General features: G+C 43.6%; 4 protein-coding genes and 1 long non-coding RNA gene across 13 annotated transcripts; 3 read left to right on the top strand and 2 right to left on the bottom strand.

Annotated features, from left to right (window-relative positions):
* Positions 1-20,284: 20,284 nt before the first annotated feature.
* LOC128325129 (torsin-1A-interacting protein 2-like) lies at positions 20,285-39,478 on the bottom strand. Of its 4 annotated transcripts, none has more exons than XM_053250609.1 (6): positions 38,357-39,478; positions 35,168-36,197; positions 33,587-33,770; positions 26,909-27,298; positions 25,696-26,214; positions 20,285-22,924 (listed from the first exon to the last, which is right to left on the bottom strand). In XM_053250609.1, exons 3-6 carry the CDS (start codon positions 33,609-33,611, stop codon positions 22,143-22,145), a joined length of 1,716 nt encoding a protein of 571 aa, XP_053106584.1. In that variant the 5' UTR covers positions 33,612-33,770; positions 35,168-36,197; positions 38,357-39,478; the 3' UTR covers positions 20,285-22,142. The 4 variants fall into 4 exon arrangements, with proteins under 4 accessions (XP_053106584.1, XP_053106585.1, XP_053106588.1 ...); XM_053250610.1 differs by having other exon boundaries at positions 35,168-35,701; XM_053250613.1 differs by lacking the exon at positions 26,909-27,298.
* Positions 39,479-39,774: 296 nt separating this feature from the next.
* On the top strand, positions 39,775-69,498 carry LOC128325128 (torsin-1A-interacting protein 1-like). 2 transcript variants are annotated; one of them, XM_053250607.1, is made up of 9 exons: positions 39,776-40,663; positions 44,400-44,468; positions 47,560-47,631; positions 48,005-48,049; positions 52,414-52,506; positions 52,788-52,886; positions 55,270-55,332; positions 62,387-63,183; positions 69,313-69,498. In XM_053250607.1, the coding sequence occupies exons 1-9, from the start codon at positions 40,117-40,119 to the stop codon at positions 69,328-69,330; spliced, it is 1,803 nt and encodes a 600-aa protein (XP_053106582.1). In that variant the 5' UTR covers positions 39,776-40,116; the 3' UTR covers positions 69,331-69,498. The 2 variants fall into 2 exon arrangements, with proteins under 2 accessions (XP_053106583.1, XP_053106582.1); XM_053250608.1 differs by lacking the exon at positions 48,005-48,049 and having other exon boundaries at positions 39,775-40,663.
* Positions 41,710-42,992, top strand: LOC128325130 (zinc finger protein RFP-like). Its single transcript, XM_053250614.1, has one exon. The coding sequence runs from the start codon at positions 41,804-41,806 to the stop codon at positions 42,947-42,949; it is 1,146 nt and encodes a 381-aa protein (XP_053106589.1). The 5' UTR covers positions 41,710-41,803; the 3' UTR covers positions 42,950-42,992.
* Positions 69,499-100,768: 31,270 nt separating the features above from the next.
* Positions 100,769-104,048, bottom strand: LOC128322603 (uncharacterized). Its single transcript, XR_008305811.1, has 2 exons — positions 103,619-104,048; positions 100,769-101,007 (listed from the first exon to the last, which is right to left on the bottom strand). It is a non-coding gene; the product is annotated as an uncharacterized LOC128322603 (long non-coding RNA).
* CEP350 (centrosomal protein 350) lies at positions 103,791-243,692 on the top strand. 5 transcript variants are annotated; one of them, XM_053244150.1, is made up of 39 exons: positions 103,791-104,069; positions 115,889-115,974; positions 116,762-116,805; positions 118,826-118,940; positions 123,464-123,587; positions 132,346-132,956; positions 134,086-134,199; positions 134,423-134,539; positions 134,757-134,903; positions 146,625-147,271; positions 148,560-148,681; positions 152,737-153,710; positions 154,156-154,309; positions 158,463-158,632; positions 166,090-166,279; positions 167,523-167,731; positions 167,884-168,047; positions 168,581-168,691; positions 169,349-169,489; positions 169,753-169,886; positions 175,925-176,044; positions 180,686-180,849; positions 181,744-181,937; positions 183,535-183,719; positions 184,628-184,715; positions 191,529-191,675; positions 192,235-192,386; positions 195,412-195,534; positions 203,606-203,805; positions 206,384-206,598; positions 213,120-213,264; positions 214,448-214,608; positions 215,138-215,274; positions 215,767-215,849; positions 220,846-222,851; positions 223,748-224,146; positions 226,476-226,622; positions 238,639-238,761; positions 239,716-243,692. In XM_053244150.1, the coding sequence occupies exons 2-39, from the start codon at positions 115,902-115,904 to the stop codon at positions 239,878-239,880; spliced, it is 9,315 nt and encodes a 3,104-aa protein (XP_053100125.1). In that variant the 5' UTR covers positions 103,791-104,069; positions 115,889-115,901; the 3' UTR covers positions 239,881-243,692. The 5 variants fall into 5 exon arrangements, with proteins under 5 accessions (XP_053100125.1, XP_053100126.1, XP_053100124.1 ...); XM_053244151.1 differs by having other exon boundaries at positions 158,460-158,632; positions 167,523-167,719; XM_053244149.1 differs by having other exon boundaries at positions 158,460-158,632.
* Positions 243,693-277,947: the final 34,255 nt, after the last annotated feature.

The following is a 277,947-nucleotide window of genomic DNA, read 5'->3' as shown; positions in this document are numbered from 1 at the left end:
CCTCTTCCCTGCCTGCAGCCTGGTCCCAGTGTGTACGTAGAGTGGGTGACAGTACCAGAATTCTGTAAAAACCAATAGGAACAAACAGAGTTGTTCAAATTTGAATATTAATGAGGCAGAAGCCAATTGCAAGGCTTGCCTTTGTTTTCAGAAAGTGGGCGAAGCTTAACAACCTGAGCACCAATCAGAAGGCATCATGCTGATTGACTCCTCAGGCAGCCAATCCGAGTGTCAAGAGGGTGGGGAAGTCTTTTTATTTTAGCTACTTATTCAGTAATCTTTTGCTATTTGTTTGTTTAGACATTTGTCCAAAGGGGAATCCTATAGAGAGTGTGGGGGAGGAGTCAAGAAGAAAAGGGAAAGAGACAATGGAGTTGCTGAATAAACCTTTAGTTAAATATACAGTACTTTAGACTTCCTTGTATGTATGAGGAAAGCAGCTATAAAACACTACTCGGAAGAATCCAAACACCATTTTGGTTAGAAAGCAGGTAGGCTTGCTGGCTGGCTGGCTGTTGGTAAATCTGATCTTTTGCTGGCTTCTTTGTGTTTGTTTCCCTTGCTTTTGGATCTGTATGCAAAGCATTATGGGCCATTCCCAAAATTGTTAATGAAACTGTTCTCTTAACAAAATGACATGCCATAAAACATTGGAAGGAACAGCAAACTGTAAGACTGGATTAATTAGATTAGAAACTGGCATAAGAAGCCAGGAAATTCTTTTAGGGCATATGCATGGATTTCTGAGTCCAAACTGCTTTTCAAATAATTACAGAAGTGGCTTTCCATGTAGGTGTGGTGTATGTAGAGGAGGAATTGATTCTGTTGAAAGGAAAATAATTTTTAAAATCTATTTGCTATGCAGAGAGCTAACCAGGTTTTTCTCTGGACTGTGGCCCACGCATCTTGTGGACACCAGGCTAACTGGTGGGCACCCAAGGTGGGCACAGAGTGGCACCCAGCTGTCCAGCATGCATGGAGTAAGGAGGGGGTGGCCCCATGCATCTTTGCTCCCCATAGTGTCCTCAAAGTTACAGGAGATGGTTTATAGCTGCAGCAAACATCATTGGAAAACCTGTGATTTTTCTGTTATTATGTATTCATTTTTAAAACAGGCACACAGAGCTGCTCTTGTAACTTCAGAATGCATTTCTTCTCCACTCTTATAGCTGGTCTCTGCTTTACCTGTGGTTTATATAGATTTATTGACTTTTACATGTATAGCTTGTGCTTCCTCCAAGAAGCCTAGAGTGTTGCACATGGTTACATTTATCCTCCCAACAGTCCTATGAGGAAGGTTATGCCGAGAGATAAGTGACTGTCTTGGAGTAACCCAGTGAGTTTCATAGTTGAATGGGGATTTGAACTTGGATTTCCCCAGGCTAGTCCAGCACATTAACCATGGTTCCACTCTGGCAGTTCTTTGTTATTTATTAGTAGTAGCATTCATTTTTTAAATAATCGGGCAGACAGAGCTGCCCAGGTGACTTCAGAATGCATTTACTCTCCTCAGAAAGGAACATTGGCCTACTGTGAAGGGTTCTTTTCCCCTGTGTTAGGAGCTCATCACAGAGGGTTGTGCACTGAGCATGCTTGAGACAGAACTCGAACACAATACGCTTATTTCCTGTTGCAGTAGGCATCCTTGCCCCAGTTCCAGGGCTGTCGTGAAGACTGTGTAGTGTCAAGTAGAGAGAGCTAGTCAGAGTGTATCTGAAAAACTTGAAAGAATTGACAACAATTAAACAGCACTCTCAATCAAGTACTGAAGGGCAAGGAGAAAAAGGGGAGAGAGAAGGAACCAGGAGCAAGGGGAAATCCTGTTCACTGTAATCCTGGGAGCTGTCTTTCCCATAAAGGTGGCACTGAGACACGGCATGCAGTTCTAGACAAAATCCCACCACCACCCCACCCCCAAAGAACGGAAAATAAGCAAAAGAAAAAACATACATCCGGGTGGGTCTGATGAGCTCCTAACACAAGGGGAAAGAACTCTTCACGGTAAGCCAATGTTCCTTTCCCCCCTGTGTTGGAGCTCATCATAGAGGGACTTGCAGAAAGCAGAAAGAAGGCTTCAACTATATAGAGGGGAGGGTAGGATGTATCAGAGAACCTGCTGTAGGATCGTTCAGCCAAAAGCAGCCTGAGGGGTAGAGAAGGAGGATATTTTATAATGCCAGATGAATGGGGTGATAGAAGACCATGTGGCTGCTCTACAGATTTCTGGAAGAGGAGTGTGCGCTGAGAAGGGCACACTGAGAAGGGCGCTGCGACGTGGCTGTGCTTCTGGTGGAATGCACCATAATTCCCCCAGGTGGCTGGAGGTTAAGAGAAGCATAAGCGAGGAAAATGCAAGATCTGATCCAATGTGCCAGGGTGGTCTTAGACACCTTATTCCCCAGGGCAGACTGGTGAAAAGATACAAAAAGGGAATCCGATCTGTGGAAGTCCCTGGTGCGCCTGATATATGGGTGCAGGGCATGTTGAACATCAAGTTTATGCCAGAGCTTCTCCTTGGGATGGGAAGGAGTGGGGCAAAAACAAGGCAGAACAATATCCTGTGCTCTATGAAAGGGCGAGTTGACTTTTGGTAGAAAGGTAGGGTCGAGTCTAAGGACCACCAAGTCAGACTGGAAGGTACAGAGTTCCTTACGTACTGAGAGGGCTCTGAGTTCAGACAGCCTCCAGGCAGACATAATGACTACTAAAAAGAGGACTTTGTAAGAGAGCACCTTAAGGGGAACAGAAGACAGAGGTTCGAAGGGGTTTTTTGTCAAGGCATTCAAAAACTCTGTTGAGATTCCAGATGGGAAATGTGACACGGGAGGTGGTGCAACATTGGATGCTCCGCGAAGGAACCTGGGGATACGAGGATGAAGCGAGGGAGAATCTGAACCTGGGCAGGAGATGTCAAGGACAGGTGCCAGTGCTGAAGCTTGACACTTCAGGGTATTGGGTTGGAGATGGAGATCTAGTCCAGATTGGAAAAAGGCTAATACCTCTGGGACACCGTCTTGCAATGGAGAAAGGCAAAACAGGTAGTCTGGTAAATTCTATTTGTAGATCGTCTACGGGAGGCTAGAATGGTATTTTGAACTGACTTAGAGTAGCCTTGTGAGGCTAACTTCACGCCCTCAACCTCCAGGTGAAGAGTTGTAGCCATTTGGGATCTGGATGGAGCAGCAGTCCAACGAATGGGCAGTTGCCATAGAGGCTGGACTGAGAGCCTGATGAGATCAGGAAACCATGGTCTCTGTGGCCAGTATGGAGCAATGAGGATTAGATCTGCCTATTCTAGAGCCATCTTTCTGAGAACCTTCATTATTATTGCAGTTGGGGTGAAGGTGTACAATAAGGGCTTTGGCCACGGTGATGTCAGGGCATCCATTGCTGCTGTTTGTGGAGAGTGGAACCTCGTGAAGAATCTGGGGAGGAGGTGGTTGGAGGAGGATGCAAAGAGATCTCCAGTGACATCCCAAAGATTTGGGTGATTTGGAGAAAAACGTCCAGATGGAGAGACCATTCTGCTGGATTCAATGACTTGTGGCTGAGCCAGTCGGCCTGAGTGTTCACCATGCCGCTCAGGTGATTGGCGGCTATGGATGTCAGGTTGGCCTCCGCCCAGTGGAAAAGAAGGTTTGACTTTTTCATTAGTGACCTGGAACGTGTGCTGCCTTATCGGTTGATGTGCACTTTGGTGGTGACATTGCCTGTTCTTATTAGGACGTGTTTGCCTCGGACTAGATGGTGGAAGTGAATGAGTGCAAGCTGGACTGCCTGAAGTTCCAACCAATTTATCGACTTTTTCGCTTCAGATGGGGACCATTGCACTTGCGCTAGTTGCCCAAGGCAATGGGCTCCCCAGCTGAGGAGACTGGTGTCTGTGATAATCATGAGTTGGAGAAGTTTGGACAGTGGAAGGCCCTTGCAGAAGGCCAGGGACAGCCACCCCCGGAAGGATTGGCAGACTGTTTGGGGAAGGGCAATTTGTTTGTGAGTGGAGGCCATGATGAATTCCTGGAACGGCAGCATTAGCCACTGAAGGGGGCAGGAGTGCCATCTGGCCCATGGGGTGCATTCCATGTACGCTATCATGGATCCCAATGCTTGAGAGAGGAGCATGATGTCTGCTGACCGATGGCAAAGTAGAGGGCGCAACTGAGGGGCAATCTTTTCCCTCCTGCCTGGTGGAAGGGAGATGGAGTCCTGAGCAATATCGAAGAGGGCTCCCAGGTGGATGAGCGACTGGGAAGGGTCGAGATGACTCTTCTTGTAGTTCACTATGAACCCGTGATCCTCACTATGAACCCGTGATCCTTCAGGCACTGGAGAGTGATGTGAACATCATTCCACGCTTTCTGGAGTGAGGGGGACCTGATGAGCAAGTTGTCCAGAGACGGGTGAACATGCACCCCCTGGAGGTGGGCTATGACCTCTACCATGACTTTTGAGAAGACTCAGGGGGCAGAGGAAAGGCTGAATGGTAGGGCCAGATATTGTGGTGGTGGGTGTATGCAAAATGGAGGAAAATTCTGTGTTCTTTCCTGATGAGGATGTGTAGGTAGGCCTCTGAGAGGTCCACTGATGCCAAATAATCCCCGGGCCGGATGGTCTCCTTGATCATGTGTAGGGATTCCATTCTGAATTTCTGTCTTTAGACAAACCGATTGAGGAACTTCAGATCTAGGACTGCTCACCAGGACCCATCTTTCTTTGGGACAAGGAAAAGAAGGGAACATATGCCTTGAAATCTTTGTGTAGATGGCACCAGTTCCATTGCCTGAATCTGTAGATGATGATGAATTGCTTGGAGCATCTGAAGATGTTTATCCAGATTGTGGGAATGCGGTGAGTATAGGAAGTGGTGAGGTAATGGGGTGATAAAATTGATGGCATAGCCGTTGGAAACTGTGTCTAGGACCCATTTGTCATGAGATGTGGACATCCAGGTTGTGGCGAATTCCAACAAGCTGCTTCCCACTGGTGCAGATACATTGTTTCCGTGGCATAGTCATGGAAGAGAAGGGTCTGGTATGGTTTCCTCTAGAATTGCCTCTGTAGCGTTGACGCCACTGTGGTCTGCTGAAACCTCTGTAGTTCTGCGTTCAGTAGTCTCTGAACGGCGCGGATGATGATGATCCTTGAAATTGCCTGTAGGGGCGAAAGGATTGAGGCAGGGCCCGAAAAAACCTGCAGAACTCCTTGCAGTTAGAGGGCATGGCCTTCTTTTTATCCCTAGTTTCAATAAGGATGGGGTCCAAGGCCGGGACGAAGAGGCTGGTGCCAGAAAAGGGGGCAGAGGTTAGGGCGAGCTTGGACTTGGTGCCCACATTCCAATTCTTTCGCCAAAGAGACCTGCATACTGCTACCGCTGCCACCATGGCTCTGGAGGCCTGTTGGATGTAGTCTAGACTGGAGTCAGTCACCAGGGCTGACTTGGTGGCCTTGGCCATCTTGTTGATTCCTTGATGGAGCTTGGTGTTTTCTGGTGGAACTAAGGCAACAGGTTCCTTGGCCCAAAGGACAGAGGCACAGGCAAAAATAGAGTTGGTAGTAGCCTCCCTGATGGCCGTGGCTGAGGCATCATGCACCTTTTTCAAAAGTAAATCACTTTTTCTGTCCTGATTTTTTAGCTGTTTATGGCCCTCCGCATTGACAATGGAGCCCGAGACCATCTGTGCCACTGGTGCCACTTTTTGGAGTAGCCAGGAGAGACATAACGAAGATTATAAGAAGATTATAATGCTTTTTAGGGATATTATCAGTAGGTTTGGAAGACGCAGGGCGTTGCCATTTGGCACACATGACTTTGCGAAAAAGCGAGTGGAAGGGCACTGTGGCAGTGGAAAAACATTTTGATCTAGTGATGGAGAAGAATCGGTGGTTTCAGAGGGCACGATGTCATTAATAGTCCTCTTAGCTTTATAGAGAACGTCAAAATCCGCTGAGGAAAACAGTCTAGAGGAGACTGGGATTGGCGGTGCCATTTCTTCATCAGATAACTCCCTATCCTCTTTATGGAGATCAATGGGGTCTATTGGTTCCCCAGGTTCAGAATGTGATGACTCAGACCCAGACGCAAGGAGAGTGGGTCTGGCAGTGGGGAGGAGAGGACCATGACGAAGGGGAGGGGTGGGATAACAGGTACCTGGGGTGGTAAGGGAGCAGCAGGTTGTGCAGCAGCCACAGGAGGTATAGGATTCCGAGGAGGGTTGGCAGGGGTAGAAGCGGGTATGAAAGGGGGACCCTTAGGGAACCTTGGTTGCGGTATATCCTCCGAAGAGGAAGAGTAATCATGCTTCCTTTTGCGTCGCAGATGGAAATTCCTACGAGAAAAGAGACCCCGCTAGAAAGGGGAATGGCCCACCTGTGTGGACTGGAGTCGGGAGAAGAGGAAGATAAATACTCCCTTCCCCGTCTGGGCCCGCGTCTAGGAGCCCCAGGCATATGTGGAGGCTGCCTGATTGGGGCCGCAGGGGCTGGCAGTGTGGGCATATTACCTGGAGCCGCAGGTGGCTCAGGAGCATTAGGCGCTACACATTCCCTTTGTAGAAAGCCCCTTAGCCAATCCACAACTTGTGGAGCAAAAGGAGGAACACTGTTACTTATGGGAACTGGAGGGACTGGAATGTCAGCAGGGGAAACCTCTGGAGGAACGCTAGGTGTTGGAGGATCCGTCGGCAGTGCAGAGGGAATGTGCGGGCTAGCCGGTTCCCCCTCGGACACTGAGCCCCTCATGCGCGAGAGCAAGGACGCCAGGGAGCTGCCTGAAGGGCGCTGGTTGTCCACCTCAGGAAGTTTCGGCTTGTGCGAGCGTGCTTTCAGCTCCACAGATAAGATGGGGAATGAAAATAATGATTTTTTAACTTAAGATTTGACCAATTAGTCAAATTAGCAACAGAAAAAAGGAGTTTTACCGGAATTTAGGACGAATTAGAAGATCAGCTCACTTCCCACCCTCACACAATCTAGATAGTGAGCAGGGGAGGAAGGAAAATAAGGCAGAGAAAAGGTATCCAAAAGGCAGGCAAAAAACATGGTAAAGTAGTAAGAGCTCTCTCTACAGACATCTATACTCGAGCAAGACAGAACTGGAACTGGGGGTAGGACGCCTATGGCAACAGGAAATCAGCGTCACATGTTCCAGTTCTGTCTCGAGCATGCTCAGTGCACAACCCTCTATGAGCTCCAACATGGGGAAAACAGCCTTTTGTAGCTGGTCTGTGCTTTACTTGTGGCTTGTACAGTTCTTTACCTGTGTGTGTGTATTTGATCCTGCCATGTTAGATACAAATCTACACACTGCTATAGTCCTGTTAAGCACTATAAAGCAACTGATGTTTTCCATATTTCTCTGTATCTCTGCTGATGAGCAACTGAGGTTTGTGTTCTTGTGTGCATGTTTGTATTTTGATCCCACTTGTTATCTACAAATCTGCACTTTGCCAGTTATTGCTAAGGCATCCGCCTAGTCTTAAGAGAGCACCTTCTCTGTCATGAACCCTGTCGCCTATTAAGCTCATCTGGAGAGGTCCAGTTATGGTTGCCACCAACTCATTTGGTGGCAACTCAGGACCGGGCCTTCTCTGTGGTTGCCCCGGGGCTTTGGAACGTGCTCCCTGCTGAAATAAGAGCATCTTTTTCTCAGTTTGCTTTTAGGAGGACCTTGAAGACGTTTTCCCAGGCTTTTAACTGGAACTTAAATTTTATTGTGTGTTTTTATATATTGTGATTTTTATCTGTTTTTATGAATTTTAAATGTTTTGTTTTATATTATGTTTTAATCTATATACTGCCTAGAGATTTCTATACTAGGCAGTATAGAAATCCAATAAATAATAATAAATAAATATATATTGTTTTCTTCCTTCCCTGTGGATTATATATCCTTGGTGGAAATGATCTTTCACTGCTCTCTTTTAATTTCTTTCATTCATATTAATCATAGATTCACTAGAAAGCTTATTAGATTATCTTTTCTGATTTATGGAGTGTGTCTAGTAAGAAAATAACCTATTTAGTCTATTCAATCTTCCACAGAATTAAACTTTATAATGTTATTTTAAATGGAGTGAGTGTTACATTTGTTGTCTAAAGTCTATGAAAGTACTATAGATTGCAGACTAAAGCCAACTATTAATTCCTGCTTCGCACTAGGCCCACTTTCCTGCTACATATCTCACAGCATCTGGGTAACAGTTACAGTGCATAGGACAAAAGGAATACAGCACAGTCTGAACACAGGTTTGAAGTTGGACATTACTTGAGATCTTCAAAGCAAATGAAAAGAGGTGGGTTTTCTTTTTCTTTTTGTAAAACAGAAACCAAAGAGTCATGCACTGCATGAATGTGCTGTTATCGGTTCAAGTGAGCATAAAAGTCTCAATGGCTTAACTCAAGAAGGGCAAAAATATTAACTTGAAAGAGGGCTTCAGAGCCACTAACCACTAAGCGACTCCTGCGTGTCTGGCTCCCTGAGCTATATACCTCATTCTCCTTGCCAGGCTTGTGACCACGGTTGCTGACATCCATGTAGATTACAAATATGTGTAACTATGTTTTTAGACTAACTTGGGGGAAACTTCCTCCAGACCAAATTTACAAGACGGAATAAGAAGTGGACCGCAGTAGGCCTGTGCACTTTGGTAAAATCGGAATTTACTGCGCCCAGCACTGGTAGGCAGTAGAATGCGGTGCAAGTGCCCTGGGTAATATCCTGGTGGTGGCGGCGGCTCTTTAGTTCATTGCCCAGTGCTGGCGTGGGGGTGGCTGGGTGGTGCAAAATTCCTTGGGAGTTTGGGGCAGGGACGGGAAGGGAGTGTGGAACTGTCCCTGGGAAGCCCGAGCACTGCAGGGAAAACACGTGGGTTCCTGGGGATTGGAGTCCACAAAGGAGTCCCTCCTAAGTAGTGGGGGCAAGGAATTCCAGTGTTACCAATGTACAGAGGCCTGAACCACAGTCTAAACAGTGGCAAGACAATGTTAGGATACCCCAGATGAGCAAGAAATTCAAGCCTCATTCAGACATTATTTATAGAAAAGGACACTGTACCCGAGTACACCTCCCCAAGTGGGAAGTCCTGCCCTGCCACCATGTCTTTCACTCCCCTCCTGCGACACTCACACATACACAACCTTCAACTGAAGCTGCGAAGGCTGTAAGCGTGATGGCAGACACTTCTGGGAGCAGGAGACTCAGGCACCTGAGTCTACTGCTCTCCGGAATGCCCACCATCATGCTTACAGTCTTACAGGCTCACTGCTTCAGATTGTGCTGTTGGAGATTGAGTTCCAGACCTTTTGCACCAACTCTCCTAATGACCACTAGAGACACTGGGAATAGAGATAGTGAGTGAGGGTCTCCCTAACTGTTCTACCTGTCCCTACTCTATGACCCCTGAACTGACTCTGCAGCACTTCCTGTGCTGAGTCACAATCCTTCCTTTCCTCCTGGACAGAAGATGGAAACATCTCTTTCTTCCTCCTTACCTATTCATTATGTTGTCCTTTAGATTAGGATTAGGTCTTTCCTATCCAAGTGTACTTAACCAATAAATACTTAGTATTTAGTTCTACAAGAATTTCCATGTGTTTTCTCTAAATAGCTGCAACAACTAAACCATCCTCTGTAACTGGAGTGTGTGCTCATTCTTTAGTGCTCTGCTGTTTTACCTACTGGGGGTAAAAATTAACAACCCCAAACATGTGCGTACTACAACCTGTTCTCTTGACCCCTGCCTAACTTGGCTTTTCTCATCTGGTAATCATATTATGAGACACGGTCTGGTAAATATTATAAATGCTTCTCTGAGGGAGGGCAGGATGCCTCCTTGTCTCAAGCTATTATTAGACCAGGTTTCCAATGCAGAAGAAACCTGCATTTGGATCGGGGGTGGGGGGGAATGACAGGGAGCACAGAAGTGTGTGCATTAATGGGTGTGTAAGCTTTGTCCCACATATTAGATTTCTGAAGCAGAATGGGAGGCAGGTGCAGGGGGCAAACTACTTGCCATGGGGTGTTTGCCCCTTTTATCCCACCCCTCAGAACCATCCTTTTATTCACTTGAGGGCTCTAGGACTTGAACTAGGAACTTCAGGAACTGAGATTAGTGAACTCTGTATGCTCAGGCATCAGTGCTCTCCAAGGCACAAAAGAGAAAGGGGAATGCAACACTTGCTCTTGTGACTGACAGTCAGGATATTAAGTTTCTGAATTGACCCAGCCTAATCTTCTCTTCCCGCATCAAGAGGATACAAAATGTGTAGGTAACTATGCTGGTTCATTGGGGGCGGGTGTGTGTGTGTCCAAATGTCACTATAGGATTATTACTTTTTTTAGGACCAATTAAAATGTCACAAAGTATTCAGCAAACTTTTGAATTCTCTAGGAATCTTTTTCAGGCTGTATGTGAAGGATCTTTTTATTTATTTTATTCATCAAACTTATATACCACCCAAACTTTCATCTCTGGCTGGTTAACATAAAACAGTTAAAACACATATAAAAGTTAAAACAAATCAACAGTTTAAAATCAACCATAAAATTAAAACAGACACATTTTAAAAGCTGAGAAAGCTTGGGTGAAAAGATGGGTTTTCAGGTGTTTTTTAAAAATTGCCAGAGATGAGGAAGATCGTATCTCAGCAGGGAGTGCATTCCACAATCTCAGGGCAGTGACCGAGAAGGCCCATCTCTGTGTAGCCACCAAACGAGTTGGCGGGAACTGGAAACGGACCTCCTCAGATGACTTCATTGGGCGGTGGGGCTCGTAGTGAAGAAGACGCTCTCTTAAATACCCAGGGCCTAAGCCATTTAGGGCATTATAAGTTATAACTAGCACTTTGCGTTTTGTCCGGAAGCCTATTGGCAGCCAGTGTAACTCCATCAGCAAAGGAGTAATGTGGTCTCTCTGAGATGACCCAGAGACCAACCTGGCTGGCTGCCACAGTCTGAACCAACTGAAGTTTCCAGACTACGTACAAAGGCAGCCCCATGGAGAGCGCATTACAGAAGTCAAGTCTGGAGGTTACCAACAGATGTACCACTGTTTTGAGGTCATTGATCTTTTGCGTTCTGAACTTCATGCTTCGGCTGAAGCTTCTGCTTTCAGCTGAAGTCCTACATTCCAACAATGGAGGGTGGGTGTCCTGGCATGGGATACCTTCTTCATAAATCAGGATTTGGATACAGCCACTCATTATTCCAGTCTGGCTCCAACTTCACATGTCTACATTTTCTCTCTATCCGCTTCATCCCCAAAAAACAACATACCTGCATGGCTCGCCCCCTCCTTTTGTTCAGATCTTCCCCTCCAAGCTATTAGCAGCTTTTGATTTCTGTTAAATGATCCCAGAGGACACAGTGCTGAAGGTGAAAGGAGTTTTTAGTCTCTGACAACCAACTGCTTCCTTATAAACTGAGCAGACTCTTCAGTAGGCACATCAGCAAGTTCTGCTGATGTTGCAAATGTCTGCTCTGTAAGAACACTTTGTCTCACATACACAAAAATGTCTTAGAATCTTGCTACTAGAACCTTAATTCTGTCCACAGTATGACTGACTACTCTGTTTTCCTTGATTTATCTTTCCTAGTCCGGAGACATCAGTGAAATCCTACTCAGGATTGCCAACCATCCATTATCTAACTAGCCAGTAAAACTGTTTTCTGGCAAATGTCCAGTATTATGGTCTAAAAAGCCAGCAGGCCTGTACAAGTAGTGACCACTAGTCTGAATATAGCTCACTAGCCATGTATGGCACCCACTGAGGACTTGGTAAACATCCCATTTTGGCTGCCTGCCTTGGATGGCAAAGACACAGAAGGTGGTAAAACATCTCAAAGGCTTTGACAAATGGCTGGTGGCTCACAAATTGTGCAGACCAGTGTAAAGTATTGGGCATATTGGCTTGGACTAGGTAGGGAGACCTGGTTTAAAATTCCCACTTCATCATGACATTCACTGGTTAACCTTAGACCAGTCATTCTCACCCTTCCAGGAAGGGTGAGAAACAAAAGTGATAAAAAAGGCTTGCTTTAGAGACATCCTGGCAAATACATTTTTGACTACTATCCCCAGAACATGTTCTGTGTCTGAATCACCAGGCTGCACCAAGCTCCGCCTCTGATCTTGCCGAGGACAGTACTATGTAAACAAAAGACCAGATGACCAGACTAGATTACCAGCCAAACCACCTCTGCTTTGTCTTGGTATTTCTTGGAACAGACCAAATGGGATTTATTTGTTCATCTATTTTTTAATGTTTACCTCAGAAAGTTCCCTATGAGAAGTTCCAATCCACCCCAGGCTGCAGCCCAGAAACCATTCGAATCCCACTCCTCACTAACTGGGTTTCCCATAAAAGCTGAGAAGTCAACTAAACTGCCTTCTCACTACCATCAGAAAGATATAAGGCTGCAAGGGGCATTATCTTTGGTCTTTGATGGCAGCTGGGAGCAGTTTATGACTGCCAATCCATGCAGCCCTGAAGGACTGGAAGAGAGCGTTTTTTCTAATGAGGCCTGATGGAATTTCCTTTCCCCATGGCCCATCTGTAGATTCACAGATGTAACCAGTCTTCAAAAAGCAGTGCTCCAGGATTATAAACACTGTAAGCAAAATGGTACCTATAAAGCTCTTTGGGTCCATAATTCCTGGCATTCAAAGCACAAGGTCTCTGATTTTAATATATCACCTGGGAGAAGGTCTTCCTTTCTTAGTGATTTAACTTTCCGCTCTCTCTTTCTTTGCAGCTACTTTGGCTTTCTGTTCTTTTCATTCTTCAGAATATGCAGTTTCCAGAGCCATGTCCTACACAGAGCAGTACAATATATTTATTAGGACCAGCCAAAAATCACAATATGTGTACAAGCATTTGAATTCACCAGAGCTCAACCTAAGGAGGAGTTATGATCAAAAGCTTGTGCCTTACTTTATTATTTTTGGTTGGTTCTAGTAATTGTATAATTTTACTACCCGTTTGTGGAATTGCTAATGAACCAACACACCTACTTGTTTTTGTTTCTTTAAAAAAACAAAAAACCCTCAGAGTGGTTCCAATTGTGAGCTAACTTTCTTTTGGCTCTTTGATATCTTTGGCCAACTAGCACAGCCTTCTGTCTGCTCTTTATGTGGTTCTACTCTGTCCCCTTCTGTTTTATCTGAATCTTTTACACTCTCAAGCACTGTAAGATATTCCCCTTAGGGGATGGAGCTACTCTGGGAAGAGCAGAAGGTTCCAAGTTCCCTCCCTAGCATCTCCAAGATAGGGCTGAGAGAGATTCCTGCCTGCAACCTTGGAGAAGCTGCTGCCAGTCTGTGTAGACAATACTGAGCTAGATGGACCAATGGTAGTGGTGTGCCCAGACCGGTCCGGAGCCATGGAAAAGGCCTCCGTACCGGTCCGGAATTTGGCCGGTCCAGCGGTCCGGCAGCGGGGGGGAGTGTCACTTTAAGGGCGGGGGGGTAGTACTTACCCCTCCCGCCGCTCTTCCCCCTCCGGCGCTCGTCTTTAAACAAACGTTTTTGGGGCGGCAGGGTTCCTCCCTGGCGGCAACAATGGGTGTGTGCGCACTGCGCCGGGTGCATGCGTAGCGCCAGCTTCTACTTACTTTAGAGCTTTGAAGCCAACGATGGCGGCAGGGGTGGCAGGGAGGAACCCTGCCGCCCCAAAAACGTTTGTTTAAAGACGAGCGCCGGAGGGGGAAGAGCGGCGGGAGGGGTAAGTACTACCCCCCCGCCCTTAAAGCGACACTCCCCCCAGTGCACGCCTCCATGGTTCCGTGCACATCCCTAACCAATGGTCTGATGCGGTATAAGGCAGCTTCCTATGTTCCATTTGCCAGTTCCTGTCGGCTATTCCCCAGGTGTCATTTAAAAAGCTGCTCTACAACCTTTTTTATTTTAAGTGCCAGCAGTCTTGTTCCATTTTGGTTCAAATGCAGCCCGTCCCTTTTGTACAGGCTTTGCTTGCCCCAAAATGTATCCCAGTGCCTAACAAATCTAAATCTCTCCTCCTGGCACCAACATCTCATCCATACATTGAGATCCCTCAGCTCTGCCTGTCTTGCTGACCCTGCATGTGGAACAGGTAGCATTTCTGATATGCTTTTTTGTGGGTCCTGGACTTGAATATGTTAGAGCTTCCTTAGAGCTTCCATTTGCAACATCCCAAGAATTCACTTTACTTGAAGAATAAGGAATTGCAACATTTTCTCTAACCTTGGGCTAGACCAGGCCTGATCAAATTGCCCCCCCCCTGTTTTTGGACTACAACTCACATAATCCCCAGCCACAGTGGCCAATAGCCAGGGATTATGGGAGTTGTAGGCCATCATCTGCAGGAGGGCCAAAGTTGAGCAGGCCTTGAGCAGTTAAGCAATTTATTTCAGCTTATTATATTCAGAGCTTTTGTTAGTTTCTGTGATGTTTTGTGTACTACGGTTCTTGCAAAAGGAGTTAGTTTGGCCCCTGGGCTTCCTCTACGTTTCCATCCTCCAGCATTGAAGGTGGCGACTCCATCCCTCATTCCACAAATGGAAAACTGCAGCAGGGATGCCACAAGTTGCATAGGAATAAAGGCAGGATATAAATGTGATTTTTAAAAGAATGAAATAAAAAATAAAAGTGAATAGAAACTTGAGGAGAAACATGCCCACAGGCATGTAAAAGGGCTGTGATCGATTAAACCCTTCTGTCATAATGTTGGCTCTAATCTGCTAACCAAGTACACATTTCTTTTTCTCCCCATTTGGGACTTGTTTAGAGTCCCCTGGAAACTGCATACAGCAGGTTTGCTGCAGAAGGTGGGGCACTGGGGGCTTTTTTCTTCTTCTTTCCATGCATTTTGGAGGAAATCTAATCATCACTTGCAGATCCAAACTGCATATGGGGAAATCATTACTGGATTAGATGGCTGACCTGCAAAAGGTTGATGCATTCAGCATGTGTGGTCCAGGAAATCGGCCATAATACAAAATGAAACTTGGATGGCAACACATTGTGTTCTCTAAAAGGCAGCTCTGTCCATTTGATTAATGACACTTGCCCACACACCCTTCATGGGTCCCTTTGTTCTATGGCATTGCATCGGCAGCTGCCAGGGTACACTGTTGCTAAAAAAAAAACCCTGGAGCATCAGGGAGAAAATGACTTGGTGAGTCCTGCCCCCTACTAGTATTTCATGAAGGTTACTAGTATTTCATGAAGGTAATGGTGGCCTATTTGTGTTTTTGATGCTACTTGTGCAGGGCTCCATGGCAGATGATACCACATATGACAATGGCAATTCTCTTAGATGGCCCTAAAATGGATTCATGAGGAATAGTATTGGAAGAGTGGGAGAGACGATAACAGGTTTATAAACATGATTTTATAATACTTTACTAAAGTTTTTCCCAGGGACCATTGGGATACTCTACTGGAGTCAAGGGGGTGGTAAAAGTCTTTGTGATTTGTAAGAAACAGCACAAGCCATACAGTGCCTGATTACATTTTTAATGTGTTTGGCCATACTTGGCCACCAAAAACTTTATCTGATTCACCTTTTAGTCAAGTTCATGCCCAGGTGACCTTCATGGGCAATTTTGATCACTTTTTGCTTGCAAGGCACCACAAAACAATCAGTTCTCAGCACCACCTTATTGAGAAGGGACAGTTCAGTGCTGCTAAGTGCATGTATGATTGAAGATGTTCAGGTACCCTGTTTTAGAATGGCTATCCATTAGTTATGTAAAAAGTTCAGTAAGTACTTGATCAGCATGTCAGTTGCCTTGCCCAGGCAACTTTCTCCAATCAAGCTACACTGCACTGAAAATCTGCACAGCCATGATTCTTAAATAACTTAACATAGTGAGACCACCAGCCTCCCCTAACCAGGTCTCTGTAATGCATATCAGGTCAGTTCCTTCATCCAAAATCAAATCATGGATGATCTCATTTGTTTTGGACCAACCTGGCATTACAAGGTAGCAAGGTGAGGCTCTCTGGGAAATTGGCACTGCTCCCCAAGATCAAGGAGCTGATAGGCCAGCTGGAAGGGGAAACAGCTATTGAGCTTCTATTTCGCTGTATCGGCCTGCTGACTTACCAACGCCATATTTTTGTTGATTCCCCACTACCATTGGGATGGCCACCCCAGTCACTCGCCATCTCTGGACAACCCAAGACATAAACCTGTACCAGACACAACCAATAATATGGCAAAAATATAACCACTGTCAGGTCTTGTCCCCATTAAAATCATCTGGAGATGTTCGCCTCCAGTTGCCACTGGTTCATCTCTTGGTGACTCAGGATCCAACCTTCCCTACAGCTGCTTCTAAGCCGTGGAATGCACTCCCCACAGAAATCCAAGGCTTAACAACATTGCTGGTCTTCAAGACAGCCCTTCAGACTTACTTTTTGGTCTGGCTTTCAAGGTCCCCCCCCCAACTGTTTTTAAATTGTTTTAAACCGTTTTTGGTTGTTTTGTTGGTTTTAATTGATTGTATCTGTTTTGCTTATTGTGAACCACCCAGAGCTGTCAGATGGGGCGGTATAGAAATGCAATGAAATGAAAAGGACATCCTCAAAATAAAGCAGCTTTTCCAGTCATCATCTAGCACGGAGTGAAGAAAGACTGCTTGGCCATTTTGTAGTACAGGAGGAATGCTTGCAAGCTGCAAGCCCTTTTACTAGTTTATATATAAAATAGATTAGTCTCCTTTCCACTCCAAACCGTTCCCAAGGTTGGAGTTGTACAAAAGTAGGTGTTTGTGAAAGCTGATTCCTAGGACTGGTTCACAGTATAATAAATGCAGTCTCTCTGTGTTTGGAATAGAGGGGGGGGAAAGCTTTCATCAACCGCAAATGCTGCCTTGATGATTTGGGGTCAAAATGTGCAATTAAAATTGGACAGTGGAAAGAAGCCCAAAAGCAGATGTGTAAATCACCCCCTAAGAGGGTATAAAATGCCCCCCCCAAAGGACATGAGAGGAAATCACTAGTAGTTTGCAGAAGTAAGAGCTATTGAGATAAAGGAAGAATAGGCTTGTATTTTAAATTAACCATTCAAAATAAAATAGCCCTCCACTTATTTCTGGTTTTACTTTCAGGGCAAACATGTTTTGGATATCCTGTTTTAAAAGTAGCATTTCTATTTGTGGTAAAAGAAAATATCTTCGCAATTCGATATGTTACTACATTGAACCTATTCTTTCATCTCTAAAACAAAAGTGTATTTCATGTATGTTAGAATTGCTTTTGATGCAAATCTCTCCATCACCAGTATGAATGCATGTTGTTTGTTTACAAACATCATTAAACATATTTATTTCACTAGCCTACAATTAAGTATGTGCACCAGCTTCCAGGTAACTGGAGTCAGCGTGCATGTAATTCGCCTGTACAGCACTGTAACATATCAGAAGCTTCCACCCTACCTTCTGCCTGCTCTCATTCATCATTTGGCTAGTTTTTAAATAGAGTAGAATGCCATCTAGTGACATGCATGCCCATGTGCAACTATGTGTAATAAGCCTGCATAACAAGCAGCCCTGGGGTGGATTGTGGCTCCATCTTCTATTTGCAGCCTGCTGATGATCTGTGCCTCTTTGGTCTTGTATATAAGTTTAAAACTGGAATCTGTTCAGTACGTGTGTGCAAACTGAGACTGGCAAATGCTGGAAGAGTTTCAGCAGTAGCAGCAGAGGACGGAGAGCAAGCATGCAAACTCTGCTTGCCAAAAGGAGTGTGTTTTGTTTTGCTTGCCTCCTCATCCGATGAGCCAATTCTGACATGTTCTGACCTGTCTCTGTTCTGATTTGTGAAGTACTGGGGACGTCCTATCAGTGCAGGGAAGCCCTTTTTTATTTGATTGTCATAGGTCAACTTGTACGGGGAAGTTCCTACTGATGGAGACTAGTACTGCTTTGATTTGACCATCATGGAAAAAATGTGAATGCAAGTAAAATGGTTTTAGGTTTCTTTTACCTCCAGCTATGCAAGAGTGAGTCCCACTTGAATGTACTACAATCTACTTCTGATTAAACATGCATAGGATGCCTAACCACAGGGTTGTTGTGAGAAACCTAGGTATGTAGTACACCGCTCTGGGCTCCTTGGAGGAAAAGCAGGATATAAATGTAAAACAAAACAACAACAACAACATGTTGAGCAGCAATCCTAAGCATACTTAGGAAAGAAGCCGCATTAAACACAGTAGAATTTGCTTAATTACTGTACTGGCTATAAAAGAAACTTAGTTCTGTTTGAATAAACTTAGTTCTGTAAATCTGAAGACTACTATCAGACAGAAGTCAAATATTTTTAAAGTATTCACAACTGAGAAGCTCAATAGTACTTAGTATTTACATAGTGCTTTCAAGGATTCAAAGTGCTTCACAGAGTGTTACAATCTTTGCAGCAAGCCCGTAAGGCAGATCAGTACAGTGGTCCCTCTACTTACGAAATTGATCCGTTCCGAATGCACATTTGTAAGTCGAAAAATTCATAAGTCGAAAAGCGGTTTCCCATAGGAATGCATTGGGAACGGATTAATGCGTTCCGGAGCCTAGAAAAAAGACCCAGACCCCCAGTAAGGCTTGCAAACTGCACAGGAACATTTCTTTTCAAGAATAAACAGGCAGTAAACAGGCAGGCAAGTCAAGGAAACCACATGTAAAATTCGTAAGTCGAGGAAACCCCATCTAAAAATTTGTAAGTCGAAAAAACCGCATCTAAAACCGGATCTAAAACTGCCGTTTGTAACTCGAAAAATACTTATGTCGAGTAGTTTGTAAGTCGAGGGACCACTGTATTATTATCCTCATATTGTAGATGAGAAGCTGAGGCTGGCTTGCCGGAGGCCACCAAGGGAGTTCACTGCAGAGGTGAGATTCAAAGCAGCAACGTTTTTATTTGTAGCTCTGTAATGCAGCAGTACTCCATGAGCTATTTCAGACACAACCTGAAGAGGTGGAGGTGAGGAGGGGATGCTGTAGCCCACCTCTCTCCTTTCCCCACCTCCTCTCTGGACGGGGTGGCGGCGGGGAGGAGAATAGAAACAGGAGTTGGTAGTGGTAGGTACCTGCATGAAGTGTGTCCCAGCGGCAGGAGACAGAAGGCATGCCCCAGCAGTGGGAGAGGTGTGCTTTGGCAGGTGGCAGGGAGAGAGAGAGAAGGCACATCCTGGGGAGACGAAAGAAGGCACAGGCGCGCCCCAGCTGGAAGGGAAGAGAAGTGTGCTGGGGGGCAGGACAAGGGGACATCTGGAATCTTGCCTTAGGCACCCAAAGACCTTGGGCCACTCTTGAGGCTGGCATTGCCATAGTGCTTTCTGCCAATATACAACCCAAATCACCTCCTCATGTGAGAGGGCCAAAGTAGATGAAATACCTTGAGGTGCATAATCAGTCTCCCAACAGCTTCCCCCTGAAGTTTAGCAGTAAGGGGACGGCTAAAATGAATGTAATCAGAGTGGTAGTGGAAGGAGAGGCAAAGATACTTAACTCTCTCCCTCCCCCAACAAACCCCATCATCAAAATTCTGATCAAAATTGTGGGGAATGCTGCTTTCCTACCCCAGGGGGAAATACATATTCTCTTCTTGCTTAGCCCCAAGAGTATCCTTACGTATTTTGCAGGCCGGGAACAACTACCACAGCAGAATGCAATTCACGTGACATCACAAACAGCATTGCTGAGAAAATAAATGCTGAGGCTTTTATCTAAAAATATATATCATTTCCTGAGTCCATAAAATATTTCATGCATCAAGGGCTAACAAGAGTTATAACAAAAGGATGGGGTGTTGCTTAAAATGACCAAAAATGCAGAGGACAGGTTTCAAATGCTCTTTAAAAGTGTGGTGACATTTTACAGTCTCCTTTCTCACTTTAATCTTCTGGTTCTTGGTGTTTGTGCAATACTTGAAATCAGCACATTAAACTCCAGTTCTGGCACTGTAAGTTACTACTTAGTGTGCTTTCATCACTTTCCTCTTTAAAACAAAACCACCCCTTAGTTGGAGGCCTGCCTTTTTTTCTTTTTCAAGGGGAACAGAAGATTCCCATTCCCTTGAACAGTCTTTTGGATTTTAAGCCACTGAACATTTGGGTGAGTGAAACATCAGTTACAGCCTGTTAACTGGTAACAGTGAAACATCACTATTGTGTTGGCCTCCAGAAAATGAGATACAGAATGAATTTCATTAAAGTTAAGTCAGAGTAAATATAAATGGCGAAGACCTGAAGTCAGATTCTGAAAGCCCAGTCTAGATCTTCCAGAAAAGAACATAGTGAAACGAAAGAATGACAGCAGATTTATTTTGAAATTATTAAACAGGTAAAAATTGTTCTTAACATTTAGCAGCTTTGTGCATTACAAACAGCTAGGGGAGAGAGGTTCTGTCTGAAATAGTTCATGGAGAACTGCTACCTTGTAGCTTCATCGGTCCTTCCCCATTTCACAAACAGGGGAAACTAAGGCACAGGCAGGTGAGTTGATGTGCCCAAATCACAAGTGGCCAGCAGTAACAAAGTTAGGAATAGCATTTGTACATGTTTGTGCAAGACAATGCATCCTCCTTTTTGTTTTCAACATATTTTTGAAACGTAGAGGTGAATTTAAGAAAGAAAGAAAACCTTTTCAGAGAGCAAGGGCATAAACATGATGCCAGTGTGAATGGGCAGGATAGAATTCGGTCAAGAAATATCATCTGCATTCAAGACCATGCTTAGATAGGACATTAGAAGTCATGAAAGCTGTATGGCTGCTACCAAAAGCAGCAACCCCATGTTGTCATCTCCTCTCTCACTCACCCCCCAAAAGTGTCTACTACTACAAAACACATGATGGGACATTGCCACTTTGTGAATTTCTCTGCCCCTCCGCTCAGCTTCATTGGCTGCTACTTGCCGGAGTGAGGAAACTCAACACAGCAGCATTATGCCATGTTTGGTAGAATTCGACATGAGCAAGACAGAAAAGAGTTGGAAACATGAGGCTGCTGTTTTTGGCATCCACCATTACATCCAGTTCCACCCCACCAATACCACCACAATGGTGGGCAGAGGAAAGTAAGGCATATTTTTCAAAATTCCTATAAAAATACATAGAGCTGGCTCCAATATTATTCTCTTGAAAAGAAAATATATGGAATTGACCCTCTTCTTCCTGTGATCAAGGCAGAGAAAACTGGAATGCCCTTCCAAGTAACTTTGGAACAGAGATATGACACAGTGTACAGGCTGATTTGAATCTTACATGCACATGATTTGAGCAGCCTCAAATGACCTCTGATCTTTCCTTTCTCTTTGTGAAAACCCGTGCAAGGGAGTATAGAACAGCTGCAGTTGGTTCATTCTTCCCCAGCATGAAGTTCATCTGGTGACAAATTGATAAAATCTCAAGAATTGTGCAAATTGTGCAGAAGTGGTTCATGCTGTAGTGAAATACAATGTAAGATGGTAGGTGCAAATGAAGCCCAAACTGAGAAACACACTGGCACATCCCAGGGATCAGATTATGACACCAAGTCTCCTACAAATATCCCTTAGAGTATAGAGACTACCATTCTTTTGGTATGAAGTACTTTAAGAGCTTATTTGGGGCAGATTTGTCCTGAAAGTACATCTGCATGAGCCTTAGAGAATGTTGCTCATTTAGTGCGTCCAGTCCCCACAAACCCCACATATACCCCAAGTTCAGCTTATGCTGTTCCCCAGCCATTGGTATGGCAGATGGGAAGAATATCAAGGACAGCTAAAGCAGTGCTGTCCACATGACTCAGGAAGGCTTCTCCTGCACCAAACTGAATCAAATTGAGATATTCTTTCCCGTGCTTTTGATTTAATGTCAAAGCATTAAACCAGGCATACAAGAAGGTCTTGTATAGATACACTAATACCTGCAGTGCATTCAGCCTTTGAAGTGTCACAGATATGGGACTTTTTGTTTGACAAAGTATCAAGGTGCTTGTTTCTTTTCTAACATCTTGCTGAGGAAGCCATTATCAAAACAGATGAATGTTCATAATAGATCTAAAATGAGCACATTTCTCATGAATACCTGTATATTCCTACTTGGCTTATAGTCTCTCTGAAAAGGTTTTCTGATTGGCACAAACCCTTCAGATCTCTTTTGCTTTCCTTTGAAGCCCATCTCATCAACCTCCTTTCAAAGGGCAGCCAACATCCTCAACAGCTTGTACTGGAGAGACTGGCAGGACTAGATGGGAGATGCGACTCCACAACCCACTCAGCTTGTCCGTGTCCATGTGGCTATGGGACCTAGGATTGTCTGAACTGGTAAATTTAGCCCAGAGGAAATCTCGCACCTTCTCTTCCACATCTCGCAGGCCAACGTTAGGCTCCAGTTTTTCATCCTCCAGGAGGACTGTCAATACCAGTGCCACGTCTTTGAAAGCCGCACTCTCATGGTCGCAGTACTTGTAGAAGATCAAAGTGGAACCTGCAGGCAGCGATTCAAACTGATGCACCACTGCTGCCTTCCCTCCTCCACGGAAGCCAAAGCTCAGCTCCTCATCAACCGCCAGCTTGGCATGGTCACTGCTTAGGGTGGATTTAAGAACTCCATCTACCTGGATCGTGCTACCCTTGAGGGATAAGGAGTAAGCATCAGCAATCTGGGAGCTCAGGCACTTCAAGGTTGCTTCGCCTTCCTGGGCAGCAGTAAAGATTAAGATAGCTGGTTCAGTGTGGTGGGAAGCATTGAGGTGTTTCTGCAGGACTTTACGCACCCGTCCCCACAGGTAAGGGCTTTGACCTGGGAAGCTGTTCTTTAGTGGATCAAACCTTGACAAGAAGGCCTCCACGGCTGGATTAGTTGGCACATTTGTGGGGCGGGAAGTATAGTAGCCTCTGCATTGTATTACAATGGCAACCAAAACCACAAAGACTACCAGTGAAACTCCATGAGAGAGGTGGCCTGAAAACCAGGAATGGAGAGGGAGAGAGAAAGAAAAGCATGATTCAGAAAATAGTTCAAAATTACAAAAAAAACAAAAACAAAACAAAAACACGGCAGTGAACTCAAGGTAACACCCTATATAAACTAGTTTCATCTTGTATTGAAAATAACTTGTACCCCAAAGGCCATGGATTGCTTCTTTGAGGCTACGTAATCTCCAAAGTGGTGAAGTTGGCCTCAGAGGTGTAAACTATTGCTAGGGGGTGATGTGAACTCATTACTGTGATAATACTCCAGTCTAATATGTATTAGGGATGTGCACGGATAGCTTCGGCGCCGGCGGGGGTAGCGCTTTAAGGACGGGGGAGGGTGTACTCACCCCTCCCACCACATTTCCCCCGCCGGCGCGCTGTCGGATTTAAGCCCCTCGGGGCGGCAGCGTTCCCCCTGCCGCCCCGTTTCTGCCATCGGCCGGAAGTGGCCGGAAGTCGCGAGTGCGCGTGCGCCCATTGGGCGCGCGCACCCCGCGCGCACACAACGGGCGCACGCGCACTTGCGACTTCCGGCCACTTCCGGCCGATGGCAGAAACGGGGCGGCAGGGGGAACGCTGCGGCCCCGAGGGGCTTAAATCCGACAGCGCGCCGGTGGGGGAAATGCAGCAGGAGGGATGAGTACACACTCTCCCACCCTTAAAGCGCTTACCCCCGCCGGTGCCAAAACGGCCCCAAATCCGAAATGTTTCGGAGGCCTTTACAATGGCCTCCGAAACATTTCGGGCACATGCCTAATATGTATATGCTTTCCTGGTTGTCTAGCATGAAAGAAACCCAATACCCAGATAGGGCTCTGCACATCCTCTCTCAGGAGTAGAGAGAGTTTATTCCTCTTGCCTGAACAAACAGAGAGTCCTGTTGCACTAATTAAGAAGGAAACCTTCTTCCACTGGCTTACTCATTAAGGTTCTCCTGCCCAGTGTTTGTATGGTAAGAGGAAGAATATTGTCTCAGTGTGATGAACTCAACACTGAAGGTGTTTACAAAACCAGTTATTCTCAGATAATAATCCCTTCATTTGCTTTAATTTGTTTTAATTACACAATTGATGGGTTAACATGAGGTTGAGGTGATTTGACAGTGAAGAGAACCCCAGGTTAATTATGAGCTCTAGCTTTGCCTCCATTTCCTCTCTATACGCGTCTGCTCAGGCAACAGCATGGTCATTTTTTGAGTATATTCTTGTCTGTCTAAACAAAGATTAATTCAGCACAAAAACAAGCTGTAGTTACAATTCAGTGCATTATACATACAGCCCTTGAAGACTTCTCAGAAACTTCGGTTACTACAAGATCCAGCTGCAGGGGACGGGCTATATAGAACACATTTCACCAGCTCTCAAACTGAGTACCTCTGGAAGCCCTTCAGGTACCTCTAGGGGTACTAGGAGCCCTTGTTGAGAACCCCTGATCTACACGGACTGGCAGTGGCTCTCCAAGGTTTTAGGCAGGAGTCTTTCCCGGCCCCACCTGGAGATGCCAAGAACTAAACCTAAGACCTTCTGCATGCAAAACAAATGTTCTTCCACTGAGCTATGGCTCCATCACTTATTCCATATGGCAAAATTAAGCATTCATTCAGCAGACTTAGTTTTTGGCCTCATGATTGCAAACAAAAACCTGGAAAAGGTGCAGGCAGAGTCTGATTGGAAACCTCAAGGAGTCCAAATGGGCTAACCAAGAGTGGTATATCTATCCCTGAGGCTGCCAGTTCAAATATTATTTGTTTATTAAGAACACTTATATCCCACCTCTCTAGCATCAGACAATAAAATTTAAAAGAAAATATAAGCAGGCAGGGAGAGCAGATAAAAAGAAAAACCACTCATAAAACATGAAGAGAACAAGGAATAATAGAACCAGGCAGTAGGCAGACCAAAGATCTGTTAGAATAAGAAAGTCTTCAACTGGAGACCAAACAGATTTCCTAGGGCAAGGAGTTCAGTAGTCTAAGAGCAGCAACATAAAAGGCCCTTTCACAAGTTTACACTAACAGTGCTTTAGGTGGTGGAAGGATACACAGAAAGGCCTCCTCAGCTGATGAATACAGTGAATATACATGTTTATTTGGCAGGAAGGATTTCTTTTAAGTATCCTGGTACTAGGCCATTTGGGGCTTGACAAAAGTAGGGACTGGCAGTTTGAACTGAGCCTAGAAATGGACCCTCCCTCATATATATATATATATATATATATATATATATATATATATATATATATATGCATGCCTAACCTCCTCCTCTACTTCATAATAATGAACAAAAAAGAATTCCACATTATGCCAGCACCTTTTAAATAACATGACCAAAATCAATTGTGTGACACACCTACAAGCACACTTTGTTCCAGTTGTATAACTTGAGATCACAGGAACCAAGTTTTTTTCTTTCTTTCATTTTTGGCTGCAGAACTTAGACCTCTGTCTTATGCGTATGTAGATAAATGAGATAATTATTAAAAATAATTATGCTAAATAATCTGACAATTTTTAAAAAGCACTTGAAAACCCACTTCTTCAGCCAAGCTTTAACAGCTTTTAAAAAAATTAAGTTTTATTGTTTTTAATTTTTAGATTGCCTAAATTGTTTTAAGATTTTTGTGTATGTTTTAACTTGTTTTATGTTGTTGTTGACCGCCCAGTGACAAAAGTTTGGGGTCGTGTACAAATTTGATAGATAAATAAATAACAGTGTGAAACAGATTTGGGGCTTCTCAACAAGGAGACCATGGCCTTACCTTCAGTCAAGGATCTCTTCCCCTCTTCATTTTTAGACTTTTGAATCATTTTTGAATCATCAGATGGCTTTTCACTTTGCTGGCTCGTTGAACTATTTTTTACTTCCAGGTTGGCTTTGCTTGTACTGGTTTTCTCTTCTTGGGATGAATGTTTAGACCATTTATTTGCGGAATCCACCATATCTTTTTCTATAAAACTATCAGGTAAGCTAGCTGGACTCAAAGGAAGCTCTGCATTGCATTCTGAAGAACCATCGACCTCTATGTTCAGCGGAATTACATCAGAATCTGAGTCTTTTTCCAATGAAGAATCCTCTTCATCTACCACAGGGGAGTTTCCAGCTAAACTCTTTGTCTCATGAGAGAAATCCAGTGTCTTTACATCTGGAGGTGCATCCAAATGTACTGGATTAAATTCTTCAGTTTTATTTTCTTGGGTATTGTCTAGGATACTTTCACTATGTGGGGACTGGGGAGTCATCGCCTCCAGTGAAGCCAACTTCTTTTCTTCAGGGAAGCCTGTAAGAGCCAACACATTAAGTTTGTCTTTTACGCAATAGTCAGTGGCTGACATCCTGACTAAATTTATTCAAGGAAGTGCCACTGTAATTAAAGGGACTAGCCTTCAGTCCTTTTAGATTAGAAATTTTAATTTCAATGGGACTTCCTCAAGTTATGTGGGAGAAAGCAGTCCTTTAAGTATCCTGATCCTAAGCCATTTAGGGCTTTAAAAGTAGTGGCCGGCGCATTTAATTGAGCCTGGAAATGGACTAGCAGCCCATATATCTATTGTCCATTAAATTTATCAGCTGAACCCCCTTCTCTACTTCATAATAAAGAACAAAAAATATCACCCATTTCATATTGTGCCATCTTTTAAATAATGGGACCAAAATCAATGGTACGTCACAAGCCTACTTGATACTTTGTTCCAGTTGCATGGATTCAATTTGCTGGTTCCAGTTGGGTTGTTTTTTAAAAAATAAATAAAAACTTTATTAGAACAAAATGTACAGTGTAGAACAAAACTGATCCAAACACAAAGAGCTAAACATCATACAACTGTTCCAGTTGGTTTTTATTTTTGTTCTTGTTTTGAATTTAGACCTCTTTCTAGTGTATATGTAGATAAAGGAGCATAATTACTAAAAACTAGTGGTTTTAGATCTGGGAATAGATCTGGGGCTTCTCATCAAGGAGGTTTTGAATTTACCTTCAGTTAAGGATTTCTTCCCCTCTTCATCCTCAGGCTTTTGAATCATCGGTGCCATTTTCATGTCCAATGGAACCTTTATTTCTCCAAGATGTCCAGATGAGTCCTCATTTTGTTGGCTCACTGAACTATTTTTTCCTTCTGGGTTGGTTTTGCATGAACTGTTTCCCCCCAACAAAGACTCCTCTTCATCTACCACAAGAGAATTTCCAGCTAAACTATTTGTCTCATGAGAGAGACCCTGTGTCTTTACATCTGGAGGTGCATCCAAATGTACTGGATTAGGCTCTTCAATTTTATTTTCTTGGGTATTGTCTAGGATATTTTCATTATGTGAAGACTGGAGGGTCATCTCCTCCAGTGAAGCCAACTCCTTTCCTTCAGGGAATCCTGTAAGGGCCAACACATTAAAATGTTTGACTTTTGTGCAGTAGCCAGTGGCTGACATGCTAACTAAATTGACTAGAGAAAGTCCCATTGAAATTAAAAGGACAAGTTAACTTGAGCAAATGTAGTCAAGACATCAGTCACTGATCTTGCAACTTACTTTGATCAAAGTTCCTATCTGCCTTAAAAGATATTTACAGTCCTATACAGAGAAAGTCTCACAATACACATCCAGTGAATTGCTTAAAACCATTATATCAGGTAGGGCTGGCTTTGCCATTGGATATTGTCTAACACATTTATATCTCACCCTTCCTTATATCCTGCCTCAGGGTAGTTTATCCCATTTCACACTGTGAGGCAGAGTGACTGGCCTAGGGCTGCTTAGTGGACCATGGTTAAGAGAGGATCTCCCTCCCCGGCCCAAGCTGAACACTCCACCAACCTCATCACACTGGCTCTCTGGCTGACAAATCCATGCCCCATGCAGCCAAATCCAGCACAGCTCCTAGTCTTCTCCTTTCAGTTTAGAGAAATGATAGCTTGATGGTGAAGACCAAGGCTATATGAGTTGACTGATGCAGACATCCAACCCATACAATATGCATACAGATGCATCCCAGTTATAACCCCACAGCAATGTCAACTTGAACAATGATCAGCCAATCTCCAGTTTGCCTTTTTTGGGGAAGGTAATGATCTAGGTATTCCTGGAAGAAATTAATTATCTAGATCCTTATCATTCTGGTTCCTGGACCAGCTTGGGGGTTGAAACCACCTTTGCCGTACTGGTAAACAACTTGTGCTGGAAGATAGACAGGTGAAGGGTGAGCCTGTTAGTTCTCTTGTACCTCTCGGTGACCATAGCACTTTACTGAACTGCCTCTCACAGATGGGCCTAGGAAGGATCATGCCCTGATCCTTTCTTAAGGAGAAGGTCCAGAAGATAATGCTGGGAGGCTGCTGCTCTACCCCCTGCCATTTAATGTGGATGGTAACAGAGTTCCATCCTGTCTCATGCTGCTTAACATCTACATGCAATATTAAAAAGAAGTCTTGTTGGATCAGATCAAAGGCCTACTTAATCCAGTACCCTGTTTCCCACAGTGGTCAACCACATGCCTCTGGGAAGCCGACAAGCAGGAGACAAAGGCATACCCTCTCCTGCCATTGCTCCTCTGCAACAGATATTCAGAGACACATTGCCTCTGAACCTGGAGAAAACATATAATGCTTATATAATGCATAATAAAGACCTGTCCTTCATTACGACTAGTAGCCATTGATAGATCTGTCCTTCATGAATGTGCCCCTTTCACAACTGAGCTAGATGTGGTCATAACAACATCTTGTAGCAGCAAATTCCATAGATTAATTATGTACTATGTGAAATAGTATTTCCTTTTGTCCTTTCTAAATATCTTGTTAATCAGTTTTATTACATGACTCCTACTTCCAGTGTTGCGATAGAAGGAAAGACACATTTTTCTATCCTCTTTCTCAACACCTTTCTCTTTCTCAATGGTTCTAGTATCAACCATGATACTAGCTGGGTGACTCTGGGCCAGTCACTTCTCTCAGCCTAACCTCCTTCACAGGGTTGTTGTGAAAGAGAAACTTAAGTATGCAGTACACCACTCTGAGCTCCTTGGAAGAATAGCGGGATATAAATGTAAAAATAATAACAACAACAACACCATGCATAGTTTCATAAGACTCAATAAAGCCCCCACTGAAATGCCCTTTTCTAAACTAAAAGGTCCCCAAACATTGGAGCCTTTCCTTGTAAAGATGGTACTCCAGCCCCCCTGATCATTTTGGTTGCCTTCGTCTGCACTTTTTCCTGCTCTACAATATCCCTTTTCAGATGCCGTGACTAAAATTGTACACAGTGACTGACATCCAGAGCAGCATTTTGCACACAGAGGGAAGCTGCTCTTAATGCAATCAAAGTCTTTCTGTGAAGCAGAGTGCAGGGGGAGCAATTTTCACTGATCTCATAAGAACAGCCCTGATGGATCAAGCCCAAGGCCTATCTAGTCCAGCATCCTGTTTCACACGGTGGCCTACCAGATGCCTCTGGGGAGCCCACAGGCAAGAGCTGTGGGCATGCCTTCTCTCTTGTTGTTGCTCCAATTCAACTGTTATTGAGAGGCATCATGCCTGAGGCTGAAGGTGGCCCACAACCATCAGACTAGTAGCCATTGATAGACCTGTATTCCATGAATCTGTCTAAGCCCCTTTTAAAATCATCCAAGCTGGTGGCCATCACCTCATCCCATGGCAAATAATTCCATAGATTAATTATGCGCTGTTTGAAAATGTATTACTCTTCTTGGTCCTAAATTTCCCGACCTTCAGTTTCATGAGGTGACCCCTGGTTCTAGTGTTGTGTGAGAGTGAAAAAAAATTCTGTGTCCACCCTCTCCACTCCATGCATAATTTTGTACACCTTGATCATGTCTCCCTTTAGTTGCCACTTTTCCAAGGTAAAGAGTCCCATATGTTGTAGCCTAGCCTCATATGGAAGGTGCTCCAGGCCACTGATCATCTTGGTTGCCCTCTTCTGCACCTTTTCCAGTTCTACAATATCCTTCTTAAGATACAATGACCAAAGTTGTACACAGTACTCCAGATGTGGCCGCACCATAGATTTGTATAAGGACATTATAATATTAGCATTTTTATTTTCAATCCCCTTCCTAATGACTCCTAGCATATAATTTTATTGATTGATTGATTGATTGATTGATTGATTGAAACTCCTTATATACTGCCTCCTCCAAAGACTCTAGGCGGTGAACAACAGAAATATCAACAACAACCAATTTAAAAAAATTATTAAAGGGCAAATCCCTGGTGAAACAGGTGGATCTTAAGAAGGGCCTTAAAAGCAGCCAGGGAGGGGGGCTGAATGAATCTGAGGGGAGAATGTTCCAGAGAAGAGGGGCAGCCACAGAGAAGGCCCTCCTACGGACCCAGGAACCACACACTACACCAGGGCACAAGACACTAAGGAGGAATTAGCCTTTTTATAGCTGCCGTGCACTGAGTCAACACTTTCAATGAGCTGTCCACCACAACCCCAAGATCTCTCTCCTGGTCAGTCACTGACAATTCAGATCCCATCAGCGTACAAGTGAAGTTGGGGTTTTTTGCCCCAATATACATCACTTTACACTTGCTTACATTGAACTGCATTTGCTATTTTGTCACCCACTCCCCCAATTTGAAGAGATCTTTTTGGAGCTCCTCACAATCTGTTTTGTATTTCACTACCCTAAATAGTTTAGTGCCATCTGCAAATCTGGTCACTTCACTACTTACCCCAACTTCTAGATCATTTATAAACAAGTTAAAGACCACTGGTCCTAATACAGATCCTTGGGGGACCCCACTTCTTACTTCCCTCCATTGTGAAAACTGTCCATTTATTCCTACCCTTGATTTCCTGTCCTTCAACCAGTTACCGATCCACACATGAACCTTTCCCCTTATCCTATGACTGCTAAGTTTACTCAAGAGCCTTTGGTGGGGGACTTTGTCAAAAGCTTTTTGACAAAGTCCCCTGCCTCCATAAGTGCTTTCCAAAAATAGGTCCCGGAGGGCAGTGCAACCCAGGGACCTATTTTTGGAAGGCAAAAAGCACATCTGAAGGCAGGGGAGATCAGTGAAAATTCCACCCTCACTCCCCGCATGCTGCATAGGAGGACTCTTCTGCATTAACAACAGCCTCTCTGTGTGAGGACGCAACTCTGCTATGTTCTCAAAGTGCTGCTCTGGATGTTGGCCAGTATTCCAAATGTGGTCACACCACAGATCTGTATATGGGCAATATAATATTAGCAGTTTTATTTTTGATCCCTCTCCTAATTATCCCTAACATGGATTTTTTTTTTCTTCACAGCTGTCACACACTGGATCAACACTGCCACTGAGCATAATGACTCCAAGATATCTTTTTTGATTAGTCACCAACTGCTCAGACACTATCTATTGATCATCCTCAGCTAAGCTCAGCCAGGAGTGCTTTGGCTACTGCATCAGTTGTGTTCTTTCCTGGGAAAATCAGACCAGGCAATGGTATTCATGCCGTGGTTATGTCCAGCAAAGGCGGCTCTGGAGCAGGAGGAAAAGGAGCCACCAGACAAGTAGTTTGCTGCCCCCCTCCCCAACGCACACCTGCCCCTCTATTTCTATTTCTTTCAGAAATCTAATATGTGGGACATAATTCATTCCCTATACATACACTTTGCCCTTTCTGTGCTCCCACCAGGCTCAAACTATCATACTTTGGACACATTATGTGAAGACCCAACTCCCTTGAGAAGTCCATAATGCTGGGAAAAGTTGAAGGAAAGAGAAGAGGATAACCAGCAGCAAGGTGGATGATTATGACAGCAATGAATGCACCACTGCGAGACCTTAAAGGCCAAGTTGAAGACATATCATCTGGAGAGAATCTATCTATATGGTCACTAAGGGTCAACATGACTTCACGGCACTTAATCAATCAATCAATGTGTAAAAGCTGGCCATATCTGTCAATTCTGTTGTATAGTGTAAGGTATATGAATTCTTGTACCATAAAGACATGGGTCCCCCTTCCCCCGCTTTCAAGTCCTCTTCATTGCCCACTGCATCAGCAATTCCTTTTGAGAACAGTTTTGGTTCTGGACTTGAAGATAACTTCAGTGTATAAATAGTTTATTCCCACTGTGTAAGACAATGTAGGTTTTAAATATACCACTACTTAATATGTCAAGAGTATGTGACTACATTGGCGAGTCTGCCTTGGAAAGGGGTTTGGAAACTTCCATTGGTTCAGATGCTGCTAGATTATCATCTTGTGACAAGTGTTCTGATCATATTACTCCCAGCATTGTTCTGGTTCCTCTGGTTATTGATTTGCTTCTGGGCTGTAGCCCACCTCTCTCCTTTTCCCCACCTCCTCCTAACCCTAAATGCCATTTTGTGGCTTGGTTTGACAAAAAATGAGGGGGGGGGGTAGCTGCGATTCTCGGCTGATTTTTGTACTTTTGGGGGCACTACAGGGAATCGCGGATCACGGTAAGGCACTTTACTGTGCTTTATTCCTGTGGTTCCTGGCCATTCCCCTCCCCCCTTAGGAACCTAGCCCCATGATTCCATAGCCTCAATGACCTGGTATTCACGGATTCGGTATCTGTGGCAGTAGCCTGGAACGGAACTTCCACAAATACTGAGGTTTTCCTGTTTTGTTTTGTTTTAAGAAAATAAGAAACCTGCCTGCGACCAGGACATCTTAAGGACTTCCTCTTCCTGTATTCCCCTGCTAACTGAGCAAAGAGACACCCTTTAAAGTGGTGATTCTCTTATATTTAGCAGGGGGAGAGCAACCGGCCCTATCCAACCCCAACACAGCATCCCTCTAGTGGCTGTTGCTGGTATCTGCCTTATGTTTCTTTTTAGAGTGTGAACCCTTCGGGGACAGGGGACCATCTTATTTATGTATTTATTTTTTCTGTGTAAACCACTTTGAGAACTTTGGTTGAAGAGTGGTATATAAATATCCGTAGTAGTAGTAGTAGTACTATGAACCTACCTGGGTACTCCATTCAGTAGCAGAGACCTTGTTGATAATGCCTTCACCATCTGAGGTACAGCAGGTGGCAACAAAGAGAAAGGGCCTTCTCAAAGACAACGTTTAGGTGATGGGATACTCTTCCCACAAAGGTTCTCCACGTCCCTGTTGGCTTTCTGATGTGTGGCTATGATTTGGATTCTTAGGGAAGCCTCTGAACTAATTTAATATGGACTGATGAATTATTTTCTGCTGATGATGCTGGTTTTTTGTTTGTTTTTGTTATCTATTAATTAGTGTTCTTAAATTCTGTCATAAGCTATCTTGAGTATTTTTTTCCATAGAAAGGCAAGATATACACAACGTAACAAACAACATAAAATAAGCACCTTTGCTTCAGCCAGTTTTGTTGGTCATGGAGGCAGACTGAATAAAACATTTGCTTGCTGCCTAAGCCCCTGCCTGGACACTTTGCAATTGCTGCATCTCATACTGGGGGCAAAGACAACATATGTTTATGAGCTTCAGATGAGGAAGATATGCAGCAGAACATTCTTGTCCCAAAATGGCCACTGCCCAACCATAAGTAAATACAAAATCATTAGAGACTTGTTTTAATGTAAACCTACTCAATTCAGATCTACATTAGGCAGCAAGCAAATGGCAGAGATGTGTGACCCACTATTTCTGGAGAAATCAGTTAAAATATGTGTGATATTCTGACGTACCTTGCTTGCTCATTTCCTCTGCCATCTTTTGCTGAGTTTTAATTTCTTTGTTTTGTTCCACTTTCCAGCTCAGGCAAAAAGCAGTGTTTTGTCTACTCTGAGTAGCATAGTAGGTTTCCAAAAAGATGCACACACCATCCCCCTGCAGTCTTGGAAATTACAGGCTGGTCCAGCTTAAGAGAAACTAAAAGAAATATACAAGAAATTGCTTCTTAAGTAAGACAAAAATAGTTCTTTGTAACTAAGGCTGCAATGCTCAACACACATTTTTAGCATTTTAGGATTTTCTAGGATGTGAATCCCACTGAACTCTGTGGGATTTAGAGACATAGGAAGCTGCCTTATACTGAGTCAGACCATGGTCTATCTAGCTCAGTATTGTCTTCACAGACTAGCAGCAGCTTCTCCAAGGTTGCAGGCAGGAATCTCTCTCAACCCTATCTTGAAGAAGCCAGAGAGGGAACTTGAAACCTTCTGCTCTCCCCAGGGCGGCTCCATCCCCTGAGGGATGCTCACACTTCTAGTCTCACACTTCACAGTGCTCACACATGTAGTCTCCCATTCATATGCAAGCAGGGCAGACCCTAAGGGGACAAGTCATGCTTGCTACCACAAGACCAGCTCTCCTTACTTATTACTTATTAGTAAATGCTGGGTTACACTGTACAGCTAACTCATGAGATTTCTTTCCACGTTTCTAAAATCGTATTTTTAAGCTTTTGTTGCAGGTCAACCTCTTATGAAAATTCATCTTTAAAGTCAGCTTTATGAAGTCAAGCAGTAGACCTGGGACAGTGTGACCACAAGTGACCTGGGACAGATCTGTATTCACAACAGGATGTTCTGGGAGTTCCTCAGTGGAAGCAAGTGTATATCCACCTCTCTGTTTCTCTAAATGCTTTCATAGATTGAAGGAACCTACCATCACTATAGAGAAAAATATTGTTAGAAGGATGAAGCAGGAGAATTTTCTTTCTTTCTTTCTTTTTAAAAGGAACATTGCTCAGAAAACAGCAAGCATATAGCCATTAACTCTTCTTGTATCTCAGAGTAGTTTGAAATGAATAGAGTAAAGGCTACTCTTTATCCCAGTGCTGCCTCTCTCACACACTTATGCCTGGCTACTTATTCTGACAGACCATTCTGATAATCACTTCCAGTAGCAGGAGGATAAACAGACCTGTTTTGTTGTTAACAAGGGGTGAGGATTGCACTGGCCATTTTCGGTGCCTGTTTTATTTTACACTCCCCAGCTCACGTCTGCAGGCAGTTTACATACAATGCAGCACAAAAATTAAGACAAAAAAAACATTTTTAAAAATCTAATTATTTGCACGTAAGATATCTACGTTTTGACCGGCGGAAATTTGGTTATAGAAAGCGAAACTGTTATGCAATCCTGGAGAGCAATTTGATAAAGAAAAGAGAAAGCCGATCTTGTGCCCCGCCCCGGTTCAATTCGCTCCCCTGAATACAATGCCAGAACTGGAACTCAAGGCATTAAGATGACGGCAGTCAGGGCGAGCACCCAAATTCACAACTCACGCTTTTCGCGTATTGGCTATTTCTCCGTTCTCTTACCTCATTCTGCTGCGTGTCTGTTTGCTCTCCGATCAGGAAGCGAAGAGGAAAAAAGACTTGCCTTGCCTTGTCTACGCCGAAAGTTACTTCAGGCAGGCCTTCCTCTTGCTGTACGCACGGAGGTTTTCCGTAGAGAAAAAATAGACCCAATCCGATCCGCAGCTTGTCAAAGTCTCCAGAAGTTGCTCACTTTCCGCTCTAAAAGCAATAGTTGCTCACCCCGTCTCACACCCTTAATTCCTTTAGCGTCAAATCTTTGCTCTTGTGCGACGAGATTTCTCAGGGCCAGGGCATGCTGGGACATGTAGTTTTGTTTGGGTTCTCTTAGCACCCCTCCATGCCCACTTATGAGAAAAAGAAAGCCTTGGAAAAGGTGTTACAAATTCAATAGCAAACCCTGGTCGAGTTTAAGAAGCTGCAAAGAGCTCCTCCTGGGCAATGTTCCTTCCAGCTTGGCATGTTCCCTTTTGTCCACGTTGAGAGAGCCTTATCTCAAGAGCAAGGAGGGGGCAGGCCATCATAGACTGCTGACTGCTTTGGTTGGAAGGACAAAGTATTAACTCTCTCTCTCTCTTTTAAGAGAGCAGATTTATTAGAAATTGCTCGCATAACACGCTCACACAAGAAATCTGGCAAACAAGTCGTGCTAAATGGAGCTGGGGAGAGAAAATCTTGGAGATTTGCTAGTTTTAATGCAATGAGCTCAGAGCTGTGTACATGGTTGTTATTATTATGTTTATCGTCACAACCCCCCTGTGGATTGGTTAGGCTGAGAGAGAAGCGACTGGCCTAGAGTCACCCAGTGAGTTTAATGGCTGTGCGGGGATTTTAACTCTGGTTAAATTGTAGGTGTGCTCTGACATGGAAGTGCAGAGGTGTGGTAATGAGGAGTGGAGATGTACTTGTGTAAAAGAAAGCCATTTATCAGAGCAGTAAGTTGCCAAGCTTCCTTCTATGTGAGAGCTATGGTGTGGACTTAAGACTTAAGAGTAACCCTGCACTTACCAAACCCCTTACGTCAGCAGTGCTCCTAGGATTTAAATAGAGAAACTGATATCAGGATTATAGCTCAAGCTCTGACCTCCTAGTTTTCAGAACTTCTTATTTATTACTATGTTTTTAAAATAACAGAAGGAGCAGAGGGCAGCTTATATCAGGGGTGGTCCAAGATAATGTGCTGCTAAGTTAAAGGACAACATGGAACACACATCCATCACCATTCTCAGGCAAAGTATGCAGTAGAAACCCAAGGTATTCTTAGGGTATTCAAGAATTCCTAGGGACTTAATTCCTATTAAGTGTGCTTAGGGTTACCAGCCCTCCAGGACTGGACTGGCATCCCCAGGAATAGGTGTTAGGGATGTGCCCAGATGTTCTGCCAGTTCGAAGGCGGCGGGGGTGCCAATTTACGAGCAGGGGAGGGTACACTTACCCCTCCCGTTGCCCCCCCCGCCATTTTCTTTAAAAGCCCATCGGGGCGGCAGTGTACCTCCCTGCTGCCCCATTGCCCTCATCTTCTGCATATCTAATAGAGTGTCTTCTTCGCTATGAGCCCCACCGGCCACTGAGGTCACTTGAGGAGGTCCGTCTCCAGTTGCCACCAACTCGTTTGGTGGCTACACAGAGACGGACCTTCGGCTGCTGCCCCGAGATTGTGGCTGCTCCCAGACCTTCGGCTGCTGCTCCCTGCTGAGATACGATCCTCCCCATCTCTGGCAATTTTCAGAAAACACCTGAAAACACATCTCTTCAGCCAGGTTTTCTCAGCTTTTTAAAACTTGTTTTTAAATTGTTCTGATTGTTTAATTGTTGTTTTATGATGTTTTACATTGTTAACCGTTGTTTTATGTTTTATAATTTTTTGTTTTAATTATTAATTGATTTTAATGGTGTTTTAATGTAAACCGCCCTGAGCCTTTTGCAAGGGCGGTATAAAAGTTTTAATAATGAGCCCCTGGTGGCGCAGTGGTAAAACTGCTGCCCTGTAACCAGAAGGTTACAAGTTCGATCCTGACCAAGGGCTCAAGGTTGACTCAGCCTTCCATCCTTCTGAGGTCGGTAAAATGAGTACCCAGAATGTTGAGGGGCAATATGCTAAATCATTGTAAACCGCTTAGAGAGCTTCCAGCTATAGAGCGGTATAGAAATGTAAGTGCTATTGCTATTGCTATAATAAATAATAATAAAATCAGGGACTTCCAGCCAATGGGGGCAATGGGGCAGAAGGGAGGTACGCTGCCACCCCAATTAGCTTTCTAAACAAAGGACGCCGGCGGGAGGGAAAGTGGTCGGAGGGATAAGTGCACCCTCCACCACTCTTAAAGCCGCACCCCGCCGCCTTCGAACTGCCCTGCTGTGGTTCCGTGCACATAACTAATAGGTGTCAATCTCCAAGAGACAACTAAAAGTAATTCTGGAGATTTGCATGGCTTAATATTGTAAAAAATATTTGGAACAAATTGATAAAACAATCTCCAGGAAAAGCTTCAGTCAGAGTTGCCAACCCTAAGTATGCTTGGAACTTTATTTCTGAAGTGAAAAGTGTAAAAGACTATTGTTTTTACTTCACATGTTACAGCACTGAACATTAGTACTGTAATTAGGTTATGGGGACTAAAATTAAGCTCCATGAGGAGAGCAAAAATGCTATTCCTAAGTAAACCCAGCAGAATAGTTTTAGCATGGCAGGACTTGAAGAATGGGTTCTATTCTAGTATGCATTTAACTGTAGGTGTATGATTGTATTCAGGCATGTACCTATAATTGAGCGGATGGGTTCAAAGAACCCAGGCCCCTGAGCTCCTGAGTGCCCCCCAGCTCCACCCCTCCCAGTTTCCTTCATTATCTCCCTCACTCTGAGGGGCCGCCTGGGAGAGGGGTGAACACAGGCCCCCTCTCCCCTATGCCCCTGATTATATTATTTTGATTAAAATGTCCAAACTGCAGAAAAGACAAGAAAAAAGGTTACCCTGAGCCTGCAATGATTTTTGAATTATAGGTATCATTGACTTTAGGAGGGCTACTTATTTATTTTTTTAGATTTATATGTCGCCCTACTCCCATAGGACTCAGGGCGGCTTACAAGCAATAACATACAAAGCAACACAGTTCTATAAAATACAGCATACATAACATCATAACCACAACCACATACAGTACTCATTACAAGACATAATAACTATGCATTACCAGATCACTCTACGACCAGCTATCTCAGCGACTGAACACCCGACGGAACATTTCTGTCTTGCATGCCTTATGGAAAGCCAACAAATCATGGAGAGCTCTGATATTATCCGGGAGACTGGATAATATTAATATTAATCTGTATATAGTTAAAAGTGCTCATATATCTTCAGAGTAAAGCATTTGGCAAGGTCACACAGGAAATGCTGTGACTTAGCCAGGAAAGGTTTCTCTCTCAGTTTCATGTCCAGGCCCTTCTATGCCACTACCCTCTTAAAGGGGAGAAGGGATCTTTGCAACACTATCACTCAGCTTGCTAGAGTTGTCTAATTAGAGCAAGACTGATATTTTCAATAAAGAAATTAATAATCTTTAAGAAAAAATAGACAAATGCAAAGGAAAAAAGGCAAATAGAAGAAAGAAGAAGAAACTTTGTTATTTTATAATTGATGGAATTCTATTTCCTATAATTGGAAGAGTGGAAGCCTTGTATACTAGGCAGCAAAAGTAAGCTGTGCTACTGCTGCTGCTATGACTATGACACACACTTCCTTGGGAGTAAGTCCCATTTAATTCAGTAGGACTTGCCTTTGAAAAAATGCATACATTGCACAATAATGGAGAGAGTTTTCAACTTGCCTCAGTTTGCAACAGATGCATTTAGGGATGAGGAAAAACACTTTGAAGTCTAATTCTAGGCATGTTCACTGAAACATAAGCCTCACATACTGCCAGATCTTTATGTGAATTAGGTGCACCTAAGTCCATTGATTTTCAGGCTCTGTAGGCACCAGGAGTTGAAATTGACTTGACAGTACACTTTACCTTTAATCATGTCTAATTCTGCATAGCATCAGGCTGTTAAATTGCAGCAGCCTTGTTTGTAAAGTATATTACATTGTTTCCCAACTAACCCTGTTTAGATTGGGACATTCTGTTTAACTGGGTGAGACAGAAGGGAGGGTGCTTTAAAAAATTCTCCCCTGGTGATCTGTTTGCTCTTATATGCAGTTGCTGGGCCGGGCGGCCTTTAATTTGCTTCCTTGTGGGCTGATCCCACAAGAAAGTCCAGCTTGGGAGGAGGAGCGGCCACTGGCTCTCCACGGCTTGTTTCGCTTGAGGACGCACCTCATTTTGGGAAGAAATAACTGAACTATATAGCTGAATGCTTTTCATTTCCATCACAACTCTCTCTTTGTTGGTTTGTGTATTCCCTCTGGGAAGATGGGAGGGGAGCCAGTGGGGAATGGGTGACAGGCCAGGAGCAGCTGCCTGTCAAAAGTTAACATCCTGGAGACGCTCGAATTAGCTTTGAGCAGGAGAGTTCTGTGTGCTGCGTAGGTCGGTTGTTTCTGAGTGGGAGAGAAGGGGTGGGGGGCAGGGGACGAAAAGCAGAGAAGAGGGGGGAGGAGAAAGGGGAATACAAGAAATAAGGGGAAGGGGGCAAAGAGAAAGCAAACAGTAGCTTGAATTAGCAGGAGCAAGGAAAGGGAAGCAGAAACCATTTGCATCTGTATCCTGCCTTTCGGCCCTCCTCAGAGGCATGGAGGAACCAGACTAGAAAGCACAGCAGGTATGTAAGGTAGTGGGGCGAGGACACCGAAGGCAGAGTCGAAGGGAAGTAACTTCTCCCGGGGGCTGCAACGTGCATTTCCAATTGCTGCCGGCCGGGGAGAAGGCAGCCAACGACCCACAACAGGACAACTACTAACTCCGTCCGTCCCTTTAGTGGGGCCGCTGAGCCTGACGCAGCAGGCGGGCGAATGCTTGGAGGGCGGCCGGCCCAAGCCTCCTCCTCCTCCTCCTCCCCCGGTGGTTCCCCTTCCCCTTGGGGGGAAGGAGGAGGGGGCGGAGGAGGAGGAGGAGCAGGGGGGCGAGAGAGGCAGAGCTTCTGTCACGTGACGCCCAGGGCGCCTCTCAGGAAAACGGCCTCTCAAGATGGCGGCGGCCGGCCCTCCTGCCGCTCGATCCTCTACGGCTCCCCGGGTGGGGGCCTGCGGCGGCAAGTGAGGTTCTCCGAGGACGTGCTGGAGCACTCCGGGGAAGGGAGCGCCCCGCGGCGGTACATGGCAGCTACGCCGGTAAGACAGCAGAGGCGGCGAGGCAGGACGAGTGACCCGGAGGAGGAAGCGGAGGAGGAGGCGGCGGCGGCAGCAGCAGCGAAAGAAGTGGGGCTGAATGAGGAAGCCCCTCGCCCGTCGCCTTACAGGCTGCGCTCTGCCCAGCGAGGTCCCCCAACGCCCTACTCCAGGATGACGGAGAGCGCAGCAGAGGAGCGGCCGGGGTACTACTCGGGCGGCTCTACGGAAGGTAAGGAGCAGGAGGAGGAGGCTCCCTTCACGGTGGGCTCCTCAAGCCTTCCAGATGCCGCAGTGGGGCAGGCGCGCTCCATACTCTAGTGGGACACTTTTGACTGCCTGGTTAGGGCTGGTGGTGCTAACGGGAGAGGGAGTGAAGATGGGCCTGGAAAGAGAGAGGATCAAGTGGTGCATGGACAGACTTAGGCGTGTCTAACCTTTCCCTTCACAGATGTTTCCCATCAAAAAGCATCCCCCCAGCTACTTCGGGCCCCCGAAGGTGTCACTGAAGCAAATGCATTGCAACGCCCTTTGGGGTCCCCCAGCACTGGGGTGGTGGTGGAATTTAGTGGGGAAATCACGGGGGTGGGGTTTAAATGCCCCATCTCTGTGCTATAGGCCTGTACTGGATTAGGGGTACTGTATACACAGAACCAGTTTTGCCAGTTTGGTTCAAATCCGAAGTGGATTCGAGCTGGCTAGGTCTGGTTCAACTGCTGGATTGGTTTGAACCAGTTCACAGACTGGTTTTGGGGTCTGCTGGTAAAGGGGAATCCAGCAAGGTTTGAATGGAGCCTGCTCACACATTCCTAATCTGGATTGACCTGCACACTACTGCAGTTTTAAAGCTCAGAAAAGAGCCCAAACTAGACAATGATGCATTTAGCTCATGTCTATCTTAATCCTCTCAAAACAAATTAGAAAAATGTATTAAAAGACACACAATAGCCCTTATATTTCAAACACAATTATTTGTGGCAAAGCCTGGGGGAATATTGGAACCCCTGTACTGAAGGTTTGTTTATTACAATTTTAAGCATTTTTTTAAAAAAGGCCTTTTCTTTTTATTTCCTTTGTTTCTTTCTACTCTGCCTCCTTTCCTACATTGTCTTTCTTTAAGGGTGGCTCTTGTGGGGCACTTCCTCAAAAAGTAGCCGTCCCCTCAGTTGCCCCCTACATTTCTGTTTCAGAAATCTAACATGTAGAACACAGCTTGCCCACTCAGAAATGCACTTTGTCTCCATTCAGTCAGCTTTCCATGTGCTGTTGAGATGTCTATCAGCAGATTACCAGGAAGGGCAACACCCACTTGCTAGCTGAAAAGGGAGGAAACAAAAGTAAAACCTGTGATGTTTTCAGTGTTGAGGCAGCCATGGCAGCTGCGGGTGCAGTCAGGGATCTCTGTGATGAAGCCACTTGCTCCATCTGCCTGGAGTATTTCAGTGACCCAGTGATCATTCCAGAATGTGGACACAATTTCTGCCAAGCCTGTCTGACCCAGTGCTGGCGGGAGCCGGACACAGAGACTTCCTGCCCTCAGTGCAGAGAAACTATTCCGCAAAGGAACTTCATCCCAAATCGGCAACTGAAAAGTGTTGTAGAGATAGCCAAGAAGTTAAGTCTTCAGAGAGTAAACAGGGAGGAAGGAGAGGAGAAAGTCTGTGAGAAACACCGAGAGCCCCTGAAACTCTTCTGTAAAGACCATGAAAGCTCCATCTGTGTGGTGTGCGACAAAGCCAAGGAGCATGAAAACCACAAGGTGATTCCTCTGGGGGAGGCTTACAAAGAGTACAAGGATCAGATCTGCAGCCTTCTAAAGACTTTGAGGAAGAAAGAGGAAAAAATGCTGATGTATAAAGCAAACATAGAAAAGGAAAGCCAGGATCTGCTTGAGCAAACAAAAGCAGACAAGCAGAAGACGATGGCTGAGTTCAGACAACTGCACCAGTTTGTGGAAGAGCAAGAGAAACTTTTGCTGGCCCAGATGGAAAAGTTAGAGAAGGAGATTGCAATAAAAAGGGATGAGCACCTGGCCACACTTTCTAAGGAGCTCTCCTCCTTTGCAAGTTTCATTCAAGAGATTGAGGAGAAATGTCAGCAGCCAGCGAATGAACTTCTGCAGGATGTTAGAAGGACCTTGGAGAGGTGTGAGAAGGAGAAGACATATGAGAATTCAGTGGCTTTTCCTCCTGCCCTGAAGTGGAGGATCTGGAACTTCTTGGACATAAACTCCTTTCTGGAGGCTGTCATTAAGCAGTTCAAAGACACTCTGGTATCTAGACTTCCACTGCAGAAAGCAAATGTCATTTTGGATCCAGACTCGGCACATCCCTGGCTAATCATGTCCGAGGATCCTAAAAGCCTGACATGTGGAGACATATTTCAAGATCTGCCTGAGAATCCTGAGAGATTCGACTGCTGGCCTTGTGTGCTGGGATGTGAGGGATTCACAGCAGGTAGACATTCCATAGGAAAGGAGAGCTGGTCTTGTGGTAGCAAGCATGACTTGTCCCCATAGCTAAGCAGGGTCTGCCCTGGTTGCATCTGAATTGGAGACTTGATGTGTGAGCACTGCAAGATATTCCTCTTGGGATGAAGCCGCTCTGGGAAGAGCAGAAGGTTTCAAATTCCCTCCCTGGCTTCTCCAAGATAGGGCTGAGAGAGATTCCTGCCTGCAACCTTGGAGAAGCCGCTGCTAGTCTGTGAAGACAATACTGAGCTAGATGGACCAATGGTCTGACTCAGTATATGGCAGTTTCCTATGTTCCTATGTTCCTGGGAAGTTGCTGTGGGAGGTGAGGGAGACTGGGCTGTGGGGGTTGCCAGAAAGTCTGTGAAGAGAAAGGGTAGTTTTGTATTAGGTCCTGAGGAAGGGATCTGGGTTGTAGGGAAATGGCAGGTCAATATAGGGCTGTCATCCCCTCTGTATACCCTCCTCTGTCCCTGTGTAGGGTGCTGAAGAGGGTCCGAGTGTCTCTGAACTGTGTTGGGCCATGACTGACGTTTTCCAGTGCTGATACAGCAGCCCCATTCTACACTTTCTCAGGAGCCTCCTTCACCAGAGGGACTTTGCCCCTTCTTTTATGTGCATGGAAAAAGTATTCTCACATTCTCCCTCTGAGGCAGCCACATGATCTTCCTCACAGGCCCAGCTAGTTTCGTTCTCCAGACCAGGGCAATTAAGAAGAAATCAAGGCTTGTTAGACCAGGAGTCCCTTTTCTGGCTTCCTCTCACTTCAACCAAAGCTTTAAAAAAAGGTTAATTTCTACCCTCCCTTATCCAGAGTCCCCACTTTCTTCAGAAACTATCTCTTAAAGACACAGTAGTTCATTAATGGTTGTAAACATCACAGTTTAACTGCATGATGAAAGAAACGAGGGATATAAATGTAACAAGCAAAATAAATTACCCCACAAACCATTCTCAAAAAAGAAAAGAAATGTACTTTGTCGTCTTTTGTGCCCTTTAGTTTTATATTTAACTAACTTCTCTGCCTTGACTCAGTCCCACTACAAACAACAATCCTGCTACCCACCCTGCTAGTTTGGTCTTAAGAATTTGAACTATAGTACACCTGCTTTTCAACATGGGTACTCAGAAGAAATTCCTGCTGTGTTCAATGGGCCTTACTTCCTAGTTAGTGTGCATAAGTCTGTCTTCAAGAATAGAAAGTTTTGGTCCTAAATTCAAAGGGAAAGACACATTGAACAAAAATTGTCTGGTAAGAAAATGAGGGCTGTGAGGAAAGCCTTATGAAAATACTGTCACTTTGCTTTGTAAAAGTGTTTAGGACTCTTGCTTTTATGAAGTGAATGTTAAGATAGGGCAGACAATATGTTCTGTACCCTGAGTGCTGGATCTGTATATGCTTAAGTTTCACTTCTGGAATTTTAGGGATGATTCTTTTATTTTGTGGAACTGTGTGCTTAATGTTTCATTCTAAAGATTCTCCTTTCCCCACCCTCAGATTTAGAAGATGACCGGTCTCCAACCTACTCCAGCAGCAAAACAATCAAACACTCAAATGGCAGAACAGGTAATATTGTGTATCATTTCTTGTGGTATAATACATTCTTAAAGGTGATGTTAATTGTCTCTTGAATATGTATGGTATTAAAACCTAATGGAACTATTCATGGCAATAGTTGATTTGTCAGAATAGTCTTAACACAAAATGAGTTTTGGTTTCTGCCCTATGCACAGGAAGAAAAAAAGAAATTGCTTTCAGTTAGGAAAAGCGGCACTGATTTCAGTTCTGCTAGAATACCAGTAAGAGTAGAGTAATAAGAGAATATTTCTTGTCTCCATGTGTGACTTTGGCAATCTGTATTGAAAGAATTTATCACATAAATAGAAGGGCTGTGCAGCTCATTATCAGGATTGGGATCAACCCAATCCCAGTAATGACTACATCATTCACTGGATAGTGGGATACCCTGGATCACATTGAACTGATATATTGGTATCGGCTTGATGCAGGGGGATGAAAGCCTTACCTTTACTGAAGGCAGCAAACCTTTACTGTTGTCCCCAAAGCAGCAGCCTTTTCCTCCATCTTCTTGGCCTACAATGCACCATGGCAGAAAGTATCATCATTAGGTTGTATCCTTTTCATGGTGCATTACTGGGGGAGCGGGGAATTGCCACGAAGCGTGGCCACTCCCCCCCCCCCAAGTATTGCACCAGGAAAAGAATTCAACCGAATGATTTTGATTTCTGTCCTGGTGCATTCTAGGCCAAGAAGACGGAGGAAAAGGTGGCAATTTGAATTACTGTGGCTGCCTTTTGAGCAGCTGTTTTCTTTACAGAATGTTGGATCTTCTGTAAACACACACCGTCGATCCTCTGATAGATTTGATGCAGTGCTGCATTATATGAATGTTGCATTGGACCTATTATTTATATCAGACATACTTTTTATCAGGACAGTTTCTGGTGAAAAATGCCCCAATGTGGCTTGCATGGGAACTAGTTATTCTGATTCAATGCACAGCCCTAATAAACAGCTTGATCCTATGCATATTTTATAAAAGTAAGTTGCAGGAACTTACTTCAAAGATGCTTAGGATTATAGCCATTGTTCCTTTAAGCCAGAGTCTCTTAACCTTGGGTCCCCAGATGTTTTTGGACTACAACTCACATCCCCAGCCATGGCCTTTGTGGCTGGGGATGATGGGAGTTGTAGTCCAACAACATCTTAACTCAAGGTTAAGAAATCCTGTTTTTAAACTTTTCTGAAACTATGAAGACCAGCAATTAAAAAATGAGAGAGGAGCATGAACCTTTTTAAACTCATGATGACGTGCTAGCAGATGTTGGCGTAGCAATAAAAGGTTTAACTCAAACCCTGCTTTACAGTGAGGAAGCTTACATTTGTAGGCAACTAGTACCACAAATTTCAGTTGGTAGAAAATGTTGTTTAATTGGTATAACTAGAGAAATTATTTTTCGCTAGTAATCTTTCCAGTACTGAATGTATTGAGTAGAGACAATAAACAATTTTGATTCCTGTTAAAGCCTGAAAGTTTACTACTCTGATCATTGGTATATGTTCTTTGAAAGGGATACAATCATTGAATGGCTGATTATATGATGATCTTGGTAATCAGCTGGAATGTGGGAAATAATAGACCAACAGGTACTGAATATCTGGGAGTTTTCCTTGATTATGTATTCATTTTAAGCTACCAATACTGCTCTTGAGGCCTGTTCTCATATTTGTGAAATAATGTAAAGTAAGCATACAGTAGGGTGGAAGGCTTGCCCTCGGGTTTAATTGACACGCATGCATAGAGCCTGTGAAGGCACCATCTCTTGGACTTTGGGAGCAAGGATTATAACATGTACAGGTGTGATAACATGCTATACATTTAGATGTTAAAACATATATGCCATTTGGCTTCCATTCATTTACTTCAGATGCTCTTGTAGATGTATAAATGGGCTTTTGGAGAGTGTGTGTAATTGGTTAAATGCCGTCAAGTCAGTATCGACTCTTAGTGACCACACAGATAGATTCTCTAAAGGATGATCTGTCTTCAACTTGGCCTTTAAGATCTCTCAGTGGTGCATTGATTGCTGTTGTAATTGAGTCTGCCCACCTTGCTGCTGCTCTTCTTCTTTTTCCTTCAACTTTCCCCAGCATTATGGACTTCTCAAGGGAGTTGGGTCTTTGCATAATGTGTCTGAAGTATGATAGTTTGAGCCTGGTCATTTGTGCCTCAAGTGAAAATTCTGAATTGATTTGTTCTATGATCCATTTGTTTGTTTTCCTGGCTGCCCATGGTATCCTCAAAAGTCTTCTCCAGCACCAAAGTTCAAAAGTGCCAATGCTTTTTCTTTCTTGCTTCTTCAAAGTCCAGCTTTTGCATCCATAGAGTGTCACAGGAAAAACCATTGTCTGAACGATTCTAATCTTTGTAGGTACAGACATATCATGGCATCTAAATATCCTTTCCAAGTCCTTCATTACAGCCCTACCAAGTGCTAGTCTGCGGTATATTTCTTGACTGCTGGATCCTTTACTGTTGATGTTTGATCCTAAAAGGCAGAAGCTATCCACCACTTCATTGTCTTCATTATAAGTTCTGAGACTGGTTGCTGTACTCGTTGTCATTAGGTTAGTCTTCTTTACATTTAGTTGCAGTCCCACTTTTTCACTGTGCTCCTTGACTTTCACTATTGGAGCTTGCAGATCATCCGCATTCTCATCTATCAGAGTGGTGTCATCAGCGTCGTGAAGGTTACTCATGCTTCTTCCTCCAACTTTAAAACCACGTTCATCTTTTTCCAATCCAGCTTCCCTCAGTATAAGTTGAACAAATAAGGAGAAAGTATACAGCCTTGTCTTATTCCTTTGCGAACCTGGACTGTGGCTTCCTGTCCTATCTGGACTGTGGCTTCCTGTCCTGTGTATAGGTTTCTCATGAGAACAATGAGATGTGTGTTTAGAAACCATAAAACTCTGGTGATTTATCCTATCTGTATTGTATGGGTTGCATTCTGCTTGTGCCCTCAAGTTGTTAGGTAGAAATCGGATGTAGTTTTCGCTCTGTTTGAAGGATGTGGGCAGTAGGAGCAACTTGATAACTGAATTCTTTGCATTTCTGTTATGTTTCCTTTGTTAGGGCATACGAACAACTTTGGAATTCCGGATGACTCCAAGCTTTTGCGACCAAGTATTAAAATGTCCAAGACAGGTAATTGTCAACTTCTCCAGGAGTTGTCAACTTCCCCAGTGAGCAGTATTCTTAATGTGTTTATAATATTTCCAAGTACATACTGGTGTTTAGAGTGAATTTGGGAATGGTGACTTTAGCCTCCTGTTTTCTGATACTTTGTAATAGCTGCCCAGCTATTAATGTTTGTGCCTTTATCCTAGTAAAATATTTTGCACTTCACCACCAAGGGTTGTGGGGATGGATTAAAGCATTGCTGAGGATGAAGGCTAGAGTTGAAGTAAAAGGAGCATTATGGCATAATGTGACATGTTTCCCCATATAGCGCAAACTGCCTCATAATTTACCTCCCTTATTGACTTGATAACTCATGCAGCATTTCCTGTCTTAACAGCATATTCTTATGACCAAGCCAGAGACTCTACATGGGATAAATCAGGTTGGATACTGAATACTTGAAATCTTAATAAATGAAAGAATACTTTCTAAATGTCAGAGGAGTAGCTATGTTACTCTGTTACAAAAAGAATAGTTGTGTAGCAGCTTAAAAGCTAACAGAATTTTTTCTGTCACAAACTTTCATGGACGAGCCTATTTCTCACGCACGTGAATTATTATTTGCTGAGAGGGGAGACTGTTAACAGTAGGCCAACAGGGATGGAGCAGCTCTAATCTCAGCAGGAAGTGCATTCCACAGCCCTGGGTCAACTACAGAGAAGGCTTATCTTTTGAGTTGACAATAGACAAGCTGGTGGCACTCTCAGATGAACCTCCCCTGAAGATCTTAATAGGTGGCAGGATTAATAAGGCATTCTCTTAAATACCCTGGGCCCAAGCTGTATAGGTAATAACCAGCACTTTGTATTTTGCCTGGAAACCTATTGGTAGCCACTGTAGTTCTTTTAAAACTGGAGTGATATGATCTCTTTGGGACATCCCAGAGACCAGTCTGGCAGCAGCATTCTGCACCAACTGCAGTTTCTGGACTATGTACAAATGTAGCCCAATATAGAGTGCATTGCAGTAGTCAAGCCTGGAGGTTACCAGCATCTGCACCACTGTCTTAAGGTCACTCACTTCCAGGAAAGGGCGAACCAGCCAAAGCTTATACCACTCCTGACCACTGCCTCCACTTGAGGTATTGGAGAGAGGGTGTGACCAAACAGCGAACTTGTTCCTTCTGAGGGAGTGTAACCCCATCCAGAACTGGCAGATCAATCCCATTTCCTGAACTGCGGCTTCCTACTAGGAGCACCTCCATCTTGTTTGGGTTCGGTCTGTTTATTTACATTTCTATACCGCCCCATCCAAAGGCTCTGGGCGGTGCACAACAAGAAAAATAAAAGAACAAACACAATTTAAAACAAACTGGTTAAAACAATATAAAAACAAATTTAAAACAGTTCAGAACAATTTAAAACCAATTAAGAATACTTTAAAACAATTTAGGGAAGTTCTGCCATTCATTGCCTGATGAAGCTGATATGGAGAAATAGATTTGGGTGTTGTCAGAGTACTGATAAAGTCCTGCACCAAATCCCCTGATGATCTCTCTCAGCAGCTTCATGTAGATGTTAAAAAGCACTGGTGACAAAATAGAGCCCTGAGGGACACCATACCAAAGCTCTCGCATCTTACAGCAGCAATCTCCAAGTGACACCTTCTGAAACCTGCCTGAGAGGTATGAGCAGAACCATTCCAAAGCAGTGCCTCCTAGGTCCATTCCCCGCCAGGTGATCCAGAAGGATGGTATTGAAAGCCACTGAAAGATCCAAAAGTACTAACAGAGTCACACTCCCTCTGTCAATTCCCTTTTGGAGATTATCCATCTGGCTGATCAAGGTAGTCTCCATCCCATAGCACATCCGAGATACAGTTTGAAATGGGTTTAGACAATCTGTTTCATCCAAGATTGCTTAGAGTCAAGAGGCCACCACCTTCTCAATCACCTTGGCCAGCCATGGGAGATTGGCCTCTAATTGCCTAACTTGAGGGATTGAGTGTAGACTTCTTAAAAAGAGGTCTAATAATTGCCTCCTTTAAACAAGGCATCTACCCTCCCTCAGAGAAGCATTAATGATCTCAACTATGTTCTCTCCAACAATTTCCCTGCTTGATTATATAAGCTATGTTGGACAAGCGTCAAGAGAAGAGGTGGTAGGACACACAGTTCCAAGCAGCTTGTTCACATCCTCAGGAGTCAAACTGAAACTGATCCAGTTTAACCACACAAGACGAGTTACTTGATACCCCTGCTAAAGATTGCACTAACAATGGAATCCAGGTCAGCTTGGATTCAAGCTATTTTGTCCACAGAAAAACTCATTAAAAACTTCACAGTGGCTAACTGATGGCTCCAAAGCCAGAGCAGAAGGGGCCTGCAAGTCCCTTCACCACCCTCGACAATCTCGCTGGACGGAAACCTGTGGGCGCAATACGTGCAGCAAAGAATTGCTTCTTTGCCACATGTATTGTCTGAGCATAGGTCTTCAAATTGTGCTCTGTGCTGTAACCTGTCAGATTTGAGTCAAGTCCTTCTCCATTTGCGCTCTAGTCTGCCTAGCTGCCTTAGCTCCCGTTGTTCTTCTATATAACATGGAGCTAACTTAGAAGCAGGTTGGAGAGGACGCTTCAGCGATCGAGTGTCTCACCCTAGTGAGCTCATTATTCCAATTTTCCACCAGAGTGTTGTCAAAATCACTGGAAGAGCCAATATTAAAACCCTCCAATGTTTCTTGGAATCCTATTGGATCCAAAAGCATCCTTGGGTTTCTTAATAGGCCATTCACCCCTGCAGAAATTACTAGTGGCTGCAAATTGAACCTTCACCATGTGGTGGTTCGCCTATGACAATGAGGAAATATAGCTGTCTCCACCCATGGAACACTTTCCTGGTCAAAGCAAAAAACCAAATCGAGTGTGTGACCAGCAACATGTGTCAGACCTGAGACCACTTGGGAAAAGCCCATAGTTGTCATGGCCTCTATGAACTCCTGAGCTGTGCCTGCCAATTCAGTCCCAAAGTGAACATTGAAGTCACCCACCACCATCAGCCTGGGCGTCTCCAGTGCCAACTCTGCAACCAAATCTGATAGCTCAGTTAGGGATTCTGTTGAGTAGTGGGGTGAGCGGTACACCAACAGAAGTCTCAATCTATCCCTGGGCCCAAGACTTCCCTTTATCACATAATGGAAGCTTGTTGCCCAAATGGTTGCTTTACACACAACCCTAGTATTTTAAGTCATGCATAGAGCGGCCATTTGGACAAATAGAGAGCACATGTACGTGTGTGTGTGTGTACACACACTCACTCACTCACTCACTCACTCTGAAAGGAGGCACCAAGTGGGCATCGGGATGTTGTGAAAGACATCATGATAGGCTTGCACTTGAAAATCATTCCCCCTTTTAATCATTTGGGCCAGGAGGGCATTGTTCAAACTGACCCTGTGACATTTTTATGTAAAGCTGAAATATATACAGAATTTATGTATATGTAGCTTTTTCTGTTCTTGTGTGCATCACTGCTGACTGAGCATAATGTTTCTGATGAGGTTGGGACTAGTCTAGGAAAGCTTTTAGTTTTATATCTGGTAGTCTGTTCTACAAGCTGTTTGTTCCTTTTATTAGCCTACTTTCCTTAAGGAAAGCAAGCTTATTAGATCTCTCAGCACTGAGGGCTCTCTCTCTCTCTCTCTCTCTCTCTCTCTCTCTCTCTCTCTCTCTCTCTCTCCCTCAACTTTGCAATGCCTAGACTGATTTGAACCAAATATTGGTATAGTTTTAGGGATACACATGGACACCTCAATGGCATAGTTTGTGATGGTGTCATCCACCCCAGTGTTTGAGGTGCAAGTGGAAAACAATTTGAATCAAAATTAGTACAGTTGTAGGGACATCTCAGTGAGGTAGTTTGTAGTTATGTCGCCTATCCCAATTCAAGATGGCAGACATGTGAACATTTGAGGCACAAATGGGCTAACTTGTGAAGATAGTAATTATCAGCTAAGATTATAGTGAAAGGAAAGTAGGCAGGTTAATTATTACCAGAATTGTTGTTCAATATTTGATAGTGTTATAGCTTTACTGAACTTAGTATTTAGATACATAGCTAGGTCAGGAAAACATCTGCTTGAATCATAGCTTAATTTAACAGGGCATCTTTATTATAATTAAAATGACAAAATCCTTTTTTTTTGGAAGTATGAGGCATTTAATAAATTATAACTACTAAGCTTTCTCAATATGTACTAGTTGGAAAAACATGGCTGACCAGACCAGAAACCTAAATAAGGAACTATAAATAAGAACGAGGAGAGACATGATAGAGGTGTATTAAAATTATGTGTGGAGCAGAGAGAATGGACAGATAATTTTTTCACCCTCTCTCACAACACTAGAATCGGGTCATCGCATGAAACTGAAAGGAAACTTAGGACCTTCAAAAGGAAGTACTTATTCACACAGCACATAATTACCTTATGTTCTCTGCCACAAGATGCGGTGATGGCCATTAGCTTGGATGGATTTAAAAGGGGCTTAGACAAAGTAATGGAGGACAGGTCTATTGATGGCTACTAGTCTGGTGGCTATAGGCCACCTCCAGCCTCAGAGGCAGGAGAGGTGGCAAACCCTCAACCCCTTCCTGTGGGCTTCTAGGAGGCATCTGGTGGGCCATTGTGTGAAACAGGATGCTGGACTAGATGGGCCTTGAGCCTGATCCAGCAGGGTGGTTCTTATGTTTACGTTGCTTATTAACATTACTATAGAACTCCAATTTTAACATGTGTATCTCTTCAAAAGGGGAAGCCCCTGAAGAAGAGGAGAGTGAGAGCAAACTTGAAAGTAGACATATGGCTTATTTTCAGACAACTAACAGTTTCCATTCAAAGACAGGTAGGAATTATAACTCTCAACTGTCTTCCACTACCCCCATCCTTGATCTTTTGTGCTGGACCTGTAGATGTTGCTTTTAAGACTGGGAGGCTAGGGTTGTCAATTTTGGCTAGCGGGGATTGGATGGAGCTTTGTGTATTTCATTGGGTGGGGGTAGGTACCCCTCCCTTCAACACTGACTGGTACAGTACCAGCATCTTAAGAGATAAGTCACACTTGCTCATGCAGTTTGGAAATGGTCATTTGTGATTTTCATGTGTGTGTTTGTCTTTCACTCTTAGATTCACAATCTTCTGTTAAGACGCAGCAAAATTTTGACCAGAAGACACCCTTAAGGAACAGAAAACATGGAACAGAATACTACATGGAAGAGAATACTTGTATGTATGCCAGTTGCAGAGAGTGAGCTTATTATTTGTTCATATTCATGTGTTCTTTCTGAGGTAAGTTCTTCTACCTCAGAATGGTGGTAGTTTATCTAGTTCTGGGTTGGAGAATATGAGAAGAGAATAAAAAACATGAATTTTGCAATTGAACAAGAACTGTTTGGTCTGAAAAGATTGATTGGATTGTCTAAATGGGTGTGGATGGAAAGGTTTGAATTTGGCACAGATGCCCAGAGTTCATGTCAGTCCCAAAATATGTTTATGTGAACTCTGATATTCATCAGCACTCCAAGACTAAACATGTGTTAGGGTCATTGGTAGTGTTGATTAGACAGTCTGGTGTCAAAACTAGGGTTGTGCACAGAACCATTTGTAGCGGTTTGGTTCAAATTCGAACTGAACTGCTGGTCTGTGAACCAGTTTGTTAGAACTGGCCGGTGGCTCGGTTTGTGTGGCCGAAGCAGGTCAAATCGGTGAGGATCCCCTTTACAAGCAAAGGGGATCCCTAACTCCTAAAGGAGACTGAGGGGCTGGTGGGGGGTGCGGCGAGAGGGCACCTTACTGGTGGCAGCTTGAAAGCAGACATCTGGCTTACTATGGCCATATGACTGCTTACGGCCCTGGCGGCATTCCCACCCACCCCCCACCCTGCGGGTCTCCGCGCATGCATGGAGGACATTTACATGGTGACATAAATTACTTCTGCATTTGCAGAAGTCATGTAAATGACCTCTTCAGAGGCCAGAACTAGGCCGCACTCCGACTCGCGGTGCATGGGGGAGGCACGAGCAGGGCCTAGAGGAGGTGCCACCAGCACACCAGCAGCGGTAAGATGCCCCTTGCCCACCCCTTGAACTCCTCTAGAGTTGGGGATCCCCTTTGCTTGTAAAGAGGAATCCTTAACGGGTTCCCCTTTACAAGCATAGCCACTCGAGCCGAGCCGAACCAGTTCGATCTGAACTGGGCCCTGTTAGGTTCAAATTCTAACAAGCCAGCTTTTTATGGAGGTGGGGCGGGGCAGTCTGGTTAGAGCTTGAATGGGTCGAACCGGGCCAGTTCAGAAATGGTTTTAAGGTCCTACTGGGTTGTGCCAGAGTAGAAGTGTGATGATTTTGCTATAGCAGTCTCTCTCTGGCATTCCCTCAGTATCCCTATATTTGTGCTTGTACACCTTTTTGGCTCTTACTCTTGCACACACAAACATATGCAAAATTAAACTAGAGTTTTGGAAAACTTTCTGTGATAAAAGTTCTGCCCTACTTGTCAGGCTGAAGAGCTGCTTGGTTTTGAATGAGCTTTCTGTGTGGTATTCACAGTGACCCTTCTGGGTAACTGACTTGAGTTTGAGGCCTATTGTGAAATCTGTTTTCTGAAGTTTCATACTTCCACAATTCCCATATCTTTACATACAATGCTGAATGGTTTCTCTCCCTCTCGTAAGAAAAGCTATCCTGGACCTGAACAGACACTATCATGAATGCTTTTAATATCTTCTTGAAATCTAAAGAGATTCTGATTCCACAGCATCTCTGACATAAAGAGAGGCTGAATTTTTAATTCAATGGCTTACATCCTAACAAAGGACATACATGCACAGTTCCCCCAGTTCCTCTGTGCGCATGCTGCTCTGCAGGAGAGGAAATACACTGGAACAGCATGCACATAGGAAGACTGGGGAAGTGGTGTGCAGGCCACCATTGCGTGCTCTCAGTCCCTCTTTACACATGTGCTTCGGCTGTCAGGATGTCAGCCAGTTGAAAGACTCTGTATCAGATCTAAATGGATGTAACCCCTTTTAACCTACTTTCCTGTAGGCTTATGAGATCACCTGGCATTCCGTGTGTGTGTGTGTGTGTGTGTGTGTGTGTGTGTGTGTGTGTGTGTGTCCGTGTGTGTTCCCCACTATCAACTTTGCAATGCCTGGACCAATATGAACCAAATTGGGTACAGTTGTAGGGAGATGCAGGACACCCCAGCGGCATAGTTTGTAATGATGTCATCTACCCCAGTTCATGATGGCAGACATGTGAACATTTTGAGGCACAATTGGACTGACTTGTGAACTGCCTAACTTATTTGAACCAAATTTGCTTCAGGAGTAGGGACACATAGGGATGGCTCAAGGGCATAGTTTGCAATGATGTCATCCACCCTGATTCAAGATGGCGGACATGTGAATGTTTGAGGAGCAAGTGGAAACTGATTTGGACCAAATATGGTACAGTTGTAGGGATAGTGAAAGGAAAGTAGGCAGATCAGTTTTTACTAGAACAACTTGTTAAATATTGCAGCATGCTTCTAATCATTAAGTTAATGGAATCTTATTTGTGAGTAATTAGTTTAGACTCGTAATATTTTCCCTTATACTTTCTAACAGATGAAACTAAGCCTGGCATCCAAGCCCATATCCCAAATCAGCATCCACAGGTTCTTCCTAAAAGTAAGTTTTTAAAATGTTGGATGGTGAGTTTGGTTATAGCCAAGTCTATTCAAACTGCTTCTTAAAAAATCTAAGTTTTATGCTGAAATATATTATGATAACCTTGTAACTCAGTTAGTATAAATTTGCTTACTTGCATGAACTGACTCTGCTTTTGTGCTTTGTTTTGGACATGATTTTGCAAGGAAGCTGCAGTCTGGTAGCAGAATGAGATGTATGGGTTGGTGATGGGTGGTAAGAGTTTGAACTCTGAAGAAAGAATATGTGCAGGGGACAAACTCTACCTTAAAAACAGACATATTTTAAAATGGGCAGACTGTTTCTAAATCTAAAAGAATAAAGTATAGTAACTTTCCGTCTGAATAAGGAAGGATACAGATATGACCTTAAGTATATTATCTGGATCGTGATCTGTTGCATTCATATGAATGGGTTCTGCTCCTGTGCAGGGACCTCATGGATAGATTGACTAGCTCCTCATGACACCCCCTGCTGCCCTGCACATGCTCAGTTCTTCCGTTATTTGCAGCAGTTGGGGCGTCCTTTTCCTCGGTTTCTATTTAACTGCCTACATGTCTACACCTCATCTCCTAGCTTCTCAGCGTCAATAGTATCAGGCAACGAAAACAAAACTCAGCAAATTGTATTTACTGGCTATTGACTAAAGGACAAGTCTAACTCTTAGCGTTTGTAGTGGGGGGCAGAACCGGACCGACTTGTGTGGCAGCACACAACCTACATTACTGGTATCAACCAAAGGACAGGGGAAAATGACTAATCTCAAGCTAAATGGAATTAACTAGTAGATAGAAAGGATTGTGAGGAGCACACTTGCATGGGTGGCATGACTCTCTTTACTAATGGCGTCAAACCAGCAGCGAAGTTGACATTTAAACGCTGTGTGGAATGTCAGGCTAAGCTGCAGTCAACTGACGGCCACGACGTGTTTGCTTTGCTTATTTATTTTATTGTTAAATTTATATACCGCCTTTCATTAAAAACAATCCCAAGGCGGTTTACAAAAGTTAAAAAACATACAATAAAAACAATTAAAAGTATTAAGCTACAAATATGAAACAAATGTGATTTAAAATATATAAGATACAGAGCTAAAAACTAAACACGGGTAAAACACACAGAAGCAGCAATAGAAACAATCATGTAAAGGCCTGGATAAAAAGCCAAATTGAACAAGCTTTCTAAAAACTGTGATGGAGTCCAAGGAGCTTAGTAGAGCAACACAACATGTCTGCATACAAAATATGGTGATCGTTCTCAAAACAAACACTAAGAACTGAGCACTCTGACTTTGGGCAGCCTGATATGATGAGGCACTTCAGCTACCAACACTGAGATCGGCTCACCTTTCAACATCGACGTCGATGTCAAGCATGGGACTGTGCACAAGGGAAGCTTAGGTGGAACCTGCAGAAACGTAGTCTAAAGCCACCAAAGAGCCGGAGTTCAAGTGCCCAGTTACGTTATTGTAGAAGCACCACAAACATAAGAAGCGCAGACGCTCATCTGGTGAGGCGGAAGAGGGTTCCCCACCCAAAAAAATTGGAAGAGGACAGTCTAAAGAAAGTACTCCTTCGCCGACTAGAGTACAAGAGGAGTGAAATGCAGAAATAGAGCAGATTTTGTCCGTACCAACCACAGTACTGGACAAAACTGCCATGGCATCGACGTCGGCGCCGAGATCGACACTAGAAAGAACACTGCCGACCAGCGAAACTGAGACAGAAAAGAGAAGAAAAATAGTTTTGTCTCCTGCACATACGCTGCTACAATCACCCTCAGCTATAACATCTCAGCGTGACTATGAAAGGGGATTTAGAGGGGTTTGGTGAGGAGACAGTACGGGAAGATGTCTGCTTAGACCCCAAAGCAATGACGACACTGCTTGCAATGTTAGTCCTCTAACAGTACACCTTCGGCATCCACTTTTCATGGCTTCTTGAGCTGAGCACTCAATGTCGAGCCTGATACCGAGGAGGGTCCCCTCACAATACCGAAGGAACCATCGGTGTCATCTGTAAGGGTGCTACCTTCTACATCAAACCCAATACGTCTAACATCTCCTCTGAAGCAATCCGGAGACCGTACAGGGGTAACAAGACCCATTTCTATTTTCTCCAGACCAATTGCCGGTTATGTGCCATGGAAATCACCACTACAGTATGTAGCCACAAAGGGTTTGGCATCTACAGACCTATCTGGAAACGTGCAACACAATCAAATTATGCATACTTGTGGGTTCAGGCACACCCCAACCACTGTTCCCTCTAGGGCGTGTGCATGCTCACAAGTTCTTAAATGTCTGCTCAATTCATTTTTAATCCTGCTCAGGTTGAATCAGGATGGCCCCATTCTGAACGCAGGTGCACACACACTGCTGCCCAGAACAAAACCCGTTCCACACAGAGATGAAAAAAATTAGAGGGATCACTGACCCCAACAATAATGTACCCTGCTAATTATGCAGAATATCAGATATGGAAGGCCCAGCATGAAGGGCAACGGAGAGTGCAACAAATAGGTGTTTACACTTCATCTGCATCACTCAGAAAGCCAACAACAGTTTTGTCTGTATCATCTATTGCTAGCCAGACAGTGTCACCTCAGACACAACCAGTCCTACCTCCACGATCGCGATGGTATTTCTGGATAAAGAGTTGGAAGTCAATAAAGAAGAAAACACTCCCAGTAGTGCCTCCAAAGGATGATGATGATGGAGATGGTTATACGACAGACTCTACGGAGACAGAATATGGTGGAGGGGATTATCCTGCTGATCCACTGGCAGAAGTACTGCCAAAGTGTTCGCTATCACCCACAGAGGAATTGAAAGCCTATTATGCACTCATAAGAGAGACGGCTGAGGCACTGGGTTTGGAGCAGGCAAAACCAGAAGTAGATCTAAAAGACCCGGTCTACATTATGATGGCAAAGGCAAGAGGTTCATACCCTGTGGCACTTTGCTTCCTGTTATTACTAAGGCAGCACAGTCGGCATGGGAGGTGTTACAGATATCTATTCCAACATCAAAGAGATTGGAAGGATTGTATAGAGTCCAGGAAGAGAACACTTACATAGTGCACCATCCTGTACCAAACTCCTTGGTAGTGGAATGTGCAGCCTCTACAACTCCTGCAGAAAAGGGAGAAAATTAGATGTGTTCGGAAGAAAGGTCTATGCCACCTCCAGCATGTCTATTAAAATAGCAAATTATGCTGCGTTTCTTGCTAGATACGAGCATTATTTATGGGATATACTATTTCAAGATCCAACCTCAATGACACCACAATTTCAAGAAAAATGTGCACAGACTTATGAAAAGACAAGAGATTTAACCAGACAATTACTCAGTACGTTTAAACTCCTAGCGGAGGCTTGAGTCAAGAGCCATGACAACTGCAGTAACTCTGTCTCCATGCATGGCTGCGCTCCACTAACTTGCAACATGAAATGCAAGATAGGGTGGAGCATTTACCATATGATGGGAAAGGGCTGTTTGTAGAAAATACTTACACAACGATGGAAACTTGGAAAAAATCAAAATATACGGCAAAAACGTTCATGACCTCAACGGCTACAAGCTTGGCTACATCCCATTATCAATCATATGGCTGACAACAACAGCGTGCCACATTTAGACTGCAAGAAAGAAAGGATTTTAGAGGGCAGTACCACCCCTACCAAAGAAATAAGACTTGCAGACAAAGACAAAAGGGCCAAAACACTAAACCTAGTAGAGATCAGACAAAGCACTTTTTGATGGACAGATCCATCCACCTCAGTTAACACTGATAACACAAGTATCATCACCCAGAGCACAGATCATTAGCTTTGCAATTGCCAGCAATTCCATCAAACTGGCAAGTCATGCTCAAGCATGGCATCACATAACATCAGACCAGTGGGTGCTGAAGATAATAGAAACTGGTTACGCAATAGAGTTCACGGCTTTACCACTGTTTTCAGGAGTGAAGTATACAAAGCTGACTCCGGTGCTGCTGGAAGAAATACAGGTGTTGCTATAGAAACAGGCAACTGTGCCAGTGTGGTGGAAGGAAAGAATGTCCAGTTTCTACTCCCAATGTTTTCAAATCTCTAAGAGGGACAGGGGTGTATGGGCTGTAATGGACTTGAGACAGCTCAATGTATATGTGTATATGTATACATAAATTCAGGATGACAACATTGCAAGGAATATTGCATCTCCTAGGCAAGGAGGAGTGGGCGGCAACATTAGACTTGAAGGACACGTATTTTTATGTGGGAATAAGGGAAAACCAGCGCAAATACCTAAGATTCACAGTGGATGATGCAGCATACCAGTATGCTGTCCTATCATTTGGATTGTCAGCCGCACCACAGGTGACTGCCAAGGTGATGGCAGTCATGGTGGCATACTTAGAGTGGACAGCATAGTCATCTTCCTATATTTAGACTGGCTTGTGGTCAGCAATGACAGAGGTTAATTATGCAAATCCAGTTTGTGCTATGCTTTCTAGAAGACCTAGGCATCAATGTCTACTGGAAGAAATCCCACTTAGAACTGCAAAGGCACATAAGTTACATAGCTGCGGAATTTCTGATCCAATCAGACTTACTGGTCCGGGACAACATCCACAAGTAAATACACTATGGATAACAGCATGGAGGGCCGGCTATTAGATAAGATATTACTCAACAACATAAGGTGTTCTACAAGAAAGAACTATTACAATAAATGGACAAGATTCAAGGGCTATGCTAGACAACAGGGCTTCCCCCCCCAAGAAAGGCCATGTTGAGGTCTTGCTATACATGACAACCCTCAAAATGAAGGGGCTCGCAGATGTATCTCTTAAGGGTACATCTAGCAGCCATTTCTTCAGAGCACGAGGGATGGAATGGAGCACCAGTATTCTCTCACCCAGAGCGCAAAAGGGACTAAACTGGTATTTTCCAATTAAAAACCAAGAGAACAATGGAGCTTATTGTTGGTATTGTCAACACTAACAGAGCACTCGTTTGAGCCTATGAGAGATGCAACTTTGCACATGAACAGTATTCTTGACTGTAATGTTTACAGCAAGGTGTGTGAGCGAATTGGTTGCTCTGAGAGCAGACAGGCCTTACATTCAATTTTATTCGCATAAAGTAGAAATGCATATGGATCCACAATTCCGGTGCTAACAGAATTCCATTTAAATGAAGTCATAATGCTACTCACCTTCTTTCAAAAACTGGAAATGATTCTAGAGGTGGCTCTGCATTCCTTGGATGTGTGTCATACTTTGCTGTACTACCTAGAGGCCACAAAGGGCATAAGAAAAACAAACAGGTTATTTATAGCATACCAGGAAAGGGCCAAGGGCCAACCAAGATAGAAGCTTGCCCAATGGTTAGTCCATCTGATTGGAATAGTATATAAAAAACAGGGGAAGAAACCTCCAGGTGACATTTAGCACATTCCACAAGAGCATACACATCTTCTGCAGCTCATCCGTCAGGAATCTCAATGGATGAGATCTGCAAGGCTGCAACATGGTCATCTCAACTACCATTCATAAAGCATGATGCCATTGACCTGCGATTGGCAAAGGATGCAGACTTCTGGAGAAGTGTGCTAAAATGGGTGCTGCCATAGCTTCAAGGCCTACTGTGCCCGCCACCGGATGGGAAGCTGGCTAATCACCCATTCATTATAAATGCAACGGATCATGATCCAGATAAACAGGTTGCTCACCTATAACTTATGATCTGGAAGTGATCCGTTGTATTCATAAGACCCACCCAAACCTCCCCGCAACTGTAGTTTGATATTTTTTTTAAAAAGACACTGAGATCGTCAATAGATGGTGGTCTGCAAGAAACTGAGTAAGAGGACACCCCAACTGCTGCAAATAACGGAAGCACTGAGCACGTGCAGGGCGGCAGGGGGCATTGCGAGGAGCTAGTCAATCTATCTGCGAGGTCCCTGCACAGGCACAGAACCCATTCATTATGAATACAACAGATCACTTCCACATCATAAGTTACAGGTAAGCAACCTATTTATCAAAGTGAAAAACAACCAGCTCAGCATAATTTGATGTCTTCAGTTGTTTTAGTTCTACTAAAACTCTTAGGATCTGATCTGACATGTGTCCTAGATTCTGGGGATGGGAAAAGTATGTTGTGGAAGAGGGTTAACTAAAGGAACAGTCCTAAGTCAGTGAGAAAAATATTCAGCTACTACGGTATCCTGCCTGATAGAGGCCAGGTCAGAAGACCAGTTTTTGATACTAAAGAAGAATATTCAACATGATAGAACTACGCTTTTAACTTTATCTGAACAAGGATTTCATCCTCATTTGGTTGTGATCAGGAAGAAGATCCATTCATCCAGCAATTGGATTGCTGGTATTCATTGTCTGCACTGGTTGGAAAGTATATGTATTTCAGGAAACAAGTCTTTTGTTTCAGCTTGAAGATTTTAGACACAAACAAGTGACTTTCAACAAAAACAAACTTGCACTAAAAACAGGGAAGGTAGTGGTATTGCTAAGTTCTGACTTTGGGTTTGACTACCAGTGTGTGTTCTCATTCCCCCCGCCCCCCAATCTGTGTGCAGAATGAATTTTGTTCTGGGCAGCAGTATCAAGGCAGTTGTGTGCACGTGCATTCAGAGTGGGACCTTCCTGATTAAACTGGAGCGGGATCTAAAACTAACTGAGCAGACATAAAAAAACGTGCAAGCATAAGCCTTAGAGAGAACACTTCTGACTACTTGTGCTGAGTGATTTCAAGAGAAGTTCCATTGATTCCAGAGTAACAGTGCTAAGTTACAAACATTGCTTTGTAAAATATTAGATTAAAGTAGATGTCTCCGAATGGGACACTTAGGAGCTGGAGTAATTGTTAATGTTTTGTTTCTCTGAGACAATCCAGTTCTTCTGCGTTTCCATAGTGTGCTTCCCACATTATGAGGAGACTGTATTGAAAGACAGGTGGACTTTCTTTTTGGATGCACTACTTATGTCTCTCTTTCCCCTCTCTCTTCCCTGCTCCCCGTTTTGTGCAGAACCTAGTCAGCAGTCTGGTGGGGGCCGCTTGATTCTGTGGCTTCTTGTATTTGCAGTAGCTTGCATTGCTGCTGGTGTTGGATGGTATATGCTTCAGTATCAACAATTCCCAAAGTATGAGATGGTGAATAAAGCCCTGCACACACTTCGGAACCAGATGAGAGAGCTCAAAAATAGCTACCCAGGTCAGGACAAAAGGCTGTGGAATAGAATCCAAACTATCTTTGAGAAACGACTCAACTCCTCTCAACCCCATTTGGAGCCTGCCATTTTATTGCTCACTGCTGCAAAAGAAGCTGAAGATGCCCTAAAGTGTCTAAGCAATGAGATTGCTGATGCCTTCGCATCCTCTCAGAGCACTGCCACAATCAGAATTGATGGAGCTGGCAAAGCCAGTCTAGACAGCGATGTTGCCAAGCTCGCTGTTGATGACGAACTGAGTTCTGGATTCAGGGGAGGCAAGAAGGCAGCAGTAATACATCGGTTTGACATGCTGCCTGCAGGTTCCACCTTGATTTTTTATAAGTATTGTGACCATGAAAACGCAGCATTTAAGGATGTGGCTGTACTCTTAACTGTTCTCCTGGATGAGGAATCATTGGAAAAGAGCCTCGGCCTGTTGGAAGTTGAGGAGAAAGTGAGGGATTTTCTGTGGTCTAAGTTTACCAACTCAAACACACCAAAATCCTATAACCACATGGACAGAGACAAACTGAGTGGGCTGTGGAGCCGCATATCCCATCTGGTCTTGCCTGTATGGCCTGAAAACACCCTCCCTCGAGAGAACTGCTTGCAGGTAAAATAAAGCTTTTTAAAAACAGCGCAAGGAGGAAAACACAGTGCATATCTGTGAGGGCAAGTATTTCCAGCTTGCCTGTTGGAACAGCTTGTATAAGCATCTGGTTCAAAGGCCAAAGCAGGAGTTATTCTTTTTCAAGGAAGCTGGAAATTACATGTAAAGGACTTCTAGAGCATGAGTATAGCTCTGATGAGTTATCACTCCTGTAGTATGTAATCAGGGGGGAAATAACTTGGTTGCTAGAGTCAGCTACCAGTGTGTGAAGTTAACTTTTTATATGGTTAAATCACTTGACTTCCAAGTCCTTTCGGAGAATACTGTGACTTACTGCGTAGTCAAAGCTGTGACTGGGTCTTCATGTATTCAAGAAAAACTGCCTAGTTCTGCTTAACTGTCTGTGGATAGACTGAAGCCTCCTACAATTGCAAACAAACTTCTGTTTTGGTCTGACCTACTGTCAGATCTGTGTGTGTCCGCATTATTATCAGTGTGATCATTTGTACTACCAATGAAGTTACTCAAACTCATTTGTCAATCAACAGTTTATGTATCTCTCTTGCTTATTTCTCTCTCCTTTGAACACATTTAGGATATATATTTTTTGCACCCTTCCAGATGATTTTGGGAGTGGTTACACAGTTCTGTTTTTCAGCTGAGAAATACAAAGTTCTTCAAATGGTGTAGTCTCACTATCAGACTGACGAATATGCCTTTGTGAAGCTTTGGCTGAAGACTTCACACTGCCCTTCAGGTACCACGAGAGGCGAGTGGACACAACACTCACCTCCATACAGTACCTGGGTCTTTAACTGACTTCCTGCCTGTTCAATGTCTCCTTTAAAGAGAAAACAACCCTATTGTGTTGCAGCACCCTATTGGAAGTTTTGTGGGGAGCATTGGGAGGTTTAGTCTCTTTCCAGCACATTCTTCATTGAGTCCAATGGTGAAGGGACTATACCTCCAAGCACTCCCTCGCACCTTCCAAGATGGTGCTGATACACAGCAGGGCTGAGTTTTCTCTTTAAAGGCACCAGCAGGTGAGGAATAGGTTAAGAATCTAGGTACTGCTCATAGATGAGTGTTGGGAATGCTCACCTCTGCACAGTATCCAAGGGGCAGTGTGAAGGCTTTGGTTTCATCCAAAGTTTCACACAGATCTGTTGCCTAGCCCATGACTGAAGGAAGTCATTGATCTAGATAAACTCCTGACTCAGAATCAAGGGTTAAAAGAAGATCAGTGTGGGTTTGGTGTGCATGATTTACAGTAACCTGCTTGTGACCATTCTTAAACTAATTCACTCCTTTGAAATACTTTTGATATTTTTTGGATAAACACAGGTTTTAATGGTATCTTTGCATTGGGAGGAGCTTATTTGTTACAGAAACTAAGATAGAGTCCCCACTCCTTAGTTTTTGGAAGGGTTTTCTTTGCACAGACATGCAGCTTTCCATGCAACTCTTAATCTGATTATTTGTAAAGCTTGCGATGTAAAGATCTGGAATGTCTCATTCCAAACGTCTTACAGTTTATAGTAGACTGAACACCTTAAAACTTTTTTGTGAAAGTACTTGAATGTGAATTATAGGATGTAAATCTCAGGATTTTAATACTTGGCTGTTAAGTGTTACTTGACACCCCTTATGTTACTGAGCCACTCAGTTTATTGTATTTCAGAGTTGCATTTTGGACACTTGTTCTCTTGAAGACTTGCATCCTTTATTCCCAAGTGTCTGCTTCAATTGTATTTTAACAGTGGAAAATTTTGGCCTCCATTAAGTGCTGGAACAGTTAGTGGTCATGTTCTGAAGAATGTTTAGTTGGTTCGAACTTTTTACACATGGTTTGATTACATGCTCCTTACTAGGAGTTAATACACATGGTTGATTAGATAATAAAATAGGCATTTGTACCTTAACTGATTCCTGGACCTTAACAACAAAGACATCAAAGCCTAATTTATCAGGGTGTGAACATGATAACCAATATACATGAAAATGTAATGGAAGAAGGTCTTATTGTAGGAAAATATAATCTTAACTTTTGTCTCTCACCATGGTTATTAAAGGTTATTTGCTCTGTATCATTTAAAAATTACCAAGGAGCAGACAACTTAGAAATAAGTTTAAGCTGTTTTAATAATCATTAAACAATAATTAGTTTTAAAGCTGTAAGATAATTGGTGGTTTGCTTAATATTTCCACTCTACTTTTTTCGGCTCTGAACTGTCTAACAAATATAAAATTTCTATAACACACACTAAGCACTGTACAAAAGTTCAGAGTTTATCTTGGCCCTCCAGAGAAGGGGCTTTGTTCTGTCTCCCTCCCTTTTTCTTTTATTTTGAAACCTTATAGCTCACCTTTCAAAATGACTGTTTTCAAGATAAGGAAAACCCAAATACAATGAACAAAAACACAAGTACAGCATTTTAGTTTTCCAAAAAATTGTCTAAGCAGGTACCTAAAGTATACTTTAAAAAGCCAAGGTCCTGAATTAGGTCACTGGTTCCATAATCTAGGTGACTCCACTAAGAGCCTCCTTTACAGTGACCAGCAACTTGGCAGAAGATTATCTACACTAGATTTTAAAGAGCAGAAAGGTACATGTCAGAGCAGATGCTTTACCAGGTATCCCAAGCCCAGACTGTTAAAGGCTTTTAACATAAGCATCAGTATACTGAATTTTTCTAGGTCAGAGCTTGCATAGAATGGCTATTATAGGAACCTTCTAGGTAATACCCGAAATCAATCTGGCTGCCCTATTCTGGACCAGTCGCAGGTTCTGAACCCGCTGTCCCATATACTGCATGTTAGAGTAGTCTAAGTGGGAGGCTACCAAGGTATTCACCACAAACCATAGCTCTCCTCCCTATGGAAGGGGCATAGTTGCCTATTATAGGAAGGATGGCTGCTGATGGTAATTTAGAAAAACACAGTACAGGTGGACCTTGTTATCCACAAGGGTTCTGTTCTGCCCTGAAACCATGGATAACGAGACATTGAGGATATTCTCACTATCAGTGGAAACCAGGCTAAGGGAGCTTAGCCCGCTTTCCATGGATTGTGGGAACCACCAGGCGAGCCTGGTTTCCCCAAAGTGGGTAACCCACTTAAATACCGAGCGCTCTGCTAACCCTGTTTTTGGATCGTGTATTGCCGTGGCGTGGCTCCATGCCACGGCAACACATGAGACCCCCAGCTCGGGGGTCTCTCCAGCATGCCCCGCGCACTTGTGTGGGGCATCATGGAATTTCTAGGGGCTGTGTGGCCCCTGATCACTGCAGCCCCCACCGGCTCCATGACGGAGCTGGCAGTCATGTGGGCGGCTGATTCGGCTGCCCAGGGCTGCAATAGTGATCAAATGCAGGGAGAGCGAGCTAAGCCCACTGTCCCTGAAAACCGTCGAGAGGTTCTTCACACTGATTGTGTTAAGAGCCTCATTGAGTGAATGAGAATGGTGGGTGGGAGGTTCCTGGAGATGAAAAACAGCTGAAAAGGAAAGAAATGGTTGCAATAAAGTACCATAGCAATTGCTCTGAGGGTCTCCAGCTGTCCAGCAATGCCCCCTCTAACCACCAATTTTGGCAATTTTCTGTGAAAAAATACAAAGGGGAATATTAAGAGCCACAAAATGGCTCCTTTGACCAAAATAGTGACTGGAAATGACCTCTGAGGTAATTTCCTGCCACCTAGGAACCATGGATATTAACCTTAAAAAAAAAAAACAAAAAAAAATCCTCATATACCAAGGCAAGGGTCTCAATTGCCTGTCCGCGGATACATGAGACTGTTGGTGTTGGGACTGTGTGTAACAAGGTCCCCTGTAAAGTTATGTTGTGTTGTTTTTAGAGCCTTTCAGTTAAGATACCTCAGGGCTGTTTTATGTTGTGTAATGTACAAAATCCTGGTTGCCACCAAGTATATACACAACAGGAATTTGCAGCCTGTCCCAACAGTGTGTCTCATCCACAGTTTATGCTTTAGATGTAGATTCGATGCAAGTGTACATCTGAAAAAAGAAGTATCTAAGGTCCCCAGTCTTGGCATTTAAGAGCCTGAGTGCTAGAAAACCATAACATGACAAACACTTCCTTTATATTTTAGTTGTCCAGCATCTATCTATCTCTGAGATATCAATTGCAAAAACAAATTGGCTGAATAAAGTTGAGTTGCCTGTAAAAATGGTTTGAGGAGAGTGGTTATAACATCTGCCCTGCCTGCTTGCTTTGTGTGTGTGTGTGTTAGTATATTAAGTGCTGAAGCTTCAAGATTAGTACTTCCTGCATTTACATGGTTCATGAAGGAACTGGGCTTCGTAACTATCAACCAGTTACTTTGTGCATTTGATGCTTCTGGAATGTGACAGCTATTTTCTGTAAATCAATCATAGTACAGGTATAATTACAAGAGTAGTACAGCATTTGCTATTGTTAACAAATACCACCTAGAGGATTGTTTTCAAGTGAGGCTTGGTAGACTGTTGCAGTGATTCAGCTTGATTAGATAGGCATTGTTTCTACAACAGCTGGGTATTAACTAGGTGTGCTTATCACAAATGGGCATTACGCACTTAACTAAAACATAGTAGCAAAATATTTTTCTCTCTGAATTGTTTGACACATTGAATTATTGAATTTGCTTATGAACTCGAGTACTCATGTATAAATAAATAAAAATGAATAAATATATATGTTATAGAAAGATTCAGTTCCTTTTGATGACTGGTATTTGAGGACATGCTGCTTTCTGCTTTAAAACTTACTAAAATCCATTGGCACTATTGAAGAGCATAACTCAGAGTATGTAAATATTTATTTTAGGAATATAAATGGAATAAAGATGAAAAGTTAGACATAAATTGGTGAGCTGATGGTTGTGGTTCAGGAGGCCAGGTTCATCCTATTAAATAAAAGCACTGATTCAGAGACTAGGGAAGAGAGAATAATAGTGCTCTGCATTATGATATGCTCATTTGGTGCACTGTCTTCACTTTGGGTGCCATAGTTCAAAGAACAGAATTTAACTAGAAAGGAGCTGTAGGGAAGCTATGTAAAAATCAACTCTTTAGGAAGGCAGAAATATTAGGGTGAGAGTGGTTTATATAAACAAACTTGATTCAGAAAATAATAACAAAAAGCTCTTTACTGAAAACTATGTTGGCATAACTAACTTCAAAGTACAAATGAATAACAAGAACCAACCAAGACCGATACTGTAAATGTCAGCCAAGAAGATCTTGCCTGTTTAAAGAAGATGGTGATATAGATAAAACACGACTTGCATGTGGAATAAAAATATGCCATACTGAAAACAACTGGTCCAGTTTGGCTATTTGGTGGAATAAATTAAACTGATGATTTTGCAATCAGAGTCAAACCTCACCAATACCAGAACTATGGAGAAATCTCCCAAAACTTTCCAATGTAAATGTTATACTTTGTTTCTGGCTATAACAAAGTAATCATCATTTTTATTATTTTATTTATTCAATTTCTATACCGCCCTTCCAAAATGGCTCAGGGTGGTTTACATTAAAACAAAACAATTAAAAACAAATTAACAGTTACAAACAGATCATAAAACAATAACAAAGCATTCAAAACAATTTAAAAACCCTGAAAAACCAGGTTACAACAATTAAAAAACCCTGGAAGGCATGGCCAAAGGGCTCTCCTGAAGACCAATAATGAATTCAAATTATGGATTTCTGCAGGGAAATTTCACAGCCCAGGAGCACTACAGAGAAGAACTGCCTCTGAGTCGCCACCAAACGCACTGGTGGTAGTTGGTACAAGACATTTCCCTGTGCAAGACATCCTTTTGCTCACAATCAATTATAAATAGAAGTGATAGAGAATGGCCTGGCTTTACCATCTTGTTTTGTGATTTTTGATATCTCAGAATTGATTTCTTCCCAGAAAACAATGACTGCTGCAAATCCCACCATCCATCATATTTTGGAGAGTTTGTGCAAAATAGACATACTTCCCACTTAGCTCAAGATAATTTTGCATGAACAATCCTGCCACATTTTACATTGGGATATGGTAACTGAAATACTTTAATACTTTTTAGAAGAAATCTTGCATATAAGTAGCATATTTTACTTGTTATTGTTTTCAACAGATTAACTATCATCAGTAATTCAAAAGTGACATCATGCCCAAGAGAAACAGAGGATCTTTCTCAGGTTGAAACATATTATGTATGGTAACTATTCAATAAAATGCATGATGTTTGAAGTTGAAATCCTATAAATTTAAAATGTGTTTATTTTTGCAAGCATATTAATAAATTATATATTATGTATAATTTCTTGAACTTTCCTATCAGTATAATCTATTCAGTAAAGTGAGTCTTAAAGTCATTTATTTAAAGTTAAAATAATTTTCTCTAATATGAAATTAAACAAATTTTAAGGATCTTTTCTGCCACATATTGTGATATAATATCTTGTGGACCAGATTCAATATCTTGTCCCAGGCTGCACACAGGCCATCCACAGTGTTACTAAATTCAGAAAGTGGGATGTGATATACAGTAGCAATCACCCCCCCTTGGCCTTGTGCAGAGGGGAGGGAGTTTGTCCCAGCCTTCTCTGCACGAGGCCCAAGAAGGGTTCCGATTGGCCCTTTTGGTCAAGGGGCGGGGTTTCGCCCAGGATCGGCCAATCCCCACCCCATTCTCTTTTCAGTTGGGGCCAGGCAGTCACAGGAGAAGGAGGTCTTTCCTCCCTTCCTCCCTCCCCGGTACAGAGCGGGTCTAGCGACTGGTCGCCTGAAGGGGCCGAGTAGGAATTTTTTGCTCCCAACGCATTGGCCACTGTTGGGTTTTTTTCCGCCTACTCCGTTCTGTGTTCTGGGTGCGTAGTTAGAGTTAGGTTGGCCACAATGGCAGTAACAGTGCGGGCGGGGTGGTAATTTGAGGGCTAGCATATCGGTGAGCACCCTTGGGTATGTAAAAGGGTGATTGGTTAATCGCTCCTTTGTGGCCTGTGCGGCACGGGGAAAATGATTGCCATGAAACCTGCTTCAGGACTTCTCCAACCTTTGGGCTGCGCGGTCCGGGGTGGACGAATGCCTAGAAGTATCCAGATCCTCTCTTACAGAAGCGGGGGTTGGCTTTGAAGGAATTGAGTGGGGCGTACCTGCCCATTCCCGAGCCAGGGTGTGTCGCCCAGTACGGTGATGGGTGGGACTTCAGAGTTCTGACCTGCTTCTATTGGCCCGCACTGTTCTCTAAGGGTGATTAATCACCTGGTATTCCAGTCTGCCATGCCTGTGTAATAGTTAATAAAGTTGTGGCCCTTTTCATCCATATTAAGTCTACGTGTCTTCTTGAGCTGGGGTCTGGGGACAATGTTTAATTCTTGTTTTAAAATGTTTTTAAATTGTTAATTGTTGTGGTGTTTTTTAATTTGTTTTAGCTTTTCATTGTTTTACAAGTTTGTTTTAATTGTAAACCGCCCTGAGCCATTTTTGGAAGGGCGGTATAGAAATCAAATAAATAAATAAATAAATAATAAATGTCTAGATCTGGGTGAGCTTGTACCCAGGCTGCTGGATTCTGTGAGGGGTTTGGGAGCTTGCTGTACAATACTGCAACTATCAAGAGTTACAATCAAGTGTGTCAGCTGACAAGTCTAATCAGTTCACTGAAGCAACTTGTAGTCCTTAATGAATCTAAGTACCAAGAATTGATCACATTCACACGGGTCCCTTAATACAGGGATCCTCAACGTTGGGCCCCCAGATGTTAGTGGACTTCAACTCCCATAATCCCAAGCCCCAGTGGCCTTTGGTTGGGGATTATGGGAGTTGAAGTCCAATAACATCTGGGGGCCCAACGTTGAGGGTCCCTGCCTTAATATGTATGTTATGAGATTTTCAGTCTAAACTGCTGGTGCTTAGACAAATCATAAAATGGGCTTATCTAAACTTGGGGTTTCCAACAGGCAATACTAGTGGGCTCCCAGAGGGTTTCCCCCCCATCTGAGAATCACCACTTGAAGCCACTGTGTCTGCTGCAGACGGGGCGGGAGGAGGCGAAAGACTTTCCGCCTCTGCTCCTGGTGGGCTGGCTATGTGCTGAAGTTCGGTGTACCCCTTCTCTCAGCCTGACAGGCTTTAGAAAATTAGCACTGAGTACTCCTATTGAAATTAATAGGACATTAATTTCAGTTAGTCTGCATAGTGTGGATGTGAAACAATACCTGGAATAGCCTGTCTCATAACGGTAACACCTAAATTTGTGTGTTTCTGTATATAGGTATGTTCTCATGCACACTTTCGCTTCTTTTCTGTCCCCCACGCCCCATCTTACAGTTGTGAGATGGCCTACTCCAGTCACTAGCTTACATCCAGATTAAGGTACTTGTTGAAATTAATGAGACAAGTTTACTTCAGTGAGAGTACTCATAAAAAGCCTAGTTTCTATGTGACTGCAGTTAACCTGTCTCGTAAATGTAACATTTAAAAGTGTATGTGTGTATGCAATTAATAAGTGAAAGAGCAAAGGAAATTAAAAATTGGACTGCACCAGGCGACAATGAACTGCATGGCTTTTGGCTTAAACACCTAACAAGCCTTCATAAACAACTATCAAAACATTTCAATCACATTTTGCAAGGAAGTGATATTGAACAATGGCTAACAACTGGGAAAACGCATCTCATAATGAAAGACCCAGCAAAAGGTACAGTTCCAAGTAATTATAAACCGATAACCTGCCTGCCAACCATGTTCAGATTATTAACTGGAATAATAGCAGATGAAGTCATGCAACACTTATTAACTTAACAAACAGCTTCCAGTTGAATAGAAAGGAAATTGCCCAAACACCAGAGGCACAAAAGACCAGCTGCTGATTGACAAAATGATTTTAGAAAATTGCAAGAGAAGAAAAACCAATCGAAGTGTTGCATGGATTGACTACAAGAAAGCCTTCGACTCATTGCCTCACACATGGATACTAAAATGTTGAGAAACAACTGGTGTCAGCAAAAACATTCAGATATTTATTTTAAAAAAGCAATGAGCATGTGGAGTACACAGTTAGCAATCAATGGTGAGACACTTGGACAGGTTAGCATTAGAAGAGGATTAGGGTGCTGCTGCTGAATGCCAGGTCAGTTAATGCAAAAACTTCTCTCATCCACGATTTGATTGTGGATAAGCGTGCTGACCTGGTATGTGTGACGGAGACCTGGTTGGATGCGCTGGGCGGGGTTGGTCTCTCTCAGCTCTGTCCTCCCAGATTCCAGATCGTGCAACAGCCCCGCCTCGAGGGTTGGGGAGGAGGCGTTGCAGTCATCTTTCGAGAGACTCTCCCGGTTTCCAGGTGCCCGGTCAGGCAATCTCAGAATTTCGAGTGTTTGTCCTTGAGAGTGGGCCTCCGAGATAGGCTGGGGATTCTGCTGGTGTACTGACCACCCCGCTGCACTTCAGTCTCCCTACCAGAGCTGGCGGGGGTGGTTTCGGAGGTGGCCTTGGGTTCCCCCAGGCTTATTGTTTTGGGGGATTTCAATGTCCACGCTGAGGCCCCCCTAGTGGGTGCGGCTCAGGATTTCATGGCCTCCATGGCAACCATGGGCCTGTCTCAATTGGTATCAGGCCCTACCCAAGTGGCGGGACACACTCTGGATCAGGTTTTTGCTGACCGGGAAATAAATGATCTGTAGGTGGGGGAATTTGAGACCACTCCCTTGTCATGGACAGATCATCATCTGGTGGGGTTTAGTTTGACTGCTCCGTCTGCCCTCTGCAGGGGTGGTGGGCTGTTTAGGATGGTCCGCCCCCGGAGGCTTATGGATTCGCTTGGATTCCAGACGGCCCTCAGGGAATCCAGAGCTGGTGACCCTGTTGAGGCCCTGGTTGATCTCTGGAATGGAGAGATGGCCCGGGCTGTTGACACGGTTGCTCCTAAACGCCCTCTCCAGCTTGATGGAGCCCGATCTGATCCTTGGTTTTCCTCGGAGCTTAGGGCGATGAAGCAACTCAGGCAACGGCTGGAACAACGCTGGAGGAAGAGTCGTCACGAATCTGACCGAACACGGGCTAGAGCCCATTTTAGGGACTACTCCATGGCGGTGGGGGTGGCAAAGAAATGCTTTTTCTCCGCCTCCATTGCATCTGCTCAGTGCAGACGAACAGCTGTTTCGTGTGGTAAAAACCTTGCTCCACACATCCCCCCCAGACAATGGGGGAGGAGTCATCTACAGCTCTTTGTGATCAGTTTGCCTGTCACTTTGCAGATAAAGTCGCTCGCATCCGTGCTGACCTGGACTCCAGAGTTTTGGCAGTTCTGGCAGACGTGCCTTTGGTACCATCTGGTCCCGTTGTGTTGGATTCTTTTTGGTTGGTGTGGCCTGAGGATGTGGACAAGATCCTGGGCAGTGTGTGGGTGACTTCGTGCGCTCTTGACCCTTGCCCTTCATGGCTAATAAAAGCTGCCAGGGAGGGGACAGGCAGATGGCTGGAGGTGATCGTTAATGCTTCATTAAGGGAGGGCAGGATGCCATTGTGCCTCGAGGCGGTGGTAAGACCACTATTTAAAAAGCCCTCCCTTGATTCCTCCAACCTGGATAACTATAGACCTGTGTCTAACTTTCCCTTTTTGGGCAAGGTGATGGAGCGTGTGGTGGCGTCCCAGCTGCAGAGGGTCTTGGATGATACGGATTATCTGGACCCTTTTCAATCTGGCTTCCACCCCGGGTATGGGACTGAGACTGCCTTGGTCGCTCTAGTGGATGACCTACGCCGGGAACTAGACAGGGGGAGTGCGCCCCTGTTGGTTCTGCTGGACCTCTCGGCGGCGTTCAATACCATCGACCATGGTATCCTTCTGGGCCGCCTCTCGAGTATGGGAATCGGAGGCACTGCGTTGCAGTGGTTCCAGTCCTTTCTTGGGGGGAGGGTCCAGAAGGTGGTGCTGGGGGACTACTGCTTGGCCCCATGGCCGTTGGCCTGTGGGGTCCCGCAGGGTTCGGTCTTGTCCCCCATGCTGTTTAACTTCTACATGAAACCGCTGGGAGAGATCATCCGGGGATTTGGACTGAGTTGTCAGCAATATGCGGATGACACTCAGCTCTATCTCTCCTTGTCATCTGTTCCTAGGGAGGCGGTGGATGTCCTGTATCGGGGGCTGGAGGCCGTGATGGGTTGGATGTGGGCTAACAAAGTGAAATTGAATCCGGATAAGACAGAGGTACTGTTGGTCAGTAGGAGAGCCAATCGGGATAAGGAGATTTTACCGGTTCTGGATGGGGTTGCACTCCCCTTGAAGGAGCAAGTATGCAGCTTGGGGATACTACTGGACCCAGCTCTGCTTTTGGAAGCTCAGGTGGAGGCGGTGGCCAGGGATGCCTTTGCACGGCTTCGGCTAGTGCGCCAGCTGCATCCCTTTCTCGAGAAGGCAGATCTGGCCACAGTTACCCATGCCTTAGTCACGTCGTGGCTGGATTACTGTAATGTGCTCTATGTGGGGCTGCCCTTGAAGAATATCTGGAAACGGCAGCTAGTGCAAAACGTGGCAGCAAGGGTTTTATCCGGAGCTGCCCGTTGGGAACACATCACCCCCATTTTGAAAGAGCTGCACTGGCTGCCGGTTCATTTCCGGGTCCAATTCAAGGTGCTGGTTTTGACCTTTAAAGCCCTTAACGGTTTGGGCCCGGGGTATTTGAGGGACCGCCTGCTCCCAAGGGTTGCTGCCCACTTGACGAGGACATCTGAGGGGGCCCTGCTCCGGGTGCCGACAATGAGAGAGGCCCGGCTGTCGTGCACTCAGGACAGGGCCTTCTCTGTTGCTGCTCCTAGACTCTGGAATGCTCTCCCAGTGGCCATTCGTTCCTCGGACTCCATCACGGCTTTTAGAAAGCTTGTAAAGACTTGGCTTTTTACCCAGGCTTTTACATAATCGTTTTTACTGCTGCTTCTGTGTGTTTTTATCTATTGTATTGTTTTTATGCCTGTTTTTATATGTTTTTGTACTTTTTGGCTTGATGTTTTTATTGTCTTTTTATTGTATGTTTTAACTTTTTTAAACCGCCTTGGGGTTGTCTTTTAACGAAAGGCGGTATATAAATGCAAAAATAAATAAAATAAAATAAAATAAATGTATTAGTTTTAAATGATACTAATCAAATACTCAGTGGCAAGCTGAAGTAAGCACTTTGCATTGTTACAAATGCCAACAAATGTTGGTAGGTCAGAAAGCTGACTAAATCCACAACACTACAATATTGAACATGTACATGCATCCCATTCTTAGGATGGTTAGCTAATTTTGTTCTAGAGAAAATACTTTCCAGTCATGAAATATAACAGTTGGACTCCTTGAATGTGAAAGCAAAAAGCATCTTTGGAACTTCCCTAACGTTAGACAAAAAGCAAACTTTCCTATGTCACATTCCCACTTCACATAATGGGTCTTGAGTCATGTTCTGACAGTCTCTGATGCTTCACAGAGAGGAAGGTAAGGTAAGAAGAAGCTTCCTGATCCAAGTAGGATTCTTACTGTGAACCAGCACTTGTTAAGTCTCCACACCTCCTCTAATCTGGAATTAGTTCCTCATATTTTCACTTGTTTCTCTCAATGAGAGACAAAAGCATGCCACCTCTGACTAGATTGTACTGTCAGAACAGGTTTCAGGGCCTTGCTACCCCTCACAGCTGGCCTTGATGGTGTTGCTGTTATGCTAACAGTTGTGATGTGCTTCTCTGTTGAGTTCTAGAAGTATTGATGTATGACTCTTGGCCAAGTGCTGTTGCGTCCCGTCCCCACCCCACCCCACCCCTTAGTGGTGTGGTGGAACAGCTACTCTGTGATCTGCCAGCTTGCTTACTTATAATACTGTATGCTGCTCCCCATCATTGTGTCCATAAAGATGGCAAGTGCCCACAGCATGGCTGCGGAGGAGCATTCTAGGTCACTGCTGCCCTATGTTCCCTCTAACAGGGAATTCCAGCTGTTGACTACAGCTCCCATAATTCCCAGCCAAAGGCCATTGCAGCTGGCGATGATGGGAGTTGTAGTCAACAACATCTGGAATTCCCTATTAGAGGGGACGGTGCTGCTGCCACTAAGGTAAGCCCCCATAAGTCTTTGAGAGATGCTCTTTGGACCTGTGAGTACTTTATGGCACCCTTAGCTGCCGCAGCTTGGAATGCTTCTTAGCAGTCTCACTAGCAGATGCCATCTTTTATTCACCAGGAGTTGATAATGGGCCCTTTAATGGCTGTAGGCCCTCAGCAAGTACTCCAGCTGGCCGACCACTGATGATGGCCCTGTTTATAACAGAAATATGGTAGATTACGAATATGACAAACATTTATAAACCGCTTTGTCCCCTGCTAACTGGGCAAAAAGGCACCCTTTTAATGCAGTTATTCTCTTTATTTAGCAGATGGAGAGTAACTGGCCCTATCCACAGTACTTCCAGTGACTGTTGCTGGTGTCTGTCTTATGATTCTTTTTAGATTGTGAGCCCTTCGGGGAGAGGGAGCCATCTTATTTATTTATTATTCCTCTATGTAAACTGCTTTGGAAACTTTTGTTGAAAAACGGTATATAAATATCTGTTGTTGTTTTCAATAAAAGTTCCCAAAGTGGTTTACATAGATATAGAGAAATAAAATGGCTCCCTGCCCCCAAAGGGCCCACAGTCTAAAAAATAAACATAAGGTAGTCACCAGCAAAAGCCACTGGAGGGATGCTGTGCCTGGGGATGGATAGAACCAGTTGCTTTCCCCCTGCTAAATAAAGAGAATCACCATTTTTAAAAGATGCCTCTTTGTTCATTTAGCAGGGGATTACATATATGTTTGCTCTCTGCAATTCGACATCCATGTAATTCTGCTTGGGAATGCATACATACCTCAACTCTTTTGGAATTGAGCCTCCAGACTGTGAACTCTGAATTAAGCACCTCAACTGTGGAGCTGAGCCCCCAAACATAAATGACAATTATATTAGCCAACCATTCCACAGTTGTGCCAGTATAGTTAAGATCAGTGTTTTCAACATTCCACCATTATAAGCCCTGAACATCCTACTGCTTATAAAGTCAAACGTATGCACCCAATCCCCATGAAATTTTACACAAATCAACTAGGGATCATGAGCCACCGCTCTTCCAAATGTGGTGCAACTCTATTGCAAAATGGCTGAGATACAGCTGTTTATGTTTATAACTCCTACAAATAAGTTTCAAGGGGTTGGTGACCTTTTTTCCACCACATATAATGTATATTTTAGAATGTTTGATGTCTTGTTAGCATTCCCCAAAAATTCAGGTCCATACTGCTGCTTTTTGCTGGTTTGAAAAACAGCAATCTAGTGATTTTTGAGTAATGATTGTTCAAAATCCTTATACTAGCAAGGAAAATAACTAATGGAAAGTTAGATAAGAGCATAACTGAGTCTGCCCACTGAGAATTCTGAAAGTCCTGGCAATTTCTAGTGAGTAACTTTCTGGTTCTGAACAGAGTTGCCCAATAAGGACAGCCTATGAGCACTCTGACACTTATTTAGTTAACCATCCCCCCCTTCCTTACATGGACATTTGTTTTCTTCCTCTGCTCCCTTCTCCCCCCACCAAAGAGGAAGAAGCTAAGCCCCTCAGCACAGGTTGGCATAAATTACTAGAAAGTAAGTCTATTGATTCCACTGGAGCTTACTTCTGAGTAAATGTACATATAAATCAGGACCAGCAGAGGTCCTATGCAAGAATGTGGGTTCTCTTATTATCTCTTCCTGCCAGCCCCTGAGCAAAGCATAGAAGGGAGGAACTTTTCTGAGAGGAGAACCCCATTTATTTCTCTGATGCTTACTACTGAGTACAAATGTATAGTATTGGGACCAAGGACCCCATGCTAAGAAGTTCCAAAAAAGAAATCTCAAGGAAATCCTAAAAAACATTCCTACCCAGCACCGAGGAATCATAATTCTGGTATAGACTGCTCTTGAACATGGAGGTTCTACATCAGAGCCAAAATGTCTGTGGATATGGAAGCTTCATTTGACCATTCTTAAGAAATGAAGCCTCCATATTCACAGGCAGTTTTGCCTTCATGTAGAACCTCCATGTACTACTTTCTAGACAAGGAAAAGAGCCAGATACTAATAAATATAATTAACACGTTGCCACAGCTTTATTAAAAGAGGAGCTCATATCAGCTTCTCGGGGCTCTACTGTAGCCAGAGAACAGGCCTTGGAAAGGTGGCAGGACTACTGTTCAATAGCCACGTGTCCTGAGTGAAGGAAGGAGGATAATATAAGGGTCATGGCCCCATGTAGGTTTCTATCCCTTAAAAGAATTTGGTGTTTCAATAATTGGGGGGCTTTGCTCTCTAGGGGGTCATAAATTTATTTATTTTATTTTAAGGCCTGCCACTCTTTTGCTTATAACACCACCCAGAAGGAAATTAAATCAAGCAGAACTGTGAGGTTTATGGCCTATTTCTGGGAAGAGAATCTGTAGTTTTGGACATGGAGTCTAAAGCAGTTGTTATTTTTAATGATAATTGGTGTCTGTGTGTTATTAAGAAAAACAAAAGAAAAAATGAAGTACAGATTTAAAGTGAATACAGATTAACTGCTTGTTAGGTCCACTGCTGAATAATCATGCTGTGGAATCACACTGCCACTATTACTGAATCCTCTAATTTCATTAAACTGTTTCAGGTGGGGGATGTAACTTTATCTTAGCCGAAGGTGTTACAAAGTTTTTGATATTCAACATCAGAAAATTCTACATTGTGGTTTGAGTTCACATTATTAAATTATTTGGAAGGTAATTTAAAGAATTTCAGTCAAAACATAACTTTTAAAACTTATAGTTTACATCCTGATTGCTCTGTTGGGCTGAGTGGAGTGTTGCCAAGTGTACAGACTTAAAATACCCCTTAATAACGATGAGTTTTTAAAAATAAAAAAAGGCAAGTTGTTCTAGTAAGAACTAATCTGCCTACTTTGCTTTCCTTTCACTATCCCTACAACTGGCCTAAATTTGGTTCAAATCAGATAGGCGGTTCACAAGGTAGCCCACTTGTACCTCAAATGTTTATGCATCTGCCATCTTGGATTGGGGTGGATGACATACTTACAAACTACATCATTGAGGTGTCCCTATGTGTCACTCACTACAACTGTACCAAATTTGGTTCAAATCGGCTAGATGATCCATAAGTTAGCCCACTTGTGCCTCAAAGGCTTACACTTCCACCATCTTGAATAGGAGTGGATGACATCATCAACGGGGCGGAGCCACCATTGGGCGAACGGGTTCAAAGAACCCAGGCCGCGTCCAATTGGGTCACGCTTTGTGGCCCCGACACGCCCCCCGCATCTGATGTCAGATGCGGGGGTGCTAGTTTAGCTCCCAAGCGGGGGCCACACAGCCCCTTCGGGAGCTAAACTAAGGCTGGCGCTGCGTTTGGGAGCTAAACTAAGGCTGGCGCTGCTAAGGCAGGGAAGAGCCACTCCTGGCTGTGCGCTGTGAACGCAGCCCCAGCCTAACGAGCTCCTGAAGGGGCCACATGGCCCCTTCAGATTTTAAAAGGCTGGTGCTGCTTTTGCAGCGCAGCCCAGGAGTGGCTCTTCCCTGCAAAAGTCAGGGAAGAGCCGCTCCTGGGCTGCGCTGCAAAAGCAGTTCCAGCCTTAGTTTAACTGCCGAAGGGGCCGCGTGGCCCCTTTGAGAGTTAAACTGCACTCCCGGTCCTGAACGGAGCCTCAAGGCTCCGTTCGGGAGCTAGACCACGCCCCTCCATCTGATGTCAGTCGCAGGGACGTGGCTATCCCAGCTTCTGACATCAGATGGAGGGGCGGGGTTAACGGAGCCGCGGCGGCGGCCACACACAGGCTGCCAGTGGTCCCGTTCCCCCACTGATCATCACAGATTATGCCACTGAGGTGTCACTATAGCTGTTGCAAATTTGGTTCAAATCGGTTAAATGGTCCACAAGTTAGCCCACTTCAGGTCTAATGTTTAAGCGTTCTCCATCTTGAATCGGAGCGGGTGACATCATCACAAACTATGCCACTGAGGTGCCCCTGTGTGTCACTCACTGCAACTATATCTAATTTAATTCAAATCAGTTAGACAGTACACAAGTAAGCCCACTTGCGGCTCAGAAGTTTGCATGTCCGCCAATTTTGATTGGGGTGGATGACATCATCAGAAACTATGCCATTGGGGCATCCCTATATGTCCTTAAAGCTGTAGCAGATTTGGTTCAAATCAGGCAGTTCACAAGTTAGCCCACTTGCGCCTCAAAGATTTACGTGTCTGCCATATTGAATTAGGGTGGATGATATTATCACAAACTATACCATTGAGGTGTCCCTATTGGCCACTCACTACAACTGTACCTAATTTGGTTCAAATCGGTTAGACAGTCCACAAGTTATCCCTCTTGCATCTCAAACATTCACGTGTCCACCATCTTGAATCAGGGTGGATGAAGGTGAGTCACCCTTGAATCAGGATGGATGACGTCATTACAAACTATGCTCTTGAGACATCCCAATGTTTCTCTACAGCTGTCACAAATTTGGTTAGGCGGTTCACAAGTTAGCCCATTTGCCCTTCAAAAGTTTTTGTGTCCACCATCAAAGATGTACATGTCTGCCATCTTTAATCGGGGTAGATAACATCATCACAAACTACGCCATTGAGGTGTCCCTATGTGTCTCTACAACTGTACCCGATTTGGTTCATATTGGTCCAGGCATTGCCAAGTTGATAGTGGGGGACACATACACGGAAATGCTGGGTGATTTCATAAGCCTATTGGAAAGAAGGCTAAACAAGTTGTTCTAGTAAGAACTAATCAGCCTACTTTCCTTTAACTGTCTCTTCATCTGGACTAAATTTGGTGCAAATCGAGGTCCACAAGTTAGATCTCTTGCGCCTCAAATGTTCATGTATCCGCCATCTTGGATTGGGTTGGATGTCATCATTACAAACTGCACCATTGAGGTGTCCCTGTGTGTCACTCACTACAGCTGTTCCAAATTTGGTTCAAATCAGTTAGTCCTCAAGTTAGTCCACTTGCGCCTTAAAAGTTTATGCATCTGCCATCTTGGATCGGGGTGGGTGACATCATGACTATGCCGTTGAGGTATCCCTATGTGTCACTCACTGCAACTGTGCCTAATGTGGTTTAAATTGGTTAGACAGTCCACAAATTAGCCCACTTGCACCTCATCTTGAATTGGAGTGGATGACATCATCACACACTACACCATTTGGTTATCTCTATGTGTCCCTATAGCTGTAGCAAATTTGGTTCAAATTTGTTAAGTGGTTCACAGGTAGCTCATTCTGCTTCCGCCATCTTGAGTCAGGGTGGATGACATCATCACAAACTACACCACTGAGGTGTCCCTGTGTGTCACTCACTACAACTTTACGTAATTTGATTCAAATCAGTTAGACAGTACACAAATTAGCCCACTTGTGCCTCAAACGTTCACGCGTCTACCATCTTGGAATGGGGTAGATGACATCATCATAAACTATGCAATTGAGGTGTCCCTATGTGTCCCTACAGCTGCAGCAAATTTGGTTCAGATTGGTTAAGCGGTTCACAAGTTAGCCCACTTGCATCTCAAATTTTTCTACATCCGCCATCTTGAATCCGCCATCCACCATCATGTCAACTTGTAGATGACATCATCACAAGCTATGCCATTGAGGTGTCTCTGTGTGTCACTCATTGTAAATGTACCCAATTTGGTTCAAATTAGGTACATTTACCAAATAAGGTACATTTACCTAAGGTTAGGCAGTCCACAGATTAGCCCGCTTGTGCTTCAGATGTTCACGTGGCCCATCTTGAATGGGAGTGGATGAGATCATCACGCACTACACTATTAGGGCATCCCTGAGTGTTCCTACAGCTGTAGCAAATTTGGTTCAAATTGGTTAAGCAGTTCACAAGTTAGGCCACTTGTACCTCAAATGTTTATGCGTCCGCCATCTTGGATTGGAGTGGATGACATCATCACAAACAATGCCCTTGAGGTGTTCTTATGTGTCACTCACTGCAACTATACCTAATTTGGTTTAAATTGGTTAGACAGTCCACAAATTAGCTTGCTTGCGCCTCAGATGTTCATGTGGCCGCCATCTTGATTTGGAGTGGATGACATCATCACACATCATGCCATTTTGGAATCCCTATGTGTCTCTACAGCTGTGGCAAATTTGGTTTAAATTCGTTAGGCAGGTCACAAGTTAGCCCACGTGTACCTCAAAAGTTTGTGTCTGCCATCTTTTATTGGGGTGGATGACATCATCACAAACTACGCCGTTGAGGTGTCCCTATGTGTCCCTACAACTCTATCCAATTTGTTTCATATTGGTCCAGGCATTGTGAAGTTTATGGGGGAGGGGGACACACTGATGGACGCACACACGGACGGACACATGCACAGAATGCCGGGTGATCTCATAAGCCTACTGGAAAGTAAGCTAAAAAGATATCTGTGCCATTAACATGGGCATGGTATTCTGTGAATATGAAGATCAATTATGTGCCCAGCCCAGTTATTGAGGCCTTTAATGCTATTAGTACAGAGAGGTATAGGTAGTAACTTCTGTCAAACAAAGCTTAAGATTGTACAGTCCCCTCAAATAATCCTTATCTGTAGTATCCCCTTGAGTGACACATAGGGACACCTCAATGGTATAGTTTGTGATGATATCCATCCCAATTCAAGAAGGTGAATGCATAAATCTTTGAGGTGCAAGTGGGTTAACTTGTGAACCACCTAACCAATTTGAACCAAATTTGCTACAGCTATAGGGGCACATAGGGATGCCCTCATGGCATAGCTTGTGATGTTGTCATCCACCCCAGTCCAAAATGGCAGACATGTTAACTTTTGAGGTGCAAGTGGGCTAACTTGTGGACCGTCTAACTGATATGAACCAAATTTGTGACACCTGTAGGGACACCTAAATGGCATCGTTTGAGCTGATGTCATCCACCCCTATTCAAGATGGCGGACACAAATGTTTGAGGCACAAGTGAGCTAGCTTGTGGACAATCTAACCAAATTTGAACCAAATTTGGTGAGTGACACATAGGGACACCTCAATGGTGTAGTTTGTAATGCTGTCCTCCACCCCAATCCAAGTTGGTGGATGTGCAAAGCAAACAAACAATAAACTAGCAATCAGTGCAGATAGAACACGGGCAAGGTGGCATGCTCCCAAGGAGAGGCTGTGATTGGAACTGTGTACCAGCTAGAATCAAACTTTACTTAAGGGCAGATACATACAGAGTGTGTTACAGTAGTCAGACCTTTATACAAATGGTGCATGCATATGCGGGAGTGTGTGTGAGAAATAATGTGTTTTTACCTATCTTGCTTCACGCCAATTTGCAAGCAGCACAATGTATGCAGCACTCTCTGAGGCCAGTATAGCTATTATTAGCTGATAATGTATGCACTCTTACCTGATAATGACTGGGGGTGCTTCTCAGTCCCCTCTGACCAATCTTAGGAGGGTCTCTTGCAACCTCTGCCACCCCTTTCCTGGAGTCTATGTGGGAAAGCTACTATCACTCCTTTGTTGTATCCATCCCACATTGTGCAAGATGGGGAATAAAAATACAAGCCTACCTTAGAGTTCTAAACGTTAGTGGGGTCATTTGTTACTGAACTCTAAAGTATTGCTAATATGTAGTAATCACAATAAAAATGTAAATAAAACTTGTTTGATTTCTAGAGTAACAAAGCCTCAGTATGTCCATTCATGACTGGTAGAATGTATAAAAGTTGCAGCAACTTACTAGCAGAAACCCCTTAACCTCACTAATCATACAATTATCAGGTGCACACACTATTTCCTCCTGACAAAAGAAGTAAATAACATGCTGATTTTACCAATAAGGAAGCAGTCATGGGGAAGTTAAGTGACATTACATCCAAGGTCATGCACAATGATCGAGTCAGCAACCATCATTACAGCTTAACACTCAGGGCCAGTGGTGGCTGGTGGTTCCTGGGACTGGGGGGCACGGGGGTACAAGGCAGGGCAGGTGATGAGTGGAGCTACAGGTAGTGAGAGGTGGAGCCAAGACTAGGTGGGTGCCTTAGCAATAACTGGCAAAGTGTAGATTTGTAGCTAATGAGTGGGCTCAAAATACAAACACACACACACACGGACACCAATCTCAATTGCTCACCAGCAGAAAGACAGATAAATTTGGAAAACATTCATTGTTTTATAGTGCTTAACAGGATGACAGTAGTGTGCAGATTTGTATCTAACATGGCAGGATCAAAACACAAGCACACACACACACACACACACACACACACACACAGACAGACAGAGAGAGAGAGAGAGCGAACTGTACAAGCCACAAGCACAGAGCAGCTACTAAAGGCTGTTTCTGAGTAGAGCAAATGTATTCTGAAGTCACCAGGGCAGCTCTGTCTGCCTGATTATTTAAAAAAAATTAATACTAATAATAATAAGTAACAAGAACTGAGCCAGAGTGGTACAGTGGTTAATGTGCTGGACTAAACAGGGGAAATTGAAGTTCAAATCCTCATTCAGTCATGAAACTCATTGGGTGACTCTGGGACAGCCACATATCTCTTAGCATAACCTTCCTCATAGGGCTGTTGGCAGGATAAATGTAACCATGTGCACCACTTTGGGTTTCTTGGAGGAAGCACAGGCTAGACATGTAAAAATTAATAAATCCATATAAGCCACAGGTAAAGCAGAGACCAGCTACAAAAGTGGAGAAGAAATGCATTCTGAAGTTACAAGGGCAGCTCTGCCTGCCTATTTAAAACATGCATACATTAACAGAAAGAAATCACAGACTTTTCAATTATGCTTGCTGCAGCTATGAACCATCTCCTGTAACTTAGAGGACACCATGGAAAGCAAAGATGCATGGGGACACCCTCTCCGTACTCCATGTCTGCTGATCAGCTGGGTACCACTTTCTGCCTGCCTTGGGTGTCCACCATTTAGCCTGGGTGTCCATCCTAGGAAGTAACATTTTTTAAAAAAATAGAGATCACTTCTTTAATCCTTGCCCAATGAACTATAACCCCCAGTGGATATATTAATGTTACTGATACATCCCACAATCCTGAGAAAAACCTGGTAAGTTCTCTGCATAGCAAATGGCTTTTTAAAATTATTTTCCTTCCAACAGAATCCATTCCTTCTCTACATATACCCCACCCACATGGAAAGCCACTTCTGCAATTATTTGAAAAGCAGTTTGGACTCAGAAATCAACGCATATGCCCTAAAATAACTTTCTGTCATCTTATTTATTTATTATTTATCTCTGTAAACCGCTTTGGAAACGTTTGTGAAAAAGAGGTATATAGATATTTGTTGTTGTTCTGGATTCTTATGCCAGTTTCTAATCTAGTTAGTGCAGTCGTACAGTTTACTGTTCTTTCCAATGTTTCATGGCATGCCATTTTGGGAATGGGCCATAATGATTTGCATACAGATCAGATCAGAGAGCAAGGGAGAAAAAGCAGAGGTTCCATTCCTCCCCTCCAAGCCAATACAAATAAAGAAGCCAGCATAATATCAAACTTACCAACAGCCTGCCAGCCTCTAACCAAAGTGGTTACTGGCTTCTTCTAAAAGAAAAAGACTTCCCCACCCTTTGGGCACTCTGATTGGCTGCCCTGAGGACTCAATGGGCCTTGTCCTTCTCTGCTTGGTTTATAGGGAGGTCCTAGGACTGCCCACCTTGCAAATACAAAAATGATAATGCTTATTGGCTCCTGCATTATTAATATTAATATTTCAAAAGATTTTGGGATTTTCATTTATTATTTGCTGCCATCGCCCATCTCAAAACTCAGGTTCTTAGCTAGGGGAGAGGGGACCCGTGTTTTCCCCTCTCCCCAGTGGCCCCTCGGAGTGAGGGAGATAAAGAAGAAAATAGAGAGGGGTGGAGCTGGAGGGGCCAGGTTCTTTGAACCCATCTGCTCAATTATAGCGACACCCCTTTTAAAACTCTTAAAGCCTGCTAACTGAGCAAAGAGACACCATTCCAAAGTGGTGATTCTCTTCTACTGAGCAGAGGGAGAGCAACTGGCCCTATCCAGCCGCAGCACAGCATCCCTCCAGTTATTCATAGTACTTGCAGTAGTAGTAAAGCAGCAACAGTCTGCAGGCAAGAGCAGCAGGGAACAACAGAGGGAGGCAGTAGGCACACAAAATGGAGGCGGAGGCAACATGGCTTACTGAAAAATGTGTGAATGCCGCCCCCATAGATAAGATCCACTCCGGGAGCCTCATTTGTAAAGCCATCATAATATACCAGACTGTACAAAGTCTTTACAGCCAGGCCCAGCCTTAGGGAGGGGTGACCGGGATAGTAGCCCAAGGCCCTGTCTTTGGAAGGATCCCGCTGTGCCAGTGAGCAGTGGGCAGCCTTGCATACTGCCCATGCGCTTGGCTCTTGGCAGCGGCTCTCACAGCAGCTGCTGCGGCTGCCCGCTACCATGTGTGCTTGCCTTGGGGAGGGGGGAAGCAAGTCCCACACCCCCTGTGCCTGACTCAGGGGGCTTAGGTTTGCTCTGAAACGAGGCCTGTGTGCTCCGTTTCAGAGCAAATACTGGCAGCATAGCACTACTGGCAGCAAATACTAATGTACTGCCAACATACGCTGTGCTGGCCGGCATTTGCTCAGAAATGGGGTCCGCGGCCCCGTTAAGTCCTTACCTGCCCCACCACTCCCCCCCCCGGTGCTCTCCACAAAAGCATTGGTGCGGGACCGCAGCATACCTCCTGCAGCTCAGGTGAACGTCATCATGCACATGGCCGACATACATGCGCATCAGCCATTTGTGTGATGACGTTCACCAGGGCTTCAAGGAGGTATGCTGTAGCCCCGTACCAATGCTTTTGGGGAGAGCACCAGCTGGGGGGGCAGGTAAGGACACCCTCTTTGCCCCTTAAAGAACACCCCCCCCCCCGCCTCCTGGAAGTGCACGAATCAGTTCATGCACATCCCTAGCTCACACCCCTCCAACTGCCCAGCAATCTATGCCCACATGTTTAGGAAGCGGGGTGGGGCAGGTAAGGACACCCTCCCTGCTCATTAAAGGACCCCTGGACTCTGAACTGGCTCAGATGCTGGACTTTCGAACCAGTTTGGCGCTCCAGAAAAGGAGCGCTGAACCAGTTTGAGAACATCCCTAGTGTGAGCTGTTGGATGCCTGCTATATACACTCCTATGGACCTGTCCATATGCCTCTATTCATCAACATACCCATGCCTGTCTTTTCACCACCCTACTTTTTCTTGTAAAACATTGGATTCTGAATAAAGCACACACACTGAGCAAGGATCTCGAAAGTTAGAGCTGCTTTCTATCACGTGGCAGAAATGACAAAAGAACAAGTGTCACATCAATACTCCCTGTATTTCCCAGGTTTTGCAACGGGGGCTGGGTGGAGATACACATTCTCCCAAGCAAACCAGGAAGTGTTGGGACAAGCAGTACCGTTTGCTTGGGCTTCCTGCTTTGCAGCTTCTGTAGAATGTCCAAAGAGGGCCCTTGATTACTATGCTAAATGTATATTGCTTGACATAATGGAGTAAAGCATATAATTTGGGGTTTTCCAAGCACAAGGTTGGCTATATATGTAGAATGCAATGACTCTTAATTGTGTCCAGGAAAGACAGCTTTATTTGAATGCTACATAGCAATACTGCACAGGAAACCTGATTTTCACAGTGAGGTGCTGTTGTATACATAGAGATTTGGGATGTCCCAATAACACACACAAGAGAGCCACTTGTAATATGTATTTGTGGCTGTTGATTATCTGAATCAAAAGAAAGAATGTAACTTTACAGTTCGACCTCTGGTAGACACAACTTTTTTCCAGCAATGGTTATCCTTTTGCGGTGTCCTTCAGTTTGATCCAATTTCAAGTCTTGCTAGTAGTGTATGGATTTGTGGACAACCCTCATTCCGGCCTCAACAGGCAGAGGCTGGCCTTCCCAAAATACCAGCAGGCTTCCTTTAATGCCATCCATGGGTCTTCTTTGGTTTCAGCTATAACACCCAGCTGCCTCTCTATTTTTAGGAGGAGTGTGCAAGAGTACTATGGAGTGGAAAACTTTCCATTGCCCTACTCTTGCAGGCTTGCAGCAGCCACAATAATCTGACTGATGTAAAATGATAGCAGGCTGCTTTACATATAGCTCTCCTCTCCCTCCCTGCCAGTAATGTCTAGTATTTAGGGCTGACCAGCTGCAATGTGCTCTTTTGGCAGGCTTGGTAGAAGTTCGCTGAAGAAATGGCTTTGAAATGCAAAGGCACTCGGTTCTTCCCTCCCTTGTGATCCGTGCTTGTTTCCAGAAGGTAAAAGCCCTATACGATGTTTTTAAAATCCTACTAAACGTATCAGAAGTAACGAAGAAATTGACTTCCCACAAATTATCAGAGAGGTATCTTACATCTTCCCCAGCTGCAGGCCTGCACTTAAAAACAACTTTAAAAAAAAAAACCTGGAGAAACATGGAATGAAGTTAAAAGCTCTGGGGAGTAGAGAAAGTGTCTAATTCAGTTAGTTTCAGCCCTGACTTTAAAAAAGAGCAAACATTAATCTTGAGTGGAATGCCAAGAATGCTAAATTGTGGTAGCTTAAAAGGAGTGAGGGGAAATCACTGCAGAGGAAAAAAAATATTTTCAGGAGAAGAAGCTATGTTACAGTAAATTAAGTCTAGAAATCGGTTTCTAGTTGAGATGGCAACATTACCACTATTAACTACTGTAATACTAGCTTGCTAATTTACAGCATCCTTTTAAAATGTGCAAAGTGCGATGAAATATTCCAGCAGGGGTGTGTGCATGGTGTGCTTGCTGGGTTGTGTCCACATCCAGGATGGGGAACTCCTTGCTCCAGATCTGTTTCGTCCCTTCTCTGCTAGTCTTCTGCAAAAGCCTGAAGACCTTTTGTCTCAGGGAACCTTTGGGCTGGCTTTAGTTCGGCTTGCTTTCCTTCCTCCAGAGTGTAGTTTGTTTATTGCACTGGTTTTCAGAATTGCTCTTTGTTTTTTTGTATTCATATCATTGTGGTTTGTTTGTTTGTTTTAATCTGATGTGAGTTGTCTTGAGCACGCCACTGTGCTAGAGTGGAAAGGTCAGATTAAAAAAAACCCTAAATAAATAAATGAATGTAATAAGTTCAGCAAAACATGGAATGTTAAAGAATGCAACTGGTACTCTATTAATCTGAATTCTTTGGCAAGGATTGAGTAGTCTTTTGTAGGAATTAAAGGTAAAGTTGTGCCATCGAGTCGGTGTCGACTCCTGGAGACCACAGAGCCATGTGGTTTTCTTTGGTAGAATACAGGAAGGGTGCACCACTGCCATCTCCCCCACAGTATAAGAGGATGCCTTTCAGCATCTTCTTTTATCACTGCTGCCCAATATAGGTGTTTCCCATAGTCTGGGAAACATAGTCTTCCCATAGTATGCTTCCCATAGTCTGGGAAATATACCAGTGGGGATTCAAACCAGCAACCTCTTGCTTCCTAGGCAAGATACTTCCCTGCTGTGCCATGGTTGTGTTTGCCAGTGATTTTCTCTCAACACATATGCAACTCTTTCTCTTGCCATGTTTGCTTCTCTCCCTCTCTTTTAGTAATGGGTAAGAAAAACAATTTTCATCCCAAACTCACTAAGATTTAGCCTGTGTACACTGTATAAAGCAAACCTGGTGTACGACTACAACTCTCAAACCTGGTGTTTGACTGCAACTCTCTGCTCTGCTGCATGTATGTAAATCCTGTGGAAACCCATGGGATCATGCTTGTGTAGCTTAATTTGAGATTGTACAGTTTTGAGCTAACATTCGGACAGTGTATTTTATCTCATGTCAGAGCCAAACCATGGTCTATATTGTAATTTTCTGATTTTACTGATGGTCTAAGACTGTAATAAAGATTGATTCTGATTTGTGACTGTGCCTTCGGTTCATGCAGTGTAAATCCTTCACTTGTGCCTTCAAACCAGAACTGAAAGCCATCATTCGAACGATTCCCAGTTCTGCTTTGGAGACAAGTTATTGTTTGCGACACCGTAGTTTGCTCAAACTGGCTATCAAAACAAACAATGGCTTGCTGACATCAGGAGCATTTTTCAGATGACGACTTTATCACAATTTCACTTTAGGAGTGTGGGTTTGCATTCACATGTCGGCCAGATTTGCCCCAAAGTCCATGCTATATTTCAGAGAGCACTTCACACACAATTCAGGTTTCCCCCGCTGTATTGGAACCTAGTCTGATTTATGTCCAGGGTAAAAAAATCCTCTTTTTGCGCTGGAGTATCTGTTATGCCCCGAACTCACAGTAAAGCCTTGCAATAAAGCCTGCGGCAGCCAGTTTCTGGTCTCTGGGTCATCTTGGCGAGACCATATCACTCCTATCTTAAGAGATCTACACTGGTTGCTGATAAGTTTCTGGGCAAAATACAAGGTTTTGGTTATAACCGATAAAGCCCTAAACAGCTTGGGCCCTGAACATCTTCTTTGCTATGAACCACACCACCCATTGAGATAATCTGGAGAGGCTCATCTGCAGTTGCCACCGGCTCAATTAAAAATTGTTAATTGTTGTAATGTTTTAATATTTTTATCTGTTATTATTATTTTGTTGTAACCCTCCCAAAGACTTGCATTTTGGGAGGTATATAAATGTTTTTAACAACAACAACAACGTCGCTTAACTGGAAAAAATATACGAAAAATGCCAACAAAGAAATAATGATCTGCTATTACAAGTCTAGTCCAACTAGAAGAGGTTATTTAAAAAGAATGTACCAAATTTGGAAAGAGAAGCATCCAGATACAGAAATAACAGAACAAAGGCTAGCAGACCAGAGAAGATTCATAATAAGAAATAAAGTATTCACAGGTGTTGAGCTGGAAGAACTGCAAAGAGCAACACAGGCTCAAGAAATGGAAGAAGAATTACCACCAACCGAAGCAGTTGCTCAGGCGCAGGTGGAGGAGGTGTTGGAAATAGAGGATGCCACTGTTGCTGAACTGTTTCAAAATCAAAACCAGGCAACCTCCCTTTTGCCTTCACCTCAAAAACCCGAATGCCGTTTAACAGAAAAGCAACAAGAACTAAAGCAAAAAATAACTGAGCACATGAACCAAACAACCACCAGGGTTCAACTTCCAGCTCTAAAAACAGTTGCCAAAAAACAACTTGCTCAGGCATTAAAAGATGTCAATGCTGCACTTGCAGAAATAACAACCAATAATTTGCAAGAAACAAACCAACTAATGTACAGTGCAGCAACAATAACAACACAAGAGCTCGGATATAAGATCAGTGGACCTGTCAAAAAAGAAAGTAGTACATCACCTAAATGGAAGATTAGATTAGAAAATAAAATCTCCAGGCTTAGATAAGATGCTAGTAAACTGAAAGATATGAAAAACAAGAAGCTGAAGAATGAAAACACCAAACAGTATCTGATCCAAAAATACTACCTAGATTCAAGGAAAATTAGAGAAGTCCTGGAAATAATAAAGCAGCAAATAACAGCAGTGTCAAAGAAGATTAGCAGATATGAAGCCAGAATTACACAACACAGGCATAATCTCCAGTTCCAGTCGAATCAGGGACGTTCCTACCAAAGCATAGAAGGGGAAACTGCAAGAAACGTAGAAACACCAAATAAAGAAGAAACAGTGCAATTCTTGGGGAAATTATGGGACAATCCAATAGATTATAATAAAAAAGCAGGCTGGATGAAAGAGGTCAAAAAATGTAACCAACAAATGCAAGATCTAATAATAACACCAGAATTAATAAGTGAAAGAGCAAAGAAAATTAAAAATTGGACTGCACCAGGCAACGATGAACTGCATGGCTTTTGGTTTAAACACCTAACAAGCCTTCACTAACAACTATCAAAACAGTTCAATCACATTTTGCAAGGAGGTGATACTGAACAATGGCTAACAACTGGGAAAACTCATCTCATAATGAAAGACCCAGCAAAAGGTACAGTTCCAAGTAATTATAAACCGATAACCTGCCTGCCAACCATGTTCAAATTATTAACTGGAATAATAGCAGATGAAGTAAGGCAACACTTATAATTAACTAACAAACAGCTTCCAGTTGAACAGAAAGGAAATTGCCCAAACACCAGAGGCACAAAAGACCAGCTGCTGATTGACAAAATGATTTTAGAAAATTGCAAGAGAAGAAAAACAAATCTAAGTGTTGCATGGATTGACTACAAGAATGCCTTCGACTCATTGCCTCACACATGGATGCTAAAATGTTTTGAAATAGCTGCTGTCAGCAAAAACATTCAGATATTTATAAAAAAAAGCAATGAGCATGTGGAGTACACAGTTAACAACCAATGGTGAGACACTTGGACAGGTTAGCATTAGAAGAGGTATTTTCCAAGGGGACTCACTATCCCCTCTGTTGTTTGTAATCGCCATGACTCCACTTTCACAAATACTAAACAAAACAAGCCTCGGATACCAAACTTCTAAAATATCAAGTAAAATAAACCATCTGCTGTACATGGACGATCTGAAGTTGTATGGAAAGTCCCAGTCAGAAATCGAATCACTGCTAAACACTCTCCATATATTCAGTAGCGATACAGCAATGGAGTTTGTACTAGAGAAGTGTGCTGCTTTAATAATGAACAGAGAGAAAATAACAAAAACAGAAGGAATAGAACTGCCCAATGGAAGCAACATCAAGAACCTGGAAGGGAAAAAACACTACAAATACTTGGGCATTCTCCAGGCTGATAACATTGCACACACTGATGTTAAAAGTAAAATTGGAAGTGAATACATCAGGAGAGTTAGAAAAATCCTCAAGTCCAAACTCAATGGCGGGAACACCATACAAGCCATAAACACCTGGGCTATACCTGTTATCAGATACACTGCAGGAATAATAGACTGGACCCAGGCAGAGCTAGAGACTCTAGATCGTAAGTCCAGGAAAATCATGATCATCAATCATGCTCTGTACCCCCGCAGTGATGTAGATAGGTTATACCTCCCTCACAGCTCAGGTGGAAGAGGAATGCTGCAAGTCCATCAAACAGTAGAGGAGGAGAAAGGAGGCCTTGAAGAATATATCAAGGATAGTGAAGAAGATGCATTTCAAATAGCCAATAATGAGAAACTATTCAAAACCAATGAAGCAAATCAGGCCTACAAGCAAGAACAAGTCAAGAACCGAGCAGAAAAATGGAGAAATAAGCCACTGCATGGTCAATATTTGCACAATATAAGTGGAAAATCAGACATCACCAAGACCTGGCATGGTCCTTTATGTACCCTTGAGTAGTCCTATAGACTAAATTAATTTAGATGTCAAGCCAGGTAATTTGTCCTACCCCGTGGTTCCAACTAATGTATATTGCTACCATGGCAAATTAGCTTAAGCACCACTATGCTATTGTGTGAACTGGGCCTAACATGGTGGTTCTTGAGCTTTATCCTTTATCTTGAGCTTTATTTTGAAGTTTTCTTTCTTCTAAGACTTGCTTTTCACATTAAACTCCAAAGGAAAATTAACATTAGGCACACCTGGCAGATGGTTGCCTTTATCTGACTGGTTACCAGTGGCACAGATTGGGTCAGTGGCTATACTTGGTAGTCAGAGGTGTGGCTAGGGGAGAGGTGGCCCGTGTTTGCCCCTCTTCTCGGTGGTCCCTCGGAGTTAGGGAGATAATGAAGAAAATAAGGAGGTATAGAGCTGGGCCCCCCAGGTTATTTGAACCCGTCCATTCAGTTATAGCGACACCCCTGCCTGTAGTGCACTCCCCTGTGGAAGCACACACACACACCCTGGAGCTGCACTTTGATCCCACTCCTGCTCCCCACTACTTGCTATCCAACTCCCAGCCAGTTGGAAGCAGGAAGTTCCCTGCTCCCAGCTGGCCGGGAGCCAGATAGAAAGCGGGGTGTGGGGGATGGGAGCAGGGCAACAGTAGGGGCAGGGGGGCAATAGCGGCAGCAGGGTGACAGGTGGAGCCTTTCTGAAGGGAGCTGTATGGCAAGTGGTAGGCAGCAGGTGTGGCTGGCCAGCCGGTGGGAGGATGGGTTAGGGGCAGGCGAGCGAGTTGGCCCCAGGCTCTGGGATGGCCCGTGTTCCAAGGGCACTTGTCGCTCTGCTACTGCTGTGATTCTCTGTTTCAATAAAGTTACAGGGGGTTACCTGCAAACAAGCCTTCTTAATGTCAGTGAGCCTTAAATACATGTAACTATAGTGCTTGGAAATGCTAACATTTTTCTTATTACCCTTGGGTTACCCTTTAATACTAATTTAGTACTTGTAGTGCTAGGTGAGAGCTATGAGAGCCAGTGTGGTGTAGTGGTTAGAGTGCTGGACTAGGACCGGGGAGACCCGGGTTCAAATCCCCATTCAGCCATGATACACTAGCTGGGTGACTCTGGGCCAGTCACTTCTCTCTCAGCCTAACCTACTTCACAGGGTTGTTGTGAAAGAGAAACTCAAGTATGTAGTGCACCGCTCTGGGCTCCTTGGAGGAAGAGCGGGATATAAATGTAAAATAATAATAATAATAATAGGTGCTGTGCAGAGTACATACTGCCGAAGGACCATTGGCTCTTTAACTGCAACATTTAAGAGCCGATTCAGCCCCTTACCAGGGTGCAAGCTGGCTAAGAAGTGGCGGTGGCAGAGGGCGGTAGGTGGCAGGAAGGGGTGGGCAGGCGACAGGCGAGGGACCCTCAGCTGCCCCTCTTCTCAAGGTGCCTGGGGGCAGCCCGTGTTCTTGGAACACACCCGCCCAATTAAGGTTACGCCTCTGCACTTCAAACACACAGCTCTTTGTTCAACATAGAATCTAGGGTAATTACAACAAGCTGGTAATTACCTTAGAATCCAACATTCTCTCATTAAGTTTGTGCACAACAACATTCATGCTGAATCCTACATCTTTTTAAAGCGGTGTGCAGGTTTCCTTTGAAGAATTTGTAATCTTATGTGCTTTATCTGGCTGGGAATTTTTGCTTATGCTTTTCAGGCTGCTGAAGAAGACTATTGTGTAATATAAAAGCTTGCATACTCTTAATAGCACAGCAGATTCTCGTCCACTGAGGCAGGCGGGGGTGGGGTGGGGCGGGGCGGGATAAACTATGAGATGTCAGATCACTTTTAATTACAGAACAATCCATGTATTCCGTGTGCACAGAAGCTGATACTGAGTGCAGAATTAAGTGAGGGGATTGGATAACTGTACAAGTTTCTAGCCCTAAGGATTGTGTAGATTGACAAAGCTGTGAACTCTCAGGGGCTGGAAGGAGAGGGAAAGTCCCAGTGGCCAAGGAGATGCATTGCATGGGGCAGAGCAAGGTTGGAGGGGGCCTTGTGACTAGCAAAGGAAGGAGGGCCCTTGCTGTCGCCACCTCCTCCTCCTCCTCCTTCAGAGAGACTTGAGGGGGACAGCAAAGAGCAGGCTGTCACTCAGCCAGTGGGGCCCCCTCCCTCAGGGCCCCAGGGGCATTTGTTCCCTCACTTGTTCAATTGTAGCAACACCCCTACATTGCATAACTTTTTGTCCCTTCCTATGCCTAGCAGAAGAGAAGAAGAATACATTATGCAAAATAAAGCAAATGTACATAGCTTTTCCTGGTGCAAAATAAGATATATCTCGCATTGTGATAAGACTTCTGTGTCATAGCAAATGTCCAGCATCTGATGAATGCTAACACTCCCAGATGAGCTTTGTGAATGGACCCAAATGGATAACACACTACCTACTCTTCAGAGCATCACAGGTGAATACTTCCAATCACATGTAGGTGGCAGTCAACATTGACCAGAGTATCCAGTTCCTGGTTATATTATCTTTAGAGAAGGTCTATAAATCATCCTAAGATTACATCTCCACCATATTAAATTTCTGTAAGAGCTTATTTTAGCCTTAGTTCTGTACTGTTCACATACATTTTATGTAGGGGACTACATTCCTTTCATGGAGGAAATGTGCCAAAGATCCCCAGAGGTCTCCCCTGCTGTGTTTTCATAGAATTTATTGCACACCCTTGCTGTTGACATTTTATCTTTGTATGGGAAAGTATGCCAGAGGCAGGAACCTGTCATTCTCTCTGTGACAGGAAACGTTGAGTGGGCCCTTGTCTGGTAATAAAAGATCATGATTAGCGGGATGTAATCTCCCTGCCTAGAGAGCAGGAGGCTGTTGGTTAAAGTCGCCACTGGGGTGTTTCCCAGAATATGGGAAACTCATATACCAGGCAGCAGCGATATAGGAAGGTGCTGAAAGGAATCATCTCATACTGCGTGGGAGATGGCAATGGTAAACACTCCTGTATTCTACCAAAGACAACCACAGCGCTCTATGGTTGCCAGGAGTTGACACCAACTCGAGAGCACGACCTTTACTTTACTTACTCTCCCTTCAAGATTATACTTCTGCTTCTGCTCTACTATTTGTTGCATTTATATACTGCCCTATATAAAATCTCAGGCCGGTTTACAATCTTTTAAGAACATAAGAACAGCCCTGCTGGATCAGTCCCAAGGCCCATCTAATCCAGCATCCTGTTTCACACAGGGGCCCACCAGATGCTGCTGGAAGCTTACAGGCAAGAGTTGAGGGCATGCCCTCTCTCCTGCTGTTACTCCCCTGCAACTCAGGGGAGTAACTCATCCTGCCTTTGAGGCTGGAAGTGGCCTATAGTCCTCCAACCAGGGGTGGAGACACCATTAGGCAAACGGGTTCAAAGAACCCGGGCTGCTGCCAATCAGGGGCCGTGCCTCGCGGCCCTGACATGTCCCCCAGGTTTGACGTCAGACACAGAGGGCATTATTTTGCTCCCAAATGGGGCTGCGCAGCCCTGTTTGGAAATGAAACTGGCCCACGCTGCATTGGCAATGAGGGCTGGAGCAACTCTCAATGCCTTTAAAGGCAGGCAAACACAGCAAACAAACACAGCAGGGCCAATCTCCCTCCCGAATGGGGCCGCCCAGTCTGCATTGGCAGCGTGGCCAGAACGGCTCTCCCTGCCTTTAAAGGCATTGAGAGTTGCTCCTGCCCGCACTGCTAATGCAGCCTGTACTTCCAATTCCTTTAAAGGCACGGAGAGTTGCTCCGGCCTGCGCTGCCCAATGCAGCATGTGGTGATCTCCCTTCCAAAAAGGGCTGTGCGGCCTTGTTTATGAGGAAGACCACGCCCCCGCGTCTGACATCAGGTGCGGAGGCGGGTCCAGGGGGTTGTGGTGGCCAAACACGGGTTACCACCAGCCTTGCTCCATGCCTGCCTCCAACTAGTAGCCGTTGATAGACCTCTCCTCCAGGAAGTTATCCAAACCCCTCTTAGAGCCATCCAGGTTGTTGGCTGTCACAACATCTTGTGGCAGAGAATTCCACAAGTTGATTATGCGTTGTGTGGAAAAGTACCTCTGTTTGCTGGTCCTAAATTTCCTGGCAATCAGTTTCATGGGATGACCCCTGGTTCTAGTGTTATGTGAGAAGGAAAAGAATTTCTCACTATCCACTTTCTCCACACCATGCATGATTTTATAGACCTCTATCATGTCTCCCCGCAGTCATCTTTTTTCTAAACGAAATAGCCCCAAGTGTTGTAGCCTTGCCTCATAAGAAAGGTGCAGGAAGGCCCCTGATTATCTTGGTTGCCCTCTTCTGTACGTTTTCAAGTTCTACAATGTCCTTTTTTAGATGTGGTGACCAGAATTGTATGCAGTACTCCAGGTGTGGCCACCTCGACCATAGTTTTGTATAAGGGCATTGTAATATTAGCTGTTTTATTTTCAGTCCACTTCCTAATGATCCCTAACATGGAATTGGCCTTTTTCACAGCTGCCACACATTGAGTTGACACTTTCAATGAGCTGTCCACCACGACCCAAGATCCTTCTCCTGGTCAGTCACCGACAGCTCAGATCCCACCAACATATACCTTAAGTTGGAGTTTTTCGTCCCAGTGTGCATCACTTTACACTTGCCAACACTGAACTGCATTTGCCATTTTGTTGCCCACTCTCCCAGTTTGGAGAGATCCTTTTGGAGCTGCTCACAATCCGTTTTGGATTTCACTACCTGGAAGAGTTTGGTATCATCTGCAAATTTGGCCACCTCGCTGCTTACCCCTACTTCTAGATCACTGATGAATAAATTAAAAAGTACCAGTCCCAGTACAGATCCCTGGGGAACCCCCCTTCTTACTTCCCTCCATTGTGAAAACTCTCAGTTTTTCCCTACCCTCTGTTTCCTGTCCTTCAACCAGTTAGCAATCCACATATGTACTTGTCCCCTTATCCCATGACCGCTAAGTTTCCTCAGGAGTCTTTGGTGAAGAACTTTGTCAAAAGCTTTTGGAAGTCCAGGTATACTATGTCAATGTTGCAGGTAGAATATACAGATGATACTAATTTAGCCTTTATTATACTGAAGTAATATTTTATATAAGCTATTCAAGTGGTTCTAATATCTTATTACTGCATCTACTGTAAACATTTTAAAAACTTGGTATTAGGTTGCTCCACAGAGGAAACAAGGAGCGTAATAAGCAAAGAGACCCCATCCTGTTAATATTGTGAGGTAAATACAATCATTTAAGAAGATCAAAATGTTAATAAAGAGTCCCAAATGATGTAGTCAGAACAATTCTGTAGTAATAGCTGTACACATAAGTATAGCTAATACATTATATTCCAGTTTGAGTTTATAAAGAAAGGACAGGAATGTGTTAATAGCTTGATGGAGGGGAGATTTCTACTAGGAGGTAAAAGGTAAAAAGTAACTCTGCACCATCTAACAAACTCTGAAAGGACTACATTACAGTTGTGTTCTCAAAAAAGCAGGGTTATAGTGAGGATATATGCTCTCTGTTTAAAACTTCTAACTTTGGATGCTGAATGTATTTGATGTATTCAGTTAGATTAATTGATTAAACACCTTTTGGTAAATTAAAAAGGCATATCTAATTAATCAGATACCTTTTTGAATCAATAATTATTTTGTGTATAGGTACTTACAAACACTGCAGGTGATAGATGCCATTTTAGCAGCATTCCTTCTGTCTCACACAGGAGAGAATGCCTCTTCAAAGATGGGGTATGCTATGATGTGTGCCTCATTTGGAAACACTCTACATTGTTTCAGAAATATTATTGTGGAAATATATGCATATGAATGTATTCATGTAGATTTATTATAAATCAATTAAATGCAATTAATCTGACTGAGAAATATTTCTTTAAACAAGTTACAGCCTTGCTTCTAACCTTCCTAATTTACAAAGAAAAGGGTCAGAGAGTCTTCAGAAGGCTTAATCCACATATTCAATTGGCATGTGGAGGAGAGTGGAATTGCACTAGCTGGCCCCATCCCAGCCAGTGCTCCAGACCTGCACATTGGGTGCAACACAGGGACAGACCTACACAAATGCAACCATATGGGGATAACAACTGCATGCTGGTTGCAGGGCGGAGCCATTCAGTGAGATCCTGCTTCTTTCCATATGCTGATTGTACACATGAAGGAAGAGCTGGAGAAGATGGCCTTTAGATGAAATGGAATTCTATTCATTGTATTTATCAGTTGTCTTTCCGCCAGATACTCAAAGCAAAATAGAATAAAAACAAAATCACAATTAAACAAACAAACACTAGTAAACCAGGCAAGGCCTTAGCTGGGGAGGCTATTTGAAAACAGCTAGATTGTACCTTCCAGCAGGGTGATAGACAGCCAGGGGCAGTACTACTCCACGTTTTCTCCCTAAAGCAAACACGGGGTGGGAAATGGTCTCTCACATGGGAAAATCAGTGGATGGACGCTTGCTTAATCATTCTCCTACCCACCAATTTCCCCCTGCAAACACCCTGCTCTGCAGCTGCTTTTGACAATGTTTCCACAGCTGGACTCTGAAACTGGAAGTAAGCCCAGCTAGGGGGGAAATTGCTGCTGGACATTTGGAGAAGAGAATTGACAGATGTAGGAGGGGCTGCATAGCAACAGTCTCTTATCTCAGCAAATAGAGTTTAGGAAACAGGTGTTTGCTGAGACAATGTCTAGTTCTGCCCTGATGCTCCTAAGGAAGACTATCCTGCAAAGTGGGTGCCATACCCTCTCTGAGAATGAAATGTTCATGCACTGATGGACTGAACCTTTCTAAAGAGTGGCTTGCATATGAAGTGGGGGTTCATCCCCAAGCACAGGGAAGTCTAGTGTCATTTAATAACCTTCCATTTATATTGTAGCAGCGCAGTTCTTTGACTGCTTATTAGTCAAACCCACTGAAAATAGTGGGACTTCCTTCTGAGTAAGTGTCCATAGAACTGGATTGCATGTTGACCAGAACATTGTGTATGTGCAGCAATGCCATTTCATGGTGCTATCCCTGCAATAGCCACATATTCTAGATACCATGCAGTGCCATCACAAACAGGTTCTCATGCAGTACAGAAATCACATGAGAGCATTTCCACAAATTATGTTACCGACACTTTCATGCCTGGAATATATCGTAAAAATTATTAATGTGGTGGCAGACAGTGGAAGATAACCATTTTAATATGCAACATGTACATTCTAGGTTTTACATTTGAATTACAGATGTGGGAAAGCCAATTGCTTGAGAAAACAATCAAATACGCCGAAAGAAATGCAACGGCATCCTTATGCAGTCCATCACACCTCAGAATGGATGTTCTATTATGACCAGCTGACCCATGGTAGGGACAAAAGTCTATTCATCTTTGGGCACTCTATAGCTTTCAGAGATCTCTTCTGTGGGGGTGGGTGGGAGGAAAGAATATGAATTAGTCTCAGCAAAGCATAGGAGGCTGGATGTCTCACCTTAAAAGCAAGGAACAGTCTTGTGGCACCTTAAATATGTACACATTTATTGTAGTTAAAGCTTTCACAGACTGCAACCCCCTTCATCAAATGCATTGAATGGTCTTCTCAGTAGGTAGAAGTATGAGTGTGTGTGTAGATATGCACATAGTTATAGAGGAGCGTGCATGTGCGCACACTTTTAGAGGAAATAATGTAATTAGTGGAGCCAAATGACTGTAAAGGAAGAGTCTGTGCTAATTTTATGTCAGACATACATGCATTTTAAGATAAGCACAATCACAATTCATGTGATTTCACAATGTTCCTAGCTTTGCAAAGTACATTAAGACCTATAGTCGAGAGGGATCTGTTGTCTTGGCCATAATTTTGAATAGGTTCAATTGATTAATCAAATAAAGTTTAGTTGATTACAGGGACAGAGGTGCTACCACTGAGCGGCCATGTTCAAAGAACATGGGTCAATGGGGGTGCCAGGGGGTGCCACTGCAAGCCCTGTCATTGGCCTCTAATCTTCTCACTCCCCTGTCTCTCTGCGGCCCCCACTAAGTGCTGGCGCTGGCTTCCTGCCTTCACTCCTCTCCAGCCGAGGCAATATAATGACATTGCCGTGTGGTGGTGTCATCATATCGCCTTGGCCGGAAAGAAGTAAAGACGATTGGCTGGTGCCAGCACTTATGGGGGCCGCAGAACAGCAAGTGGGGTGAGTGGGGCTGGTGATCAGTACTGGCACTTATTGGGGGCCATGGAGTAGCTGTTGGGGTGGGCTAGTGGGCTGACTGATGCTGGTAGTGGCAGTTACTGGGTGCCACAGAATGGCTAGTAGGCTGGTGAGTGGGGTGGGTGAGTAAGCTGTGACAGTGGCTGAGGAGGAAGTGGCAGAGGCAGCACCTAAAAAATGTGGGGGGTATGTGTGTATTGCCCAGTTACTGACCATGACAGGTAGCTACACCAATGGTTTAACTGGCCACTTTTAACTTGGCAATGGCAAATTTCCATAAGGGAGCCTACAAACTACTGGCAGATTTTTAAAATAAAATTTTGATGCAGTGTGCTTTTGTAATAGGGCATAAAAAGGGAAATATGAAAGACATGTAATTCTAACACTGTATGGCAGAGTTTATTCAATTTTTATTGTACATTTCCTTCAATACATGATGGCAGCTAGGCAGATGTAGCAAGGTTTAAGATTAATTAGTTTAAAAGCAGATTATTAATCAATAAACAGTCCAATTGTCTGTATTTACTAAGGGTAGTACTGGTATTTTTGATTGGTATCTATTCCTAGCAAAACACAGTTGTCCCTATTTTGCCTTTTGGAAAAATGTTGGGTTATATCTCTGAATTAACTCTCTTGAGTGTGGCATGAGCAGCAGGGCCAGCCCGCCAATGAGCTGTGGCGAGGTGGCCCCCTTAGGCAGCAGAATGGTGGTGGACACTCCATACCACCTTTTTCTCTTTTTCCCCTGCCTCACTGGGAAGTGGACCACCCTTTCCCAATCTGGTGGTCGTGTTGGGGTTTCTCAGGCTCTTCCTTCCACTTATCTTGTTCTGCTCTAGGGCAGGGAGTGGAGTGAACTCCTTTGGAAAAGACAGAAACCAGAACAAGATTAGTGAGTGGAGGAGCCTGAGTGATGGGTACCACTGCCAAGAAGGTGGAGCTTGAGGGGGCAGCTAGGCAGTGACTTGGCACACCACATTAGGTGGGGTGCTGGTTCTGACGCAACTCAACGCAAGCCACAAGCATGTGAGAGGCAATGTTGCCCTTCCACCCGCTCCCCCACCACTCCTATCCAGATAGTTATTACAGCTGTTCTGTAATAAGGACAATTAGATCTGCTTTCTGATTAAACATTCTATTTGGCATTATTTATTAAATAATAATAATAATAATAATAATAATAATAATAATAATAATAATTTATTAAATAAAACTGTTATGATCTATTTAATATACAATAGGCAGGGAATATTTAGCAATACAAAACCAGGAAGGGCAAGACTCAGGTGGCGATCCTTGCTCTACGAATAGATGCATTTGGAAATACACAAGAATCTCAGTTGGTATGCTAAGGCTGTAGTCCTCTGAACACTTGGGAATAAGACTCACTAAACTTAACACTTACTTCCAAGTAAACATACATAGCCTCGAGCTGCACGGGTGAAATCTTATGGACACTTCTCTTGGGGGTATATCCCATTGGACTTTAGAGCTTACTTTTGAGTAAACATGTTTATGATCACATAGCTAACAACATGTCCCTATTTTCCCATTCACCTGAATGGGAAGATAGGGATATGTTGGCAGGTATGTGATCGCAGGGTGTATGACTTTAATCGCTCTCTCGTTTACTCCGAAATAAATCGGATGGTATGATTTTTACAATTCTGTGATATAGTCTTGATTTTGTTTTTAACGAGTCACTGACCACCCTGCGAGTTTGTTCGCACAAGTTACAAGATACCAAAAATTCCTGAAATATATTTGTGCAAAGAGAAGATGCTTCTTCCACGGAGCATGTAACGCTTGTGCTAATCTCACCTGGGGAGTATACTAGCCTTCTCAGCGTTTGAGGCAGCTAGCGGGGTAGGCGGAGTCTACAGTTTGACCACACTCAACATGTCCGATCCGCGAAATGGAGGGAGGAAAAAGGCGGGACTTATGTGCGCCATATTGAGAAGGTCTAGCCCTTCGGCCTGTATCGCGAGGCTTCCCGGGGCGGCTCCCGCCCTGCCGCGCGCCGCTGCCCTCGTCCCTTCCCACTCTCTCCCCCGCCTTCCTCCCCCCTGCCTGTGTGTCAGTCGTTGGCCGGTAATGGCGCCGGGCTGGCGGCGGTGTCGCCGCTAAAGCGACTGGCTGGGGCCGCCGCCGCCCCTCCTCCTCGTTGCAGCGCTCTACACCCAAGGCTTACGGGATGAGCCGGCGGCCACCGCCGTCGCCGCCGCCGCCACCGGGAAGGAGAAGGAAAGAACGGAGGTGGCGATAAGAACAAGTGAGGCGTGCGGGTCGGAGGGCTGGTCACTCATCTGGCCGGGATTGGCCCGGAGACCGATTCTCCGGCGGGGGCCTTGCCAGGGGAGGGGAGGGGAGGGGAGGGAGAGGAGGGGAGAGAGGAGCGGCGGGGAGCCAGGACGCTTCGCGGGCCGGGGCGGGCACAGCCCGGTCTCCCGCTCTTGCTCCCTCTCTCTCCCTAACCGGTTTCGGCCTCCTGCTTTCCCCGTCGCTCCTTCCCGGCTGCAGTCCGGCCTGGGCTGTCACTGGCTGCTTCCTGGTTTAAAGGGACGCCACTCCGTTTTACAGTGTCGCTTGGCAGATGTCTCGTTCCTCTGAAAGGGTCATGGTCCCTTATTCCAGGCCGTCTTGGCCCAACGAACCATAATAGATTCGTAATTACCCTGCATTGGCTTTAAAACATGTAACAAGTAAACAGATGCTATGGTCAACATGAAAACGTGAAAGAAAAACTGAAAGTTTAAGGAGAAATGTGAATCCAAAAGTTTCTGTGTGCCTTTTAAGCAGTGATTGTATTACTTATTAACTAAGTGGAATCCATTTATTAATTTCATTATGTCACTGGAATACAGAGTGATGTTGTTGTTTTATTTAAAATGGGTGTTGGGTGTTTTGTTCAGCAAGAGGCAGAAAAACAACAAGATCCTAAGGATCTTGCCGTTTCAGTGCATGATCCACTCCAAGTTAAGGACCGATGGTATGTAGTGGTATGTAGGCTTGTCAGTTCCATTAAACTAGTAGTGTAGGGAAGGCACTGTGTGTGTGGGGTGCCCCTTCTCTCCCCACATCAGGTGTGGTGGGGTGGTAGGCTGCCCTACCCCTGTCACTCAGCTGGCCACCATGCACATGCAGCAGAGACAGAAAAAGGGGTGTGTGTGGGTGTGTGTGTGTGTGTGGCTCCCGGGTGCCCATGGTGGCCCTGACAGCAGCTGTGCTCGGGTTCTTGGAATGAACCTGAACTTGGTGTGCAGGATTACAGCTCTGCCCCATGTATTTCTGAGTAATAATGGTTAGGTTCAGGCTGCATGGCCTATTAGTTTCATGCTAAAATATCTCCCATAAGACCCTTCCAGATCAATCCAAGAGTGTGCCTACTCCACTATCCTTTTCCTTACAGTCACCAGTCAGCAGCCTCTAGGAACCCCATAAGCAAGGCTTGAGGACAACAGTAATCCTAGGCTATTGCCCACAGCAACCAGCATTCAATGGCATGGTGCCTCTGAACATAGAGATTTGGTTTAGCTGTTATGTTTAATAGCTGTTGGTATACCTGTTCTGATTCTCTTTTAAAGTCATCTTAGCCAGTTAGTGGCAGCCTGTGCACAAAATGCCACCCCCCTGTGTGCTTTGCAATGGCTGCTTCACTACACGTATGTGGAGACATATATGTGAACACTTGCCTCTGCCTTCTCCTTCTGTCCCATCATATACTCTCTTACCTCCTTCATGCCAGGCTACTAATGAAATGGGGAAGGAAACAGAAGAGGAAATGAAGAACTCTCTCTTTGATGTCTCAGGTGGAGGTGGTGGCCAGGAGTGCTTTTTATCAGCTTAGGCTGATATGCCAACGGCACCTTTTCCTGGAAGAGTGTGACCTTAAGACAGTGGTGCACATGCTGGTCAACTCCAGGCTTGATTACTGCAATGTACTGTACATGGTGTGGCCTTTGTACGGAGTCTGGAAACTGCAATTGGTGTGGAATGCTGCAGGGGCGTAGCTAGGGGAGAGGGGGCCTGTGTTCATCCCTTTTTCTGGCGGCCCCCCAGACTGAGGGAGATAATGAAGAAAATAGGGAGGGATGGAGCTGGAGGGCCCTCTGGAGCTGGGGGCCCGTGTTCGTTGAACCCTTTCGTTCAATTATAGCTATGCCCTTGGAATGCTGCCTCCAGGCTGGTCTCTGGGATGTCCCGAAGAAACCATATCACTTTTGTTTTGAAAGAGCCACACTGGCTGCCAGTATATTTCTGGGCAAAATACAAATTGCTGGTTATTACCTTTAAAGCCCTTAATAGCTTGGGCCCAAGGTATTTAAGAGAATGCTTTTTTCATTATGAATGCTGCCGCCTGTTAAGATAATCAGGGGAGGTCCATCTGAGGATGCCACGGCTCGTCTGGTGGCAACTCAGAGGTGAGCCTTCTCTGTAGCTGCCCAGGGCTATGGAACACATTTCCTGCTGAGATTAGAGCTGCTTCATCCCTGATGGCTTTTAGGAAACAACTGAAGACACATCTCTTCAGCCAAGCTTTTTAGTTGAAGTTTCTCCGTTGAATTTAATTTATTGTTTTAAGTTCAAATTTTATATATGTTTTAAATGTGTTAAATTTTTGGTTTAGTTTGTTGTTGTAAACCACCTAGAGACTGTGGCAGTGGGTGGTGTATAAAAATGATTAAAGAGTTACTCTGTAGAATGTCTTCTGTATTCTACTGCCCTTTCCAGAGAGTACAGGAGACACTTTTCAGAGCATTCACTTTTTTCTGTTGACCATTAATAATTTCTTCTGCTGCTTCTTTCTCCATTTCATTACTAGCCCAGTGCAAGGGAGGTAGGGTGCGTACGTGCTGGGCAATAAGAAGTGGAAGCCATCTTGGGGTGGCTTTTTGCTGAGTGGTGGCTGTGCAGTGGGAGGTAGGGATGTGCACGGAACCAGCAGGGTGGTGGTGCAGCTTTAAGGGAGGGAGAGGATGCACTCCCCCCCCCCCGGCCACATTTTCCCCGCCGGTGCTCAGTTCCTTAAACATCCCCCGGGGCAGCAGCGTATCTCCCTGCCGCACCCCTTCGCTACGTTTACCGGAAGTAGCGGATGTGACTGCGTGCGACATGCGTGAGCGTGCACACGCCGCACTTGTGGGCACACACATTGGGTGCAATGTGCGCGCAGGCGCATCCGCTACTTCCAGGTACTTCCAGTAAGCGTAGCGAAGGGGGAAGGAGGGAGGTACATGATTACTGGTGATGATTAAGAAACTGAGCGGCGGCAGGGTGGGAGTGCATCCTCCCCCACCCTTAAAGCTGCACCCCACTAGCGGAACTAGCCGCCGTGTGAAACGGTTTGCCTCCAAACAGGTTCTGTGCACATCCCTAGTGGGAAGCAGAAAGCAGACAAAGACTGGTGAAGCAGCGGAAAGGTATATTGCCACCCTCTGGATGCCTCTGAAATTCACTGCTTGAGGCAACTGCCTCACCTTATCTCATGCCACCCATGAAGCCAGTAGCCATCACTATATCCTCTTGTTTGTCCTAAACAGTATTCCCTCTAACAGGGATTCCCAGATGTTGAGTACAACTCCCATAATCCCCAAGACAAAGTAATCAGAACTGGGGATTCTGGGAGTTGTAGTCAACAACATCTGAGAATCCCTGTTAGAGGGAACACTGGTCCTAAATATATTGCCGATTAATTTCATTGATCTTGAGTTCTGTTATTAAGAGGAGTGAGAGAATTTTTTCTCAATCTACTTTCTCTGCACCATGCGTAATTTTATAAATCTATATCATGTCCTGCCCCACTCTTGTGGTCAATTTTTTGAAACTTAAAAAAGGTCCAAACACCATAGCCTTGTAAGGAAGGTGCTCCACCCTGCTGATAATTCTGATTTGCTTTTTCTGTACCTTTTCTAGTTCTACCACTGTCCACATGGCAAAACAATGACCAGGGCTAGATACACTAAGCAGGTTTAGAAGTCATGTGGAACTAAGGTAGCCCTTGACTTTGTATGGCAACTCAGCCTCTGGAGTGTGCACTCCCCCCATGCTGCTTGCAAACTACTCAGAATAATCCTGTTTCTGATTGTGGTTGAAATAATCCAGGATGGGTTGTGATGTCTGAACTGACCTATCCTGGCTTATTCTAACCAAAGTATTTCTGTGATCTGAACCCAACTTCAAACCTTGGGTACATTCAAATAAGCCAGAGCTGATCAGTTCAGACCAGTACTTGTGGGCATTGGGGCTGAGGAGGCCGGGAGATATTGCATTTAGCTGGGGGGACTGAGAGTTGTAGTTCAGCAACATCTGGAGGACCCCAGGTTGGGAACCACTGCTGTACAGCTTGGGTATTGGAAATTGGAGTGAGGGAGGGTATTGAAAAGTAGAAGGAAGGAGGAGAAAACTGCTGGTAGCTATTGAAAAACTTACAATGTCCAGCACAGACGGGAAGGATGCAGTGATTTGCTGTGAGGCAGGGAACTTTATCCTTCCTGTCCTCCCCACTGTTTCAGCTTCCTCACTGCTGTTGGCTTGAGTAGTTACTAATCAAGGCTATTCTGGCTTCTCATGGCTTGGGGATGCCTTGAAGTATCACCACCCCAATAAGACAAAAACAGGGAAGAAAGAGACATGCATCTTTCTCTCTTCCTTCCTCTTTCCTTCATGTTTGCTCAAGTTCCAAAATGCCAGAAGATTGCAGCTGTTATTGGCAGTGCTCTTAACAGACACATTTAAGCAATATGGATATGGTGTGGTAACCTATGGTGTGGTTAATTCCAGTTTCACTACTACCTTAGAGCTGGGTGGCTGTCAGCAATGGAGTGGTGGTCTCAGATTTGTCTGTTCACTGGAATACATGGAGTCTACACAACTGACACTATCCTGCAACTGAAGCTACCATTCCATGTTACAAGTACCCAAATGGCAATTACATAGGAAGCTGCCTTCTACCAAGTTAGACCATTGGTCCATCTAGCTCAGTATTGTCTACACAGACTGGAAGTGGCTTCTACAAAGTTACAGGCAGGAGTCTCTCTCAGCCCTATCTGGAGATGCCAGGGAGGAAACTTGGAAACATGCAGATTCTCTTCCCAAAGCAGCCTCATCCTTTAAGGGGAATATCTTACAGTGCTCACATGTAGTCTCTCATTCAAATGCAAACCAGGGCAGACCCGGCTTTAGCAATGGGGACAATTCATGACTTCAGTTCATGATAGAGTTAAAGGGGATCTAGAAGGGAATCCAGTCAAACCACCTGCTTAATGCTTAACAGTTTATGAGCATTCTGGCACTTGTATAGTTGAACAACCATTCCTCCCTCTCACTTTCCTTTCAGTCTGCTCTGGGAAGAGCAGAAGGTTTCAAGTTCCCTGCCTGGCTTCTCCAAGATAGGGCTGAGAGAGATTCCTGCCTGCAACCGTGGAGAAGCCGCTGCCAGTCTGTGAAGATAATACTGAGCTAGATAGACCAATGGTCTGACTCAGTATATGGCAGTTTCCTATGTTCCTATGGGCATTTGTTTTCTTCCTCTGCCCCCTTTCTTTCAACCCCACCAAAGTGGGGAAGCAGAGGCCCTCATCAAAGCTTTCAGTTGGACATTGGTCTAGAGAGGGATGCATCCAGGCAGACATTAGACAGGTGCAGTTTCCCTAATCACTTCCTAGAGATGGCCCTGATGAATTTCTGCCTGATGCATCTCTGATCAAGGCAAAGTGTGGGTGCATGAAGCCTCTTTTCTAAAGCCATCATCATATACCAGACTACAAAGTCTTTGCAGCTTATATGGTGCAGAAGTTAAGACAGGCACCTTAACTTGCAGTTTCCATTCTTTTTACAATACGAGTGAAAATGTAAAGTATCTTAACCCTCATCTTAAACCGAAGGTTTTTGGATTACTGAATGAAATACTATATTGGTTAATTCATTTGGTAATACTTACCTGCTAGATCTGCTACTGATAAATTACTGCAATTATATAACTTTGTGACTGGAATATTCCGCATTTCTTTTTGCTTGTAATCATTCTTTTTTTTAAAGTTATAAAAATTTTAAATAAATATAAACAAACCCCACTTCAAACACACAGTGAAATAACTAAGGGGGTTAGATCTCAGATCTTGTGTAGGAGGAAATAGGTAGAGTTTGTGCAGAATTGAGAGCGCTACAATCTGCTCTTTGACCATTGTGCAACACTCTTGGAAGAATTCAGCTGTGTGACTAGACCTTGAGGTTCAAATAGTGTCCTTTAACTCCCAGAACTCTGGGGAGAAGTATAAACTCCTCCAACTTTGCTTCTTTGACTCTAGGACTTCAGAACATAGTCCATTAAATCCACTGGATAGTTTAAGTGATGGCCTTTGTTCAAATTACAGTGTGTTTAAAAACACACTTTTGATGCATGATATTCTTTGAACTCTGGATGCTTACATTCATCTTTGAAAAGTGGATGCACTTCAGACTCTCCTGAGTGTACTTTACCTCTCCTGAGTGTACTTCTGATAAGGTGGAAACCTTCAGGGTTTTAAGATCCAGTTTCCCATCTTTAATTCCAACTGCAACTTGGAATTTACTTCATTGTTTTTAATTGTAAATGCCTGTCTCTTCCTCCTCTCTTTAGAGTGACCAGATATAAAGGAGGGCAAGATTCTTGTATATGTGTGTGTATATATATGCAGGACTGTAAAAACACACTTTTTGAAATACAATCTGCTACACAAGTATTAAAGAAGCTCTATCCCTTGCATTTGGTCGTCCTTTTCATGTGTGCACACTCTCCCTGTTTATCAAAGTATGCACAAATCAACCAAACATGTAAATATAGTGAAAGTGCCACTGGTTCAGTTCACCTTAGCTTGAGCGTTTGACATTTCCTTAAGAACAGACCTGCTAGATCAGCATCCTGCTTTCAACAGTGGCCACCAGCTGCCTCTGAGAAGCCTACAGGCAAGAGGTGAGGGCATACCCTCTCTCCTGATGTTGCTCCCTTGCAACTGGTATTCAGAGGCATCTTGCCTCTGAGGCTGGAGGTGGCCTATAGCCACTAAACTAGTAGCCATTGATAGACCTGTTCTCCATGAATTTGTCCAAGCCCTTTTTAAAGTCAACCAAGCTAGTGGCCATCACCACATACTGTGACAGAGAATTCCATAGATTAATTACTTTTTGCACTGTGTGGAAAAAGCACTTTTGTTGGTCTTAAATTTCATGGGTTGATCCATGGTTCTAGTGTTGTGAGAGTTTAATGGGATGATCCCTGGTTCAAACACCTGGATCTGTCACCATTGTTTCTAGTTTGGCCCTCAAGTATTAGGGAACAGAACTCTGCCTGAAACCTTGGAGAGTGGCTGCTAGTAGACTAAAATCTATCTCACATGAGATAGATCAATAGACTCAGTATAAAGTTTTTGAAATAGTCATATCAAGATTTTTTAAAAGGACCACTTTTATACTTGGGGCTGACTATTTCTGGAATAAAATTAAATTTTGATAGGGCACTCATCATGAGTGATTTCCTCCACATTTTCTTCCGTATTTACTGTAAAAATTAGGAAAACTCAACTGCCAATATGCTGATGAAAATTGTTGAAATATTTGCAATTTAATACATGGAAGGTATAACATTTGATATGAGACAGTGGTATGGCATTTTTCTGAAGTGGCACTATGGTCAGAGCATTAGCTACAGCTGTTGTGTTCGCTCTCCATCTCCTCTACCTCTTGCCATATTGTTGGTGTGGCAGGGTCACTCACATTTTCCAGTGTGTCAAGTTTTTTATCTTTTTTGTTCAGCTCCAAACTTCCTTTTGATTAGTAGTTTGAACAATACTGTCTGATACTTAGAAAATAGGAGTAGCAGTGCTTTTCTGAAATGACTTACCTTAAATCGTATTTCTTGAAGGTTTTTTTAATTTTTGCAGTTTGTAAGACAGTTCTTTATTAATTCTTCTCTCTTAAATGATCAGCAGATTACTGTTGTACTATGCCTCTAAGTTTTAGACCAAGGTTAATTTTAGACAAGGAGGTTACAGTTGATATTTAACAAATCCTCCAGAAGTGGCTGCTGCCCAGTGTTCTCTAAATTTTTTCATCTGTGTGCAGAATGAGTTTTGTTCTGGGTGGCAGTATCCAGGCAGTGTATGCACACATGCATTCAGAGGGGGGCCTTCCTGATTCAACCTGAGTGGGATCTAAAATTAACTGAGCAGACATGAAAAAACCTCTGAGCGTGCATGCCTTAGAGGAAACACTGAGCCTGTATTGAATGGGGTCAGTTCTTTCCCTATTTAAAAATGTCAGTCTTCGTTAGATTAGGCTTTGTGGACTACTTTATATGATCTCAATTCAGAGCTTATTTTGGTCACCTCTTCCCTCCAACTCCACTTAACAAAAAAACAACAGCACAACATTGTTCACATTCTAACCATTATTTTCATAGTTAAGTTTACACTTGAAGTAATTTTAGCTTTATTTTCTGGCCCAGTTATGCTTTTCTTTTCTGATTTCAGGACCCAAATGTTATAGATACTGTACATAGAGTATTCTACTTCTATATTAGGTCCTAAAATGTAGAGGGATGGGTCTGGCAGTAATAGTGAAACTGAAAAGTGTTTACAAATGTTGGGATTTTAAAGGATGTTTCTTTGTAGCTGTAGCTGTAGCATGTTTGATCATATAGGCAACACATTTACCTCTGGCCATAACTTTTCTTCACCTTAGACAAAGGTGATTTTTCTTCGCCTTAGACAAAGCTATAAGCCTTGGTGCCCAGTCCTTGAAATTTTCAGTGTTTCTACAGGGACTGTGATCCATTCTCTACAGATAAATATGAAATTTAATTGGAAATGTAGTATTTAGGATATTCATAAAGGATATTCTGGAGAAGCAGCATAGTAGTTTATTGAGTTGCCAGTAAACTGGAAGAAGTTGGTTTTGATCCTGTAGTCACTCTTCTTATAAAAATGGTGTAACTATCAAAAGCAGATGGTGGGGATACAAAATCTCTCCTCTAGCTGTGAAGAGTCCCCACTTTTTAATATGAGCAGATTCACTCTGGGATAATAAAGTGGAAAACCCTTCCCTACAAGTAAAGCTTGAGCAGTCTTAGGACTTCAGGGGTGTGTGATTAGGGCAGGACCCAATAAGGAGTGACACTCTAACAATAATAAGGATTTATTAATAGTTGGTTGATAAGGAAAACTCAAGCAAATCCTTCCTCAAGTACTACAAGAATCATGCAGTCAGATCCAAGCACTTGCAAAAAAAAATTCTCTGACACATCTAACTAACTGGTCCCTATCCTTCCTAATTACTTTTCCAGGTAAGGAGCTTCCAGTTGATCCCCAGCCCAAGGCTGTTATTTTCTCTCTTTCTTACAGTAGTTGCTGATCAGACCTCACTCTAAGGCCTCCAGGGAAGAACTGAACTCTAGGACACCCCTGCCCTACTCCTTTATAGGCTGTTGTCCAGTAAACCCTGCCCCTCACTCTGGATTGGGCTGCAGGGATTTGATTTTTCTAGGCTTCCTTCCTTCCTTCTTTGGAGAAGCCCACTGTCCAAGCGGTTGCTCTTGTTGAGGCCTAGTGCTCCCTTAAGCCTGACTATCACTACAAAGGGTTAAACTGATTCATTGAATATAGGTCCATCGGGGCTATGAACCATCATAACCACATGGAACCTCCATGTACAGAGGCAGCATACTTCTTGGTAGCAGATGCTGGAATCAAACAGGATGACCATCACAGTCATGCCCTAATTATTATTATTATTATTATTATTATTGATTATTGTTTACATAGTCAGACAGGTGTTGTTGACTGGTTTGTTTTATCCAGACATCGAGTCCTTCCCAAGGACCTGGGATGGCTGAATTTTATTGTCAATGTTGTTGCTGTTGTTATAGATATCGTCGCAGAATTTAGGCTGTTCCCAGTAAAGTTGCTTTTTGTAATTGGCTGATGGTGATTTCTGTGGCCCCTATGGTGTTGAGGTGCTCTTCAAGTTGTTTTGGAATTGCACCTAGGGCGCCAGTTACCACTGGGATTATTTTGATCTTTTTCTGCCACAGCCTTTCAATTTCAATTTGTAGATCTTTGTATTTTGTGATTTTTTTCTATTTCTTTTTCTTCTATTCTGCTATCCCCTGGTATTGCTATGTCGATTATTTTAACTTGTTTTTCTTTCTTCTCGACTACAGTTATATCTGGTGTATTGTATGGCAGGTGTTTGTCTGTTTGTAGTCGGAAGTCGCATAATATTTTTGCATCTTCATTTTCTACAACTTTTTCAATTTGATGGTCCCACCAATTTTTGGCTACAGAGAGCTTGTATTTTTTTGCAGATGTTCCAGTGTATCATCCCTGCTACCTTGTCATGCCTTTGTTTGTAGTCAGTCTGTGTGACCTTTTTACAGCAGCTGATTAGGTGGTCCATGGTTTCATCTGCTTCTTTACAAAGGTGGCACTTGCTGTTTGTTGTTGACTTTTCTACTTTTGTTCTCATTGCATTTGTTCTTAGTGCCTTTTCTTGTGCAGCCAATATTAGACCCTCTGTTTCTTTCTTCAAGTTGCCATTCTTAAGCCACTGCCAGGTCTTGGTGATGTCTGATTTTCCACTTATATTGTGCAAATATTGACCATGCAGTGGCTTATTTTTCCATTTTTCTGCTCGGTTCTTGACTTGTTCTTTCTTGTAGGCCTGCTTTCTTTCATTGGTGTTGAATAGTTTCTTGTTCTTGACCATTTGAAATGCATCTTCTTCACTGTCCTTGATATATTCTTCAAGGCCTCTTTTCTCCTCCTCTACCGTTTGATGGACTTGCAGCATTCCTCTTCCACCTGAGCTGCGAGGAAGGTATAGCCTATTGACATCACTGCGGGGGTGCAGAGCATGATTGATGGTCATGATTTTCCTGGTCTTATGATCTAGCATCTCTAGCTCTGCCTGGGTCCAGTCTATTATTCCTGCAGTGTATCTGATAACAGGTATAGCCCAGATGTTTATGGCTTATATGTTGTTCCCGCCATTGAGTTTGGACTTTAGGATTTTTCTAACTCTCCTGATGTATTCCCTTCCCATTTTTCTTTTAACTTCAGTGTGTGTGCGATGTTATCAGCCTGGAGAATGCCCAAGTATTTGTAATGTTCTTTCTCTTCCAGGTTCTCGATGTTGCTTCCATTGGGCAGTTCTGTTCCTTCTGTGTTTGTCACTTTCCCTCTGTTCATTGTTAATGCAGCACACTTGTCTAGTCCAAACTCCATTGCTATATCGCTACTGAATAATACGTTAGAAACAACTGGTGTCAGCAAAAACATTGAGATACTTATAAAATAAAGCAATGAGCAAATAGATTACACAGTTAAGAATCAATGGCGAGGCACTTGGACAGGTTAGCATTAGAAGAGGTATTTTCCAAGGGGACTCACTATCCCCTCTGTTGTTTGTAATGGCCATGACCCCACTTTCACAAATACTAAACAAAACAGGCCTTGGATACCAAACATCTACAACATCAAGTAAAATAAACCATCTGCTCTACGTGGACGATCTGAAGTTGTATGGAAAGTCCCAGTCAGAAACTGAATCATCATCATCATCATCTTTGTTATTATTATTATTATTATTAAGCTTCCAAAGATTGCTCGTTGGCCACTATTACAAACAGGTTGCTGGACTAGATACAACAACAAAAAATATTTATATACTGCTTTTCAACAAAAGTTTCCAAAGCGGTTCACATGGAGAAATAATAAATAAATAAATAAGATGGCTCCCTGTCCCCAAAGGGCTCACAATCTAAAAAGAAACATAAGGCAGGCACTGGAAGTACAGTGCTGGGGTGGATAGGGCCAGTTACTCCCCCCCTGCTAAATAAAGAGAATCACCACATTAAAAAGGTGCCTCTTTGCCCAGTTAGCTGGGGAGATTGACCTTGGTTTGGTCCGATAGAGTGCTTCTTAAGTTTCTTCTTGTAATTACAGTGAACTTTGCTTAACAGAACATATTTTGGAGGTTTAAAATCTACCCCCCCTTTTAATGATCAACATATGTGTTCTTGTGGTGATTAACCCTGCTTTGAATGTTTGTATATTGCAGGTGAATTGACAGGATGTGGAGCAACAAGCCTAATGAGGTGCCTTTACAAAATACAAGGTCCTCCCAGAGTAGGGATTCCATCAGAGGTAGGGCTTTCTTTTGTTTTTCCTAACTTGGGAAACAGTTTTGCTAGACTTGGCAGCATGTGCTTATTGTATTGGAACAATGGCTTCCCAATAGTGTTGGAGTGCAAATGCCTTCTGATTTGGGGAAAGTGGTTAGACCACAGGCTGTTGGCTCTCTCTTTCTTTGCTTCCAGCTTCTGTTAATATGCATCCAGGTTATCACTTGCAAACTTTTCAATAAAAACTGATCTTTAAAACTGCATTAAAGAGTAATAAAACGACAGTTCTGATTGCTGGAATTGGCATGGCTATAAGTGAAAGTTGTGCACAGCTTTAACAGAATCCTTTGCAGACTACACATCTGCCATCCTACTTAGTAGAAAAGAAGCTATTTATATAGGAACCATAAGTATGATGTGTTAATTTTGTTCAAGCAGAAGCTAATTTATTTTGGCTGGCCAATTAATTATTTTTTGTATTTTTTTTAAAGCCAGATGCTTCTACAGTGTTAAGCTCAAGGGACTACTTTTTATATGCTTTTTCCTGTGCATAAAGTATCATTGCACTTATTTACAGACAATGTATTTTGTCTCATGTAAATAAGTTAAAAACATGAGCTTCTGATTGTTTTGTTTTATATAAAGGATAACGTTTGTTTTGTTCGGGTGACAATGCTCAATAGTTAAGTGTGCAAAAAATCATATTCTAATGGGGATAGACTAGTTTAAAATAACTATTTGAGCCATGCCAAATATTTGCATGAAGATGCATTGAACTAACATGAAATTGCTTTGAATTCTTTTTGCAGATTTAACCACAGTATGGGATGCTTTTTCGCAGACTAAAGCAGCAGTAAGTATTTTTTTAGTACTGAAATCTATAGAAGCCCCTCATAGTCATATTGGATATGTTGTAACCATTCATGGAATTAACCTTTTTGTGAAAAAGGTGCCATTTCATGAACTGAAACCACTTCCTGGAGTGACACTTTCCTTTCACTAAGTGAACAGAATTTCTGACCATTTCATGCGAAGGAGGTCATGTTTCTTCACTAAATGAAATGCAGGAAATGGACAGCAGTTACTGACCATTTTATGAAACTGAGACCACCTCTCTCCACTTAATGAAACTCCCCTTGGAACAAAATGTTATGTTTGCTACAAAAAAATAAAGAGAAAAGGACACAATGCTCCTGAGAATGCACAGAGTACTTTGTTTAAAATGTATTTGAAAAGTAGAAATCCTAGAAATATAGAGCACTGCTTGTGAGGTCTCTCTTTTTATTGCAGTGCATATACATCAATTATAGCCTGAATCATAGATAAGGAATGGGCCCTAGGAAACTGACTTTTCCTGAGTCACACCCTTGGACCATGTAGCTCAGTATTATGTACGCTGACTGACTGTCATGGCATGCAGCTCTCCAGAGTTACAGTCAAGGGTCTTCCCCAGCCCTACATACTTTCCCATATGCTTTCAGTTTCATTTCAGTTTATCATGGTGTTCCTCAAGAACATACAGTCGGTGGGGGTAGCGGGCGATTGAATTATCCTTTTGAATTAGCTTTGGCTCTGTTTAGTTTGGAAGGCTTTTTCCTGAGGCAATGCTAGGTCAGTGTTCCTGGACCTGGCAAAGGAATGCTTATGGAGCAGTTAATGTCCCTCAAAGGTGGGGTTAATGACCCTAATCCTTTATGCGAGAAGCCATTGAATTAGAGTACAGAAGCCACATATCACATCAGGGTGGGCTGGCAAAGAGCTGTTCTGTGTGTTCTCAGAAGCGCTCCTTTTCTCTTTCTTTTTGTAATAAACATACCATATTGTTTCAAGGGGGTGGGCTCAAAGGCTTTATTAAGTGGAGAGAGGTGTTCTCTGTTTCATGAAAGGCTAGGAGATGCTGTGCATGTTCTCTTCTGTGTAAACATTTGATTAAGTGGAGATAGGTGGTCTCCTTCTCATGAAATGGTCAGTACAACCAGTCCTCTCAGTGAAGGGAGGTGTCATGTCATTATAGTAGGTGGTTTAAGTTCATGAAAAGGTTAATCCCACTAAATAGTTACTACAGAGGTACAATTTCTCCATAGTTCTAAACTTGTTAAAGAAAAAATGAGGTGGTTTGTTGGGAGAACTAGGGAGCAAGGACTTTTTAGTCAGTGAGAAGGTGTTGAAAGCTGTGGTTGGCATTGTATCTATCACATGCAAATTCTAGTAGCTGAACAGCTTCTGGGAAAGCTAATATGGATTTCTTGAAAGTCAGCAAATGGTGTTTCTTTGTCGAGGGAAGCAAGTGGATGCCTTTCAAAAGATAGGGTTTTACTTTATCTGCAGCCTTATAAGCCATGGTTTGCAGTCTTGAAGTGACTTTATAAAACTGAGCTGTTTGATTCTTTCCTCCTCAGGCTGAATAAGTACTGAGGAGGAAATAACAGTATGAACAGGAACTTATGAGTTACGTGCTGTTCTGTACTTCCTCTAGCATCTAGAATTGGTGTACTAGATTTTCATTCTCAATGCATATATTTTAATAGAACTTGATAGTAAAATCCTTTAAAGTCATCAATGCACTGTAAATGTTGTTTAAGGTTTTCTTTTTAAAGATGTCTACAGTAAAACCTAGTTTGAACTAATCTTCATACTCAAATTGGACTCCAGTCATGAGACTATACTAGATTATACAGAGGGGTGCTGAAATGTTGTCGGCACAAACCCAGCTCCATTCTACTTGTGCTGAGAATATTCCAGCCATCTGTTATGCAACCCACCCAGTTTGTAAAGCTGTGATTTGCCTACTTTTTAAATGAGTGTGGTAGTGGTTAAACACCTTTTTCTTATGAAATTGAACTGATTTATATATATTTATATATAAACTCTAGCTGCGACACATTGAAAACAAATTGGAAGTAGCTCCTACCAGCACAGCTGTGTTGGATTCTGTCATGGATGCCAAGAAGCCATCTGCTAGTACTACTAGGAAAATAAGTAGGAGAGGTATGTATTATAGAATTGGATGGGCCCTTCCACAAATGGGTTTGCAGGTGCTCAGCACTCTAAGCCAGAATGCTAGTTGCATGCAAATCCACATATTTGGTGGCTGGGAAATTTCACGTTTGGCATGGGAGGTAGATGTGTTATGCCCTGATTGTGTAACAGGAAGCACCTCTTTGGGTGCTACAACTGCTGATTGATGTCTGGAAGCACCCTAAAGAACAAAGATAAAGAGATCATTTGGGGCAGTTTTCTTCACTCTTTTTCTAGTTTTTCTTCTTCATAAGACTTCTAACAGCATTACATTTTGCTGTACTAAAAGTCTTAATGTCTACCATTATCAAACTGTCTTTGTGCTATATACCAGATCACTGCAACTAATACTATGCCAGTATAGTTAGGATGAGAAATTGTTTCAGCATTCTCCCATGGGAGAAGCTCTGAGTGTAACCGCCGCACCTAGATTCCCACATGCCATCCTAGCTGCTGTGCAGACATCTCAGGCTGCCCTGCGTCACTCCCTGCCTGCCCCCAGAGCCCCTGAGATTCACTGTGACCCTTAGCTGCCCCCTCACCAGTGCTGGATGGACACTTAAAGGGCCCACACTACCACCACCACACCAGTTGGGGTACTTGCCCTGTGTTCTGATTCCTCCTGATGGTGGGGGCTGAGATTTCTGATGTCTGAAATCCCACTTTACCAACACAAACTGCTGTAATCTTCCTCACGTTCTTATTCTGAACTGGCATGTAGTGGACTGTAGTTACACAGGACACAAAGAAGTTCACACAAGAAAAGTGCAATCTTAGCAAGCTTTCCTCCCTGCTTCGTTCAGACTGAGGGTTAAGCACTTGTGTTGCTAGCAGCATGAAGACAGGAGGGAGAAAGGCATCCTGAATGAATGATCTGTGAAACTGTTGTGTGTCTTAAATTTTTGCCTGGAAATTTACTGTAGTACATAGCATTTGGGGGAAGAACTGTGCCTTCTAGAGATACACCTGGCATATTTTTAAGAAGGTATGCTGAATTTCTGGTTGGCTATTTACTGTATCAGTGCCATTTTGGGGAAGCACTGTGTCTTGTAGAGATGTATCAGGCAGAAATTCATTGGGGCATCTCTAGAATGTGATTTGGGAAGCTGCATGTTTTGAATTTCTGCCTGGATGCAACCCTCCCCAGCTCAATGTCCAGCTGAAAGACCAAGGCAAAATGTGGGTCCATGAAGCCTCATTTCTAAAGCTAGCATAATATACTAGATTGTACAAAGTCTTTAGAGCTTATATGGTATGAAACTTAAAACGGGCACCTTAATGAACAGTTTCCATGTTTTTTATTGCACGAGTGAAAATATAAAGCATTTTAACTCGTATCTTAAACTAAAGGTTTTTGAATGACTGATTTAACCATTTAAGACAGCAAACCTTTTAACAATTTTCCCACTGCCCAAAGTCGCAGCAGTAATCCTGCAATAATCCAGCTGGTCAGTGAAGTGCCTTCTGAAACAAGGTTTTCACAGCTTGCATTTTACATTCCATGTTAGCCTCTTTTAGGAGCATATTCTAGAGAGAGAGAGAGGTATGAAAAAAGCTGTCTTGCTCTTTGCTGTAATCAACTAAACTTCTGACAGATGAGTAAGACTCCAGCAGAAGACCTAAGAGCATGGGCAGGAGGATGATACTCTGAAGGCACATGGTGCAGTAACTTGAGCCTTATTTGGATGCTATGAAAAAGGATGCTCTACACAAGTGTCCAGTGTCACTTAACTGTCACTTACTCAGCCCGTCACTCACCTTCTTCCCCTCCTGTGCTGCTCACAGTTTCAGCAGTGTTTGTCTTAAGAGGTTAACATTGTAACTGTGAGTGAGAGGAAGATGCATGATGGACTGGGGTGGGGCTTTTGGGCTTGCTTTGGATGCTCTACTTGTTTTTGAATAAGGCTTTGATGCAGGGTCTGGTCAGTGCTTTGATGGGAGACTGTCTGGGAACTCCATGACTATTGCCTTATTCTTTCCAAAGAGAAGGTGGGATAAATGCAATAATAATAATAATAATAATAATAATAATAATCTTTATTTGTTAGTTGCCCCATAACAAATTGTTCTCATAACTTTGCTCCATGGGTGACAGTAGATCTTTGATATTAAAAGCTATCTGATAGAAACCTTAGGTGATTAGACATAATCTAAAAATGTAGAATGCTTTATGTGTAATGAAGCAGGCTGGTTAAAGTTGTGCAACTGGTAGAGGTGTGCTATTCGATTTGAGCTCAGATCAAATTGCAAAAACACAAATTGATTCATTGAAAACAGCTGGCTTGGCTTGGCTCAACAAATAGGAACTTAGGAAGGAACATAGGAAACTGCCATATACTGAGTCAGACCATTGGTCTATCTAGCTCAGTATTGTCTTCACAGACTGGCAGCGGCTTCTCCAAGGTTGCAGGCAGGAATCTCTCTCAGCCCTATCTTGGAGAAGCCAGGGAGGGAACTTTGAAACCTTCTGCTCTTCCCAGAGTGGCTTCATCCCCTGAGGGGAATATATTGAAGTGCTCATACATCAAGTCTCCCATTCAGATGCAACCAGGGCAGACCCTGCTTAGCTATGGGGACAAGTCATGCTTGCTACCACAAGACCAGCTCTCCTCTCCTAACCAGCTCTCCTCGCCTCAACCTTGAAATCAAATCAACTTTGAATCACTTAAATCAATTTTAGTGATTGATTTAAGTGTACCATTTTGTGTACCATTTTGAAGCCTATTTTTCTGGGCAGAGCTGGAGGAACAGGCCTCAAAATGGCCCTTGAATCACCCAAATTGATTCAGGTTGAATCTGTGGTAATTCTTCTGAAGTGGTCTACCAGTAACGAGTTGGCAAGTAGACCAACCCTCTGCTCCAGCCTTAGCACATCTGCTTGCCTCGGAGGACTTGCCTACTGAGTAGACCAGTCCTCTGAGGCAGGCAGACACACTATGTAGACAAGTCCTCTGAGGTGGGCAGACACGCTGAGTCCAGAGCGGAGGGCTGGTCTACCTACCAGCCCCAGTTGGTAGACCAGCTCTCCCAGGAAAAACTGCCATTTTATGGCCTGCTTTTCTGGGAAAGCTTGTCTACCAATTGGGGTTGACAGGTAGACCAGGTCTCTGCTCCAGACTTAGTGCGTCTGCCCACCTTGGAGGACTGGTGATGGGTAGACCCATCAACCTCAATTGGTAGACCAGCTCTCCCCAGAAAAACAGGCCTCCAAATGGCCCTCGAATCACCCGAATGGATTCGGGTTGAATCGGGGGTGATTCTCCTTGACCCTGAATCAGGCCCTTTATTTGAAGGGTGATGCGATGATTCAAGGTTCAATCCCCTAATCAAATCAACCCTAGTAACTGGTATTAACAGTTTGCAAACAAAGGTTGGGCCATCAACTTCTCTCAGCCTTCTAGAATGTCCATTCAGTGACTGCATGATGACTTCATAAAAAGCTCTCAGTGTTAGCATTGGATGGTCAGTTGGCACTTGCCTTCTGAAGGCAAGCTGGAGTTTCTGGGCTCTAGCCTTTGCTTGCAATCATGGGTGTCCTTCCTATGATTATGTCACCTTTGATGCTTACACCTGAGCTTCAGAGTAGACATTTGGTGAAGGCAAAGCTGGAAGGTATGCTAAAAGAGTGAATGTTTGATTTATCCCTATTATATGGATAAATGTTCTCCCTTACTTTGGAAGTAAGACTCCTTGTTCCAAAGTAAGGGAAACTGTGTATATAACCCTACACTTCCTAAGCTATTATATTTTTGAAATAATTCATTTAGAATGATTATTTTTGGTAAGTAAAAACTTTATCTCTTATTCCTGAAAGCTTGAAACTGCTTCTTAGAGATAGTGGCTGACAATCCTAACGAATGAAGTGGGTGGGTGCATAAGCAGCAGCTACAGGGGCGCAGTGGGACTGCCCTCACTGCTCTGGGTGGCTCTGTTCTTCGGCAACAGAACAAGAACAACTCCAGAGTGGTCTCCTTCCTCCCATTTCCGGAGGAAATGTCACTGAAGGTAGCAGTGTGTTTCCACTGTACAGAGGAACACTTTGAGAGCATTCCCGAAGAAATGACCACACTCTGTTGTGGAACAACATACGCAGAATGGAGGCACACAGTGCGACTGGAGCAATCCTACTTTGTCACCGTAGCTTCTGCTTAGGCATCCACTTCATTAGGATTAGCCAGTGAATACCCAGCTAACTAGGCAGAGAGACAGCTTTCAAAATGGTGATTATCTTATATCTGGCAGGAGGAAAGCAACTAGCCCTATTCAACCCCAGCACAAGATCCCTCCTGTGGCTATTGCTGATGTCTACTTTGTGTTTCTTTTTAGAAATTGAGCCCTTTGAGAGACAGTGAACCATCTTATTTTTCTATGTAAACTGCTTTGAGAATTTTTTCAGTACACATAGTAGTAAGTGAAGAATAATTTGACTACTACTCTTGAGTTCTAATTGAACCCCAAGAGATACCTAGTGGATTGCCTGATTTCTGCTTCAGCCTGCAGGACTTCCAGCCAACTTAAGGAGAGGTTTCCCCGCAGCCCTCTTCGTGCTACTACCTTGGATAGTAATGTGAAAAAAAGTGGACATGTTGAATTTCGTGAGCCCCTGGCTTCTTTCAGGTCAGTACAGAATAAACTTGATGTGCCAACTGTGGAATCGCTTGCTTATTTATTTATTAAACTTCTATACCACCCAAACATTCGTCTCTGGGCAGTTAACATAAAAACAATTAAAACACATGTAAAAGTTTAAAAAAATGCAACAATTTAAAAACAGCCATAAAATTAAAAACAGACAGTTTTTAAAAGCTGGGAAAGCTTGGGTGAAAAAAATGGGTTTTCAGGTGTTTTTTAAAAATTGCCAGAGATGGGGAGGATCGTATCTCAGCAGGGAGCACATTCCATTTTAAGGGAGCACATTTTAAGCATAATACTTATGTGTCCTCTGTTCTTTAAAGGGACTATATTTAATTTAGTTTTTATTCTGATTTTTAATCCAGAAAGATCCCCAAGGTGACTCACATAATATGATACAATTACACTGGAGCTGATTTTGCCCTCTCCAATATATATCATTGCTCTGGGATTGGACTTGTCCCACCAAAACCAAGTTATCTTTAGATTGTTATGCTTGCTCCCTTCACATATCATCCTCTTATTCCTCCAGCTGTTGGTTAGAGATGTAAAGGCCAAGAAAAAAATGGTGACATTGAGAAGAAAAGGAGTGTTTGTTCTGTTCCTTTCCCTCTGTATCCTGGCCACTTCTTGTCCAGTTTGTCCTGATATGATAAATTGGAAACCTGGTGGGGGGAACCTAAGATGATTCCCTCTCCCCCTTCACTTTTAGAATAATGAGGGAATACTTTTAAAGGCAAGATTTTAAAATATTGTGTTAGCTGCCCTTTACTGCCTCAGCTTTCCAATAACTATGTACAACAAGCTTTCCAGTAACTACGTAAAATAATCTTTAGTACTGGGCAATTATAATTCCTGAATTTTGCGTACATGTACTACAACTCTTAAATCGTCTTGTTTGCTTTAGATCTTCTTTCATTTTCTCCAGCACGTGACAGAAACTTGTTACTTTAGAAATAAATACATCAGGCGAGCCAGCATAGTGTAGTGGTTAGAGTGTTGGCTAGGAAGCCCCGAGTTCAAATCCTTGTTCAACCATGAAACTCACTGGGTGACTTTGGGCCAGTTATGTATCTCTCAGCCTAACCTACCTCACAGGGTTGTTGTGAGGATAACTATGAGCTCCTTGGAGGAAGAGCGGGATATACATGTAATAAATAAATAGAATCAGGTCAAGAAACAAGAAACATGAGAAGCTAATTTTAATCCATGAAAGTCTTTAGTTCTTTGTTGTGGTCTCTGTGCTTCCCGCCAATGGGCTGTACGCACACAGAGACCACTTTGGGAGCATTCCCCAGCTTTCTTCTTGTTGATTTTGGTGGGAGCTTCACCCCTTCCTGACAGTATAGCAGGGTGCTGCCTGTTTCTCTTAGCTTTCTCTTCATCAGCCATGCTGATCATTTTGATTGACCAGATCTCGTTGCTGACTGTTCCTCAGCTTTTCTCACTTTAAAACAAACAAATAAACAAACAAAAACACCCCACACATTTGTGTCTTCTCATGTATTACTTCTTGCTAAACTTAAGTGCTTTAAATTGGCATTTTTTATTTCTCTCGTGTTTTCTCCCCTTCCCCCCTGCTTTTGTCCTCCCTCTGTTCCCCTTCTTCCTATCGGTGACAGAGGGTGCTTGCAGATGGGGTGGCACATGGTGAGTAGTCACTTTTAGAAAGTACACCAATTGTGGTGTCAAATTACCCACCTCCAGCAGCCCCAATTGCTGCCTCATCGAAACCTGCCTCCATTGCCTGAAATTCACATGCCAGGCAAGGAGAAATAGGGTGTCCAAATTGCAGTCTTCATTTTGGGAGAAAACTCCAAGATCTTTGTAGGCAGCCTCCAAAATGAGCTCAAACTCCAAGCATCCTCTGATCACAATATGATGATGGCTATCAACACCCAGACTTTGAGTAGTCAGCTGGTTCGCAGCATGGGGACATCAGTGCTGAAGCTCAAATCACAACTGTGCCCATCTGGGGTTCCATCAGCTCTGGTGTAGATTTTGGGAAACAAATCTTCTGCTGCTCAAGACCAACAAAAGAAAAAGCTGAACTGGATCCTGATGAGCCAAGGGATAAGCCATGCCCCAAGCCTCCTCTCCCAACTGATCAGCGTTTGCCTAAGATCCCAAAGAAAAAGAAACTGATACTGGAATAGTAATCAGAAACCCACTTAAAGGAAAAAAAACTCATACTCCAACATCAGCAGAGCTGTCGACACAGACACTGATGGAATTGTCTATACCAGCCCTCATGCCTCTGGAAACTGCTTCCCATATAGTGGATGACCTCCTTGAAGTAGATAGTGGATGACCTCTGGTGTTCCCAAGGACTGGGATGCACACCACTTGAACTTGGACAAAGCCAAAGACTCTGACCTCCCAACTAGAAGAGGTTTTTCACAAGTCCCCTGTGAACCAGCCAGTTGATTGGACCATTATGACTACTTTGAAGAACTTGAACCCCAAGATCATTCCAGAAACTCCTATGAAGAGTCAGGGATAGAGACCCGGTGCCTGGACCTGAACCCATCACCACAACTGGGGGGTCAGACTTTGAGAGCTTTGAGGACGAAGTGCCACCATCAACCCAAGGTCCCAAGAAAACAGCTGCACAACCAAGCCCTGAGGCTCTGTCCAGAAACCCGATTGATTCACCAGCACAGTCTGGACTAAGTGACAAGAGCTCTGATGAAGAACCCAAAGAGACAACTGATCCAGAAGAACCACTGCCTGCACCTCACCCAGTCCCTGCCCATGGATTCAGAGGATGCCCTGGACTCAACTCCAGTGGTTTAAGACTCACCTTCTTCCCATCGGAGCCTGCGGTTACAAAATAGAGTGCCCCTTTAAATGGCCACTGACTCTGGAGGTAGGGTGAAGCTTTAGGCTGTATCTGGGTGCAGGGCTATATAAGAGCTCATTCTGCACTGAGATGTTGCTGAAGCAACATGGTTGCAAAACTACCTTGGCCGATGTCCCTAGCTTGTTCTGACTCCTGGTTTCTGATCTCAGCTTCATTTGATTATGCTCTTTGCTTACCCCTGTGTGACTTTGTACTGACTCCTGGCTTATGACCCACAGCTTTGTTTGACTACTCTCTTTTTGCTTGATTCTGTGAGGATCTTATAGTGAGTTCTGGCTTCAGACCCTTGGCTGCGTTTGACTACGCTCCTCACTTGCCCCTGTGTGATTCACCCTGTTGACTCCTGGCTTCAGACCTATGGCACTGTTTGACTACGCCTACACCTACCCCTGTGTGACTATACTAGGCACCAGGTCACCACTCATAGACCAGAACACGACACCCTTGAACCCCACAACGCGAGTGTGTCTACTATATTGTCAAGGATCACCATGGCAAGTCTGATTATGACTACACATGCTGTGCACACCAAGACAGTGGCAATTAGCACCGAGCACAAGGAGATTGGTGCTTGGACTATGGACATTACCAGGAATACAGAGATTGTGGTGATTGTTAAGGGTGGTTTTATACATACACAGAAGACTAGGACAGATATTATGTTATGACCTTCCTGCTCCAGCTCACCACCAAGTAGATATAGAAGATACTACTCACTCTCACAGGGTAGCCTACATCAATACCGATCCTCAGGAACACTTCTTGAGATTGAGATCCAGAACTCCTTGACAAAGTCCTCTTTGTCAGGGCCCCTCTAGAGAACAGGAACTAAAAAGGAGCAACAGGATCCACTCCTAAGGGTTCCAAAACCGAAAGAAGGGCAACCACCACTCAAGCCTGATGCTCCATCAGAACCTCTTTTTACAATGACTCCATTGGTCAACATCCAGTCCTTGCCTTTGGTATCAACACTCCCGGAACCTCAACCATACCAACCTCTGGAGGAAGAAAAAGACTACTCCCCAGCACCATTGGATGTGGAGGAACTGTCTGATAATGAAACACCATTGGATCTGGCATTATTGACATCCCCAAATGATGCCATAGGTGATGTTACACTGGGCTCACCATCTGAAGATTTAAAGATGTCCTCCTACTACATTTTACAAAGGACTTCATCTTTAAGATTCTAAACCCAACACACACATAAACTGGCCATGGACCCTCTGGTATGATAGATTCAGACAGCCATTCAATGAATTCAACCCTCTTGGGAATTATCAACCATTGTTGAGGAAAATCATCCTCCCTCCTGCCAACCTCCAAGCGCACAGAACATCTTTATAAGACTCAATCTGAGGGGTGTTTGTTTTTCCAAGATTCTGTAGTGGTGGAAGTGGCTCAGACACACCCCAGAAACAGAGTACTTACCTCTCCAATTGACAAAGAGGGAAATAAATTGGATTATTTTGGCAGATGCCTTTATTCTACAGCTTCACTCTGTTTAAAGATCTCCAGTTATCAGGTGTGCATATAATCATTTCCTGTGGGAAAAGATAAAACTGTTTCTAGAATTGTTACCCACTGACGAGAGAATCGGCCATGGTATTTCAAAAGGAGGCATGTTGCCTGGCAAAGAAACAATTATATGGCTCCTGCCATTCAGCAAACTGTGGGGCCAGATCCATGTCTACTGTCATAACCGTAAGACACCACATTTGGCTCAGATCCTTAGGCTTAGCCCAGGAAGTACATTAAAAAATAGAGGATCTCCTGTTTGATGGAGAATGCCATCTTTGGCACTAAGATTAGATGACACACTCGAGCAGGTTCACAAACCCAGGAACACAACAAAATCCATGAGTTTCACACCAGGTAACTCTAAGAAAAATAAATCCATCAAGTGGAACAAATTACCTCAAATAAGATTGGCTCTGCAGTCCCAAACAACTGAATGTTCCTTTTGCCAACACAAATATATACCCTATAGATGAACAGGATCCTCTTCTATGACCATTAAATCATCCACAAGCAAGGCCAAAAAAGCAACTTAAAATAAGAAACAATGACTGCTGTCCCATCAAGGCAGGTACACGCCTGAGCACTTACTTGGAGCGATGGGAAGACATAACATCATTGGGTACTTATAACAATCAGGATAAGTTAAGCACTGGAATTCTCACAGATGCCCAATTTCCCCCCAATAGTCTTCAAGCTCTGCAAGCCTATGCTCGGGCAAGAAGTAACATCTCTTCTATTAAAGGACACTATTGAACCAGTATTTAAATGCATTCTGGACGCTGGTGGAGGCCAGCCATCATATAAATTACCTGGAACTCTTGGCAATTTTCAAGGCCCTGAAAGCTGTTTCCCCACTCATTCAAGGTTCTGAAATTAAAATCTTCATGGACACTGCCAAAGCATATATAAATCAATAAGGAGGAACATGTTCACACACACTTCTTCACTTAGCCATCCTTCTCTGGAAATGGTGTATCCACCACAAGATTTCACCTATGGCTATCCACATCCAGGGCAAGGATGATGATTGGATGGATGTCTTCAGCAGAGTCGTGTCCAGTTCCCATGAATGGGAGCTAAATTGAGACATCCTCAGGTGCATTTTAGGTCATTGGGGAGAGCCTGAACTCGACCTCTGTGACTCCACAGAATTGACAGTGTGCCTTGTTCTGTTTTAGGACAAGGCAGGGCAAATGTTCCAAAGGAGATGTGTTTGCCATACACTGGGATGGTTATTACATGTACTCTTTTCACCAATACCTCTGTTCCCCAGAGTGCTGCAGACGATCCTTTACAACAATGCCAACTGCATACTCATAAAGCCTTGGTGACCTCACCACCCATGGTTCCCTGGGTTGCTATGTCTATCACAAAGAATCTGCTGTCATTTACTTTACAACCCAAGACTTCTGACTTGGGAGTTGAGGATGATATTACATCTGGATGGACACACTCTCTGTCTCACAGCTTGGAAGATCAATCCCTCTTCACACCAGATCTCAAGGAAAGTCCTCTTAGCAGCACAATAACCTATAACAACAAAAAAGACACGTGGCTTAGTGGAAGAGATTCCTAGCCTTCATAGAGGGCAAGAATCCTAAGGTGCGATCCACCTTGCTTGATTTGTCATAAAGACAAGGTCCCTCTGAATCTGGACATGAAATTCCTACCTAAGGTAGTCTCCGCATTTCACAGTCTCAACAACTCAAGTTGCCAGTTTTCTTTGCAAATCCATGGTTTCCAGCAGAACAAAGGCTCCATTGTCTGGATGTTAGAAGAGCATTGGCGTACTACACTGACTGTACTGCATCCTTCAGGAAGACTCAGAGGTTATTTGTCACTTATGGTGTAGTAGTAGTAGTACTACTACATGTCCTAACAAGGGCTCCCCTATTTCTTTGTGAAGCCTTTCACAGTGAATTGTAGATGCAATCACGTTGTGCTATGAACTCACTAAGTGATCCTGACCAACTCTGGATAAAGCACACTCTCTTAGAGCAGTAGCTGCCTCTACAGCATTTGATAGAGGCACCCGTTGGACACCATTTGTCAGGAAACCACTTGGGCAACTCCTTCTCTTTTCATAAGACATTGTGCTGGACACAAGAGCCATGAGAGATGCAGTGTTTGACAGAGCTGTTCTACAGTCCATATTGCCTGACCATCTGTCCGCCTTCTACAGGCATGTCAGCCTGCTAAGTGCTCATTGGTGTGAAGCACTGAGACCATGTCAAACAACAGGTTGCTTACCTGTAACTTTGGTTCTTCTAGTGGTCATCTGTGCCTTCACACACTCATCTTCACATACTTGTCCAACGTCCCCACAGCAACATGCAGTTAGGACTCCGAACTGAGGAGAAATGGGTAGCGCCATGCTATATAATTTGGAGGAGGGCAGAGTTCCCACGAAAATAAACAAGGAAGAAGAAAGCTTGGGAAGGTTCCCATATTGGTCTCTGCATGTGCACACAGCCCAATGGTGTGAAAGGCACAGATGACCACTAGAGGAACCAAGGTTACAGATAAATAATCTGTTCTCTGAAGTTGATGAGGATAAAAATGAAAGTTCAGGATCCAACACTATTGATGATTCAAACTGATTCTGATTAATGAAATTTGAGATGGTAATATTTTCCAATATATTTTCCAAGTGTATTTATTATTTAAGTTATGTGAAATAGATTTGATGTGGCTAATTTTATTTACAGTAGTTGCACTGCTGAAGAATTCAGTATAGTAATAAAATTTCATGATGTCAAGATTTACTGATAGTTCTTAATACTGTGATTTGTTAATCTGAAGGTTGGGAAGGGGTAGAATGGAGAACTAGGATTGGAGGAAACGGGTGCAGATCTCTTCCTAAGCATGTTAAAGCTGTGCAACTGGTATTATTAGCTTACAAGCATTATCGGACAAATAGCCTCATATAAGCTGTGTAGATGTTTGGCCCCTTCCTTTCGTTCTATAGTACTTCCATTGTTGAAAGAACATAAAATGCTCTGACTCTTAGAATTTGATGGTCATTTGGTTGTAACCTACTGAATTTGAGGAGTCCCCATGCATTTTACTAAATACTCCCCACCAAACTTAATGACCCATCTCTCCTCCTCCCGCAAACTACCTTTCCTCCTTAAAACAACAACAACAACACCTTTTAAATGGGAATAATCCTCAAGTATTCCCTCTGTCTACATCCTGGGAGGAGCACTGCTTCTGATCTTAATTAATCACTTCTCCAAGGACCCAACCCCTAAAACTTTAATGTTTTAAGAAAAGTGAAATTGGGATTTCAGAATGTGCAACGTAAGACGGACATCAATCTCTTCCTCCCATACACTGTTGAGAGGGTGATGTAAACCTCCCTGAGCCATTTTTGGAAGGGCGGTATATAAATCAAACAAACACGCACACACACACACACACACACACACACACAAACCTACCTACCTACTATGCTGAGTTGCTTGAGTTCATTGGACAATAGCTTGTGAAGATTCAGGGCTAGATGAGCAGGAAGTTCATCCTCAGTAGGCTGGCTCACACAGTTCTAATTAGGGTAGGATGTGTCTCCTACCCAAGTTCAGGAGCTGTTTTCACTCCCATTTTCTGATCATCTGTGAGTAAAAAGCAAGGTAGGAGCAGTGATCGTCTGCTAAGCAGTGGCTGGGTTGGAGGGCCTTTTGTCCTACTTTGTTAAAGACCTGGGTACAACTTCAGGCCCTCCAACCCATCTGTTGCTTAGCAGATGCTCACTTCCTCCCTCTCCTACCTTGCTTTTTATTTTATTTTTTTAATTTATCATTAAACTTTTATACTGCCTTACATTAAAACAATCTCAAGGCAGTTTACAAAACATTTAAAACAATATAAGGCTATAAAACAGTTATAGGGTTTTACTCACAGATGCTTGGAAAATGGGAGTGCACACAGCTCCCAAACTTGGGTAGTCTGCTTGAATGTCTCCTACCCTAATTAGAGCTGTGAGAACAGCGCTAGTGTATTCCTAGAGCTCAGCAATCTCATGTTCCTGTTTAATGTGGGGAGCTATTTCCCAATCATTTATCTTCTGTACTCCCAACCGGTTTTCCCTAAATGGGAAATATTTTTCAAGGCATATTATGGAGGGTAATTTGAGCTCCTCACACATTCTGTGGTTTACCTTTAAGATAAGGATTGTAGTGTAATGAATTCAGCCAAATAAGGAATTGTTTTAGGAACTGGACAGTAGTAGCAGTTCATATTGTCTCTCTCTTTAAATAAAAGCTCAAAGTACCTTTTGCTTGGAATCTAATATATGTTGACTAGAGTTGCTTACTACTTCCCATATTTGTTTTTAATATTTAATGTGCTTCTTGTTAGGGATACCCCATGGTCCCCATCTTATAAAACATCTTGCCAATTGGAGGCTAGATGTCTGAAGCGTAAAGAAGCTGGGAATAACACTGAAGGAATGAGCCGTATGGCCCATGAAAAAGATGAACCGGATTTGGACAGCAGAAATTTCAAAAGCTCCTCTTCTATAAATGACATTGTTGTTCGATATTTGAATGACCGACCAGCAATTGATGCCTTGCAGAGTTCAGATGCTTTTTTTAAAGCTGTAACTCCTACAAGATCAGAGGAGGAAAAGACTGAGGGATCCAGAGCAGATGACAATACAGGAACTTCTCTGAGTACTGCAACCCAGGATACTGATCTGAAAGAATTACATTTGGCAGAATCGTCAGCTTCTTCTGCCAGTACCTCCAGTGCCCACAGACTAGATATCTTAAAGCAGCGCCAGAATGATGCTAAATTGGAAAAACTGAAGGAACGAATTAGGAAGCAATGGGAGCAACCAGAAGAACTGAGTAGCAGAGGGCATCATTTAGAATATGCTGATCATCCAGTGATTGTTGCAACTGCAGAGAATGCAGTGACTCCTAAAGTAAGAAAAGTGGCAACTGCACCTCCTGCTCCCTCATATAAAGGTGTGTAGTTTTTGAATCTAACCTGTGGGTGTAGAGAGATCTTTATTTTGCTTATGACGCCAAGGCTGTGGTGTATGTTGGAACTCTTGGAGAGGATTAGTTAGAACGCTACCGGAGACTGAAACAATTTAAAGGCAAAGGCTCTTTATTCTTTCTACCCTAGTTAGTTCCTCTAGAGTGTTCTACCCATATAGATTCTTTGTGTTCAGTTGTATTGTATATGGGATTTGAAACAAATGCATAAGCCTTAAGTGTGTGCAATACTCTCTGTAGGGATCATTTGTTTTTAGTTTGTCTTCTTCGACATTGTTGTAGACTATCATGGTGGCACAGTATTTTACATGGAAGGTTTTTTTAGATAAAAATAATTTGAAACTACTGGGGGCATGCACAGCAGATACAAAATACAGTATTTGCATTTCAGTGGCTCTGCAGGAATCAGTCAGTTTTTTAAAAAGTAAATGATTCTGAACCTATACTGTATTTGACTCCCTTTGGGATTAGTTGTTCCTCTTATATCTCACTACCTTAATTTTTTGGTACCTTACAATAAATGCTGACTTGTATGTAGACACTTCTGAACTTGTTGAACATAAGAACAGCCCTGCTGGATCAGGCTCCTTGTTTCACATAGTAGCCGACCAGATGCCTCTAGGAAACCTGCAAGCAAGAACTAGGGGCATACTCTCTCTCCTGCTGTTCTCCCCTTCAATTGGTATTCAGAAGCATAAGGTCTGCTTATACTGCACAGACTTGGAATGCTGGATTTCTTTGCTTCTGTCAATGAACTAGTTAATATATATTGGTTACTTAAAACAGATTATTTTCTTGTGGTAGTAATTAATTTTGGCCACATAATACACTGGGTAGCATCCAGAGTGCACTGCTGACTTAGGGTGTGCCACAACATGGCAATTGGCCACTTGCTTCCCCTTACTCGAAGCTCCAAACCTCTTGAAAATGTACTGCTGAGGGTCAGGGGACCTTCAGCAACAGTTCAGGATGTACATGGGGCGGGGGGAAGCTGGGAATCACTAGCAGAGGCACCCTTTCACTTGTTCTGTGGATGCTACACATTGACCTGTTTTAAAAACCAAGTCTGCTAAATATAACTGCATCATTCTATCAGGTTTCAATCCATCAGAAGCCAAGATCCGTACCCCTGATGGGAAGGTGTGGCGTGAAGAAGAATTTCTCAGTCTTAGCAGAGAGTTATGTCGAGACTTAGAACTTCAGTTGGCAGGTAAGTAGCAGATCTAATCTTACTCATATTCACCTGCAAATCAAAGAGCTGCTACATATCATACCAATGAACTCTGACTTGAAAAATGATCAAGTTCTAAAATGCCGAGAAGGTAGAGGCATTTGGTATCGTCTAGGAAGGCATGCTGCTCCAGTTCTCATAGTGTAGATGTCTCTTTTTATTCTTCTGGTTGTACTAATGGTTCTCATATTCTGTTTTTCAGAAGAAGATTCTGCTGAGAAGGAGGCATCAGCTGAAAACAGAAAGGAGAGAAAAGCAAACAAACCAGTGCGCAAAATTCAGAAAATGACACAACCTCAAAGTCCTGATTTGAAACTAGGTAAATTCACTGTCTTGCTTTTCAATGTAAACATTGACCTGTACACTTTTTCAAACACGTTCTGCTTAATTTTTTTCTTTTCCTTGTTCCAGGCTTCATTCCATGGTGGGTGGTATCCCTTCTTTAAACAATTCTCTCTCTGTCCTTGCTAATGGTGTTATACATATGAGAAGCAACAGAAAATTACTCCATACATTCTTGTTGGTTATTTGTTTAGGTGGTACCAATGCAATAAGTACATCATCCTGGCGAGATGGACAAAGACTGGCAAAGAAATTTCTGGGCCCAGCACCTAAAATAGAGCATCAGAACAAGCAGCCATCATCCAGTGACAGAATTGGGGGAGAGAGGTCCAGTAAATCTGGTAAGCTGATCTTTTGTATGGCATTGCCCTTTTCTATTTTGTATCTTGGATTCCTTAGGTGACTTCAGAAAACCTCCTTGTACAGGGAAAATGGTTTATGAAGTTGCCTGCAGTTTTGTGTTTTGGAAAGTGTTGCAGTTAGTTTTTAGAAGTCCAAAACGTTCTATTTCCTGTCTGAAACACCTGAAATTACAGAAAATTGTTTGCTCAACATCTTTCCTATCTGTCTTGATAGGAATATAAATTATTGGATATAATTAATCTGAGGGTGAGTATGTTGTCAGATTTCTGTCTCCATCTACACTTTTGTGACGGAAATACAAATAAGTACAGTTCCCTGCATTACAAAAGAGAGACTTAGTGATTATAAGTGAATGTTTTCCATGGTTCAATGTTAATATGCACTATGGGAACTGACTTGAGCTGTGCTGTGCTGATAGCTTGGTGGCTTGTCCGCTTAGGTGAGCTCTGTGCTTTCTAGAATGGGATGCTTACAGTCTCCTGATCTTTGTGGCATGTGCTCAAGTTTGGTTTAGGCTGTTTGTGCAACTTATAAGACCAATCTTGTGACCATTAAACCCATGCTTTCTAGTCTTACTGGCATGTCTCAGAGCCTCTATTTACTTTTGTTCTGTCTCCTGTGGAACTCCAAGAGAGTCAGATGAGCCTTATCTAGAGGTGTTTTGAAGTACTAGCTTAGCAACAGAGAGTCTAAACAAATAATACTGTATGGTCTTTAATTCAGACAACTAGAGCATTATTTATTATATTGTGTTGTATTGTATTTAACATATTTTTATACCGTCCAAAACTTACGTCTCGGCGGTTTACAACAAAATAAAAACAGAGAGTAAAACGTTAGTTAAAACAAAAAAAAAATTTTTTAAACATTAAAACAATTTAAAAATTTTTAAACAATATTTTAAAACAGCATTTAAAGGCTTTTAAAAAGCTGTCAGAGGTGGGGAGGCTCTTATTTCACTAGGGAGCGCATTCCAAAGCCTTGAGGCAGCAGCAGAGAAGGCCCGTCCCTGAGTGGCCAACAAATGAGCCGGTGGCAAATGCAGACGGACCGCTCCAGATGATCTCAGTGGGCAATGGGGTTCATGACGAAGAAAACTTTCTCTTAAATACCCAGGGCCTAAGGTGTTTAGGGTTTTATAGGTTATAACCAATACCTTGTATTTTCCCCAGAAACATATCAGCAGCCAGTGTAGCTCCTTCAGTACAGGAGTTATATGGTCTCTCCAAGATGACCCAGAGACCAACCTGGCTGCCGCATTCTGGACCAACTGTAGTTTCCGGACTACGTACAAGGGCAGCCCCACATAGAGCGCATTGCAATAATCCAGTCTGGAGGTTACCAGCAGATGTACCACTGTTTTGAGGTCATTCATCTCAAGAAACGAACACAGCTGGCGTTATCAGCTGAATCTGAAAGAAGGCACTTCTGGCCACCGCCTCAACCTGGGACACCAGGGAGAGGCTTGGATCCAGAAGCACCCTTAGACTGTGTACCTGTTCCTTCTAGGGAAGTGTGACCCCCATGCAGAACAGGCAGATCGAAATTGTCTCTTGGGTTCCGACCCCGCACAATGAGTACCTCCGTCTTAGCTGGATTTAGTCTCAGTTTGTTATCCCTCATCCAGCCCCTCACCGATTCCAGGTAGGCATTTAGGGAGGTTATGCCCTCTCCTGATGATGCTGACATGGAGAAATAGATTTGGGTGTCATCAGCATCCTGATAACACCCTGCACCAAATCTCCTGATGATCTCTCCCAGTGGTTTCATGTAATTGTTAAACAACATCAGAGAAAATATGGAGCCCTGAAGCACACCATACAAAAGTTCAGATTTTGAAAAACAGCAATCTCCAAGGGACACCATCTGGAACCTGCCCAAGAGGTAGGAGCAGAACCACCACAAAGTAGTGCCTCCAACTCCCAACCCCCTCAGACGCTGCAGAAGGATACTATGGTCAATAGTATCAAGAGCCGCTGAGAGGTCCAAAAGGACCAACAGAGTCATACTTCCTCTGTCCATTCCCAATTGGAGATCATCCATCAGGCCGACCAAGGCAGTCTCCACCCCATAGCCAGCCCGAAAGCCAGTTTGAAATGGGTCAAGATAATCAGTTTCCTCCAAGACTTTCTGGAGCTGGGAGGCCACCAGTCTCTGTTACCTTGCCCATCCATGGAAGGTTGGAGATAGGCCTGTAGTTGCTCAACTCTGAGGAATCCAAGGTAGGCTTCTTCAGAAGCCGTCTAATAATTGCCTCCTTAAGACAAGGAGGCATCCTACCTTCCCTCAGAGACGCATTTATAATTTCTACCAGGCTTTCTACAACAACCCGCCTGCCAGATAATATAAGCCATGTCGGGCAAGGGTCAGGGAACAGGTGGTAGGCCGCACCATTCCAGTAAGCTTGTCCACATTCTCAGGAGTCCCAAACTGGAACTGATCCAACCTAATCACACAAGAGGAGTTGCTGGACACCTCCACATCAGACACTGAAGTAATTTTGGAGATGGAGTCTAAGTCGGCCCGAATACGAGAGATTTCCCCCACTAAGAATTAATTAAACACATCACAGCGGGTAATAGATGGTTCCAGATTCCGATTCAAGGGAGGAGGGGCACATACTAGCCCTCTCACAACCCTGAACAACTCCGCTGGACATGAACTTGCGGGTGCAATACGGGCAGAAAAGAATAGCTTCTTTGCTGCATGTATCGCCTAAGCATAGGTCTTCAAATGAGCTCTATGTTGTAATCTGTCGGATTCAAGCAGAGTCTTTCTCATCTTGTGTCTACCTCGCTGCTTCACCCCCGTAGTTCTTCCGTATACCAAGGGGCCAGTTTTGAAGCGGGTCGGAGAGGACTCTTAGGAGCAATCATGTCTACTGCTCAGGTGAGTTTGCTGTTCCAGTTCTCTACCATGGCATCAACAGGATCACTGGCAGAGCCAACACTAAATTCCTCCAAGGCTTCTTGAAATCCTATTGGATCCAATAACCTTCTCGGGCAGACCATCCTAATAGGTCCCTCACCCCTGCGAAGGTGGGAAGTGATTGTGAGTCCAACCTTAACCAGATGGTGGCCTGTCCATGACAATGGGGAAATCACAGGAGTCTCCACCCACGGAACACCACACTGATCAGAGTGAAAGCCCAAATCAAGCATGTGACCAGCAATGTGTGTCGGCCCTGAGACCACTTAGGATAGGCCCATAGTCGTAATGGCCGCTATGAACTCCTGAGCTTCCCTGGACAAATTGGTACCGAAGTGAACATTGAAGTCCCCCAGCACCACAAGCTTGGGGGACTCCAACACCAAGTCCGAGACCAAGTCTGTCAGCTCAGCATTACACAAACCTTAAGAACATAAGGACAGCCCTGCTGGATCAGGCCCATGTCCCATCTTGTCCAGCATCCTGTTTCACACAGTGGTCCACCAGATGCCACTGGGAGCCTACAGGCAGGAATTGAGGGCATGTCCTCTCTCCTGCTGTTACTCACCTTTTGACAGTTTGCCAAGTTTTCCATCTGATATGCATGCTGAACATGTTGTGTGAGACTGGATTGGTGCAACAAAATAATGGAGTTGGGACTCAGCTGGCAGTCAGTTGTTTTGTTGATTTTTAATAAGTGAAAGGGCCTGTGACCATGAGGTACTAGAGCTAAAACCTCAGGGCATTCTGTCTCAGGATGGAGACTAAAAGACCTTTAAGTGATGTGTGGTGTGCTGTGCAAAACTACCATCTATGGACTACCACGATTCATGTTTGTTGTGCTTGGGAGAACAACGCAATATGGCAGTATCTAACATTTGCTGTTCATTTTCCAAGCAAATGATGAAGAACAATGAAGAACAGGGTGCTGCGCTATGTTCCCTCTAATTTTTTTCATCTGCGCATGGAATGACTTCTGGGCGGCTGTATAAAAGCAGCGTGCGTGTACATGCAGTCAGAATGAGGTTTTCTTGATTGAACCTGAGTGGGATCTAAAATTAACTGAGCAGACATCAAAAAACTTGTGTGCGCATGCCTTAGAGGGAACACTGGTGCTGCGCCTCTGTGCGGTGCTTTACAATGAGGCGTTACGCCCTCTGACACAGAGACCAAATTACTCTTCAACATCAGGGTTGTGGACGAGCATGGTGTCTAACTTGGTGTCGAGCATGTGGGGATCTGCATCACCGCAGTCTAAAACTGCTGCTGAGGGATCAGAGCCCATTTTTAAAAGACCAAAAGATGTCCTGAAAATGATTCATCGCCATAAGGACAAGAAGCAGAGACACTCCTCGGATGAGGAGCAAGATTCTCCACCCCATAAGAAGCACCGTAGCAAAACAAAATCAAAGTGCAGTACACTGTCACCTACTGTGGTACAAACATATAGCCCACTTTTGGCATCGAGTGCGGCTCAATCTACATTGAGACAACATTGATGTCAATGTTGAGAACGCAGCCATCGAGATCTGCCGTTGTCATGACCTTGGGCTTGCTGTCAATGTCAACACAGCCCTTGGCATAGACTACAACGTCAATGGAATCATCACTTGCAGCGGTTCCACTCAGCAGGGTGCTTCAGCTCTCTCTGGCTCAAATGCCAGCACAATCCCTGTCAGCTCCCCTGCATGAAGGGATGTTGGATAAGAGAGATTTCCTGGATTTGACTTTGGAGCAGGAATAGGACGATAACGTCTCCTTGGACCCAAACACTGCTGCTTCATTACTGGCAATATTGGATTCTTCAAAAAGCACCCCTTGGGATCAACCTTTATGGATTCCTAAGCAGTGGGCTCGATGTCGAGCAGGACGTCGAGGAGGTTCCAATGCCATACACAAAGACACCATCAATGTCCCCGTAACTCATTGCTACAACATCTCTTATGCCTTTCCGGTTGATGTCTCCATTGCATGTACCAGAGCCTGTGGTGACACGCTCTACTTCAATGCTTTCTAGTGGCGTCAGTAGCGAAAGCAACATCCTTTGTTCCTCTAACATGGAAGATTCCTATGCAGTATCTGACTTCTCAGGCGTTTCTGCAGCAGAACATACAGGGCCTGCAGTGTCACAGGGAGCTAACACAATCATGTGGTTTCAGACATGCACCATCTACTATATTACCTGATTATTATGCTGAACACCAACAGTGGAAGGCACAATGTGTTATGCAGCATCCTCTACTGGTAGTCTCTGAAAAATGGATGAGTCTTTCGACTACAGGTACTTCCATGGACTCTGTGTTGCCAATTAATGCCCATTCTACTACAGCACGTCTGACAATCTCAACTGCCTGTCAGACACAACCTGAACTGCCAGATCCTCCTTTACCACCAGCACAGCCACTCAGTGAACAGCAAAGGACCAAGGATACCCCTGTAGTACCACTATTGCCAGAGAAAATGAAAAAGAAGACAGTGCCCCCGGTGGTTCTGCCTCTGGCTGGAGATGATGATGGTGACGGATATTCTTCTGAGTCAACTGACACGAATTCTGATGGGGCCAAAAGAATAAAGGATTTGGACAAAACAGCAGGCCTCCCAAGGACAGTAATAAACAGACTCCTTAATCTGCTTGACTGTCTACTGCAAAAACAACAGATGATTGCGGAAGCACACAACATCTGCTTTGTGGTTGTCAACAATTCCATCAAATTGGCAAGCGATGCCTAAGCATGGCACCGCATAACACCAGATCAATGGGTACTTTGAATTGGTTATGCTATAGAGTTCAAAGCTTTGCCTCCATTCTTGGGACTAAAGTACACCAGAGCAACTCCTACGTTGTTGGAAGAAGTACAGCTGCTTCTGGAGAAGCAGGCGATCACCCCTGTGCGGTGAATGGAAAGATTGTCCAGATTTTACTCCCGTTACTTTCAAATCCCAAAGAGAGAATGGGGAATTTGGACAATCATGAACCTTTGGGGTCGCAATTGCTTTGTGTGGGCACACAAGTTCAGAATGACATTGCAAGGGATACTGTATCTCCTGTGCGAGAAGGAGTGGGTGGCAACATTTGATTTGAAGGATGCGTACTTCCAAGTGGGCATTCAAGAAGACCACTGCAAATACCTAAGATTTACAGTGGGAGATGCAGTGTTCCAATATACTCTCCTTCCCTTTGGATTATCAACAGCTCCGCATGTGTTCACAAAAGTCATGGCTGAGGTAGTGGCAAACTTACGGACAGAAGGCGTTGTGGTTTTCCCGTATTTAGACGACAGGCTTCTGGTGAGCAATGACAAAGAAAGGTTACATTTGCAGATCCACTATGTGTTACAGCTGTTGCGGAATCTTGGCTTCAGCGTCAAGTGGAAGAAGGCGAATCTGGAACCACTGAAACACATAAGTTATATTGGAGCGATTCTGGATGTACAGTTAAAAAGGGCATTCTTACCAATAGAACGCTATCAGCAGATCAGGGACCTGATACATTGTTTCACCTTTACTCCAGTACAGTCCGCGGAAAGCATTCAGTGGTTAATAGGACTGATGACGTCCTGCAATGCCACAATGCATTACACATGTCTGTGTATGCGGCCTCTTCAGAAATGGTACCTCAGGAATTTCCGCCCCAATGTTGACAGCCAGAAAAAGTTGCTGACACTCCCACAGATGATACTACACTCTCTAAACCAGTGGACAGTGGTGACCAATCTGTTGGAAGGGGCTCCATTCAAGCCTTTAACCCCCACACAGTGGGTAACAACAGATGCTTCCCTGCTGGATTGCGGGGCCCATTGTGCAGAGCATCAGATGCAGAGGCGGTGGACAATACAAGAGACTCATCGACACATAAACTACTTGGAACTGTTGGCTGTGTTTATGGCACTGAAGGCGTTCAAGCCACTGCTCAGAAACAGAGTGGTGCAGTTCCAGTTGGACAACACGATGGCCATTGTGTATCTGAATCAACAGAGTGGGACAGTGTCCTGTTTCCTCTGTGCCTTGAGTATGCAGATTGGGAATGGTGCATCAGCCATGCAGTATACCCTCTAGCCATACACATAAGAGGCGTGGACAATATATTGGCGGACAACTTCAGTCGTTCAAAGCAACGCAACCAACACCACGAATGGGTGATCAGCAATGTCTATCTGCAGTCGGTTTTCTACCTGTGGGGACAACCAACTGTGGACTTGCTTGTGACTGCTGCCAACAAAGTGTCAAAGATACTGCTCATGTGCAGGGGTCAGCAGGAGATCCCTAGGAGATGCGTTAGTGGGACAAGGGACTCCTATATCTGTTTTCCCCACAGCCATTAATTAATCATGTGCTAACACAGATCATGAGGGACAACTCTACTTGCGTACTGGTGATGCTGTAGTGGCCATGGCGAAAAACAAAAACAAACTGTAAACAGAATGATCTAATAGGCAATTAAATGGAAATAAGATTTAATCATATAACATACTAAACATGATATAAGATATGCCCCAAACCAGTATATATAGCAATAGCAATAGCACTTACATTTATATACCGCTCTATAGCCGGAGCTCTCTAAGCGGTTTACAATGATTTAGCATATTGCCCCCAACATTCTGGGTACTCATTTTACCGACCTCGGAAGGATGGAAGGCTGAGTCAACCTTGCAAAAAGCATATGACTGAAATATCGTACGAGTGTCCGATTGCTTTGGGGTTTGGGTGGTAGGTTTCCCATGGGTGCCAGCTACCACCCCACCCACTTTTGGAGGTTTGAACCAGTTCGAACTGAACCACCCCCAGTTGGGTTCGAATTTGAACCTGTAGCTCGAACCTCATGGCTGGTTTGGTTTAAATTTGAACCATTGAACCACCCTGGTTCAAATTTGAACCGGTTTGCACATCCCTATGTGCTAACACACTCTTGATTGAATTATATCACCATTTACAGGGGAGTTTGCTTCCAATTAATTGTTCTCAGCAAATTTCTATTTTGAAATGTATCCTGACATCCGCATTATATATACATGGTGGCAAAGGTTAAGAAAACAACTGGGGCAATTCTGTGTGTATATGTGTTTTTCCCCCTGTCTAAGAGGCCATCTACTGATAACCCTTGCTCTGAACATTTTCTCAGGCATGGTAATCCTTTTGATGCTCCAGAGAGCTGAGATTTGGGAGGCCTACAATAAGACTGCAGGGGGCTTGGAGAAGATGCAAAATGAATCTCTTAAGCAATTCTGGCACTACTGGGGGTTCCAGCCACCTGTTTACAAACTGCAGTTGACTATGCTTCAATAACTGCAAGGATCTCCAGTTGCTTGTTGAGACTCCATAAAAAAATATCAAAAGGGCTGCCTCTCTCCATATGACTCTTCTCATCTTATAAGAGCTTTTAGAGAGGTCCTCTTGTGTGTCCCACCACCTTCTGAGATGTGGTTGGTAGTGATGTGTGTGGACCTTTTCAGTGGCTACTCTTCCTCATGTGCAGTCCAGATGACATGCTCCTCCCTGCTTTTAAACGTAAGCCAAAATCATATTTATCTCATCAAGTCTTCCCAGACTAACCCTACATGTATGTATGTTCTATGTTGACTGGCTCTTTTTGGATTGTTAGACTGCCAGTTAGTCTGAAATTGTGGTTTTAATAGTGCTGTTGTGTATTGTGTATTTTTAATCTGTTGTTAGCTGCCTAGATTTTTTTTAAAAAAATTAGATGGGATATAAATATTTTGAAATGAATAAATAGTAAATTAACCAACAGATCCCTCATGTAATTGTGAAAATGCATTGCATTTAGGATACACTGTGTAGGTTCTCAGCCTTCTCATTTTAATTTAATGCCAACTCAAATGGGTTGTGATTTTTTTTTAAAGGTATCTGGTACTCTTGCAACTGGTTTCTCTATAATTGCTTGAATGTTCCAAACTTTTCTTGCTTCACTTTAGCTGAGAGATTTTATTATTATAGATATTGTTTACACAGTCAGACAGGTGTTATTGACTGGTTTGTTTTATCCAGACATTGAGTCCTTCCCAAGGACCTGGGATGGCTGAATTTTATTATCCATATTGTTATTATTATAGATATTGTTTACACAGTCAGACAGGTGTTATTGACTGGTTTGTTTTATCCAGACATTGAGTCCTTCCCAAGGACCTGGGATGGCTAAATTTTATTATCAATGTTGTTGCTGTTGTTATTATAGATATCATTGCAGAATATAGGCTGTTCCCAGTAAAGTTGCGTTTTGTAATTGGCTGATGGTGATTTCTGTGGCCCCTATGGTGTTGAGGTGCTCTTCAAGGTCTTTTGAAATTGCATCTAGGGTGCCAATTACTACTGGCATTATTTTGGTCTTCTGCCACAGCCTTTCAATTTCAGTTTGTAGATGTTTGTACTGTTTTTTCTGTTTCTTTTTCTTCTATTCTGCTATCCCCTGGTATTGCTATGTTGATTATTTTAATTTGTTTTTCCTTCTTCTCGACTACAGTTGTATCTGGTGTATTGTGTGGCAGATGTCTGTCTGTTTGTAGTTGGAAGTCCCATAATATTTTTGCATCTTCATTTTCTACATCTTTTTCAATTTGATGGTCCCACCAATTTTTGGCTACAGGTAGCTTGTATTTTTTGCAGATGTTCCAGTGTATCATCCCTGCTACCTTGTCATGCCTTTGTTTGTAGTCAGTCTATGTGATCCTTTTACAACAGCTGATTAGGTGGTCCACGGTTTCATCTGCTTCTTTACAAACGCAGCACTTGCTGTTTGTTGTTGACTTTCCTACTTTTGCTCTTATTGCATTTGTTCTTAGTGCCTGTTCTTGTGCAGCCAATATTAGACCCTCTGTTTCTTTCTTCGAGTTGCCATTTTTAAGCCATTGCCAGGTCTTGGTGGTGATTGATTTTCCAGTTATATTGTGCAAATATTAAACATGCAGTGGCTTATTTTTCCATTTTTCTGCTCAGTTCATGACTTGTTCGTTCTTGTCGGCCTGCTTTGTTTCATTGGTGTTGAATAGTTTCGCGTTATTGACCATTTGAAGTGCAGCTTCTTCACTGTCCTTGATATATTCTTCAAGGCCTCTTTTCTCCTCCTCTACTGTTTGCTGGACTTGCAGCATTCTTCTTCCACCTGAGCTGCGAGGGAGGTATAGCCTATCTACATCACTGCGGGGGTACAGAGCATGACTGATGGTCATGATTTTCCTGGTCTTAAGTTCTAGCGTCTCTAGCTCTGCCTGGGTTCAAGCTATTATTCCTGCAGTGTATCTGATAACAGGTATAGCCCAGGTGTTTATGGCTTGTATGGTGTTCCCACCATTGAGTTTGGACTTGAGGTTTTTTCTAACTCTCCTGATGTATTCACTTCCCATTTTTCTTTTAATTTCAGTGTGTGCAATGTTATCAGCCTGGAGAATGCCCAAGTATTTGTAAGTTCTTTCTCTTCCAGGTTCTTGATCTTGCTTCCATTGGGCAGTTCTATTCCTTCTGTTTTTGTTATTTTCCCTCTGTTCATTATTAATGCAGCACACTTGTCTAGTCCAAACTCCATTGCTATATCGCTACTGAATATACGGACAGTGTTTAGCAGTGATTCAATTTCTGACTGGGACTTTCCATACAACTTCAGATCATCCATGCAGCAGATGTTTTGTTTTACTTGATGTTTTAGATGTTTTGTATCCAAGGCCAGTTTTGTTTAGTATTTGTGAAAGTGGAATCATGGCAATTACAAACAGAGGGGATAGTGAGTCTCTCTGGAAAATACCTCTTCTAATGCTAACCTGTCCAAGTGTCTCGCCATTGATTGTTAACTGTGTACTCCACATGCTCATTGCTTTTTTAAAATAAATATCTGAATGTTTTTGCTGACACCAGTTGTTTCTAAACATTTTAGTATCCATGTGTGAGGCAATGAGTCGAAGGCTTTCTTGTAGTCAATCCATGCAACACTTAGATTTGTTTTTCTTCTCTTGCAATTTTCTAAAATCATTTTGTCAATCAGCAGCTGGTCTTTTGTGCCTCTGGTGTTTGGGCAATTTCCTTGCTGTTCAACTGGTAGCTGCTTAAGTGTTGCATGACTTCATCTGCTATTATTCCAGTTAATAATTTGAACATGGTTGGCAGGCAGGTTATCGGTTTATAATTACTTGGAACTGTACCTTTTGCTGGGTCTTTCATGATGAGATGAGTTTTGCCAGTTGTTAGCCATTGTTCAATATCACCTCCTTGCAAAATGTGATTGAACTGTTTTGATAATTGTTTATGAAGGCTTGTTAGGTGTTTAAGCCAAAAGCCATGCAGTTCATCGTTGCCTGGCGCAATCCAATTTTTAATTTTCTTTGCTCTTTCATTTATTAATTCTGGTGTTATTATTGGATCTTGCATTTGTTGGTTACTTTTTTCGACCTCTTTTATCCATCCTGCTTTTTTATTGTCCCATAATTTCCCCCAGAATTGCACTGTTTCTTCTTTATTTGGTGTTTCTATGTTTCTTGCAGTTTTTAAATTATTATTATTATTATTATTATTATTATTATTATTATTATTATTAATTTGATTTCTATACTGCCATTCTAAAAATGGCTCGGGGTGGTTAAATATTTGCTCTTGTATGAGAGTTTAAACAAAAATGGTACTTTGCTCTGTCAACTGCTTTTGTGCAATTAGAATGAAGTAAAATACCTTCACTCACTGGTCCTCCTTACATAGTATTTATAAAATCCAAAACATAATATAAATTCTTGTCCTTCCCTCTCTCTCCTCCCCGCCCACTTGCTTTCTAGAACCTCCTATTGGAAAGACAGAATCTGATCCCAAGATAGAAGTGATAATAAAACCCTGCTCAAGAAGTCCTGATCGGTCCCGGAGTAAAGTAAGAGCAGAGAATAACCTGAAGAAAAAAGACTCTGCTCTTCAAGATACAAAACAGGGAGAAGACCATGTAAATAAGGACTTCTTGCCAGTGGAGATCCGTGGGATTCTTGATGACCTTGAACTGGACTATATGTCTCAGAATACAAAGCAAGAGAGAGAGGAAGACAGTCAAATTCAGATATCAGCAGTGCCTTCTGAATGTACCAGAAGCCACAGCCCAACTAAGAGAAAACCAGATAAGCTAGCTGCTAATGAAGAGCCTCAAGTCATTTCAAAGAAACGGCACTATGATACAGATGAAGTTCGCCAATATATTGTTAAACAGCAAGAGGAGAGGAAGAAGAAGCAGAGTGAAGAGAAGAAAGCACAAAAGGAGGCAACAGAGCAGAAGAATAAAAGGCTTCAGGAGCTTTACAAGAAACAAAGAGAGGCTCTTACTAATAAGACAAAGAGTACTTTGGTTTCTGAAATAGCCACCAAGCAATTACAAGAAACATATTCCAAACTGTTTTTGGAACAAACCTTGCTGGAGGATCCACTGGTACCTGTACCGGAGGTAAAGTTATAGCTATTTTGCAAGAGTGAGTGGGGTATTGTTTGCTTGGTGGCTGGCTGGAAAAAACCATAATTAACATGGAAATGTAGATCTACAAAGAATTGCTAACAGACAATAGTTTTTGTAGATGCTGAATAACACCCAAACTGAAATTGCCTATAAAATATAGAGGGTAGACGAACAGCAAATAACAGGCACATCCAGACTAAGTCAGGCATTGCTGAATCCCAATGAAATCAACAGGGCTTAAAGTTAATCATTATCATCTCATATTATTGATTTCAGTGGTACTCAGGCATGACCAGCTTAGTCTGAATGCTACCATAGATAGTAATACCTTGTCCTTCTCTTAGTAACTGTATACCTGCATTTGTCGAAAGCATATAAGACATGGACTTGCACTTAAATGAATGTATTAACTGATTATTATGAAGGGCTAACATGCAGGGCACTGCTCCACAGAATGCAGAGTCTGCACAACAGTCTCCTCCTCCTTGGCAACCCCAAGCTTTCTTTAACCCTTGGCAATTCTGAGGGCTGCGATGTGCAGGGGTGAGGAGAGAGCAGGTTTGAAACACCTTCTCCATGAGTGGTCTTGTGCCTGGTTTCTGGGCTCTCTATTTCCTGCCTGCAGTCACCCGCCCTGCAACTCACAGTGCTGATGAGTTTTTGGGAAGCTCAGGGCTGCCCAAGGAGGAGGTGGTGTCAGTTGTATGTACTCTGCATTCCACTGGCATTGCTCTGCATGTGATTCTGTATTCAATGGCTTTCTTCTGCAACTAATCTTGGATCAGCACTAGTCCACAGTCTTATTTCCTGCTGGACTGTGGTAAAAGAACTAGTTAATGGTTTATCACCAGGCTGAAAATTCCATTCTCGCCTTTCTGTGTGTACTTCAAGAATGACGGACTTGATCCCCTTTAGGGTTTAGGGAAGGTAACCGCTCTCTAAGGTAAGAATGTTGCAGTAACTTTCTGTAGCTGCAGAAGCTACCACACTTTCAAAACAACCATGGCTTTGTGGAATTTCTGGATATGAGTTCATTTAATAATGTCTGTCTCTCTGTACCTGTTTAGGCTGCTTTCGGCTAAGGGCAGAGCTGCCACCAATTTCTGCGATTGTATTTTATTAAGCCAGGCTAAATAGGAATATTTGCAGAACAAATGCAAGTTGTTGGGACAAAACTCAGTTGATGGAGTCTTTTTTTTCTTTCTTTTTGGATTCTCCTTTGTTTTGTTTCTTAATAATATGCTTCCATTTTATAATAACATTGCCACTTTCTTCCTAGCCCAAACCTGGTTATCAGCCATCTGGAGAATCTGACAAAGAGAACAAGGCACAGGAGCGACCACCTAGTGCATCTTCCAGTAGTGATATGTCTCTCTCTGAACCTCCTCATTCTCTTGTTAGGTAAGAAAGCAGGGGTGTGTGTCTGTGAAGCTTTGGAAGTACAAGCCATCTTTAGGGGGCCTTAGAAGCTTGCTATTATGTCTATAAATGACTTAACAATATAATCTATATACCAACATTTTTTGGAATATTTTTTCCTTAGTGTCATTGAAATGTTTAAAATTCAGCATTGCAGAATTCTGTATCTGAAAGATTTTCTTCAATAAAAGTAACATGGAAAGCAGGGTTTCTTTGTCTGAAATGTAATTTCACATACCAAGTTTATTTGTCTGACATAGTCAGGACTTTGTGTATGATGGGATTTTGTGGGAGTGCAGGAAAATTTATATTGGGCATAGAATTCAACTTCCTAAAAATCATCAGTTTCTCTTTTGTAAAAGCACAATTATATACCCCTTATTATTCAAATGATGTGCTTTAATGTTTGTGTGCAGTGTCTGTTGAAGCCTCAGATGTCTTAAGATTTTCAGTGGTTGTTGGTTGAATTCAGTACCCTGAATAGCATCTTGTCTCTGAAAACCCAGAGAATACATATGCAAAATAGTAAAAATAAAATGAATTGAGCAAATGAAGCGATGTTATGCAAACTTGCTCAGCTTATACAAATAGTAGTGTTCTTTCCTTATTGCAGAATTTGGAAAAGTTTGGTGTAGAATATTGTTGTTACTTTGTTTAGACAAATACTCACAGCCCTGCACATAGTATCTTTTAGAATGATGTAACAGCTATCTGGATACTTCTAGTATTTGTGTATTTTGTATTTTTTATAATATGTATAAAATACCTTATGCCAAGGGTTCTCAAACTGTGGGTCAGGACTGTCGGGGGTTCCGAACAACTTAAAAGGGGGTTGGGAATCAGGAGGGAGCTGTCAGGAGGCCAGAGGCTTTACCTGACATCCCCAAGATGTGAAGTTCAATCAGGGACAATGGGAGGCATATGGATACAGAAGCCAACAGCCAGTTGGCTCCTCTGCAGCTCATAAGGCCAAGGGAAGCCATAGCAGTGGCACTTATTTCACTTCCAGGCCAGGGGAGAGTTTCCTTGTGGGAGACACTAGAGCTCATCTAGTGAGTGGCCAAAGAATTGCCATTGCTGTGCCCACTCTTGGCTTTGTGAGCAGCAGAGAAGCTGTGTGGTTTTCAGCTTCCTGTTGCTCAGTGGCGGGTGGTGGTTCCTGCAACTTGAGGGGATGGGGCACTAGGCAGGGCAGGTGAAGGGTGGAGGTACAGGTAGGGAGAGGTGGAGCCAAGTGTGGGCAGCTGCAGAGGTACAACCAGGACTAGGCGGGTACCTTAGCAATAATTAGCAAAGTGTAGATTGGTAGCTAATGACTGGGATCAAAATACACACACACACACACACACACACACACACACACACACACAAATCTCAGTTGCTCACCAGCAGAAATATAGAAAACATCAGTTGCTTTATAGTGCTTAACAGGATTACAGTAGTGTATAGATTTGTAACTAAAACGGCAGGATCAAAACACAAGCACACAGACGAAATGAATTGTACAAGCCACAAGTAAAGCACAGACCAGCTACAAAAGGCTGCTTCTGTGAAAAGTAAATGCATCCTGAAGTCACCAGGACAGTTCTGTCCGCCTGATTATTTTAAAAAATGAATAGCAAGAAGAAAGAACTCCGAGTCAGACTGGTATAGTGGTTAGCGTGCTAGACTAGGGGAAATCGAAGTTCAAATCCCCAGTCAGCCGTGAAACTCACTGTGGGAGTTTGGGAACTCACTTTCTTTTGGGAAGCAAAGATGCATGGGAACACCCTTTTCATATTCCATGCCTGCTGAATAGCTAGGTACCACTCTCTGCCCATCTTGGGTGTCCATCACTTAGTCTGGGTGTCCATCCTGGCAAGCAACAAAAGGTTTTAATAGAGATCACTTCTTTAATTCTTGCCCAATGAACCATAACCCCCAGTGGACATATTAATGTTACAGATACTGGCCACAATCCAGAGAAAAACCTGGTTAGCTCTCTGCATAGCAAATTGATTTTTTATTTTCCTTCCAACAGAATCTATTCCTTCTCTAAATACACCTCAGGAAAGTCACTTCTGCAATTATTTGAAAAGCAGTTTGGACTCTCAAATCCATGCATATACCCTAAAATAACTTTCTGGCTTCTTATGTCAGTTTCTAATCTAATTAGTCCAGTCTTACAGTTTGCTGTTCTTTCCAATATTTTATGGCATGTCATTTTGGGAATGGGCCATAATGCTTTGCATACAGATCACAGAGCAAGGGAGAGAAAGCAGAGATTGCATTCCAAACAAACACAAAACAAAGAAGCCAGCAAAAGATCAGACTTACCAACAACCAGCCAGTCAACCTGTTCTCTAACCAAAATGGTGTATGCATTATTCTGAGTAGTGTAAAGAAAAAGACTTCCCCACCCTGGGGACACTCTGATTGGCTGCCTGAGGAGTCAAGCAGCCAATCTGAAATTTATTTCTCTATATAAACTGCCCTGAGCCATTTTTGGAAGGGTGGTATAGAAATCGAATTAATACTACTATTACTACTAATAAATTAATCAGCTTAGTCTCTCTCTGACTGGTTTATAGAGTGGCCCTTGGACTGCCCACTTTTCAAAAACAAAAGCGAGCATGATTATTGGCTCCTGCCTTAATAGTATTAATATTTGAAAAGATTGGGGCTTTTCATTTGGTCTTTGAGGTTGATGCTATCATTACCCACCTCAAAACTCTTAAAACAGCAGCAGGCTGCAGGCAAGAGCAGCAGAGGGAGGCAGTAGGCACACAAAATGGAGGCAGAGATGACATGGCTGACTAAGAAATTTAAAGTGAGCACTGCTCACTTTACCCCTGTTGTCGCTTCCCTGTGTCTCACAGAGCAGTTCCTCACTTTAAGTTCTTGACAATGTCTCTTCCTGAATTTTGGATCAATGTGCAAGCTCAGTACAAAGAATTAAGTGAGAAAGCTATGAAAATACTGACTCCCTTTGCTTGATTCTAATTTGCAGAGTTTTCAGCAGTTGTTGCTAAAAAGAACAAATACCTATTGAAAATAACTTGGAGCCTGAGATTATATTGGCAGTCTCATACATAAAGCCTTGGTTAAAAAAAAACTAAGTAGGAGTAAGCAAGCTCATACTTCTCACTGAAAAGATAAATATGTTCATCAGTGTCTAATCAAATCAGTGGCTGACATCCTGACTATCTAAGTGTGGGTGTTCCTAACATCAGTGAAACTCTAGCCCACACATTGATTTGCCATGCTTCTAAAGCATGGGTGCTTTTCCGCTTTGGTGCAGGAGCACAAATACTTCTTGGAGCTTGCCCACACTCCATAAGTGCTCTACTAGGCTGAAAACATGTCCTCCTCAGCAACACGTTTCTGGTCTACACTTCATTAGTTAGAATGTCAGCCAGTACCTTTTAATCATGGGGAGGAGGAATGGTCATGTAGTGTTATATATTATTTTAGGGGGTCACAGTGTTAAAAAGTTTGAGAACTGCTTTATGTGGTTTGTGCATCTAAAATACCAAAGGTGAAATTAGATTATGGCTTTTCTCTATCTTCTTCCTATGCAAAGTGGAGAAAGGGGGATTGTACCCTTCCCCCTGCTGGCCCCTTGCACTGACTATGCCTATCCCACTGGATATCCATGCATGGGTGTAATGAATAGGGCATATGCCTGTAAAATCTAGTGCCTGGTGGCCTGAACAGTACATTAGGTATTCCAGATTTGAAAATATACTTAGATTTGGATCTGTGTATCTTGGATTTTACAAGTATAACTCTGTTTGAAATGTGATGCTCATGCATGGACAACCAGTGGTCTTGAAGGTGGTGCAATTGTGCTTGGTTGGTGGGGTGAGAAGATGTGCTCACTCTCCCAACATGTGTAGGGGGGAATTGGGGGGTGGGTGTTACTCAGTATAGGCCCAATATATAGATTCTCAGTTTAGGAAATGGTTTAAAGATATCTGTATAGGTGAGCATTTAATAGTCAAATGTTGCCCAGGCTCAGTTTTTATAAACTTATGAGAATTTTAACTTGTTTCTAGGAAAAATTTGTTGGAGCCCTTATGGATGAAGCCAGATAGACTGAGTTCAAAAGCCCAATTTCCATGCTCACAACCACCTCCTACCTTGGGTGGAAGTCTCTTCTCACAGCTTCTGACTCTGGATCACATGGGTTCCTTGAAAAAGGACTTTGACCCTGTATTGTCAACCAGGAGGAGCCAGAGCACAGCTGTGGGCTCTATTCCTTTGGCATCGGCATCTGCTGTACAACCTACCATTAATCAGTATAAAAGTAAACTGGACCGTATTGAAGCCCTGAAGGCAACAGCTGCTTCTCTGTCAAGCAGAATTGAAAGTGAAGCCAAGAAGCTAGCTGGGGCTGGCATTAACTATGGTGCAGCTTGGAACTCCGAGCAGGACTTGCCACAAGGAGATCAGGGTGATGGTTGCTTTACAAAGGCTGGCAGCCCACCTGTGAAAGAAGATGATGTTTTTTCAGCTAGGCTTCAGAAGATGTTGGGTACCTGTGTATCTCATACAAATTTGGATGATAACCTTCCTGGAGTGGGAAATCTTAATGAGTTTAAAAACCTCCCAGAGACCATCAGCCCTCATTCTGCTGCTGTTGGCTTTCCAGGCAACCACAGACCTGAAGGAATATTAGGAAAGAAGCAAACTTGCGCCCCTGATGCTGAAATCAAAGTTGTGGTTCCACTTAATTGTAGTGTAGGTTCAATAAGTGAGGGGTCCCTCAGTGATGGTCATCTGTCTGAGGAGGAAACAGAACAGCACGAGTTTCCACCTTTGAAGACAGTTGAGATATTAAAGGAAAAGGAGTTCTGTGTTGCAGATAAAACTGAGTATGAACCCATAAAAGAATTTCAGAAGGAGGCAGAAAAGCATCCCCCCATTTTCACACAGATGAGTGCTTCAAAACCCTGGGAAGAGCTGACCAAGGGAAGTCCACATAGTGTCATCAACATTTTTACAAAATCTTACCAGCTAGGTGGAAAAGGTAAGAAAAAGAAATAAATAGGGCATTTGCTATCTTTGGGGTTTTGTTGGGAACTGCCAAAATTATTACATTTAATTGTGATATTTTGCTCAAAATCTGAGGTTCAGAACTTTAAACAAGATAATAAATCTGCTGATTAACTTTGCACATATTTGCTGATTTGTAGGCAATTTCCGATCTCTTTGGAGATATTGGCATCTACTACTTTATGCTGGATTCACTTACTGTCTTCAGATCCCTCCTCTTCTAAACATTACGTTATCCAGAAAGTACATTTTTGAAACCTTGTGTGTAGCAGTGTAGAAAGGACTCAGACTTTTGTAATTCTGACTGTGGCTTTTGGATCTCTCTCGGCCTTCAGATAGAACTTTTGTCAGATGATTTAAATCCTTCTGAAATGCAGACTGTTAAACCATTTCTTTTTTCACTTCCCTCCTTTTTATAGGACTTGACGAATTGTCAGGGCAAGGATCACCAAACCAGCGACCTTTACTCCCAGTCATGAGCCCTCCAGCTAGTATTGTTTCATATGATGATGATTTCATCTCATCACAGGGAAGTGGAGCTGTGACTGACAAAAAGGCTGTTCTTGAGCCCAGGTACCTATCAGTTTACACATGGCAGTGGAACAAAACTGATCAACAGTTATATGCACTAAATAATATCTGGGTATATGCTGAAGGTTTGCCTTCCATTTCTCAATGAAAGTGGAATATTTCCTAGTAGGAGGTATCCAAATCAATGGGTTGTGGTATATTGTAGAATACAGTAGATGAAAATTATCCAGCTTTCCAATCTCAACCTGATAAAGCTCTAGAATTGTAAAAATGGTACTTTGCCACCTCGATTTTGCAATCCTGCATTCTCATCTTGAGAATTGATTAAATATTGCAGAGTTTCCATAACTCTTGTCAAAAAATTTAAGTTACGGCTGTCAACAGCTTAATCACTTAGCCTTCAACCATTTAGCGTAAATAAATGTGCATATTCCTAAAACTCCACTGTAGGTGCCTTCTTGAGGATATTCATAGAACCATAGAATTTTAGAGTTGGAGGGGACCTTGCAGGTCTTCTAGGACAACCCTCTGCTAAGTGTAGGAAACTGCTACTGCTTTTCTGACAGATGGCTGCCAACCTCTGTTTGAAAATCTCCAGGAAAGGAGAGCCCAATAGGGATGTGCCCGAAGGTGATTCAGCGCTGGCGGGGATGGTACTTTAAGGGTGGGAAGGGTGTACTCACCCCTACTGCCCCATTTCCCCTGCTGGTGCTCCATTATTTTCAAGCCCCTCGGGGCGGCAGCATTCCTCCCTGCTGCCCCGTTGCCCTCGTCGGCCAGAAGTAGCGATCGTGCGTGCGCCCATCTGCCATGCACGCACAATGGGCGCACGCACGATCACTACTTCCGGCTGATGAGGGCAACAGGGCAGCAGGGAGGAATGCTGCTGCCCCGAGGGGCTTGAAAATTTTGGAGCACCGGCAGGAGAAATGCGGTGGTAGGGGTGAGTACACCTTCCCCACCCTTAAAGTACCACCCCCGCCAGTGCCCAAACGCCGCCACCCCCACCCGAGTTGAAACGTTTTGGAGGCCTGTATAATGGCCTCCGAAATGTTTCAGCCTCAAGCCTAGAGCCCACCACTGCATGAGGCAGACTGCTCCATTGTCAAACAACTCTTACAGTTAGAAGAAACTTCCTAATGTCTAGCCTAAATCCACTTCCCTATAATTTCAACTTATTGGGTCTAGAGCTGCCTCAGAAGCAGTAAAAAAACAAGTCCTTCTTCCATATAACAATCCTGCAGTATTTATTTAGCTAGGTAGCATGTACATTTATATACTGCCCAAAACTTATGTGTCTGGGCAGTTTACAGTAAAATACAAATTAAAACAAAATTAAAACATTAAAATAATTTAGAATTTAAGAAATTCTGCCTTTTAAAAGTGATGGGGGAGCTCTTAACTTTTATTTAAAATATTTATTTCAAAACTTTTATTAAAAATAAAAGATAATTTTTTTAACTTTTATTAAAAATATATTTTACTTAGCATGGTAAATAGTAAAATATTAACTCTGTTTCAGTCCTTAATTAATAACTCTTGTGTTACTTTTGTAACAACCTCAGTCTCTCTGATCCTCTTCTTCCATCCTGTTATCTTAAAACTAAATTATTATTAAAGTTAACCTAGTAGTACAAATGACTGAACATTATCCTGAAATTTGTTCCATTATTGGATATATAATTACCATTTGTGCACAAGCTCATTGTTTTGCCCTCTTCTTTCACTATACCATATGCAATTTTTAATTACACCATAATTGCAAGGCAGCCCTTTAGATATTTGAAGGTGGTTATCCTATCTCTACTTAGCCTTTTCTTTTCCAGGCTAAACATACCCAGCTCCTCAACCATTCCTCATAGGATTTGGTTACTAGACCCCTCACCACCTTCTTTGCCCTCTTTTGGATCTGTTCAGTTATCAACACCGTTTTTAAAATCCACAGCCCAGAATTGTACACAGTATTCCAAGTGAGGTCTGATCAGCACAGAATAGAGTGGCATGATTACATCTCATGAACTAGGCCAGGGCTGCTCAGCTTCAGTCTTCATGCAGATGTTGGCCTACAACTTCCATAATCCCTGGCTATTAGCCACTGTGGCTGGGGATTATGGAAGTTGTAGTCCAAAAACAGCTGGGGAGGCCTAAGTTGAGCAGGCCTGATTTCTAGTCACTATGCTCCTGTTAATGCAGCCTAGGATTGCATTAGCTTTTTTAGAAGCTGCATCACACTGATAACTCATGTTCTTGTTGCCCATTAAGACACCTAAGAATGAGAACTCTGAATTTAAGACAACCCTACCTCAAAATAGAAAATCTTGTACTGGACACACAAAGTTTTTTTGTTTGCATATAGTAACTGTAATCAATGTACAATAAGGTTATGTCTGCACACAAAGAAATGCCCCCTCTGCATGATTGCCAGTGCTTTCAGAAGCACCAGCACTTCTCATGCTGCATCTCACTGTTTACTTCTTGAGTAATCAGCTGCAGAGCTTGGTGAAAATGTGGGACAGGGTGAGAGCCCCAAGTAAGGATGTGCACGGAACTGCGGAGCTGCAGTCTGGCTCTGGGGTGGGGGTTCCTTTAAGGGCAGGGGGAGGGTGTACTTGCACTTGTGTGCACGTGGCACACGTGCAAAAGGCTTTCTGAAGCCGGGAGGGGGGAGGGGCGGCAGGGAGGTATCCTGCCGCTCCAAGTGCTTACAAAAAAACCACATGCCGGCGGGGGAAAAGCAGCGGGAGGAGTAAGTACACCCTCCCCCCACCCTTAAAGAAATGCCCACCCCGTCATTCGAACGGCCCCAAGATCGGACCGGTCCAGCCTGTAGAATGGCCTCTAGACCGGTCCGTGCACATCACTAGTAGCTGCTGCCCCTCAGAGCAACTCGCATGCAGCACTCCTGTTCTCTTGATCACAGCCAGCTGCCCCAGCAGAGGTTCCTGGTATGCACATTTAAGATGACCCCCCACTTTCTAGACTCAAAGAACTTGGGGGAAAACCTCGTCTTGGATTTGGGTAAATACAGTAGTGAATACTACCCTACCTGCACAGAGCATCTGTGCGGTTTTTGGGGCCAGCTGTTCCCTCCTGCCCCACTCTCTCTTGTCCTCCCTCCCCTTCCCTCCTGCCCCACACTTTCTTGTCCTCTCTCCCCTCCCCTCTCTCTTGCCCTCCCTCTCCCCTGCCCCTAGCCTCCCCTCCCCTCTCTCTTGCCCCTCCCTCTCCCGCTCTTTCCCCCTCCCTCCTGCCCCTCTCCCCCTCCTTCCTGCTCTCCTCTTGCCCCCATCCCACCCCACACTCTCTTGTCCTCCCTCCCCCTGCTCCCTCCCTTCTGCTTCCCTCTCTCTTGCCCCCTCCCTCCAGCCCCACTCTCTCTTGCCCCCCTCCTCCTCCCGCCACAGTCAGGTCTTTCTTACCGGGGCATCAGTGGCGTGCTGAAAGGTTTCCCTCCCATCCTGGCCTCCGATGCTTCCTGCTGCCAGGTCTGGCCAAGCTGCCTCCTCTTCCATATCTGGGACGGCCAGGCCAGGCTGTCCCTCCGCTTCCTGCTTGGTCAGGCCGCCGCTGCCTCTTCCATACCTGGGATGGCCTGGCCTGGCCTGGCCTGGACAGGCCAGGCCGTCCCTCCGCCTCTGAGCAACCAGCCGAGGCCACCACCTCCTCTGGCCGTTTTGTGGCCCGCCCCCACCACCACCATTTTTCTTTCCTCTCAACTCTCACTGGGCCCAGGAACTCTCGCAATGTGTCGCGAGAGTTCCGCCGCCAAATCCAAGAGGACACACACTGGCTAAGATAATTAAATATATAGATGAGCTATTTGGAAGGAAAGGCCACCTGTAATACTATTTTGTTTTGTTCTCTGTTATGACAACACACTTGAAGTAAATGTACTCTTACAACTCAGATTAGTCAATTAAAGGGTAACCAACTGTAGATTATAGTTTATAGTTCTTGTCCAGATGCAAATCTTCAGCAGTTCCTAAAGTAGTCTAATATTCAACTGCTTTTAAAAGCAGGTAAAAGTCTTGATCCACTGCTTCATATGACCTTCGAAAGCATTTCAATATTAATTTCGGAAGTTGTAATTGGTGGTGGTCTTGTTCAACCTCAAAAGTCAGATGGATTTCAGTGTTCTGGAGTGTGCATTGGTGTATTGAAAATTGTTAGCTATGTGTTTGTTCTGTCCCAGTAGCAGCAGCAGTAGCAGCCCCAGCATGAAAGAAGAGTTTTTCAGCAGAAAATCACCTTATGAACTCCAAGCCACAGAGTCTCCCTACCATTCCTCAGGACCACCATCTGCAGGTTCTTCCCGTTCATCTGCATCTTCTAAAAGAAGGAGGGGAAAGGAAAGCAAGTCTGCAAGTAAGTCTGCTTGCACAAGGTTGATAATAGAAAATCCATCCAAACTATATAGGCATTGTGGAAAAGCCTCTCTTTCTCCCTTTATCCAGCCAGCATTGATTTGTAAGACTGCTTGGGAATGGTTCCTGAAACAGGCAATTGGGGAAGGAGGAGGGCAGAATGGTTAGCTGTCAAGAAAAATCTGTATAATTATTTCTCTAAGATGTGCCATTTGGGAATGCGTGGGGATGTGTCCCGAAACTCTCGTGAGAGTGGCGGCACCACTCGTGAAAGTTCCTGACTTTGGGCAGATGGTGAGGAGGCACCGGCAGCGGGCTCGGCCGCTGTGGGGAGGTGGTTGTGGGCCCAGCTGCGGTGGGGAGATGGCGGCAGCGGGCCCTGTGCAGCTGCCGGGGTGAAGAGGTGGCGGTGGTGGGCCAGGCCTGTCCGCTGGGGTGAGGAGGCAGTTGGGCCACCAGGAAGAGGAGGCGGCGGCAGGAAGGGACGGGCCGGCTTGAAAGCTGGCCAGAAATCATGGGCGGGCGGGCCAGGTGGGCATCAGAGACGCCGGGGGAAGAGTCTGAAGTGGGGGAAGAGTCAGGGGAAACTAGGGGCTCAGGTGCTCTGCACCCAGTCAGCTAGTAGTAAATAATAGAATAAGAGGGAATAGGCAAGCATGGTTATGACCAATATTTAAGGGGGTCACCTGTAATTAGGAGCATTGCTTCGGAGAGGCTAGTACAAGTCCCCAAAAGAAAACAGATCCCGGACACCAGCTGGATTTAGTTCATCAGTTTATTGTTACATCCTAAACATCAGCTAAACTATAGTCCATTCACTCACACACACATACATACATACTCACCATCCCCATCTAAAGGGTGATCAGTCTTTAAAACGGGGTGTTGGAAGAAGCTGTGGGCCCCACGATCTTCAGTGCTTCTCCGAGAAAACATCTGTTGATGCCTGACTTTAAAAAGGGTTGCTTTCCTTTGATGCTGTTTGATGTTCTGTGTTTACATCCGTCTGATCCCAGGATCGACCTTAGTCCTTGTTTTCCAAGCAACTCCTTTTCTGCTGTCTCCAGCATTTTATCCAGTGTTCTCTGGTTGTTTGGGGCATTTCTTCCCAACATTTCACCATGGTTTGGGGGGTGGGGGGCTGGTATGTTGCTTACTCATGCATTCTTTCAAACACACACACACACACAGAGTTATTTAACCAGAAGTAAATCATTCTATTAGGTTTGCTGACAATCTTTGAAGTGGGAGCAGTTCCCCTTATCAACATCAATACTTCATTCGGTTATACACGTAGGCTATAGAACTATGAAATAAACAATCACTTTTAATCAGATAATTATACTAGCTGTATTACATGTCATGGTGATGCACTGTGGTCTAGATAGGTCAAGTGACTTTAACCTGCAGTGGTTAAATACTGAATCACGGGGAAAGGGGGAGACTAGTGCTAGTTAAGAGACAAACACAAGAGTGAAATTCTTCAGATCCAATCTCGCTACAGGAGATTGGTGATGGAGGGCAGGAAGGAGATTTCAGATGACTGAGGCAAACCTTTACCCAATATTTATTTATTATTTATTATTTATTTGTTCGATTTTTAGACCACCCTTACAAAATAGCTCAGGGCGGTTCACAAACATCAAGGACCCTTTAAAACAATTTAAGAGCACTGGAAGTCCAGGCCAAACAGGTAGGTCTTTAGGGCTCTCCTAATTCCAATAAAGAATTCAAATTACGGATGTCTGCAGGGAGCGCATTCCACAGTCCAGGAGCGGCTACAGAGAAGGTCCGCCTAGTATCCTAGTGTAGGATGAATATGGATTTCTTTTCTCACCTGGGGTCTTGTAAATGCTCATAGGTGAGCTGATTTTTGTGCTTATGGTGTCCTTGGTGTTAGTCGTTGCTTCATGTCTTCTTTGCTTGTGACTAGGGATGTGCACAGACTGTTTGCTGCAGTTTGGTCCGAATTTGGACCGAACTGTGAGTCCGCAAGCCAGTTCAGTCAAACCGAATGGCTTGGCTGTTCAGTTTGACTAACATCTTGAACTGGTTCAAAGTGGTTCAAAATCAAACCCCTCAAATTGGCCCAGTTGGTGGTCGACCGGTTTGCAATCGAACTGGTTCTGCACATCCGTACTTCTGACCATATATATACCCGTGATCCAAAAATGCTGGTTAAGGGATCCCTAGGATTCCGTTTTCACCAGAAAAGAAAAAGAGGGGAGAAGGAGAATCCTAATCTAGAGGGGAGTTCAGTTTACAGCTAAAGAGATGATATTTTTCCTATATAGCCTCCTTGGGCTGAAATGGAGAAGTTGGAGATCTGGATTGTGGTTCCAGACATTCATAATGAGTGGGGTTCTGCGCCTGTATAGACCAGCTTTGGATGGAATTCGTTCACTCCTCGTGATGCCCATAACCGCCAGGTGCACGTGGCTGCAGTACCCTCTAGCGGCGGTTGGGCATCCCTTTCCTCAGTTCCTTGCTGACTGCCAAAGTGATCAGATCTTCGGAAACACTTGCTCCTCAGAAAATTTAAACTTTCCTTTTTGATACCTTAACAATGACTACTGGTACGGACTTGGACTTCACTTTGCATTTCCCCTTGATTTTGACGACTTCTTGAACTGCTTTTCAATCCTATTTAATCCTGCCCTCGGAACAGACAATGACTTTGCTTTCGGTTTCCCTCACGGACTTGGTGATTCAGATCACTTCTTTACACGGTTATTCTACCGCCCCCCACCAAAAGCTTTAATAACTAAACAACAACCTCTACTCTCATGAGTACTAGAAGGGAAAAGATTAGGGAGAAAACCACCTTCAAAAGGTGCTGTGACTGCCGCGGGAAGCTCTCTTCTACAGATGGGCATGAACTCTGCCTGTTTTGCCTGAGGGAGGCCCATAATACGATGAATTGCTCTGTCTGCTCTACCTTTAATAAGCAGACGCTGAAGAACCGGGCGGCCCACATAAAAGTGTCAAGACCTGCATCAATGCAGTCTACAGTCTCGGCTGCAGCATCATCAGCTGCCACCTCGACATTGACCGCCACAGCTTCAAAGAGCAATCCGCCATTTAAGAAGCCAGAAGGCCTATTGTCAAGCCCCAAATCTAAGGGCATGGCTACGACACCGGAACCACCGGCTAAGAAACACAAGGGGTATGAAAAGCACCATTGCAGCCGGAGTGCAGAGCACACCCCCTCACCTACTGGGCTGCAGACCTTTGAGAGCCCACAACATTGAGCAGCTTCTCTGTCCCCGGCGCCAACACTGAGCCAGTCTCCCTCAACGTCAGTGTCGAAAGGGAGCCATGCTCATACAAGCACACAGCACTGACATTCATCAACATCGAAATAAAAAAAGAAAACAGTCCCATTGACATCAACAGCGGCTTTGGTTTAAAAAAAATCAACAGAGGCTTCGGCTTCCAAAAAATCATTGGCATCGAAGAAGCACAGCTCAACAGCAGACACTTTCAATATTACAATAGCCATCATCCACGACACCAAGCTCAACGTTGAGCCGGACCAGGACATCGAAATGGACCACGATGCCAAAGACGACCACGATATCGAGTGCACAGAGGCGTAACTAGGGAAAACGGCGCCCGGGGCAAGCACTGAAATGGCGCCCCCCCCACCGCGCCCCCCCCCCCACCGCTCCCCCAACATACTTCATTATACTTAGGTTTTTCCTCACAAGCGCCCGCTGCCGCCGCCAAGCCAGGCTACTGACTGGCCGCCAGGTGCCAGCAAAGCAATGGGGGGGCGCAGGTGGCGCGGAAGGGACCGCTCGTGGGGAAGGGGGCACCGACGCGCTCCCTTGACTGCTGCAGCGCTGCTGCACTGAGCAGGAAACATTTGTATTAACAAAAAATTTAAAAAAAAATTTAAAAAAAATTGGTCATTGCGGCGCCCCCCACGTGACCAGAAAAGATGGCGCCCGGGGCACGTGCCCCCCTGCCCCCCCTATAGTTACGCCTCTGCGAGTGCAACCAGGACTTTGTCATACAAAACAGCCCCGAAGATCCACTTAGCTCCAGCATTGAGAGATGACAACCATCCGCCACTAGTCTCTCTTGCTTGCTGTATTCTGAAGAGAGTACTCCCTCTCAGATACCTTCCGAGGGTTCCTTGAGATTGGAACTAGTACAACCCTGATTCCAAAAACTCCGTCCATCACGGCTGAAGAATACTCCCTCTTCAAGCAATAGCTACAGGAAAGGGATCAACCATGTGCACCTTACAAGCAACATAAAGCGTCCGTGGTGCAGACCTGTTACTCTAACACACAACAAAGAACGGGCTCGCTCCAGGCCAACTTCCTGCCGCTGCCAACGATGACAACTTTGCTGTTACGAGAGGGACTTCGTCATATAGACACACAGCCATACTCATACAGACACACAGACAAGCCATACTCCAACATACATTCCTCCAGCAACTGATATTCACAACTCACCTCTTGTCTCCTCTTCTGAAGAAGATGATGCAGAAAGCTATGTGTCAGATTCAACTGAGCCTGAGCCCAAGGTTCCTGTACTACCTCATCCAAGCAAGTTCCTGTACTACCTCATCCAAGCTGCTGTCCCTTCCATCTCACACACTGAGGAGATGAAGGGCTATCATTAGCAGGTCGTGGAGATGGCACAAGTCCTATGATTAAACCTGCAACAAAATGCTAGACTTAGACGACCCAGTTTATAATATGATGAAGAAAGCGTTGGTTTTACAACTGATCGATTTTCCAATGCTGCCTATCATCTCCAGAGCAGCCAAGTCAGCATGGGAAGTACTCCAGACTTTGACACCCACCTCCAAGCACCTTGAGACGCTTTACAGAATACAGGAGGAGGAAAATGAGTACTTAATGCACCACCTCACGCCAAATTCTTTGGTGGTTGACTGCGCCACAACATCTAAAGTGGGGCGGCGGCATACTACACCTGTGGACAAGGAAGGCTGCAAACTGGATGTGCTGAGCAGGCATACTTACTTGACGGCTTGCCTTTTGATAAAGATTGCTAACTGTATCGCCTGCCAAGCCAAATTCACCCACTCCTTGTGGGAAAACCTGTATGACCAGCAAACATTGCTGGATCCAGTAGATTTCATAAAGAAGTTCAAGGCCACCTTTGTGCGGACAACGACAGCAACTCGACAACAGCTTGCAAACGCCAAGCATTTAGCTGAGTCCGAGTCCCGCACTTTAACCTCTGCCATAGTTCTGAGAAAGCATGCCTGGCTGAGAGCAACCAACCTCCAGCAGGACATGAAAGACTGTATCGAGACATTGCCCTTCGAAGGGAAAGGTCTCTTCTCTGAAGACAATGATCGTACTATGTAGCAATGGAAGAAGGCAAGAAATACAGCACCTTCACAAACCAGAGGTTCTCCAACAAATACCAGAGCCCATTCCACAAGGGCATATGCCACTTCGGTTGCACACTTGGCGGGCATCAGGTTCCAAGATATTTGTGCAGCAGCCACCTGGGTATCCCATCAGACTTTTGTGAAACACTATGCAGTGAACCTATGGACAGCGGCAGCCGCTGAATTCTGATGGGCAGTCCTAAAGAGGGTGTTATAGTAGCTTGCAGCACCCACCACCATCTGGGTAGCTTGTAATTCACCCAATCCATTATGAATGTCAGGGAATCACAATCCAGATAAACAGGTTGCTTACCTGTAACAGATGATCTGGTAATGATTCCCCGACATTCATAAAACCCGCCCGTCCATTCCCGCTGCTCGATGCAAGTTACATAGCCATCAGTGTTATATACGGTTCCACGCCAGTACCAGTCTAGCAATGATGTTAACAGCTGGCCATCAAGAAGCTGAAAGGAGGGCGCCTAACTGCTACTATGAGGTACTGCAGGCATGTGTAGATGGTGGCTGCAGGCATCCCGAGCAGCTAACGAATGCTATCCAAAGCTGGTCTGCACAAGCACAGAACCATCATTATGAATGTCGGGGAATCACTACCAGATCATCTGTTACAGATAAGCAACCTGTTTTTATTGTGGTTGGGGGTACCTGGAGAGACTCTTCCACAGAACGCATGTTCTATCTGGACTTTGCAATGGAGTAGATACCAAACAAAGATCGGCACAGTCTTGATCCCCAGGAACATTTCTATGAATGGGTTTGTGAACTGTACAAAATGCTAGTTCTGAGTGGGTGCCGGTGTGGGGTGGCTCTTTTATCTTCATATTGTTTAGATGGAACCAAAGAACTGAATAGATTCTACTTCACTCCCATTCAGAGGGGCAGGGCAGGAAAGTGTGATTCCAAAGGAAGAGTTTCTTTTCTACAGTTGTGGGTAGATAAGGAAGAGCCTGGCTCCTTGGTGGGCCCAGAGTATCACTCTTGCACCTACTGTCTTGGAAATTGGGGCTGGCTGAATCACTCCAGGGTAATGGCATTGTAGGGTGTGATCCAATTATGTGCTGTTAGTCCTCAAGGCTAGCCTAATCAGCAATAGGTGATCTCATTCATACCTGGCAGAAATTGCTTCAGCTGATGGATATTTTCTATAATTATATTTGAGGGAAGGTGAGCATATGCATACCGGATTTAGTTGGTGCTGCAGGTAATTTCCTTTAGGGAAATTGATCTCTCAAAGACGTGTTCAGCGCATTGTTATCAAGCAGAGGAGAGGAGCACAGATGCCAACCTTTTGCTGCATTCCATTTCACAATGCTGGTCTCTTTTCTGGTAATGCCAATCTGGACCCAAATGTGTAGTTTCTGTTGGGGAAAAAGAGGTTTACTCTTAACATGGTATAGCCTAAAACTGTTAAAAACTAAGTTACCTAAGTTGGTAAAAGGGGTTTCAGGTCAATGCTGCCACTTGATCATCCAGGAGTACCCAAAAACTACAGACCTGGGTCTTTGAGGGGGAGTACAGTCCCATTCAGAAAAGTCTGGACTCCTAATTCCAGATAACTCTGTGAAGTAGGATAAATTAAACTTCATCGCAGTTTAAGATGACCAAGAGGACCTCATAACTGAGCAGGGATTTAAACCCAAGCCTCCCTGGTCAGAGCTGGATGCTTTATCTACCTCACCATGCTAGTTCATAGTTTGTTTTTCCTTAAAAGAGCTTGCAGTTCAGAGATGGGAGTGGGAAGGGGATTGGCCTAATGCCACTTTTCAATGCATGCATATTCTGTGTCTCTCCTGACCTGAAGCCCTGATCTTATATGAAAACTTGGAAAGAATAGTAATCAATGCATTAATTGGAATTGAAGATAATATTTCAGAGAATTATTCTATCCATTCTATTAAACACTTTGGAGAATATTCTTTTCCAAGCCTAGAAAACCTTCTAGATAATTCTGATATCTAAGAACATCCAATAAACTAGTCATGTGGGAAAGATAGCATTACTTATTTCTGCTGGTTTTTTGTTTTAGAAGCTCCCATTTGCCACTATATGTTTTACAGGGCTTGAATCTTTCAGTGGAATTTCAAATGTCTCTCTGCGGGAGGAAAACAAAACTTTTCCTGTATCAGACCGTGGATTGCAACAGACGAAGAATTCATTACTTAGTAATGGAGTATCTAATAGAGAGCAAGAGCAGAACCTAGATTCTGACAGCACTTTAGAGGAGCTCTCTGCTCACTCCTTGATGAGGTAAGGTGAACCACTAACAGGGTGTCAGTTGCATGTTACCAAAATGTGGCCTTAAATACTTTGGGATAACTCTTTTTATAGTTTTAACTGTTGTTTATAAATAACTAGTACTAATAGCTGATATTCCCTGTAGTGCTCTGACAATGTCCCGCAGACATGGTCAGTAAAGGGCTTAGAAATTAGTTGTGTTTTTAGGTGAACACCCCAAGTATGTAAAGAATGAAAAGAGGTGTAGTCAGTTATAGCTCCCTGAAAAATGGATCAGTATGATACACTTCTTGGAATGTGGCGTATTTGCAAACTTTTTTTTTAGATGTACATTTGAAAACTCACAGATGTACAGCTAAAAACAAAGGCTACAAACCATGGTTGGTCATCCGCTTGGCTGGGACGGTGAATGAATGAATGAATTTGCACAAGCCACCACAAACCTTGACCTCGCATGCTCTCCCCTCTTCTACATTTAAGGAGAAAAAATTAGAAGCTTTTGTTTGCTGTTTCATCCAAAAGCAGCAGGCTGTCATTTAATCGAACTCTTGTTTGTTCACAAAATAATAGTTTGCACAAACCACAGCTTGTGGTAAACTGCAGTTAGTTGCAAACCACAGATGAAAACTTCTAAATCTGGATAGTGATCCATTGTCACTCATGACCAATGGATTACTGCGCCTGCACAGGGACCTCTCAGATAGATTTACTATCTACTACTATAGATTTACTGTCCCAACTGCCAGAAGTAATGGACATGCTGAGCTCAGGCATGGCAGGGACGGGCGCAGAGAGGAGCTGATAAATCTATCCAAGACTTTTCTGCGTAGGCGCAGTAACTCGCTGGTCATAAGTGACAATGGTTCACCTCCAGATTATCAGTTACAGAAAAAGCAACCTGTTTTTAATCCCTTCATGCATGATGTAGGGGACGGAATGCAAGCCCAAGGCACTTCGTGGTTTATGCGCATAACCACAGTGGTTTGTCACTATGTCTGAATCAGGCCACCATGTGAAGTGGCACTTGATGTAAAAGATAGGCTCTCCAAATTTTTGTAGTATATGTCCTGTGTATAATCTCAAATATTACTAGGCCTCCCCTCTCTATATTTTGATGGAAGAGATGCATTATGCTTTTAAACTGGTTCTTGGCTACTGCTCTATGAATGCCTTTCTCCCAGCGAAATTACTGAACCCAGAGGAATAAGGACCACCCCCCCACCTTTCTTCTTTTCTGGTTTCAATTTTCTATTAGTCTCCCAGACAAGATAAGATCTCCAAGGACTGTGAGCTCTCCTCAGTCTCCAAGCTTACAGAAACAGTTGGATCCTGTAGCAAATACAGCAGAAAAGGCCAGATCCTCTTCAAACTCTCCAGGGGCTACAACTACTGGACCCAAGCCAAATCCTGCCTTCTCTGATATGAATCTTGGAACCAACAGGACTGGAGCAGGTGGGATGAATGGTGAGCTGACAAAAAATCCTGTACAGAACATGATGGTACATTTCAAAAAGTTTGAAATGGATTCAAAAAGTGAACCCTCACTTCTGGTACATTTCAAAGTTTGATTTGAGCACCTGAATTTAGGTGCGTAATAGCATGCATTTATCTTACAGGCTCCATGCGCTTCTCGCCTGCTGGTCTGCAGCATCGTCTGTCAGCAGAACTCAATTACTTAACTGCCATTGAGGAGTCTGTACGGCAGATTTCTGATGTAGAACGGGTGCGGGGCATATCGCTTGCACAACAGGAAAGTGTTTCATTGGCACAAATACTAAAGGTAATTAGAGGGGTTCTTATCTCTGCCTTAATTAGTTTTTGCAGTCTTACCAAAGTATCCCGGCTAGGGATTAGAACAGTTGCAGTAGGGCTGAGATTTCTTCATGTGATCCAGTGAAAGGTAAGAGAGATATTGGCATGTTCCCATTAAAGTGACAAAACTAACAGGTTGACTTTATTTGTTAAAAGTTTTTCTGTTTTGAAATCATGTGACAATCAATCTGTTGTTGGCTAGCAGGTAATACAGCACTGATTTTGAAGTTCTTTTCTTTGTTCCAAACAAGAAAAAAATCTGTGGAGATCTACTATTTCTTTAAAAAACCCATATGTACATTTCCCAGAAATACTCATGTGACTAGAATTAAAATGCCAAACTTCACTGATTGCAGCATGGTGATCTTGGTATGATCAGGGTGGACATTATGAATATGGGCACTAAACAATACTGAAGCAGGAGCGATGCTTGCATTTTCTAGTATAAATGAAATGTATTTGGGATTCAGTGACTGAGGCATTAGTTTCCCTAATCTGTAGGCACAGCAGCAACGGCATGAGAGGGACTTGGCTCTTCTGAAGCTCAAGGCAGAGCAAGAGGCTTTGGAAAGCCAACGACAGTTGGAAGAAGCAAGACAGAAAGCAGCTCAGGTAGTGTGGCCTTCCAAATCTGCAAAGAATGTGAAGTTAGATTTCTACTGTTCTGAGGAAATTGATTCTAGTTTTTGGCCCTCAAATGGTAGGCAGGAAATCTGAAGATTTTGACATAACAAAAAATAATTTACACTTGTTTTAGGTTATAAGATCTTGATACTTAGAAGAGGTCTTTCTTTCCAAGATGGTAGAGGCCTCCTGTTTTGTCTCTAAATGTCAGATATGGCTGTAATTTGAAATGAATAATCTGGTGATGTGGACTTGAGTTTTTGGACTTGAGTTTTTGCATTCATGCTTTAAGGAACTGCCTGTCAGATTAGGAATAAAATTGGCTGATGATTATTATTAGTAGTATTCTTTTTAAGTAGCATTATTCTAAAAACTGAGTTTGCTGAGAGTTTGCTTGTTTTTAAGAAGAGAGGATAGGTTTTTCAGAGATAAGAACAAAAGACATTATTATCCTGTAAGCACTTCTATAAGACGTGCTTATAGGACAGTAAGCCCTTTCTTTGCTTCTGTTGTAGAATTCTTTAGAGACATTTGCCCAGTTTAGGGTCCTGGACTCCTATTGTCCAGTTTCTCAGATTCAGGCCATTTTGCAGTTCCAATGAATGTATATTATATATTTTAAAAACACCCCAAAACTTTATATAGGCCCATGCAGAATCACTGCAGCAGCTGGTGCAGTCACGGCAGGAGGCAGCAGAGGCTTTGCAGGAGGCAGCGTGCAAGATGACAGCTCAACAGATGGAGGCAGCTCTGCTCACTACAGATGCTGCTCGCCAGATCCGTGAGGTGAGATTCTGCTGTGAAGTCCTTGGCAAGCATGGTCCTGTGTGAAATGACTCCTTAAGATAATTTGCTCACTGTGGCCAAAGGCTCTTCATGGAGGAGCTTTCTGCACATTTCTACATCATCGTTCTAAAACAAACAAACAAGAAGGCGGCTTGGTGAGGGTGGAATTTAAAAACTGATATTTCTGACTCAGCATGACTTGTCAAATGTGAAGAATGTTGATGCTTTTGAATCTTATTTCTCACTATGCTCCTCTTATTTAGATGACGGAGCTTGCACGTGCCCAGATCTCTGATCGTGTTGGTGCTCCTGCAGCTCCAATTACCACATTGTTTGACCAAGGGCAGAAGCACCATACAGCATTCATAAAGCAACTAAAAGCTCATGCTTTTAGCAGGTATTTTATATCACATTTTGCTCTGGGAGTAGAATATAAACTGTGTTTTTCACCTTGAAGGGGATTCAATGGAAAGATGAGTAGTGCATTCTAAACTGAAGATCTATGTGTTAGTCTCTTGATTGAATGATCATAGGCTTTTGAGAAGACCTCACAGATGGGGTTCTGCCATCTAATTGGGTATCTTGTCTTCCTTTCCTTTCCTCCAGTGCCTGCAGGCTTAGGAGGGTGGAGCAAGAGCTTCACCCTTGCAAGGAGCCAGTAAATTAGTTACACTCAAGGCTTACCTCACTGGAACATAGGAAACCTTGGTCAGTCTACGTCAGAATTGTCTACACTGACTGGCAGTGGCTTTGCCAAGGTTTCAGGCAGCAGTATTTCCAAGCCCCAACCTAGAGGTGTCAGGGATTGAACTTTGGACCAGGCAGATGCTCTACCACTGAGCTATGGTACACCACACCCCCGCTAAGGGATATCTTACAGCAGGCAGTGCTCACATGTAGTCACCCATCCAGATGTAAACCAAGGTGATTCCTGATTAGCAAAGGAGACAATCCATGCTTGCTACCACAAGACCTACTCTCCACCCCAAGTCTCGCAGTGGACTTGGGGTGGAGAGTACAGGTTGAAGATGCAGTTTTTGCTTATCTCCCCTCCCCTTTTTGTTTCTAGGAATATGTTCCTGAGGATCACCCAGGCCTCAGAGACATATTCTTGGCAATGAAAAAGGGCTTTTGCAGCAAGGAACATAAATGAGATCTGTGTCCTCCCTGCATGCTGAACTGCGAGGCAAGCATTGAGTGCAGCTAGTTTACTGGCTCCTTTCATGGGCAGAGCTCTTTTTCCACCCTCCTGAGCCTGTGAAGGTGGGGCATTATTATTATTCCTACACAACCTTTTTTTCAGGAGTTGAAAGAAGAAGGCTCATAGTAGTGTCCTCCTGCTTGATCAGAGCTATGTCCTCCAGTCCCCCTGACAGGAAACCTTCCTCCTCTTAAGTAGCTCATTCTGTATGGGAAGAAGACCAGACCTACATGGGCCCTCTGGAGTGACAGGAATTCTCCACTGTGCTCTCATAGGCTCTGTGATTGATAGAAAGTGGTCTTATTTGAGGGACACGAGCTGCTTTTTGCACAAAACAGAAATAAATAAGCAGACAAATGTATGGATCTTAATGGTGATCCAGTATCCTTCTCAATGTGGGCCTTGTACCTGTGCAATATTCCTTGTGGAAGGATTTCAAGCTCCTTGTAGTGCTCTGAAACTCTGAAGGAAACTCTGTCCTTCATGAACAAAGCACGCTCAGTATCTTTGGTGGCAGAGCATTTTCCAGCTTGCTTCCTTCTTGGCCACTGTTGCGAACGCTTCCCTCAGGATTTGCTCCTTGTGCTTCGTTTCTGAAAGACACAAAACTCACAGTTTGCTTATTATCCCTTCTGACATTGGACTCGTTTTTTCCTAACTATTCTTTGCCTCATGTTCTGGCTGCATCTTTATGGACTCAAAAAAGACTTTTAAATGCTGTTCCACCTGCAGCGGGACTCTCCCCTCTTCCAATAGGCATGACCTCTGCCTGCTTTGCTTAGGGGAAGACCATAACTCACACAGCTGCAGAATTTGTTTATCATTTCCCAAACAAACTGAGAAGATCAGAATTGCGTTTGAGAGTGGCCCTTTACAAGCAAGTCTTATGCCCGCTGACTCAGTGCCATGATCTCCTCTATCAGCACCATCGACGTCGACACTGTTGAAGTAAGACTCAACTTCGACAGCTGCCCCTGGTGTTACCGATCAAGCCACCTTAAAAAAACCCAGAGATGTTTCGAAGGATGGCCGCCACAGGCATCATAAGAAACAGAAACCCCTGGAAGAAGATACATCGATGTCCAAATGTCAAAAAACTTTGTCTTCATCTTTGATGTCGACAGGGACAGTTGTGGGATTGAGCACCACAGTAAGCTTTACTCCTCTGGCCCGGAAAGACTATTAACAATCCGAGTTGCTATTGGTCTGACCACCGTCATCAGCGCTGGTGCTCCCGTCGATATCAGCATCAACATCGAGCCATACACAACCTTTGACACCTGCCTGTAACCTGGCTACTTTGATGTCGTTGATACCGATCAACACTTGACCACCATCCCCATCATTTGTTCTGGTCATCCATTCCCATTCATCAATTTCTTCCCCAGAGATCATTGAGCAGGCTTCTTCTCTTCCAGCCTTGATTTCTCAGGCTTTGACATCAATACTGGTTCCAATCTTGGTGTTGTCAACCCTATTTCTGATGATATCCGCCTCTACTGAGGCCCCAGCATCATTGATGTTGACACCTCCATTGTTCTGCACTGATCACATGTTACTGAGGAGCCTGCCCACTCAGCCCTTGGTTCCTTAATTCCCCATGTTCAGATCTCATTTCCCATTGACGCTCTTGGTGTTGGTGTTTCCTCTCCTTTGTTACATCAAATTTATTTTGGGTCACGACGCTGTCTGGATCAGCATTAGGGGTTTTTCCCTACATGACCTCAATGTTGATGATAACTCTAGCTCGAATGTTTTGCAGATTCTTAAAATCTCTTCTGCTTCCTCAGCACAAGCAACTCCACTTGCTCCCCAACTTACCTGCCAAAACCATCATGGAAAGAAAGACTCCACTTTTCATTTCCTACCTACTCTCCATACTGGAGAAAGCTCAACTACTGGAGCTCACCTGGAGCCATGGACCCAGGGTTCATCAGAAGGATGTGATGATTTAAAGATCATCTTTACGTGCCTTGCCCATCATTTCCTTATGACTATGAAGAATTCAGACTTTGTAAACTAAAAAAAAAGAGAGAGAGAACCGCTTCTCAGGGTCAGCCATCTCCTGTAGGTCCAGATGCTTCTTTCAAACATCCACTGGATCCTCCTCCTGGACCTCAACCATCTATCCCACAGCAACCTAAGCCACAGCCTCCTGTGCCAAGACCCACTGAACCAGCTCGCCCAGTTTCTCTTGATAAACAACCCACTTCTCCAGTGGCCCCCCTGGAGATAGCTCCTTCGCCAGACAGACAAGCTTCTCTTGATGACTACACCATTGGAATCTGATGATGATTCTATGCATACTGAAAACTTATCTGATCCCTCTCTGGACAACAATGTCCCTTATAACCCATCCCACTCTTCGAGTGAGGAAGCGAAATCTTATCAAATTCAGATTGCTGAGATGGCAAAAGTCCTTGGCTTAGAATGGAAATCTCCTATCTAAGAAGTCAAGGACCCCAAGGTTTTGTTTCCTCTACCACAGTATCTCACAGTGCTCCCCATGCTACCAGTACTGATCCACTCTGCTAAGTCGGTGTGGTAAGCTCCATCTTCCTCCTCCATCTACTTCTAGGTGTCTAGAGATTTTTTACCGTATCCAGGAGGATCACTGCAATTTCTCTTTAAGCATCCTCCACTGAACTCCCTAAGTATAAATTGTGTGATGAGCAGTAAATCAGGCCAGAAGCATTCTGTTCCTGTTGACAAAGAGGGCAGAAAACTGGACATTGTTGTCTGGAAGGTATATTGTTCCTCATCTCTGACTATGAAGATAGTCAATTATATGGTCTGTATGGCCAAGTTCCATAATTCCGTCTGGGAGAGTTTTAAAGATGACCTCAAAGATATCCCTAACTCTATCTAAAATAAGTTCAAAGATATGCTAGCTAAGTCTGCAGACTTTACACACCAGAATCTTAGCACTGCGAAGTATCTTATGGAAACAGAATCTTGCACATTGCCTAGTGCCATTTCCTTAAGGTGACATGCATGGCTTTGTTCTTCCTCCATACAACAAGTAATGAGAGATAAAACTGAAGACCTCCCCTTTGATGTGGATGGTCTATTTAGTTCTGAAATGGATGAGACTATGAAGCAAATGAAAAAAAAAAATCTAAGTTTCGCCTCTTCCGCTCAGCAATACCAGCCACAAAAATTTAGGAGGTTCAACAAACCACAGTACTGATACAGCCATACTGACTGTAAAGACTTCAGTAAATTTTCCCAGAACACCTGAAAGCACTCCTTCCTGCAACAGCAACATCATCAACAGAGAACCTCAATCAAGGGCCAATTTGGCAACAGAGCGTCCCCAGTCCCACTGCCTATTGGAACTTCTGGACCCATCAATCTCACCACTTTCTTGCAAAGCAAGCCTTTCTACAAGAGGAGAGACGGCTCTCCATTGTACGTATGATCCAATCCTTCAGGTCCAGTCCCACCCAGGAGGCACAGAACATCCAACGCCTCTTGGGCCTGATGTCATCTTGTACTATGACTATTCATTATGCCAAACTTCATATGCAACACCTCCAGTTGTGGTTTCTTTCAAAATTCAGGCCATATGTGGACAACTGGGGGCTGCAGCTTCTCTTGCCACAAACTATTTTGGACTCCCTGATCTGGTGGACTCTTCCAGGAGATCTAACAGGCATACCATTTCAACTTCCTATTTTCACACCACAGACACTTCCTAAATGGATGGAGTGCTCATTGTGTGGGGCTTCATGTGCAGGGTCTGTGGAACCATGAACAATCACTCCTCCAAATAAACTTCCTAGAACTCTTGGCCATTCTCTTGGCTCCCAAGTCCTTCTCACCTGTTCTGAGTGGCAAAACAGTCCAAATCTTACTGGACAAAATTGCTATTGCATACATCAACCACCAGGGTGGCACAGTTTCTGGTTTGTTCTGCAACCTTTCAATTCACCTTTGGGATTGATCAATAGACCACCATGTCTACCCATTAGCTCTTCACATAAAGGGCACCCACAATGTCTTGGCAGACGATCTCAGCAGGGAAATGAATCTGTCCTGCCAACACGAATAGGAGGTCAACCATGATGTCCTCTCTGATCTTTTCCTATGCTGGGGGAGTCCTTAAGTGGACCTCTTCATGATTCAACTCAACAGGAAGTGCTCCCTCTTCTGCTCGCGTACAGCAGTGGGCAAGGGGTCTCTAGGGGATGCCTTCCAAATTCCCTAGAAAATGCATCTCTGCTATCTCTTCCTGTCCTCCTCTCTCCTGTCATGTGTCCTCAGCAAAATCTTACAACATAAAACCAAATGCATAATACTCACACCGTGGTGGCCAAGACAGCCTTGGTTTCCCCTCCTCTTGTGACTGTCTCGCGGCCTCCACCAGTGCCCCAACCCACTCTTACAGAACGGGCTAGGTGCTCCATCACAGCCTCCGAATGTTGAACATGACAACATGGAGGCTGGACTTGGAGACCAGATCTTGTTCCACAAGCAGAAAGCCTTGAGCAGGCACAATTATGCCTGCAAATGCAAAAGATGTACAAACTAAGCTAAGACTAAAGGCTTCAAACTAACTTCTGCCTCTGTACATCAAGTCTTCCTGTATTTAACCTCTCTAAAACATACCGACCATTCCAACTCATCTATCAAGGTCCATGTGTTAGCCCTCTCTGTAATGCATAAAGGATGGGACTCTAAAACCCTCCCCCCACCACCACCCAGACTGCAAAAGGTTTCTAAAAAGGCCCAACAATCTCTTTCCCTCAATCAAGAAACTGGTTGAGCCCTGGAGTCTCTCCTTGGCACTCTCCACCCTGACCTAGGCACCTTTTGAACCGTTATCCTCAACTTCTATTAAGCTGCTCACCCTCAAGACAGCTTTCCTGATTGCAGTAACTACCTCTAGGAGCGTTATTCAGGAACTGAGCTGAAGTGCTCTGCCGCTGAAGATACCAAGTGTGCTCTGTGCCCAAAGGGCAGAACTTCAGAGCACTATGAGGAGCTTGAAATCCTTCCACAGGTACTATTGCATATGTGCAAAGCCCACATTGTGAATGATATTTGACCAAAAGATCAAAAATTACAGGTGAGCAACCTGGTTTTAGTGATATTTCATTGAATGTTTTGTACCCATTTTACGTTGAAAATCTTGCCTTGGAGGTGTATTGTGTTTCAGCTATCTAAATCAATCAATTAAAACTTTTTTAAAATTTCAGGAGTACTCAAACTAGCTTGTTTTTCTTTAATAGGAAAATAGAATCCATTACCTCTTCACAAAATAAAGAGGAGACCACTGAGTCAAAACGTCAGTACTCTCCCTCATTTGATAGTTATTCAGAGTCATCAAGATCAAAGGCACATGATCAAAGGTGAGAAGCAGGACATATAGAATCTCTGTAAGATATGAAAATAATGAAAAAAGACTGCCGGGTGTATTTGATACAAGAAATCAACTTTTAAATAGGTTTTATTTTCCTTGTTGAAGGAATGTTTCCAGCTCCTTTTTCCCCATTTATTTCCTTTTTCTTTCCATTTCTCATACATATGCTGTATGATTCTGCCGGTTTGGCCCCTGCCCCCATCTCTTAAATTTGGTAAAATGAAATACGGAGCGTCTGCAGTATTGGAAATCTCCATAATAATTGGCTGTTAGAATTATGGTTTCAGATTTTTAAAATGAGTCCTCAAACCATTTGCTCATAAGGGAAGGTATTATGGGATGCTCATGAATATTCCAACAAGTAAAAGGTAAAAAAATCCAAAAACAGCTAGGCACACAAGTCCTAGGTATAGATGCTGGTGGTGGAAAGGGGTGTATTGGAAAGAGTAGGCAGCAGAATTACCTATGTTGGACTGTGTGTGGATGAGGGTATGAGTGTCTGGTATGGGAATGGTGCATGTGAGGAGCATGAAGGGTAAACATTGATGAAATATTTTACACATGCAGATGTAGATACCCTTACCTGCACATTTATGCAGGTCTCAAAGAGTTTCCTCTAAATGCGTATCTGGAGTGTTATTGCATGCACTAGTAGGGATGTACACGGAACCGGTTGGCCCAGTTCGGTTCGGTTAGGTTCGGTCCGGCACCCCCTCAGAGCCCCCCGGTTCGGTCCAGTCCGGGGGTGGGTGGGTTGCGGACCTTTTTAAAAATTATTTTTAAGTTTTTTATGTCACTTATTCCCTCCAGGGGAATTGTTGGAGGCCGTTGGCGTGTGTGTGTGTGTGTGTGTGTGTGTGTGGATTCGCAGAGGTTCCCCCTCTCCCCACCGACCTTCCTTGCCGCCCCAAACCAGGCCATGCAGAGGCCAATTGTGCAGGCACGGCGGCCTCCAAAATGGCCACCATGGCGGGGGGAAGGCCTGAATGGGCTGAAGAGTCAACCGAATGGCTGGTTTGGGCTGCAAGGAAGGCTGGTGGGGGGCCCTCCATGGACCCCCCCTCCCACTGCCTCCAACAACTCCCCTGGAGAGGGTAAGTAACATTTTTTTTTAAAAAAAAGTCTGCGAACCCCCAAACATTTGGGGGTGTTCAGTCCGAGGTTGGACCGAACAGGGGGTGGTTTCGTTTGACCCCAAACTGTCAAACCGGCTTTCACGTGAAGTGTTTGCTTTGTAAATCCAACAACCTGATTTGTATAATGCTTTTTCCATTTAGTCTTCCACGGATATGAAAAAGGCTTGTGCCTGCTATGTATTTTGGATTGCAGCCGTGGTGTTAGTAAAAACAGAGATTAGAAAAGAAACAGTGCAACGATGTTCTGGTTTCTTTCTGTTCTGAGCCTAGACCATCCTTGTAGAACTAGTATTGTTGTATCTACTGACATTTTGTGCTGTGTTGGATAGTGTCTTCCCGAAGTGCATTATATAAATTTAGATACCTCTGAATAATGGGATGTAAATTGCTTTAACTGTTTCATTTGCTTTATTATTATTATTATCTAAGTTGATCTAGACCCCTGCTAACTGGGCAAAGGGGCACCTTTTAACGTGTTAAAGTTTAACTTTAAACTTTATTTAGCAGGGGGAGAGTAACTGGCCCTATATATCTCCAGCACAGTACCTCCAGTGACCGTTGCTGGTGTCTGTCTTATGTTTCGTTTAGATTGTGAGCCCTTTGGGGACACAGGGATCAATCTTATTTATTTATTTATTATTTCTCTATGTAAACTGCCCTGAGCCATTTTTGGAGGGACAGTATAGAAATTGAAATAATAATAATAATAATAATAAAAATCACCATGACCGCACTTTCACAAATACTAAACAAAACAGGCCTCGGATACCAAACATCTAAAACATCAAGTCAAATCAACCATCTGCTGTACATGGACGATCTGAAGTTGTATGGAAAGTCCCAGTCAGAAATCGAATCACTGCTAAACACTGTCCATATATTCAGTAGCGATATAGCAATGGAGTTTGGACTAGACAAGTGTGCTGCATTAATAATGAACAGAGGGAAAATAACAAAAACAGAAGGAATAGAACTGCCCAATGGAAGCAAGATCAAGAACCTGGAAGAGAAAGAACATTACAAATACTTGGGCATTCTCCAGGCTGATAACATCGCACACACTGAAGTGAAAAGAAAAATCGGAAGTGAATACATCAGGAGAGTTAGAAAAATCCTCAAGTCCAAACTCAATGGTGGGAACACCATACAAGCCATAAACACCTGGGCTATACCTGTTATCAGATACACTGCAGGAATAATAGACTGGACCCAGGCAGAACTAGAGACGCTAAATCGTAAGAGCAGGAAAATCATGACCATCAATCATGCTCTGTACCCCCGCAGTGATGTAGATAGGCTATACCTCCCTCGCAGCTCAGGTGGAAGAGGAATGCTGCAAGTCCATCGAACAGTAGAGGAGGAGAAAAGAGGCCTTGAAGAATATATCAAGGACAGTGAAGAAGATGCACTTCAAATGGTCAATAACGCAAAACTATTCAACACCAATGAAACAAAGCAGGCCTACAAGAAAGAACAAGTCAAGAACCAAACAGAAAAATGGAAAAAGAAGCCCCTGCATGGTCAATATTTGCACAATATAAGTGGAAAATCAGACATCACCAAGACCTGGCAATGGCTTAAGAATGGTTGCTTGAAGAAAGAAACAGAGGGTTTAATCCTGGCTGCGCAAGAACAGCCACTAAGAACAAATGCAATAAGAGCAAAAGTCAAAAAATCAACCACAAACAGCAAGTGCCGCCTTTGTAAAGAAGCAGATGAAACCGTGGACCGCCTAATCAGCTGTTGTAAAAAGATCGCACAGACTGACTACAAACAAAGGCATGACAAAGTAGCAGGGATGATACACTGGAACATCTGCAAAAAATACAAGCTACCTGTAGCCAAAAATTGGTGGGACCATCAAATTGAAAAAGTTAAAGAAAATGAAGATGTAAAAATATTATGGGACTTCCGACTACAAACAGACAAACATTTGCCACACAATACAACAGATATAACTGCAGTGGAGAAGAAAGAAAAACAAGTCAAAATAATCAACATAGCAATAGCAGGGGATAGCAGAATAGAAGAAAAAGAAATAGAAAAAAAATCACAAAATACAAAGATCTACAAATTGAAATTGAAAGGCTGTGGCAGAAAAAGACCAAAATAATCCCAGTGGTAATTGGCGCCCTGGGTGCAGTTCCAAAAGACCTTGAAGAGCACCTCAACACCATAGGGGCCACAGAAATCACCATCAGCCAGTTACAAAAAGCAGCTTTACTGGGAACAGCCTATATTCTGCGACGATATCTATAACAACAGTAACAACATTGACAATAAAATTCAGATGTCTGGATAAAACAAACCAGTCAATAACACCTTTCTGACTGTGTAATGAATGAATGGATGAATGAATGCAAAATAGTAAGATTCGTGTTTTGCGGTTCTTTTGGTTTTGTATTGGTTAATTTTATATATGTTGTTTTTGTTTTAATAATGATTAAATAAAATTGATCTGATCCTGAGATTGTCTGAAGTTGAGTCAGTGCCCTTAGAGTCTTGGGCATTCCCCAGATTCTGCAAGGGCTCTGCAAGATCAAAAACTTGTTTCTAGTCTTGAAGAGCCTTTTCAGAGTTTGGGGAGCTTTCCAGACTGTAAGGGTGCTGGTGTAACAGTGCCACCACAGGGCGACTGGGAGAGTTGCACAAGAGTTCCCACAGTCCACAGCTTTGTTAGTTTGGTAGTCAGCCACCATGTTGTACCCCTGGCCCATCCTTTTCATTTTATTTTGGTAGACTTAAAGAGGAGATGATGTTATCAGGATAATGCAACCGTGTGGGAAACACTTATATTGGGGAGCAGCGATATAGGAAGATGCTGAAAGGCATCATCTCATACTGCGCGGGAGATGGCAATGGTAAACCCCTCCTGTATTCTACCAAAAGAAAACCACAGGGCTCTGTGAGTGCCAGCAGTCAACTCCGACTCGATGGCACAACTTTTTTACATTGTTTAAGAGCTTTCAGACACAAAATGCCTGCAGTGAATAAGAACTGTGCAAGAGCCTAGCTATGTGCTCTAGAAATTGCCATTCCTTTTAATGGGACTTTGCTTGGTTCCCAGGGAATTGTCTTCTAGACCAGGCCTGCTAAATTTTAAGCTACCAAGCTGAAAGCAACCAACCAGCCACCAATGCCGACATTCCTGTTTTAGCAGCCTCTCTGAGCCTGAAAATACAAGAGGTTATTGAGCACCTTGCAGGCCACTTTATATAACTTATGAGCCATCAAATGTACAGTGCTGACCTTGTCCCTCTTTCAGTGTGTGTATTTTGGGACATTAGCCAGGCAACTTTATTTTGTGAGCATTTAGCACTTTTCTGATACTCAGCATGAGGTGACTGTAAACTGAAAGAGATGACATTTGTGAATGCTGTTGGTATAAAAATAGACATTGACTTTGTTATTCTGAGGTCTGCCTGAGTTTTGGCCTTTACAACTCTGGTCTGAGATTCAACTGTGTGTTTCTATTATGTTCTTTTAAAAAACAGTAGCAGCAGCAGCCGCCAGGAAAGTCCATCTGTTCCATCTTCCAAGGAGACCAAGAAACTGTCCCGTCGTGAAAAGCCAAGTGCTTCCATTGCAGAGGAGGCTCCTACCGCTGTGAATGATTCCCTGCAAAGTAATGGTATTCCTCTCATTCATGATGAAAGAGGTTAGTAGTGAATACATTCATTACGGTAATCTACAGAACACAAATGCTAAAGAAAAATGAAAATTAATGTAAAGTGCATGTGATGAGGGAGATCCAGGATTCTATAAGTTGTGTTCCTTAAATTGGCTCCAGTATCAATTTATTACCATTGCATATCCATCCATGTGACATGCAATCACCCATCCATGTGACATGCAATCACATAGAGCACAGCCACTGAAAGACATGAACCCAATCTCAAGCAGTAGCCAGATGGATCAGCAAGCCAACAGAGCAAGTCTAAGATGCTGGACCCGGGTTTAGTTGAGCCAGAGACCCCTGAACTGGAAATCCTAGAGACAGACAGCACACTCTGAACCAAATTCTCCCAAGGGGTCAGCTCTCTCCATAGCAGGACCCTCACGCTTCCCATTGTTCACTCACCAGTGCAGGCTACACATCAGACCAGAACTGACAGAATGATGGCTCCCAACTGCAGGACTGCTTCTTTAAGGCTTTCCACTCTTCAGGAAGTGGGTAGAATCTGGAGGGGAGAGGGATTTTGATGCAAGAGGGATAAAAGGCCTCATTTAAGTTCTAGACTTTGTCAGAGCAAGTTGTCAACTTGGAGCTTTCTGGAGCTTTCAAGCCCCACCTGCAAAGGTCACAGAAGTATTTGTGGATCCCAAGGTTCCTGCAGTATATGAGGCATCCCTGTCACAATGGTGGGCATTTTACTATTTAAATAACGTTTGCACTCACATTTGCAGTTTTGGTCATTCAGGTTAAGACTATTTCATGTACATTCCTGCCCAAAATGTGTTCCATCCCATGACAAAAGCTGCTTATGGTCTTTTCTGCTCTGTAATGAACACATTTCCTTTCAAAAATCTTGTTTTGCTGCCTTCTCTGTAGACTCAACCTCAGTTGCAACAGAATATTCTCTGAAATTTGATGAGTCCATGACAGAGGATGAGATTGAAGAAAGGTCCTTCCGTTCTTTGCTACCTTCTGAGAGTCACCGCCGGATCAATTTGAAGAAACGAGATCACCAGGATTATTCTGATGAAGATGCTTCTCCTGCAAAGAGCACAATCTCACCAATCAAGGCAAGTTTTCAATACTCTGTGGCCATGTGTATTTGGAGTTCTTCTAATTATGGTAGCTCACAATGATCAATTGTTTTCAGAGCCTGTTTGACTTTCAGGTCAAATGTCTTGTAAAACAGACACACCCAGTTATTTAGTAGACACAATTAATTGTCACCTGTAAAGTGAATTAGATGGTTGCATCACTAGAAGAAAAATAACAAAGGCAAAATATGGCTTAAAATTTCTAAGAATGATTTTCAATTACCTGCCCAAACAAGGAAGATTTGAAGTTTGCACAAGGGAGACAACAGAGGAAGAAGAGGAAAGAATATGCATTTATTTCATTTTCACATACTTAGCCACAATATGAAGACTAAGGAGTTGGGCAAAGACATCACAGAAAAGATGGGTTTTGTGGAGGGTTTTAAAGGAAATGAATTGCAGAGGTAATTTCAGGTGTTAAAGGGTAGCAAGGGAGAAAGGTCAGAGTTGTTTGGTGGAACAGGATAACTTTGGACAGTTTGAAGGTACAGGACTTGAATGAGGAAAAGTCATAGGTGTGGGGATGTGTTGGAATATGACAGCAGAGAGATGTTATGGAGAATGAAACTTGTGCAGGATCCAAGAACAGACAAGAAGTTAGTATAAGAATTTAAGAAGAGGCATCACATGCTCAGAGTGATGAGTGAGGTTGAACAATTTTTGCAAGCAAAGTGCTCGGTTGTGGTGAGAAACTGGAAGACCAGAGAGATTATAGTAATCAAGGTGTGAGATAACTGGGGCATAAAACAGACCTTTTTGACAAGGGAACTTAGGATGAGGACTATTTTTGTAGTGTTGAAAAGAGAAGCAACAAGTGGGACCATTTGGGATATTTTTGCAGGTATGGTCTATCTTAGGTAGGTAGCAACGTGTGCAAAATGCTATAGTGCACAGTAGCTTCCTTTGTGTGCCAAAAAGAAACTGGAGCATACAAGCATACAACACTATGCTATGAGCATAGTCCCTTTTAAAGGATGCTCACAAATGGCTTGAGCTGGGCTTTTTCTTTTTACCAGCTTTTCATTCTATCGCTGGTTGCAAGGCTATTTTTTCAGTGGGGTGGGGAGGATGCCCCTCTATTAATGCTGCTTATGTTCTACAGTATTTATTATTTTAAGATGTTTTTTCCTCACTGAAGATTTTCAAAGCAGCACACAATATAGGTTTTTAAAAATTGCAATAAATAATAATATTTAAATATGTATACATTAAAAATGAATGTTTGTTCTGCCAAAAAACTAAAATGGGTGCAATATAATGTCAAAATAACAAACCTGGGGAAACTAAAATGAGCCCAACCTAAAGTCTTGTTGAAACAAACTATTGATTGAAATGCCTGTAAAGTGGAAGCCAGACAGGTATACCAGAGGAAGGAGTTAAAAAGAACCTTACATAGCTATTAAAAAGCTGTACACAGCTATTAAAAGGTGCCCCCACCAACCACACATGAGGTGTGGTTAATAAAAGCACAAAGACACTTCCTTTTTGTTTTTATTTATGATATGGCAAAAGTAAAGGAATTCTGGGTTGTTATTTAGAAGCTGATGTCTTGAATTTTTTTTTCTGGTACTAGGAGCTAAGCTTGCCATTTTCTGGAGGGCAAGACAGCTTTTCTAGATTTACAATGGAAATGGTGCGGCAGTACATGAAGGAGGAAGAAATGCGGGCCGCTCACCAGTCCTCACTCCTCAGACTACGTGAAAAAGCATTGAAAGAGAAGACGAAGGCTGAGTTAGCCTGGCTAGAACATCAGAAAAGGTATGAGGACCTGGATATAAGACTTGTATGCTATCCTTGGGATTTATGTTAAGACTTCTTTACTTTAAATTTTGCTTTCACATTTTTCTGACCAATGTTCTGACAGCCATGGAAGAGTGACTAAGCAGAGGTGAGTTTGTCTCTTTCATACCGTGATGTTCATCACATCATACCGTGATGTTCAGCTGGTGGCCCAGTCTTGGCCCCAAAACAACTTTCTCGGGGCCCAATAAATGTAACGGAGATGTGTGCTTTAAATCTCTTTGCTCAGTTTCACACTTCTAAGGGAAAGAAGCAGTGAGTCTCCATGTGTGCTTCATATACATTTGTATTGCAGTCATGTGCATTCAGGAAAGGGCCACTGCCCACCTCTTCATTGAGGGGAATCTTTCATGAACCACATGTATTCCTCAGTTGATGACCTCAATAACTGCTTTTATTCATGTGCCCCATTTCCGTGAGGTCCTAACTGCTAGTTGGTGGCATCTTCACTGCAGAGACCCCATATGATGGGGTTAGATGACTTTGGAGAATAGAATAGTCTCCAAGAATGTAGGTTGACCATTCCTACTCCAAAGACTTTTAAGGCCTTGAGCCTGTAAGTAACCGTGCCTGCCAACAGGTGTTTTGGGATATATGATCAAGCCCAGGATGATATGCTAATGCTTGGAAATGAGTTGATGAGACTACACAAAGAACAGCTGCCATTGCCAAATATGTCATTGCAGCAAGGCTGGCTAAGGAATGGGAAGAAGAGTGGCATGGCAAGGACAAGACTAGGTAGATGCTGGGCCCACCCTGTCAGCCCTTGATTATGGCAGGCCAAAGTAAATATTGCCTATATATTCTCCTAAAGCTAACCTGCATGCCATAGAAGTGTTGGACTTTGTTCCTGTTGTTTCTCTTAGACGTTTACGAGACAAAGGAGAGGATGACAAAATGCCTCCTATCCGAAAGAAGCAACGTGGTCTGCTTCTGAAGCTGCAACAGGAAAAGGTAAGAATTGCTTTTAAGCCTAATTTCTGTAGCACTGAGTTACTGTTGCTTGCTCAGTGAATGTTGAGCTAATGAAGTTGGGAAATAGCTGAGCCAGTACTTTGGGTAGCATGAGCGTTGAAAGGCCTCCAGGGAGGAGCATTTTCTCTGGCTTTTGAAGAGGCACTTTTTGCTGCTGAGTGGCTTTCAGCAGAAACACTAGCAGCATATTAACAGGACACAGTTTCACATTGTTGATGTCTTTATACCATAATGTATGTTGCTAGCAATTGCCATGACTCTGGACTAGGGTCAAATAAGTAACTACTGTATAGCATTTATATAAATATTTACAGAGTGGGACATCTCCTGGATCTACAAAAAGCATTTATCCTTTAGTAGCCATGCTAAGCAAAAAAGTGGTTTTATATTTGTAATATGGCAAGACATTTTGTGGCATTTTACATGAAAACTACGAGGACATCTTTCAAGATTAAGTCAAATCATTTGACTGAGCCATTTTTGGAAGGGTGGCATATAAATCAAATGAATGAATGAATGAATGAATGAATAAAACAAACGAGCAGTTTAAAACTTTTCATATTTATCATTTAACTATAAATATATAAAATATACAAAAAGAAAATTATATCCAGCATAACTTGCACTGAATTTACAATAAGGAGAGCAAGGAATAAGAATAAATATTTTCTTAATACTTATTTCAATGGTTTAAAAAACCAACCACTTACCATCAAACGTATCTAAAACATTTTTCCTCAAAACATTTATAATAGATTAATTTGGAAATATGAGCAAGTTTACCGAATGTCCATACTTTCACTTATATCTTTACATTTTGCAAATTTGTTTTTATAAATGGATAAGAATATAATTTGTTTTTTTACAAATTTTTTACAAATGGATAAGAATATAATTTCAACAGCAGTTGAAATTCTTTTGGGTTATATTCAACCTTTTAGGAGACATATAATATGCATAACAAACGTACTGTAGAACAGTAACATGCAGTGCAATCCTGTGTGAGTTCAGTATGAACTACCCCCAGGTAAGTGTGCATAGGATTGCAACTTCAATTTGTTATCTATACTGCAGCCATTTGTGAAAAGTGGGAAACCAAATGTCCTGAAAGTGTCAATAATAATAAAAGGTAAAGTGTGCCTTCAAGTTGGTGTTGACTCCTGGTGACCACAGAGCCCTGTGGTTGTCTTTGGTAGAATACAGGAGGGGTTTACCATCTTTTCTGAGGGTATCTGAGGGACCGCCTGCTCCCACGGGTTGCTGCCCGCTTGACAAGGACATCTGAGGGGGCCCTGCTCCAGGTGCCGACAATGAGGGAGGCCCGGCTGTCGTGCACTCGGGACAGGGCCTTCTCTGTTGCTGCCCCCAGACTCTGGAATGCTCTCCCAGTGGCCATTCGTTCCTCGGACTCCATCACGGCTTTTAAAAAGCTTTTAAAGACTTGGCTTTTTACCCAGGCTTTTACATGATCGTTTTCTACTGCAGCTTCTTTGTGTTTTTATTTGTTGTATTGTTTTTATGCCTGTTTTTATGTTTTTATATTTTTAACATGATATTTTTATTGTCTTTTATTGTATGTTTTTAACTTTTGTAAACCGCCTTGGGGTTATCTTTTTAACGAAAGGCGGTATATAAATGCAAAAATAAATAAATAAATAAATAAATAATTGCCATCTCCCACACAGTATGAGATGATGTCTTTCAGCATCTTCCTATATCGCTGCTGCCCAAAACAGGTGTTTCCCATAGTCTGGGAAACATACAGTGAGGGAAATAAGTATTTGATCCCCTGCTGATTTTGTCCATTTGCCCTCTGACACAGAAATGACCAGGCTATAATTAGAATGGTAGGCTTATTGTAGCTGTGAGAGACAGAATAACAACAAACAAACCCTCAAAAGCCCAGGGCCCAAAAGTCAGCGATGGATTTGCATTGTAGTGAGGGAAATAAGTATTCGATCCCTTCACAAAAGATGTCTTAGTACTTGGTGACAAAACCCTTTTTGGCAATCACAGAGGTCAGACGTTTCTTGTAGTTGGCCACCAGGTTTGCACACAACCCAGGAGGGATGTTGTCCCACTCCTCTTTGCAGATCCTCTCCAAGTCAGAAAGGTTTCGAGGCTGATGTTTGGCAACCCGAACCTTCAGCTCCCTCCACAGATTTTCTATGGGATTAAGGTCTGGAGACTGGCTGGGCCACTCCAGGACCTTCATGTGCTTCTTCTTGAGCCACTCCTTTGTTGCCTTGGCTGTGTGTTTTGGGTCATTGTCATGCTGGAATACCCATCCACGACCCATTCTCAATGCCCTGGCTGAGGGAAGGAGGTGCTCACCCAAGATCTGATGGTACATGGTCCCGTCCATCGTCCCTTCGATGCGGTGAAGGTGTCCTGTCCCCTTAGCAGAAAAACACCCCCAAAGCATAATATGTCCACCTCCATGTTTGACGGTGGGGATGGTGTTCTTGGGCTCATAGGCAGCATTCCTCCTCCTCCACACACGGCGAGTTGAGTTGATGCCAAAGAGCTCGATTTTGGTCTCATCTGACCACAACACTTTCGCCCAGTTCTCCTTTGGATCATTCAGATGTGCATTGGCAAACTGCAGACGGGCCTGTACATGTGCTGCCTTGAGCAGGGGGACCTTGTGGGCACTGCAAGATTTCAGTCCTTCACGGCGTAGTGTGTTACCAATTGTTTTCTTGGTGACTATGGTTCCAGCTGCCCTGAGATCACTGACAAGTTCCCCCCGTGTAGTTCTGGGTTGCTTTGTCACCGTTCTCATGATCATTGCAACTCCACGAGGTGAGATCTTGCATGGAGCCCCAGACCGAGGGAGATTGACAGTTGTTTTGTGTTTCTTCCATTTGCGAGTTATCGTGTCAACTGTAGTCACCTTCTCACCAAGCTGCTTGGCGATAGTCTTGTAGCCCGGTCCAGCCTTGTGCAGGTCTACAACCTTGTCCCTGACATCCTTCGACAGCTCTTTGGTCTTGGGCATGGTGGTGAGTTTGGAAGCTGAGTGATTGCTTGCTTCTATGGACAGGTGTCTTTTATACAGGTATTGTAACAAGCTGGGATTAGGAGCACTCCCTTACAGAGGGTGTTCCTCATCTCAGCTCGTTACCTGCATATAGTGAAAAGACACCTGGGAGCCTGAAATCTTGCTGGTTGATAGGGGATCGAATACTTATTTCCCTCACTACAATGCAAATCCATCGCTGACTTTTGGGCACTGGGCTTTTGAGGGTTTGTTTGTTGTTGTTCTGTCTCTCACAGCTACAATAAACCTACTATTCCAATTATAGCCTGGTCATTTCTGTGTCAGAGGGCAAACGGACAAAATCAGCAGGGGATCAAATACTTATTTCCCTCACTGTACCAGAGGGAATTTGAACTGGCAACCTCTGGCTTGCTTGCCAAGTCATTTCCCCGCTGTACCATTAGGTGTCTTTCAATAATAATAATTATATGTCTTAAATGCAGTTTGCTCACATGCTAAAAACTGTGTGTTGCTCTAGCCAACAGTCTACATTATTGTATTCAACAATCAACATTACTGTAGATCGTCATCCAGGACCTTAACACAAATATGCTTTATCCTGAGTCTATGAACAAGAGACAAAACCTTCATTCAGTGCCTTCAGTGTATATGGCACATGGCAGATCACCATGAGCAAAAAAAGACAGCTTCATGCCCTGAAGAGCTTGCAAAGTAAATTTCAACAATAGAAAGGGTCAGAAAGAAAGGGAGGTGCAATGTTCCCAGAATTCATTCTCCTATAAACAGGATTCTACAAACTGTGGTTGACCTTAATAACCAGCCGTTGTTTTCTATTAACTAGCTGTAAGTCCAGTCCTGCCATGATTCTATGATATTGTGAGGCAGTTCACATGATTGTTTTTCCCCTTTTTATTTCAATAAGATTGCAACAGTACATATAACATAATCAAGGATAGCAATCATAGATGTGAGTATAACTGAAAGAAAAAGATCCCTTAAACATAACTTTAACATAATAAAATACAACCTACCTAGGAGGGGAAAAAAGAGAGGGGGGAACACCTAAGGATATATCTCTTTTGTTTTCAAAGCATAAACAATTCATTAAAATTTGACCAAATAGCTGAAAATCCTTCTTCTTTATCTTTCCATCAGTTCACATGATTAGAAGAATGTCCAGTAAACATTAAATTTTGGGTTTGTGTGGAGTGCGCACTCCCGATTTCCAGTTGTATGAACCTGGGAAAAATTGATGATGGCGAGTTGATACCATGCCAACCCAATGTCTGCCTGGGATTGTGAATCTTAGCTCTGAACTCTGAATGTTGGTCACAGGTAGATGTTGAGTGAGTGCGGTGCCAACCTAATATCACTGATTTCCCCCAGGTTCACATGACAGGAAATCGGAGCACGTGCATCACACACAACTGGGATTTAATGTTTACCAGACATCTTACTAATTGTGTGAACTGGCCCTATATACATTTATCAAAACCAATACCAGTTTCATCAGGCTTTTTTGAGTGATATGTACTTTTAATTTATTTAAATTTAGGAATGTGTTACGTATTTTTCATTTTCAGTTTAATTCATGGCTTCTGAAATTTTTCCCTTTCAAATTTCTCCGTTTCCCTCCCCCCTCAAATACATAATTCTTATTTTAAAAACTCTATACAGATACTATACAGTATTTACATTCAATGGTACAAAACCCAAAATGTCAAGGAAGTCTGAATTTTGGCAAGTAGGTTGCCTATTTTAATTCCTTGTCCGATAGCACACACTCTCCCTCTCTTGATGGCATGGATTTTTATAGGCTAGAATTGATCTGCATATGCAGTTTCTTCTTTGTAAAATCCTTTATTTGGGGCTCTGTGAAAAGTTATATTAAAAACCTTAAGGTCTCTAAAAAAGGACAAAGGGCAGGGGCAGAAATCTGCTCTATTCAAACTATTTCAGTTCCTAACTTTTAACTGTTCCTGGCTACGTGCTCTGCTTCTACTTTATTTTTTCAAGACTGTAGTCGTATGTGCACTTACTTGGAAGTAAGCTCCACTCAGTGAGACTTCCTTCTGAATAAACATGCATAGGCGCAGGCTGTCAAACAGACTGAACGTTTGCTTAACAAAGACTCTTTGTTGTAATGCTGCCTTTGCTTTATAACAAGCTCAATTATCTTTTGAAGAAGTATTGCTATTCAAAAAGCGTGCTCTGGTCCTGTAAAGCTTTAAACTGCTAGTCTGAATGAGGAACCCCATCAAATAAAAGGAAAGAACTATCCAGCCTACTTCTCACAATTTTTCTCTCCTTCAGAGTGAATTGCTTAGCTTCCTGTATCTCTACACCTTTTGCATTTGACCTAAGCATTCAAAAATGGTAGTTTCAGTTTAAAACCTTAATTTTAATTTTGAAACCATGCCTTGCCATTATTGCCTTATTTACTCACATTGGGGATAGGGAAGGGGCAGTGGCTGACATCCTGACTAAATTACTTGATGGAGATCCTATTGAAGATTTTTAGAGTAACTCCTGAATAGTACTGTTGACTATCTTGGTCAGGATGACATCAGCCACTCTCCAGAACTAAAAGGAACTGGCACCATGGCAACTGTGAGACTTGGTAGACCTCAGATACTTAAATTTTGAGCAACTGTTTCCTGTGCCACTGAGACTAGAACTGTGGGAAACACTCAGATAAATGTATGTGTGTGTGTTTAGTCAACCAGAAAATGTTAGTCCAGAAAATGAATCTGTGTAGTATGTTGATAGGTTGAGGCAAGACTTCGGGGTCATGTGCAAAGCATGTTGCCCCCTATGTTCATCATCTTTATTTTATTTTATTTATTCCCCCTTATTTCAACAAAACAAACAAAAGATAATCCATATGCATCTTTCCCCTGTAACACCTTCTCTCTCCATTCCCTTGCTAGTCTTTCTCAAATGTACTCTCCTTACAGTGTTCCTCTTAGATTTGGATTGTAATCTGTTAAGAGTTTCCCCATCTCTGATAACCTTTTAAAAAGGCATTTAAGACACATTTGTTCATCCAGGCTTTTAATTCGATTCATAAAATTTAATATTGTGTTAAATTGTAATGCAAATGCAGGGCAAGGTCCTATGTATATCTGTTTTTGGAGCAAGTCCATTGAAAAGAGTGACTTTCTGTTGAATAAGTAGGTGTAGGATTGAGCCCTCTGCTTATAAAATTATTTAACAGCAAGTACCTACGGCAGCTAGACACTGGACATGGGATGCTTAAGTAGACCCTGCCTCTTGCTCACAAGCTTAGAATCTGAAGTAGACATGGCACACAGAAGAGAGGGAGAGTGGGTGAGGGAAACTGGAAACAGAAGATGAGATGCTGAACCCAGGAAAGGGCGTGTGTGTGTGGGGGGGGGAGAATGGGAGTATAATGGGAGCAAAGGTAAGTTTTAATCAACTCATAATGGAAAATGCACAACAGGTACAGGAAAGAAGATTGGGTTTAACAAGAATATTAGAATGAAGGGAAAGGGAAGGAACATAGAATGACAGAAGAGAAAATTAGAAGGGGGCCAGAGAGTTGAGAGCGAAATGTTAGACTAAGAAGCTGATAGTGAATACAAAAAAAGAAAAGCCAACCAAGAGAGGAAAAAAGAGAGATCTGGTCAGAGCAGTAGATGGAAAAGAACCAGCGGAGTGCCAGAATCAAGAACAGAAGAGAGGCTGGAGAGGAGCAAGAGGTAAGCCAGTGAAGATGAGAACATTACCACTCCTTTTGTTTTGCTTTGTTATGCTTACCCATAAAGGCAGAAATCAAGCGTCTTCAGGAGGCCAGCAAAGCAGCTCGGAAAGAAAGACAACTGATCCTTAAACAACAAGAAGAGATAGAGCGAATACGTCAAACTACCATGAAATTGCAGGAAAAACTCAAGTCCGCTGGGGAGAATAAGTTGGTAAGCTGCACTGCAAGAGCTGGAATCAGCCCTCTGAGAACTGCCCTGTTTGTTTTTATTTGCACCACGGCAGTTCTCAAATGGATGAATGAACAGTCCTTGGGAAAGAAAGGAGGAATATACCATTTAAAAAGCAGTACATTAACCTGAAAATCTTCTGGCTGATGTTTTTAGTAAGACAGACTCTGTTATGGTGATTTGTAAGAAGATAAGAACTCTTATTTTTGTTGTTAGAATAGCAGATGGTGCTAATAAGATTTGCTCAATAACACTTTATTCTGATTTGTTTAAGAGATTGGTTAAGTGTATATTGTTGATGTAGAGAACATTGCCATGCAAATTTCAAGACTCATCACACTTGAAAAAAATCCATGTTTCTTCGTTAACAATAGATTTGGGTGCTCTCCCTTTGTAAAAAGTATAGTTAATAATTGAAACTTCCCTCCCCACAAGCTTCCTTTTGAGAGATAGTATAGATGTTCATTGTTCCATTTGAGCACTTGATAAAACTAAGAACCAGCATGACATAATGCTTGCTACTATTGCTATTTTGTTATAGGAGCATCGCAGTGAAGATGATGTAAAACAAACTCATTCTTCCAGCCCACTACCAACAGATGCAGAGACCTGTAGCCCTTCCTCTATCTCCAGCTCTGAGACTAGTAGTATCATGCAGAAACTAAAGAAAATGCGCAGCCGCATGGATGAGAAGTAATTATTTTTTTGATGACATTAATAATTGGTTTATAAGTTTGCTTTTTTCTTCAGAGCCTGCTTTTGCTCCTTACAATTGCAGTGGCATTTAACTGGCCTCACTGCTGACTTGGTGATGCATATTGAATATATGAACATAAAAGCTGCCTTTCCAACTAACCTAGTACCATGTGCTCTGGCAGTAATTTTCTGAGAGAGTCCCTCTCTCTGCCTTGCTACCCCAGATTCTTTTTAATGGCAGCACCTGTAGGTTAAACTTGGGACCTTATCTCTAAACAAAATGTGATCTTTGCTTATTCTTGAAGACAGTTAATCAGAAGAATTATTGATTCCTATCATAACATGCTGAAATTTGTGATCTATTCACAATTCTTGTGTATTGGTTTGAGTATTTGTGGATTGTGGCGGGGGGGATGGGACATCATGGCAGCTAACTACTGAATCTAATTGTGAAAATTTTAGACACAGAAAACTTCTTGGCTTAAAAAGTATATCTAATATATGTGGGCTGGACCGAAGGTTTCTTATGCAGTGCTTTTGTGTATCTGTCAGGGTTTTCACAAGCATACTGGGATTTTTCATCTTGGTCTTAGCCCCTTAAAAAGCTGTCCCTGGAAATCAGGAATCATTATGGAGGGGTATCCAAGTGTGAGTGCTGGTGGCTGCAGGAAAAGCCTCCTAAGAGCATGGAGCTCTCGAGTGCATGCATGAGGCTCTTGAGATATCACTTTACAGTAAGAGAAACAGTTGTTGGTACTCATTTCCAAGATTATAGAAGCTTAGCAGTTCCATTTCTTTTGTGTTAAAAATAATTTATTGGGTGGGTTCAGATAACTGAATAAACTGAAGGCAACCTGAGCCTGCAAGTTTCCTCCTCCCTTTTCCTCCTTTGCTCACATCTGTCAAAACTGTGGTTTGTTTGGTGCTGTATTATGATCTACAAACTCTGGTTTAATTAGCATTTGAAACCAAGATATATCTGTAGTTTCATATGCTGTTTTAATGCTGGTTTGTAAATCACAGTTAAAGTATAGCACTGGCTTTGGATGAGCCCCAGAGCTGGGGCTTAAACAAACCACGATGCCAGTTTCTCAGCTCAACAATAGAGCCAAGGAAGTAAGGAGAGTGAGCAGGAGGGATGCATCCACAATTGAATAAAGAGGGGATGAGGCCATAGCTCAGTGATGGGGCACATGCTTTGTATGTAAAAGGTCCCAAGTTCAACCCCTGGCATCTCCAGATTGGGCTGAGACAGACTGCTGCCTGAAACCCTAGAGCAGCCATAATAAATTGTGGCTGGGGATGCTGGGAATTGTAGTTCAGCAACATCTGGAGGAACCCCTGCCCTAGAGAGCTGCTGCCAGTCAGTGTAGACCAGGGATTCTCAACATTGGGTCCCCAGATGTTATTGGACTTCAACTCCCATAATCCCCAACCAAAGGCCACTGGGCCTGGGGATTATGGGAGTTGAAGTCTAATAACATCTGGGGACCCAGCGTTGAGAATCCATGGTGTAGACAGTACTGACCCAGGTGGACCAGTGCTGGGATATAGCACTAGGCAGCCTCATACAGTCATATATGTTCAAACATGGGTTATTCCGTTGTCTGAACCCACACATTCTGCAGTGGTGAACTCCTCATCTCTAGAGGTTGGGCAGCCATCTGTCAGGGATACTATAGCAGTTTTCTGCACCAAGCAGGGAGTTGGATTAGAAGACCTCCAAGATCCCTTCCAACTCTGAATTCTGTGATTCAAGCTAGTGTATTTTTACATACATTTGCAGTGCAGTTCTGTGCATGTTTTCTGGATTTGAGTTCAAGTGAGGCTCACTCCCAAGTAAGTGTGTATAGGATTACAGCCTTAGTGTGTGAGTGGAAATCTCCTGAACCAAGTTCTTTAGTAGGATATTTCTGCCAAACAGCATAAAAGTGTGTTGCTTAACTATTTTTGTTATAAAATAGCCACCTTGTGAATTGTTTCAATGGAAAGTCTGGATATAAATTGGGGATAAATAACATTAGCAGAATATTTTGTGAAGTGACAGAAGAGAATGCCAAATTGGATAATAATGCTCTTGACCTTGCCACAAATACTGATTGTATCTGGTAGGTGTTTGTACGCTTCCTCATCTTGGGAAGCATCAGGGTCATTGAAGCAGAGTCTTTGTCTTGAGGTATGCATGTGAACAGGAGCATGCTCTGTCAAAGAATTAACCTTCTGTGATCATGGTATATTCAGTCCCCTAACATTGAACCCCTCCTAAACAGAAATGATTATTTTATTTTGCCTCATTTTGATAAGTTATTACTTTATAAGTGATAGTGCCTATATGGGCAGCATGGCTTTTTCTTCTAATAACTTTCTCAGCCAAGTAATTCATCTGTTTGTTTAACAGTTTTGCCTTGTAGGCGTAGCGTAGTAGAGATGTGGTGTGTTTACAGAGCAGTATGTGAAAATGAAACGGTTTGAGTGAGTGTGAAGTCCAAAAATAATAATAATAATAATAATGAATTGGTGCAAAATGGTAACATTTGAACATTGTGTTCCAATAAGAAATTCACATTACTTTTCTGAATTATTATGAAGTTTTTCGCTAGATGATGCTGTCGGGAATTAATTCATTGAAATTAGGGTATTTGATTAAGTTCTGACAAATATGAATGAGACTAGAATATAGCCTGGAACTTTGGTTCATACAATCAGAGCAGAAAACCTTTTAAAATTCAATACTAAAACAGGTAGATGAAATTGTGTTTCAGAGCCTAACTCTTGGCACAAAGCAAAGCACCTTTCAAAATGCAACAAGGTAACAAATGTAAGATAAGTTCACCAGTGTGGGAAGCAGCAGGTCTTGACAGGGAATGAAGTTCTGTTGCCTTTAGAGTTTTTCACTTGTGGACAGGTGATATACTTAAAATTTGAGACACATTTAAGGTTCTGTGCTTAATTCTCTCCCACTCTCGTTTTTCTGTCTATTTCTTGCTATCTTGGCTTAAAACTCTTCCTCCTTATTTTGTAGACACTGCTCTCCTGTTCACTACTTCTTCTCTGTCTTTACGTCTCACCACTGGGCCTCTCTCAGTGTGTGTTTTCCCAACCTCCATCCCAAATTCCAGCTGTATATCTACAACCAATTGGTCAGGTAACTTTGCACCTTTTTCAGTGGTGGACTCTTTGATCGAGCATGCTCTGTTCAGTTTTACATGACTAGAAGGATCTTCATAAAGAATTCTTTTTTCTTTCTTTTTTGTCCCTCGACCCTTCACAAATCTTTCCCTCTCCTGTTTAATGTTTAAACCTCACTTTGCTGAACGTGGTGGCTGGCAACTTTCTGCCTCTTCTCGCTAGCTAATTCATGAATCGGATTGGGAAGCTGAGCTTTAGGATTAGACTCTGAATTTAATGTCATCTTTCAGTAGCTACTTAAGAAATCACCAGTCTGAATGTTTTTAACTGCACAAGTACAGTAAAATGTCATTTAGTTGCAACTTGTAATTAAACTGCTTCTGTTTAACTTTTTTCAAACAGATTTGAAAATAAAGCTTGAACACCATATGCATAGCCATAATGATAGCAATTTCATTTGCCTATCAAAACAATTCCAAGTATTCCATGTTAAGCAAACCTGAATCAATGCAAAGTTATTTATTTCCGATCACTGCACTTTGTTACCCAAATAATTTAAGATGTTTTCATGGGTAAAGATGGTGGTAAGGCATCTCTCCCCTAGGGTAAAGCGAGAGACATACAGCAAAAACAGATTGTCAGCTAAGAGAAGCTATGTGGGAAGAATAGAAAATGAATTGTGTGTGATTCTGAATCACTATTCCAATCTTGTCTTTTACTACTCACTAGTCACCACGGGTGACCTGAAACTTCAGTCTGGATGAGTGGCTTAGAAGGGGTTAAACCCCCCCCCCGCTTCATTTCTGGAGGCAGCAATGTCTTCAACAGCATTTGAAGCACTGATAATGTTCCCAGCAGCCAGCTACTGTCATTAGCCATCTTAAAAAACGCCACAAAACTCCTCTAGAATGAAGTAGGAAATGAGCTTGGAGTCATTTCCTTGCTCATTCTAGAGTAAAAGGAAAGAGCCAATGGTACTAGTTGGTTGTCAGCAACATTATCAGTACTTTGGGTGCTGCTGAACTCATATTGATGCCCAGATGTGCAGCAATAAAAAGATGTTATCCCCTCTAACACTTTGAAAGTAGGCAAAGACAAGAACTTGTAGATCAATACGTTTTGGTAGATTAATTACAAGTCAGTTAATGGCAACTTTCCTCAGCCCCACTTCTTAAAATTGTTTGAGCCTTCTCAATTTAATTGCCACACATTTCCAAGATTTCTTCTTAGTTATGAGCTTTGGCTTGCTTGAATGTGACATTTTTACTTACATTGAGATAGTTACTTAAGTTTTTTAAAATTGGCATAGAGACAACCAGATCCACTACCTCCTTGCAAGCTACATTGTGGGCTTTTTAGTTCACTTCGCCTCATCCCCCAAATCCTTGTAAAAGGAATTAGATTGCTGGAAATGAACAGGTAGGTGCAGTCTAAAACCACAGTCTTTTGTACATTATACAGAAAAACAACTACTACTTAGAAATAGAAGGAAATCGCTATCAGAAGCAACTACTCCTCTAAACTGCTGAATGGAGTTTACTAGACCAGCATATTAAATATACAGTGCAACATCCTGGTTTAAAAAACACATAAAGCCAGTGATAATCAGCAGTTGTCGTCATTGCACTGTCTGTTGAGTTTAGGTGCCTATACACTTAAGGCTTTGGAGCTTGAGACTATAGGATCTGGATCAAGATCCCTAAGAATGAGTAATGTGCCTGCGCAGGACCCTTGCGGTAGAATGTCGCAGCTCATCAAAGTGACCAAGCCCACCCCCATGCCTACAAGGTGCTATTTAAAGATGGGTCAGGTACCGTCTTCTTCAGTTCTTTTCCGACTGCCATTGCGTTCAGTCCTCAGGCTGTTACTCCTCATCGGTAAAGTTCTTCCTTGTGAGTTCTGTAAAATAAGAAATAAAATATAACAGACTACTTATTGGGTTTTTTTACTTGAAACAGCATCCAGACTTTGCTGGTATCTTTGACTTTGGAACGGACTTTGCCTATCCTTAAAATGTCTGAGGAAAAACGGAGTTTCCAGGGATGCACGGGCTGTAATGCCAAGCTTCCTTCAAAGGACCTCCACAACCTGTGTTTGATCTGCCTAGGAGAGGAGCACAATGTCTCCTCTTGCAAGATAGGTTGATCTTTTTCCAAGCAGACCAGAAAACATTGGGCTTTGCGGCTTCACACCACCATTTAAGATGAGGTGTTAAGCCCTTTGACATCAGGGGAACCCTGCCCTACAGCCTTATCATCGACTTCAAGGGTCTTAGCTCCATCTAAGCTATCTCTGAGCCCACAACCATTAACGTCGACCTTGACACTGGGATCCTTCCGGATCCCGAAGATTTCTTCAAAGTCCGCTCCCACTTCGACACCGGAGCATTTGAAGTTGAAAATGAAACGGTTGGGATTGGATGATCCCCCTTCCTCGTTGCAACCAAAGAAATCCAAGACAGTGGACTTGACAGTGGAAAGGACACTCTCCCTGTCCGGCCTGTAGACTTTGCCTTCAAAATCTTTGACCTCTGAAATTGGAGTTAACAAACATAGCTTGGCATCGAGAACCTCAACTTCAAAGGGGAAGGATCAACTGACATCGGAGAAGCCAAGGGTCCTTGATGTCGACTGCACATTGCCACCAAGATTGTTGACGTTGAGAGCCTGCTCTCTGTCTCCGGCTCCCACTCCAATAAACCCTTCGGCTCCATTGACACTGCTGGATCGACATCAAAATACCCCATCGGTGTCGACCCGAATTCCATTGACTCCAAGAGCACACATTCCGCTTTCTACTTTAAGCACGGCAGTGCTCTGGGTATTGAGGTTGGTGACTCCATGATGCCAAGGCTCGATACCGACTTCTGATGTCGACAAGGATGACAGCGTCCAGCATCAAGCTGGCACGCCATGCCCCTGCATGACACCACATAACAACGGACTGATGGGTCCTGAAGATCATATCTTCAGGCTATGCCATAGAGTTCAGAACAACCCCGAGATTTAGAGGGATGAGTTTCACTCAACCCTCCCAGGGGTTATTGGAAGAAGTGAAGGAGTTATTAGCCAAAGGGGCTATTGCCGCGGTACAGTGGGTACACAGATGGGAGGGGTTTTACTCCCATTACTTCCTGATCCCAAAGAGGGATGGTGGTATATGACCCATCATGGATCTATGCCACCTGAACAAATTTGGCCATGTGCGAAAATTCTGCATGATAGTGTTACAAGAGATCCTACCTCTTCCATATCAGGAGAACTGGCTTGTGATGCTGGATCTCAAAGGCATGTATTTCCACATTGGCATCAGGACAAGACACAGAAAATTATCTCAGATTTGCAGTAGGAAATCAAGTGTACCAATACAGAGTCACCTTTCGGGCTCGCCACCACCCATCTTACCCTTCACAGTAGGAAATCAAGTGTACCAATACACAGTTACCCTTCAGGCTCACCATCGCCCCCAGCGTGTTTGCAAAATGTATGGCTGCAGTGGTAGCCTACCTGTGGACCCAGGGTATATTGGTCTATCCATACCTAGAGGAGTGGCTCCTGACTTCCAAAGACAGAGAAGAGTTACGTTCTCAGACGAAGTACATGTTATCAACTACATTGGAGCAGTCCTAGACACGGAAGCCAGGAAGGCGTACTTACCTCGGGAATGCTTCCAGTGCATCAGGGACCTGGTTCTTCATTTCCAGCAGCATCCATCTCAACTGGCCCAGCTCATTCAAAGACTCCTAGGACTTATGGCATCCTGCAACACAGTGGTGCAGTTAAAGATGCACAAGTTGCAACTTTGGTTTCTGTTGGTATTCCGCCCGAATGTGGATCGTTAAGACCTATGTCTAGTGCTCCCAGATCAAATTCTATACTCACTTACCTGGTGGTCGATGGGCAGAAATCTGCTGGAAGGGTTTCCTTTTCAGATGATGACTCCTACCTGGTTAACAACGGACACCTCTCTGCTAGGCTGAGGGGGACACTGCAGAGCACATCAGATTCAGAGCAAATGGACTCTTCAACAAACACAATTTCATATCAGTTTCCTGAAGCTACTGGCTGTCTTCAAAGCACTGAAAGTCTTCCTACCACTTCTACAGGGGAAAGTTGTACAAGTGCAGTTAGACAATACCACTGCCCTGGCCTGCATCAACCATCAGCAAGGGACAGTGTCTCAAAGTCTTTGTGCACTCAGCCTACAATTATGGCATTGGTGCATCTGGCATCAAGTCTTTCCAGTGGTCATCCACATAAAGGGCCTAGATAACATCCTGGAGGGTGACTTAAGTTTTCCCACAACAACAGCACGAATGGGAAATCAAGACAGGATATATTACACCTCTCTTCACAAGTTGTTGATACAGCCTACTATAGATCTCTTTGCCACCTCAGAGAACACAAAGTGCACTTGTTTCTGCTTCAGGGCAGGTCACGACCCATGACTGCTGGTGGATGCCTTCCAGTTGAACTGGCTGCAGGAGATCCTGTATATGTTTCCTCCACGACGACTGATCAGCTGAGTGGTTGCCCACCTTCTGACTGCCCCAACATCGGGTATCCTGATGACTCCATGGTGGCCAAGTCAACCATGGTTTCCACACTCAGGGAACAGCTACCAGAGGCTACCACAAGAGGAAGAGCTCCTAACATTAGACAATGGCAGCGTATTGCATCCAGATGTTCTCACACTCCGCCTAACAGCATGGTGAATCGGCTTTTGAATTAGATCCTTCTTAACCAAAGGAAGTCTTCCACCAAATGTAATTACAAGGTCAAATGGCTCTACTTCAAATTCTATGCAAGGAGGCATGGTTTTCAACCTGATCAGGCTACAATCACGGATGTACTTCTCTACCTGACTGATCTAAAATTGCAAGGGTTGGCTAAAGTGTATCTAAATGTGCATCTAGTAGCACTATCTTCACAAGATCTAGGCTGTTATGGGAAGACTCTTTTCCACCACCCAGATAGTAAAGCTTTCTTAAAAGTTCTCATGAATTTGTATCCACCTATATGCACACTGGTCAAACCGTGGAATATATCATTGGTCCTTTCGGCTTTAACTGAGGCCTCGTTTGAACTCAAACCCCATTTGAATTCTGCCACTATTAAGTTAGTGACTTTGAAAACTTTGTTCTTGCTTGTCATAACTACGGCTAAACACATTAGTGAATTGACAGCATTCACCATACACTATAATCTACCTCGATAGAGTGCTAATGCATGTGGACCCAGAACATTTACCCAAGGTAGTGTCTGACTTCCCCCTAAACCAGGACATTCTTCTCCCTACGTTCTTCAAAGATCTATCTACACCTTTAGAACGTGCAATGCACTCCTTGGATGTGCAGAGGGCACTTTTATATATCCTGGATCGCACCAAGGACTTCAAATCCACCAAGCATCTGTTTGTAGGGCTCTGTGAGAGGCTCCTGCATTTCCAGACAAAGAATGTCCATATGGCTAGTTGAGCTTATCCTGCTAACCTACAAGACACAGAATGTTCAACCACCTGAAGCAATCAAGGCCCACTCTTCATCAATGCTTCATCAGCTGTGCACCTATTGGGGGGTAACCTTCATGGACATCTGTAAAGCAGCAACTTGGTCCACTGAGTGACCTTTGTCAAGCATTACTCCATAGACGTGTGCTCTGCTGTTGAGGCGAGCTTCGGGAGAAGTGTTTTGAAGTGGTTGTCACAATAGCTACTTCACCCTCCTTCTCTTGGGAGCTAGCTAAACACACATTCTTATGGATCTCGATAGATCTCGATCCAGAAGAACTGGTTGCTCATCTGTAACTTATGATCTGGTAGAGATCTGTCGCCATCCATAAAACCCTCCTGGTCCACCGCTCTGCAGTAGTGCTATGCTACGTGCATACTGAGTGTGCATGCTGTTCTCCTTCGATGATGAACTCACCTGATTCCAGATGATCGTCCTCCACAGCGGTTGTCCAAGAACTGAAGAACATGGTGCCTGGCCTGCCTTTAAATAGCATGCTGTCGGTGTAGGAATGGGGCTCAGTTGCCTCGACGAACTGCAGCATTCTACCATGAGGGTCCTGCGCAGGTGCATTACCCATTCTTATGGATGTGAACAGATCTCTACTAGATCATAAGTTACAGTTGAGTACCTGTTTTTTTCCAGTCAAAGCATGGCTTAAAGGTTTCAATTTTTAAAGCACAAAAGCACCCACACTTAGCCAACAGTACAATGCAGCTTTATTGTCGCCCTATTTATGATTATCGATTCTTGGAACTGTGCCCATCATCAGGGGAATTGTCTGACAATTGTAATTACATTTGGTTAAGCCATGTGGGTCCAGTTAAGCACAGCCAGAAACAAACAACTATGGCAAGCTATTCATTTCCATGCCTATTGGTAATTGGTACACCTTAGAGTGGACCTTTTGATTATTTGTTTTTGTAGACACTTAAGACAAGAAGTTATAGGGATTTAAGTCAAAGTGAAAAGGAGGGCATATTTGGGCCTCCTTTTTTGAAGCTTACTTATGGTGCCAAGGAGAAGTAATGAACAGCCAACACAAGAGGAGATTCTCCCCTACCACCACACCACTCCTTTTCTTTTGTCAGATACGGAACTAAGTACTTTAGTTGTATTGCTCAGAGGTTCCAGGAGCTGCAGGCGAAAATGTTTTGTATAGTTGAATTGATTTTGATTTGTGTCGAGGCTCATAGACATTCACATTACTGATCACCTTAAATGTTGGCTTCTAAGTTAGCTTGGTAACTTTTTTCTTTTCATAATCTTATGTTCTGTTTGTCAGAGTCAGCCCTAGTATTGGGCAGAGTGAGATGGCCTTCCTCAGGTGGCAAATGTTAGAATACCATAAAAGGGAGCAAATGATCATTTATTTTTGCGACTGTGAGGAGGGGGTGTTTAGTTTTTCTGCAAGAGGCACCTTTCTCTGTCATTTTTATAACTGAAACATGCCACCTTTTGTCACAGAAGTTTGACAATTTTGCATTCTTTGCTAGGATTTCTTAGGGCCTCTTTCTTAGTTAGTAGCATATTTGGGAAGTACTATTTTGTTACTTCAGTCTTTTATTAGTTGGGGCAGTAGAAAGAATGTTTGGATTCATGGAGATGGGTGCATGTCTTCCCAGCAGCTGCTTTCTATAGAGTGGTAACTGTGATGTCCTGGGTAATGGAAGTATGCTTGTCATCAGGGGAGTTGTAGAACTGTCTATGTTTTAAATCGTTCTAATGTTTTGTTTTCGTGCTATATTTCTCATAAACCACCCAGAGATGTGAATTTAGGGTGGCATACAAATATACTCAGTAAATAAATAAACACTGGAAGGGAGCTTGATGTACAAATTACTAAATTAATAGTTGTTGATAAGCAAGTCCTCCTGTTTGAAAACAATCCCCTCTTGGAGATCAATAACATTCTTAGTAATGCAGTCATCATACTCTGTTATAAACTTAGGTCTGTGTTACCTCAGTTGACTGTAGCTTATTATCACCCCTGCTAATTGGGCTAAGAGGCACCTTTTTAAAGTGACAGCTCTCTAGTATTTAGCAGGGTGTGATAATTGTCTCTATTCATCCCAGGATAGCATCCCTTCCAGTGAATGTTGCATGTGTCTTCCTTGTGTTTCTTTTTAAATTGTGAGCCTTTTGGGGACAGAGAACCATCTTCTCCATTCCTTTTGTTACATACACCATATTGAAAAGTGTTTTGTTGAGAACTCTTTTAGTATATATTCTACTGGTAAATGCTTGTATCTGGACATTCTATTATTCTGCTCATGAGGTCCTGTGAAAGACAAGCCTTGATGGAGCAAGAATCCTTAGAGGGGGGCAGGGGCCCTAATAGTTAGTTTGTTTTAATTTACAAAGGAAATCTGTATTTTATATAGCAATTCTCATAGGAAGGGCACTAACCTTGGTCATTGCTAACTGGGTGCATTTCTTTGTGCTGCTTGTATTCATGACAATAACTGAAACATACTTTGAATGTTTTCTCATCTCAAGCACGTTAACTGAAGGTTGAATATCTTGTCTCTTACTGCTCAGGTGTTGGTGACCAATTTTTCACTGTTCTGTTTGTCAGGTTCTTGACTAAGCGAGAGCAAAAACTGATGCAGCGACGGCAGCATGCCGAAGAACTGCTAAAGTGGAAGCGCCGTCTAGATGCAGAAGAAGCTGAGATTCGTCAGATAGAGAAACAAGCATTGGCTGCCTGGGACAAAGAGCTGCTCAAAGCCAAAGCAAACAAAAAGGCTGTGGGAGACCAGAAGAGTGATCAGAAAGGTACAAAGAAAGAGAGAGTGAATAAAGCAAGGTGTCAGTTGTATGAAAAAGCCTCACTGCAGTCGGTCATGCAGCACAGGATCACACCACAAGAAATCTCCAAAACCTTCTGGGGATGGACAGTCCATTTCATGTGGTCACTTGGCAGGTTCTGTTCTTTGAGGGCAGGCACTGCTTAAGAAGAGGAGATTTGGCTTGCTCTTTTATGTGCTGTGCAAAAGCTATGGGGCTGATGTTTCTGGCGAGGGAGATGGCTTGGTACTCTCTTCTTCTCTCTTACTCTTTGCTCCTATCTTGAACTAGGTTCATGGTGGTAGTACTTTGGGGGAGGACTAATGTAAATATTCTGCCTTGACAGGTTAAACAGTGGTTCCTCTTCTGGGGACTACTTTTTCTTCCTGTCCTTGCTAGGGGCATTTTCTCCAAGTGGTAAACAAAAACATATAGCCCAGGTAGTAAAACACAGAGGAAAAGGAAAACTAAGGAACAGGGTTAAGCTTTGGGCACTGATACCTTCAAACTGAAGTAGTGTTGACATTTTTCTCGACCCAAACTGACCATATGGCCCATAGTCTGATTTTGCTAGATAAGAAATTTTGCCCTCCATCTCCTTTTGAGCTTCACCTCTAGCTCAGCCAAATTTTTACTGAACTAGCTTAGCCAAAGCAGTACATAAATAGTCATTATAAAAAATTGATCTAGTTGAATTCTAGTGGATCTGGATCATGATCCTTTGCATTCATAATGAAATGGGTTCTGCGCCTGCGCAGAGACCTTGCAGGCAGACTAACTAGCTCCTCGAGACGCCCACTTCGCCCAGTATGTGCTCCGTGCTTTTGTTGAAAACTGCGGTTGGGGGCGTCATTTCTTCAGTTTCAAGTTCAAGTATGTTAATAATATTCTGTCCCTTTTGATTACTTTGCCATTCCTCAAGCATGCATACATTAATCTTAAAAAAAAAATAAAAATCCATGCAATCCTGGGTCAGAATATAGCTTTCATATGGTTTTTAGTAGAATGAATTTTGATTGTGCACCAAGTGCATTTACTTAGATTTAAGTGTCATTGAAACCAATGAAACCTTTAGTAGTATAGTGCAAGTGTCTGAGCCCCAAAGGAGGCCAAAATATGTAAAATTATCCTCTCCGCCCACCCTCAGAACACATGCACACTTCTGCCACTTCATACTCCATGTATTTTCCCACAGTAAGGGTCTGTGCTGTTTCAAACTTCTCACCTTGTCTTCCTTTTTTAAAAAATTGAGGATTGTTCATTAAAATGTTTCCCATCAGCAATTACACTGAATGGGGAAACTGAAGTACAGTACTACAATCCAAAGGTATTGTTCAAAATGTCCAAGGACTATAGGACTGAGTGGCGTGCTAGTCTCTGTAGGACTGGTCTCTTCCACTGCTTAGCCTTGGCAGCAGGCAAGGTGAAAGTCAGTCTGTGGCAAATGGGATGGGGAGTGGGCATTCCTTTTTGGGGGAAACTTGGCAGGTGCCTCAAAGTAAGGATAGATACTCTGGCCCAAATGAGGGAAGGTGTGACTTGGGAACCAAACTCTTTCTCCCGGCCTTTGGACCATGAAAGGGTTTTTGAGAGACCTTTTTTAGCTGCTGTTATGGAGAAGGTTTTACTTGCTTCTGTGTCTAACAACAGTAATTAAGCTTTTTGAATTCTTTGTATGCTGCCTTGGGGTCAAAAGACAAAAGTGTCCTTAAAAATACACTAAATAAACGGTCCCAAATATGGTGAAAATTACTTCTTACCACAACAGCAGCTTTTTGTTTATGGGTGAAATCAGGAGATGTTTACATTTTCATTATTTCTGGGATTCACACATCCAGGACAATAAAAATCTATGCTTTTAAAATAGAACAATTAAGTAAAAATAATAATTAAAAACATTAAAAATATAATGTAAAAATATCTGTGCTTTTTAATAGTGGGGTCATTACATATGTCAGGTAACAGTTCCTTGGTTGTATCTTGGTGCTGAAACAATAGCAATGAAACGTTTATGACATAGAGACCATAATCTGATGCAGGCTAAAGCCTTGGTGAACATAGTGGGACTAACTTCTGAGTAAACAAGTAAAGTTTACTTGTTAGTTGGAGTCTGGGTAGCATCCAGAGTAAAGTGTGCATAAGTGGAATGCTTCCACTCATGTACAGTGGAGGAACAGTGTTCACTGATCCACTGTTCCCTCTGCAGCCCCCTATTAGCATTGAAAATTTGTCCCTGAGAATCCTGTGACCTTAAGGACATATTTTTGTAGGCAGAGGTGGCTGTGGAGGGAAGGTGGGGATTATTATGAAAATCTCCCTCCCTAAACACAAGTAGGAGTGTTCTCCTTACGTGTGTCCTACTCTGGATGCTACCCATTGTCAAATACACCTCATTGTTTGTATTTTTAATTAAGACTTGAATCTATGTGATTCTAATATGGAGTTCACTACAGTTTGGGTGCCCTCCCTCCATGAAATGTAGGCAATACATAGATAGTGTAAAACAATGGTAGGGATTTTTTGGTGTTCTTGCTTTGACTGACTCTGCTCCACTGTTTTATCTCAGAAACAGGCAGTGAAGAAGACTCTTCAGTGCCACCTTGTTCTCGCCTAAATAGCGAAAGCTCTGTCCCAGAAGAACTGGGCAGTCTCGTGGTTGAGCCTGGACCATCCAAGGTCTCTGAGGAGCAAGAACAGCTAGGAAGCCCAGATCACACTACACTTACCGAAGCTATGGTTTATACACAGGATCTAGTATCTACAACCTCACCTGGAAAACTTGTGAGTAAACTTCTTTATCACAATACTAAAAGCCAAAGAGAAACCATTTTCCATTTGTCGTCATTTAAACACAGGGTTAGTTTAGGTATTGTGGCACAAGAAGCAAGGCAAGAAAATGTTTAGACAGCCCTCCCACCCACCCGTGGGGTGATTTAGAGCATTAACTTCATGAGTCCTGCCAGTTCTAGTACATTTGACATACATCAAAGGTAAAAAGTACTCTATAAAGTGTGCAGCATTGAGGACACAACTTCACCTTTCATTTTAGAAAAAGCAACATAACATACTAAGCATGTGGAAAGATGCAACATGAAGCTCTTTTCTTTGCTGCTTTTAATAATTTTTAGAATATTTTATTGTGCCGTTTGTGATTGATTTATTAGTTGGCTTTGTCTTGCTTTTGTCTCCTTGTTTCTCCCCTCTTTGTCCTGGCTTCCAGCCTCTCTTTTCTCTCTCTCTCTCTTCTCTCTCTCTCTCTTCTCTAGTCATCTTTCTCTCTCTCCATTATTTGTTTGCATTTCAGTTTGTGTCCGAATGAAAACTACAGGTTACTCACCTGTAACGTTGGTTCTTCTAGTGGTCATTTGTCCTTTTACACGCCCTCCCGTCCTCCCCACAGGGTTAACTGAAGCTGGACTCTGTGACTGGGGGGATGAGGTGTGGCGCAGCCACATATAGCGGCTGGGGATGGGATTCCTGCCCAAAGCAGGCGAATTGAGCTTGTTAGGTTCCGACGAGGTCCCTGTGCAGGCGCATAGCCCATTAGTGTAAAAGGACAGATGACCACTAGAAGAACCAACGTTAGAGGTGAGTAACCTGTAGTTCTTCGACATGGTCTCTATCTTTTACATTAATGGGCGTATAACAAGCTAGCACCCAAGGAGGAGGGAAGAACAGAAGCAAATATGATCTGTCAGAAAATTTTATTTCAGAAACAAGTAATTGGCTGAAAGTCGATTGCAGGACACTCGTGCCAAATACAGCATCATTCTGTGCCCTTGTGTCAATAGCATAATGACGGATAAATGAGTGGGGCGAAGCCCAGGTAGCTGCCTGACATATAGCATCCAATGAGACTGCACGATCAAAGGCCACAGAGGCCGCCACGTCCTAACTGAGTGTGCTTTAATGGTTGCAGGTAACTGCTTGTGAGCCAGTTGATAACAAAGTTCAATTGTGGAAACTATCCACCTAGACATGGAATGGGCCGAAACTTGGGAGACCTTTATGCGGCCCATCGTACAGAATGAACAAGGAAGGAGTTTTTCTCCATTCAGCAGACTTTTGGAAATAGGATAATGGTCTTCTAATGTCCAAACGATGTAAGCGTCTCTCTGTATCTGAGGAAGGATTCGGAAAAACCACTGGCAAAGTGACAAACAGTGAAACATAGAAACCACTTTGGGCAGAAACTGAACATCTGGTCTGAGTACGACCTTGTCCATATGAAATTATGGTTGGTAAACCCTCAGGGCTCTCAACTCACCCTCTTGGCGGAAGTAATGGCTACCAAAAAGGCAACCTTCTAGGTCTGGAGTCAGGGATCATTTGAAGTCAAAGGCTCAAATGGCAGTCGCAGCAGACCAGCCAACACCACCTATAGATCCCAGGCTGGTGACATGACAGGATCATCTGGGAACATATATGTCAAACCCTTCAGAAAACTTTTTACCATCGGGTCTTTAAACCATTAAGCCCGGTTAGCCAGGGAATGCACCACAATGGCAGCCAAATATGCCTTAAGGGATGAAAGCTTTAAACCAGACTCCTTAAAAGACGAGATAATTACGTATATCTTGTACAGATGGATTAAATGCATCAAACTCATGCAGTAAAGCGAAGGAACAGAAATGAGTCCACTTGCGATCATATGACTTCTGTGTGCACTGCTTTATGGCAGCAACCAAAACTTCCTTAAGTCTCAATGGGAAGTTGGCAGGACCTTCCATACTGGCAGATGGAGGGACCGAACATCCGGGTGGAGCACCCGTCCCTTTTCCTGCAACAGCAGGTCCAGTAGGGCAGTTAGGCGTTTCCAATCCACCACCAAGCGCCTTAGGGCCGGAAACCAAGGCCTCCTGGGCCACTACGGGGCTATCAGGATTGCCCTGGCCTGATCTATCCTCAGTTTGTTCAGGACCCTTGGAAGGTGAGGAAGCGGGGGAAACACATACAGAAGAGGGCCCGTCCAAGACAGGACAAAAGCATCGCCTAGAGAGCCCTCGCCTTTCCCTCCACTGGAACCATAGAGGGCACATTGTGCATTGTCCAGGGAAGCAAACAATTTACAACTCCCCAATTTACAAATATGTCCCTGAGAACACCTTAGTGCAATGCCCACTTGTGGGAGACCACCATCATTCTGCTCAGAATGTTCGCTTGGACATTCAGGGAACCTTGTATATGAATCGCCTGAGGCGATAATGCATGTGCCACACACCATTGCCAAAGGTCCAGAGACAGAAACAGAAGGCTCCTCAAGGATGTGCCGGCCTGTCAATCGATGTAGGCTTTTGCCATCATATTGTCTATTTGTATTGTCACTGAGTGACCCCCCAATCATGGGTAGGAAGCCTTTGAGAGCATTGAAAATGGCCAACAGCTCCAAATAACTGATGTGTTGAGTCCTCTCCTTGGGGGACCAATGTCCACTCAGATGAAACCCTTCTAGATGTGCTCCCCACCCAATTTCCAAGGCATCTGTTGTGACCATCCATCAGGATCAAGGGGCCTGAAAGGGAGCACTGACACTCAGGTGCTGAAACTCCATCCACCACTTTGCCATCGCCCGTACCCATCAAGGGGGTGTGCGCTCTAGATGGCCCGGATCCTGAAGGGGATCGAACACATGTAATAACCATCTCTGAATGATGCGCATTTGAATACGCGCTTGAGGCAGCACGTATGTAATAGCCACAATATGACCCAACAGGCGCTGCACTGAGCGCATAGTCTGTGGGCCTCCAGCTAAGAAAGTGGCCTTCAGCTTCTGGAGGGTAGCTATGTGGCCTCTCAGAAGGAAGACCTTTTCCAAGGTCATATTGAATATCAGCCCAATGAACTGAATCTGGCGGGTCGGTTCCAACTGAGATTTTTTGAAATTTATTTGGAAACCCAGATACTGCAGAGTATCTACTACAGTCTCGAGGGCATCCAGGACTGCTCATCTGGTGCTCGCCAAGATGAGCCAATCGTCTAGATACGACAGAACCTGCAAGCCTTGTTCCTTCAGGAAAGCCACCACCAGGACCAAACATTTCAGTGCTGTCGTGAGGCCAAACGACAAGGCCTTGAATTGATACGGGATCACTCCAATCTGAAACCACTGGAAGCGTCCATGCTGAGGGCGTATCGAGACATGGTAATATGCATCTTTCAAGTCCAGGGAAACCATCCACATGTTCTTTTCCAGGATGGTCATAATGGTTGGTACCTACAGCATCTGGAACCTTTTGTAAACCAAATGTTTGTTTAGGGCCCTGAAGTCTGGTATAGGATGCAGTTTTCTGTTGTTTGGTAGCCAACAAAGTGTACGACATGGAGCGTGCTGTGCTCCTCAATTTCTGAACTTTCTGGAGCATGTCATCAGTCTGTTCTGAAAAGAGGTTAGAGCCCTCAAAGGGCAGATCCTTGACCCTAGCACGGGCCTCATAGTTCAGTCCAGATTAATGCAGCCAAGCGTGTCGTCTGAGTGCCACGGATGTGGCCATCACCTTAGCTGCACATTCCACTGAATGTCGAGCCAAATAAAATTCCTGCTTCACCACCTGAATAGCCTTGTGGAAAAATGCTTTTGCCGGATCCCTCTTGTCCTGTGGGAGGAGATCCAGGAAAGGACCCACCTTTTGCCACAAAAAGTGCTTGTATCGGGCATTATAAGCCTGATAATTGGCCATCCTCTAGTGGAGTGCTGAGGCCAAATAAAGCCTCCTCCCGAAGGAGTCCAACTTTTTGCCTTCCCTGTCACTCAGTACCAACTGGCTGTGATCTCTGGTCCTTTGCAAGGATGCCTCCACGACAATTGAACTCAGGGTGGGATCATTTTTCAAAAAGGTCCTGTAGTTGCACCCTGTAGAAATTCTCCAAACGCCTATTAGGTTGAGAAAGTGGCCCCAGCTTTTTCCACTGACCCGCATGACCCCCAACAATGCTGACTTCAGGGGCAAAGCGGCTGGTACCTTGGTCTCTGAATCAATAAGGCTGAACAATGGGTCCAGTTCTCTCTTCTGCTGGGTACTGAGACTCATGCCCAAGGCCGAAGCCATTTGGGCCATGTATGCAGAGTACTGCTTGAGATCCTCTGACAGAGAATCAGGCTTTGATTCCAGCTGTATGTCAAGCTGGGACTAGCTCAGGGGAACAACTTCAGAGTCCTGGGAGCTAGCGTCGCTCTCATATTTGGGCTCCGGGGGAACCCGAAGGGGAGCCTGGTTTGCTACCCAGATTGTCTGGTACCGAAGCGGAAAGATCTGCCAGCTGTACTTGGACAGGCATGGTAGCCTGCTGTATCACTGGAATCGAAGGGGGCAGTTCGAGATGTTCATTTCAATCTCTTGGGGAGCGTTGAGGTGAGCGGGAACGTGGCCTCCCTTCCGAGTGTGAGAGGGGTTCACACCAGCCCCTCATCATTACGGGTTCCCATACGTGGGACCTTCCGAATAATGAGACCCATAGTGGGGTCGAACATAGTCCAAATAGTCAAACTGATAGTCTACTCGATATCGATCACGCGATCCAGAGCCCCGGTGCCAAGTGCCATAAGAAGGCTCAACTTCACTCAAGGAAGAGCGATGTTCCACCTCCCAGTATCAATCCGGATACGACTGATCATCACGGTCCCAAGATTGATCCTGCCTGTAAATTGAGGAGCATTCCTCCGATTCCCAACAGGCATCATGGTCCCTAAGAGGGATATGCTCTTGGTACCTTTGAGGGGGCGGTCAACGCCTAGGCAGCCATGATGCGTCTTCTGCGGGCTTGGCTGGAGAATAAGACTCCTCCTCCGATGAAGCCTACCCCGGTTCATTCATCACCTCTGAAAGTTCACTACTCGACCTAGCCTGATCGTGGGCCAAGTCCAATGATTCCTCAGCCAAAGGTGAGCTAGGCTGTGCTGACACTGACAACTTCTGTATGGGACGATTCAAGGCCACTTTAGTCTTCTTGTCCATAGGGGCCTCCGGCACAGGAACCTCCTCTGTCGTCTTCTTCTTGGGTATAGGAGGGAGGTGTTGACTCACTGGCAAATCACGATGCAACTTCAGCTTCTTTTTTATTTTCAGTACCGATCCTGAGGGATTTGGGGAGGACTTTGGTACCACAGGTGCCGGACGCTTAGGGATGTTCTCCAAGCGCACCATCTCACTTGAAACCATTGAAGGCTGAGTGGTAGAGGATGCCGAAACCAGTACCGGGGTCAGGTTTTCGGCCTCCACAGGAGCAGACACCACATGCTCCACTTGTACCGATGAAGCCATTTTTATGGACCGCTTCAATGATAAGGCTTCCAAGGAACGGAGAGCCAGATCCCACAGGGCTGCACGCAGGCGAGAACCCCTAATCTTGCGAGCCTGCTCTGTAAACTTCTGACAGTGAAGACAGGTCTTAACAACGTGGGATTCCCCCAGGCACAAGAGTCACTCGGTATGGGTATTGGGGGAAGGGTTCTTAGATCAGATACATCTTTAAAAGTTTGTCATGCCCAGCATAAACACCGAAGGCCAGCCGGCCACCACGCTTCGTCCTAGCTGGGATCAGAGCTCCAAGGAAGGAGGAAAACCCACAAAAACAAAATGCCAAGGAAAAACCGCTACTACATGAAAGAATAAAGAAAGAAAATGAAAAAATTAAAGAAGCAGGGAGAAAACAAGGGGATAGCTAAATCCTACTCGTTGCCGAGGTGCAGACTCCATGATGTTTACTGAAGCACGAATGACGAAAGACTGAGGGGATGAGGAGTGGCGCAGCCGCATATAGCCTTTTGGAAGGGCGGTATGTATGTATGTATGTATAAATAAATAAATAAATAAATAAAATATAGCAGCTGGGGGCGGGGTTCCCGCTCAAAGCATGAGAATTGAGCTTGTTAGGTCCCGAGGAGGTCTCTGTGCAGGCGCATAGCCCATTAGTGTAAAGGACAGAGACTACATCAAAGAACGTGTCACGTAGACTTGCTGAAGTACAGGTTGAAGCGAAACTTGAGCTATTCTTGATTAATGCCTTACAACAGGGTTTCTTAACCTTTGGCCCCCAGATGTTGTTGGATGACAACTCCCATCATCCCCAGACATGGCCTTTGTGGCTGAGGGTGATGGAAGTTGTAGTCCAACAACATCTGGGGCCCAAGGTTAAGAAATCCTGCCTTACAATAAAGTTGCAGGTGAAACTCTTGTAAATTTTCCCAGATTTTAAGTAGCAGAGAATGTTTTCCATCCTTGTAATTAGTGTATTGAAAGTTTCATGATGTGTGCTTTTTTAAAAGTTGGCTTTTACAAGCAGTATTCTTTCCCTTCTTTGAATAGTCTCCTTCCAAAAGTAGTGCATCCCTATCAAAGCAAGAGTCCAGCAAAGGAACCCACAGAACTGGAGAGCAGCAGCATTTACCTACAAAATCCCAAGATATATCCTATAGTTGGTCTGATGAGTCTCTATCCATGACCCAGTCAGGTAAGAATTAGAGCACCAAGATGATTATCTTGCATTTCCAGCATGATCAGTCAGGCTCAACGTTTAGGCAGGTAGTAAATTATACTCTTATTTATTTATAAAAATGATACATAGTGGTTTAGTAAGTATGTTCATTGTGTTACATATCAATGTCATTTGGGTGTGTATTTTTCTCTTCAAAATCCCTGCAGTTCTGTTTTTAAAAAATTTAGGAATTGGGCACAGCCTTGAGAAAGCTGAGGGTGCTATCAAGGCTCCACTGAAATAAATGTTATGTGCTTTATTGTACTTAAGTTTTTGCTATTATTAAATAGGACTTGAGTGCACCTAAAGTTTGTACACATTACACACTTAATAAGTTGTTCAGATAGTACTATCAGTTTAGGTGGCACTTTATAGCATGAACAAATATTGTAGGGCTCTGACCCAAAGAGATTACCAAAGTAACAGAGGAAGACAAGAGCACCAAGTGATGAATATAAGCATATGCAGTGACATGGTTTTTTAAAAATCTTCTTTAAAATCATTTTATATTTTATTAGAGCTTTTTGTTTCAATATGCTTTGAATTGTGTGTTTTCTTTTATTCTTTTACTTTGTGAGCTACCCAGAGTACAAGTGCTATCAGGTGGGGTGGGGCTGGGGGCAATAAAGTTGTTGTTTTAAAACATGTATATCCCAGCCCTTCAGTGCAGTACTGCTTGGGGTGGCTCACAAAGTAAAGATTAAAATATAAGAACAATAGGCATTAAGTAAAGCAAGTTCCAGATTAAGACAGAATTTAAATGGTACAAAGTTGAAAGTTAAAATATTATTTATTATATACTTTGGCTTAGTTGTGGTTGAGCTGAAGATGAGGGGCTTAAGCAATGGCTTCATGGAAGAGGTGGACTTTGAGAGAGAATGCCTCTCAAAAAGAGCTGGCATTATGTAGATGTTCGAGGAAACATTGGTGGTGGACCTTTTTGCACAGTAGAGCATGGAGCTGGCGGAAGCTCCTTCCATGAACGAAAGGAGAAAAGAGTCCTTGCCACAAGCAAAAGCCCTCTTTCTTTTCAAGGAAGGAGCTTTCAGCAGCAGTGCTGCACTGCATAAAGGGTCTGAATGCCACTCAGTGTTGCCACTAGTATCTCGTAGCCTGTAAAGTGTATATCTTCTCTGAAAGCATTAAAATTTCTTCTCAGAAACTACATCCGATCAAAGTGATATTGAAAGCCGAATCAGGGCCCTGAAGGATGAGCTACAGAAGAGAAAATCTGTTGTTTATCAGCTGAAAAAGGAGCAAAAAAAGAGACACAAGGAGAGACTGAAAGCCCAGGAGGCTAGTTTGCTCAAACAATTAGAGGTAAGAATAATTAAGAAGATGTGTTCAATAGAAACCAAAGAGTTAGAAAACATTTCATAGGCTACATCCTTTTCTTCTCCCACTTCATGGTAAGGGTAGCAGTAACACTGTTACCGTGATCGGTATTATTGTGCTTCCTTTGAAGCACATGTCACAGTCAACTGATAACTGCAAGTTTAGCCAATGTTTGTTGTTTTTTCTCATAATGGGTACTTGTGTACTGGCTTAGACAGGGAAGCATAGGAAATAAAAATCTGAATTCTTTATGGATGTAGCTTTAAATTATATACACAAGCTGTTTATAAAAATACTAATCGCTTTCATAAAAGCTAAATAGAATATACTATATTAGCAAAACTGCAGTAATGCCACCATTTTTAAAATTAAACTGAATTAAAAACCAGACAAAAGAAAACATTCACAAGAGTGCTTCTCTTCATAGAAGACTTGTGCTTATGTATGTTGGTGGCTGAGTTTCACAAAGTACAAGAGATGTCTTACAGACTCTCTAACCTCTTTCATGCATCAGACTTACGATGAATTCATCAAGAAAACTGAAGCAGAGCTGAGTCGGGATCTGGAGGCAACACCTACAGCAAAACCTCAAATTAAAACACCATCTTCAACTACTGAGAAACCGAAGATCAAGCCGCCACCACTTCATAGGTAACTTACATTGGTACATTTCTAGGTGTGTACCATTAATCTAGAAAAAGTGTTTCTACCTCTTCTAGAGGAGGGAAGGTTACAGAATTGAGAATATTTGTTTTATCAACAAATTTTAATGTAAATTTCTTTGTGAATGTTAACTTACATCTATGTGCAACTGGCCAACCCCACCCCCCTAGACTAATAAAGGACATTTTCTAGATGAGGATAGTGAGGAATAGGTAGGTATTCATGGGGTATCTGAAATAAGGAATTCATGTGGTCCATTGTACAGAATGCTGATTTGAGCTGTGTACTCTCTGGGTCTATCATGAGTTTTGCCATCTCTAGTTCCAGGATTAAATGGCTTGAGTTAGGAGAAAGGGATAATCTCCAGTTCTTCCTTTTTTAAAATGTACCTTCTGTTTTCTGTGTTCTGTTATGGGGTATGTCATAATTTCAGAGTTTGCAATTACTATAGCTCATCCTACTGTGTTTGGTTTTTCTAAGATCTGAAACAACAAAAAATTGGAAATCACTAACTGAATCGGAACGTTCTAGAAGTTCCTTGGAGTCCATTGCAGAGCATGTTGGTATGTAGCTGTAGAAAACAAATGTGATTTTTTTTTTTACTATGCAAAGAATCTGAGATAGATTGTGGTTAAAAAACAAACAAACTTGTAAGCCAAAAGTATTCTTTGTCCTTTTAGACTATAATGTTTTAAGTAATGTAAAAAGTAATTTTTACTTTTAGCTTTTAAAATTTCATCTTTTGCTTAGTGTTTAGGCCTCACACTAAATTTTCCAAAGAATTAATTTTTGAAATTGTGGTAATCCCTATCCCAAGGTAGTGAAGTCAAGAAAGAAGCTGTTCTTTGATGTGATCCGGGATCCTTCACAATATTGGTTCCATGCCCTGCTCAGTAGCCTTCGTAGAAGGATTTTACAGCTTTCCAAAGCGCTCTTTAGTTCTTTCCTTGGCGCTCTTGGTATTTTTGACAGCAGAGCGCCTCTTGCTTAGTTTCTTCTTGACCACCAATATTTGTGCCTTACTGAAGGTTTGCTCCTCGTTCAAGCTTGGTTCCTACAAGAAAGAAACGTTTGTTTTGATTTATTCAGGTTTTGACTCTGACTACTTTAAGGTTTCTTCATTGTTTAATGTTTTTTGGCCTAATGGACACTTGGAAAACATTTAAGAAGTGCACTTCATTTGGTGATACTCTACCATCTTGCGATGAACGGTGCCTACTGAGTTTAAGAGAGGACTGACTGCATTGTTCATACTTGTAAGATTGGTGTTTCATTCTCTAAGCAGACCCGAAAAAATAAGGAATTGTGAAAGTGTGTGGTGCCCTCCTAAGCCCATTACTGGTGACCTCTTTTGGTCTTGTCCGACCATTGACATTTGAAGTTGATGTTGGGGTCTAAGTCCTTGCTGGAAAGAGCCTCTCATTCCAAACATGCTGAATCAGAACACCCTAAGGATATCTTTAAGAAGCTGCATGATCTCTCTAAGGAAAGGCACCATAAACACCAAAAAAAAGTTGAAACATCAAGAGGATGTCTTGGTGTTCCATTCGGCTTCTAAACATTGTAAGACCTCCTCTTGATTTCAATGTCAACATTGCCCCCTTCAACATTAGAATCTGCCCATCAATCGAAATAGACATCTATTGAAAGCAAGACTCAACCGTTGATAACTCCGCTGTTGGCTTGACCTATGGCGAGCCTGAAATTGACCGCTGCAACATCTCAAGATCAACATTGCATGCCTTCTCCATCTGTGGTTCAGTATATCACACCAGCCGCATCAAGATCTTCTTCTTCTTCCTGCTGCTCAAGAGCTGCTCAAGATTTCCCAAGAACCTCATTTAGCTTCGACATCGTCCTTGGTAACATTACCCATGCCGACATCAACCCCAATGCCATTACCAATGCTGACTTCGGTTCCAATGCCATTACCTACTTTGACACTGATGACTGGAACTTCAAACCAACTCTCGACTTTGACTCTCCCAATACCTGTGCCTTCGAACATTCCATCCATGCTGGTACTAATGACAGTGTCCACAACCCTTGCCTATATGTCCTCTATGACACAGAGCCCTATTGTGGCAGTCAACTTTGGGATTTATTTCCCTACAACGCTATTGATGTCGAAGGAGCTACCCTTTCTCCAAGACATCAAATCTATTCTAGGTTCTTCCCATACTACACCATCTGGGTCAGCCTTTAAAGCAGGGTTTTCTTAACTTTGGATTCCCAAATGCTGTTGGACTATAATTCCCATCATCCCCAGCCATGGCCTTTGTGACTGGGGATGATGGGAGTTGTAGTCCTACAACACAATGTAGATGTGCATACTCGCCCTGCATCTCCAGATGTTCAGCTCATCTCCACCCCAACTGGACAGAATAAGTTTCTAGCTCCTGACAAGGCCAAGAGGGATGATGAGTATACAGAGAATCCCTCTGATCCCTCACCGGATGAAAATGTTCCAAATCGTGTGAAAATTACAGCAATCGTGGCACACCATAGTGGGTGGAATGTCAAGATGGTCTTCACCCAACCCAGGAGTAATGACTTCCTAAAAGGCATTAACAATTTATACTCACCAATTAAACCACCAATGGGAAAATTGAGCCTTTCTCTGGTACTTGCGGCAATAACTGAGAAACCTTTCGAACCAATGGCAACGGCAACCTTAAAGTTGGTGACTTTGAAGACACTTTCCCTAGTTGTGATAACCATGGCCAAGTGGGTCAGCGAACTGCATGTGCTCCGCACTGATGAGCCCTATACTAAATTGTACCCAGATAGGGTGATTATGTGCTTAGATCCAGAGTTCAGGCCAAAGGTTATATCGGACGTCCACTTAAACACAGATATTGTACTGCCTACCTTCTTCCGCAATCCTATGTCACCATTGGACCTGACTATGCATTCCCTTGACGTGTGCAGATAGTTGCTGCACTGTCTCAAAGCAACCCTGCACATAAGAACAAAATATCTTTTTGTTTGTGAAAGAGGTAGACACAAGGGACCGACGCCTTACTGGCTGGTGGAGCTCATTAAGATGGCCCATGACCTACAGAAGGTCACCCCACCAACCTCGATTAGAGCCCACTCCACTAGGGCGTATACCACTTTGGCTGCGCACCTGGTGGACTTCAGGTTCCAGTCCATCTGCATAGCAGCCACGTGGGCGACCCATCAGTCATTCATCAAACACTACGCCTTAGACCTTCACACAACAGCAGCTGCCGAATTTGGACGAGCAGTCCTTAAACAGGTGTTACAGTAGCTTGCAGTACCCACCATCAAATGGGTAGCTCGTAATTCACTCAATCATTATGACTGTCATGGAATCACTACCCAGATAAACAGGTTGCTTACCTGTAACAGATGATCCAGTGGTGTTTCCACGGCATTCATAAAACCCGCCCGCCCATCCCCGCTGCATAATGCAAGCTACTTCCACATAAGCAAGTTCAGCGAGGACCAGATTAACCATAGTGTCAGGCCAAATGGGAAGGTAGCAGTCGGCCATCAAGAAACTAAATAGAGAGACACCTAACTGCCGCTATGAGGTACTGCAGCCACGTGCAGGAGGCGGTTGCAGGCATCACGAGGAGCTAACGAATCCTATCCGGAGCTGGTCGGCACAGAACCCAATCATTATGAATGAATATCACTATTCTATCTGGGATAACTTCAAGGAGTATCTAAAGATGTGCCCGAGTCCTTAAGGACTAAATTCAAGGAAGTGCTCTTTAGGCGGCTGATGTAACTTGCCAGTATTTAAGCATGGCCAAACACCTAACTGAAACTGAATCTCGATCACTTCAGAGTCTATTTCCCTTGGCTTCACTCTGCATCACTCCAAATGGACATGAGGGAGAAAATAGAAGGCCTGCTTTTTGAGGGGTATGGCATGTTTAGTTCTAAAATCGATGACTCAATGGAAAAAATGGAAAATCTAAACTCCTACACAAATCTGCTGTTCATAAAACATTACGCTGTAGATACCTGGACAGTGGCTGAGGCCAACTTCGCAGGCCGTTCTGAAAGTGCTTTAAGTAACATCCTCACACCCTCGAGCGTTTTCATTGGTGAGCTTGCTAAACACTCACATTGTGAAGGATCCAAGATCACCTCAAAGATTAACAGGTTGCTTACCTGTAACAGGTGGTCTTTAGGTGATCTGGGATCATTCACAACACCCACCTGACCTCCCCGCTACTCAGATGTTACTCTTTAGGTTCACTTACCTCAGAATCAGCTTCTCAGCAGTAATTCAGGAACTAAGCAAGAGGTGTTTTGCCTCCGAAAATACTTGCACACGGAAGGGCAGAGTTACAGAGCTTTTTGAGGAGCTATAAAATTCTTCCGCGAAGGCTAATACTCAGGTGCACTACCCATATTGTGAATGATTCTGGATCACCTAAAGACCACCTGTTACAGGTAAGCTACCCTGTTTTTATAAAACAATTTAGGATTCAACCAAAGTTTGATTTTTAAAAATGTAGTCCCTATTTCATGAGAAAGAGCTCAGAAGCTTGAAATACTGAACAATTAAAATGTTTCCAGTGACCCCACAACATCATTTTTAACTGAACTCCTCTGCATGCTATTGAATTAAATCTTTTTCATTAGAAGGCAGTAGATAAGGCAAATTTGTAAGGAACTTATAAATAAAAGATTATTTTTTGAAATTTCCAAATTTACATATAAAAAGGGTAAAGAATAAGCAGTGTTCCTTGTAGCCCTCCTATGCTTATAAAAAGAACTTCGTTAATTTGATATTTGGGTCTTTTATAGACTTTCAGTTTAAAATATATTTATTCACACCCTCTAATGTAAATGTAATTGTTTACTACAAGGCTACACCTAGAGAAGGTATCCAGGGTCTGTAGTGGAGTCATCCATGTTAATTCCTGTGGGGGCTAACATCTTCTCCTTCAATTCAAATGTCTTGGATATGAGCAACCAAACATACTGAATAGTTAACACCACTTGATCTTAACATGCTGCATCAAGATAGTTTATTGTAATAGATGAAAGTTTTCACCATGCTGGAGACAATCCCTCAAAAAATCAGACATGGTGAATGTCACTCTCCCTTCCCCACCCCCACCCCTGGCTCATTCAGTCTAACTGACCCCAGTGCCCTTTTATTGAAATCTTTCATTTTAAAACTGGTGAAGGGGGAATCCTCTTAAGGGGATTGGGGTGGTAAACCACCCTCCAAACGGAACAGTTAACCCATTTATTCTAGGAAGATACATAGTGTGTAAAGTGCTGTAGCTTAAGGGAAATTTACATGCATTCTTATACATGAATTCTTTAGTTTTGATCCTAAATGTGTGGGATAATTTAAAATGCCTGTGAAAATGCTAGTTGAATATTTGCTTGCATTTGAGCCAGTTGACTACACCACTGTCTTAGCCTTGCTGTTGAGGCTTGCAGTTTTCCATTACAAGAGAGGCATTCTTGGCTTCCTGCTTTAATAAAATTAAATTATAGCAAATATATACAATGGTTAAATATATAAAATTGTTTCTAGTTTTTCTTTCTTTCTCTTTTAAGATGCTATTTCTCGTTCTGAGAGATCTGTTTCTGCGTACACCAAGAAATTCATTGAGGCAGAGATTCGGTCAGAGGAGCATTCCCAAACGCCATCCCCACTTCTCAAGGTTCCAAAGAAAACTAGAGCAGAATCTGGTGATTCAGTGGATAGTGTGCCCTCGTTGGTTATTTCCAGAGACTTAGGAGATGGAAGCAAAACACCCCACGTGTCAATAAACAAGCCTGAAGATGCAACGAATTATGATTCTTTTGTTTCTACTAATAGATTTGTGTTACAAGAGGAGGTGGAATCTGTAAAGTCAGAATGTGAGACTGAAATAGCTCACAAGACTTCTGAAAGATCTGATGCTTCTGTTTTTGACATAGAACAAAAGAGTTCACCTCTACCTTCTCTAAAGACAGCTGTCTCACCTGAGGCTGAACCACTGGAAATGGAGCAGATTGCTTTGACTGTTGTGTGTCTTCAGGACAGAAAGGAGATGTCAAAGGATGATGAAGCTGCCGTATCAATTAAGTCTTCTCTTAGGCTGAACAAGGAGTTGCTAAAAGAAGATCCCTTGTTTTCAGATCAGATTATTTGCAAGGAGCTATCATATTCTAATGATTTTGAGGAATCTTCCTCAAGGCAAGATACATCAAAAGATAAAGAACCTCTTACTGAATATTGCAAAGATGATTTTGATGTATCTGAGTTGCCTCTTGGAAAAGACTCTGGATCATGTGGAGAGAAGTCATGGTATACAAGAACTCCTAGGAGCCGATCTCTTAGTATTGGAAGTGATGATGAAATAAGTGAATATCTCAGTGACAAATCTTTGTCTGTGGCTGGCAGTATTCATTCAGAGAGGTTACTGGAACTCAAGTCCCCAACAGAACTTATGAAAAGTAAAGAGCGCAGTGACGTGGAGAAAGAACCAGCTTGTGTTGATTCATCAGTTTGGACTTCTAGTTCTAAGACAGAAGAGGAAAAAGAAAATGCTCTACTAGATTTCAGCATTGGTGACAGAGTACTTGTCAGTAATGTACAACCTGGGACATTGAGATTCAAGGGTCTGACTAATTTTGCTAAAGGTTTTTGGGCTGGTGTGGAGTTGGATAAGCCTGAAGGAAACAACAATGGCACTTATGATGGCACTGCATATTTTGACTGTAAAGAAAAACACGGTATTTTTGCTCCTCCACAAAAAATATCTCTGATTTCAGCGAGTTTTGATTTAGATACAAATGAAGATTCTTTTTGCAAGCATAAGCTGGATCATCATCACAAAGCAGATCAGACAGATAGCAAGAGTCTTAAGGAAGAAAAGTATGAGGCGGGAAATGAAATTGAGAAATGCTCCCAGGATAAATCTCAGAGAAGCAGATCTGAGGACTCTTTTGCAGGTGAAGATTATTTGAAACTCACTTCTCAAATAAATCATGTGGCAACAGTTGCTGCTGCTGAAGACTTTGCTCCAGAACAGAGCATTACTGATTCTCTAAAGTCTTCACTAGGTGATGAAGATAATGGAGGCTTATCTGCCTCCATTTCTAATGCCCATAGAGAGGCTTCTACTGTTGCTGTAGAGGGGATCGTGGATAGTACCTTCCCTGAGAAATTGAAGCAACAGCATCCCTCTTGGCAGGAATATACTGAAAAGTCAGATAGCCTTGTTCCTAGCATTTTGGAGAAGTCTGCAACTCCACTCTTGGACTTGCTGACAAAAGAGAGAAGCCAATTAGAAGCACAACTTAGAGTCCCATCCCAAGAGGAGAAGGAACCAGAAGATCAACAGGAAAAGGTTGGCTTGTTGACAGACAGTCTCCTACAAGCTTTTGTGAAGGACACAGTCAATCAGTTGCAGCAAATCAAGAAAGTCAGGAATGAGAAAATCCAGTCTAGCAATCAAGAGCTTTGTGCTGCCCAGGAGAAGAAGCTGGCAACTAGGGACCTGCAGAGCATTTTAATAAGCTCTGAACTGGATGATGGAGAAGAAGTTTCCTCCCCAGACATGTGTCCCAGGCCTGTGAGTACAATTTCTTAGAACAATTCCTATTTCAGCTATAAAGGATAGCACTAACTATAATTTGATGGCTTACCTCTTGTAAGCAACCAAACGTGCATGTTTCCTGTTACGATACATAATGTAATACTTTGTAAACTATATATACATAGATGCAGAAAACATTGACTGGGATCCAAAATGCTGTTTAGGCTCACATAATGGACTTGCACTAACTCTGTGCAATTCTTATTTATTTAGGGTATTTTGATATTCTGCTCTGGGCAAATAAAGCCTGGGCAAATAAAAACATCTTTGCCTGGAACTGAATTCTTGACTACTTTGAACAGCAGACCTTCATGCCAGATCAAAAACTGCTTTTTGGAATGCCACTGTGTCAAAAGCAGTTTCCCATAGGCATTGGCTGGGGGGCTTTTGTTTGAGAAACACAAGCAATGCCTGGGCTTATGGAACTAGTTTCATGATTATTTTGATCTTGGCCCATTTTATTTACAGCCGCCCCCGCCCCCCGAGTTTTGAGAATGCTGGCAGCAGAATACTATGTATTATCACTGTTTTCTTTTGCTGGCTAATAGAATTAAAAAGCAAAGAGAAAACATGCTTCTGCTTACACGTTGTGTGGAAAGATTGTATTTCACAGAAACTCAGAGAATAAACAGTTAACTTTTGTATTCTCCCCTTCCAACTGATCTGACTCTACAGCAGTAAATACTGTATTTTGGTTTTGCCCAAATACTACTGCTATAATCATTTTTACAGTGTCTGCTGAACTTTTAGAACTTGTGTTGAAAATAGTGAGAATAAGGATGATCCAACATCAGTGCTTACTGAATTCCAGTCATCTAAAGGTTGTGCTTAATGCTGTGCTTCAAAGTAACCACCTTTTGCTTACTGAACAGGAAAGCCCCGTGTTTGGTGCTAGTGGACAAGAAGAGCTTGCCAAGAGGCTGGCAGAGCTGGAGCTTAGCCGGGAGTTTCTGAGTGTATTAGATGACCAAGATTGGTTTGATGAGGACTTTGGTTTGAGTTCTCGGAAGCTTCCTCAGAAGCAAGCAGAAGAATCAGCTGTGTTGCCTAAAATAGAACCTCCCAAAGTGCCACCTAAGCCATGTGAAGAGCCCTTGGCTGTACCACACACTGCAGAGGAAGTGGAGGTCCTGGTACACACAGCAGCTGAGGAGCTATGGAAATGCAAAGAGCTGGGGCATGATCTTCAGGCTACCAGCCTTCCCAGAGATACAAGTGATTCCCCTAAAGAGAACGACATTGAATCCATTAGCAAACAGATCTATAAACAGGTACAGTTGCGGGGACCATTGTACTCATTTGTGAGATCAAGAGTTCTGAAACTTGCAGTGAGCCCGCCCATGTTAAGGAAGAGAATCAAACTTAAATACCCCCAAATATAGCAAAAGGTTGACACCTTGGCTAATAGTGCTTGCTTATATCATGAGTCTGGAGACATGAAAAGGCAGGGAGCAGGCAGTATGCTTTCCAGTCCATATGAGAAGAACACAGAGAAGGCACAATCCTTGAAAAAGAGGAAATGTTCTATTGATCTCTAGTATGATAGTGATGGGACACAAAATGGGTGGGATGAGCTAGCCTTACCAAAACCTAAAGAGTGTGAGTGGTAATAGAAATCTAGAAACTGTCTGTTCCTCCTTCAGGGTCTTGTCTCTGCGATGTGCTATCACCATCTAGAATCAAACACTTAAGTGTGAGGGGACTAATGAGGGGACTAGTAAAAAGGAAGCTGAAAAGGAGAGTCAGGAAGGTCAAATCACTCCAGAGAGCATGGGACTTATTTAAAACCACAATACTAGAAGCTCAGTTGGAATGTGTATGGAGGAGGAGGAAAGGTTCCACCAAGTTCAGGAGGATGCCAGTGTGGCTAGCAAGTATAGTCAGAGAAGCTATAAAAGGGAAGACTTCCTTCAGAAAATGGAAGTCCTGCCCAAGTGAAGAGAATAAAAAGGAACAAACTTTGGCAAAAGAAGTGCAAGGAGACAATAAAGAATGCAAAAAGAGAATTTGAGAAGTACATAGCTAGAAAGGGAATAACAAAAACTTCTTTAAATATATCAGAAACAGAAAACCTGTCAGGGAGGCAGTTGGACCCTTAGATGATGAGAGCATGGAAGGGATTATTAAGGAGGATAAGGAGATTGCAGAGAAGTTGAATGAGTTATTTGCATGTCTTCGTGGCAGAGGATACTAACCATATACCAGAGCTGAGCTTCTCAGGCTTGGAGACTGAAGAACTGGGCCAATTTAAGGTGACAAGAGAGGATGTTCTAAACTGTCTTGATAAGCTAAGAATTAACAAATCTCCAGGGCCAGGTGGCATCTACCCAAGAATACATTTGGCATTTGGATAAAGGTGATCAGGTTAACATAGTATACTTGGACTTCCAAAAAGCTTTTGACAAAATTCCCCACCAAAGGCTCTAGAGTAAAACTTAGCAGTCAGTGGAAAAGGTGACAAGTTCAATTGCAGATTGATAACTGGTTGAAGGACAGGAAACAGAGGATAGGAATAAATGGACAGTTTTTACAATGGAGGGAAGTAAGAAGTGGAGTCCCCCAGGGATCTGTACCAGTTCTTTTTAACTTATTCATAAATGATATAGAAGTTGTGTAAGCAGCAAAGTGGCCAGATTTGAAGATGACACTAAACAATTTAGGGTATTGAAATCCAAAACAGATTGTGAGGAGCTCCAAAAGGATTTCTCCAAACTTGGTGAGTGGACGACAAAATGGCAAATGCATTTCAGTGTAAGCAAGTATAAAGTGGTACATATTGGTGCAGAAAACCCCAACTTCACATATACACTGATGAGGTCTGAGTTGTCAGTAACTGATCTTGACGAGAGATCTTGGGGTTGTGGTGGACAGCTCATTGAAAGGGTCAACTCAGTATATGGCAGCTGTGGAAAAAGGCAAATTCCATGCTAGGGATCATTAGGAAGGGGATTGAAAATTAAAAAAGCTTACATTATGAGGTAAGGCTACAGTATTTGGGGCTCCTTTAGTTTGGAAAAGAGGCAGCTACAAGGAGACATGATAGAGGTGTATCAAATATGCATGAAGTAGGGAGAGTGGATAGAGGAAAATCTTTCTCCCTCTCTCAACACTAGAACCATAAAACATCGCCAGGAAATTTAGGACAAGCAAAAGGAAGTACTTTTTCACACAGCACACCATTAATTTATGGGATTCTCTGCCACGGGATGTAGTGATGGCCACTAGTTCAGATGGTTTTAAAAGGGGCTTAGATAAATTCATGGAGGACAGCTCTATCAGTGGCTACTAGTTTAGTGGCTATAGGCTGCCTCCAGCCTCAGAGGCAAGATGCTTGTGAATACCAGTTGTAGGGGAACAGCAGCAATAGAGAGGACGTGCCCTCACCTCTTGCCTATGGGCTTCTCAAAGGCATCTGGTGGGCCACTGTTTGAAACACGATGCTGGACTAGGTAGGCCTGGGGCCTCATCCAGAATGGCTGTTCTTATGTCTCTCACTTTGACAACCATGGTCCCAAAAACCCTGTCTGTCCTAGACAGATGCTCTTAGAAGCTAGATGTTTTCCAAAACATAACTTTTTAACCTTGCTTCTGTTTTCCAAGGCTGTATTTGACTTAACAAGAGAGATATTTGGGGAAATCTTTGCAGAAGATCCAAATCTGAACCAACCCATATGGATGAAACCCTGCAGGATCACTTCAACTTATTTCCGTCGAGTGAAAGATCCAAGTGATCTTGAGGAGATCAAGGTAAGAATGAAGCCATTTGTTTGAAAAGTGTCTTGGCATTCTTTGTGACAATATGCCATACATATTTTTTATTTGATTGATTGATTGATTTCTATACCGCCCTTCCAAAAATGGCTCTGGGCCATTTTGGACTTGGTTATCATTTATCTGGAATTTGAGGCAGAGTTTGATGTTTATCTCTGAAAATTGTCACTGGGAATACATTGATTTTTCCCTCCCTCTGTTTATTGTTGTGTTGATATATAAGAATGCCTTGCTTGTTACCTGTCGGATTAGATACAGGACTAAAGCTAACATGAGGAGGTTCCTACTGATCTACTGAAACGTAGGCCTGGCCCAGACACCACACACAACCTTATTTGAAGCTGGGTTCCACATGACATGTTTGAGCCTTGGGAGCATGTGCTCCCTTCTCCCATACCCAGACTAATATCCACTTCCACTCTAGGTTGAAGTAAACTGCGATTGATTGTGACATCCTAACCCAGCAGTCTCAGTTTATTCTAGCCATTTACTTCAGATACGCCAACTCTGTTTCCAAGGTTTGAAGTAAATTACAGATTTTGTTATTTTGAAGTAAGTAGACTATAATAACCCAAAATTGGTGAGTTTTTTGGATGGCATAAACATCATAAGGAGCCTAGCTTTAACCAAAGTTCTGTGTGGTGTTTGAATTATCCCTTAATGTTTAAATTGCTTAAGGTATTTGTCTGTATCTGGATTCAGATTAATACTTTCTAGTCCATCACACTAGTTTTCACAAACTGAAAGAAATAAGATAAAGATCTGGATCATGATCCGTAGAGCTCCATTAGTAATGGGTTCCGTGCCTGTGTGGAACTCGCTTGGTGTGGAGTACCACAGCTCCTCGTGGCGTTTCCACCCCACCCTATGTGACCATGTGGCTGATATTTAAGGCAGGAGGAACGTCACTCACTTAGTTCCTTTTCGACCGTTGTAGCATTCAGTTACTCAGTTGCTGCAATTCCTCGTCTTGGTTCCTCTCAGTGTGTGAGTTAGAGAGAGAGAGATTGATTTCTTGGTTAAAGAACTTCAGACTATCAACTGACTATGATTATGGATAGCCCTAATGTGAAAGAAAAAAAGATATATAGAGGGGAAAAACCTTAAAACATTGTTCAAAGTGTAGAGCTAAGCTTTCATCACAAGATGGGCATGATCTATGTCTACTGTGCCTTGGAGAAGCACATAACACCTCAGCGTGTAAAGTCTGCATGTTCTTGAAGCCAACAAGATGCAACAGGGAGCTCAGACTAAAAGCCACTCTATATGGCGACATTTTGAGCCCTTCAACTCCTTCAGCATCTAAGGATGGGGCAGGCCCTTCAGAGCAGCCATCTGGCCCAAGGAATGCACAAACACAGTCTAAATCCTTGGCCTCCGCTTTTAAATCACCAAAGCCACCTAATAGGCCAATACTCAAGAAGGTAGGGCATACTTACCTCAGGAAAGGTTCCAAAGACCATGAGGGACTTCAAAACGCATCCAACACAGTGTGCACGGCAGATTCAGTGCCTCCTGGGCCTGATGGCATCCTGCAAAACAACAGTCTATACGTGATTAAAAATGAAACTACAGTTGTGGTTCCTCTCAGACTTTCTCCCAAACTTGGACAGCCTATTGCTAAAGTTAATGATTCCTCCCCAAGTCATCCAGTCTTCGCGGTGGTGGGCATGATCCGAGAACCTCCTGCAGTGTGTCCCATTCCAGACTCGAATGCCTACGATATGGGTGACAACAGATGCCTCTTTAACAGATTGGGGAGGACACTGCAATGGCAACAAGGTCCGGGGGCAATGGACCTACCACCAAAAGCAGCTTCATATCAACTTTTTGGAGCTCCTAGCAGTATTTCTGTCAATGAGAGCCTTTCTACCAATACTAAGAGATCAAACAGTGCAAGTCCAGCTAGACATAGGAACATAGGAAGCTGCCATATATTGAGTCAGACCATAGGTCAATCTCGCTCAGTATTGTCTACACAGACTGGCAGCAGCTTCTCCAAGGTTGCAGGCAGGAATCTCTCTCAGCCCTATCTTGGAGAAGCCAGGGAAGGAACTTAGAGCCTAGATGCTCTTCCCAGAGTGGCTCCATTCCCTAAGGGGAATATCTTACAGATCTGGATCGTGATCCATTGTGGTCATAAGGAATGGGTTCTGCGCCTGCGCAGGGACCTCGTGGGCTGATTGATTAGCTCCTCGTGACACCAGTTTTTCTTTGACTGCCTTAGCGTTCAAACCTTGTTGCTGTAGCTCCTCGGAAATTGTTTAACTTACTTATTACTGACTAGTATTTGACTTACAGAATTGGATTTGGCTTTCGGATTTGGCTTTTGGTTGACTGAGATTAAACGGACTTTACGGACTTGACTCGGATCGGCACGCTGACAGGATTTGTGTAACAGACTGGTTCTGACGAAAGATAGTTTGACTAACTGGCAATTGACCCTCGGAATGGTAAACTGACTGGATTTGTGTTATGGACTTGAACTGGTGGAGGGCTGTTGTGTTGAGCAGATATGGAAGTTAAAAAAAACCCTTTAAATGGTGTGTAAAATGCCGCACTAAACTTCCGTCAACAGACCTTCATGAAGCTTGTCTGATGTGTCTGGGAGAGGAGCACAACACTGCAGCGTGTAAAGTTTGCTGCTCTTTCTCTAAGCAGACTAGGCAGAACAAGACACTTAGACTTCAGGCAGCATTATGTGACGAAGCACTCCGCCTGCCAACACCACGCCCTGATACTTCGCAAGCCTCGACGTCGAAGTCGACGCCAAGGTCGATATCGAGTTCTCCGACTTCGACGGTATCTAAGGAGGCACAGCCTGATGTCCGCGGAACTGCCCAAAAGCAGTCTAAAACCGCGTTGATAGATACGGCAAAGTCTAGAGAAGGTGACTTCAAGAAGCCCAAGAATGTTTCCAGGAAGCGTCACAAGCCTAAGGATCGTGACCGCCAGGAGAAAATGGCATCTGGTGATTCAGGGGCACTGCCCATGAAGACACACCATACCCCTTTCCCGACGGCGGCGCAGACATTCGAGGGTGACTCAGATGAGTCCACTTTGGTAAACTCTGGGGCCCGCGTTGCCTCCATGCCGAGCCCCCAACCGCCACTTATTACGACAATACAGACCACAGCTGCTTCGTCTGCTGTTCTGCTTCAGACATTGATATCGACACCATCGGGAATGATGCAAACTGCCCCATCGACATCAGGAAAGATCATACGCTTGCTGTCTCCGGCACGGACCCCGAACCAGTCTCCATCGACTCCGAGGACACCAGGGTTGCAGACGCGAGACAAAGAGCAGTACACCGACCTGAGGACCTGATGGACTCTGCATCGAGTACACTGTCAGGTTCCACTTTCCATGGCTTCTTGAGTACAGGGCTGGATGTGGAGCCAGATGAGAATGAGCCAGTAGGGATGTGCCTGGACCGGTCCGGAAGCCATTGTAAAAGCCTCCGAACTGGTCCGGCCCTGGGCGGTTCGGGTGGGGGGGGTTGCTTTAAGAGCGGGGGAGGGTTTACTTACCCATCCCGCCGCTTTCCCGCTCTGGCCCCTGTAATTGTAGTAGTAATCGGGGCGGCAGGATATCTCCCTGCCGCCCCTTCTCCCATCCGCTCTTCAAAAGCAAGCAGGAGTCCTGTGCGTGCATGCGCACTTCACAGAGACCTCCCTGCTGCCCCTTTGCCCTTTCGCTGTTCAAAGCTCCCTAGCTTTGAATAGCGGAAGGGGCGGCAGGGAGGTCTCTGTGAAGTGTGCACGCACGCACAGGACTCCTGCTTGCTTTTGAAGAGCGGATGGGCGAAGGGGCGGCAGGGAGGTCTCTGTGAAGTGCGCACGCACGCACAGGACTCCTGCTTGCTTTTGAAGAGTGGATGGGCGGCAGGGAGGTCTCTGTGAAGTGCGCGCGCACGCACAGGACTCCTGCTTGCTTTTGAAGAGCGGATGGGCGAAGGGAGGTCTCTGTGAAGTGCGCGCGCACGCACAGGACTCCTGCTTGCTTTTGAAGAGCGGATGGGTGAAGGGGCGGCAGGGAGGTATCCTGCCGCCCCGATTACTGCTACAATTACGGGGGCCAGAGCGGGAAAGCGGCGGGAGGGGTAAGTAAACCCTCCCCCGCTCTTAAAGCAACCGCCACCCCAGTGCCGGACCACAGTTTGGCGGTTCCGTGCACACCCCTATGAGCCAGTGCTCCCACCTAAAATGCCTTCTTGCTCCCCGCTGAATATACCTTTCCTGCCTCCATCAGCGTTGACGGTACCGTCGACATCGGTACAGCCCTCGATATGGCCATCAACGTCGGGTTTATCCTCGACATCGACATTTCCCTTGAAGTTGACAAATCCATCAATGTCGAATCCAGCGCCAGAGTTATACTTACCTCAGAGACAACCAGAACATACCTGCGGGTTTCGACACACACTACCAGATGATTACATTGAATACCTGCGTTGGAAAGCCATGCAAGTGCCTGAGCGGGCACAAGAGCAGGATACTTACCATCAGCAGCCAGTGCAGGTGTTGGAAAACCCAATCCAGGTATTTGGGCAGCCTGCTGGCCAGTCATCGGCAGCGCCACTCCAACCCCCGCCCCAGCCCCCAGAGAAGCCAGGGGGTAAAAGGAAACGGAAATCAATCCCTCCACCCTCAGAACCACCATCTTCCCCAGAGGACTGTGACATAGAGGAGGTATCTTCCGTAGCTTCAGATTCCAATGACCTCAGCAGGAAATCTGACCCACCATCGGATGTGCCACCAAGGCTTTCTACTTCTCCAACAGACGTGTTGAAGGCATATCATGCCCTTATGCGGGACATTGCGGAGGCACTGGGAATGGAACTAAAATCTCCAGACTCTGAAGTAGTGGACCCAGTATACAATATGATGGGCAAGTCGAGGACATCCCACCCAGTGGCCCTGAGCATGATATCAGGAATTACTAAGGCAGTCAAGATAGTGTGGGAATCATTGCACGTATCTGCGCCCACTGCAAAAGTCTAGAGAATTTATACAGAATAAGTGAAGATGAGAATACGTACCTTTTGCATCATCCAGCACCCAATTCGCTAGTGGTGGACTGCGCATCAACATCCCAGGGAGGGCGCTGCCATACAACTCTTGGGGATAAGGAAGGACGTAAGATTGATGTGATGGGAAGAAAGATCTATTCCACAGCTAGCTTGCCAATTTGAATTGCAAACTATGCTGCCTGCATAGCACGTTATAATCACCTGTTGTGGGACTCCTTGTTACAGGACTCTACATCCATGACACCGGAAGAGTTCCAATGGAAATTCAGTGAGACCTACGGAAAAACAACTGTGGTAACTAGACAGCAGTTGAGTGCCTTTAAGCATCTCACGGAACGGAGTCGCGCACGATGGTGACAGCTGTGAGCATACGCCACCATGCCTGGCTTTGTTCCACGTCACAGCAGCAAGACATGAGAGAAAGAGTTGGCCTTTGATGGCAAAGGCCTGTTTCACGATGACACGGATTCTACTATGGAATCATTAAAAAAAATCAAAATTCACAGCACAAACCTTCATGACAACGTCAGGTCAGACGGGGAATTGGTCAAAGGGCCGCTCCTTCACTTGTCAAAGATCCTTCAAATATCAGGACAGGCGGGACTTCAAGAGGCAGTATAGACCTTACCAACGGTCCAAAGGCTTTAACCACAAGGCAAAGGGCAATACTATGTGACCAAATAAGGATAGCATGAAACAGAACTTTTGATGGGGTTGTCCATCCACTGCACACACTGACCTTCAAACACAGCATAGGCTTCTTAACACCTACGGAAGCCAATCATACCAGGACCCATGCCATCGGTTCTGTAGTTGCCAGGAACTCCATCAAGCTGGCAAGCCATGCCCAAGCATGGCACAACATAACATCAGACCAGTGGGTGTTGAGAATTGTTCAAACGGGCTATGCACTGGAGTTCAAGGCCAAGCCACCGTTCTCGGGTTTGACATTCACTGCAGCCACAGAAATAATGCAGGGGGAGGTGAAAGTGCTGCTGGAGAAGGAGGCAATTGTTCAAGTGCAGTGGCCGGACAGGCTATCAGGCTATTATTCCCGATATTTTCAGATTCCGAAGAAAGACGGCGGAATCCGAGCAATAATGGACCTTCGAGGTCTCAACTATTATATCCGGACCAGGAAATTCAGAATGACAACTTTACAGGCTATCCTTCCCTTTTTGGCCCAGGGGTCTTGGGCGGCTGCTTTCGATCTGAAGGATGCTTACTTTCATGTGGGCATCCAGGAGAATCACCGCAAATATCTCCGCTTCACAGTGAGGGATCAAATATACCAATATCAGGTTCTACCCTTTGCGCTCTCAACGGCACCGAGGGTATTCACCAAGTTGATGGCAGCAGTGGTGGCCAACCTGAGGACGCAAGGGATGATGGTTTATCCCTCTTTAGACGATTGGCTCCTGGTGAGCCATAGCGAAGAACTGCCTATCAAACAAATTCGGAACATGATCCACCTGCTCGAAAACCTGGGAATCAATGTCAATTGGAAAAAATCAAACCTCATCCCCAAGAAGTGCGTGAATTTTATAGGTGCAGTGTTAGACTTCAAGAGGAGGAGAGTGTATTTGCCTCAAGACTGCATTCAACAGATACTTGCTCTTATTTGGAAATTTGTGCTATTCCCAAGACAGCCAGCAGTGCAGATTCAAAAGCTGTTAGGCCTGATGGCCTACTGTGCCACCAGTGGCCTACTGTGCCACCACGGTTCTGTGCACTCGGTTGCGCATGCGGACATTACAACACTGGTATCTGCGCAACTTCCGTCCCAATGTGGACAGCCAGAACATGCGCTTAGAAATCCCACAGGTGGTCTTGAAGGATTTGCGTTGGTGGATGGAGCCCGACAATCTAACACAGGGGGTGCCATTTGAACCGCTGGCCCCAATTTGCTGGATAACAACAGCTGCGTCATTGACAGTTGGGGTGCACATTGCAGCAGTCATTGCGTCCAAGGAACGTGGACGTATCTCCAAGCCCGGCAGCATATCAGTTACCTAGAGCTGATGGTGGTGTTTCTGGCTTTGAGGGCATTTCAACCTCAATTACAAGGCATGATAGTCCAAATAGCACTGGACAACACGACGGCGATCGCCTATATTAATCGTCAAGGAGGAACAGTCTCCATATCATTGTGCCTCCTTGCTCAGAGAGTATGGAATGGGTGCATTCGCCATGTCATCTACCCGACTACACTCCACATAAGAGGGGTGGACAACCACTTGGTCGACAGCCTCAGCAGGGTTGTGGATTACAACCAGAGGTACGAGTGGGAAATGACTACTTATCTACAGAGGATTTTCAATGCCTGGGGGGTCCCCACAGTGGACTTATTTGCAACGCATGTCAACAAGAAGTGTGCAAGCTATTGCTCACGTGCAGGCATTGGAGAAGGGTCCCTGGGAGATGCGTTCCAGCACACGTGGAGTGTGGGACTTCTTTATCATTTCCCACCACTGCCGATCATAGGACACGTGTTGGCACAGATTATTCGGGACAGAGCGAACTGCATTCTACTGGCACCTTGGTGGCCACGTCAACCATGGTTTGCACCACTTCTGCAGTTATTGCAGAGGACCTATCTCAGACTCCCTCAGGTTCCAGATCTGTTGCAAAGAGAGCAAGGAAAGGTTCTGCACCCCGAGGTTCACACCTTAAAGTTAACAGCCTGGAGGATAGGTCTATGAGAGACATCCTACTCAACAGCAGGAGACAGTCCACGCAGAGGAATTACGCTAATAAGTGGAAATGCTTCAGAATCAATATGAAGGAAAGGGGGGTTAGACCCTTTCAGGCCACTCCTCAGGACGTATTGCTATACCTGACGTCCTTGAAACTTAAGGGCTTAGCGAATGTGCCCATCAAGATACATTTAGCCGCCATTTCGGCAAAGTATAAAGGTGTTCTCCCATCCAGAATGCAAGCGATTCATGTTGAACAATTTATATCCTCCTATATGGCAGCCAATGGAACAATGGAGTTTGTCTTTAGTATTATTGGCGTTAACAGAGAGGCCGTTTGAACCTTTGGCAACAGCACCCCTCAAGCTCCTTACGCTAAAAGCTGCCTTTTTAGTGGTGATCACATCTGCGAAATGGGTGGGTGAACTGACGGCTCTCCGGATAGATAAACTGTACACTCAATTCTATCCTCATAAAGTAGTCATGAGATTAGACCCGCGCTTTCGCACAAAGATTGTGACAGACTTCCATATTAACCAAGAAGTCGTGTTGCCCACCTTCTTTCAAAATGCTGAAACACCCTTGGAAATAGCACTTCATTCCTTAGACGTGCATAGAACCCTTTTGTTTTATTTGCAAAGGACACAGAGTTACAGGAAGACTAGGAGACTCTTTATAGGGTTCAAGGGAAAATGTAAAGGCCATCCAGTTTCAAGACAGCACCTGGCCCATTGGTTAGTGGAGACTATTTGCCTGACATATAAGTTTCAGGGTGTTGCCCCACCAAGAACTGTGCGTGCGCACTCAACTAGGGCATACACAACCTCTGCAGCCCACTTGTCGGGCATTAGGATGTCCAATATCTGCACGCGGCCACATGGTTGTCACAGCAGCCATTCATCAAACATTATGCATTGGATCTGAGAATGGTGAAGGAAGCAGATTTCGGAAGAAACGTTTTAAAAAGAGAGTTAGCATGAGCATGGGTTACTGCACCTGCCTCCTAGAGGAAAAGCTCACTAATCACCCATTCCTTATGACCACAACGGATCACGATCCAGATATACAGGTTGCTTACCTGTAAGTTAAGATCTGGAAGTGATCCGTTGTAGTCATAAGCCCCTCCCGACCATCCCCACTGCAGTACCAACGGAAAATAACAAGGGGGATACATTAGAAATCATTTTGCGGATCGTCACCATGGGCGGTCTGCAAGAAACTGGAAAATGGACGCCCCAGCCGCCTCATCTAACGACTCAGCACGGCACGTGCAGGTGGGAGGGGGCGTCACGAGGAGCTAATCAATCAGTCCACGAGGTCCCTGTGCAGGTGCAGAACCCATTCCTTATTACTACAACGGATCACTTCCAGATCTTAAGTTACAGGTAAACAACCTGTATTGCTCACACTTCTAGTCTCCCTTTCATATGCAACCAGGGTGGATCCTGCTTAACTTAAGGGGACAAGTCGTGCTTGCTACCACAAGACCAGTTTTCTTCCCTTACAACACCACTGCAGTTGCTTATCTCAACAGGCAGCAGGGAAACAGTCTCAAGATCGCTTTGTGTCTTGAGCATCCAACTCTGGCACTGGTGCATTTGCAATTGCATCTATCCTCAAGCAATACACATAAAGGGGACAGACAATGTGATAGCTGACAGCCTGAGCTGTACTTTCTCACACACGAGTGGGAGATAGACAGAAAATATCTACATCCAATATTTAGAGCCTTGAGTTGGTCATGGATAGATGTTTGCAGTCTCACAGAACAGCAAGTACAGGAGCTTCTGCTCCAGAGCACGACACAATCCGCAATCTCTAGGAGATGCATTCCAATTGGACTGGATCAAGGATCTGTTGTACATGTACCCTCTGCTTCTACCCATAAGCTGAGTGGTGGCGAAACTGCTACTTCATCGAATAACTTGCATTCTTGTGACGCCGTGGTGGCCAAGGCAATCTTGGTTTCCACTCATACTCAGACTGTCCCAACACAGATACAGAGGGCTCCTACATTATCCAGATCTTCTGTCACAAGAAAAAAGTCAAGTGCTGTACCCTAAAGTTAACGAATAGGTTTCTAAACATGATAATTAGTTCATCTGGTGGCGACTCGGAGGCAGGCCTTCTCTATAGCTGCTCTGGGGCTGTGGAATGCGCTCCCTGCGGAAATCCACAATTTGAATTCTCTATTAGCCTTCAGGAGAGCCCTTAAAATGTATTTGTTTGGCCTGGCTTTCCAGGGTTTTAAAATTTGTTTTAATATTCTAACCCGATTTTGGCTTTTAATCACTGTAATTGTTTAATTGTTGTTTTAAAATATTTTTAAATTGTTAATTATTGTTATATTTTTTAATTTGTTTTAGCTCTTTGTGGTTTTAGTGGTTTGTTTTAATTGTAAACCGCACTGAGCCATTTTGGAAGGGCAGTATATAAATCAAATAAATAAATAAATAATAAAATACTGCTAAATCAAAGAAAACCATCCACCTGTAAGAACTATATGGGTAAGTGGAAGATGTTTAGATGCTACGCAGCCTCTAAAAGTTTCACTACATTGACAGCATCAGTCAAACAGGTGCTTGACAACTCTAAAGTCGGAAGGCCTGTCCAACGTATCCATCAGAATACAGTTGGTGACACTGTCAGCAAAACATCCGGGGTGGGATGGAAAGACAGTCTTCTCCCATCCTAGCTCCAAACATTTCCTAAAAGGCCTCACTAACCTATATCCTCCTGTCAGACAACCAATAGAACAGTGGAGTACCTCCTTGGTTCTCTCTTCTTTGATGGAGTCTCCATTTGAACCAATGGCCAATTTGAACCAATAGCAAATCTAAAGCTAGTCCCCTAAAAACTGCCTTCCTGGTAGCGATTACCACCACCTGCAGGGTGAGTGAAATAACAGCTCTATGAATGAACAAGCCATACACACAGTTTTATCCAGAAAAGGTCCTGATGCAAACTGACAATTCTTTCTTGCCTAAGATAGTATCTGATTTCCATATAAATCAGGACATTGTACTTCCAACTGGGCACTACTTTTCTATCTGGCAAGACAAAAAAAGTTTCATTACTTATAAGGGGAAAGCAAAAGGCCACTGTGTATCTAGACAATGTTTATCTCATTGGCTAGTTGACCTCATTCTGCTAACCTACAAGCTTCAGAAAATAGAGCCCCCCAAATCCATAAGGGTGCATTCTACCAGGGCCTATGCAACCTCAGCAGCCCATTTATCTGGCATATCCTTCTGTAAAGTGGCAACCTGGTCATTGGAAATATCCTTTGTAAGTTGTCATGCTATAGTCTGCAGTGAAGGCACAGTTTGGGAGAGAGGTGCTAAAAAGGGTGTTGTAGTAACTGTAGTACTGCATACTCCTCCTTCTCCAGCATAGCTAGCTAAACACCCATTACTAATGGAGCTCAATGGATCACAATCCAGATAAACAGGTTGCTCACTTGTATGATGATCTGGTAGTGATCTGTTGACATCCATTAGACCCACCCGAACCTCCCCACTGCAGTAGCAATAGCACTAGCAATAGCAATAGCACTTACATTTATATACTGCTTTATAGCCGGAGCTCTCTAAGTGGTTTACAATGATTTAGCATATTGCCCCCAACATTCTGGGTACTCATTTTACCGACCTCGGAAGGATGGAAGGCTGAGTCAACCTTGAGCCCCTGGTCAGGATCGAACTTGTAACCTTCTGGTTACAGGGCGGCAGTTTTACCACTGCGCCACCAGGGGCAGTAGTTCAAGTCTCTTATAAATAACTCACCTGTGACACTGCAGGAATGGTCTCCTGTTCCGGCAGTCATCCAGGAACTAAGGGAGTGGCATTCCTCCCACCTTAAATATCAGCCACGTGGGACAGGGCAGAAACGCCATGAGGAGCTGTGGTATTCCACACTGAGGGAGTTACGCACAGGTTCAGAACCCATTACTAACAGATGTCAACGGATCACTACCAGATCATCAATACAGGTGACCAACCTGTTTATTTACTAGCCTATGGAACTTGTGTGGAGTAGCCCCTATGGGAGCAGCCTTTCCCATAAAACAGCCTTTCCCAACTTGTTTTGGCTGTGGGCCCTTTTACTGTAGCATTTGGTGGATCATTAGTGGCTCAGAAACCTGTTCTGGTAATAAAATACGCCTTGTTAGAGATCTTCCATTTATGGATTGCCTTTGCTGTGAATAGGGACAACTTCTTTCAAATAAATTTGCATTCATTCTTACCTAATTTTACTTTAGAGCTTTATAGCAACTGAAGTGCTTAAGCTGCTAAACTTGAAAAAAGAGCTTAACAACAAAACAGACTGGCAGAAAATGATGAAATTTGGACGCAAGAAACGTGATCGAGTGGATCATATACTGGTCAGTAAAGGATTTTCTTATTTTGATAAATATGTACATTGTATTCAGAAATTAATTGTGTTTATATTAGGTCGAGTAAAATATGGTGACTTCATCTGCTTAACAAGAACTTTCCTGTCTTTTTCCTGTGTTTATCCATATAAGCCACAGGGTATAATCCAACTAAAGTTAAGCACTTAAATCACATTTATTTCAATGAAAGATATTTAGGGACTTGTGTCTAATAACTATTGGATACAGAATTGCTTAATATGAACTTCATAAATAGTAAAGACTATTACTTGAATCATAAGGATAGAATGGCTGCTTGTAGAGGTGGGGATAGAATGTTGTGGAATCACTATCAGATCATCTGTTACAGGTAAGCAACCTGTTTTTTTGGGGGGGGGGGCAGTTTACTTCATCTTAAATGGACAGGGCTCAGGAAATCCGCTAGTCTACTTGTCTATGAGTGAAACATGATGCCTGATGAATGAAAAAAATCCTGATGAGTATATGTACCAACTTAGTTCAACAAGTAAATTTTTTGTCTGGTTGGTGTACAGAACCAGCATTTCTTGACCCCTGTAAATGGATATGGATATTTGCAAAAAATGCTGTAACATCATTGTTGTGCACTGCATGGATGGGCCTTGCTGAAAATAGGTGACACAACTTCTAAAATCACTAGACTGATATCTTTTGCCGAGAGAGACATTTAACCCAGGCTCTGAAACAAGGAGATAATGTTGTCATTGGTAAATGTAGCAACATTTTTCAAGCATTTAAACTAGAATATTGCCGGCAACCTTGATTATTATGTTCTTCACTTACTTCCCTGCAGTCCTAGAAAAAGTAAAGGCAGCGACCAGGTTGTTGCAGAATAATTGCCTGCTTATATGGATGTCTATTTAACATAGCTGACGCTCTTTTCCCGCTCCCGCCCTCCCCCACCCCCCCGCTCTACATTTTCAGGTGCAGGAATTGCATGAGGAGGAAGCCCAATGGGTGAACTATGATGAGGATGAACTGTATGTGAAGATGCAACTGGCAGATGGAATTTTTGAGGCCTTAATTAGAGAGACTATTGACATCATTAACCAGATCAGCGAAAAACAGGAGAGGCTGCTGCCTCTGTAACATCCGAGCTATGCCTTTGTCATAGCGATGCTGCTACTGGAGTTCAATATTGTTCTTAAGACTGAGTAGCGATATAACATGGTGTTACGTCTCCCCATGCTGCCTTTTGGAGACTTACACTGGATTTATTACAAACAATTCCCCCCCCCCCCAGTTTGATGCTTTCCCCCCAATTCAGCATGAAGAATAGCAGTTGACAACTGCAAGTGTTTTTTTGGGTTTTTTTGGTGGCAACCTCTTACAGGGGCTGTGTATCTTAGACAGTTTTTGTAAATTGTTGGGTTGGAACACCAGGCACCCAGCAGTGGAAACTCAAGTCATTAGTAAACTTTATTCTTCATTTTAACAGTTGCTGTTCTAGTTTGTTTTTAGCTGTAAGGGATAACATTAACCATCTGAATGATTTATCCTGCAACCTTGATACCCATCTGTTTCCTTCCCTCTGCCACCAGTTCTGTTGTTTTCTTCCAGTCATTTCCATCATTCTGTCTCAAAATGTGGCCCTAGATAGTGTTGCTGGATTAATGAAAGGGAGGTGGAGGAGACCGTCTGCTCTGTGTGCAGCTAAAGATTTGCTCACGCTGCCTCGGGGCAGAATGAAAGTTGGCACAAAAGATTAGTCGGAGGCTAACGTTCCTCCTCCTCCTCTTCCACTGTGTGTGTTCTTCCCTCAATGAACCACCAGCTTGCCCCTAAGTAAATGAGTACTCAGGATTCTCTCAGGCACTTGACATGTGAGAGCTGGAAAAATGTATTGTGTTAAATGTAGGCTGTTGATCCCTTAACTTCCTCCCTTGCTTACCACCCTACTGTATTGTATTGGCAAAGCCATTACTTGACCTAGGTAGGGTTCCGAGTGTATGTACCAAAGAGAGTGATGCCCAGTGCTTGACTTTGGGCTTGTTTTGTATGCATGTGGGATTTCTTTAACTTATTTTATAACTTGTGTGTTAGAAATACATGTCTAGTGCTACATTGGTTGCACTACCATCGGATTTAAAACAGTCTATGAAAAGTTGTCTATCTTAGGACTGTATCTGTCCTATAAAGCTAGAGATTTATAGTCTTTGTGCAAAAATGCCATCTCGGAGCAACACAGGGAGCCTGCAAACAAACAAATGCATGTTTTTCATTGTGGGGTGAAAAAGGCACAACATGTAAAGTGTTGGACTTGCAGAAGGAGAATCTAAAGTGGATGTCAACACTCCTCTTCCCACCGCCCCACTTTCCACAGGTGGTTCTTCAGTGAGGACACAGCCACTGTCAGCCACAATGTGGAGGTCTGACCATACTCCCCACCCCCACTCCACTCTGTGTTCTGCAAAAGGACACAGATAATCTAGGCTTGAATGCTGATGCCTTAATTTGAAATCTGGTTTACTTGATATAACACACTGAACCAGAGTGGATTCAAAAGCTCTTGACCTGTCTTAGTGTGGAGTTAGCACTCAGAAACCTGGGAGGAGGCACTCCAAAGATTATGCGAACCAAAAGGTGCCCATGGGAAGAGTTAACACCTTTTCCCCCCTTTCATCCCATCTAGTTCCTTGGGCTTCCAACTAAGCATACCTCTGCCAATACTCCTTTAGTAGTCTCTTCTTTTTAAACCTTTTGGTGATCTATGTCTTTTGCACAGTGACACACAACCAAGTTAGCTCCTCACATCTCTGGGCTGCTCAGAGAATATGGTTGACATCCAGACCAAGGGAAAACCCCACCACCACCAGATGTGGCATTGCCAGCATCTAACTTTTAAGCTTGCAGTGGTTAGTCTTACCTACAAGAGCTAAAGGAACAAACGGACAGAGAAGAGTTCAGTGTGTCTTAAGAATACCCAACACGTCTGCCTATTCCCTCATTTTCCCTCACTATGTAAGAACTAGGTGCCAACATTGTTAAACTGGTTAAGCAAGTTGCTGCTATGATTTGAGGTCCATATTAAACCTCATAGCTGTCTTAATGCATATTTAACTTCTCAACACAAGCTGCTCCTTTTCCTTTCTTTAAAAAGCGGGGAGGGGGGGCAACATTTATGACAGGTTTTTTTGTCTGTGTCCCCCCCCCTTCAGTTGCAACCTTTTCACACTTTTGTGCAGCAACAACCTATATAAAAGTAGTAGCTTTTTCTACAGGCATTAGATCATTTTTCCAGGTTCTACAGTACAGAAATCAGATTGGAGGGGCATTCTTCTATTTTGCAGACACAGGATCTGAAAACATATTGTGAGAATATATTATAATACCTCAAGCTCACCCTTAGAGAGGTTCCTTCCTAGGTTTCCACCTGTTACAATATATAGTGTATATTAACACACAATTTCATCACCCACAAAGCCGAGTGGACTAATCTGTCAGTGAGCCATGTCATCTTCTCAGAATACTTTTTCACGTGCTTGGAGACATGGGAATGACTATTCTGTATACCACAAAGTGCAAAAGAGGCCTTTAATCTGGAATCCACTGGAGATTGTGAAAAATTGCCCTTTTCACACCACAGTTAGGACAGATTGTTGAAGCAGAACAGAGAAGTCCAGAGTTTAAATTCTCATTCTCTCGTCCTAGGACAATGTACCCTGAGATTATACTGCTAAAATGTCCCAACAGGCTTGGAATTCATGTTGAGTCGCACATTTTTCTCCAATTTTGAGCCTAAAAACAAAAACTATTTACATGCTTGAAACCATTTACAGCACAGCTAGAAAGTGATGGATTGATCTAAGTGTTGTCATTATTCCCTTTGAGTTTAAGAAATGAACCATTGAGGCAAGATGAGCAGAAGACCAGGCCTGTGCAAATACAAAGGACCAGAATTCTCCCGGTAGAATTGTTCCTAATCTACAGATCTGGGACACAGTCCCCTAAGACCCTCTCCTGTTCAAGCTCCCCTTTAAATGAATAGGGGTTAGTCCTCCAATTGTGCTCTTGCACAACTCCCATTCATTTCCAAAGTGCATTGAATAGGAAGGATTCCTAATGGACTGTGCCTTGTTAGCTTTTAACTGCCCTTACCTTTCAGACGACTTCATGGCAAGGTTTTGTGGCCTGTTTCTGGTTGGGAGGGGGGAGGTCACATTGTGTTCCTGTGGAAGCTTTTTGAAAACGTGGCCTTAGCATTTTTGCAATACTTGAATAAAAGTGTGTGTTTGCAAAAGAAATTCAGTAGCACAGCTTTCAGAGACCATTGAAGTAACTGCACCACAAAGACTTTCACATTACTTTTGCTACCTTAGGAGAACTGACTACTTACTTTCCAGCAGCAAAAACAGTTGACACGTAAAGTGTTTCTTTGTAAACTGTAGGAGGTTTTTTTTTATTGTTTACAGAAATTGGTCAAAGTAGATAAACAAAACTCTTGACAGTACTGATTTTGAAATCTTATGTAGAAAGGCAGGGAAAAGCCAGATTGAAAAGTTGTACTGTAATACACCAGAGTAAATAGGAGTTTTTCCCTTTTTTTTGCAGAGCCTTTTTCTATACATTTGCAAAGGCGGATTGGGGAGACCCTTCCGCCCTGTGTACTGTATTGTGCAGATACTAAACTGCTCAGTGTGTGTGTGTGTGTGTGTGTGTGTGTGTGTGTGTGTGTGTAAATAACCTTGTCAAACTGGTTTCCAGGCCAATATCAACCAATAATCTCACATCCCTGTGCAGCACCGCTCAGTAGATAACAGGGTGTATGTTTTTTCTTGTAATTATGAACTGTAAAATAACCAGGGTAGTCCCTGTGTACACCATTGTAAATATTTTTGTTAATTTGAGATGTACTTTAAGAGAATAAAATCTGTAAATAAACTGATTTATTAATTATCCTATTCCTTACTGTTCTTTGAAATTAAGTACGTTTGCCCATTTGCTGCTGTGCTTGTGTCTGTCATGCATGCCTCCTTTAAAAATATGTACAATATTTTATTATTTATTTGAAGCATTTAATATTCCGCCGACTCCGGGCGGTGTACAATGACATGTACATAAGGTAAAATTAAAAATTACAAACTAAAATAGATAATGGAAAGGAAATAAAGTAAACTTTAGTAAACTACAGGGCAAATGCCTGGTGGAAAAGAAAGTTCTTCAGTAAGGATTCAAAGACTGGTAAAGAGAGGGCTAGACAAATCTGAAGTGGAAGATAATTCCAAAGTGGAGCAGCAACCGAAAAAGCCCTGTCGCGGGTCCTAGAACTCCGAACCTCTCGGAAATCAGGGACCGACAAAAGGGCCATCTGAAATGATCTTAACAGGGCAGGATGTAATTGGATGGTAGAGGCAATTCTGTAGGTAAACAGGCGCCAAGCCCCGCAAGGCTTTGAAGGTAAGAACCAGGACTTTGAAGAATTCAGAAGCGAATGGGTAACCAGTGCAGCGACTGCAGGAGAGGTGTTACCCTATCATATCTTTTGGCACCCATAAGTAGGCGAGCCGCTGCATTCTGGACCCGCTGAAGCTTCCCGATCGTCTTCAAAGGTAACCCTAGGTAAAGCGCGTTACAGTAATCTAAGCAAGAGATGACAAGGGCATGAGTCACTGTCGTTAGTGCCTGCCAATCAAGATGAGGGCGTAATTGGCAAACCAGATGAAGCTGGGCAAATGCACTTCTAGCTGCAGCCTCCACCTGTTATTCAAGCAGGAGGTGCGAGTCCAAAAGAACCCACAAGTCATGGACAAGCTCCTTTGGGGGCAGCGTCACCCCATCCAAAAAATGGTTTGGATCCAACTGTTGGCCAGTACAAGGGCTGAATAAGAGCAGATCAGTCTTAGTGGGGTTTAGTCTGAGCTTATTTTGAGTCATCCAGATATTAACAGCTTCCAGACATCAAGCAAGCACAGAAACAGCATCCCCGGCATGGTCTGGGATGGCAATGTACAGCTGAGTATCATCAGCGCATTGATGGAATCTCACCCCAAACTGGCAAATGACCTGACCCAGTCAGTAGCTTCATATAGATGTTAAAAAGGATAGGGGCAAAAACTGAACCCTGGGGAGCTCCATAAAGAAGTGGCCATGGGTCAGAACACCTGTCCTCAATGCATACTGACTGGACACGCCCGCTGAGGTACGAACAGAACCACTGTAAGACAGTGCCCCCGATACCCAACCCATGCAGGCAGTTGAGAAGGATAGCATGATCAATAGTGTCAAAAGAGATCTAGTGTCTCTAATAGTGAATAGTGTCTGCTGAGAGATCTAAAAGGACCAAGAGAGGGACACTACCCTTGTCAAGCAAGGTCCCGAAGAAGGTCATCTACCAGAGCGACCAGTGCTGTCTCAATGCTATGCCCAGGCCTGAAACTCTGAAAAATTAAGGTAACTGGTTTCCTCCAAAACCCTCTCAAGCTGGACACATACAACCCTCTCCAACACCTTCGCTAAAAAGGTTGGAGATCGGCCTATAGTTGTCAAAGACCTCAGGGTCTAGGGAGGGTTTCTTCAAGTGAGGGCAAACTACTGCCTCTTTAAGGGCTTCTGGCACAAAACCCCCTCATAGCGATGAATTAACCAACTCCCGTAGCCAAGAATTTACATTTCCACTGGCTACTCTAACTATCCAAGAAGGGCATGTGAACAGGAATGCTCTATTTTATAATGTGTTGCTTATTTTAAAAAAGTTGCCTTGCTTACTAAGACTAAGGTCGAACTAGTGCAGCATTCTCTTTCCAACAAACCAGTCAGATGCTCCTGGATACTCGCAAGCGGGGCATGAGGGTGGCAGCCATCCATCTAGTACTTGTAACTACAGTACACTGCATGTGAACAGGGATGTTCCATTTAGCTATTGTGGTTAATAGCCTTTGATAGACCTTGTAAGAGGTTTTAATGTCCTTGTTTACTGCCTTTAAACTATCTGGTGTATTTGCATGAGAGTAAAACCTCTCAGTCACAGCTCATTTACCTATTTAATATTTTAGCAAGGACGATTTCTCCATCATAGCCTATACCACAGACATATGACGCTTTGGATATCCCAGAATATGCACAAGCTGTGGAGAAGGATGGCTTTGCAGCCTAGGCTCACTTGGAGCTGGGTCTCACGATCAGTGAGACCCGGTTTGTAAAGGGAAGCAGGGAGAGCAGGCTAAGCCCGCTCTCCCTGCAGATGAGCAGGGCAGCAGCCCTGGGCGGCCGGATCGGAGCCAGATTGTGACGGAGCCAGCTAGGGAGTTCGGGGGCTGTGTGGCCCCCGGAAGCTCCAGTATGCCCTGTGCGAGCACGCAGGGCATACTGGAGAGACCCCTGAGCCGGGAGGCTGCTTTTCAGCCTCCCGCCGGGGGCCTACTCATGAGGAGCTATGCCGGGGCTACTCACAATTTTTAAAACTGGGTTTGCGGAGCGCTCCGCAAACCTGGTTTAAGGGGAGGGTTACTTTGGTGGGTTAACTGCCTGAAGGCCACTGGGCTCGCCTGCAAGCCTGGTGGTTCCCATGGTCAGGAGAAATCAGGCTAGGCTCCCCTAGCCCGATTTCTCCTGATCGTGGGAATAGCCTTCGAGTCTGATTTCTCTTATAGGTTTCCCTGGTTGATCTGGGCCTAAACGGCTACCAAGGGTAGCCGACCCATGAGGCAGGGCAAGGCGTTTGCTTCTGGCACAGATGAGGGGAGGGGCACAGGGGGCAGCAAGTGCTGGGTTCTCACCACTACAGGCACCACCCCACTGTGCCCGCCACCACCACCTTTCTTCACCCCATTGGAACATGCTGTTCATTTCCCTGTCCTCACCCCATGGGGCACACCTCCTTTCTCCCATTTGAGCTAGAAACATTCCTGCCTCCACTGCTGGGCATGGTGGCATAGTCTGAGTGCTCACGCCACCACCGCTGCCTTAGCAGCATAGCCTGGGATTGCTGAGCACCCACCCAGAGATGGGGAATGGCATCCTGTTGGTCTTTGCCTCCTACAGCCAAATTTCTTTGAACCGTCCCTGGTTGACGCATTAGATACAACTATCCTTCAATCAAAACATACCTTTCCTTAGAAAAGAAGCATACAAAAATAGTAAACAAAGTAGCAAGATGAAGGGTTATTTAGGAAGGTGCATTTCTGAACCACTTACTAAAATGGGATTAGCCAGCAAGGCCCCATAAACTTGTATATTCTAGAAGTTATTTCTTTGACCCAGTTTAGCAACTCCGAGGGAGTACTGCCCACATGGCTTCAAGACCACTCTCAGTCTGGAGTAGCTCCAGCCAAGCTGTCTGTTCCTTATGCAGCCATAAAGAGGAAAGAGAGAGCTGCCAGATCTTCTCCTTTTCACACCTAAAGCATCCTACCTGGGCAGCATGATCATTTCCCCACACCTAAGCCAATTACGACTGGGCAAATCATGGATTATAAGCTGCACTGGAGCTGGATAACCACACCCTCGCTAGGAAACACTTACTAGCATTCAGTTGGCACAAACCTGCTCCCAGTAGGTGACACAATATTTCAAGAGACTGGCTCCCCAAAAGGAGTTTGGCAATGTTAAAATCATAGTAACCAGTAGCCATGTCAATCACACTCCAAAACCTATACTTCTCACCTTCACTTAAAGGTGTAGAAAATTCAAAAGTGGCATATATTTCATCCCCTTACAGAAACCCCAAGCTCAGAAGCTTAAATACCCTTAAAATACATGGCATTGTTTCAGATGCAGGGCTGGATCTCTGGAAAGGCAAGTGGCCAGCAAACCATTACTGATCTGTGTTTCAGGTCCCTGTCTCCTTTCCTTTTCACAGTGCTCATATTGACAAGCAACATCTGCTGCCTGTCTTAAGAAACTATACCACTAATTCATTATTTATTTATTCAGTTTCTATACCACCTTTTATAATACATCCCAGGGCAGTTTACAAAAATTAAAATATAATAAAAATAGATAAGAATCACTTTTAAAACATTAAGATCCATTAAGACAATAAAAATCATAGAGCACCAAAAAACAACCATTAAAAAGAGACAATTACTGAGGAGCTAAGAAACCTGGCTGTCCCTAAGAGGTAAAAGACTGAACAAATAAAAAGGTCTTTAATTTAAAAAAAAAAAAAAAAAACAATCACAGACACTCAGTAGGAGAGCATGCCAGAGCCTGGGTGCAACAACAGAGAAGTTCCTGCCCTGCATACACTGAAATTTAGCCTCTCACAATGTCAGCAAACCGAGCAAAGCCCTCTCTCATTAAAAAAAAATACAGCTATACACAACAAAGAAAAAATAACAAACACCCATGATTCACAAAACCAACAGTTGTCTCCAACACAGGTACTCCCAGCACACTACACAGTCCCTTTTGTGAATACATTATTACAAATTACATACAGATCAAAACATCCTGTAAAATCTAAATAGCTGTGACATTATTGTACCATTTATGGTTATTTGACCAGCCCCTTACCATATCCCATTCTGATTACATAAGTCTTGAGGAATTTTAACATCCACACCAAGGCTGCTTAAATTTGGCAGAAAAAGCAGTGTTCTTCTACCACTGTATCTGTGTAGAGCTTGCCAAGCTAGTGGAGATGTTCCTGGTTCTTGGGGAACTCCTTAACTGGCCTTGAGGACCAGCTGACTGACTGCTCAGTAGCTTGCTGTGCTCAATTTGCTTTGCATTAAACAGATAAAATCTCCTACATCCACACTGACTTGGACTTGTGACTCTACCTGGAGAAGGTGGATCTTGCATCAGTTACCCAGGCACTGATTACATCCATGTTAGGCTACTGAAATGAGCTCCACGTGGGCTCCCGTTCAAGACAGTTTCGGACCTTCAGCTGGCCCAAGCATGTTGTGGAGGGAGAAGATATGCAAATGTAACACTGACTCTGCGGCAGCTTCACTGGTTACTGCTTTGCTTCAGAGGTACATCCATCTTTGAAATGCCACGTGGGTGGCCTGGGGCCAGAGTATCAGGAGGACAGTTTGTGTCACGCAAACCCGCCTGGCTTTTGGGCATGCCCTTATCTCAACTGCATGTGGCAGTGACCAGACACAGGGCTTTCTCGGTGGTGTCACGAAGCCTGTGGACCACCCTCCCTGGGGAGATTGGACAGGCTGGTCAGCTAGGAGTAAAGTCACAGCCTTGCATGTGCAGTGGTTTGCAAGCATTATAGTGGAAGTAGTCACACAGATGCATCTTCACTACGGAAGAGGAGCAGGAATAAGCATTATTCTTGAACTACCAACACATATGCCCATTCCACTTCAGAATTTGAACAATCAATTGCATGAAAATGCTAATTATTGTTTGCATATTTCAGTGACTGACCAAGAGAGAGATCTCGGGCTTGTGGTGGACAGCTTGTTGAAGGTGTCGACTCAGTGTGTGGCAGCTGTGAAAAAGGCAAATTCCATGCTAGGGATTATTAGGAAGGGGGTTGAAAATAAGAATCCTAGTATTATAATGCCCTAATACAAATCTATGGTGAGGCCACATTTGGAGTAATACGTAAAGTTCTGGTCACTGTATCTTAAGAAGGATATTGTAGAACTGGAAAAGGTGCAGAAGGAGACAACCAGGATGATCAGGGGCCTGCAGCACCTTCCTTAAGAGGCAAGGCTATAGCATCTGGGGCTCTTTCATCTGGAAAAGAGATGACTGTGGGGAGACATGATCGAGGTGTATAAAATTATGCATGGAGTAGAGACAGTGCATAGAGAGAAATTTTTCTCCCTATCTCACAAAACTAGAACCAAGGCTCATCCCATGAAACGGAAGGTCAGGAAATTTAGGACTGACAAAAGGAAGTACTTTTTCACACAGCGCATAATTAATCCATTCTCTGTCATGGGATGTGGCTTTAAAAGGAGCTTAGACAAATTCATGGAGGACAGGTCTCTCAATGGCTACTAGTCTGGTAGCTATAGGCCATCTCCAGCCTCAGAGACAACTCTAAATACCAGTTGCAGGGGAGCAACAGCAGGAGAGAGGGCATGCCCTCACCTCTTGCCTGTGGGCTTCCAAGAGGCATCTGGTGGGCCACTGTGTGAAATTGACTGCTGGACTAGAGAGGCCTTGAGCCTAATCCAGCAGAGATGTTCTTATGACTGTCTGGAGTATGCTGGATTCTTTTCCATCTGAGGCCTAATCAACATGGTTGGCTATAAATTCCACATCCAATTGCATCTTTGCAGACATTCCAGGGAGGCCTGGCACCTCCACACTGAAGTGTAGTGCTTTAGGGGCTTTCTTGGCAAACACCATCTTTATCATGATGACAATGGGAAGAGCCCAGCCTCATTGTGAAACTTGAGCTTTTGGCAGCTGTAATATATTTATCACTTGCATCATAGCCTTAAACCTGTCCATGTTCTTTCATGCGATCATGTAAGTGGAGCTCTGCTTGGCTATTTTTAAAGCTGTGTTAACTGGAACAGGGAAGCTGACAAATCCAGCTTCAAAAGGGAGCAGGAAAAAGTGCCAAGAACATCTAGGCCTAGGAATTTTCAATACGTTTCAGGGAGTCATTGAGCGATGCGTCTACCCAGGAATTTTAATTGCCTTCACTCCCCTATTACTCTTCTGTTCTTCCTTAAAAAGGACCTGAAGTGTTTCTAATTCTCCAGGTGCTTTTAGAGGATACACTCATGATTGCTCTGTGTATGTGAAAGAGAGAGAGAGAGATTTAATCATGTATATCTTGCACACTGTGCAAAGTGTGCACTTACCATCCTTAGCTTGCTTGTCTTCATAACCCTCCAGAGTCACTTTCTTTGTTCTATGAAACAGCTTTGAAAACTTGTGGAAGCACACTAAAAAGCAGGATATACATAAGTCTATGCTTTAACATTTGAAATGTGTTGAAAAGCAGTATATAAATATTCCTCCTCATAATGAACATGCATGTGCTTGGTCATCTTGAGAATGTAGCCATCCAGCGTTTCTGAGATGTCTTCATAAGGAAAAAAAGACAAACCCCATTTGCATATGTCCTAAAATTGAATGGTTGCTCATTGGTCTCCAGTGTCCCAGACTGAGTGCACAAAAATGACATGAGGTGTTGTCGCTCATGGCACATGTAAGTGAAGGACATGAGTTGCACACATATGATCTGGTGGATGAAGAGTACAAGAAGGGGATGAATCACCATTGTCTAGATTGGGTGGAGGAGATTTCTTGACCATGTCTGAAACATTCCTAACAATACAAGCACAGGAAGCAGTTGTGGCTTTTTAGTTGAGAAAAAAGATGGTTCCACAGGGAGACATCATCAAGCTTTACAAAAATATGAATCATGTGCAGAGAGCACAGATTTTCTTCCTCTTTCCCAACACTAGAACTCTGGATCACCCAAATTAAGTTGACGGGCGATAGGTTTAAGACAAATGAGAGGACATATTTATTTGCATGATGGATAATTAATGGATGGAACTCTCTACCACAAAATGGGAAGCCACAACCACTAGCATAGGAGCAAACTGCACATTACCCACAAGTGTATGTAACATACATCACTTTGTACAGGTATCTGTACACATGTACATGTTTTTCTATGAATGACTGTCCATGCATTTATTTTGAAAGTGAACTTGAGTACAGCCCCCACTCAAATACAGGGTACAGACAGGCTTACTACTGTGTGTATGTTGAACATCATGTGTGAATAAATGTACATGTATACACTGTAAATGGATTGTACATGCATTTAACATAATGTGTGGATAGGGTTACAATCTCAACGCTACCATTTAACCGAATCGAAAATGACTCTGGATTTAAGATGACCTTTAACAAAACTGGTTAAATATGGGTTCTGCCTGTATGTACCTGAAAAGAAGTGGGCTCTGAGTTTAAGATGACACCCCAATTTCTCACTATTGCCAAGAGCGGCTGGGTTGCTCCAAAGAGCTTACCTTCCCCACAGACAATCCAAGGGTTGGTGGTGCTCCCACACAAGCAGCCCTGTTCTGTGAAGCACGGAGCAGAGTGGAGGCAGCTGGGGCTGGAACTTGTTCTTCTGGCCTCCAGAGATCCCATAAAGCACCACCGCATGAGTGTGCGGTGCATTGTGGGTTTCCCCCCACCCCAGCAACTCCTGAGAGTCCGCTCTGTGCCAGCAGTGGGTGGAAGCAGCCAGCACTTGCACAGGGACAGTTAGCCCGAGTTAAAGGCACACTTGATCCCTTAACCTCAGCTAACCACTGTGGTGCCACCGGGATCTACGGGATCCAAAACGTGTCAGCCACTGAGGCACTGAGGCTGACACTGAGCCTCAGTGGCTGACACATTTTGCAGCACTTGGAGAGAAGAGCAAGAGCTGTGTCCTCACAAAAAGGCTGCTGCAGAACTCTGCCATAGGCTTGTCCCGCAGCTGAGTGCACGTAGTGGGCACTGTGTGATCCTCAGGGACATAGTTCTGGAAGGTAGCAAGCATTGTTGCGGGAGGGTAGAACAGCCAAAATGAAATCACGGGCTCAGGCTCAGCTGCAGGACCAGCCTTGGCTGAGCTTTGCCTCAATCCCTTTTAGAACATAGGAACATAGGAAACTGCCATATACTGAGTCAGACCATTGGTCTATCTAGCTCAGTATTGTCTTCACAGACTGGCAGCGGCTTCTCCAAGGTTGCAGGCAGGAATCTCTCTCAGCCCTATCTTGGAGAAGCCAAGGAGGGAACTTGGAACCTTCTGCTCTTCCCAGAGCGGCTTCATCCCGAGGGGAATATCTTACAGTGCTCACACATCAAGTCTCCCATTCATATGCAAGCAGGGCAGACCCTGCTTAGCTATGGGGACAAGTCATGCTTTGCTTCCACAAGACCAGCTCTCCTCTCCAAAGGAGAGGGCCTAGTTCAAGGGCCTAGTTCTTGCTCTGTCCCTCCCAACACTGCAGAACATGTCAGCCAATGTATTTTGGGGTACCAGATCCTGGGGGAGCAAGCAAGAGGAGAGAGTTGTTGCCTTCAAGTCTCCTTGTGAGCTCTCTGGCTGGCTCTGCTGCTGGAGACTTTTGGTCTTGACCAGGAGGGCACCTTTTCTCCACACAAGATGGCAGGAAAAATGTGAGCATGCTGTCACATAAGATACTGAGACTCCTTTTCAGTGTGTGCCTTTCTCAGTTCTCTCCTCTAGGGGAAGCTAAAGAGACTTGTTGAATTTTGAACAGAGAGCACAAATGTAGTGACAAAACACCTTTTGCGGCAAAGTTGAATTCTGCTGAATGCTTCCCTCATGAAATGTGACGCCAAGGTGTAAATCACAGTGAGCGAAAGCAGACACTGGCTGCAAATCTGCATGGAGAAGCAGCAGTTGCTGCCAGGGTTTCCACCTGCAGTGTTCCCTGGATGGAGCCCAGCTGCTGATGGTACATCTTGAATTCATCTGGATCAGAAATTGGTCTAAGTGAATTTCTGTACTATTATCAAGCTGTGTAAATAGGGCTACCTATACATCCAGTTCCTATACCCATTTGAAAATGTAAATGCAGCAGCCAGAACTCCTCAAGAACTGAAAGATCGCCACCTGTCCTAATCAGTCCTCATGCTTCATTTCTAAAAAGATGGATTTGGAAGTGGGTGGCTGAGTGGTAACGGTAATGCACTCTGTACATGTTCAGAAGAACTCTTCTCAACTCCTCCTCCAGGGTTTTATTGTAGGAAACCAATCTGCAAGCGTTTTCAAGTCTCCAGATTGCTGAAGGGTCAACTTGCTCTAAGCCTTCAAAACATTTTGTTGAACAGAGAGAGGATTGAAGAAGAAGGCTGAAGAGAGAAGCATCATCCTCTTTTGTGGGAGGGGCATGAGCTTCCTCGTTGGTCCTGATTCTATGTGCATTTACTTTGAAGTAATCTCACTAGAATCAACAGGCTCCCTTCATAGCAAGTTCTTCCATGCGTAACTGAGGAATGTGGGGTGGTGAAAGAGAGAGACAGAAAAAAACAACAGTGGCTGATCTCCAGAGCAGCTGACCCGTAGTGCCCTAGGAACATGTGCCCACATGACAAGAATGATAGTCCAACAACATCTGGGGACGCCCCCTGCTGCGTTGTCTGCTCAGGGGGGCATAGTTGCCCTCTGCCACTCCCCTGAGCAGTGAGAGGTTCCAGAAGTAACATTACTAGGCAGTAGATCCACTATTTCATATTTGAACCCCAGAGAGAGAGAGAGAGAGACACCCTTGCCCCCCAAGGTACCTTCAGCTAGCACTTCAAATTCTCTCTGCCTCTGCCTGCTCTGAACTCCTTATTTTATTCGCTCGCTCTCTCACACACACCCCTACCTTACATTACCTCCCCATAGCTGGAGGGGAATTGGATGTGTCCCCTTCCCCACACCCCCATGGCTTTCTCCTGTCCAAATAAATCTCTGTACCCCGAGATCCCTCTGAACAATACACTCCCATAAAGAAACTTCTATTGACCACTGATATGGGGAAGATCCACACCCTTATTAGGCAGAGTTTTAAGACAAACCCTTTAACTGTAGGGCTCTGCAGCACAGGCCTGGCAGGCTCACGTGAGCAAGGGGCTTCTAGTTTTCTTCAAACTCAAGGAGTACTCTGCATGCATTGGGGTGTGTGTGTGGGGGGGAGCAGATGCCACCCCATGGCTTCATGGCCAGATTAGATTTCTGTTTACATCTATTGTATGTACAGTATATGTGTATTCATGTACTTTGCCTCCTGCTCCCTCCCCCGCCCCCAGCCCGCATTTGCTTCTATGCCCATGGAAGCAAATATGAACACCCTAGCTTATCATATGGGAGCTCTGGGGTGCAGAAGGAGCTGCTGCATCAAGAGCCTTAGTAGAGGTCCTCAACGGGAGGCGCAGAGCTCCTCCTCCTCCGCTTCCCAGGATACCAGTGGCTGACCTACTGCATAGTGTTAGGCACATGGTGGGAGCTGACATTTGTGCAGTTGCATAAGTGCAAACATGGTGCAAATGGAGGTGTGCAATAGGGAAGCCATGGTAACTAATGGCTTCACTGTCACACAACGTGGATGACGCCAGATGGCAAAATGTTTTGACATCCATCGCCGAGAGAGAGAGAGAGAGAGAGAGTGAGAGAGAGTGAGTGTGTGTGTGTGTAAGGAATAGAGAACTCTTTTCACCCCCAAAAAAGTCTCAAATTCTCCACTTTGTATAACATTTTCATGCAGTATGTTTATTGGTATTATAGATGCATATTTTGATAAAAATGGGATAATTTGAGAAGGAATACAACTCACTGCTAGGAAGCGGACGATCAGGTGAGCTGGAAGTCTAGGTGCTGGGTTCCAAGGGCCCCTGTTTCTTAACCATAAATTCACCTCCTGGTTAGGATTATCCCACACACTGCCCTCCTCTCCCATGGGCCACCCAGCCTGCTCTTCCCAGCAACTTCACCTCTTGGCTTGAGGCGGGACAGCCAGCTATCAAGCCAGCCTCTTTCCATGCATGGCCTCCCACTTGCTTGCTGTTCTCTATGACTACAAACATTCAAATGCAGCTTTTCAACCGAAGTGTTCACAGTGGTTTTCAAAGACAAATAAAAAAATAAGATGTCCCCCTGTCCATAAAGGGCTCAAAACAATAATAAAAAAGAAATGCAAAGTAACACCAGCATTAGCCATCGGAGGGATGCTGTGTTGGGCTTGGATAGGGCCAGTTGCGCTCTGCCTGGTACATAGAAGAGATTTGCCACTTTAAAGGGTGCCTTTTCACTCATTTAGCAGGGATAACTGCTAACTGAGTAAAGTTAGCTAACTCACTGCTAACGTCTCACCACCATATGAAGGAAGTCCATCTATCTGTGCTCTGGCATCACGTAGCTCTGCAACCTGCTACTGAAGCAGAACCTCTACTCTGGATGGTCAGTAGGATGCTGGCAGGGGGAAGAGACAGAGGGAGACAAGCGGCTCATGAGAGCAACGTGTTCTAAGCCAAACAAAAGGCTCCAGCTGTCCCCCAGAACTTCAGTCACCACATCAAATGCTAAACAAGTTATTTGGTTCCCCAAATAGCCCCAAGTCCTCTATAAAAGTCTCTAGTTGGCAACCCAACATACAACTCTGTGCAATTTCTTTGTCTTTGTAATAGCACTCTTGTGCAAGGGTGCAAACATTACATCCCACCACATGCTTAAAGTTGCACAGTATGTCAGCCTTCCCTCCCCATAGTTCTCCTTCCTAAACCAATGTGTTTCCTCCTGTTAAAATACAGCTCGTTCAGAGGTGTAGCTAGGGGAGAGGGGGCCCAGGTTCACCCCAGTCCCCAGCAGCCCCTCAGAGTGAACGAGATAATGAAGACAATAGGGAGGGGTGGAACTGGGACGGCCTCAGGTTCTTTGAACCCATGTGTTCAATTCTAGCTACACCCGAGCTTCTTGTTGTACAAAGCAATAACTTGCATTTCAGAGCTGAAATAACGCCAGGGGATTGAGCAAGTTTCCACAACGCATAAACTGCACTGGTCTCCTTTATTTTTGAGCACTGCATCTGCACATTCCCTAGTCCAGACATTGCCTTTTTTCTTCACACAGCATGATAATGAGCAGCCCTAACTGTGTGGGTGCACTATTGATGTGCTGCATGATTCCCTTTTGCCCTGACTTCAGCATGCCATAGTCTTCTGGCCTCCTTTGAACTCTTCCTCTAGCTACCTCAATTCTCCTGGCCACTTCTGCACACATGCTGTTTCTTCTGCAGATGAGGTTCAGAACGTGCTAAAACATTCAGAGCTCCTCACGGCTTCATTTCTTTGTGAAGTGTGTCATTTTCTGTCTGCAGTATTGTTGAATAATTCAGGACGGCCCTGGAGGCATCAGTTCGGAAAAGGAACACAGCTGTATTTAAAGGCACTTCATTTTGGGTACAGCAACTCTTGCTGCAGCTAGCTGCAAGAGGTCTGGCTTAACCTCTCATCAAGTTTTGGAATTTTAATTGCCGCTAAAGAGCCCGGTTTCCGACAGCTAGCAGAACCTGTCATACTGAATGTCTGGGTGGAGCCCTCAGAGGATAATAGGTCTAACCAATAAACAAAGCCATAACTTAGGACAAGCTGTGTTAACAACAGTTACTAGGTCCTGGGAGCTTATTGGCTGGGAGGTGCAGAATGCTGAAGGATGGACTGGGGTGTTAACTTGGTCTGTGGCCGAGAATGGCATTGCTGTTCATTGCTTTCCAGTGTCCCAGTCTACTTAGGAACATAGGAACATAGGAAACTGCCATATACTGAGTCAGACCATTGGTCTATCTAGCTCAGTATTGTCTTCACAGACAGGCAGTGGCTTCTCCAAGGTTGCAGGCAGGAATCTCTCTCAACCCTATCTTGGAGAAGCCAGGGAGGGAACTTGAAACCTTCTGCTCTTCCCAGAGCAGCTTCATCCTGAGGGGAATATCTTGCAGTGCTCGCACATCAAGTCTCCCATTCATATGCAACCAGGGCAGACCCTGCTTAGCTATGGGGACAAGTCATGCTTGCTACCACAAGATCAGCTCTCCTCTCCAGACCAGCTCTCCTCTCCTCTCTTACATACTTACTTACTTAATTAATTTATTTATATAACACATTTTAATACCGCTCAAAACTTACATCTCTGGGCATTTTACAACAAAATAAAACCGAAAAAGGAAAACATTAGTTAAAACAAAAACAAAAAGTTTAAAACATTACAACAATTTAAAAAATTTAAAACATTATTTTAAAACAGCATTAAAACCATTAAAAAATATTAATCAAAACCCTGGGTGAACAGATGTGTTTTTAAAGAGCTTTAAAAAGTGGTCAGAGGGGGGAGGCTCTTATTTCACTAGGGAGTGCATTCCAAAACCTCAGGGCAACAACGGAGAAGGCCTGTCCCTGAGTAGCTGCCAGACGAGCCAGTGGCAAATGCAGACGGACCTGTCCTGATTATCTCAATGGGTTCATGATGAAGAACTGGGTATTTCTCTTAAATACCCAGGGCCCAAGCTGTTTAGGGCTTTATAGGTTATAACCAATACCTTGTATTTTTCCCAGAAACATATCAGCAGCCAGTGTAGCTCCTTCAGTACTGGAGTTATATGGTCTCTCTGAGATTATCCAGAGACCAACCTGGCTGCCACATTCTGGACCAACTGTAGTTTCTGGACTACATACAAGGGCAGCCCCACATAGAGCACATCACAGTAATCCAGTCTGGAGGTTACCAGCAGATGTATCACTGTTTTGAGGTTGTTCATCTCAAGAAACGGACGCAACTGGCATATCAGCCGAAACTGAAAGAAGGCACCTCCGGCCACCGCCTCAATCTGGGAGACCAGGGAGAGGCTTTGGATCCAGAAGCACCCCCCTAGACTGCGTACCTGTTCCTTCTGGGAAAGTGTGACTGTACAAGCTTGACATGAGGAGTTACAGTTCATGGCCGAGGCAACTGAAAGTGTGTGAGTCACATATCTTCTGGTAAATGAGGGTTACACCAAGGGAGGGATAAGGGCCAGGGAGGATACTGCTGCCTGCCCTACAAGTACATGGTGACGTGGTGACTAAATTTAGCCAGTTGTATGTTGCACAATTAGTCTTGAGTGCTCTTTTTAAAAACATATTTATCATAAGGATGATAAAATGCAGAATAATGGATGGTTTTTGTGTTACCCATGAAAAGGTTGTTTGAGGATATTCTATAAATGCAATAGGAATGTCTCTATAGGTGTCACGCGGAAATTTTTGGCAAGGAATTGTTTAGAAGTAGATGCAATGTCATGAGCACAGCTGGAATTTCTGAGATTACAGGGGTGCTACGTTTTATATTTTAATAACATCTTTTAAAAAACAACAACACACACACCAAGGCTACAGAGCTGAACTAATGGTTACAGATATAGGCAATCCCCACCCCACCCAAAAACCTTCTAATATGAACCTGCAGTTAACCCAACTCTATATACTACACATTAATTTCCAAACCTTCATCACAATCTCTCCAAATATCCATCCCTGGCAACTTTGCTGTTAACCAAAATACCACTCAAGAGATTAAAAGCAATATCTAATCTAACTCAAGCTCTTCTTCCTTTTAAGCATCAAGCTGATCTAGAAAACCTGGTCTTGCAAAAGTCCTAACAAAACGAGACTGATTCTTGTTGGGGTGGGGTGGCAGAAATAATCTGTTAGAAAGGGAAGCTCCTCCTATAAACCAACTGATTTCTGTTGCAAGAGTGAAGCAATCAGTTTTACTTACCTTCTCTTCAATGTCTCGGGACCACACTAAATGGGAGGACAGAGATGCATGAAGATATCTCATTGTTGTAAGAAGCTCCAATCTAGATTACAACCCTGATACAGGGAGAGGAAGTGTTAACTCTTTTCACCAAACTATTTCCCCAATGAAAATCGTCCCCCAGCTGCTGTTTGCCCCGTTGGGGGAAAATACACACACATACATATTCTGTTTTCCTATGGAGCTAGAGGGCAATTTTCATTGGGAAAACACTATGGGGGAAGGGTTAACAATCTTCTTGTGGCCCCCACATTGGGTGCACCCCACCCGCTATTTTCACAAATGTAACAAGACTGGACATTTATTGGCGCATCTCTGTGTCATGTCATCTAGATGCTGGGCCTCAGAGAGGTCTAGTGAAACAGTAGAGCAGGGTATAATTTGATCAGGCTTTCCCCAGAACATCTGTCTTGTTGCTTTAAACACACACACACACACACACACACACACACCATTCGATTGTTTAAGGATCAAGCTGGAGCAGGAATAGGGATTTCTCGAGCTTGCCAGCAGGTGGAAGTTTCAAGTAATTGGCTAACCTCACATGCCACATACTGGAAAGGACACACCTACACTACACATCGAAACCCACTTCAACCCTGTGGGTCTGCCATGGCTCCCAGCCAAGGAACCTCAGGAATGGAAGACTAACAAGAAGTCTCATCACTTACACAGTACTATAATTCTGAGGGGTTTGGGGAGGCAGCCATGACCTTTAATGTGTTCTCTGTATCAGAATGCTGAGCACCCATGACCCATCCATCAATGGGCGAGGGGTCATCTTGTCTGTCTCAGCCAGGAAAATGGCTTAGATGGCCCCTGGCTAACCATACTCAGATAATCTCTCTTCTTCTGTTATAGGCAGGAATGAAAAGGTCCTTTCACTACCTTCTGCATTTATAGGGTTGGTTAGTTTTTCTGGGAACTAGAAGAAATGGGAAAGAGACACAATTATACAGGTGCCAAAAAATAAACTGGGCTGGAATCCAATGCAGAAATGTTAACTTATCTGCCACAAATGTTCAACATCCTCATTAACGGTCACCACTGAGTGGAGTGCATTTTCCTCCTCTTCTCCCTTCCCTCCCAGCATAGGGGTGGCACAGACAGACCCAAACCATGCAAAATCCTCACACATAGACGAAATCTATACTTGATGTGGGAGATCTGTGACTGGATCTCCTGATGCTTTCTTTTAAAATGGGCTCTCAATCCAATTTGATCCCCTCCAGGCTACTCTTTGCCTTCTGAGCGATGGCGGGGTGCCTGAATTTCTTCCCTGTAGTCTGAAGCAAACAGTTGCTGGGAGTAGTATTCTGATGTGAAAATGGCCCTTGGAGAAAGGGTTAAACACTCCCGCCCAAATACTACCCCTCTGTTTTGTAATAAAATGTATCTGTGCAGCCCTCCACAGGTATATTATTTAAAAATAAAATAAAAAGATCATATCACATATCGCTTGCATAATATGTAGTTTGACCCACACTCTGCAAATTCCTAATCCCAATCCTTTCAACTAGTGGATGGGGCAGAGAAGGAGTTGGGAGCTAAGTGTGCATCGGGGGAGGGGGAGGGAGTATTTTTTGGGTGGGGTACTCTCTTTGGGCGCCTGGTGCAGCTATGACAGTATCATAAAAAATACTGGGGGACACAAAAGGGGCAAGATGCATTTTGAAGTGTGTGTTAAGTAAGCACTGTCCTACATGTTAGATTTCTGAAAGAGAACTAGGAGTGGGCAGCATCCAGAGTTCTAGCAGGGCACCACTTCTGTGTTTGGAAGGAGCACTGCACTTACACAAGGGCTCCTTCCACAGGAGAAGAGGGACTTGTGGGCGCACAACACTCCTCCCGTGAATGGAGCGTGCTTCCACTGACAGGCTGGTGCTCTGCTAACTCTCTGGGTGCCACCCAGTACACAAATACGCTCATCCTAAAATACTGTATCTGAAGTAAACCCCATTGAACTTGATGGAGTTAACTATCAAGCAAAATATGTAACATGGCAGGATTATTTTAATTTTTAGTTTCTATATTCAGCAATTGGGTGGGGTGGGGAATGGGCTATTTATCTCAGGAGACACTTGTCCCCCTCTGATGCCACCTATGTAAATAGGACTAGCACTTGTGCTCCCTGCCTATATAGCATATTTGCTTTCTGTGCTCTTCCATCCAAAGGTAACTAAGCCCAGTAGCACTATCCTTTTTTAGTTTCTATATTCTATATAATATATTCGATATTCTATATATTCTATATTCTATATATTTCTATATTCTATATATTCTATATTCTATATATATTCTATATTCTATATAAATTTTTAGTTTCTATATTCAGCAATTGGGTGGGGTGGGGAATGGGCTATTTATCTCAGGAGACACTTGTCCCCCTCTGATGCCACCTATGTAAACAGGACTAGCACTTGTGCTCCCTGCCTATATAGCATATTTGCTTTCTGTGCTCTTCCATCCAAAGGTAACTAAGCCCAGTAGCACTATCCTCTGGGGCTTCACCGTGGCTTGGGTGAGTGGGAGAGCGAAAGTAATATATTGTTATGGGATTGGGGTAAGAAGGCTAGACATCTTTTTGTTATGCAGATCATAGGAATCCAGCCCAGGAGATGTCCCTAAATGGGGAGTTAATAACTGATAGATCTCCCTACAGTATTCTGAACAAAGAGGCCTTCAGAGCCTGTCAAGTGACATATCCTTGGCAAAGAGAGCCACCGTGGTGTAGTGGTTAGAGTGCTGGACTAGGACCGGGGAGACTCGAGTTCAAATCCCCATTCAGCCATGAAACTAGCTGGGTGACTCTGGGCCAGTCACTTCTCTCTCAGCCTAACCTACTTCAAAGGGTTGTTGTGAAAGAGAAACTCAAGCATGCAGTACACCGCTCTAGGCTCCTTGGAGGAAGAGCAGGATATAAATGTAAAAATAATAATAAGATATAATAATAACACCAGAATTAATAAGTGAAAGAGCAAAGAAAATTAAAAATTGGACTGCACCAGGCGACGATGAACTGCATGGCTTTTGGCTTAAACACCTAACAAGCCTTCATAAACAACTATCAAAACAGTTCAATCACATTTTGCAAGGAGGTGATATTGAACAATGGCTAACAACTGGGAAAACTCATCTCATCATGAAAGACCCAGCAAAAGGTTCAGTTCCAAGTAATTATAGACTGATCACCTGCCTGCCAACCATATTCAAATTATTAACTGGAATAATAGCAGATGAAGTCATGCAACACTTATTAACTAACAAATAGCTTCCAGCTGAACAGAAAGGAAATTGCCCGAACACCAGAGGCACAAAAGACCAGCTGCTGATTGACAAAATGATTTTAGAAAATTGCAAGAGAAGAAAAACAAATCTAAGTGTTGCATGGATTGACTACAAGAAAGCCTTCGATTCATTGCCTCACACATGGATACTAAAGTGTTTGGAAACAACTGGTGTCAGCAAAAACATTCAGATATTTATAAAAAAAAGCAATGAGCATGTGGAGTACACAGTTAACAATCAATGGCGAGACACTTGGACAGGTTAGCATTAGAAGAGGCATTTTCCAAGGGGACTCACTATTCCCTCTGTTGTTTGTAATGGCCATGACCCCACTTTCACAAATACTAAACAGAACAGGCCTCGGATACCAAACATCTAAAACATCAAGTCAAATCAACCATCTGCTGTACATGGACGATCTGAAGTTGTATGGAAAGTCCCAGTCAGAAATCGAATCACTGCTAAACACTGTCCATATATTCAGTAGCGATATAGCAATGGAGTTTGGACTAGACAAGTGTGCTGCATTCATAATGAACAGAGGGAAAATAAGAACAACAGAAGGAATAGAACTGCCCAATGGAAGCAAGATCAAGAACCTGGAAGAGAAAGAACATTACAAATACTTGGGCATTCTCCAGGCTGATAACATTGCACACACTGAAGTTAAAAGAAAAATGGGAAGTGAACACATCAGGAGAGTTAGAAAAATCCTCAAGTCCAAACTCAATGGCGGGAACACCATACAAGCCATAAACACCTGGGCTATACCTGTTATCAGATACACTGCAGGAATAATAGACTGGACCCAGGCAGAGCTAGACACGCTAGATCTTAAGACCAGGAAAATCATGACCATCAATCATGATCTGCACCCCCGCAGTGATGTAGATAGGCTATACCTCCCTCTCAGCTCAGGTGGAAGAGGAATTCTGCAAGTCCATCAAACAGTAGAGGAAGAGAAAAGAGGCTTTGAAGAATATATCAAGGACAGTGAAGAAGATGCACTTCAAATGGTAAATAATGTGAAACTATTCAACACCAATGAAAGAAAGCAGGCCTACAAGAAAGAACAAGTCAAAAACCGAGCAGAAAAATGGAGAAATAAGCCACTGCATGGTGGTCAATACTTACATAAGAACATAAGAACAGCCCTGCTGGATCAGGCTCAAGGCCCATCTAGTCCAGCATCCTGTTTCGCACAGTGGCCCACCAGATGCCGCTGGAAGCCACAGGCAGGAGTTGAGGGCGTGCCCTCTCTTCTGCCATTGCTCCCCTGCAACTGGTACTCAGAGGCATCCTTCCTTTGAGGCTGGAGGTGGCCCACAGCCCTCCGACTAGTAGCCATTGATAGACCTCTCCTCCATGAAGTCATCCAAACCCCTCTTAAAGCCATCCAGGTTGTTGGCTGTCACCACATCCTGTGGCAGAGAGTTCCACAAGTGGATCATGCGTTGTGTGAAAAAGTACTTCCGTTTGTTGGTCCTAGACCTCCTGGCAATCAATTTCATGGAGTGACCCCTGCACAATATAAGTGGAAAATCAGACATCACCAAGACCTGGCAATGGCTTAAGAATGGCAACTTGAAGAAAGAAACAGAGGGTTTAATACTGGTTGCACAAGAACAGGCACTAAGAACAAATGCAATATGAGCAAAAGTAGGAAAGTCAACAACAAACAGCAAGTGCCGCCTTTGTAAAGAAGCAGATGAAACCGTGGACCACCTAATCAGCTGTTGTAAAAAGATCACACAGACTGACTACAAACAAAGGCATGACAAGGTAGCAGGGATGATACACTGGAACATCTGCAAAAAATACAAGCTACCGGTAGCCAAAAATTGGTGGGACCATAAAATCGAAAAAGTTGAAGAAAATGAAGATGTAAAAATATTATGGGCCTTCTGACTACAAACAGACAAACCAGGGGCGTAACTATAATAGGGCAAGGGGAGACAGTTGTCTGGGGGCCCACTGCCTTGTGGGGGCCCCCAGAGGCAAGTCACATGACTGACTCGCCCAGGCTTCCTTCAGTTGTATTCATCCTCCGAAATTGATGTGAGTGTTAAGACCTGGAGCTACCAGAACAGCATGTCTTTCTCGAGTACCATTAAATGACTTTCGTCATCCACAATTTACAAAACCTTTTAAAAAAAATTTAGGATGATGTTCTATTGTGTCACATAGGTGTTTTTGTTACCACTATTCTGCCTCAGTGAGGGAGGTGGGCATTTAAAAATCCTGTCTCTGGGCCCACTCCAACCTTGCTACGCCCCTGAGACAAACATCTGCCACACAATACACCAGATATAACTGTAGTCGAGAAGAAAGAAAAACAAGTCAAAATAATCGACATAGCAGTACCAGGGGATAGCAGAATAGAAGAAAAAGAAATAGAAAAAAAAATCACAAAATACAAAGATCTACAAATTGAAATTGAAAGGCTGTGGCAGAAAAAGACCAAAATAATCCCAGTGGTAATTGGCGCCCTGGGTGCAGTTCCAAAAGACCTTGAAGAGCCAGGGCCGGATTAAGCTAGTGTGGGGCCTGTAGCATATGTTATGAAGGGGCCCCAAATTTTAAAAATGCACATAAATATTGAAACATAAATTATTTACTTGCATAGTAAAGTAATTCAATTATTTCATTTGCCTAGTGTGCCCCCACCAACTGCCCCATGCCTCCACTCAGCTGAGCCAGCCAGTCAACAAACTTTGCAAAACACCCCACCTCCCCCCGCACAACACACTTTTTGACTCCTGACCATGGGTTTTCCTTTGGAGTTATTTTCACAAAGAGAAAGGGGGTGGGGAACAAAACTCTGAATGTTTAAATTAAAAGGTTCTCAGGAATTCTGTACTTCGAGAAATCTGAACCTATTAGCAATTTTCACACACAACAGTGGATGTTTGATTCCAATGTGTGCAGAACATATTGGATCCCAGCAGCCATCACATTAAAAGGGCCATTTGACAATATTAAGAATATATGTTTAACCTCTTGTGCAAGCCTGACAGGAGCTGGTCTTGTGGTAGCAAGCATGACTTGTCCCCATAGCTAAGCAGGGTCTGCCCTGGTTGCATCTGAATGGGAGACGATGTGTGAGCACTGCAAGATATTCCCCTCAGGGGATGAAGCCGCTCTGGGAAGAGCAGAAGGTTTCAAGTTGCCTCCTTGGTTTCTTCAAGATAGGGCTGAGAGAGATTCCTGTCTGCAACCTTGAAGAAGCCGCTGCCAGTCTGTGAAGACAATACTGAGCTAGATAGACCAAAGGTCTGACTCAGTATATGGCAGTTTCCTATGTTCCTATTAAAGCAGATGTATATTTAAAATAGTTGATGCATTGCAAATGAATATGATTATGATGAGGTGCATTAGCAACTTCCATGAAAACAGAAGAATCCAAAAGACAATCTTTTGGCAGGAGGCACAGCCTCTTTCAATCTAAATTACACTAACATGCTTAATATTAAAAGGAGGAAATGCACAAATCATTCAGTGCAACCCTAAGCATGTTTACTCAGAAGTAAGTCCCACTGAACTCAATGAGCCTTACTCTCTAATAAGTGTGTTTAGGTTTGCAGCCTCCGTTTATCTTTGGACAATTTCAACGGGCATCCCAATGTAAAGCTAATGAAGTTGGCAACGCAGCAGTAGTTATTTCAGTTCTAGAGGAGAGGAAAGGAGCTCACCTTAAATTTGGCAGTTCCTTGAAAAGCAAGGATCACAAATTCCCTCCCAACAGCACTAGATACTAAAGGAGGATATAAGTGACCTTACCCAACAAGACCATAATATAATCTCCCTTCAAGCTCCCCTCAATTGATCCACTAAACTTTGAGACTCCTCTTGCAGTGCATCTGAGTTACTTCTGGCTTTCTTTTTCCTCTTAAAGGTACACATTCTCATTGTTTATCCTTACCCTCTCCCAGTCAGTCCGAAAATGCTGGCAACATTCAACTAGCATCTTCTTTAGCTTCCTTTCTTCCACCCCGGCATTAAAAGTTAGTTGTTTTTTAATCTAAACTGCTTTTATTTCTTTTACTCTCTGTGTGTATGTTTTTAAAAACTTTTACAGTTTGAACAAATAAGGACCAACTCCCTGGCGATTAAGTTATCCTTGAGACCCCTTTGCAAGCTATCTGTTCCTATTGTTGTTCTTACTACTCCCTCCCGTGCTGCTTAACATAATAGAGAACCCAATCAACACCATGGTGCCAGGAAGACCTTGCTTAAACGCCCTCGAGAGAAGGCGAGAGAATGGGCAGCATCAGGCAATGAGGAGAGTCAGCAGAGAGCACCAAATAGAGAGCAAAAGAAGGGGCAGACGTTCAAGCCAGGCGTGCGGGGCCCTAGAAAACTCCGGGCCCGTAGCAAATGCTACATTTGCTACTATGTTAATCCGGCCCTGTGAAGAGCACCTCGACACCATAGGGGCCACAGAAATCACCATCAGCCAATTACAAAAAGCAGCTTTACTGGGAACAGCCTATATTCTGCGACGATATCTATAACAGCAACAACATTGACAATAAAATTCAGCCATCCCAGGTCCTTGGGAAGGACTCGATATCTGGATAAAACAAACCAGTCAATAACACCTGTCTGACTGTGTAAATAAATAATAATGTCCTGATTGATTGATTGAGTGCCATCAAGTTGGTGTCGACTCTTAGCAACCACATAGATTCTCTTCAGGATGATCCGTCTTCAACTTGGTCTTTAAGGTCTCTCAGTCGTGCATTCATTGCTGATGTAATCGAGTCTATCCACCTTGCTGGGGTCATCCTCTTGTTCTCTTTCCTTCAACTTTCCCCAGCATTATGGACCTCTCAAGGGAGCTGGATCTTGGCATATCCTACCTGCCAGCAATGCATGTGAAAGAAGGGGGCTGATGTATGAGTGCAAAGAAACAAATCAATAGAAATGTTTATAACAAAAGTAGAAATTTGATGGAAAAATAGGTAGCTAAGTTGGGCTCATCCCTTTGCTTCTGTCAGTTATTCAGAGGCGGCAGCAGCAATGGCAGATGGAGGTTGGAGGATTATTCTGGGCTTCTGTCATCCATTTTGCAATGCACACCACTTAATATAATAAAAATAATGACAATTAATAATAATAAATAATATTTTATTATTTAACATGTTTGTATACTGCCCACTCTAGATGGTATTACAGCCATAAAACAAACCAAGAAATTTTCACAGTTGAAACCTATAAAAAGATCAGATTTAAATACCTATGAAAACTACCACATAGCTAAAAGGCTTGATTGAATAGATGTGTCTTCAGCTGTTTCCTAAAAGACAGCAGGGATTGAGCAGCTCTAATCTCTGCAGAAAGTGTGTTCCACAGCTCTGGGGCAACTACAGAGAAGGCTCTCCTTTGAATCGTCACCGGATAAACTTGCAGCACCCTCAGTCGAACTTCCCTGAAGATCTTAATAGGTGCGGCAGCGGGTTCATAACAAAGGTGTTCTTTTAAATACCTCTGGCCCCCACTTCTGCTTTGACCACTTGGAAACTTTAGGAGATGGATGGCATGGTTGTAGTGCCAACCAGGGTGCCCTTGGTTCAGTGGGATTTTGCTCTCTTGCAGTCTAAAGACCAGTTCAGATGATTCCCAGTGTGAGAATGCTCTGTATGTGGTGGGACATAGCCCATGCAAACACCTGAAACCACACTCTTGGGGTAACATGTGCCTAGAGCAGGAGTGTCACTCAGTTGGGTGGTGGGCTGGATTTGATTCAAAGGCACCTCTGGGGGACTGCACAAAAATAAATATAAAGCTACATAATTCTCTGAAAGCTGAGGGAACTGACTTTGGATGGTTTTTTCAGGGGCATGAGGGGCAGCAGCTGGGTTGAGCAGGGAAGAATCAGCAAACAAAAAAACAAAAAAACAACAACCCCACAACACTCAACCCAAAACCATTTGTGCATGGAAGTGCCTGTCCCTTGTACATGAGGAAGTGGGGTTGGGGTTCAAGTCACCATTCATACAGCATTACAACATTGGGGTCTATGTGAACAAGCTTTAAGTAATCTTCATATCTGAAGATAGCAAAGAACTTTCCCATGTGTTAGATTAGCAGCAACCTGGGCAAATTTTGTGACTGAGAGTTTTTTAGTTTGTTTTATTTTTCAAATGAATATTCTGCCTTATGCCACCATCAGCACTCCCAAGGCAGCGCATAATAAAATTAATAAAAGAATTAGAATTAAAAAACAAAACACTAACTGGTAATATAACACAATTAAATAGTAAAATGGCAGTAAAATATTAACAAAGAACAAGGACCACAATCTGAGACAGATTTACAGGACAATCCTACTCACGCGTGTAGGATTGGAAGTAAGAAGTAAGAACCATTGACGGAGAGTCAAACTGAACCTAAATCCACAAACCATTTCAGAAACATTTTTTTCAGTTAAGCAGAACAGAATCTGAACCCAAAATCTCTTGCCAACTTGGAGCTAAACCAGAACTGAGACCTTACACACACAAAAATGGTAGCCAGTTCAGAAAAAAATGTTTTAAAAAAAATCAGACAGTTTGCAAGTGTTTGTTTTATTTCACTGTTTTTATTCTGTTGTATGCATCATTAGTAAAATCCTTTACAATTTCAAAAATAAACAGTTTTTTAAAAGAGTAAAGATTTTTCTGAAGTTAAGTAATTATCACTGTAGTCATTCTATAGTTTACACTGCGAGCAAGAGATTTTGATATTATTCTGCATGAAACATCTCTTAACTGGTCCAGAAAGTCTGAACTGGTTGCCAAACCACTTTTTAAAGTTACTGTGTGAACCAGAACTGACCTGGGGAGTTCAAAAATACTGGTGAACCTGAACTGAACCAATTTTTGTAATGTCTCAACTCCCTGCCCACTGTGTTCAATGAGGTTTACTGCCAAGTAAATGTATATAGGATTAAGCATGCTTTAGTTTAGCCCATTGAAACAAAACAGCTTAGGCATGCTTAACTCTGCAATGAACTGTGTGGCCAGGCAAATGTAGCAAGTGGCATGGCGCGCTCACACACTCCATTTAGCACTAAAGGTATCTTCTGTATTGCACATCGCTGCATTGTGCTGTGGGCGGCATTGGGAGGTATGGTGGGAAAGTCATGAGGTTACGGTTTTATTATTATTGTTTTGTTAACATTTTATATCCCGCTTTTCCTCTAAGGAGCCCAGAGTAGCATACATGGTTATGTTTATCCCCACAACAGCCCTGTGAGGTAGGTTAGGCTGAAAGATAAGTGACTGGTGTAGAGTTATCCAGCAGTTTTCTTGACTGAATGGGGATTTGAACTCAGGTCTCCCTGATCCTAGTCGAGCACTCTACCCACCATATCACTTTTGGTTCTAGTCTTATTAGTTCAAATCCTCAGAAAGTGGCAGCTCTGATATGGCTGTTTTCCGATGTAGCTTCTTAGTCCTCTGATCAAAGGGCTAAGCTGAGCTGAGGAGAGCTGGTCTTGTGGTAGCATGAATTGTCCCCTTTGCTAAGCAGGGTCCACCCTGGTTTGCATTTGAATGGGAGACATGTGTGAACACTGTAAGATATTTCCCTCAGGGAATGAGGAAGAGCACCTGCATGCTTGTATGCAGAAGGTTCCAAGTTCCCGCCCTGGCGTCTCCAAATAGGGCTGAGAGAGACTTCTGCCTGCAACCTTAGAGAAGCACTGCCAGTCTGTGTAGACCAGGGATTCTCAACGTTGGGTCCCCAGAAGTTATTGGACTTCAACTCCCATAATCCCCAACCAAAGTTCGCTGGGGATTATGGGAGTTGAAGTCCAATAACATCTGGGGACCCAATGTTGAGAATCCCTGGTGTAGACAATACTGAGCTAGGTGGACCAATGTTCTGACAGTATAATGCAGCTTCTTATGTCCTATTCACATCTGTGTTAGCAGGTTTTTAAAAACTGGATATCTCTGTTGCAGAACCATGAGCACCTGGCGGTATCTGGACTCCATGACAGCCCCTTTGTGTGGCTGAACGTATACAGAAATGGAAACCTTTTGTCAAATGCAACATTAGGTTTCCTCTTTTTGTGCAAGGGTGTATGGGATGGCCATATCCAGAATGGTGTGAAAAAGGAAGAAGCCATCTCACATGGGAAGTACTGGATGTACAAAGAAAATAATGATTACAGCTATGTGTAACAGAAGTAGAACTGGAAATAATCACTCCTGGAAATGAGGTGATGGTGAACAATGCAATTTGTGAATCCAGAATTACAGTAAGATTTATAGAATCATAGTAATAACTGCTGACCACATCCAGCCAAGAGTGAGGTAAACATAAACCCATCCATTTCAATGGATGTAAATGTTCCTAATTCTCTGTTGGGATTATATTAATTTTCTCTTAATACCTCAAAAGCAGTAAATGTAAAATACAAAGGTTAATAATATTAACCATTCTTTTACTCAAGTACAGACAAATAACTGATACACATAGAGCAAAAATGGCAGAGTCTTGTGGCACCTTAAAGACTAACAAGGTTACTGTAGCATAAGCTGTCATGAGCTACTATACAATCCATCAGGTGCTTGAAATTAGATCCTCAGTAGGCAAGTGTGTACACACACACACACACACACTCCATCCCCAGCACAGCATCCCTCCAGTGGCTGTTGCTGGTGTCTATTGTGTGTTTCTTTTTTCGATTGAGAGCCAATGGGGAGAGGGAGCCCTTTTATTTATTTGTATAAACTGCTTTGGGAACTTTTTGTTGAAAAATGGTATATAAATGTTTGTTGTACTTGTGTATGTGTGTGTAGGGGAAAAACTGGAAATGGAATCAAATGCAAGAAGAAATGTGTGCAGCCTAGTTTTGTGACAAGCTTAAAAGTGGGCAAGGTGTCCATTCACCACTGGTGATAACAACTGGATAGCAGGAGCAAGCCATTCTGTGAGGTGAGGTGAGCCAATCGCCTCGGGCAGCAGATTAATGGGGCACCAGTGAGGTGGCAAGATGCCCCTACTTTTAGAAGGGAAAGAAGGGGAGGGGGGAGATACCTTGTTTCAGCTGCACAGAGGCATTGCCTGATAGCAATGCTAAACCAATTAACTCTGCAGTGTGATTTTTTTTTAAAAAAAAATCCTTTGTTTTGATTGAGGCTGTAATGGTGGTGTCACAACTCCAATTTGACTCTGCTGTTCCCCCACCCCCATACCCATGTAGATCTGTACCCGCCTACTGAGGATTTCACTTACACGAGGTAAAGTTCAAGAGATGCATGTAGTCCACGAACACTTGTGGTGCAATAACTTTGTTAGTACTGAAGGTGCTACAAGACTGTTGTTTTTGCTGCTACACACTAACATGGCTACCTGTCTGGAAGTTTATAGTTACAGAAGTACCAATCTTTCAACTCCTTTTATGGGATTATATTGGATCATTTTCAGTTTGTGACTCCTGAGGAAGTGGACAAACTGCTTAGGACTGTGCGCCCTACAACCTGTTCTCTTGACCCTTGTCCAACTTGGCTTATTTCATCTGATAGTCATATTCTCACAGAAGGTCTGGTAAATATTATAAATGCTTCTCTGAGGAAGAACAGGTTGCCTCCTTGTCTTAAGGAAGCTATTATTAGACCAATTTTGAAGAAAGCTGCACTGGATCCCTTGGAGTTAGCTAATTACAGTCCTGGTTCTAATCTTCCATGGTTGGGCAAGGTAATTGAGCTGGTGGTGGCCTCTCAGCTCCAGGCAGTTTTGGATTATGCAGATTATCTAGACCCATTTCAAACTGGCTTTTGTGTGGGCTATGGGGTTGAGACTGCCTTGGTCGGCCTGATAGATTACCTTCACCAGGGAACTGACAAGAAGTAGAGTGACTCTGCTGATCCTTTTGTATCTCTCTGCAGCTTTTGATACCATCAACCATAGTATTCTTCTGGACTGCTTGAGAGGTGGGATTCGGCGGCACTGTTTTACTGTGGTTCCACTCCTACCTCTGTGGCAGATTCCAGATGGTGTCAGCTGGAGACTGTTGTTCTGCAAAGCGAGAACTAAAGTGTAGAGTTCCACAAGGCTCCATACTGTCTCCAATGCACTTTTTAACATCTACATGAAGCCATTGGGAGAGATCATCAGGAGGTTTGGTGCTGGGTGTTCTCAATATGCTGATGATACCCAGATCTACTTCTCCATGTCAACCCCATCAGGAAATGGCATATCTTCCCTAATTGCCTGCCTGGAGGTGGTAATGGGCTGGATGAGGGATAACAAACTGAAGTTGAATCCAAATAAGATGGAGGTAGTGACTGTGGTTTTGAAAGAACTGCATATGAATATGAATATGGTTTTGAATATGTTTCTGGGTGAAATACAAAGTGATGGTTAATACCTATAAAGCTCTTAACAGTTTAGGTCCAGGCTATTTAAGAGAGCAACTCCGTTGTCATGAACCCTGCTGTCTATTGCGATCTTCTAGAGAGATCACGTTATGGTTGCCACCAGCTCATTTGGTGGCGACCCAGGACTGGGCTTTCTCTGTGGCTGCCCCAGGGCTTTAGAATATGCTCCCTGCTGAAATAAGAGCATCTCTTTCTCTGTTTGTTTTCAGGAAGACCCTCAAGACTCTCCTGTTCTCAAAAGCTTTTAATTATAATTTTAATAATTTGTTTTAATAACTGTTTTATACTATTGTTTTTATTGTGTCTCGTGTATTTTAATCTGTGTTGACTTTTAAACATTTTAAATTCTGTATACCACCTAGAGTTGTACATACCAGGCAATATAAAAATATGATTAAATAAATGAATAAATATTTCTGAAAGTGTGTTTTCAGGCTAAAAGGGTGGTTGGATGTTAAGATTAACTGCATCTCTTGACTTTGCAATGCCTGCTTTTAGATTAAAGATGACAAACCCAGAAGGCTTTTTCCTCTGTATTTTTAAACTTTATAATAATGAGAAGCATTTCACAGATACCCAACATATTAACACTGAAATACACAAAAGCAGAATAAGAGTAAATACACAGTTTACATCTGTTTTGACTCATATCACCTATGCAGGCTTCCACATTTTGTTATATTCTCTATTTTATAATCATAACTGCTGAAATAGTACTTAATTTTTCTTTTCCCCATACTCTGTAAGCATAGGCCCTCTTACCTCTGGATTTTGGGGACAAAGTCCAGGGCCTCCACACACTCTGGGGCCACCAAATCGCCTTTAGTCTGTCCTGGGTGGTGTGATTTGTGTCCTCAAGAACCTACATGATGCTTAACTTGCAGCGGCATGGGGTGGGTGGTGCTTGGGTTCCAAAGGCCTTTAGGTCCAGTCCCAAAATTACCTAGGTGTACCTCTATTTGCAAGTCTGACACATTTAGATCACGTCAAATAAATAAAGCTGAAAACTAGTTTAGAATGGGAACTGGCTTAGGGAGGAGGGAGTTGATGAAATCCACTCCCAACATATGTCTGCAGTTCAAAGAATGTGCTAATTTCTTCCCCTCTGGGTGGTGAGATGCAAAGTGGCCCTATCTCCTGTGTCAGATAAGATTAGGAAATTGGTGAACTCTCCCTTCAAGATGATGGGAGATCTGCACTTGTCACAGGATCCTACCTCATTAGCCTGCTTTCCAGTAGGCTTATGAGATCACCTGACCCGGCATTCTGTGTGTCCGCCCGTGTGTGTGTCCCACCCACCTATCAACTTTGCAATGCCTGGACCAATATGAACCAAATCGGGTACAGTTCTAGGGACACATGTGTGTGTGTCCCACCCACCTATCAACTTTGCAACGCCTGGACCAATATGAACCAAATCGGGTACAGTTCTAGGGACACATAGGGACATCTTAACTGCGTAGTTTGTGATGATGTCATCCATCCTGATCCAAGATGGCAGACACATAAACTTTTGAGGTGTAAGTGGGCTAACTTGTGAACTGCCTGATTTGAACCAAATTTGCTACAGCTGTAGGTACACATAGGGATGCCCTAATGGCATGACATGTGATGATGTCATCCATCCTAATTCAAGATGGCAGCTGAATGAATGTCTGAGGTGCAAGCGGGCTAATTTGTGGCCTGTCTAACCAATTTGAACCAAATTAGATACAGTTATTTTATTATTATTATTATTATTAATTATTATTATTATTATTTCGATTTCTATACTGCCTTTCCAAAAATGGCTCAGGGCGGTTTACACAGAGAAATAATAAATAAGATGGCTCCCTGTCCCCAAAGGGCTCACATTCTAAAACGAAATGTAAGATAGACACCAGCAACAGTCACTAGTACTGTGCTGGGGGTGGGGGTGGATAGGACCAGTTACTCTCCCCCTGCTAAATAAAGAGAATCACCATGGTAAAAGGTGCCTCTTTGCCCAGTTAGCAGTTGTAGTGAGTGACGCATAGGGACACCTCAATGGTGTAGTTTGTGATGATGTCATCCACCCCGAAGATGGCAGACACATAAACTTCTGAGGCACAAGTGCACTAACTTGAGGAATGTCTAACTGATTTGAACCAAATTTGGAATAGTTGTAGTGAGTGACACACAGGGACACCTCAGTGGTGTAGTCTGTGATTATATCATCTACCCCAATTCAAGATGGCGGACACGTAAACTTTTGAGGCTCAAGTGGCCTAACTTGTGAACTGCCTAACTGATTTGAACCAAATTTGCTACAGCTGTATGGACACATAGGGATGCCCCAATGGGGTAGTTTGTGATGATATCATCCACCCTGATCCAAGATGGTGGACACATGAACATTTGAGGCACAAGTGATCTAACTTGTAGACCTCAATTTCAACCAAATTTAGGCCAGTTGTTGAGATAGTGAAAGGAACGTAGGCAGATTAGTTCTAGAAAAACTTGTTTATACTTGGAAATCCCACTGCATAGAGTGCACCAGTCCTGCTCTCTGCAATGCCCTTCGTTAAAACTCACAGCAGCCCAACTGATGGTTAAACTTACTTTGAAGACTCTTTAGAGAAAGCAGCTAACACGAAACCCAGCAACATAGCACAGAACTGATGTTCTGCCGTAGCCAAGCTCCAGGTCCTCCTGTTCCTCTCCAGGCAAGCCAGAAATCCCTGTGCCATTTGTGGCAGCCATGCTGCCGGGTTACCACCCATGATTTCAAACACTGTAGGCTGTCTTGAGCCTATGGGAATAAACATTAATACATAGAAAGTTCTTCCTCTACCAAATTACAGGAGCAAGGAGTTGGATCATGGGTGCCACCCTGAAACACTGCTATGCTGAATCACCTTTATGAATCCATTATCACAGAGTACCATTTAGTACAAGATGGGGCTTTCAGGGAACCTCCTGATTTGGTGTCCCAAATTCATTTCAGGCAAATTAGGAGACAGATCAGCTAGCATATGCACTTCTGCATTTCAGGTTATATAGGTCCTTATGAAACACAAGACAGGACATTGACATGGAAAATGCACAGAAGATATGATATGGCAGAAGCACCACAGAATCATAGAATTTTAAGAGTTGGAAGGGATCTTGAAGATCTTCTCGTCCAATCTGCTGACCAGTGTAGGCAAGGCAAGACTCGTGTGCCACTAGTGATGCAAATAAAAACTATACAAAAGGTAATAGTGATAATCACCAACTGAGACTCATCCTTTGCTTCTGACTCAGTAGGGCCTTGGGTGGGTCCCTTAATCTTTGTTTCCTCATTTAGAACACAAAGATTAATAATATATTCTGGTAAAAGGCTTTGAAGCATGCTGAGGAAATGCGCCTTGCAATGGCAAATGATTAATCATAATAGTTTGGGCTCTATTTGTATTCTTGGTCATCAAGAATACATCTCTCGTCACACTACAAGGCTTCTTTACAATGCTGATAAATGTGTTAAGTGCTGTTGTGAAACTTTAAAAAAATATAAACAAACAGTATGCCAAAGATTATCTGCATTTCACCTTGGGGGGAAAATGCAGCCATAACCCACCAGCACTAGCTGATGTATCCCATTGGAGTGGCTGGCATTCTATAGGCCTCCTCCTCCTCTGTGTCCTTTCCTGCCCAGAGCTGACACCTCCTCCTGTCCCTAGTTCCTAAGTGAGGCTTTTCCTCAGTACCTCTCCTTTTTGGGCCCGATTTTCTTCAGCTCCATGCCTCTCCTATATTCCTCCTCTCACCTCTTTCAACCCACAACACACAGCCTCTCCTGTTCAGTGAGATTTGCTGCAGTGCTCTGAAATGTTTTCCCAGATCCTGTTTTTAATGATTGATTTGTGCGCAATCATTTTCTTGTGTAGGAGGTGCACTGTTTAGCCAATGCAAATTACCCAAAGGCACTGCTGAAGGCAAGAATGATATCAGATTAGTGATTTTTGAAACTTTATTTCTTCAGGGAATCCTTTTAGAATGAGGAATTTCTGTGCATCACAGAGGATTCTGGGGCATATTCCAGGATGTATGCTGAGTGCACATGGGGCACTGGACAAATGTTTGGGCCTGATAATCATCCTTAAAGAATTGAGTACATCCTAGAACAGGTATGGGAAATCTTGGTCCTCTAGCTGTTGTTGAACTACAACTCCCATCATCACCAGCCACAATTTATTGCTCATCCCTGCCCAAGAATAGCTTCAACATGCTCTTTTGGCTACATTCTGCAGAAAATTGCTAATGGATAAACTTTCTAAGGACAAAACAGGGACCCCAGAAACTGGGGGTTTAAAGGTGGTGAAGACTTAATAAATGTTGCCTACTTTTCAGGTGCATCTTCCATTAAGGCTTAATCAAGAAAAGAGACAGACTGGAGGGGAAGCAACACTAGTCTTTGAAAAAAAATGGATAAGAGGACGGCGGAGGAACAGACTGTATGTCTCTTTTTTCATGCTTCTTCCCCCACTTTTGTCATTACGTACAGAACTCTTGTAACATTTGGCTTCTGATAAAAGCATTCTACTCACTCGAGGGTTTATTTTTGGTTTGATTTTCTACCTACAGTGTGTGCACATGTCTTGGGGCATACCTTTCTTCCTCCTAATCTGCAGAAAGCACAATTTACCCAGCACTGGATGAAGCCAACACACTTTATAAAAATTTTTTGGACACTACCCATATCTGAGTGTAAGGCCCACTGAACTCAGCAGGACTAACTTCGAGTAAACTTGCATAGGACTGGGCAGATAGATTATAAACCTGTCACACTTCAAAAAATGATGGCAGTCTGTAAATGTGTACAATGTTAAATTAAAAGTTAAATTCAGAAGGGATCCCAACTATACCGAAACACTATTTTCTTGGTAAATGGTAAAAGAACTAGAAGCTCACTGTTTAAGGTTCATCCTCTGCTGCTTTGGGCACCTCTGCCCGGAGGGGGAAAATGGGGCAAAATTGCACTAAATTAATTAGACTAGAAGTAACGAATATACCTAATTGAGAGGGCAGTTTGTCTTTTGGGGTGAGGCTGTAGAAGGCCAGCACTCTGAGATGACTGCCGTGCCGCCAGCTTTTTGTGGTAAACTAGAGTTCTGTTTCTACAAATCTGCTGTGTCTTGTTTCACTCTGAAAAATATCCACACTTGCTGGTGGGTAGATTGTTACATGAGGGGCTCTGGATATGATAATGATAATCTAAAGAGCAAGCTGAAATGTTGCCTGGATGGGCTTTGGGTTGCCAGG

Source organism: Hemicordylus capensis, chromosome 4, assembly GCF_027244095.1.
Source record: "Hemicordylus capensis ecotype Gifberg chromosome 4, rHemCap1.1.pri, whole genome shotgun sequence".
Classification (NCBI taxonomy): domain Eukaryota; kingdom Metazoa; phylum Chordata; class Lepidosauria; order Squamata; family Cordylidae; genus Hemicordylus; species Hemicordylus capensis.
The sequence above is the reverse complement of the archived record's forward strand: the minus strand, read 5'-3'. Positions and strand labels throughout refer to the sequence as shown.

Coding starts and splice junctions, on each gene's coding strand:
- LOC128325130 (XM_053250614.1), top strand. CDS start 41,804: ATGGCAGCTGCGGGTGCAGTCAGGGATCTCTGTGATGAAGCCACTTGC.
- LOC128325129 (XM_053250609.1), bottom strand. CDS start 33,611: ATGGCAGAGGAAATGAGCAAGCAAG. Junction 27,299..33,586: donor AGAGGAAATGAGCAAGCAAG/GTACGTCAGAAT, acceptor TGGCCCTTACAG/GATTCCCTGAAGGAAAGGAG. Junction 22,925..25,695: donor GAAGAGATCCTTGACTGAAG/GTAAGGCCATGG, acceptor CCTGGTTTTCAG/GCCACCTCTCTCATGGAGTT.
- CEP350 (XM_053244149.1), top strand. CDS start 115,902: ATGTGGAGCAACAAGCCTAATGAGGTGCCTTTACAAAATACAAGGTCC. Junction 203,806..206,383: donor CCAGAAGAGTGATCAGAAAG/GTACAAAGAAAG, acceptor GTTTTATCTCAG/AAACAGGCAGTGAAGAAGAC. Junction 224,147..226,475: donor GCAAACAGATCTATAAACAG/GTACAGTTGCGG, acceptor CTGTTTTCCAAG/GCTGTATTTGACTTAACAAG.
- LOC128325128 (XM_053250607.1), top strand. CDS start 40,117: ATGCTTGGAGGGCGGCCGGCCCAAGCCTCCTCCTCCTCCTCCTCCCCC. Junction 52,507..52,787: donor CAGTTTCCATTCAAAGACAG/GTAGGAATTATA, acceptor TTTCACTCTTAG/ATTCACAATCTTCTGTTAAG. Junction 55,333..62,386: donor TCCACAGGTTCTTCCTAAAA/GTAAGTTTTTAA, acceptor CGTTTTGTGCAG/AACCTAGTCAGCAGTCTGGT.